This window comes from Pseudoliparis swirei, chromosome 13 (genome assembly GCF_029220125.1).
Source record: "Pseudoliparis swirei isolate HS2019 ecotype Mariana Trench chromosome 13, NWPU_hadal_v1, whole genome shotgun sequence".
In the NCBI taxonomy this organism is placed as follows: domain Eukaryota; kingdom Metazoa; phylum Chordata; class Actinopteri; order Perciformes; family Liparidae; genus Pseudoliparis; species Pseudoliparis swirei.
The window spans coordinates 2,277,887-2,557,680 of record NC_079400.1 but is presented as its reverse complement, the minus strand read 5'-3'; the positions used below and the strand labels follow the sequence as shown (position 1 = coordinate 2,557,680).

The window sequence follows — 279,794 nt, the reverse complement described above, 5'->3', positions numbered from 1 at the left end:
GAGTACATGCACTCAAATAAGTAAAATTTTGAAGCGCTTGCTTCTTGAGTATTTACATTTCATTCCATTAACATATATTTTATTTGTATTCTTTATCCTGATGTATCCCCCCCCCCCCAGGACTCCCCCACACAGGTAACTCTTCACCTTTATTAAGTCTTACTGGGAAACAACAGGCTGAATCAAATTAATGTTGTGTCAATGGTTATATTCAGATATATCATAACTCCCCCTGTTCATGATGATAATGGAAATGTTTCACCTATAATGTGAAGCTTACAGGATGTCGGGGGACACTGTATGTAAAACGCCCAGTGGTCTATTTATATGGACGCCGCCCTAAAGCAAAGCGTTTCACCCCGTCGCCCTTGGAGAATCGGTCTCTTCCACTCGGCGTCCATACAGTGTGTATGTACGTGCTGCAGCGACCTATATGCATGGCTCTGTGTGGGCATGCATATCTCTTAGAGGTTAAACGAGATTGTGCACTTGGAACAAGCCAATAAAAAACGATTGCTCCTGTAATAATGCATGAATGACTCATTGGAGCAGGTGGCTTCATTTTTCGAGGAAAGAAACACACTGAAGCTCAGAGCAGAGCAAAAATATAAGCGTCAACTAAAGAAATGGAAATAACAGGAATATAGCAATGAGGGGAGAAGATGTGGATTACAGTGTGGATGATGTTCAATTTCTTCATCGGTTATTTCAACCTAAATCTACACAGCTACATGGCAAGGATTTTCTGCAGTCGTTTATATATAGACATAATCAATCTGTCGCATATGGACTGAAAATTAAAAAAAACACCCCAAAAAAACATTCAATCACTGAGAAAAGCTGCGGAAGAGCTGAACGCATAACCACACCATCGCGTCATCACCAGCGCCTTCAATGTCACCGGGTCGATGGCGTGGAGTAAAGACAGACTCTGCGGCGCGTGGGACTCACAGCTGGATGGTTCTTGAGCTGCTTGGCGATGCCGGCCAACATGTCGGGCAGTCCGGCGTCACGGCGGAGTCCGTTGGAGCGAATACCGGCCGGTGAACGATGCGCGCTGCAGCGGAGGAGCTCGTGCGTCTTTCCTCTGAATGTTGAAGACAGTGAATTGCGACCCCCCCCCCCCCCCCCTCTTGCCCGTCAGCCAATCCCACAATGCACCGGCAACAGCTGTATATGCAGATCTTTAAAAAGAAAGAAGCCCATACGGTCTTTTCCTGTCCTCTTGTTAAAGATTAAATGTTTAATGGCCCTAAATAAATTATTGACATCATTTGCTTCATATTTCATGACTTTTCCTAATTTATTGGGAACAACTGGGAAACATAAAATGTACATGATATGTTTTCAATGTCCTGAACACAACTCGTATGCATCGGTGTTCTTTGGGGTCAATTTGACCCCAGGCTGTTTTTCACTGTGTAAAACAAATAAGAAATATCAACTTTTTTATTTATTTAAAGGGCTATTTAGGTAGTCAACAAACAAACATAAAGTACAGGACACTTAAACTTGGGAAACAGTATTAATTATAATCATTTTCTGGAGGTTTTCATTGCTGGGGTCAAATTAGCCCCACGGGTAAAAAATGTGTGTAAATTTGACGGTCACAGGAAAATATTCGTGCCAAAAAAATTAAATTAAATCTCATCTGCTTTTTTTTATTTATGTAAGGGACATTTAGTTCATTTTAAATCGTATTACGTCGTATGCTGAAGTATTTTGAGAACTCTTGCCACACAGATTTCCCAGTTGTTGTGAAATTGTATGTTAGTGATTTTTTTTGAGCACTTAATCGATTGTCCATAAAATCTATAAACACTTTTTTAAACTGGTGTGTAAGGTCATGCCTGCTATTTCGTTTAGATCTTATAACCTGAATTCAGTTTTCCGGGAACAACCATCAACCAAATGGTCCTGAAGGAGAGGATCAACGACATGCTCATCTAATCTATATGAGGAAAGATAACGGCCATAAAGACTTGTGAGCTCAGGACTTACACCCGATGCATGACGTCATGGTTTCCCCACTTATTAAGGAGGAATTCTGACCTTCCAAAAGGGAAAATGACACCTCTTTTAAACGCAATAAATAGATAAAACATGGCATTTAAATGGCCAACTAAGTAAGAGTTACGTTTTTGAATTCTGGAATTTCAATGTTGGAAGGCAACTAGAATTGCAACTTTTGTATTTGTGAATATTTTCTGAACCAATAAATCAATAAGTTTATGAAAGTCACAATGCATCTTTCATATCCTTCATCTGGTTTTCAGATCACAAGAGTCCAGGTGCTATAATACACCTGTCTGCACACATTGGACATTCAGACCAGTGCAGTTGGGACTACTAGTTTAATGAATCACCATGACAACACATTATCAATCATATATTTATGTGGACAGAACACAGAACCTGAGATAACAGCACATCTCCCAGCATCCACACAGATTCATAAAACATTGAAATTGAGGCTTATTTGGAAAAAGACAATGTTTCAAGCAATCAGTATTTAACCAGGATACTAAAACTATAAGTCAAACAATCATACTATAGTTAACTTTCCATCCACAAGCACACACAAACAAAACAACTCATGTCAGAGATAATAAACCCAGGACTAAGGAAGAGAGACATCTCCTCCACGTTAAAACCCTCTCCTGGAAGTGCATAAAAATCCACCCGATACAGTATCTTATGTAACACCGGCCTCAATTATACTGACAAAACTAAACTAAAAGCAACAGGGTTATTTATTTATGTTTAGCTTATGTTGCAGGTAATTGAAAAAAAGATGTAGAAAATACACATTACTACTCTTAAAAGTACAAAAGTGAATATAAAAAAATATGAATTGCGACTCGAAAGTAGCAGTTCAATTTGTGCAAACATGTCTACCAGAAATAAAACTATTTGAACAGCTTGGCAGAAGAACACGAACATCTTCAGAGAAATATTACAGATGCCATATCTACACCACTACTGGTTAGGTAGTCAACTAGGCGGTGAAACCTCAAATCTATAAACATACCAGCAAGCAGACATCGACAACATCGAGGACTAGCGGGGTTTGTTTTTAAATCCATGAACACATGCAGAAGTTATGCATCTCCTCCCCCAGTAAACAAGACACAAATAACATCTGTACAACTTTTACAGCAGGAATGAATGAGCGGAAGCATTTAGATACAAATGCTACCCAAGTCCAACAACTGGAAAATACCCTTCAGTCAAAATGTGATTTCATTGTGTTTATTTTTAATTTTTTTTAAATCAGGTATATATAAAATACCCAACTGATTTGTCGTGCTTTGTACACCAGCAACAGGTGCAAGGTCAAGTTAGGTAAAAATAATTGCAGATAAATATCTTTGAATACTTAAAAACAAGCAAATTTATCTGGGAAGTGTTTTTCTTACTTGACCCAGACGTCTAACATTTTGGACAGAGATGACGCACTGCGGTCAGAATTTAAAAACCAGTATCGTATAAGTGTGTGTCATAACTTCTTTGGGGAAAACAGAAATAGGTGAAGCATGTGAGGGGGTCAGTTATCCAACAAATCTCATGTCAGAGTAAAGAGAGGAATAAGACAGCCCTGTATCTCACACGTGTGTTTGGCCAAAAATAGAAATCTTTGGATGATGAAATGACAGAAATGCCTTAATTTAGAAATATCACAATGCCCGGACACCAAAAACAAGTAGCCCATAAAGCATATCCATTGGATTGCATACGAGTAAGATATTATTTATTTTTTCCAATATTATTTTTCAACATAAGATTATTTTAAATCTGGATAGAAAAGCGAAGGTCCTTTTCTCAAATAAAGAGACATCAACAAATCTGTCCCAGATCATTGAAATATTTTTGCCGGAGCTGGAATCAGAAAGCGAGACCCCCCCCCAGAGCTTTCTCCCATCACAGAGGCGGCGGAGGGAGGATCTGGAGGAGCTGCCCGGTTGCCAAAGGACGTTGCCTGGCAGGCGCTCGATTCCTGGCCCGAGCAACTTCCCACCGGGGAGACGGCGAGGCTGCGGAACAACAGGTCCATGGAGGGGTGCAGGAGGCTGACAGGGCAGAAGGCTGAGCCCCCATGGGGGCTGAAGTTTACCTTGTTGGGGTCTGGGCAGGAGGAGAGGAGGGCTGGCTTATGTTGGCGTGGAGTGCTATAGGATGAGAGTAGAGGGACCATAAGAAACAGACACATCTTCAGCACGGCTGACATTGTTGTTGTGACTGTCAATGTCACGACGCATATACTTAAAAATATACTCAAAAGTAGCCACACCTCATGACTAGAAGCCACTAGTCTCTAGTGGGCCAGGCTTTATTCTACCTCAGACATTACAAGTCACAGATTCAGGCAAAAAAATAAAAGCTTAACAACCATAAATTCTTAATTGCAGAGTTCATGTTGACCGATGGATTTCCAGGACTTTAAACCAAATGTCCATGACCAAACTGAAATTTCGGTATAAACATGAAAAATGTAGAAAATGGTGCGTATTGATTGCGTACGCCGGCTTATATTTTGAGCGTCTTTCTTTAAAAACATATTAATTATTTAAAACTCGGCGTAAAAGAACGTGTGATTATAACAAATTTCCAGGACTTTCCAAAACTTTTATGATTTCAGTTTTTTTCCATGACTTTTCCAGGCCTGGAAATGACCATTTTAAAATTCCATGACTTATCCAGGTTTTCCATGACCGTACGAACCCTGTAATTGAAACTGTCACAAGAAGTATTGCACCTTGAGTTCAGATAACAACATACGGTAAAACAACAGGCGCTACTAGTTACAGTAAGTGTGGTAGCTGCACCCTACTGAATCTCTTGAGGAAAGTGGTTTTAGTTTTGAACATTTAAAATAGAGGATGTCTTAAATGGTGTAATCAAATTGGTTCTAGCGCACCGATTAAATGGCTGCTCATGTCTGGTTTCAGTATATATCAAGGGTCACCACTAGAGGGCGTCCAAACGCCGCCTGATTTAACACAACATTTGTAATGAAGTGAGTCAGGTTATTGCACAGCCCTTTATTAGAACAAGTTTTTTAAAGTAGAGGTAAGGAAAACATCTTAAACAAGTTATGTACTATGTAGACGGTCTAGTTAAGGGGGGCCCCACCCATGTAACACATCGGTGTCAGTTTACAGGCCGTGGCGAGTGCTGCAGCATGTGTGGCTGCAGGGGGAGCCGTGGGAGTCTGATAAATTGCTTCAGGTGACCTGAGCCTAAAGACTTCACGTTTGAAAATGAAATAAAAACATTTAAGCTGCCAGGTGTGTGTGAAACATTTGTTGTGTTTTTTTCAAAGTTTGAAAAGGTAAGGCAATGCTCAAAAGGTGGAGGACTCTTGAAAGCTCCCTCAAACTGGCGACGGCCAAAGGTAGGGTTCAGAGGAAACAGGAGAGAGGAGTCAGTCAGATGCGTTTAGGTCAAGAACAAAACTGACCTGGTTTCCTCCCAGACTCTGATCTTCTCGCAGCCCTCCGGTGGCTCTCTCTGGAAGCAGCAACTCTTGTTGGGCCCTGGGGAGGACGACATCAGCAGAGGCAGGGAGACCTCCGCCTCATTCTGGGAGGAGGACGGAGACAGGAGGCACATCTCTGCACCGTCTGATAAACAGAAGGGGGGGGGGGGGGAATATAATCAGAGATTCTACAGGCAAAACATCTGAGGGCCATTTTTACAACAAGATTTTAGGAAATATGTGCATGTTACTTATATTACACCTACCAACACAAGGAAATCAGCTTGGTTCATTCCACACTAACTCCATTTAAGTATTAACTCACAAACATTTAGAAGTAAAAAAGGATAAAGTGACACATTTGCACTGAATTACATTTTTTTTAAAACAATTTTAACCATGACCTACAATCAATATTTAACTCGTAAACGTGTTATACAATAGTGTAAACGATAAGTATGCACATGGACAGTATTTTCAGATTTCTTTACTTGCCGAGCAACACATGTGCTCCTCTAACTTGGTCAGAAAGTGTGACTGCAATCAGTTCGTCACAGGATAATACAAATGAACTATAATGCTAAATAATTAGTGAAAAGGGGAAATTAAGTTCACTATTCTACGACTGGTCCATTCCAACAGGAGAAGTCCCCTTTGTTTAGCCTAATTAAAGCAAACAGAAAGAGCTAAACTAAACTAAATGTAACTGATAAAGCATCTAGTGACAGTGGACAGTGAAAACGCACCGTTAGCAGGAGAGTGGAGACAAAACTCGACTTTGACTATAAGACACAATCACATTTAGAAGTTAATTAAACCACCCGTGCAATCTGCTCACAGCGAGCTGACGCGTTATACTTAGCTAACCTTGGTGCAGATCCAGTGGTGCATCTTCGAGGTGGGGTGGGGAGGTGGAGATGTTTGTTGGAGAGGAGCTGGGTGAGGAGGAGGAGGAGGAGGAGGAGGAGGAGGAGGAGGAGGAGGAAAAAGGTGTGGTGGCCATGTCACTCTGAGATCCACTGCTGCAGCTCTGCGGAGGAACCGGAGCCCGGTGACCGTCTGGAACCTCAAGGATCTGATAAGACGGAAACAACACGGTGTCAACATCGTCAACCGCCATCATATTACATGCAGCCTTCCAGAAAATTATCTTTAAAAACACCAGCCGACAACTCCTGAATCTTTGTGTGCGTGTGTGATGTGTGGCGGGTAGGTCAGTTACCCTGTGCGGAGGATGCAGAGGCTGGCAGATGAACATGCCTTCCAGCTCCTGGTTGAGGCCCTCAACGCTGCAGCGCAGTCGAGGGACCAAAGTAGACAGGGGCGCCAGGGGGATGGAAATTGGCTGAGTCTGAGGACACAAAAACAAGTTCAATGGAATCGAATCCAGGCCGCTGAACAGAGCAGACGCCGTTCCCGTCTTCTCGTCAGTTTTTCTTCTTTGCTCTCATCGTGAGGAACTTTGAGCTGCATTTCTTGTACGAGAGCTGTATTATTAGTTTGATTTTAGCTTATTTCGATCAGCAAAATATACAACAATCAGAATTCAACAAAAGAAGAAAGTGGCTGACCGAAAGGGTCGAGGCTGAAGCATCGAGCTTAGAAGAGCCCTAACCTATGATTTCTCAAAAAAATCTTATTTCAAAGAACCAAAAAATATATATACACACACATACATACACACACATATACATAAAACAAAACAAGCATACCAGAAATTCTAGAACTTGTCCCCATTAACAGTTTCTTCTTATGCTTCATCAATGCCGTTATGTCTATACTTCTCCAGAGTCATGTCTTTAAATTTGTTCTTGAATATCACCAGATTTGTACTTTCTTTGATGTCATCAGTTAAAATAATCCACCGTTTCACCCCACAGACAGATACGCACATGCTTTTTAGAGTCGTATGTGCGATCGGCTGTTAAACATAAGCATTGAAAACAATAAAACAATCCGATGCGGTTCCCGAGTCAAATGGTTAAAACCACAGATTCTAAAAAGATATGACTGTGTGCTGGTGCTTATTAAATCCCTCCCCCCTTCACAAAGAAATAAATAACAAATCAGGTTTGCAACCTTCCTTGTTGGTCTGTCATGTCACCACACTTTGGTCTGAAACGGCCTCAGCTCAGTTTATTTTGACACCGTGCAGGAAGGCGGCGCAGAGCAGCTGTGCCGAGAAGCAGAACTACGCATTTCGTCGTGAAAAGCAGAAACGCCGTGATAAAGGGGGCTTCCTGTTGCTCCGGTGTTTTATTCGATTCACTTCCTGCGATGCGCTGCACCGTCTAGCGCACGCCGATGAGGTAACACTCGTCTGAAGACGAACGAGGCCGCGCCGAGGAAGAAACATCTTTGTCGACTTCGCCCGCAAACAATGTGCACACTCATGCGCGTATGGCACGAGTCGTGCGGTGTGTGTGTGGCGATGATGCCAAGGTACCTGATTGGTTCCTAGGCTACAGCTCCCTTGGGGGTATCCACGCTGGCGGTCTTTGTCATGCCCCCCTGAGACGGCAGGTTTGCTGCGCTGCTGCAGCTGTTGTTTTAGTTTTGCGATCTGCAGTGACCAGAGGTTATTGTCAGTCAATCAGTTTGCACACACAAAACACACACACACACACACTGGGGAAGTCTTTAAACATGTCACGGGCATTATAACAAGAGTCTCATCTAAAAGCATCGTAACTTTTTAATAGTGATTATCTGATAAACTGTAGTGGTTCAGCAACAAAAAAAGACATTAAGAATAAGGCTTCTTGTTTTGTTGTTGTTTAGTTTTTTTGGGGTATGTATATGTGTATATGTGTGTATGTTTGAATGTATGTATGTGTGTGTATGTGTGTATGTATATATGTTTATGTCTGACATTTTTTTACTTTTTTTATGTTTATATGTCTAAACTAATAAAAAAAATATAAGTGACAAAAAAGAATAAGGCTTCTTGCTTTGTTGTTGTTGTTGTCTTTGTTATTTTTGTTTAGTTTTTTGGGGGTATGTATATATGTATACGTGTATGTATGTGTGTGTGTATATGTATGTATATGTGTATGTATGTATGCGTGTGTGTATATGTATGTGTATGTATGCGTGTGTGTATATGTATGTATATGTGTATATATGTATGCATGTATGTATGTGTATATGTATATGTTTGAACGTATGTATGTGTGTGTGTGTATGTTTATGTCTGACATATTTGTACTTTTTTATGTTTATATGTCTAAACGAATAAAAAAATGTAAGTGACAAAAAAGAATAAGGCTTCTTGTTTTTTGTTGTTGTCTTTTTGTTATTTTTGTTTTGTTTTTTGGGGGTATGTATGTATGTATACGTGTATATATGTGTGTATGTATGTGTGTGTATATATGTATGTGTATATGTGTGTATATATGTTTGAATGTATGTATGTGTGTGTGTATATATATATATATATATGCTTATGTCTGACATTTTTGTACTTTTTTAATGTTTATATGTCTAATGTAAGTGACAAAAAGGAATAAGGCTTCTGAAAGCTGTCGAAAAAGGGAAGTTTCGCTGTCGATGACATCCTTTGGTCTCCTCTTGCCCAACGCATCAAAGTAATTGAGCTTGCTCTCTCTTCACTGCATTACTCAAAGTGTGTGTGGAGCCGCCGTGTGTGTGTGTTTGCTAAACTGGACGTCATCGACTCACCTCTCGCAGATGCTCAGCGCTGCCCCACGATGCCGAGCGCTGGTGGCTGCTGCCGCCTCTCCTGCTCTCAGATTTATCAAACCACGAGTCCGGAGTCTGGGGAGGAAGACCGGGAACATAAGAACTAACACTTTTTACACGTATTGAAAGTTTTAGCCTCAAGCTGCCCAGTTATACGGTTAATATCTAATAAAAGCTTGGTTACGTTTAAGTCACACAATTCCACACAACTTTAACCAAAGTTGCACACTTGGCAACACTTGTCACGCTCAGAGGCTGATCTGCAGCCACATCACACCACCCACACCCACGGACTCTCTCTTTGCACATGTCGATGAACGAAAGAGTAGGAGAAACTGAAAAACAAAGAGGGGTAAGCGAACAGCAGTGGCGAGTGCCTGAACGCAGAGCGGAGAGGATGGGTGCAGCCAACACGGCCTCATCAGCTGACTTCGGGGACGGTTCTCACGGCTGCGGTTCTCACTCTGTAAGCGTTGTGAGCAGCAGACGCTCCCTCCCTCCGGCCGTCTCCGAGCAACTTCCTTTTCATCTAAAAACTATTCCGTTGACACGACTCAACCCTCCCAAAGTCATGAATGACTTTAAATCGACAAAAAAAAATCTAAATTTGGAAACATCCGTGGTGAGATCATACATTCCATTCATATTCAGCATTATTACGATCACATTTTCTCCATCTGGAGCCGACCTGGGTTGACTTGTCCTTGCGAGACAGGCGGATCTGGCCCTCTGGTTCTTTGGGCCAGTGTCCCTGCAGGTACGGCCCGATGATGGCATCAAGAGACATCGTCCGCCTCATGCCGGAGCTCAGCTGTTGTGGTTTGGGCTTTCCAGCTGTCAGAAGGAGTCACCTTTTTATTCAACATGCACCAACAGATTAAATTATACCGTCATGCTTAAAAGGTTCAGTATAAGAAAGTAAAGTATGTTGTAGCTTTATGCTCTAATGTTCTACCTACATCAATATTTCACCTGCATACCAGAAACGAAAAATAACATGTTAATTAATCGCTAAGAATATTATTAAAGTTCACCATACATTTATCATAACTCAGAAGTTGTGCTACAGATTGAGGCCTGCACTGGCTTCCATGTTGACATTATGGATCCTCTTATGGATGCTGCCCTGCTACATGTGTCCCAATCACTTTGCGAAGTCAAGTTTAAAACCAGTTAAACGAGGTATAGCTGGTGTCAAAGTATATATTAAGTAGGTCACATGTGCATTTTTTCTATTATGGCCTCAGGTTATATTCTATACACGCTCATCCAGGGACACAACTTCGTGATCCGTGCAGTGTGACAGGCGTGGAGCTCATACCTGACTTTCCATCTCTCAGGTTCGGTCGAGACATGCCGGTCAGCTGATAGGGAATAGTCGCCTTGAGGGGTTGTGGACCTAAAGTAGCTCCCCGGTTCTGCCCGACTCCATTTCGACCAGACATCTTGATAGCAGAAACAAATCTGGGACTACTCGGCTCCGGGCGAAGTGCACACCAGCGGAGAGGTGCTGCCCGGCGGAGGGCTCTGTGTGCGGCGGCTGTACGACCAGCTGCAGCCCTTCCTCCACTGGGGATGATGGCTACTAGAAACCGTTACAAAAGTCAGTCTTCGGTCCTCTAGATATCATTTCTGAGTAAATACAATCACCAGTGACGCCGAGCTCGAGCGAGGAGACGTTACAGACGGCGCGTGACAAAGTCTCCGGCGGGCATCATACTTCTTTTCTTGCTTGCGTGCGAGTTAGCAGCCTAGCAAGCAAAGTTTTCTTTGTGAGGATGTTGAGATATTTCACCCCGTTGTCGAACAAGGAAGCGGCTGCAGTTTAAAAAAAAAAAAAAGTTACATTAACGTCAACTCCCTACGTCTTCTGAGAAAACCTGGAAGTGTACTTCATTTTAGTTTTTCGGGCTGGAGAGTATTTTAATGGCCCGGAAAGTCGCGAGGTGACCACACTTATTTGTTCCCCCCCCCCCCCGACGCCTTCTCGTCTTAACTCCAAACACCTCCACCACCACGCTGGTATAGGTTTAATTATATGGAGGGGCGGGGTCCGAGTCGGCATCTCACTTCTGATTGGTTAATGGAGTCCTCGACTTCAAGCCTATTGGACGGTTCGCCATCAATCTGTCAAGCCTCGGACAATGTCGCTGCTGGCCCCGCCCCCATTCATATCTCATATTAACAGATTTTTGCCGTAAAATTGGTCATAATAATAATAATAATAATAATTATTATTATTATTCTGTATAATAATAATAATTATAATAATAATAATTATTATTATTATTATACATTACATTTCTATAGCTCTTTTCAAAATACTAGTTTTGATTTGTGATTTGAACAAAGAAAGTTCGGTTAAATATATCTTTAGAAGTATGAAAATACACAGTTACAACCAGGCACGTGCACAGATAGAGCCCTAGTGGTGCTCAAGCACCAGCCCCTTTGCCCTGGATGAGTAAAGTGCCCTTTTTGCTGGAGAAACATTTTTTTTATTCATCCGTATTTAAGAATAAATGTTACTCTCTCTGTCATCAAGTCCCCCCAAATGTGTTTTATCATCCGACGGGGCATTTATTTGAGTTCTTGTGAGAATTTCGCCCTGACATGCTCCGCGACGCTCACGGGCCCCCCCTCCTCTCCCTCCCCCGCCACGCTCCTCCTCCTCCTCCTCCACTTCCTCCTCCGCGCAGTGCTCCTCGCGCCACCAAACGGGTGCACCTCCTTCTCCTCTGACCCGCAGCATCAGACACACAGATCATGACGGTGTTTGTCCCCTGACGTTGTTTTGTGATCAACCACAACATTAACGCTGCTGAAAACATGACGTCACAACTGGTCCGACGTTTCCTAAAAAAAAATGTTTTTAAACTCCGTGATTTCAAAGCCTCGTCCAGCTGTTTACTGACGTTCAGGGGCGGTTTTTCCTACAGGCGGTATAGGCGGCCGCCTAAGGCGCCATTCAGAGGGGGGCGCAAAAAAATGCGCCTTTTTGCTGGGCAGTTTTTTTTGCACCCCCATCTATATCTCCAACCAATATTTTGACGGCAATGCCAGCCAGAAAACAAACAAAAAACATTAAAGCTGCAAGCAGCGTCGAACGGGTCCTCGCTCATCTGCGCCGGCCGGAGACGCCGGCCGGAGACGCCGGCCGGAGACGCCGGCCGGAGACGCCGGCCGGAGACGCCGGCCGGAGACGCCGGCCGGAGACGCCGGAGACGCCGGCCGGAGCGGAGACGCCGGCCAGTGCGCGGAGACTGGCGGGAGAGAAGTCGCCGGCCGGAGCGGAGACGCCGGCCGGAGACTTCTCTTCTCTTCTCTTCTCTTCTCTTCTCTTCTCTTCTCTTCTCTTCTCTTCTCTTCTCTTCTCTTCTCTTCTCTTCTCTTCTCTTCTCTTCTCTCTCTTCTCCTTCCTTCTCTTCTCTTCTCTTCTTCTCTTCTCTCTCTCTTCTCTCTTCTCTTCTCTTCTCTTCTCTTCTCTTCTCTTCTCTTCTCTTCTCTTCTGCTGGAAATCACTGCTATATACTCTGTTTCGCTGCTCCGTGACGTCACGACTACGAGCGACGTCACCGCATCAAAGCGCAGACTGTTTCCATGGTGACTCAGTGACGTCACGGAGAATGTCTTGTCCGCGAGCGCGCGATTACAGTTTTTCTCGATTGCTTAAACACATTTTTTGAAAGCATGCCTCGTTTTCTCAAAACTCTAAACACAAATCCCAAAACCACTCACACAAAATGCTAAACCCTTTATATCTCCTGCAAAATGCAACTTTGCTTTCAAAACAGCGTTATGTCACCTCAGAAGGGTATTTTGTTTTCAAATGACAAACACAGCCCATTATATGAGTAGACATTCTAAGCATCGATTGAACACTGCTGTGCTCAATGGAAAACACTATGAAATGGGAAAACACCAGTATTGAAGGCCTTATCAGGAGCATTAGGCCTTTTCATTTCCAGTGTTACTGTATGCTTTCTCCTGTTGTAAAATATTGTGAATGTATAATGTTTTAACTCAAAATATAAAACAGCACACAAATATACAACTAAAATGTTTCTTTCTTTTTTCTAATTTTTTCACAGAACAAACAATAGAAAATAGACCACTACTGTCACACCGTGGTGAAGCTTGTCTTGTCTTGGGTTTTTGTCTCGTAACTTCCTGCTTTATTTTGAAGGCTAACTCTCCTCTCGTTTCAGGTCACTTGCCCTTCCTCATGTGTCACCGGTCTGATTGTCTCCCCTGATCCCTGATTGTTTCCACCTGTTCCCCATTACCCTCATGTGCTTATAGTCTGCGTCGTCCCTCTGTCCTGTGCCAAAGTGTTTCGTCTCATGGTCGTTCACCAAGGCCACGTTCATAGCCACCGAGCCTTTTTGGAAACTTATTACCAACCTCTTAGGAGAGTTTTTGTTGTGATTAGTAAACTGCTCACTGACGCCTCAGCATTACTGTCAGGCCGAGATTCCGATCAGGACTCAAATGCTGAGGCGTCAGTGAGCAGTTTACTAAAGCCTATTAAATCATCCCATATGGGCGTATGTGCACCATCTGGGTGGACTGTCAAGTGGTTTTGGGTGGTGTGTGTGCATGGGTCTGCGTTTTGTGAGATAAATGTCTAGACACTATGTAAAAGGGAGTGCCAATAGTCGGGCAAGAGAAGGGTGTAGAGATAACGGGGACATTAACTTTAGGGGCATATCTTAGACCTGTAAGGCTCCCATTGTCCCCTCACCCACACCAAACAGGCCCAAAATATGCACTTACTTACACAAGACTGCGGATCACGCTTAGATAACACACTCCTGCATCTGGCACACCATAATAGGAGTGAATTTGCTTCATCACAGAGGGGTGAAGTGTGTGTCCAGCAGCCTGCACATCTATCTAGTTCAACTTCATCAAACAATTGATGTCACTTCCACAAAACAGCCAAAGACAAAGCCAGATAACTGAAAACAACTTATCCCCACCTTCTGGCATCCATTTATTTTACAGCCAGGCAGTTAATTGGACAGTATGTCGATCAGGAATGCGTCTCCTACATAATGCATTTCCAGCGTTTAACAACGGACCTTCAGCTGCTGTTTGTTTAGCTCTGTGTATTCGTCTGTGTGCATGAATGAATGATCCTAACCTATAACCTCACATAACATATGTCAGACCCATTTGAGGAGTGACAATGTCAGGCTTCACAAAGTTAAGCTAAAAGGGGAGGGGGGGGTAAACAAAAAGGGACCTTTGCACAGGGGAAGAAAGCACGTGTTTGGTTTCTTGGACATACAGTAAATCGTTGTGATGTCAGCTATTTAATTTAGAGCCAACTACATTTTTGCTTCTCTTGGTCTTAGTGTCCGATCAGGCCAGCTGACTCAGCAGTTTCTGAGTGGACAAATGTCAACCAATATGACTTGCAACACTATTACCCTGTTGACTGTCAGTGTGCAGGCACTTCATGAACAAACAAGTCTAAAGAGTCGACAGCTCCATGAGCTACATGCTAACCTCATCATGCTAACATGCTCACAATGCTAACGTAGATTAGATGTTTTGCAGGTGTAGACTTCACGGCGTATTCCATCTTAGTTTACCGTGTCAGCATGCCAACATTTACGAAGTAACACGAAACAAAAAGTGCAGCTGAGGCTGATGGAATTGTTATTAGTCATGCATAAACCAGAAGTCCTGGAGACAATGTCAACTTCATGGTGGTGCGATATAGAGAAAAGTCCTGGGATAATGAAAGTCAGTAAGAAAGATGGAAACTGTGAATATCTGTATAAATTTGTCTGTCACTTTATCTTTTAGATAAAACTTTGAACTGCTCGCGATGGAAAAGTCAGGGAATCACCAACGCCATTAGGATGTATCCTCTGGGGACAATGGATGTCATTATTTGGACACAGGGTTAAATGAAAGTACAAATGGACAGTGTTAATAGCGCTATTGGAAAAGTCAATAGCATACATTACATGGGCATCATGTTGGTGGAAAACCTGCAGTCTCAGAAATACATCCAATAGTTGTTGAGATGTTCTGGACTAAAGTGATGGATCGACCGACTGGCATTACCATCTCTAGTGAAAACACCCAAACATGCACATCCATTGGATACCAACGTGTAATGTTTAGAAAAAAAGGCAGTTTTATTGCAGTTTTAAATAATACAATACATCCCAACTTTCAACAGCAATTCATGGGATTGCAATTTACATAATGGTAAATGATACAAGTAAGTACTCGTGAAAATAATACAAATAGAAAACAATAGAAAAAAGCACTTGCACGTCAACATTCACTATTTCTCTCCTGCTAAGACGACTCTATCAAGCCAGGTTTGTCGAAAAAGACAATGAAAACATTCATTCTGCATAGTCATGATGCAATAGATATTAAGTCTGCTTTTAATGTTTACATTGTAGTGGCTCTTCAAACCTTTGTAGCCTAACAGCTCTTTAATGTCACATCCTAAAATCTGTCTTTAACCTACTCTATGATTGAAACAAATTATCCAAATATCACAGAGCTGCTTCTGTTAATTCCAAATAATCTTCATCATAAATCCCTCCGGCCACTTTAACTCAGCACAGTACAAGCCCCTCTTTATTATCTCTCTTATAGTTGTGTAACATAATACGGCAAACCCTCGTTTCTGTTCCCCAGAAGATTATACCAACTCATCCACCCTGCACTGCCACTATTATGCAAGAGGCAGAATAAGATACACAGACAAATGGACAAGTGTATACAGGACAACCCTACAATGAGTTTTGATGAATGTGACCAGTGCAGACGTGACTGTAATTGCACAAAATCAAGCTTCATGACGTAAGAGAGGTCGACTTAAACCGGTTGTTTGCTTTCCAGGAGACAATTAAAGCCAGTGAAACTGCAGGAGGCCGTGGGGCAATAGAGTAGCTCTTTCTGCATCTTTGACAGTCGCATACAGGGAAGCTCCTTTTTTACAAATGCTTAAACAGTGTACGTTAAGACAGCGCCAGGCTCAGAGCATAAAGGTAAAGGGAATCACATAAGGGCCACAAAAGAGAGCATTTGTCCCAAAAAGTAGTCTTTTCGTATTCATGTTGAATTGTCCCAGTTAAGTGGCTGGCAGTGCATCTTTGGCGCCCCCTAGCGGGGAGAGAGGGCAGGACTGTTCTCTGTGCTGATGTTTACCAGGCACTCGCTGGACTTGAGGCTAGCCAGAGACTTGCAGCTCTGGAGGGAGGCCAAGGACCCACAGAGGCCCATCATGGAGGGGGTGTAGTCCTTTTCTGAAGGGGTGGAACAGTCATACAAAGAGCGTGTCAAATCAAGTGTGTGTTTATGTGTGTGTGTGTGTGTGTGTGTGTGTTATTATCTTATGAGAACCTATCGTGCAAAATGTCACCTGTGCACCAGGCTCCTCCATTCTTTTCCCCCTCCGTTCTCTGTGAGTCTGAATCCAGGCTGATTTCTACTGACAGCAGCTCTGTGCTGGGGAAGCTCCTCCTAAAAGTCAACAGAAGGACAAATTAAGGAGTTAATAAGACGGCAGAGAGATATTTATGTTGGTATGTTTTATTATGGAACCTGGTGTGTGCCACTGGAAACGGTATCAACTTTAAAAATGTTAGAAGTGAAACTATTATGAATTACTTCATAACTTAAAATGTGTTGGCAAAACTTTGATTGTCATATTTTAAGCATAAATGACAAACATTTAAATATATATATATTTATGTATAAATATATATATATAAATATACATTTATATATATATATATATATATATATATATATTTATATATATATATTTATATAAATATATATATATATACAAATATACAAATATATATATATCTATATATATATTTGATCTATACAGAAGCAGGAATAAGTTGTATATATCGCCATCCTTGCTTCTATAACTAAATCTTATCTTCAATCCAAAATGCTGAGAATATAAAGCTGAGTGTCTGCAAGTAAGTTCTGTATCACGAACCTGCGGAACAGCTTGATGTCGTCTTGGCTGTTGTACGGCTGCAGCGTCGGCCACTGGTTGACCAAAGGGATCGAAAGGTTTTTGGCCAGGTGGTTTGAGTCACATGGAATCAAGGTCGTCCTGACAAACATGAGGATGCAATAGATGACTAAGAAGCGATCAAAGCCATGCCCCGTAAGTACAGACGCATCCAAACCATCAACTAAACCAATGAAAAGGCGCATTAGATTCAATGTTTTCAAAGGTGGCCCACCACCCTCTGCCTCCATCACTCACAGCTGCTCCTGAAGCTCCAAGACGATGGCCTCCAGCTCCTTCTTCTCCTGGGTGCCGTGGCCCTGTAGCTCCTCCAGTCGGGCCTTTAACCTCTTTTTCTCTGTTTCTGTGTTCTTCAGCTGGGACTCACGCAGGCGCACGAGCTCCTCCAGGTAACCCTGACAACGCACATCCACACTGAGTGAAAGGAAATATCCACCCCTTGGACATTCATATTAGACATTGTCCATCTGAGATGCCCATCAGCGTATTATCGAAAATTATTTTGTGATGTTGTCGTTTGGGTTGGGCCCATTTTTCCTCAACCCTATGCAGTAAACACAAAAAAACACTCAAAATTCACATGCCATGTTTAACATATAACATATATATCACTAACTAACACCTTTTTTTACACGGTTTCTTCAAGCATCTCAATCCTGTGTGTTTTCAAACCCACAAATATGACTGCACACCTTTTGAGCATTGACAATCTTGAACCTCTGCTCCATCTTGCGACACTTTGTGCTCCAGCTCTCCTCGTCGGTGACCAGGGGGACGTAGGGGTGATCGGGGGCGCTGTCGTCGCTTGTGCTGCTTTCGACGCTCTGCCGGTCGTCATCGTCGCTCAGGTAATCATAGCTGCAACAGGCGCAGTCAGACTATTTATTTTCAGTATCAAAATGCATCGTGTTTCCAAGTATCTTCGGTATGAGGAGATCAAATCTACTGTGACGAACATACCTTTGTGTGAACTTCAAGTACGGTGTGTAGTCAATCACCGCAGAAGATTTCCCATCCAATGCCTTCCCTTTTAGACAGAAGCTAAGGAGGCGAAACCACGAAGATATAACTAAAAAATAAATATGCATACCTGTCTAAAACAATCAGTGCGATGCATAAGATTTCCCAATATGGAGGTCAAGTCAATTCACCTAAAGTCTATGGCTCCGAGACCTATGAGCATCCCTGTTAGGACCGTGGCTTCCTCTCTTAACACAATGGCTCCTTCTGCATAGAACCTCCTAAAGCGCGGAGACAATTACAAACGGGTGAGAACATGTTTCTAGGAGGGATGGGGCATCGTCAGCTGTGTGCCGGGCCTCCAACCTGGTCATTCTGCTGTCCCTCAGAGCAGTAGAGAAGTATTCAGACAGCCTCTTCTCCATCAGGGCGACTCTTATCCAGGCTCGCCCCTGAAGGAGTCGCAAAGGGGTCAAGAAATGAACATAATATGTATTTACACTACCGTTCAAAAGTTTGGGGTCATCCAGACGATTTCGTGTCTTCCATGAAAAGTCACTTTTATTTATCAAATGAATTGAAAATTGAATAGAAAATATAGTCAAGACATTGACAAGGTTAGAAATAATGATTAATATTTGAAGTATTAATTTTGTTCTTCAAACTTCACGCTCAAAGGAAGGCCAGTTGTATAGCTTATATCACCAGCATAACTGTTTTCAGCTGTGCTAACATAATTGCACAAGGGTTTTCTAATCAGACATTAGTCTTCTAAGGCGATTAGCAAACACAATGTACCATTAGAACACTGGAGTGATCGTTGATGGAAATGGGCCTCTATACACCTCTGGAGATATTTCATTAGAAACCAGACGTTTCCACCTAGAATAGTCATTTACCACATTAACAATGTATAGTGTGTATTTTTGATTAATGTTATCTTTATTGAAAAAACAGTGCTTTTCTTTGAAAAATAAAGACATTTCTAAGTGACCCCAAACTTTTGAACGGTAGTGTATATATATCTTATATACTACAGAAATTGACTGAATACACTCAAAATACGTGTGCATATCCTCTCAGTTTTCTATGATCATTATTACTGGGAGGGTTTATTCAACTTGCCTTGGCTGATGAGGTGCTGATGTTCTCCATGCTCTCAATGCTGCTGATGCAGCTGTGGGGGACTTTAGCGCAGGCCAGGCGGACGTAGTCCCAGTAACTCCTCTGACCATCAAACCAGCTGCCGGAGCCTAAAGGACATCGTCAACATCAATATTGGTATATTATGTTAAATTGAGATGTTGAACTTATCGCTGTCGACGTATTTAACGTTTGTTTCTGTGAGATAACAAAGGGCGGAGTCTTGGGCGGTATGAGAGGAAGTCTACAGTGTTTGATCAGAAGAACGTTGACATTGAAAATAGATGGTTTTATATTTGTTTTATGCGAGTTCATTATGTATAGAAATGTTAGCCTTTTAAATCCTATATGTTGTTTAAAAGCAATGAGAAAATATAAATGTAAAGAGAGAGAATTAAATTGATTACACTTAATGTCAAATGCCAAATCACTTGTTTTTTAGTTTGGAAACTTTTATTGTCTTCTAAAATTCAATTTTCTTTAACAGCATTTGATTTTCAATTTCAATATGCTTGTTTGCTATAAGCAATGTATTGTTGGAGTTTCTTTAACATGCAGTGAATCTCCTAACCGTTCCCTGTGGGCTCATTACCTTTGAAACGGTGGCTGAGGATGTGTTCAAGGATGGCTGCGAAATTGATGAACTCCTCAGAGGAATCATCGATTGGCTCGGCTGTGTATTTCTCTAACAGCGTATTCACCGAAAACCTGGAGGAAAAATAAGTTTTAAACAAAGAGTTTGATTTCCAGTAATAAAGTCATCATCGGAAAAGAAGAGTCCGATTATTAGATTACTGCTTTCTTTGTTTCACTTTAATGTAGGAGGAACCACTCCTACATTAAACTCTATTTTTTGGGAATCTACTGCATAAGTCAATGAAAGAAATCATAAATAAAGTGAAACAAAGGAAAATAATAATAAAACCTATAAAATGGATAACACAAAAAGCATCTAAATCAGAACCCACGTTATGTACACACAATGTTTTTATCCCATATGTTTGTTCGTTGATAAGGATTCCTGCCCACAGTCACACTGTATTATCCATATCCGGCTGACTCACCCATTTACTGCGAAGAAGGGTGTTAATGAAAAGCTTTCAGGAAGCAGCAGCAACTCAGTTTACTTGTTACTGGAAATCGTTATGGCTCTCGTCTGATGTAATACAATGCACTTTGCTGGAGCCTAGGATTTACACTTTGAGTATATTAATGGGAAAACAAATTCAGCCAAATATACCAGGATAAATAGTTTGAAGCATAATGACTGTAAGGAGAAACATATTTGGAATAGTTCAGTCAAAAAAACTAAATAGAAATTAATGAAATTGTTGAGGCCTCAATCTTAGGCTACACATGTTCATAAATTCAAGTTATCCTTCTCATCAAAAACATACTATTATGGTGAAACTTCAGTGGATTTTGGCTGATAAATCAGATCCTGGTTCACACAAAGTGTGTAACATGAGCTCATTTCTGCCATTTAATTAACATTTTTTATTCGAAGCACAGTTTTCCACTTTAGGATTTACATTGCCGAGTTCAAGCGTATTCAGAGTGCTCTTGTGGCCTTCAGGCCAGTAGGCCGACAAGCCACAGATGAAAACACTCTGGAGCCAGTGGTCAGTTCGTCCATTCTGTGCTCAACATGATGATGCAACACGGCAGACTCCCGATGTAGATATGAAAGGCTCAATCTAAGCTCACGAAAGAACAATGATCGTTATTGTCAGTTGATTATTCACGAATGAAAACAGTCTGGTGTGGAAGTCCAAATCGAGCTGCATGTCTCTTTTGACTCTGCCGTGTTGACGTAACGTTCAGTGCACTTGAGTTGAAGTCATGTGACTTGAGTCCACATCCACACCTCTGCTGTCGGGTATATTGACCGCGGCCCTCGACACGACTTCTGCTGTCGATGGAGAGACGCGACTTCTGATACAGATAGTGCTCGTGTTTTGATGACTTCTAAGTAAAACTCATCAAAGCATTTTACAGGACACACGCTGTCAGTTTAGCGTGTGTGTTCGTAAGACAATACAAACGGGCCGTGGAGCCGAGTGATTTCACTCCCCATTGTTCCAGGAGCAACAATGCCTCATTCAGCTGCTCTGACTGAAGACGTGTCTGTTTCCCTGTGTCACGGGCAGCAGGGACGAGACTCGACCCAGAGAAAGGTGTCGTCGGCTCAACAGAGGTGCAGTCTCGTTCACCTGCACCATATATCTGAATGCGTGTTGTTTGACAGTATAAAAGAGCATAATGTATGACGGGACATGTGACTGGAGTCCACGTGTCTCATCTGTCACAGTCACATGACTCAAAACAGCCCCATGGAACAGATTTGAGTTATTCGATGCACAGACTTTGACGTTAACATCGATGATTCTTGGCAGAACGAGCAGCGTATTCAGACAGATCATCAACCTGAAGGATTTGGACATTTACTTTGCTTTTACAATTAATTAATAACTGACACAATGTATTTAAGGTGTCTAATATTGAATGTTTATCGGTAATTTAATCTGAATTAGACCCTGCTTATATTGTCTTTATATTTTACTGTCAAGTTCAGGGCCACGTTTGTTTGGAAACATCAAATGTAACCACTACAGTGCAGAATTCACAAGTTGAGGGCTGGAAAATGAAAACAATGAGCTGAAAGCTGCTATAACAATAGAGCTGTGGGGAAGTCTCGGTGGGTTCATCACGACACGTGACCCTCTTCACTTCACACATAATTGCATTCATGTTATTACACACATCTGACTTACAGCAGCTTTAAATATAATGTGAATGACTTCCACTGTGGCTGTTTTAATCAGACTCAACTACAGACAGCATCTCTGGATCTAGAGGAAGTTGAATCTTCGTCGAGGGCTCCAGTGAGTTGGAGAATAAATGCATGTAAATCAATTATCGTGGCATGCATGTCGTATGTTAATGTCTCTGTGTGTTCAGGCTTTAGAAAAAGGGTTTTTAAAATTCCAACCTTTATCCGAAAACCCCACAAAGCCCAATCAGGACTTAATGTCCAGCCCCCTGCCCCTCCCCACCCCCACTCCCCCCACCCTGCGTCCCCAGGGTGCCAGCTAGTCCTTGCCCCAGGAAGGTTGTCATCATAGCAACCACTCCAGCGAGAGGAGGGGGGGGGGGGATGACGCTGCTAAACTCACATAGACAGCCCAGTCTGTTTGTGTGTATATAAAAACAGTGTAAGTAAAGCTCGTGACGCGGACTTTATTATGAGGATGACGTAATAAGCGTGCATGTCAAAATGTGTCTCACGTGCATTCATTATAAATACACCTTGAGAGGCAAAGGGAGAATATAACGCACGCCCACCCACGACAGATGATAACTACCGTGAATCTAGTAACTCGTCCTCTCACATCAGAGCGCGTGCACTCACACAATACAGCATCCACCGACCTGCACACGGTGATGAGGTTTTTTCGCTCCACGGCCACGTTCCGAACCGACGCCTTTCTGGAGACGTCTCCCATGGCCATCGCTTCCTGCACGCAGCCGGGCTCCATGCAGGAGGAGGCGGCAGCCCTGCAATCAAAGGACCGCTCCCTGTCCGCTCCTCATCCAGCCCGGGACCCGAGAGGATGCTGCCGGCCCGCCCCGCGCGTTCCTACGGCGGAGGACACTGAGACATCAGATACCTTAATAGTATTACTCTTATACACAAAGGACTGGCTTACATCTCTCTCTCTCTCTCTCTCTCTCTCTCTCTCTCTCTCTCTCTCTCTCCGCCTACTTTTTGACTTCATCATGACGTCACTGGGTCAGTTCTCATCGTGACTGAACATGACGAATCACCTCAGTGTTTTGAGTGACACGTGCACATTTTTTAGGGTAGTTTCATGCTGTAAAACACCGAGTTGGCATATTTATTGTGAAATTTTATTTATTTTGTGAAATAGGTTTGCAATAGTCTAGATAATTAACCAAATGCTAAATATGAACCATGGATTGTGGGATGTATTAAGTGTTTTTTTAAACTCTTAAATGTATTATTATAATATTATTAATCAAACAAATATAACTTTACTTTACATTTACAAATTATCTGTTAGGCTCAATATTTTAGTTTAATGAAATGATGCAGTCGTTTTTAAACACCCTAGTTTTATTAAAGAGTTGGAACAAGGTGATACAGACTGGCATAAGATGGTTTTCATGCTACTTCAGAGGAAATGAAAGTGAAAGTAGTAGTTTAAGTTTTTTATTCTACATGTATCATATAATAAAATATAATAGGTGCTGTATGTTGTAAATAAAAAATAAAAAATATTGCCCTGTATTGCACAATAAAGTGCACCTTCCATATGTCCATGTTTTTCATATAATGGTTTACAATGCACCTATAGTATCACGTGTCCGAGACCGTTTTTCACCTGTAAGCATTGTGATTGTATTGAAACTGTTCAACAACATATTCTGTAAATGGTTTTATCAGTATAATAAACGTGATATCATGACTCCATCACCAGCGCAGTCATCACGCTGGGTCATTTCCTCCTTCGGTAATTTCCTCTCAGCCTCCCCTTCACTTTCCTTCCTCCCTTCTTTTACTTTCTCCCGCTACCAGAGGAGGATGCCGTCTATCTAAAGCCAACTGAACTGATTAAATTGGCATCAAATGGCGACCCTTCGGTCCCCCACCTTTCCTCTCTAATGATCTGACAGCTGGTGGCCACCACACGTTGCTGGGTGGGGGTTGGGCTTTTTGTTCTGGTGCAGGAGCGATCACTCATGCATGTCTGTGTCTGGTGCTCCGTATGTTTGAATTGGTTCCCTCTAGTATCTCAATAATACATTTTATGTACTTCAAATGCCCTGGAAGACAATAATAAACAAGTCAAAATCTGTTCTATTTTTCTTTTTTTTATACTTGATATTTTATGTGGGTATTTTTACAGAAATACAACCTTTAAAAGTAAGAATGCGTAGTAATAATAATAATAAAATATAAAAATAAATAAAGTAAAAATTAACCATGCATCTGGCCAAGAAGGGCTATAAGGAAACACAAAAATATGTTCCTAAATGTGTGTGCATCATTTTAATGTCTTTCATGTGTTCTGAAAGGGTGATGTGTTCTATCCGCCACCTTCCCCTGTGTGTTTAAACATTTCAATATCTGAATGTCAAAAACAGACACAGAAACTCAGAAAACAAACAGTGCAGGACATTTTAACTTGCACCTTCACATGTATAGACTCAAAAGAGTTAGATTCAGAAATAAATAAAATCCATAATATATAAAGCAGCAGAGGCAAAGAGAAAATACTTTCTTAACTTCACTTGGATTATAAAATAAACATATTGTATATATAGTTGTTTTCCAGTGCTAACATATGGTACATTGTATATAAGCAACCTTTTCTTCTGCGGACCTCACATCATTCTCAGCTCATATATTTCAGACCGTTGTCATAGTGAACCATACGGAGCTTCCTGCTCTTCGCTGTTGGCCTCAGCGTGACAAATCACTCAGTGATGGTCTCAGATTGTGTGAACCGAGACCAGAAAGAAAGCCTCCGTGTGTTCTGCTCCAACCGCTCTCAGAGATAGTCTTAAATTGATGAATCTGATATCTCTGGCAGAGATCAAGACCATTGTTAACTCTATAATGAATGACTAATGAATGAATTTGTGAAATGTCCCCACTGTGGGACAGATAAAGGAATATCATATCATATCATATCCATTCTTAATTAAAATATAAATATATACATATATAATTCATTAATTAATTTGATAATTTAGATTTATAATATAAATCTATTATACAGGTAATATATAAATATATTATCTATAATGAATGATGAATGAATGAATTTTTGAAATTTCCCCACTGTGGGACAAATAAAGGAATATCATATCATATCCATTCTTAATTAAAATATAAATATATACATTTATAATTTATTAATTAATTTGATAATTTAGATTTATAATATAAATCTATTATAAAGGTAATATATAAATATATTATATAATGAATGACTAATGAATGAATTTTTGAAATGTCCCCACTGTGGGACAAATAAAGGAATATCATATCATATCCGTTCTTAATTCAGTCTTTTACTTATTATGAATATTGTTTATTTTTTGCTGCTATGTTATACAAGTATTTGATACCTGCTGTGTTTTCATCACATACAAATACACTTTTTTTATTTCCACTATGTGCTTCAGTACTACCAGTACGACATAATGCTTTTCTGACACAGAGCTAAGAAATAGTAAATCGATTCCATTCAGTTTAATTCGGTTTATTTGAATTCACTTTAATAAAACCCCTTCAGGCGTACTCCCAAAACATTCATACATTTTCATTTCCCTGTACATGTCTCTATATTTCCAGACACCGAAACGGTCCTCAAGTAATTACCTGTTTACCTCGTGAATGCTGGTGGCTTGTGCTGCAGGTTTGTCACTCGCGCTCGAGGTCTGCGAGCGGCTTAGCTGCCTCCTGCTGCGAGTCGAGTCCTGAGGGGAGGGTGTGAAATTCTGGACGGTGTCGTGAGGCGTTCGGGGCCAGAGGTTACTCGGAGGAAAGAGGTTGTGGTTTGGCCCGCTGTGTGCAAAAGGCTTGTGCGTCAGCCATGGAGCGTCCTGTCAGACAACATGGACAGCAGCAAAGGTGCAGAGAGAGCGTATACCTGTCTAGACCCGCTGTCTGGACACGACTGACTGTGAGAAAGGATCAAGTGTGTTAGCTGGCTAAAATAACCACTAACTACTGCTTACTGATCATATATGTGCAGTTGATGCATATGGAGGTCAACAACACACACACACACACACACACACACACACACACACGTAAGTGCACTTTGAACTGGGTTCCGCCAGTCTGGCCTTGAAAATACAACACATAAAGATGTGTAGAAAGAGACACATCACAAAGTATTGCTGTTTAAACAACAAGGTCTGTCCTTGGACTTTACTAAATTATTTGCAGCATCACATCTTCCCAGATTATCTAACTAACTGTTCACAAGATTTACACATCAGCTGAAAGCATATTCATATGTATCTTCATATCATGTACACAGACATAAATTAAATAGATCCACAAGAAATCAGTTAAGACTGAACATTATTTCTTGACCTTAACCCTCCTGTTACCTTTACATTTACTAACATATTTTACCCTCGGGGTCAATTTGACCCCAGCAATTAAAACCTCCAGAAAATTATTAGAATTAATATTGTTTCCCAAGTTTAAGTGTGAGGTACTTTATGTGTGTTTGTTGACTACCTAAATAGCCCTTTAAATATATGAAAAAGTTGATATTTCTTTTATGTTTGACACAGTGACAAACAGCCTGGGGTCAAATTGACCCCAAAGAACACCGACATTAAACATTGAATGGGGTCAAATTGACCCTAAAGGTAACAGGAGGGTTAAAAGAAGTTGACGAAACAATCTCAACACAATATAACCTTAAACTATTTCGTTTAGCGGTTTCTCCGCCTTGCAGATGAAGCTTCAGTTCAGTCAGAAAGTCGAAGTTTATGCTTCATTCATTGCACGGCTTTTCAAGACGACCGCTCTCGGGGGAAGCCAGGATAATTCTTCCTTGTCATCATCACGCCTCGAGTCCAGTCCCTCATTTCAGCTCATCTGTATGTTTCTCAAAACAATCACAACGCGGTCTCCAGCTCTTTCAGAGATGAGCGGCTGTCTCGATCTTCTGCTCCAGCTGTTTGGGCTGAAGACGCTGCGTGACCTTTGGCGTCATCATGTCCCTTGCTGCCTCTGGCATGCCTGGCAAATACTCCAGACTCTGTCATCCCTGGTTTCCTGACACCCGGCTCCTGTCTGGTGCCGGGGGTCTCAGCATCACCGGGCACGTAACCAGGCAGGCTGACGTGCGGGTGGAAAGAGCCGTGGCGTGGCAGCCTGACCCCTGACCCTCCATTGGCAGCGCCGGTGGAGTCCACAGCGGCCCCGGTGAAGGAAAGAGCTCTGGGGTTGGCGGCAGACAAGCTGACGCTGTGGGTCGTGGTTTGTGACATCATGCCGCCGTAGTAACAGCTGCCTCCGCTGCTGGTCATCCTGGCTTTCTGTTTGATGTCCAGAGCGAGGCTGCGTCTTGACCACGCCTTCTTTACCTCCGCCTGCACCTGAGGACAAGAAGAGGGAGACAAACAGAAAGTTATGTTTGTCTTTTTATGAATTCGCACTTTCAAAACTAAGGGATGGCTTCCTTACCTCTCCGTTGCAGAAACAGTAGATAAATGCCACAAAAAAGCCCTGGAAACAGGAAGTTGAGACTCTTAAAAAATAAGTTCACCACAATTTAGATATTTAAAATGCAATTATTTTGTTATTTTCCACAACACGTTTATTTCCTTTCTAATCGAGATTTTCTCTGTCAGTGTATAAAAACTTCTGATTACACATTTTTGTTGAAATATGTTACGATAAATTCTGAGAATTTAGAGGAAACCCATAAACATTTGTCGTTGATGTGCATTTCTGATGCATTTTCATTTACCTTTCTCAAAAAAGTTGGTAATGGTAGTTAAAGTTGACCCTTACATCACATTATTACTTGCAGAGTTTATGAATGTGTTTTCTGACCTGGGATGAATTGAAGAACATCTCATAATGCATTTGCACCTGCCACAGCAGCCCGGTGACCTCAGTGTAGGGAAGAGCCATGAACACCATGTAGTGCACTCCAAACAAGGGCGTGAGGACCAACGTGGACTTGAGCAGCTTCCTGCAGATGAAGGGCGTAAACATGTCAAACTCTCTCATCGAAGGATGTTATCATCATTTGAAAGTTATCAGGGAAAATGTTAAACTAAGAGGAAATTAAATATTACCGATATTGTTTTCGAGGGTCCAATTTACCAGTGTTTGTTTCCCACAGTTTAGAAGCCAGCACACGAATAATGTTGACGAAGAGGAGGAAATTCACCTGCAGGGGCAGAGGTGTTGAGTAAGCCCGAGGTCATATTCAACCCGAGTGTCAAATATACTTTCATCGGATTAACAATGTCATTTCTTACAACAATGGCTGCGAGAATGGGAACTTGATAGATCCACTTCAGGTTTCCTGCACTGATGTCCCAACACCTGGAAGAGGAGACGGGCGAGGAAAAGTGAGCATTTGCGTTACAGGTGCCATGTTGATATTAGACGAATAGATGCATCTCAGGACTCACTGTGTGTCTGCCAGCGATGCTCGAGCACTGACCCACACAGACACAAACACAGATGGAGCCCCTGAGATGAGTGGAGAGGAAATTATTTTAAATTCACCATTAGCTATATATGTGAGAACAGAGAATCTGGCCTGATACAACTTACCCCAACCGATGATGGTGAGGGCCCACAGGTAGTTCTTGTCAGAGAGGAAGGCCATGAAGATGAGGCTGTGTAGGTACAACCCCTCCACCAGGATCCAGTAATGATTGGTTGCCAGGAAATAGAGGAAGAGAGTAACAGCAACTTTACAGCCAGCCTGAGGACACACAGCAACACACAAGGAAAACATTCAAAGTAAAAAGTGCTAAAAAGAATACCAGCTCATGTTTACTTTTATTGTAAAGAGTCAGACATTTAGCTTTTACCAAGAAAGAACTACGACGTCAATATGAAGTTGGTATTGCACCCCAATGTGGGCCATCATTACTGCGCTAACAACATACTGTTTTTATGATAAAATGTTATGAAAACAATTCAAACTAGAACGGGCACTCAGTAGAGCGCATACCTTCGCATATCACCAGATTGGGCATTGAATTATGAACATGTTGGCATTAGTTGCATGCCAATTGGATAGAAATTGACCGTGCTATGGTAAAAAGAAGATTGTTACCTTTTCATGACCTTGACTTTTGATCCGATCGATCCCAAAATCTAATCAAATGGTCCCCGGATAATAACCAATCATCCCACCAAATTTAATGCGATTCGGTGTAATACTTTTTGAGTTATGCGAGTAACACGCATACAAATAAATAAATAAATACACGGCGATCAAAACATAACCTCCAGCATTTTCAATGCGAAGGTAATAAAACCTTGTGTTCATGGTAGCAAATATAAAAGCATAATGTTTACCATATGGGACTTCTGTGCAGTGAACTCAGGCTCAACCTCTCTATCTCCAGACATGGAGTGGAGCACAGCATCCTTCACAAAGATGCTGACGGCTCGGCAGATGAAGGAGGTGAAGAGGTGGATGTGGATGTAATTGCGTGTGCAGTGGAGACGCCTGAAAGATCACGGACGCAGTCTTTCAGGTGCGTGTCACTGGAGATGGCGATAACTGACAATGAAGGCGAACGCCTTCGAGGTGGAGTCACGGCTCGTGTTATTTTAGTTTCTCACTTGAAATAGCAGAGGATGGAGACTGCCACCAGAAGCGACGCCAGAGAAATGGAGTAGCCCACCGTGTACATGAGGTGGAGTCTCTCAAACACCTTCTGAAACAAAAGCAAAAGCATACAAGTGAAAAAGGACACGTGAGGCCGAACATCGGGAACCGAGCACTCCGACACAAACGCACGCGTGCGTACCTCCTCTTGGCTCCTGTGGTTGGAGCTCAGGTACGCGGTGCACTCGGTGTAGTTAGCCCAAGTGCGGTTGATACTGGGCACCTGCTCCCAGCCCCCTGCCGCGTCACACTGGCGGTAGGCTCGCCCTTAATGCGGGACACAGGCGCGACATCAGCACGACAGGCAACTGTGTCGCTGCTAGTTCACACGCTGTTTTGTTTTTTTAAACCCATGCTTTCTCCCCGGAGTCCTTTAACTTCACGTCTCATGGGGTCATCGGACCCTATGAGACGTCGTAGATCCCATCTGCCTGATGGATCGTGGAGGTCTCCATCGTGGAATATGCCAACTACCAACTATTCATACTCTGTCGTATTCATTGAATGTGTTTTAACTCTAATCTGTCCTTCTGGTCACATGACCTCTATGACACCTGTCCATCCTGGAGAGGGATCCTCCTCTGTTCTCTCCTCAAGTGTTCTTCACTTTTTCCCCCCTGAAGGGTTGTTTGGGAGTTGTTCCTGATCCCATGTGAGGTCAAAGGTCAGGGATGTCTATGTGTACAGATTGTAAAGCACTCTAAGGGGAATTTGGAATTTGTGAAAATGGGCTCTACAAATAAACTGAATTGAATGTTGGTATTCCAAGAAAGCCTTCAATAAGACGAGAGTTTAGCGCCCCCACATCAGGTTAAAGCTGTATTATTTTTGCGTGTTCGGGTCTCTTGAGCTGCGCCACCTCTGTGATTGAAGTCGTAGATGTACTCTGGACACAGCACGGACACCAGCTGCCCCGCTTGGCTCCGGGGCCAGCAGATGATCCCGTCCCACTCTGGGATGCAGTCAGCTTCTTCATACATAAAGGGAAACAGCTGTTAGATGTGTGTGTGCCCTCGATATGCTCGACACCGAAGCTCGTGTCATTGGAAAGACACATGGCTAGCTGTCTAAAGTAGAAATGCATGACACCTTTTATTTACTTTTATGTCCTCCTAATACAGTTGAAATGGGCACACGTGAATTATGGCGCCCCAGTAAGTCTGTCATTGGTTGAAGACATTTTCAGATCACTTATGAATACAACCATGTACAAATATTCTTTTGCACGTAAAAGTCGTGCATTTAATTATGTGAAAAAAATATGGAGCTAAACGTAACCACTTTGGATACCGGTGTGTGTCTGTAATAATACCAACATGTCTCATAAACTCATAGATGTTTTCAATGACAACAAAATGTAACTCGGAGCATTCCAGGTAAATGTAATATAGTTAAAAATGCAATATTTCCTAAGGAATTCAAGTGTATTGTCTGAAAATACTCCAGTAAAGTGCCTCAACATTGTACTTCAATGATTAAAACTAGGTTTAGACCCCTGAAACCCACATTAAGACTAGTAAAGCAGTTATTATCTGTTTGAAAGAAAATACAACCTGCATCACAGGTTTATTTGGTATATAATCTTGTATTCTATGTGATATCTGTGGACAGTAATGTCATTGTAGAACTGCGGCCTATTTATACCTCACCAGTCTTCAGACTGAAGCTCCATTTTGTTTAATACTTCTCCAAATAGATCAGTGAAGCAATTTATTATCAGCTTCTACGTCATCATGTGAATGAAAAATGCCCCGCTATTGTCTGCATCTGAATTCAACTCAGAGATGCTGCTCAGCAGGATATTGGATGGGCGTTCTATCTGATACAAACACAATAATTGATGTAATAAATATGCTTTCTGATTATGTTTCTGGACATGCACTCCCTGCCCTCGTGTTTCTATACTAGCAGAGGATGTGCTCGCTAAACTAAAGGACCTTCCTTCCATAACAGGGGGAGATATTTGATATCTTGAAAAGGGGAAAAACAACTCTTTTACCCAGGTGGCAAAATCAGCATATTCCCTATGTTGACTTTTTACATAAATTGTGATTTTATAGGTGGATCATGTATTAAATGCAACTAAAAGACACAATGGAACTAAATCAGTGCTAGACGTTTTTACAAATATCAATTTTATATAATATTTATTCAGTTAATTGTACACTTTTAGAGGTTCGCTCACATTTTCCTAGCAGAGACAATAATTTAAAACATGATCAGGACACTGAGGCGTCGACTTCCACACACTGTGACCCTGTGACCTTTTGATGACAGGATAAGCACTGTCTACTTTTAATGAATAACATGATCAGGAGCTGCACACAAACCTTTAACCAAGGACATAAGTGCCTGGATGCTCCTCTCACACTTGGCGTGAGCACCAATCAGAACATAGATCTGCTCATCTCGTGTGATGACATCATCAGAGTCAATCTGCAGAGGTCAGATACGAGAGAGATGGCAAATGTTAAAACGAGAACATGAGAGATGCAGTGTAGTGTTGTGGATTATGCAATTTCTCATTGTGCATATGGCTTGAAACATACAGTAAATTTACAAAACTTGAATTTGAAATGCATCTAGAACACTGACACCTGCATCGTGGATTGGGTTGTTCAGCATTGGGCTAACCCTACCCTGCAACCTCAGCTCATCTGAGCATCTATACCATTCTTGCATTTATTCATCTTGTAAAGACCCAAAAGACAATACAATTTTCCTTTTAAAAGCCTCTCTGAAGACTTTTCCTAGCGTGGGGCGATCTGTCAACCTCAAACCCTCCCAAGGATCTGATGCGCTGCCTCCAGGTGTTATGAAATAGTTGCGCGAGGGTGCGGTATGTCATGATCCCTCGGCAACCCTCTTTTTATTCCCAGCGGCGGGGCTTCCGCTCGCCACATGGGGACCTTGTCCTCGACACGCTGGAGAGAGCTGGTCGACACAGGCAGCTTTGTGTTTAATAATAACACCTTTCACAGCACAGCAGCAAGTCAGAAGAGGACGGTTAGAGAGGCGATGAGGCAGAAAGATACAAAGAGGGAGAAACGAACAAGTGGGTGAAGAGGTAGTGCACAAAAGTTACATTGGTAGAAACAATCCCATAATATATCCCTGACAACTTTTACCCTTGCCATGCACTAAAACGTCTGTTTACTAAATATGGGTGTTTTAATCATAATATTAAGTTATTTTTGTAGTATATTGGTCCTAGTACTTGAAGATTTGACTACTTTTTCCACCACTGCTTCTCTCAGCCGTCATGGCAAGATAAAGACAACTTTCCCCTCTTATTAAACAGACTGAAGCCCAAGTGGAACCGTTTAGGTCGACGGATATGTGATAACTAACATCTTGGCAAAAGCCAATAAAATAAACCACTAATTAGAACAGGGTTTGCAGTATTGTAGCACTCAGAATGCTGAACAGTCATCATTCCATCCAGGGATTTGTTTTGGGAAGTCAATTCAGACACATTGAGCATCCCTACCCACGTGTTGTTGCTTCGTGGACGGCGGACACACTGTGGCTGTGTTCGCCATCCCATCTAAACACATGTTGATTATCCATGAACACAATTAGATATTAAAGAATAACGTCAAACAAAGTCTCTGCCTCAACAAAACATCCTCATAATTCAATAGATGCAAGTCAATAAGTCGTTGACGAAGACATCTCCTCGCCTTTGTGTCATAATTTGCTCTCTGAGTCCTTTGCTTCAAAGTGATTTTAGCGATGACTGAACAGGAGGCCGTCGGTCAGGATCGACCCGAGGAAGACAAAGAGATCGGGCTCAGTCGCGACGGTGGTCAGTGTGAGCGGCAGGAGGGTCACGCTCCAGTGGGTGAGAGGTTAAAGGGGTCAGAGCCGATGGTGCTTTGTGAGGTCGAGAAAGCAGACACATGGGATTCATGACGGGGGAGATTGAAGGCTATTTCTCGCGCGTGGGTGGTTGTGTGTCTGTGAGATTTTGTTTGCAAGTTTGCAAAATATCCTGCCAGCTGTTCTGTTCTTAATGAATGGTCGTTAACTTATTATTAATATCACCAAACTTAAAGAAAAGAACAACTCATCTATCTATGGCCAGTCTTGTTGGTCATTTCCCCGAAGCACGAGATTAATCTACGTCCAAAATTCAATCGATCAAAGAACAGATACGTTACATTTTCTACATTTGGGCTGAAAGTGCAGCAGCATGGGAGCATTATTTATTATAATGCTATAGTGTAAGATATGATGCTACTGTGTAAAAAGCTTAAATTTAGACCATAAAAAATATCCATTTCCCCATGATTATAAGAAGATAGATTTTTCTGTCATTGCATCAAATTAGATCCATGAGACATGTTTGCACACATAAAAAAACATTAAAACAAAGTGTTGCTAATCTTCGTGTTTGGCTTGAGGAAAGAGAAAATGAAATGTGTTTGCCCCCAGAACGTTGTAAACTTGTGTAGATACTCCACTAAAATCGATGATGATTCTATCAGAGAAGTAATCATGAACTCAATCAATCAAAACACAAAGGATAAGTAGAGGACACTTACCTGTGCAGTCACCAGTATGACACTGTGGAAAAGAGCCAATGCACCAGTTCCCTGAGCAGACAACATCACGTCTTTTCAAACTGGACGTCTAATCACCATCAGATCATCTCATCCTCCTCGGCTTGAATTGAAGGAACTTGTATCCCAACGTTAATGACTGTTCTTCTGTGGTATGCCATTGATGCTCATGGTGTTTTGCTACCTGCAGGTTGTAGTTAGTTTTGTTTCATCTGTTAATTTCAGGATCTTCTTGAGCTTTGGGGTCTTTTGACATCCAGAAATGATCTTTTAAAAATGTCTCCTCTCTCCAGATGCTCAGCGGACCTCACTAATCAGGTTTGAGACCACAGTCAGTCTGTATTGTGAGACGAGAGGGGGGAGCACCGTGGACCGAACCTCCTCCTTGTTCAGTTCGGTGGTCTATCAGAGACGGTTGGCCTTGATTGGCTGTGGCTCCATCTCACTTAACTCTTTGTGCTCCTCTGCTGCAGGCATCCGTCTCTGCAGCCGTCTCTGCATCTGTTGCTGTCTTTTTGCTCTTATCTCCTTCCAGAAAGAGTCATCTTAGCTCAGTTACCATGTAATGTTCACACATATTCTTCAGACATTCAGTACAAACAGTATATTCCTGTTTTTTAAAATCCTGGATAACAGACTGGCTCATATAGGACTATTATTATTATGTTCAATCGTCATAAATCAAAACGGTATGTTAGAATAAACTTCGCTCCCATGACAAGAGAGCAAACGTTTTTCTCCAGTTCCCTCGCTGATATATTATTATATTATAGTGTGTGTGTAGTGTGTGTGTGTGTGTGTGTGTGTGTTGTGAATCAACCTGAACATGGGCTAATCTCCAACTCCTGTCTACAATCCTGGTCATCAAACCATCCTGTGAAATACTCCGGCTTCATTCAATTTGTGTCCAGATTACACACACACACACACACACACACACACACACACACACACACACACGCGTGGAAAGACAACCAGCATGTCCTTTCAAGCACCTGCATCTATCAACTTAATTTATGTTCCAAATGATTATTTGGATCCCTTCTTTTAGAAAAAGGTCAGAATGAAATACATATAAACAAAGAACTAAACTAGTTTATTTCCATCCCTTAACCCTTGTGTTGCCTTAGGGTCATTTTGACCCGAATCAATATTACACCCTCCCCCCGCTTTAGGATTAATTTGACCCCATTCAATGTTTAATGTCGGTGTTCTTTCGGTAGTCAACAAACAAACATAAAGTGCCTCACACTTAAACTTGGAAAACAATATTAATTCTAATAATTTTCTGGAGGTTTTAATTGCTGGCGTCAAATTGAACCCAAAGGTTAAAATATGTTAGTAAATATAAAGGTAACAGGAGGGTGAAACATTGAATCGGGTCAAAATGACCCAAAGGCGGGGGGAGGGTGTAATATTGATTCGGGTCAAAATGACCCTAAGGCAACACAATGGTTAATATAAGGGATTTATACGAATACATACTACAGGAAATTAATATAACGTGCTTCAGACAACTGAATTAAAATGTATATGTTACAGATAAACCAGAGAAATCGCAGAAAACAATGTGCCGAACCAACAGCTGATCTGTAGTTTTAAAGATAAGTGGTATAATAAATTAACATACTGACGATGTTTTTATACTGTTTTCTGCCAATAAAAGAACCTTTAGGAGTCTTTGTTCATGCTTTTTACTTTTACAGCTCAAATTAATCACAAATCACGAATCCAGTTTGTTTGAGCTCTTCAGACTATATATCTAAATAAAATATATATCAACTAAATTAAAAGAAAAAAAGAAAAGAAACATTATATGTTTTTATATACACATCGCGCAGCATATATATAACCAAATAACTTGTGATTGTATATGGGTTGTGGTAGGAAACCGTATAACTTGGAGAAACTCAGCTAGCAAAGGGAGATCGATTATAGTATATTACATTTTATTTCCATGTAAACTAGCAGACTGAGGTGTGTTGCTTTATATTACTTTTATTTTGAAGGCCCCATTTCCGCCGTCGCAACCCGGAAGTACCGGTTTCAAAACAAGGACAGCAGCAGCTTCCGACTTGTCAAAACTGTCGGTTTGAGACCTCCAGGTTGTTTCATCTCTTTATCAATATGAACATGACATGTTTCTAAAGCTAAAGGCCTCCCTGCAGACCGTTTATCTGTTGAATACAACCCGTTGCTCCACACGTAACATTGTGCTCGTGTCCCGGTTGTGTGTGAAGGACATGGCGGGGGTCGCGCTGCTGCTGAGGGCCCTCCGGACCCTGCGCCCCGGGACACTGGATGCGACCGCGAGCAGGCTCCCGGGCCCGGGGGACTGCGTCCTGACGCCGGCCTCATGCGCGCTGTCCCCGGCGTGGAGGACCACCGCCGCCCGGACGCTGCAGCTGTGCTCCGCCTCGTGTGCCGGGCACAACAAGTGGTCGAAGGTGAAACACATCAAGGGACCGAAAGACGCGGAGAGGGGCCGGATGGTCCTGAAGTTTGGGATGATGATAAAGATAGCTGTGAAAGGTGAGACGGCGTGGAAGACGAGAGGCTCGTCTCTCTGGCAGTTGGTGTGTTTTCTAACTGAAGCGCATTCATGGTGGTTTCCTCTGCAGAAGGGGGCGCCAACCCAGACATGAACCTGAACTTGGCGCAGATCGTGGAGCAGTGCAGGAACAACAACCTGCCCAAAGCGACCATAGAGGCTGCCATCAAGAATGCGGTAGGTTACCTTTGTTGTTGTTGTTGTTTGTATTATCTATTGTTATGTACATGTTTTTTTTCTTCTGTTTTTTGTTTCCTTATTTATAGTCTTTACATTGCTCAATTAATGCATGTGTGTGTGTGTGTGTTTGTGTGTGTCACATACATATACACACATATATACACACACATATATACACATATACATACCCCAAACAAACAAAACAAAAAACAACAAAAAGACAAGAAGCCTTATTCTTAATGTCCTTTTTTTGTTGCTGAACCACTACAGTTAATCAGATAATCACTATTAAAAAGTTAGGATGCTTTTAGATGAGACTCTTGTTATAAAGCCTGTGACATGTTTAAAGACTTCCCGTGTGTGTGTGTGCGTGTGTGTGTGTGTCTGTATGTGCGCGTGTGTGTGTGTGTGTGTGTGTGTGTGTGTGTGTGTGTGTGTGTGTGTGTGTGTGTGTGTGTGTGTGTGTGTGTGAGAGTGGATGTGAAGGTCAGAGAAGGTGGGATAGTGAGAATAAGCATATGCTTCTACAATATTATCTGTCTCTACAAGCGTTTCACAGCCAGTTGTTGATGGTTTGGGTTTCTTTCATAATTTTCTTTTCTGTTTGTGTATCAGATTGCCTTGTTGTATATTTGTTTTGGGAAAGGGAGGGGGGGGGCTGGAATGTGTATCCTCCCCATGTGGCAGTCTGATATGTTATCCTTTCACTCCTTATATGTGAGGTCTATTGTACTTTAGGTCTTGTTTTGTAATTTCTACAAATAAATCATATATATAAAAAAGATTGCGGTAGGTTTGCAACACACTGGCACATACAAGTACCAACAGAAGTGTGTTGAACCACTATGAGACATCCCCCATGGGATACCCGTCTGAAAACGTCATTACTTTACCAGTATTACATGTAATAGTAAACGTATAGTGCTGGTATAAAACACTGGCAGAATCTCATCCATGTATTTTGTCTTGGTTCTCCAGGAAAAAGCTAAACCAACTTCCCAGCATATGTTTGAAGCCCGGGGGCCCGGTGGGTGTCTGCTGCTCATCGAGGTCCTGACTGACAACAACACACGGAGCCACCAGGAAATCAAACGCCTGCTCACCAAGAACCGGTCAGGACCGGCATCCCGGGATCGGACTCCAATCAAACGCAGATATTTAAAGGCCTCTCTCACCACACGGCCGGTGGATAATCTGCAGCGTTAACCTGGTCTGCTCAACACACACAGACGTTGTAATGGGGATTTTATATCTTATTCATTGTATTCTCTTTGACACTAATAATAATAATAACTAGAACGGGCACTCGGTAGAGCGCATACCTTCGCATATCACAAGGTTGGGCATTGAATTAAGAACATTTTGGCATTAGTTGCATGCCAATTGGATAGAAATTGACCGCGCTATGGTAAAAAGAAGATGTTGACCTTTTCATGACCTTGACCTTGGACCCGATCGATCCCAAAATCTAATCAAATGGTCCCCGGATAATAACCAATCATCCCACCAAATTTCATGCGATTCGGTTTAATACTTTTTGAGTAGCAGCTGCTGAGAAGGCCCGGTCACCCCAGGTCCGGCGCAAAGAAACTTGTGGAGACAGATTCTGCCAGAGGACAGGATGAAGCCTGATTGAGAGGAGTTATAATTCACAGGATCTTTCCTTTGAGTATCCTCATAAAAGGGACCCGATCACTTGATTGATCACCGGGCGATCGGATCATTTAGTTACTCGTCAAATGACCTGAAGACAGAAGTCTCCTTCTGGCTCCTCCTTCTTCTTGTATCCTTAAATACATGATGTCATTGACTCTTCAGTTCACCCTCACAGACTCCGTGTCACGGGGACTCTTCTCGCAAGAATAAATGATTTCATAGACGAGTTCTGCTTCTTCCATATTCGTCATTTCAGTTGAAAAAGACTCCATCTTGGGTGGGGACGACATTTGCCGTCACAACGTCCAGGACAGGGGAAGAATGCAGTAATGACACAATGCATGGTAACCGTGGCGCTATGGCAACGGAGGCTGGTTCGCTCATGTTCCCGGCCACTAGATGTCCCCGTGCGAACATATTGGTCTCGGCTAAGAAGCTGGCGGCACGGCTGCAAAGAATTTATGTAAATCAGCAGAAATGAGAGCTAAAATACAGACGTTCGACAAAAAAAGAAACATTCTGTATTGTGGTTTTATGTATTCAAAAATGTTTTAATGTACAATTCCTGCATGTTGTCTCGCGCGCAGTGCGATGCTGTCGGACGGCGCCCGCCACAACTTCAAGCGGAGGGGCGTGGTCTTTGTGCCGGGTCAGGACGTCTCGACGGAGCGCGCCCTGGAGCTGGCCATCGAGGCGGGCGCCGAAGATGTCCAAGAGACCGAGGATGAGGAGGAGCGGCCGCTCCTGCAGGTCAGACACGTCGAGGCATGAGGAGAGCGGTTCAGACGAAGAGGGAATGTGGACTGTATGCCAAAGAGGATTTAGTTCCTGTTTTACATCATCTTGTTATTGCATGTTGAGTTTTGAACAGCCATGTAGTCATTACCTTGGATTTTTGGAAGTATTACAGACGTTTTTAACTGTTTTCTCACATGTTATAGACGAAGCGATTCATGAACCGCTTTAATTCAGAATAAAAACAATAAGTGGCAGCCTTACCACTGTTTAATAGTTGTGTCCATTTCTCCCCTCAGTTTATCTGTGACATGGCGGAGGTGAGGCAGGTGCGGGCCTCGTTGGAAGAGCAGGGAATGCAGATTGCATCCGCCGGGCTGGAGTTTGTTCCCCGCACCCTCTCGACTTTGGACGAGGACCAGCTGGTTGCTGCTTCCACGCTAATCGAAGCCCTCAATGACTGTCCAGAAGTAGTTCGAGTCTGGGACAACATCCAGGCGCACTGAATATCTCGCATGTGGCATATTAGATTTCACAAAGAAAGGATACATGTCCTACTTGTCTACACATACTGCTTTTCAGAGAAAATACAAGTGGCCTTTTCAATGCTTTCTTTGTGGGACTTGAAGGTAATCGACAGCAGGCCTCGAGCGGACTGAAGATGCACTCCTGTCACGGCCCTTCAGGATTTTTATTTCAAGAGTGAAGCGTTTTGTTACTTCATCATTCATCGGAACCTCGAGAAATGTAAATGTTCTATCAAAGTGTAATTTAACTTTAAATATTTGAGGGAGGAAGAAGTATTTATATATTAACAAGGATCAATTAAAAAAGCATTCTCTCGAGACATAAAAACCATGAATAATAATTTGTTCCATTAAAAATATTAAAATTACATCTACTCTTCGGCATAATCCAGAATCTATGAATGATTTTTTTTCTCAAAAAATGACCTCTAGAAAAGGTGTCTCCTACTTCACTGAAACGTCCATTCTCGTGTGCTTTAAAGGAATTACATTTTCACATCGTCCACACACATCTAAATATTGGATTTAAAGTGAACACTATTTCATTTTTCCTCTTCATTGAATTAATGTAAAAACTGTCTCTGATACAAACAACGGCTGTCTATTCTTGCACAGTGAAGCCCAAATATCCAAGGAAAGTAAGACAAACACAAGCGACGTATGTATGAGTGTGTGTGTAAATACCGATGACTGAAGGTATTTATATATAAATAGATATTATATATAACTAGATATTACATATATATAGATATACATATTATATAAATATATGCATAAATATTATATATATATTAATATGATATATATATATATATTCCCATCTAATTCTCAGTAGAAAAGCCAATATGAATTTCCTTTATGTCAAACTGTTCCTCTAAGAAAATCTAGACAATTTCTGTGATCTTTTTTCTTAAACAAAAGCGCTTTATATAATACACATGCTCCACATGGTGTTGTTCTCTGATGCAAATACTAGATGGAGTAGCGACCCTTCTTCAAAATTACCACACATATTTCTGTCATTTCTTTCCCGCGCTTTCTATTTCACAGGTTCTGCTTCACTCGATCGGTTCCGGGCCCGATTTGTGAAAATGGTTCATAAACAAGTGTTTTTCTGACTTTATGTTTCGCAAATAATCACACATCATGACCCTGTACGGAAACATCTACAGTACGAAATAGCTCCTGTTCAGCCACTGCTTCCCATAATATCACAACATAACTTAATATCACAACAGGACTCACAGCATTCGTTTTACAATGACAGTTTTCAGTTTGTTTGAAAATAAATATGCATGTTTCTCTATAGTGTAGAGATTGTGTATGATGTACTTCAGGCAGTCTCGGTATTAAACAGTAACTGGAAGAAAACATATTTTAAATCGTTAACTAAATCTGTACTATGGATTTTTATCAATTTGTTGATGAGTCACCTCACTGTGAAATAAGTGTCTGGATATAAAACTAACATTTTTAAAACTGCGAGGGACTGTTTATGTAACAGAAAGAAAAAAATGGGCATGTGAATAAAATAATTAACTTTAAAACAATATTTTTGATATTGTTGAAATTCTCATTAAATTCTGGCAGCAATCAATGAATCAAAAGATTCGAGGAAAAAAAAGTGTGGATTTAGCAGAACTGTTGAATCGGGCCGCGACGTCGTGATTGGACGAGCTACCCGCCCGTAAACTCCCATAAGCTGCGAGCTAAACAGCTGTGAGTCAGTAACAATATCCATGTCCGTTGTTTACATGCATTACATACATGGTTGTAATTTGGGGGAGCGACCTGAAGTGACGGGCTTCAGTGTGCAGTGACTTCTCGCTAGACTCAACCACTTGAAGTTCTGCCAGAGGTGGCGACTCTGGACTGGGTCGTTCAGTTGGATCTAGAACAATCTTGCTAGTTTCTCAAGACTACCGGCCTGAGTTTTAATACCTGTAAATTGTTGCACATAAGTATTGTATCACAACAGATCACAAATGATATTCAGTTGAATAGAACATATATTTAGGTTAAAAAACAATTGAATATATGAACACTTAAAACCACATTCAATCCACTTTTAAATGTGGCTAAACTACATTGTTGCTGCATCATAAAAATGAATGGTGGAGGATGTCGTCGAGGGTAAACCTACACACACAATGCACCATAATAGCATATAAAAACATGAAACTGACTAGACGGTTTAGTCTGGGAGACCACAAACTGAAAGCTGGAGGGCTGTTGAACTTTAGTTCACATCTGTACACAACAGTTTCTTGAGACTCGTTTACCATTTTTGTTTTGGCGCTCCTTTGAGTTTTCCGATTCAGGACGTCTTGAATTTGTAACAAAAAGTCGACCGTTGACTCTCGTTCTCACTCGGTTGAAAAACTCTTTAGACACATAATCTGTCTCAACGTGAACCCAAAACGAGCTTGAACTGAAAACTGCTCCGTCCTTCTTAAAACCGCTTGATAATTCAATTGACAATGTTTTTGAGTTGCCTCGTTTTTTCCCCGACTGAAGCTCAGACTCTGAGGATTTCCAGGCAGTTGTTGTAGCAGATAGCGATCCAGTCGGGCTGGGTGGTGGCCCACTGGACGTTATTGATCTCTCCCTCAGCTGTGTAGGCCAGGATCGGGTCCTCGATGGCCCGGGGCATCTGCTGGATGTCCCAGATTAGAGCCTGGTGGTCCTCCGCTGGAAAGACAGAAGGGGAGGTGGTTTGTTGCTCACTATTTAGACTGTCCTCATCTGCGTGCCGGACGGATCTGGAGACGTTATCTCCTCGCGATAATGTGTTCGCTGAGCAGATTGAATTTTGATAATCAATATCCCACCACAGAAATATTTTTCAATAACACTTTTGTGACCAATTGTTTGTTTTACCCTCCGTTCTTTGGTCAATGCTTTCAATTTTAAGGGTTTCTCGGTAATTGACCCCAGCTTTTATGTGCAACTATAAAATACACTTTTTATAATTTAAGTTTTAACAACAACAAAAGTACTACCTTCTGGAAATTTATTCTATAATTTTCGAGGTTTTACTGGGTCAAATTGAATAAAATTTTATAAATTAAGGCAGTTAGGTATCTTACAACATGACCTGAGACTTATTGAAGTTACTGTATTTTAGTAATTGCTGAAATTTCCTTCGGCGAAAAGGAGACAGTAGGTTCAAAACGAAATCTTTTAACTTTTATTGACAGACTCGATTCGGTATTGAAAATATGTACTGAATATGCGAAGTAGTCCCGGAGGGCACAGACCCTCGACGGTTGAATTTTTCAACATAATTGAGTCTACTGCACTTTGCGTATTCTTGTCACGTTTAATTTACAGGCAACCGTGTTGAGGACGACGGTGAAGTCAATCAGTACTTCAGCATCGAGGATGTGGTGCCAGTCATCTGTTTAAATAGTAAAAACATATGAATTAAGATACATGTGCAAACAAAGACAGACATCGGGGAGCTGATCGCAGATCACTGGAATGAAAATAAATGCATGGGTGTGAAATATTCAAAACAAAGGGCAGACACGTACTGGAAACAACGGTACTCCCAGATATTGACTTTAACATTAATGAGGGTGTGCTTTCACTCCAAGTCAGAAACAGTTACGTGTATACGGTACACAAGAGCAGTGCTTCCATACTATAGGTTGTTTATTACGCAGAGTACTGATTATATGCATCGCACAGAACTGGTCCACTCATACCTAGTCGGCTGATAACGTGAGACATGAGCAACAGCAGCCATATCTTAAGAGATAATTCAATGCCTGCGTACGACGTACATAAGAAAACGGGACTCAGGCCTTCGGGCTGTACAGCCTTAAGCCAGTGTCCAGAATAGAGGTTATCTAAAAGGAAAGTTAACATAGTGTCTAGTTAGGGATTAATATGAAAAGTGAAAAAATCATCTGATGATCATTAATCTACACGAAAAGTTCTGATATTTAACCTTTGTGAACAATTCACGAAGTCTTAATTGGTATAACGGCTTCTCAACGTATTTATCAGTTACTGGCTTAACTAGACGGTTGTGCCTCGCGGAAGGAGGTCACTGTCCCCTTCTTGTGTTCACGTGTTCTCATCTGATCTTTTACTGTGTCAGATTGCAGAGGCGACGATTCATGAAGGCCGGGGATTGCAACGATCTAGACACCACTGAAAGAAGGAATTATTGGAGACATTAACTGGCAGAATATTATTTGGGACGGAAAAAAAGGCTCGATATATCTTCACGCCTAGTTTCAAAACACTTATTTTAACATTCTAAATCAAGCCTTTAAAGAAGTCTATACAACAAAAAAAAGAAGCTTTTACATTATTCCCATTCAACATGCAGAGTGATCGCTTAAAAAAAAACGATATATGTGTTACGAGACTGAGAAGTGCGATGAATGAATGTTTCACGACTTAAATCTGATATACGTCCAACCCAGGGCGCGCAACCTCATGCTGTCTGCTGGTGCCAGTTATGTCCTTGCTTGTTCAGGACCGACAGGTTGCTGGGTCTTCGTAATATTGGTAACCCTCCTGTTCTGGTGAGGAGGTCAACTTCGACCAGCCATGTCAGAATTACATGTCTGCACCACGTCGTTCTTCAGGAGTCACATTTGAATCCACCAGGCGTTTAGTTCACTGGTAAACATTAAGATGATGGTACCCAACTTTTTAGTACTTATTTATAAGGATGCTATTGTAGGTAGTACAAACATCAGTTATAGTACCTATCGACTAACTCTGGGTAAACACAGATTAATGTCATTAATACTCTTTCTGATGGTCTTTTAGAGTTTGACTGTGAGGCAAATTACTCCAGGGTATATATGTTGTAAAAGTTAGGTAACCAGGTTAAGGCACTTATTGTATCCTTTTAAATATGACTCTGCAATGACTATTATGTATGAATTACGTGTATTTATGTCAAGGGAATGAGTTCTGACATATTTCCTGTCGGCAAAATGAGGAGCACACTGACGTCTCCACCGTGACAGGTAGTGTCAAACGTAATACTTTCAGAGACACATTTTCAACTATGGTCATCAACTTTCAATATACTGGCTATTGCAGTAATTTTATGTATTTCTGAGCGATTTACAAAAGCTAACAGTTGTCGATATGTTACCCAGATGAGGCTGCAGCCGAGTTTTACCTCAACAGCTTGGAGATCATGTATTCAATCAACAGCACGAGTTGACAGAAGTCGATTCTTGCTGAGTGACTTTACAGGCCTTCATCGTGTTTCCGTTTACATGTTCAGCGAGACACAGTATTCTCAGTGTTCATTCGTAAGGACAGGTCACGGATGCATGCTGCTGCAATACTTGGGTCATTGTCGTAACTGTTTATCAACATTGCAGTTTCAGACAGGATCTGGATCTGTGAATAAAAGCAGATTGCATCGATTAGTAATAGTTTGATAAATATCATAGACAAAGATATAACATTATGAATAGTTATAATGGCAACCCCACCAAGTTCACCTGACATGCAAGTCATATCTTCTAGCGAGTGACATTTTAGCACGCAATACATGGAAATTTTCACACTAATGAGCACTGTTTCAGTAGTTTGACTAGAATAATTGTAATCTCCTGCTGTGGCAATAAGTACTCTGCAAGCAGATCAACATACATAGGTGGCATGAAGCACGGGTTAGTCGAGGTTTGAAACAAACCGGTTCTCCTCTCAGACAGATTGGACCTTTAAACCACTTAAAGTATGAGTGAGTTAGATGCATTACTGATCTACAGCCACGTACAGAAAACAGCGTTTCACTGAGGTGATAATCCATTAAGAAAGATTTCAGGACAAATTCAAGTACATGCATTATCGCTGTCTATCTTCCATCACCTTTAAAACTATTAGTTCCATTGCATTGTTAATATGAAGACGTATCTGTCAAGATTGACTGATTGAATCAATGAAGAAATACTCTGCACAAAATTCAGAAGTTTCATACCATACATCAAACGTCACATTAAGCATGCATTGAAAGGAGACATGTCAAACAACGTGTCGACAGACGAGGCAACGCACGGTTAATCTATTAAGGAGTCACTGATTATAATGGGGCTTTACACATATTAAAACATTTCATCGTTAAAGCATCACGTGTCGAAACTCCTAGATTGCCTTCAAAATGTAACCAAACACAGGCCCTTTTGAGCCAGTAGTGCGTACAAGTACCGTCTAAGTATTTAATTCTAAATAAGGTTTATAACCAACGATTAAATCGAACTCATATTGAGAAATTACTTAGTCTTTAGGTGATTTTGCACTAATGAGACAACAGTACATTGAATATTATAATCATTGTTTCTGCAATAGATTCTAGTAAAGTCCTTTAAGCAGCTAGAAAGGATCTTTCTCGGTTACAAAGAGTACTTTAAGCAAATCTAATTTTGTTTAACAATCTAGATGCGCTCTTACAATTGCAGACAACTGGCGCATTGTCTCCACTTGTGCAGTATCGAGGTTCTGGTCCTGACCTCGGCGTGTGACAGCTAAGACTCGGCCCACTACTTGTGGCTCGACGTCGGTTATTGCAGTGAGGTTGCCAACGTGTTCTCCTCTTGTTGTTCTACTGTGTGTTCAGTCAAATCTGCAAATAACATATTGAGATACACGCCTGCTACAGATGTGTTACAGGAGTGCAGGCAGGCGATTCCATTGCACGCTCCTGTCGAGTTGTTGCAGTCTGCCACGCGTCGATTCTGCTATCTAAGATCACCACCTGAGAACGGGAAGGAATTATTGGTAAATTAATTAGGCATTCGAAATTTTTGTGGTCACGGAACAAAATGGCTCGATCATATCTTCACGCCAGTTTCAAAACGACTGATTTGTAACATTCAAGATCAAGCCCTGTTAAAGTAAGTCTATGACAACAAAAGATTTATGAAGCTTGTTGAATTATTCCCATTGACAACATGCTTAGAGTGATCGTCTACAAAAACATAAGATTTTACGTAGACTTAGAATCGATGACAGTAAGATGTTTCCTCGCACTTAAGACATCATAAGCTGTCTTCACTAAAGGGATTCGGAGAAACTCCATGCTGTTCATCGCATGTGACCATAATGGTCCTGTATGTTCCAGCAGAGGACAGCTGAGTGCTGGGGTTTCTAGAATGATGGTGCTTCTTCGTGACGGAGTCAAACATTCACCGGTCTCTGCTCGCACCAGAGAAACATATCCCTGCCACACATCCGCTCTGAGCTGAAGTGAGATGTCGTACAACTCGCAATCACTTTTCAGGCATAGATTGATATCAGGGAATAGCATTCGTTCGATGGGAGGTTTTATCCAACATTATGATTTACTGCTCACATTCATTTTCCATATGCATTGAGGGTGATCCATCAGTGTTTCAAGGATAATCGACTCATATCCTGGATATACAAGAACAATTAACGGACTTCAGATTGGAATTTTCTAAATAGCTCTTAAATTTGGTACTTGTCATTTACTTTTAGAAATGTTACTTTTGTTATTCTCATGTTTCCCCAAAGTTCCGGATGATGATGCAGCTGTGTTCAGACAGTCTGACTTCCATTATCCTGGGAATCAGACATATCTACGGACCCAATTTGAGATATTTCAAATTAAAGTCCAAAATCTTTAAAACGGTCATTTCTTTCATGTTTGAAAGTGCGTTTACATACTTTCATAATTGACCTGCCCATTGCACTGATGCAGCTGTGTTCAGGACAATCCAGACTTCCATTATCCTGGGAATCAGACATATCTACGGACCCAATTTGGAGATATTTCAAATTAAAGTCCAAATCTTTAGAGAAATCGGTCATTTCTTTCATGTTTGAAGTGCTTTTATATAGTTTTCCCCATAATGCCCGGCATTTGACATGATAGACAACTAGATGTTATGATTCTAATCCAGACGTATTACCCTGTGGAGTATTTCAAAAATTTGGTCCAAATCTTTCCAAAGAAATCGTATGTTGACAAAGTCTTTCTTTTATGTTTGAGCGGCATTCTATGATCGTTTCCGGAAATCGCCCACCTGGGAAAGACATTTAGGCAATTGTATATCTGTCACTTCAAGTTCTGTTCATACAAACAGTATTTGTTTCATTTAAACATCTGGATTGCATGCTAGTAATTATTACTAGGTCCTATATGCCCGGCAGACGATCACTATTCAACATCTAATATCAACATTACCTAGAATTCAGACAATCTACACCCAAAATAATCAAAGTTAATCAAACTAGAGAATCTGACATCCCCAATTGTTTGATGCTTGTCAAATTCAAAGAAAAGAACAAAACACTTATGTAGTTATAAGTGACAATCCTGACACCATATCCGACAGGACGTAATCTGCATAGGAGTATATTTTACAAGGAAATGCTCTGGAAATTTTCTCGACCTACAGTGATGCATAGTTTCAGGTGAAGGTCTTACCTAAAACCAGATTTACTCAGGAGTCTCCATTGGCAGCAGGTCAAGGGTCAGCTTTGCTGTCAGGATCAATGACCTTGGTGGTGGGGTACGGGTGGTCGAAAGTGTTTCGACACACAAACTCTGAGTTCTCCTCGTCAGTCCAAGATCTGTGACCTGTGATAACGATCAACAGTGTGCTCGGTGAGTGTTAGCTGTCTGTACATGTCGTGGGTGTGAGAGAGGTGATTCGGGTGTCCTAGATGGGTCTCCGTTAGGTAGTGTATATTGGCCCACTTATTTCACTGTCATTGTCTGTGTGTCTGTGTGTCTGTCTGTGTGTAAACAATATTAGTGCATGATATCAGTTGGAAGTTGAAGTATGATAAATCACTGTTTTCAAAGAAAATTGACTAAAGAAAATTGTAATAACTAATTGACAATGAAATACTCTGACACGTCAAAGTCAAAGTATAATACATTAAAACTGAAACATTAAGACATTTTGAAATATCTCCAAATTGGGTCCGTAGATATGTCTGATTCCAGGATAATGGAAGTCAAGATTGTCCTGAATACAGCTGCATCAGTCAATGCCGGGCATTATGGAAAAACATAGAGAAAGCACTTCAAACATGAAAGAAATGACCGATTTCTTTAAACATGAAAGAAATGACCGATTTCTCTAAAGATTTTGGACTTTAATTGAAATATCTCCAAATTGGGTCCGTAGATATATGTCTGATTCCCAGGATAATGGAAGTCTGGATTGTCCTGAACACAGCTGCATCAGTCAATGCCGGGCATTATGGGGAAAATGTATATAAAGCACTTCAAACATGAAAGAAATGACCGATTTCTCTAAAGATCTTGGACTTTAATTTGAAATATCTCCAAATTGGGTCCGTAGATATGTCTGATTCCCAGGATAATGGAAGTCAAGATTGTCCTGAACACAGCTGCATCAGTCAATGCCGGGCATTATGGGGAGAACATAGAGAAAGCTTCAAACATGAAAGAAATGACCGATTTCTTTAAACATGAAAGAAATGACCGATTTCTCTAAAGATTTTGGACTTTTAATTTGAAATATCTCCAAATTGGGTCCGTAGATATGTCTGATTCCCAGGATAATGGAAGTCTGGATTGTCCTGAACACAGCTGCATCAGTCAATGCCGGGCATTATGGGGAAAATGTATATAAAGCACTTCAAACATGAAAGAAATGACCGATTTCTCTAAAGATCTTGGACTTTTAATTTGAAATATCTCCAAATTGGGTCCGTAGATATGTCTGATTCCCAGGATAATGGAAGTCAAGATTGTCCTGAACACAGCTGCATCAGTCAATGCCGGGCATTATGGGGAAAAACATAGAAAGCACTTCAAACATGAAAGAAATGACCGATTTCTTTAAACATGAAAGAAATGACCGATTTCTCTAAAGATTTTGGACTTTTAATTTGAAATATCTCCAAATTGGGTCCGTAGATATGTCTGATTCCCAGGATAATGGAAGTCTGGATTGTCCTGAACACAGCTGCATCAGTCAATGCCGGGCATTATGGGGAAAAATGTATATAAAGCACTTCAAACATGAAAGAAATGACCGATTTCTCTAAAGATGTTGGACTTTTAATTTGAAATATCTCCAAATTGGGTCCGTAGATTTGTCTGATTCCCAGGATAATGGAAGTCAAGATTGTCCTGAACACAGCTGCATCAGTCAATGCCGGGCATTATGGGGACAAACATAGAGAAAGCACTTCAAATATGAAAGAAATGACCGATTTCTTTAAACATGAAAGAAATGACCGATTTCTAAAGATTTTGGACTTTTAATTTGAAATATCTCCAAATTGGGTCCGTAGATATGTCTGATTCCCAGGATAATGGAAGTCTGGATTGTCCTGAACGCAGCTGCATCAGTCAATGCCGGGCATTATGGGGGAAAATGTATATAAAGCACTTCAAACATGAAAGAAATGACCGATTTCTCGTAAACATTTAGGAATTTTACTTTGAAATATCTCCCAATTGGGAACGTAGATATGTCTGATTCCCAGGATAATGGAAGTCAGGACTGTCTTGAACACAGCTGCATCATTCATTTCCTGGAACTGTTGGGGAAATCTATATACAGGATTTTTTTAATATACAAAAGTCTGAGTTTTATTTTTATAAACTCTTCCTTGGTACAGTAAACACGTTTTAATATTAGCATAATTTAAGCTAAATCTCATAAACGATCTATAAAGATTCAAAATCAGTTAATTGTTTACTTGTATATGCTAGTGTATGATTTGTCGACATCTTATTTTGAAAAACGGATGTTGTGTCACGTAGTTCTTTCCGCTAACTTTGCAAAACCGGATGTTGTGTCACGTGAATCCGTCCGCTAACTTTATCAAAACCCTCGCGCGCTCCCGATCGAATGCGTTTACCGTCAACATCAGTCTATAGGCGCACAGAAATGTAAGTGTCGGCTGAGTTGACCACGGAGATCCGAGTGTCGGCTGAGTTGACCGCAGTCCCCACACTGTAGTGTAAATGCATGAACATGAGCACACCAGCAAAGCTTCCAATGCCAGCAGTAGACATGAGGGCAGGCACGTGCACAGGTAGAGCCCTAGTGGTGCTCAAGCACCAGCCCTTTTGCCCTGGATGAGAAAAGTGCCCTTTTTGCTGGAGCCCACTTTTTTTCTTCATTAATAAGTATTTAAGAATAAAAAATAGTCTCTGTCATCAAGTCCTCCCAAATGTGTTTGGATATCTGTCGGGGCATTTATTGGAGTTCTTGTGAGAATTTCGCCCCGACATGCTCCGCGGCGCTCACGAGACCCCCCCCGCCGCGCCCCTCCCTCCTCCTCCTCCACTTCCTCCTCCGCGCAGTGCTCCTCGCGCCACCAAACGGCTGCACCTCCTTCTCCTCTGACCCGCAGCATCAGACACACAGGTCATGAGTCATGACGGTGTTTGTCCCCTGACGTTGTTTGGTGATAAATTAACCACAACTGAAAATATTACGTCACAACTGGTCCGACGTTTCCTAAAAAAAATAAACAAACACAAATTCCCGAAATCTGTGATTTCAAAGCCTAGTCCAGCTGTTTACTGACGTCATGTTTGAGAGAGAGAGATAGAAATAGAGATAGATAGAGAGAGAGAGAGAGATCTGTTTTATAAATGCCATTTAGACAATTTCGATAGTATGTTGAATTTATTAATTCATTTTATAAATGTCACAATAATTCACAGCTAGAACAGAACAGCTAAACTATGCTAACAATAGTTCTCGGTGTCATGCTATCCATGTGCCACATTGTTTTATGTGGTATGTTTCTCTTTGTTTTGTCTGCTCCAGTTTTACAAAGATCAATCTTGTATGAGTAATTGCAGAGGGTGAAAAGAGTAAACGCAAGAAAAAACAACACTTGTCATAGCTTCTTACTAACCAAGAGTGAGGTCATGCTGGGAAATATCAGATTGAGGCCTTATAACGTTTTTACAGAAGTTTGATATTTCCCGGCATGACCGAACGGTCGAGGTTAGTACGTTGTTTATTATATGGCATTTTTGGCTCTTATTATTTTGAAAAATGAAAATAAATTGTAATTGTGAAAAGAAAACATGTCATTTTGTTCAACTCTCATGTCTTCTCACGACACAATGTATTTCAAGTGTTGCTAGCAAACAACTCCTTAACTTGGAAAAATCATTTTTGCGATGGGTGCCCTTTTTTTTGGTTTGAGCACCTGCCCCCCAAAATGTCTGTGCACGTGCCTGCATGAGAGCACCACTTGGTCCAACCAGCTGCTCCTTGTCCTTGGACCTTAGCAAACATTTCCACTCTTGGTTGTGCTGGATCATTTCACATGTGTTTTCAGATTAACCTCAGCAATACGTGCAGAATGATAAATCAACAATGACAGCACATTTGTTTGAACAAAACTACGCTCTGACACCTAATTTGCCTCTTATGTAGGCCTACAACGTGTTTAAGTTGCCACACGCTTTGTTTTCCCCCCACCTGCTAAAAGCTAAAAAAGCAGGATTTTATAAATGAGTTTCCACAACATATTGCTTGCAAATTTGGATGATATTTGCATCACTCTTGCTGAACAGACGTTGAAGGAAAGCCATTTCTCTCCCTGCTATTTTCCATAAATATCTAATTTGCAAAACTGCCACTGACATCAGACAGGCACACAAACAGCTCCCACAGATGTTTGACATCAACACGACGCAGCAGCAACTCAGTAAAATCTTTTCTACAACACCTCATTAAACGGTACAGTATGTGTAGAATGCAAGGTTCTACCATGCAGCATGTAGTGTGTGTGTGTGTGTGTTAATTTATTCTTTATTTTATAATGTAGTAAATCTGTGTCTCTTAGGTCTTTAAACTACCACTCTGCTCAATAATGTTGCCTCGGATAGATCTTCATTCCCAGCTTTTGTCCAACAACTCCCCCTCATCCAATGTGTCTGGCTGTGAAGGACAAGAAGAGATCACATATGTTTGGATTTCGTTTATCGCGCTGTGCTTTGTTCTTGGTTTTCCTGCATCTATTGCCATCCTCTGGGAGATGTTTAAGGCATACAGGAGAGGAAGGCCCTTTACACCAAATGATGTGTTCGTACTGAACCTCTCCGCCATGGATACTATCTTCTTGGTCTTCATTCCACTCGGAATATTAGATATGATAATCTGGAAAAACGTGTCATTTGAAGCCTTTTGGAAGAGTGTTTATTCCTTAAACACATGTGGGAGACCTCTCCTGATGGCTTGCATCTGTCTGGACTGTTACCTGGCTGTGGTTCATCCAATCACCTACCACAAGAGGAAGAGTCTGACTCCCAGGGTTGTGATGGCTGGCATCGTTTGGATTTTGACCGTGGCCTCTGGGATCGCAGACTTTCTTTTTTACAAGCTGTACTACACCGTGTTTTCAATTGTGCCATTTATAATAACTATTGTAATAATTGGGGTCTGTGATTCTCTCATCCTCCATTCACTGATAAAGTCTGAACGTGGTAAAAAAAACATCCACCCGCAGAAGCAAAGAGCCATTCAGACCCTGATCAACAGCCTGGTGATGACAGTCTTGTGTTACCTTCCTCCAATGTTTCTCTTAGGAATCTGGAGGCTCCTGATGAGCAATATCACTAGCTTCACATGTGCTCTTGGTATTTCTATGACAGTTACTTCCAGTTTTAGTTCTGTTGTCATGCCAATACTCCACCTTAGAAATCTTAGAAAATGTGATTGCTTCACACTTGGATGCTGCAGGAAGTCTTAATTCATGGCTCCTCTGATCTCGGCTGTTTGTCCCTCTTACCTAATCAAGTGATTTAGAAACTAATACACATTTTAACTTCCAGAAGTTGAGTTTCAGTCAGCTCTGAATTGTTAGAAAGTTAAAATAAACCCCAACTCAATTCTTAAAAAAGTCATATTCCTAACCGAATCCTGTTATTATTTGCATATTTAGATCATGGAAAGTGTCGCGCCACAGTCCCTTCATGATGTGTTTTTATGTGATTCTTACCTTGATTTCACTTCTGATGAACATAGGTCAATGGATATTTGATGACATAAAGTCATTTCGGCATTTTAATATTTAGTCAGTTCAATGGTAAATGTATGGTAGACCTACAATTGTAGTTTTTGCTCTCTGGTATAGCACCTCTTATATATTTGACATGATTAGCAGTAGCATTTTGTGTAGTGTTTTCCTCTCTTTGTTTCCATTCTATTGAATAGACAGCCAGGACTATTTACACAGACATCTCTGGTCTGCAGTGAACACATCCCTTTGACTTTGGGGATCCCCGGCCTTGGACTCCAGCGCCACGAACAAGTTGACATTTTTCCCACCAGTAAAATGTAATAACAACAACTGGATGGATTGCAAATAAATGTGGTGCAGATATCCACCGTGACTAGAGGGGGAAAGCTACAGCACTGACTTTGATAATCCTCTTATTCAACATCAACTGAAGGACATTACATTTATTGTAACTATGGGATGGATGGCGACGACATTCTGTCCACACATTCATGGACCCCGCAGTGGAAATAGTAATAACTTTGATGATATGAACTTTGGCTTGCTGTCAGGTCAGAAGGAATCTACTGTGAATGCAGCGTAAATACACAACACATCAGTTTACGTCTTTGTCTCTCCACATTGGCCTTTGTGAATCTTGTTGTTGTTGTGTATTTTATTCAGTCAATCAAATCAAAGACAATACAATATTATTCTATATAATATACAAAACAGAAAGACTGAAAAGGTCTAGGTAGAAGCAAAAAATGCTTAGATATTCCTATCCTAAATTAATATCAAATAAATCAGAAAATGTATATAAAATAAAGAAAAAATTATAAAGAAAATGTAAAAAAACAAATATATATATATATACATACACATACATACATATATATATATATACAGTATATGCATACATATATACACATACATACAGACATACTTCCACATACATCTTCCATATAAATACGTTTCAATCACATTTATAACTCTCAAGAATTGTTTTATAAATAATTCCCTTGAAAACCAAAAAGGAGTTCACCATTCTCACATCCATTTCAACATTATTCCATAATTGGACTCCTACAACAGAAATACATCTTCTTTTAATCCCTTTTTTAGCCTTTTGTACCGTAAACTTATAAACATCTCAAATCATATTCACACTCATGTATTGAGGATCTCATGTGTCAGAGCATGAATGAAAATAAATAGAAAACACAAAACTAAATACTAAAAACTAAATACTAATACTAAATACTAAATATACAGGGGGAAAACTAAGTAAAGTGCCGAGTTTGCATAAACACGACGCAGTTCCCACAGATGTTTGACACTGTCGCCAAGGCAACGACACACAGCAGCACAGCAGTACAAACATCCCTTAAAATCCTCTGGAAAACACTACAGCATGTGTCTGTTTATTAATAACTAAAGAATCAAACAATGTGCAGTACATTTCCGACAGCAGTTTCTTCAAATGCAAATGTGTGTGTGTGTGTGTGTGTGTGTTCTTTAGCCTTTTGTTGTATAGCATGAAAGATTCTTGTTTGCAAAATGTTGTGCGTGTGTGTTTGTATTTGGCATGCTCTAAAATTCTATATCTGTGTCTCTCAGGTCTTTAATCTACGACTCTGCTCAATAATGTTGCCTAAAATACATCTTCATTCCAACAACTCTCCCCCATCCAGATTTATCTGGAAGGAATACAATTTCGATGAGTGTGAAGACCTTGCGGGGACATATGCATGGGCGTTTTTTACATTGCTGTCCTTTGTTCTTGGTTTTCCTGCATCTATTGCCATCCTCTGGGAGATGTTTAAGGCATACAGGAGAGGAAGGCCCTTTACACCAAATGATGTGTTCGTACTGAACCTCTCCGCCATGGATACTATCTTCTTGGTCTTCATTCCACCTGGAATATTAAATCATTTAATCTGGAAAAGTTGGCCATTTGAAGCCTTTTGGAACAGTGTTTATTCCTTAAACGTATGTGGGAGACCTCTCCTGATGGCTTGCATCTGTCTGGACTGTTACCTGGCTGTGGTTCATCCAATCACCTACCACAAGAGGAAGAGTCTGACTCCCAGGGTTGTGATGGCTGGCATCGTTTGGATTTTGACCGTGGCCTCTGGGATCGCATACTTTCTTTTTTACGAGCTGTACTACACCGTGTTTTCAATTGTGCCATTTATAATAACTATTGTAATAATTGGGGTCTGTGATTCTCTCATCCTCCATTCACTGATAAAGTCTGAACGTGGTAAAGAAAACATCCACCCGCAGAAGCAAAGAGCCATTCAGACCCTGATCAACAGCCTGGTGATGACAGTCTTGTGTTACCTTCCTCCAATGTTTCTCTTAGGAATCGGGAGGCTCCTGATGAGCAATATCACTAGCTTCACATGTGCTCTTGGTATTTCTATGACAGTTACTTCCAGTATTGGATCTGTTGTTTTGCCAATACTCCACCTTAGAAATCACGGAACGTTTGATAATATCAGGATTGGATGGTGCAGGAAGTCTTAATTCATGGCTCCTCCGGTCATTTCTGTTTCTCCCTCGAGTTTCAGTCAGCTCTGAAATAACTCATATACCTGACTAAATGTTCTTTTTTGCATATTCAAATCAAGAATAATATATATTTCTGTAATGGATTCTTCCCTTGATTTAATGTATTTGATGTTGTGCTTTTCTTGTATGTTGTTGTTCATTATTACCTGTGTTACATGTTTGCAAAAACTATTATTTTTCCTATATCAGAAAAGAAACCAAATTCTAAAAAAGTAAGTCTCTTTTATAGTAACATTTGTATTCTTAAAGCCCTGCATGTATCATTTGGAACCTGTATATTGAAATTAATGTTGATGTTGTGATTACAAATCAATAGTTGAATGTTTTATAAAGTCATACTTACAATAAACACATGATGAATGCTACGTTTGCTTACAGAAAGTGTGGTTCTTATTCATAATAAACAACATATTTTTATTTCTCTTACGTTATGTACCAAACAAATTGTTTGTATTGAATCACTTGAAAGAAAAAGGAGGAGGTGGTTCAATCGGTTCCCTTATGATGGTAAAAAAAAACAGCAAAAACCAAAGGATCTAGTAAACATCAGTGAAATAATTCAAAGTAGGAGAAGGCGCTCTCATCCTTTCTTCTTTACATAAACACCATTGTTGTAGTTCCAGTTACCACCACTGGGTGGCAGGAACCTGCAGAGCATCGTGCCTGAGTGTTCACATCTCTGCAGCTCAGGATGTGTACCAGTTAGTCTCACACACACACAAACATACTCTCTCTCTCTCACTCACACACACATTCTCTCTCTCTCTCTCATACGCACACACACTTTGTGGCTTATTATTATTAATATTATCTCCCCCCAGGCCTACACAGACAAAACTGAATGCATCAAATCAGTATTTGTCTTTGCGGTGAAAACATATGGTTATTGACAATTAATGACGATAGAACAACAACAATAAAATCTGAGAGGATTCCAGTTCACACAAAGTGTTGGAAAGTGAGAGGAAAGCGATGTTCACCCTGTAAAGATTTAGACAACATTGAGCATTTTAAGTGTTTTATATTCGTTTAATGACACACAACAACATATGCAAACAATTCCATATAAAATGACAATTTCTTCATAAAATAGTTTCTTTTGGATTTACTCCCACCACGTTAGAGCAACTTGTCACAATGTATTCAATCAAACTAGCTACCATAGTGATTGTTTTTATTTATATATACTATACATTTACATTGTGGGACTGACAGAACAAAGAATAAAAAATTTATATAAAAAAAAAATCCCAATAAAATGGTTATTAACCATGTCCTGTCACAATCACACACACTGTGGAAGGTAAACAAATATTCACATGAAAAGTACAAAAGATCATTTTTCTTCAAAATGTACATTACAGATATTTAATTTTATAAAACCTTCAGAACACTCTAGTTCGTTAACTTGGGCTTATTCCTCATTTCAGACTTTTTTTTAAACACACTTTTCGTTCAGTTTACACTTCTGCTCAATCTCATCATTTAAATTAGGGACAACCGACAATTTACTTTAGTGACATTTAGTGGATTTCAATCAGAAAGCTGATCCCGCTTCATTATTTTGACAAGAGCACTTCAACAGGGAGAACGGAAGGAAGATTTCAGGTGTTCCTGTACACAACCGGCGCTGATCCTCGGGCTCTTCGGTTCTTTATCGAAGAAAACTCGAGAAAGGACACGCGCGGTTTAAGAGAGGACGGCGGGCCCATCGTGAGAGTCCCGGGTCATTCGTTCACATCTAAAATGAATATTCCATACAAAACTACAGTGTAAACCAGTACATGATGTGTGATTGTATATCAGGATATATCCAGGGACGATCACATTCTTAGAGGAGGGGGGAACATCTGGGAGCTTTATTTAGCATCGTTATGACCCGGTGGAAACCTTGCATCTCCAGCAGGTGATGAGTGAAGGTACTCAGGAGCACCAGATGGAGCACTCAAATACCCAAATTACTTTAAACCCGACAATAAAAAAACAACAACGTAATTTCTGAAAGTCAATGGTGCAATAAAGTAATATAAAAAAGGTCAGGGGGTGCAGCTTTAAATGTCAAAATAACAGCTACAAGCCTCTTTGTGTCTTGAGAATTTGTTTTACATCCATCAATTGTTTTAAACCCCTTCAAAATACAAAAGAACTGATGTCCAGTGTGTAATGATATGAGGTGTTCACATGAAAAGCAATGCGTGTGAAGGGCTTCATTACAAATAAACTATACTGTATATCCATTATATATGAAGAACTAATTTGAAGAAAAAACAGTCATGTGAATCTTATCACTCGATAACAATTCCATTCAAAGCAACGTTAGTATGTGGTAGTCGAGGGTATTAAGATAAAAAGGTGTCATGTTTTTATAACATGTTATTTTTGTGTAATCGTTACATAAGATCAGGTTGAACTTTTAGAGATCCTCTTTCTGGAACAAAACTCTTCAAAACCCGTATGAGTAGAACTGACACGGACCAACGTCCTGCAGAAGGAAACTCTGGTTCTCTCTTCTTTTTTAAAGCCGAGACAAGTCGTTGGGACGTGTGAGTCGGGCGAGCGCCGTCGTTCCTACGTGGACATGAGGGTCAGACAAAGGCTCCATTGACTCGGTTTGGACCTCCCCCAGCCCAACACCAGTGAGCATGAAAAAAAGAAGACAAATCCGTTGATTATTAACTGGGATGCCAGTGTTTCTCGCGGAGTGGAATTTGAGCCATGCATTGATTATCCAAACCGATGTTTTGGCCTCCTCAGTTTCACATTCGGCTCCAGTGGGGGGGGGGGGGGGGGTGTTGCTCACAGACAGCAGAACTGTTTTTTTGTTGTTCTATAAAAAGGGAGCAAACATGTACAGATACATGCAGATTCTTCACTTCTTGTGGAATATACTCACCAATAGCTTGTAATGCTTTTCTTGCACAGTGAAAGGCCAACCACAAGCAACAAGCTCACTGTGATAACACAAGCCTGGGGGGACATATGCAGTCTCCTGCCATGTAGTGCATTGTGCAGAACTCAAAATGCACATCATCTTCTCTAATTATCTCACACATCTGAAATCCCTGAAAAGTTGGTTCTCACTCAGCTACACATACAAAGAAACGTCCACGTTGCAGCTCGGATGCTAAGTCTGCGAGCACCTCTCATCTGCTGGAGCATAAAGTAGCTGCAGCCGAGACACGAGCACCCGCACCATCAGAGCGGCACAATGCCTCTGTCTTCTCCACACAGGACGCCTTTCTTTCAGGGAGCATGTCCACTGGCCAGATGGGCTGCCGGTCCTTCTCTGGCCGGAACAAAATGGCTTTGAGTGTGTTGAAGACCCCCAATCAGGTCAGAGACAAAGTGACCAGAATACTAAACAATCACGGCCCTCTGAGCGCTCTGCTCTGTTCGGCCGAGGGAACCGAGGGAACCGAGGGAGCAGAGGGACGTCCACAAACGCTTCATGTGTGGTTCAAACCACCAGACATTAAACAAGTCAAACGGACATAAAAAAAATAAAAAAAATCAGGATTCATTCAAATCGAGTCGACTGTTTGATTCTGTGATGATCAAACCCTTCTCGTACCGTGCTGGTTGAGACAAATGTGAACTCCTCTGCTCACCCAGTACAGATGGATACAGAGTCTCTGAGTCGCACTACGAGCACAAATGATGCCACGGACCCCAGATTAATGCTCCTCGGCGTCACAACTGGGTGATTTATCCACGTTTGCCGAACAACGTCCATCAGTTTGGATTCGGGCGCTTCGCTCGATACCGATACCGTTCCACGTGCAAGCACAAAGCCCGATATCAATCAGACACCAGGTGTTCCCCCCCACAAATATTCATCTTCCCTTTTCCTCACTCCTCGTTTCCCTCCGTCGAGCACATGCTGTGACTCCTCTCGAGTTCGTCACATTACTCCCTCTCCTCAAGTGTATCCGGTCCAGGTGTCGGCTAGTCCCAGGTACTCTGGGTTCTCTGCGGTGGAGGTCACAAACCCGTTCGCGTGCCGGGGCGCTCTTCCGTCTCTCTCCGGTGCCTCGGCGCCGTCCGCTGCCGCCGCCTCGGCCACGGCGTTGGCTTTGGCCACGAGGTCCAGGTAGTACGGGTTGTCGAAGGCCGGAGAGGCGGCAGCCCCGGCGCTCGCGGGGACCAAGTATCTGGGGTTCTCCACACTGTGACCGGAGCACAGGCCGTTGGGGAGGCGCCGGTCGGCTCTGGAGCCCTTGCGAGGCAGCGTGCTGGGCCGCTCGGGGACCCCCGGCCTGGGATCCTTAACTTCCTGGTTGACGTACTCTAAAACAGACGGAGGGAGAAAGAAAAGTCAGAACAAAACATGCCGAGATTGACTCATCGAACACTTCCTTTCATATCATTAGTTTCTCTCTGGCTCACCTGGCGAGGCGTGATTTTGGTTATACCCATGACTCCGTCTGGGCAACGAGTGATGAAGGTGATTCGGATGAGGAAAGCCATCGGGCCCGTCTGTCTCCAGGTCACCCTGGATCCTGTTGGAGTAGGTGGGGTCTTTGCTGTAGCGTCCGGGGCTGGCCGGGGGCAGCGAGGGGTCGTCCAGGAAGACCGAGTCGGATTGGCTGCCGGCCGACGGGCTGCGAACCAGAGTCGGGTACTGAGGAACCCATATGCCGTTGGAGGTGCTGGCTCCTAAAGGTAAGGTAGGGTACTGGCTGCGGTTGAGGGTGGTCAGGGAGGAGTACATGCTCCGAGGCCCACCGGTGATAGAGGACTCGACCTCCTGATCTCTGCTCGGCTGGAAAGAGAGGAGAAATGAATGAGAAATAGACAAGAAGTTGACATCAACCACTTTGAGGCTCGCAGGACTTTATGGCTAAACGGGTCAAATACTGCACACTGACCCTGTATGACTGGTGTCTGGACGGCCCGTTGGCTGGAGCCCCGTCGACCTGACTCCTGGAGAAGTGGTTTGGCTGAGGCACAAGATACTCCTCAGCATCCAGCAGTTCCCGTATATTGTTCCCTTCCTCCTCCAGAAGCATCCGGAAGAACTGGCTGTCCACCGGGCTGGACATGCTCATCTGCTCGTCGTTCTGCGAGAGAAAGAACGCGGAGGGAAAACACGTTAAGAATGTACAAGTCTTATTGATCCATTTGGGCAGTGTCCATGTCCAGCATCACGGACGCTTTAGACAAATAACATGCTACCACGTAAATGACATGACCATTACGAGATCATGGAGTCACACATGTATGTCTGTATGTATGTATATATATATAAATATATTTATATATAAATATATATATTGTTTTTTCTTTGTTATTTTTTCTTTATTTTATATAAATTTTCTGATTTATTTGATATTAATTTAGGATAGGAATATATAAGCATTTTTTGCTTCTACCTAGACCTTTTCAGTCTTTCCGTTTAGTATATTATATAGAATAATATTGTATTGTATTTGATTGACTGAATAAAATAAAATACACAAAAAGCAAAGCGTCTGCCACATGACGCACACCTTCACACACCTGGATGACGACGTAGCGAGGTGGATCTCTGGCCATAACACTAAAATCGCTGACAAGATCTTTGAACCGCGGTCTGCTGTCTGGGTCAATCATCCAACCTGCCATCCAAACATAAAAATCAGATGTCAATCATCTCAATATATCAACTCTGTTCTGGACATATAATAATAACAAGGAAAAGATGTTGTAATGAACCAATTCATCTGCTTATTCACCCATAATCATTCACAGTTACATTATCCTGTTGATTTGCTCAATAAGATGAAACCTTGAGACACAGACAAAATGTACAATAAGCGATTCACATTTGACCATGATCATGTAGACGTCGATGGTGCAGATGAGGGGCTGGGGGAGCCGTTCCCCCTCCTCCAAGACGTCTGGGATTTCTCTCGCCGGGATCATGTCGTAGGGTTTAGCCCCGAACGTCATCAGCTCCCAGACCGTCACACCTGGGAAGGAAAAGAAAATCACTTATTAATCACATTAAGTACACACTAAAAAGTTGTCTGGCATGAAACTAAGCAATGTGTAGAGTCAGCAAAACAAAAATTGAAGCATATGATGGTTTAACTGATCAGATTGCATTTATTTTTCCTATAAGGAAACCCCTTCATTGGCAATACAACTATTAATAATAATAATAACAACTTTATTTATACAGCACCTTTAACCCTTGTGTTGCCTTCGGGTCATTTTGACCCGATTCAATATTTAACCCTTGTGTCACCTTCGGGTCAATCTGACCCGATTCAATGTTTAATGTCGGTGTTCTTTCGGGAGTCAACGAACAAACATAAAGTACCTCACACTTAAACTTGGAAAACAATATTAATTCTAATAATTTTCTGGAGATTTTAATAGCTGGAGTCATATTGACCTCAAGGGTAAAATATGTTAGTAAATATAAAGGTAACAGGAGGGTTAAACATTGAATCGGGTCATATTGACCCGAAGGCGACAGGAGGGTGTAATATTTAATCGGGTCAAATTGACCCAAAGGCAACGCAAGGGTTAAAAACAATGTTTACAAAGTGCTCCACAGAGAGTCAAGGCAAAACAAATGGAATAGTAAGAAACAAATATAACATTTAAAAATATATATTAAAATTTAAATAAAAAATAAAAAACAGACAAACTAAATTAGGGGAACCAACGTTTTGCATAAAAGGACGAGATCACTTAAAAGCTGTTCTATAAAAATGGGTTTTAAGAAGTGATTTAAAAGAAGTTACTGATTCTGCGAGCCTCATCCTCTGGTAGGTCGTTCCAAACTATTGATTGCATTATTTTTCTAACTTCACGACTACTTTTCCAAAACATTGTGATTAACACGAACTACTATGTTCCAAAGTGTCCGCTCCTTAAAGTTTGTCACGAAAATGACTGCCGCAACATTTTTTGTACAAAATAAACAATTTCTTAAAATCTTCCTCGCTAGAAAAGGAAGCGTCATGCTCCATCTCAACACATTTGAACTGTATTTTTAAAGCCTGATCAAAGGGCAACACCATTCTGCCTTTAATGTAAATGTCCAGCAGCGAGTGACACCGACCGTAGCTCCACACGTCGCTCTGATGAGTGAACTTCCTGTGCAGAATAGACTCCAGAGCCATCCATTTAATCGGAACCTTGAAACAGAAACCAAGCAGCAGTTCAAGTATGGAAATCATTGCCAACGTCCCAAGAGCCGACGCTCCTCCGGGCGCAGACGTCTCACCTTCCCTCCGTCGGCGTGATATTCAGTCTCGTCTATATCGAGCAGACGGGCCAGACCGAAGTCGGTGATCTTTACGTGGTTCGGGTTCTTCACCAGCACATTGCGGGCGGCTAAATCCCTGTGGACCAGCCGGACTTCCTCCAGGTAACTCATCCCCTACACCAACACACACACACACACACACACACACGGATCCATCACCCACAAACCAAATGTGTCCACAAATACACATATACTGGTACCACATCACATTTGAAAAGAAACATAAGACGAGACATCAACAGCAACATTCAGACACTGCGGTTTTGCCAAGAAAAATTAAAGATATTTACTAGTTCAAGTATGTGCGCAGTAATGAAAATGCATTCCGCAAAGATGATAACCCTGTTTTCCGTTTAAATACCTTGGCGATCTGGACACACCAGTTGAGGAGGAACTGGGAGCCGATGCGGTCCTTGTTCTCCCGGACGTAGTCCAGGAGGCAGCCGTACGGCATCAGCTGAGTGACCAGCTGCACCGTGGAGGTCAGACAGATCCCCAGCAGACGGCACACATAGGGGCTGGCCACTCCCGCCATCACGTAGGCCTCCTGTGGGAAGACAGAGGAAAGATGCTCAGGGGTTGAGACCTTCAGTTGTGTAGCCGTGTCTCATCGGCTTTCACTCACATCAAGGATCTCTTTATTGGCCTTTGGCGAGGTGTTCTCTCGTAACACCTTGATGGCCACTGGTATTTTAACATTTTCCCCATCAGGAGCCCACACTCCCTGAAACAAAACAATGAAAACCCGTCAAAAACTCACCAAAAGATGTGGAGCAGAGTATATAGGTAGTGTTAAAGAACTGTCCGACATACCTTGTAAACGGTACCGAAGGCCCCTGCACCCAGCACCCTGAGCTTCTTTAACTCGGTCTCCTTCAGGATGCGCATCTGAGCCTGATTGGGTGACGCGCCACTGGGAGTTAGAGGCTCCACGAGCTGTAAACATGGAGGAAGCAGATGGAAGATTCCTTCATTAGCTAAGGACAACATGTTGCACGGTTTTTTTTCTTCAAATTGAAAACAATCAAGTCGGATTTATGTTTAGCTTTCAACTTTCACCTCATGTTCTTGCAGGATCCTCCTCATCGTCTCTTTCCTCTTGAGCGTCTTCTGTCTCCTCAGATAGAAGACCAGCAGAGCGAGCAGGATGAAGAAGAGCACCACTCCACCCACTGCGGCCGCGATCGTCGTCCCCGGTCTAACGAGAGGGAAACAGTTCCTCAAGAGAAGCCCGGAGAAAATCCACCGCATCGTTCCGAGTGTCTGAACGGTTGAGGCCGCTCACCCTGTCCTGGTGTCCACGGGGCAGCCCCTCTCATCCATCACAGTGCAGCTGAAACACACAAGCGCCCGGGTGTGAAGTCATTCTCTTTGTGCGAGCGGTCCGTGCTCGTGTGTTCAGGGTTCTTACACATTTTGACCAATGGATTTCCATGATTTTAAACCAAATTTCCATGACCAAACTAAAATCTCAGTATAAACATGAAAACTGTAGAAAATGTTGCGTATTGAGAGCTATCGCTGGCTTATATTTTGAGCGTCTTTCTTTAAAAAATATATTAACTAGAACGGGCACTCGGTAGAGCGCATACCTTCGCATATCACAAGATTGGGCATTGAATTATTAACATTTTGGCATTAGTTGCATGCCAATTGGATATAGATTGACCGCGCTATGGTAAAAATAAGATTGACCTTTTCATGACCTTGACCTTTGACCCGATCGATCCCAAAATCTAATCAAATGGTCCCCGGATAATAACCAATCATCCCACCAAATTTCATGCGATTTGGTTTAATACCTTTTGACTTATGCGAATAACACGCACGCACGCATACAAGTACACGGCGATCAAAACATAACCGTCCGCATTTTAAATGCGAAGGTAATTATTTCAAACTCAGCGTAAATGAACATGTGATTTTAACAAAATTCCATGACTTTTCCAGGTTTTCCATGACCGTACGAACCCTGTGTGTTTCCGTTTGTGTCTGTGATGCACATCCACTTACGACAGCGAGCAGTTGATGTTGCAGGGCAGACAGTGTCCCGTGGCGTTGCTGTACTTCCACACAGTTTGCTGATCCTCCTTCACGCCGCTGGGACAATGATCCACGCAAAGATCCCCGTCCTGATTGATTCGACACTCCGAACAATGTTCTGCCCCCTGAAGACACACAGAGAGGTATTTCAGGACATTTATACACACAACGTTTGGCACACTTACACACAGGCATCATGGGGTGAATTTATTCAGATTATTTGGGGTCACAGTCGGTAGACACAGACAGGAAATGGGGTAAAGAGCTAGAAAAGCTCCCAGGATTAGTGTTTATACGAGTCATTGTTGTTTCTTCTCGTCGACCGGAAAATATTGAAGAAAATGATGATGAAGAGGAAAATTCGAGAGGCTCAGCACTTGATAAGAATACACTTTGTATTCTACAAGATACAGGTGAAAAACAGACGCCTAGAACGACTGGAGACTTCCAGGAGCCGAATTGAGAAAATCTAAAGATATGGCATTTTGCTACAGATTATATACAAGGAAGAAAAGAGGCGATTATGTTAAAACCTACAGGCCGGCCACCTCAGGTGGGAGGGCTTCGAGCGGGCTTCTAGCCCCCACCCACATGATCATCTTCTACACAAAAGGCCCCTCAGAGCTTCCTCCGATTTACAGATTGTAATACCTGACATCTTGTGTGGTGGAAATTACACGACATCATCATTTCTGACTTCACTTTTCCTTTGTGTGGCATTTTCAGATTGTATTTTGGTACGTGAGGACCGGAAGCCGCGCGAACATCTTACCGGGCCGTGACAGGAAGCGGAGCCATTGAGAGGTCGACACTCGGCGTGACAGGCGACGCACAAAGATCCATCTGTGTATTCACGGATAGACCTGCAACACAAGCACAGCGGGGACTCAACATCACAGTCATTGGTTGGAGGCTTTTATCTCAAGCGCCTGACACCGATATAAGGACAAACATTTTTAGAAAGGGGGCCCCAGCTGCAAATAACAGTGTTAGCCTCTCCAGATGACCTGCAGTGCACAGGATAACTTGGTCTCACACAGGGCTTGACAACTATGTTTATTATTGTTTAACAACCATGAGTTATTGTATTATTATGACCAAATCAAGGCATTCTTTTGTTGACCAAATGTTTGACATTTTGGGAAATAAGCATCTTACTCTTGTTGAGTTGAGAAGATTGATACCAGTCGCTCATCTGCGCAATATATATGAAGCTACAATCGGCATTAGCTTAGATATAGTCCGGCAGAACCACAAAGTCAAACTCACACTTTGTGTTTTATTCGTATTAAACATATAAAGGGTAAGTTGGTGAGATTTAGAGGTGCTTGAAGCTGGATTGTGTTACCTTTGGGAAGTAAAACAAACCACTTTCTCTTTATGTCAGTCTTTATGCTAAACTGTGCTAACAGGCGGCCGGTTACAGATTACTATTTTACATAGAGGCAGGATAGTGGTGTTAATCTTCTCAGCTAACCATCAGCAGGAAAGTGAAAACATACTTCAGTAATTCAACATTTTCTACAGTGTAAGAAGTATAAATATTATCATATTTATATAAACAAATAATTTAGCAAGTACATTTAAGTAGAAGTTAAAACGTATGCAATGTTAAGTCACTGTTTGTGTTGCATGACTCCCTCACTATGATGTTTTAGGACTGTGTGAAGCACACAACATCAAACTGCAGGGCAAAATTAATCTCTCCAGACATATGTATGGCTCCCTGTGTTATCACATGCATTGATCTATAGTTGCTTCAGGGCACAATTTAAGTTAAAAGCTTTCCGATTGATTTATTGTCACGACTTTGACATTTGTGACATTCAATTAACCCCACTTAAATCCACATATTTACATTTTTATTTGAGGTGAATAGATGTGTTTTTTTGTGTGCAGGACAACTTGTTTGGGGACTATGATACACAGTATTCTGTATTATATGGAACACTATCACATGCTTTTATTGATTTAGTGCCACCACCTCCAAAGAAACATAAACTTTATACCCCTGATTGATGTCACACTGCTCCACGCACTCAATGCCACGTTGGAAAGCCTTGCAGGTCACACACTGGCTGGGCCCCGGTCCCCAGCAGCCCCCCTCGCACAGCAGGTGACAAACACGCCCTTCTTCCTCTGAAAACACATGCAGAGAAAAAAGATGCACACTGTACTTTCTATTGGACTCTCCTCCTCACAATCACTGCTAAGATTAAATCCGTTTCAATGAGAGAAATCAAAAAGGAAAACCCCTCAAGGAGTCCTCTGCAGACAAGTGCCAACTTTTTCATCAACTGCAAATAAACTACACAACAACATCCATGCATTAAAAAGTATTTTCCACCACGGGATTTCTGTGGATCAATAAATGGAATTGACAATTGCACGACCCACAGTATCTTTAATGGAGGCGTTTACCCACCACAGAGTTGGGCGTCCTGGTTCAGGCTGACGATGCGGTGAGGTCCCTGGGTGGGATGGAGCAGACCGTCCCAGGGCAGCGCGTAGGTGTAGCACAGCTGGGAATTGTTGTGCAACAAAACCAAACCTCCACTGACGCTGCGCAGTGAACGCAACCCGAGAGACCGGATGTGTAGATTCTGGATGGCCAGTGAAAACACACCCCTGAGCAGAAAGAGAGGGGTGGGTGACCAGAGATTAGCTGGGGTCAACTTACTAAAGTCTGTGCATTAATAAGGATTTATTTTTCAGTTTGTTAAAACATCAACCCAATAAACTCAAAAATAATGCTGTATCCCAATATTATTTGATTTATTTTGATATTGTGAAGAGATCGAACCCTGACAGGTCTAAGAATGATTATTTTTTGTTTTCAAATGCGTTTAAAACTTCACACGTTGACCTGATGTGAGCATGCTACGACACTACACAGTCTGCCATCGGCTGGTATCCCGGTCGGAGCAGCTGTGCTGGCTAATAATTAGCTTTTATAACCCTGAAAGTGAACAAACGGCCTCAACTGAACCCAAGAGAAACACAAACAAAGACACACAAATAAAGACACTGTCAGGAATGTGACATGTGGTGAGGCTCCACACAGAAATAAACATATACATTGATGAAAAACATCTTCATTCTATTTTTATCAAAGTGGGAAAGTTTTCCAAGATGTGGAACAAATCCAGCTTTGCGTGCAAATATAGAACGTCTAGTTGGTATTCTTACTTATGTCTGACTATTTAAGTTGATACCTAAGTGTTTCCTCATTTCTATCTGTATTTCTCTCTCTATTTTTAACTTAATGTCAGAGTAATTGAGTGATTAGTTATATTGATTTTGTTTTATACATTCATAGTTCTTATATGAGAAAAATATAAATAATGGGTCCAATATTGTTTCCAGATTGTTCTTTTTGTTGTTGTTGACAATATAATCCATATTGTATATATATATAAATAAATAACAATTAAATTCTCATGGTGAAAACCATACAGTAGTGTGAGGGAGTGTTAATTTTAGGACAATATAATGCATATGCAGAGAGTTTAGAAGTCTTACTTGTAGAGCATTCTGCCTCTGATCACCTGCAGGTTCTCAAACACGCTCAGGTTAGTCCACTCCTCTGGCCAGGCATCAATGTACAAATAACCTGGAAAATAGAGGGTACATAGTTTAATATGGATAATATGAATACATATTTGCAATAGTTGTAATTAGGTATGTAAAAGATGTGTACATCGGTTAATAATACATTTTCCATGATTGTTTATTTATATTTATTCTATTTTGGCTGATAAGCCCGTAGAAGGATTGTACTTTACTCGTATCGACTCTAACCTTTCATTTTATAAAAAATAAAAAACATAAAAAATCAGTTTGTTATAAATAAAATGCAATTTAAAACAAAATAATAACTGTCTTGGTAAAACCCTTTCTTCCTGTCCAGTACCTGTCAACTCTTCCAGTTTCTTGAAGCTGCTCAGCTGCTCGATGGTCAGACCCGACGTGTTCGTCACAGGGTCCCTGGACAATGACAGCATTGTGTTAAATGACCATTTTCACACAGCAAGAGGCAATCAATAAGTTGATGGTTTCACCTTGTATAATCTCTATTGACTGATAATATCCAGTGGTGCAGCTTAGCTCTATTTGTCTTAATATTGAATATTTTCACTGAACGCTTCTCAAACGCAATATTTGGGATCTGAGCTTCGGTTGGTGTCACGGAGGCCGATCCACTAATCTTTAATTTAACATCCACAGTAGAGTGAGTGGTGAGGCCGCTGACGAGTTTGATCCACACTGTATACATCAATAATGTATATATATTATTCTTTTAACTCTTGAGTGTAGATATGTCTCTATTCCGAATCCATTTGATTATATTGAATCAAATAATCATGATGAGGAGAAAAATTGCAAAAGCAGTTATTTCTCTCTTTGTAAACATAAAGATTTGAGTACAGTAATCTAAAGGGTTGGGCCTGGGGGGCTACGCTCTTAGACATAGACAAAGAACCTTCCACAAATATTGCAGTAAACTCACATATTTGAAGGGTGAACGTGAGGGATGTGGCTCAGTGACAGTATGAAAATATTGGGCATAAAGCTGCTATTTGTGGTGACTAAAGTGTACATGATTGTAAAGTTTAAATTGAGTTTATGACTGAGTCATTTCTAAAGAACCTTTGTGAGCTAAAACAGTATTAATGTCCTACATTTGGCCTGTGTGTCTCTTACCCTTCAAAACTCTGAGGAAGGAAGGCCAGGCTACCAAAAATCTTCTGACACTTGTTGAACTGCTCCACATTGGTGGATGTGACCAAGGTGACCCCGTGGTTGTCCATGACGCCCAGGTTGTCCATACCCAGACCATAGCACACTGCAGCACAGAGCAGGACTACGCATTCAAACCAATTCATCTTAAATCCAGAGATTAAGAGGTTCAACTTCACAGGAAAAGAACGGTCAACACATCTCCACATAAACCAGCATATATATACATATACCCGTCGGCAGTTGGGCTCATCAATGGAGCCCGGGTCCCCCACTGACTGACTGTCACCCCCAGGACTACCTCCTCTTCTTCCTCCTTCTTCCCCATCTTTCCTCTTCCTTCTCCTCCTCCTCCTACTCCTCCTCCCTCCTCCTTCTTCTTCCCTCCTGGAGGCCTCCTCCACACACATGCCATTTTAACATGCACTTTAACTTAAACACACGTCACATGTAACATACACTTTAACTTAAACACACATCACTTGAAACACACACCTAAACACTTTAACATTATTTGTTGTCCGAGCACTTTATCTTTATCTTATCTTATACTTAAGTTCACTGTTGCTGTCGCGTTGATTGTTGTTTGTCATGTCTAAATGTTGCACCTTCCGCCAAAAAAAAATCCTCGTTTGTGTAAACATTCCTGGCAATAAAACTGTTTCTGATTCTGATATCATCAGCGTACAACTAAATATTGTGTGGTGTATTGCATTCAACTAGGATGCAAGGTGATAGCGAAAAGAAATGGAAAGAAAGGGCAGCCCTTCCTAGCGCCTCAAGCCATGTTGGTGAATGGAGGGTATGCCTTGTAAAAACAGCTGCACCCATGAAGTGTGTAATATTTAATCATATTAACCAATTGTTCAAATAAATGACGAGCCATTGAAGGTGGTCAAAGGCTTTCTATGCTCCATTGCTTGATCATTTAAAAAAGGAGCCTACGGGTATGATACTAGTGTCAAAATTATCAAAGTACACTGTAAATATAGAATATTAATAAAGGGTTTCATTCATTATCTATTTATTCTTTGTGCTCTCCATTTTTCCCGACAGCGAGGTGACACACCATGCTATTTATCTCGTATTAAAATATAAACAATTGCTTACATTTGTCCCTGTGTTATTGAAAATGTTGTTGAAAATAAATATGTTTTGAAGTAATTCCAGTTTTGTGACACTAATATTAAGAGAGCTTTCTTTTATCAGCCATGTCTGTTCCTTGTGTATAAACATATGCATCTTTATATTTTATAGTTATTATTCAATATTATTATAAGTTTTTAAACTCGCACATGTTTAACAGAGGTCCCAACTAAGGCCAACAAGTTAAATTTAATTCATGAAACACAATTTAAGATTATGTCGCAGCTGGAGTCTGTCTCACGAAGCAGGATTATTTAGGAATTCAGTTAGCTCTACAAAGTAAAACCCTGAGCTGAACGTAAAAGAAATGATCCACATTTATCTAAATGTCCATGAGACAAAGCCAAGTTTGTAAAAACAACAAGGTACTGCAGCAACAGGTCGGACCACTTTGCACCAGTCAGCATGTAATACATCAGAACATCAGCTGTCATGCACTTAGAGAAAACATCACTTAAAACACGCCAACACATTGTGTATGATCGCTCCGTAACATTTGAGTCACAGAGTGTGACGTTGTTTTTAACATGCGTTTAAAACACACTTCATTCGGTAAAACCTATGCATTGACCTATGGTGACCCCTTTGCCTTCTCCTGCTCTGCCTTAGAGATTCTGCTCCCTGTTGACGTGGTCGCATTGCAGTTGCTGCACATCTAGCGGCTTCACATTCATGCTGCACACCTCCCGCTCCACCACATCCAAAAGACGCTCTTGTTGTATTTGTAGAGCCAGTTTGAGATGACTCGTCTTTGTGACATGGAACGTGAAAGTTGTCCTGGTGAACCGAATGAAGTGGCCATCGAGTGCATGTAAACAATGCATTGGGACTAAAAGCAAATGAATCCACAAAGACACAATGACTCCTACTTTTGGGACAGTCTCCTTCACACTTTTCGCATTTCTGCATCTCGTCTCCATCGGGGTGGGCGATGAGAACTTCCTGGTTGGCTCTGGGACAAACCAAAGTACACGCCACTTCCATGGCCAGATAGTTATCTGCAGACAGGGACACAAAGTGTTCAAAGGGCGTCTTTGCAGCAAAGAGAAAAACGGTACGATCAAATGGGAAGCTGGTAGCCTCCAGCGTTAAAGTAGCAGGGATTTGATTGTCGTACTGCCATGTTGTAATCCCTCTGTACGTGTGGAAATCTTGGCAAGGAAACTGAATACATAATCTACTTCTCCTCCCACTCCATTCAGCATCTACTACCGTCATGGCGCCCTACAGCAAGCCGCTCAATCAGCAGGAGCTGCACGGCGGCCACAAAGCTGAGCACTTTGTTGAAGCTTTCATGAATGAACAAGGTTGTTTTTTTTTAACAGAAATGGGTTCTCACAGGGACACGACTCGACGCAGGTGGCTCCAAAGTTGAACTTCTTGTTTGGGTTGGGTTTGGTCTGAAAGGTGACGGTGTCGTAGATCGTGGGGGGAGGACAGTTCTCCTTACACACGCCGCTGTCGTTGAAGTGGCGACAAGCCTGAAGAGGAGAGGAATGAGAAAACTCGATACTCCAGCAACGCGCTGTCTGACAACACAATGAGGTTACGGAGAACACAACCGACACGCGTTGAATAAGAGAGGGAGTTTGTCTTTTACCAGGCAGTCTGAGTCTTTGGGTCCGGTGCATCCAGCAGCACACTGCATGTGACAGCAGTCATTGGAGAGGGTACCTTTGCACCGCTGACAGCCGATCGCACACGGAAGACGGGTCACTATGAACAAAGATGGAAAAGTGAATATTTTTAGCTGTGCTTCTCCTGCTCTGGACGCTTTCCCCTGAAAACCAAATAGTGTCAACGTCAGTGCGTGTGATGTTAACTCACAGGTCTGGCAGTCCTGTGCAGTTTCTCCCCAGCACCTTTTCTCACATGCAGAGGAACAAGTTGGACCTGTGCAAGAAGAACAACAAATGAGCACTTATCCAACAGTAAACAATGGCTCTCCTTACTTTTTAAAACAAAATGTAACAAATAAATACATATAAATATATAGATATATTACTGAATTGTTTGTTATTAAAATGACAAACAATTCAGTAATAAATCTTCAAAATTACCAGAAATTGCAGCAGCACATTCATCAGACCTAAACAATAATTAAAATTCCAGTACATAATGTATATAGTATATAAAATTAAATAGATCTTCCCCATTGTCAGCGATACCTGATCCAGCTATTTGAGTATCGGTTCAATATTGGAATAGGTGCATCTTTAGTATTTAACCATAAATCAACGTATTGGGCAATTAAAGGATTCCCAATGTCGTGAAAATGTATAAATGTATCCATGGAGACCAGGACCAGAAAGTTAGTGTTGTTTAAGACATGCTTAAACACATTGTCCACCAGCTGCTCACATTCAGAGGCCCGCGGCTGCAGGCGGTGCCGCCTGGCGTGGTCGTTGTGCTCGTCCAAAGTGTCTCTCCAATCGATGCTCTGGGGGTCCGGGAAGCACAGCTGGGGGTTCCCCCAAATATACACCACGCCCAACAGGATCTCTGCAGGGGAGACGATACACGAGAGGTTATGGAGTCACAGTAGATAACAGACGCCGGATGAAAGGAGGGAACAAAACACCTCCGACAGTTTTAAAGCTGAAGATATTAATAAAATGAATGAGTCAGAGCAAATCTGTCTTTCAGTCTGAACCCCAGTCGAGTTCACACTGGGTTTGGCATCAACCATCAGCTCGACCACTCCATCATCCTACCTGTGAGGCTGCGGAGCCGGAGCGTCCGGAGCCCCTGTTCGCCCAGAGTGTTATCCAGCACAGCCAGGGCGTAGCTGGAGTCGTACAGCTGGCTGCCTCTTATGATGCGAAGGTTGTCCAAAGGCAACAGACTCACCGACACGTGAGCTACGAGGACATAGCCCTGCACCTCCACGATGCCCTGAAGAAGAGGCGACGGCAAAACACACAGGATGAGTCGGTTGTGGCGATAAAAACAAGTGGACTGACGACACAAATGAATATGAAAATGTGCATACTTGTAGGAAGGAGAGGTCGGGGTTTCCATGAAGGTGTGTGATCTCCAGGTTGCCGTGGACGACCTGGCAGTCGGTGTAGAGCAGCTTCAGGGTCTCGTAGTGATTGTCCAGGCTGGAGGGCAGGGTCAGCTTCATGTCGGTACCCAGGCACACTGCAGCACAGAGAGCAGAGGACCACGACTTCATCCACCATGTTCAAGTGGAATTTAGGTTTACAGGTGCATGAGCTTTTCAGCATGATTGAGTAACATCTGAAGAATCCATTTAAAAGTACAAAATATAGAACAAAAATCCATCAGGGCCTCAGCCCCCTGTCGACGTTTCAGTCGTTCAGATAGTATGACATCATAATATATGCATTAAGATAAAGCCTCAATGAACTGCAATGAAAAGTCAAATGTATTATACTCATAACTGAAAAATATGAAGTTTATACAAAATATTGATTTTATGTGAAAGCCATGTTATGTTATTTCAACTATAAGTTCCCAATATTCCTGTTAAAATGCTTATTTTGTTCGGTGCACCGATTCATTATCTGAATTAATTATTCAGCAAAATGACCAAATAGCTCAATTTCAAAAAAGCTGTTCTTCTCATTATTAATTGAATATCTTTGGGTTTTGGACTGTTGGTCAGATAAATTATTTATAGGAGAAACAATAGTTTAATTAATTCAAGTAAAAACTTTGTGAAAAAAATTTCTGGGACAAATTAGGAAAAAATACAGAGCAGACCCTGTTGATTACATATTGTAAATGTAACCTCATTTCTTTTTTAAACTATTTGAAACTGTTCCACCTTAAAAAGGAGCACATTGCTAGTTGCAGACGATGTGCTGGTCTATATGCTCAGGATGGAAGGACTCAGACGGCACATATCTGTTTCCGAATGGCCTTGAATGGTTTCTCTGAAACACAAACCGTCTGCGCTGCACAGGATCGTTTCCACTGGCAGCACATTTCCCCGCAGTGGGTCACACACGCATTACACTCAGGGTCACACAGCGCCACAATTCGTCCGCACATAGCTCCCATGCTTCAGCAGCCAGTCACACAGTGGACAGTCCCTCCTCGGCCGAGGTTATAAATGACTTCCTCTGGCCCCCTTCCAACAGCCCTTCAATAGCAAACCCACTTTTCCTGGTTGTAGCCCCCCTCCCCCCTTTTCTGTCTCCGTCCCTCCTTTTGGAACGCACAGCTCGACGGACTTGCATTTATAATCACAGGGATACGAGGCGCTGGCCGGCGAGTCCCATAATACTCCTGGGTTCAACAAAGTTCAGAAGGTATCGGCCAAAGAGGTGCTCGTGTCCCTTATGTGCGTCTGCCGTGTGTGTGGAGTTCCCTGGTGATAGATGCCACATGTCACGACGCTATTAGAGTGGACCCAGAAGCACGACTCAGACAGGAGTCACAAAGAATACTGTCTTTGGTTGGAAACAGGCTGGGTCAAAACCGGGAGATCAGTCGAAGCAGCAAACAAGTCCAAAAAGGGGCGGGGCAGAGAGACTAATGAGGGGATGGGCTGCAGGTGAGAAGGGCGTGAGGACCAGGTGAAGGGAATGAGGGACTAACGAGGTGATCAGAGGCAGGTGAGAAGGGCGTGAGGACCAGGTGAAGGGAATGAGGGACTAACGAGGTGATCAGAGGCAGGTGAGAAGGGCGTGAGGACCAGGTGAAGGGAATGAGGGACTAACGAGGTGATCAGAGGCAGGTGAGGGGAGTTGGACTGACGAGATGGTGTGAGGATGAAAACAACTATTACAAAAAGGAAGGCGTGGAGCTAAACTGTTACACCACATCACAGACACTGCAAACACGTATTGGGTCATAAAGTGAAACACAATAAGTTCCACGTTCAAATCTGACACCTACTGCAACACATTGCTCTATAATTAATAGTGAGAGACAAAAATACACACCCAGTCTATGTGTCAAATATCAAATAACTAATCACTGGCTCCCTCAGCGATGTCATCATGGAAAATTGTTTTACATGTCAGGCCAAGAGGGGAGTCGCGCAATTAAATCATTTTTAACAAGACAGAATATCTCAACAGAAACAGGATCAGACTCCCTGAAACTCTGGGATTCGCACAAACTACCAAACACAAACCCGGCCGACAGCTCCGGCTCCGGGGAGGGAGTCAATGTGCCGTAACGGAGAGCACAACGGAGCACATTTTCTATTTCTAAAAAGTGTGTGTAAAGCCAGTTCTCAGCTTCCTCTCCTTCTATTCCCTCATTGTTTGCTCTCCAAAAAGTCTCTCGGCAACGGCTGCGTGTGTGCATGCGTGGCCTTGTGAGGCGCTGCCCGCCCCTCCATCCCTGGAGCCTAAAATACTCCCTCTGTTATCGCTAACTTTGCTCTAACTGCCCACGGTCACTGCCTTCCTCTTTCGAATGCAATCGCTACATCTTCTTTATCGATTGCGTTGCGATTCAAGTCATCTCAAAATGTCCCCTCTCCCCCATTCATTTCTTCCAGTCAGTTTAGTGCCTGAGCCGTTGCACAACTCTCTTTAGACTTTTGGAAAGTGTCCTTTCACAGGAATGCGTGTCTTTGCATATCCAGAAGACGACACACCGGTGAGGCGGGTGAGGGGGGGGGGGGGGGTATAGAAAAGCCAGGTGGCAGTTCAGTGAGAATGCAAGACCCTCCAGGTCACGAGACGATCTCCGCGTCCAGAAGGTTATCCGGACAACTAATGACGCCGACATCCGAGCGCACAATTAAAAGTGTTAGTGCGGAATGGTAACGTGGCAACTCGGCTCCGGAAGCTTCCACTGGTCAATTCAGTGTTTCTATGGATCTCCATGAAGAGAAACATTCGGTTTCTTAACCCTTGTGTTGCATTAGGGTCATTTTGACCCGAATCAATATTACACCCTCTCCCCGCCTTAGGATTAATTTGACCCCATTCAATGTTTAATGTCGGTGTTCTTTCGGTAGTCAACAAACAAACATAAAGTGCCTCACACTTAAACTTGGAAAACAATATTAATTCTAATAATTTTCTGGAGGTTTTAATTGCTGGCGTCAAATTGAACCCAAAGGGTAAAATATGTTAGTAAATATAAAGGTAACAGGAGGGTGAAACATTGAATCGGGTCAAAATGACCCTAAGGCAACACAAGGGTTAAATCAGGGCCCACTCTTTAGCACGGACCATGCAGCAGTTTTTAAAGCATCACCGGAACTTGAAACAAATAAATGTGTACGCCATGTCGGGAGGCAAACACAGCCGTTAAGAAAATCCACAGTAAATAATATTATTTGGATGTTTTTGGTGCAAACAGAGTGGAACGCTGTCGATGCCTTTTCAGGAAGATTGACTATTTACAGGCTTTCCCCCGTGTTTTATGTGGAGGTTTGAAAGTGGCTCTTCTTGTCACACTGTGTCTTGTGAGAATGAATACAGACGCGATCAGTTTTTTTCATCTTAATCTGGCTTTCTAAAAAGAGAGAAAGTGGCGAGTTCAAACTGCGTCCCGCACCAGTTTGCTTCTCGGGGCCGTCTGCAAACTGAAAGCCAGCTTGAAGCCACACCTGCATGTGGCAGCGTGCCAGTTAGCACAGGGAGTGTGCGTGTGCTTCAACCGTGTGTGTACGCCAAGTGGCAGAAACACGGTGGCAACGAGGCGACTGCGGGAGTTGGACTGAACCGCGGTGGGAAAGCCTGCACACACACACACACACACAGTCAACAGGCACCAGGATCCTCGACTCGAGTCTGGATCAGATCAACACAAACATAACAAGCTGATCACAGGTCTTCAGTTTATAATCCCTCAGATTTTAGTCCCGATTCCAACACAATGCCAATCCCAGCGAGTCCTGCACTAACGTCACATTTCTCCCAACCTCATGGAAAACCTTCGTTCTTCCTCTTCAATCTGCGGACGAGGAAGAAAAAAACAAACAGGTATTGCTCAACAGACGAGCCGAGCAGGATCGTACCGTACCGGAGCGACACACACTCGCTCACCCCGTCACAAACGCCGCTGCATCAGAATATCTTCAGCATACTTTTGTTTACACATTCATTAACCACACTTCAAAAGCAGATGCATTTAAATGTACAATTCATTTGAAAGAAAGTACTAAACAAATTAATCTTCTGATCATTCTGTTGATGTGCGCATGTGTGATAATAAATAGTTGAAATTGTTCATTTCAACTTGCAATCTTAACTATATCTTAACTAATTGACTATGATTTCTTTGTTTATTCAGAGAACCAGATTGTGTGTCACGATTCAAGTTCTACCTCTAATCTGTTAAGAATATATCAATGTTTTATAATGACATTGATAGATGAACCACAACTGCTGGTATGTTGTCGCAACCAAAGCTGGAAAACCACAACAGGCAATACACACAACTACATAATTACACTTTTAATATACTGCATTGCAAAATATGTTATTGCAATGAACTCTACAGTGATGCTCGGTGCAAAGGGATATGTTTTTTAAAATGCTTTAGATTTAATTCTATGCACGATTTTAATGAGCATTTTCCTGAGCTCTTACTCTACAACAGACAGGTGCAAAGGATACATAATAATCATCAGGCACCATTTATTATGGGTTTTTAACAAAAGACCCCATCAACGGATCCTATGACCAATTACCTTCTGGCGACACTTACATTGGTTTTATTCACGGGTTATCGATCGGTTATCGTAACCGATCTATAACCCATTAAAGGACTTATGAACCATAAATAAAGCTGTTCGTAGTAACTGATATCAATAATAAAGAAAGCCTTCTTGAAAAGTGGGACCAACAGATTGAAGAACCACGAAAGCACTGCATCCCTATTTTTATCAAGATGTATTTCTACTTGCAGCAGTTAAGAGAACTGATCGATGACGATGCTGACCTGAAGTTATGTTTACTTTTTAAACTCACGTTATCTGACAGTCAGATCACTCACACAAAGAAAGCTTTGACTGGTGGGACACGGCCGGCCGAGCTAAGTGGCCGCCGAGGGTGATCCAGGAGGTTTAATCACGTCACAGGGAGTTCCAGTCAATAGGTGCACCGGAGTGTGACCAGGACATGATTTCTGTGGACACTGAGGCCACCCAACACAAAGCACACAACACGGAAAAAAACAAATCCTGACCTTTGGAATCATACACTTGTTGGCCACAGGATGTGTACGTGTGTGTCTGTGTGTGTGTCTCTGTGTGTCTGTGTGTACTGTACAAAAACAATACTCCACTTGTGCACTGTGCATTGCTAAATACAGCTGCTCTGGACCAATAACAGCACTCGCGCTGAACGGATGCTTCAGAGATCGACGCTGTGGAGTAAAGTGCACCAACCTGTTCCCACCAACAATGCAGTTGTGTTTGGAAATCACTTCACCTGTGAATATTGGCATTGTTTCTGTGTGTAGCAGTGGGGGTAGCAGCTCATAAAAAGACAAAGAAGCATCACTCCAATATGTCACAATCATATTTGTATTTTTAGAAGTGAAAAGGACTTCATCCCAAACATGGTGGTAGTTCACGTCATCATAGACTGGCCTATTTCCTCACATGGACATGTTAATAAACACTGACAAGTGCATGTCAATAAAGCACATATTGGAAGGAATTCTCATTTACTGATGTGAACGTGTTTCCCTTTAGCCCATTAAATGCTTTTAAAATCATGTGATTCAGCTTATTGACATCTGACTACTTAAAACAGATCTATATAAATATAAAGGCCTATGCAGCCACGACTACACACGACACATAACCATTATTCTCATGGTTAAGATTGCTGGTTTGGCCTATACAACATAAATAAATGAGAAAACAATACTATGCAAGGCAAAGTAAGGTATTTAAAATGCTTTCTTCTCTTTTGAGGGCTGATATTTTCTTTATTAGTTCAGTCCAAACCTCAAAGCAGCACAACATACATTCAAAAAGCTAAAATCATTTGGCTTCTCTTTTTTGTTGTTGTTTACTTTGACTTTCAACACTGAATATATGACTTTCAAAGTGTATGTAGATCGAGTACTCAATACACTGTGCTAATAGTTTCAACCCTGCAAGATAATGAAAGAGAAACTGATTTATTGTGAAGTGAAAATATGCAACATACTTCCAGATAGATTTTTTTTTTAGAAATGCTCTTTGGCTGAGAATTATCATAGTTCTACTTATATATGATGCAAATAAAACAGGGAAAACAACGTCGAACCATCTTGCAAATATGCACTTGTTTGCACTTTCAGTTAGCTCTTGTTTTACTGGCATGCAGTCAAGCCCGCGTGTGACAAGTGGCCCTCTATCAGACAATGTCCTCTTTAGAGACACAAGTGAATAATTGACATCGTCATGATCCTTAGCACACAAAGCCCCATCTGTTGTTGTTGTTGGTTTGTTTTTGTTTACGCGCAGAGCGAGAGCCAGCCTGGCGTCCTCCTGCACGCGCACCGCCGACTCTCGGTGTCCCCAAGTTGCAAAGCAGGTTATCAGATGCATTACCTGTGTCACTACAACGACAACAATTACGTATACTATTACTATGGTGGTGTTTGTGTGCGCAACAACATGTTTGTGTGCGCGCAACAAAATGCGCACAAAAAAGGGAGTTTGAGTTCAAAACAGTCAATCTGAGTTGAAGCTACTCAGCGACAGGTGTGATTTCTCTCTCCCCCCCCACCCCTAATGAGCAGCGCGAGCGCCTCAAATAAATCCCACGAGCGAGCGAGAGAAGAACGAGGGCTCGCGGAGGAATGCGGTCCCTTCGCGAGACATATCACCCCCTTTGCGCCGAGCGTCACTCGCCGACTCGAATACGAGCCGCGTGCTGTCTATCTTTGCAAACAGAGAGAGCCATTACGAGGCGAGCCGTGAAAGTTACCCACCTTCTCTCGCCGACGCGCCCGCCACCCCGAGCAGCACGGCCCCGAGGAACACCAAAGTTCTCGCCGCCTCCATCTGCTGCGAGCCCCGGCGCCTCTAGTCCATATTACGCTTCAGAAGTTCTTCCCAATGAGGACTCGGCGAACTCGAACTTTCTCTCGTCTCCAGGTTTTTTTTTTCTTCTTCTTCTTTTCTCTCGCCTTTTTTTCTTTTCTTTCCTGGCACCTTTGGAGTTGTTGTTCGTTTCTCAATCTCAGTGACTTCCTCCCTGGAATTTTCGTGCCTGTTGGTAGTAAAGCGTGACAGCGCGCAGGAACAGATGCGCGCTCCCGTGAAGGCCTGAGCGGGGAGTGGCAGGTCGACTCAGCCCGCCCTCACTTCAAACTGTTATCTGCAGGGCAGCTCCAATTTTACCTGATTCTAACGTGTGCATATATATATATATATATATATATAAATGAAGAAATACAGAAATGTTGAAATATATTTATTTAATGATGTCCTGTTGAGTTATAACTTACATTTATTCATTCCTGTATTTATTTATACATTTATCTAAACATTTATTTATTTGTACATTTATTTATTTTTTGCGATCAAATGTTTTTATTTAGCATAATCACACAGGATGGCGGAACACCAACACATGGTGCCCTTTCAAATTACAAACAATATGCTGAGACCAAAGGAGTCTCTCAGAACCATAAAGCAGAGAGGAAAGAGGGGGGGGACATAAATATACACACAACACAAGAGACAGACAGACAGACAAATAACATTGATAGGGACCAGACACATGTTCAAATAGAAGTAAGGGGCGATAGCACACATCTACAGCATATTTTTCAAAGGATCATTTGTACATTTATTTACTCATTCCTGTATTTATTTATTTATTTATCCATTTATTTGTACATTTATGTAAGCATTTATTTATTCCTGTATTTATTTATTCATACATTTATTTATGCATTTATTTATTTATTCCTGTATTTATTTAAGCATTTATTTATTTATTCTTGTATTTATTCATGCATTTATTTATTCATACTTGTCATTTTAAGTCCTCCATACATATTGGCCTATGGCGGTTCCTCCTTCATTAAAAAATACACTGTCGGTAGTTTTGGACTTTAAAGCTCCAATTCATTCAAAAATATGTTTAGCTTATTGTCACTTTACTTTATGTGACACCAGAGATATGTGTTCAAGTTCATCTACCGAAGAGGAGAAGTTTCTCTGCTCACACCAGATGATTTAGTGACATCATAGCGAGTTTTGGGACCAGGCATGGTTCAATTTATAAAAGTGTAACTAGGAAACTTGAAGCCACTTGAAATATGCAAACGATATTTGTCTTTGTGTTGATTTTTATCTTATTATGCGGGGGTCATGGAATATGTTGCTTGTTTTTATCTGGTTGTGATGTGCTTTCGGACAAGTTGTTTTGTTTATGTTTCCTTTTGATTTACTACCGGAGACAACTATGAAAAGACAATATGTTATGTATCATATCACGTCTGCAGCATTTGAGTTTAATTTCCTATGGGGGTATTGCATCATATCATAAAGACTTCTTCAACAGGAAATGTGACTGAATAAAAACTGTTCTTTATAGCAGATTATTAGTATGTCTCAGAACAAACATGTCTTTTTTGCACCGATTAAACTATCACCACAAGTTATGAAGTTATTAAATCTGACAATAGCTGCAGAAGTATTCAGCTCTTTCATTTGGGGGGTGAGAGATTGTGTCAGAGCGAGCAGGCCAAACACTTTTTTAAATATGTGTGTGTGTGTGTGTGTGTGTGTGCCGTTGACTTTATTAAAAGGAGAATGATTTAGCTTTAAACCAGCTTGGAGCACCTTCACATTTCTCATGCCCTTCACTTCACAGTCACAAATCAGGAGTTAAAGGAGGAATAATAAAGTATTTTCATCCAAATCTATCCAGTCTCCCCACCCACAGCAGCAAGGGTCAGAGTCCGAGCTGCTGCACGGAGCTATGGGGAAACAACAAGAACTCACTGAGCCCGTCAGAACACAGGACCAGACTTTTCACATTGGTTCGTGGTCCTCCTTCCCACAGAATAAGTCTGAGCTGTAAACCTCAGCAACATTAATACAGCAAGTTTTAAGTTCTCAAGTCTTGGATAAACGTGGCTGTACAAACACGCAAGTTGTCACATTAGCCGTGAAGTTATGCTTTTTGAATGTATCTGTATTTTCTTCCCTCAATGTTTTCAGTTTTCATAAAATAAATACACCATTTTATTTTCTGTCTCTCGTGAAAAAATAATATTTGCAGGCGTCTGGGAGTCAACAAGTCGGTGAGAGAGTCCAAGGGAAACTTTACCCAGACAGCAGCTAATACAGGTCCCGCCAAAGAAATAAAGGCTTGTTGTGGACAATGAATATATGAGTTGTACTTGCTTACTTAGATCAACAGGCGGAGAACATGGACAGGCCTGGGGGAATATGTCTTGTTGATATTGGAGATAAAACAACAACTGACAAAGAGTCTGTGGGTATGATACTGGCACGTGTGGTTCAAGGTCGGCAGGACTTTCAAACTGCAGTGGAAGAGGATAGATCACAGACTATACATGTCACTTTCAATTTGAAGTGACTTTTTGTGTCCTGGATGTTCTCTTTTCACCTTGTTTATAACATTGAGCAAACATTTATTGTATGTATAAATAACCAAGAAGAATTACGAGCAATACATGAAGAAAATACATTATATAGGCTGAAAATAGCAATACAATGCATCATTATGTACAGTATTAAACCAGTGGATTCAAATGTTTTGACTTGTGAAGCTTGACCAGATAACTTGATCTAGTTTTGGCCACTTGTCATGGTTCAGATTTCTTTGAGCTGTAATCAGCTTCACCAACGATACATTTACTCTCTAATCTTCCAAATAGTTTAATTTCAAACAATAATTTGACTCACAAAAAGGCAAATCTATCCAACGCTTCACAAAAAGAAGAAAAAGTTGAGATACATGTCCAACAAATGAACAGATTTCTGGAGCATAACTTAATTTTTTCTTCTTACTGAACCGGAGCGAACAGGATGTTGAAAGATGGTTTTGGTCTCAACTGAACTAATATGCCACTAAAGAGCTAAGAGGGTCCTGAAAGTGAGTGTCCTGCCTCACTGCAAACCACGCTCAGTCTTTGGGATGTTCAGATCATTTCCTCTCGTCTACCAGCATGTATCGATGGTGGGGAAGCTCTAAAACAAGATAATTGAGTGAATCAGGTACACAGGATAAAACACCACGCCTCTAGTAAGGAAACAAACTCGTTTAATTCCTTATCAACAAAGAACTATTTTATTTGTTCCACTTTTTTGGGAGACAAATATTAGATGTGAGGTGGAGGAAAGTGCAGTAGAAGAGGTGATGGTTCACAGAGCGGCAGGCAGGGGGCGGCAGATGAGCCGGGGAAGAGGAGGGATGTGGTTATTGGTAAAGGAAGAAAGAAACAATGAAGATTTACAGAGCAAAAGTGTTTGTTTTTATGATAATTCACAGGATATATTGAATTTATAACAGAAACCAATGAGATAAATTTCTTAACAGTAGAAAGATCACTTTTAGTTTTGAATAGGCTGAGATTTTGGGATAAATCTAATTTGGATTTTGTTCTGGCTTCTTAAAGGGCCACGACGCCATTCCATGAACGTCAGTGGCTAATAAACAGTCTGGGGAAATAATGAGAATATACACTATTCAATGTTTATTATCCCATAAGGCAAGGATCTCTGCCATGAGTTCAGGAAACAGTTGATTTCAGTCAACCTCCACATGTCGGTCCCCCTCCGTCACAGGCTGTCAGCAAAGCTAAATGTGTCCATCTCATCACAGCAAACCTCCAACATGGTCTAGCTATATCTATCCACACACACACACACACACACACACAACAATCTAGCGCTCTCACACGAACACACACCGAGTCATTTGGTTTACGATGGCAAAACCAACACAAAGTGGTGTCAAGGCAACGTGTACACACACACTGTGCGGGTCATTGTTCTCACAGAAGTACAAAGGCATGGGCAGAACTTCAAAAACACGGCATGTAAATGTCCACACAGGCGTCAAGTGCACACATGGGAGAGAACCTCAGAGGGATGAGGACATACATGCTATGAATTCAAGAGTTTTCTGGTGATAACTCTGAGGAACAGAAATATTTGATAAAAAGGAAGAGACATGCTCATTGGCAAGCAGGTTTGATACGGTATGGAGGGATGGGGAGTGTTTCACATGACGGGGAACTGAACAGCAGCTGGTTGTGTGCGTGTCATTCTGAGGATCATTACAGCAGGAAATGCAACGAAATCCAGATAATAGGCGTGAAGCAAACACCTAAACACTCATTCACCCAGAATTTATTAGAAACTCAGTTTCCTGTTGCACCTTACGTTCTTCCTCTCCTCGCACTAAAAAGGCACTCCAGGTGAATTATATATTTCCATTTCATGATAATCCACCATACCCCACCCAAATAAATGAAAAAAATCTAGCAATTAAAATGTAATAAGTCAACAAAATAAAGCACAGAAAATGGTGAAAGAAAACAGAATAAAACCAATAAGGCAGTTGATAGAAATTAAAATAGAAATGTGGAATTATACAGAAGAGTATAAAAGACAAAAGCACGAGTGGAAACAATGCAGGTACAAAAATAAATGTGTGATGGTGAGAAAAGAACAAAAAACACAGTCAGCTAGAATGGCCTCCAAACATAAACCCCTCCCCTCTCTCTCTCTCTCTCTAGAACAATCCACTGGCAGCCCACTTCACAAGGGGCAACTCTCGGTGTCCGCCAGTCCACTTTTAGCACATATGTTCTCCTGACATGCCCTACCAAACGCAGGAGGTCATGATGGCCTGGCAAGGGATTTGGTGCCATCTATTGTCAGCCACAGCAAAATGCCATCCGTACAGAGTGTGTGTGTGTGTGTGTGTGTGTGTGTGACATCCAAGACGCTGGTGGGAGTAAAATCATTGGTTCAGGGGATCAATTTCAGAAACAGGAAATGCAACCCAATCATCCCAGTTGTGGTCGAACACAACACCTTTTCCTTCATCCTGTTTTGATGGTAAAAGAATCGTAGAGCACGTGTCTGTACAAGGCAAAGTTAAGTCGAGCAAACATCCGCCGAGATCCAGAGAAACAGAGAAAGTAAACCCCCCAAATAAATACTAAAAAATATTCAAACAAGAGACTTGTAAACAAATTCTACTTTGATGAAAGTCAAGTGGTGTTCCGCGTGTCGTCTGGGAGGCCGGGCTACTTCCGCGTTCGGGCGTCCGGCTGCTCCGATTGGAGACGTGCGACGGTGTCGGCGTGGTGAGGACAGTCTACTCGACTTTGACGCCCATCTTCTCCGTGTTTAGTAGGTAGAGGCTGTCGTCGATCAGGAAACTGGCGGGAGAATTAATAAGTAAGGAACATTTTTCCAGATATTTATCTCCACTAATAATCCTTTGAAATATCTCTTTTTATACACACCAACGAAATATTTTTTTTAAAATTCAAGACAAGAATATAATCTTTCTTTCTTTATCCGATGCCGCCTGGAAGACAAGACAAAGCACCTGAGGGGACGAACCTGTAGAAAAGGAAGTGCACCGGTATCGTGCTGAGGTGCCAGACAGCGTGAGCGTCGAGGACCCAGAGCATCGGGGGGAAGTCCAGCAGCTCAAGAAGGGCCAGACCATGAAGCAGCAGCACCACCAGGGCGCACTTCCACCAGTACGGCAGGGTCCGCCGGTTCTGCCAGCACCAACACAGCCACCACAGGAGGTTCACCATGCCTTTAAAGACACATTGGAAACAAATGAATACAATGTGGATTATAAAACAATGAACCCTCCTGTTGCCTTTGGGGTCAAGTTGACCCCATTCAATGTTTAACGTCTCAAAAAATTATTGACATCATTTATTTTGATTCATATTTCATGACTTTTCCTAATTTATTGGGGACAACTGGTAAAACATAAAATTCACATGATATGTTTTCAATGTCCTGTACAATTTGACCCCAGGCTGTGTAAAACATATAAGAAATATCAACTTTATTATATATTTAAAAGGCTATTTAGGTAGTCAACTAACAAACATAAAGTACCTCACACTTAAACTTGGGAAACAATATTAATTCTAATAATTTTCTCTAGGTTTTAATTGCTGGGGTCAAATTGACCCCAGGGGTAAAAGACGTTAGTACATTTGAAGGTCACAGGAGGGTTAAAAAGGCACAAAGCAGCTAAAGAAAAAACGACACAACTATCAAAATGAAGTTATTACAACCAGCCAGATTAGATATGACTCTTGAGCGTGAGCCGTACCGATGGTGGCGTTAGCAGCCATGTTGTAGCCGTAGTCGAAGCGGACAAAGGTCAAGAAGGACACGTGCGCGGTAAAGGCCAAGATGAGCAGGACTCCCACCATGCTCGACACCGCCGGGCGCCTCAGACCCAACGTTCTGACAAACGGAAAACATCCATGAACAGAAAGTGTTACATTTCACATGAACCACAACCTGAAGGAGTTTTTGTCTCCCACTTCTTATCATGAATTTATGATCTTTAAACAGAAACTTCCATCATGGTCGATGATAAGTAGAGTTGAATGTGATTTTATTTCTCTTGCGACCATGTCTGATCTTATGTGATGGGACAAGTGAGAATATTTGTAGGAACACCTGTTTTAAAGCTTACCTGACACAGCATAGGTAGATGGAGTAAAGAAGGACCGCAGTTGCACAGAAATAGTCCATTTTCTGGAAGAGAAAATCACAAAGACTAAAAATAAATTAAGATCAAGAGGACAATACTTTAAGTTACTGAAAACAGTAAACCCACATCTGTCAGTTATGGCATTTGGACTGTTACTGAGCTAATTAGCAAATAAAACACAACAAAAAAGTCAATTTCAGCACCTGGTCTTTCAGATCAAAAGATATCTACACAATAGTTAGAATAAAGTTAGTACCATTTTTAAATTAACACTGAATTAACTGATTGCCTGCAATGTGAAAAAGAGTCCAAATGGCTCTCAGTAGCCCTCACCAGGAAGTAAGTGGCCCAAACTGCAGGTCACAGGTATCAGGCCATATACATTTGACAATCCAATGATTATTTTTGTTACATTGCTTTTTTTCTGCCATCAAGTGGACACGAACCAGCTGGCGCAGTTTTCCAAATATCTCTAGGCAGTCAACAAACATTACCTCTGTGAGATAGGTGTCCCGAGTGTGAAAAACTGTGGACCAGAACCAGGCATTGAGAGAAACCTAAAGAATAGCACAGGCACTCGTTAAATACGCACGGTACATTTTGTCACGATCGTATGAACACAGTAGTGGTATTCGTGTATTTGTTTGCGGCAATTTCTTTGGTTCTCTCCATCTCACCAGAGAGAAGGCGTTGATGGTGTGGTACATGGGGCTGTGGCGCGGCACCGCGCTCCGGTAGCGCAGCAGCACGATAAGGCAAGCCAGGCCGTTCAGCAGAGAGGCCAGGGCAGAGGCCGGATCCTCGAAACACAGGAAGCGCACAAATGGCCACTATGAGAAATAAAAACACATTTCACATTTGACTCAAATCCGTTAAAAACAACAACAACAAAAACAACACAAGAGCATTTGTTCTCATATAATCTACTGATTTAAGTGAACAGCATAGGAGATTATTTTGGAGGACTGAGCCCAGCGTCCTGTCAATTACAAAACTAGAACGGGCACTCGGTAGAGCGCATGCCTTCGCATATCACAAGATTGGGCATTGAATTATGATTGGCATACATTAGTTGCAATTGGATAAAAATTGACCGCGCTATGGTAAAAAGAAGATTTTGACCTTTTCATGACCTTGACCTTTGACCCGATCGATCCCAAAATCGAATCAAATGGTCCCCGGATAATAACCAATCATCCCACCAAATTTCATGCGATTCGGTTTAATACTTTTTGAGTTATGCGAGGAACACACATACAAATAAATAAATAAATGAATACACGGCGATCATTTTTCAATGCGAAAGGTAATAAGGTTTGTCGGTTCCTCCGTAAGAAGCACCGACCTTGCCGTGGAACTGTGGGATTCTGTAGCCCTCGGCCTGGTAAAGGCCCACGGTGGTCCACATGCATTCGTAGCGACAATCATCACGGCATGTCCAACCTGCACCAGGAGGGTCAAAGGGGCAAGTTCAATTCCATAGGTTCACATATTCAAGGATAACATGCATGTGGCATTAAAATACTGAAAATAACTGAAACAATTAGTCAAATGACAATAGATGGCAACTACTCTTTTTTTTAAAGTCTTTAAAATATATATTTTTTGCTTTTCTTCTTCAATGTGAGAAATTGCTGTTTTTCTCGATTTTATATCAATAAGTTGATATATTTTATCAACAAATATCTTGTTTTGTTCAACAAGTAACAGGACTTGTTGAACAAAACAAGATATTTGGTATTTAGGGCTCTGGGAAACTGTGAAGGGCTTTTCATTACTTTCTGACATTTTAAAGATGATTAGAACATACACAAATAAAGGTTTGTGGCAGCCCTTGAAATGTGCAGTCACTATTTGCTGAGGCACTACATGTAGTTTCTATTTTCTGGTTGGATTACAGTATCAATTGCTTCTTCTTTTCCTAATGTTGTGTTTTTAAATGTCACACAGACACACATATGCAATTGCTAACGATTTCCTGAGGGTGGAGTTTATAAATCACAATAGGCCTTTTGTGACAACTCGCTCAGCCAGAAAAACTGGCTTTCAACTCTCAATCAGTATCACATGTGTCATGAAACTTCATATGAGAAAATATAATTCGTTAAAATTCACATTGCAGCCATGACAGACGAAACTAGAAGGACGAGTGGACGTTAAGTGTTCACAAACACAGTCAATGACACACGTGTAGAAATACACAGACTGCGAGCAAGCAGAGTTAGCTTAATGCACCGATGACAACAACTCACCTGTGAGCGCCATGTATTGCGGCTGTGCAAACTGGAAGCCCCGCAGCCGAGCTCCGGTGCAGTTGGTCTGGACACATCGCGTCACACAGTCTCGGTACACCGGCTCCTTGTCGCCTTGAGAAGACTGCACGGTGGTCAGCGACGTCAGGAGGAGCAGGACGACGGCGGAGAGTCTGACAGATGTGCAGCGGGGGAACGCTGCGGCCATGGCGGCGGCGGGTGTTACGGTTTAACAGGCGACCGCGTTAACTGGCGACTTTTCACGTATAGCTGTTTTCGCGAATGCCGCTTGGTTTAATTTTGTAAATGAAGTGTCAACCACTCCCACGTACTTAATAATATCTACGATAAAAATCAAACAACGTGGTGTTCACGAGGGCAGCTAGCGTTACGTGTTCTTTTCCTTGTTTCCAACGGCTGTCTGTAACTACGGCAACAACGGACGCGTTGGTTCAAAGTCCCCAGTTAACACGGTCGCTTCTTTAACCGTAACACGGGTCTTGACCCGTCAGGAGACAGCGGGACGGCAGCGGCATCGATGGCTTCCGCAGCCGGCGGTCCACATAATCATCAATCCACATTACCAGAGAGACATTCCTAGTTAGCTGTGACCAACCTGACCAACCTGGACTGAAATGTGTTACAGTTACAGTTTGGTGTTTCCACCATTCCCCTGTTCTCCTATCTGGGTCAAGCTTCACGCCTCACACATCGTTTCCGGCGCGCTACTTTCAAAATAAAACATTTTTTGGTAGACGCTTCTCTATGGAGACACAAAACATCAAGTTATAGATATAGTATCAGTAATTTTCTTTCTAATCTTTACACTTAGCTTTAAGAAATATCTCTGGTTTTGTGAGTATACTTATTTGTCAAATTTAGGAACAGTATTATAAAGCGACATATATGTATCTTTTGTTTTGAAGGCGAAACGTTTTGTTTATTATTTGTACTTACTTTTTTGATTTCAGTATCATTCACGCCCACACTTAAACCAATAGACACAGTATAACACAAAAGATAGTAGATTTTATTTGTACTTCTTTATTTGTTACAGTCAGACACCATCCCAACAGGAGGAAACAGCAGTAAGCGGGAGGAGTTAGAGTCATAAACAAAGACTTTTTTCTTTTATTAATTTCTTTCCTGCTGCCCACTCACAATCTTTCCCCATCTCTTTCCCTATTCACAAGATTGTGAAGTTTTAAAAAAAATCATGTTTTTCTATTTTTTACTGCAACTTTTCCCTTTCATCCTGTGTTGAAGAGAAGGAGCGACGTCATTAAGAGCCGGGTAGGCAAACTATTATAGTTCAGTACTCACTCTCTTGCTGTGCACTCCTCTCTAGTTTCAAACAAAGGAACAAATCCATCAAACACTCTGTCAGATTGAGACTGACAGACCTCTCAGGTCAGGCTGCGTTACTTGTTTCAAGTAAGCGACTGTGCATGCAAAAGACACTTATGACTGACAGCTAATACACTGGACTGCATTGTGCATACACACTGCTTGTAGGTATGATGCATGCACTGCTGGCCTCAACACAGAAGGACAGAATGAATGATGGGGGGAAAGAAGGAGAAACAACAGGCAAGGACCGAGATAGAGAGTGTTTCGGTGCCACAAGACTATTTTTTTATTGAAAATAATCCCATGTCCCCCTGTTGGTGCTCACACACACAAACAACGCACACAGCCGTCAGTCCTCTCACTGAGTATCTCAATAAAGGAGACAAGTCTTTTCGTAGTGAGCTGGCAAGCGGACACAGCGGGCCGGGAGGGCGGAAGTGTGCAAGGAGGCCACGTGGTCGGAGAGAAGGGGAGTGAGTCGATGGTGGTGGTGGTGGGGGGGGGGGGGGGTTTACTCCTCCTTCTCTTCTCCGTGTGTGATGACGTAGCAGATGTTCTTGTAGTCCACATTTCCGGCCACATCAGGGGGGAAAGCAGCCCACAGGTTGGTCATCTGGAGATATCAAAGACGTGTTTTACAAACCCGGAGCAACGAAAGACAGAGTGGCAATACGGGCGAGACAAAGAGGAGCTTAGCTCACCTCCTCAGGGGTGAACCTGTCGCACTGGGTGGTCAGGAGCTCCTCGAGGCTGGAGAGGGGGAATGGAGAGATATATATCAGACGGTCCATCTCGATTCAAGATCACCACAAAGAGCAACGGCTGTTGTGATGAACGACAAGTTCAAAGTAAACTTACAATTCCTTCTTGATCGAGCCGGTGGCATCGGGGTCCAGGACCTTGAAAGCGCTCACGATGACGTCCTCGGGGTCAGCGCCTGAAAGTAAAAGCAGCCAATTAATTAATTAATTACATATTATTCCTGAATTAAAGGTACAAAATGAGAACAAAAGTGACGCGAGCCGAGCCGTGTGAAGTCGTGTGAACACACCCTTCAGCTTCTCGCCGAACATGGTCAGGAAGACGGTGAAGTTGATGGGGCCGCTGGCCTCCTTCACCATGGCCTCCAGCTCCTCATTCTTCACGTTCAGTTGACCCATGGTGGCCAGCACGTCCCTGAGATCGTCCTTGCTGATGATGCCATCTCTGTTTTGGTCGATGATTGTGAAAGCCTGGCGGGGACAGTGAGGTAAGAGGCGGAGAGGATCGTCAGTCGATCCCACACGACTTCATTTGGCTTCACCGAACATGTCACCGCTTCCTCAGGTGACGTTCAGAAGCCATCAAGCGAAACACGACATTAAATTAAAACAGTGGAAATGGAGATGCTCACATTTCTCACAAGTCCCGGTCATAAGAGTTGCTCGTTCTCCACCTCTCGTCACACATAGCTGGGCGTAGCACCCGGTGAAACCAAAGATGGCATTGCAAACCTTTTGGGACTTGGCAGCTGGTCCACCACTTGTCTTTCTAAGGTGTTAAAATGGTCTCGGAATGTGAGACAAGCCCATTGCGACATTTAGGGAGAAGGTATTGATGACAGCTGTCACACCGCCCACCCCTTTCCTCTTCTGCCTTGTGACTACATCTGATGACCCTGCTCACAATGTGTTTACGGCTAAGCTACTGTCACAATGGTATTCTCTTTCATGTATACCTTTATACTCCGGGAAAGCGTCTGAGAGACCCACGTGATCTATTAACAACGCTTTTCTAGTTTCTAATATGCTACATCCCTAATTATTTGGAAAAAAACATTCTTTAGGTACCAACAAAACATTTTGTTCCTTTTTTCAACTTTAGGATGTAATTTTTTTTTCTTGTTCTTTCTACCTTGAGCCTATCTTTCCTGATTTGATTAATATTACTGATTAACGTCACTGTTGGGCGGCATTCCAGCGGGGTTACAGAACGAGTGTTTTGAGTCAAAGAGGATTACTGAGCTACTCCGATGCTGCCGTCAGAATAACTCTGATTTACTGTCCTGACAGGTTGAAAGGACATTCTTGCTTTCATGCAGCCACGTGATAAGGTCTCTATAGCCGCAGAGGTCAAACGATACATGCGGTCATAGCACTTTACAACATGTCTCTTCTCTCACGTGGCCTCGAAAGACCTCAATTTATACCGCTCGGGAACTTTAAATTGAAAGGAAGTGAGATGTGATGAAGAAAATGTTACCTCCTTGTACTCCTGGATCTGGCTCTGCTCAAACATGGAGAACACATTGGAGGATCCACCCTCACTCTGCTGCTGCCTCCTCTTGGCCTTCTTGGGTGCCTGGGAAATGAAAGGTAATACACACTTTAAATGTAAAAAACATCACTCAAACAGACTTTACTATCTGATGCAGTGATACTTGCTAACTTGAAGCCAAAATGTAATTAAATATCTTGTTTCTGAATCTTGTTTCATCCATATTGGGGTTAAAATTAATGAAAGGATGCTCAAATAAGTCTGATTAAATCACTCTATTTGTTGGCGTTTGCCAAATTGCCAAACGAATCATATATTTTCATCACAAAGTTTTTTTCCCGTAAAATAAAATCTCGTCATCGTGAATCTATCACCCGATTCAGAGTCAAGTACAATGTAATGGTTTTGGGGACTACTATAATAAGCCAGTGATCCCAAAACATTTAGTATTTTAGTAATTCATCACGGTTAAGGTTTGAGATGTTTAGCTAAGCCAGCAGATAAAGTTCTGACTGGGTCCAAATCCACCGTTTGGCTCAGATAAGACTACTTTATGGTCTGTTGGTAATCCAGATTGGCAAATGTATCAGTGATGCTTTCATCTCCTCAAAGATCCTAGATCCCTAGAGACATGGCAAAACTCACCATCTCTCAAGTTTTTAGGATTGTTGGTGGTCAAGAAGAGAAGCAAGCCTACGCCAAGCCGATGTGACTGTCATGTAAGCGCTGGACCTCAGGGGCCTTATATACTAGCCCCCGGGGGGCTAACTTTAGCCACACCATCAGGTTTGGCAGGAAAACAGGGCTGATGGAAAGTAAGAGAAAAGGGGGAGGAGTGTAGAGGTGGCGGGACATATCGACTTACCGATGCTCCGGAATAGGCCCCAGGAGTTTCGGAATGAGGTGAATTCAATGCCAACACACAGTCCCGACTTTGGTGTCATCTGCGGACTAATATGGCCAAACTGACAGGACGTCCTGAGGGACGACGGATCTGCCCCCGTACCCCTCTTCTTCATCTTCCTCTTCTTGTTCAGAGTCTTTGTTGTGGCTATTTTTGTTTCGTGTATGTCCACCGGGAGAGAACCAACCCCAGCGTATGATGACAAGCTGTTGCTGCTGCTTTACTTCCTTAACACACACACACACACACAAATAGGATTAACATCAATTAACAGCCCCGAGCTGCTCAAGGTGCCAACATGTCCTCGCAGTTGACATATTCTAAAGTCATCGCCGGTCCACATGATAGGTTTGGTCTGAGGGTTGTGCGCGCGACCAGATCAGTAGTCGCCAGCCGGGGTTATAAACATGAAACCTGAATTCAGTTGGCAGATGGACTCAGTTCTGGCTCCAGCGATGACACGCGACGACTTCAAACGGTGACCTTGCATCAACGACACATGTCAACAGGCTTTTAATACAGCAGCAGGAAATACTTTGCTTTATAAAAAGATTGAAAAAAAATAATCTAAAGGCGGCCTGCTGGTTTATATTTCACGTTGCTCTGTGGCTTTGTGTCTGGTCGAGGTGCTAAAGGCCACACACCTTTAGAAAAGAAACAATAGGCTCAGGAATAAGGTTTCGGAGCACGTGGATGAGAAATTCTGAAATATTGAATCTCTCTGTCGAAGGGCCCGTTCATGTCACAATAAGTCACGTGTGTGATGGGGAAACAACCAATGATGGTTGGACTAAATACGCAGCTCTGGGTGCACTCATTCGGGTGCTTCTGGAGGTTCCCAGTATAGTCGCTTTAGAACAGGAGGACAGTGGCCTACCCACTTAACTCCATATATGAGCTCCACAGGCTGCCATAAATCACACCATTTTACAACTACGGTATGTATGTATGCATCGGGCTCCAGCACCAGCGTGAACCGCTACTTTGGGACCAAGTTGCCTCTTTTTTATATTCTTGATTTAATTTGATCCTACATCCGGCCATTGGTTATTAAAACTACCGTAGTTATTTACAGAGAAGGCAGTAAAAAGTTAAATCCTAAGTGGAGAAGGTCACAGCTGATGCTTTAAGTATGGGCTTGAAGGTGAGAGAGAGAGAAAGAGCCCAAGCTCTGTCAAAGTCCATAAACAAGACAGCTGTAGAGACTGAAATAGAGCTGCCCCCCCCCCCCCCCCCATTCTTTTTCTCAGCCATTTTGACCCTTCTTGGCCCGCTTTGGCCCCATACAAGTGCCAGTTCTTTTCTTTTTTTTACCCACAGTCACTGGCCTGCTTTGAGGCGAAACTGGTTCGGAGCTTAATTTCACTGGCACCCAGACGAATCGGGTAAACAATCGATCAATACCACTTTACTGAGGCACAGGTCTCGGTATCAAACGTCACTTTGGAAAGAAAAACAAGCAAACAACAAAGCTGGCATCAAACATCTCGTAATCTTGTTTATTCATTATTCAATGGTCTAAAATCATAATTTGGCAAACTTATTGTACAGCTGATTGTGTTCAACATGTTTATATAAAAACAAGGCTGTTGTAAAGAGGCATGGCAATATGTCCTTCAAGGTTTCGGGAAAAATCTCCTTTAGGTATTCACCCTCGTCAGCCAGTCTCAAACTAGAACGGACATCTCCGGGTTGTCTCTGCCAACTGCGGAAGTTGCAGTCTGTCCAAAATGTTCTTGCATCCTTTCACACATTTGTGCGATATGGTCATAGTTGGCATGTGAATCCTTGAGATATGCCCAACAATGTGTTTTGGAGGTCACAGTGACCTTTCAATGCTAATAAATTCATCCGTTGTCGACTTTAGTGCAGATTTGAGGAAACTCCCTCTGGTGCTCCTGATATCCCAGTTCAGAAGAATCGTACAGACATGCAGACGTATAACCCTAAAACACGACGATATCACTTCATACCATGGCCGCAGAGCATTCTCAATTATAATTGGCTGACAGGTGTGGATTTATTTGGGTGATCAGACATGAATGTTGCAGGTCTTTGTTTGCAGTGTCTTTGAAAATATGGCGTGCGGACGGTTTTTAAAAAGTTTACTTTGAGAAATCACTTTACTGTTAAAGATCAAGCAACAGAGCTCAATAGAGCATGAAATCATTTATGGCATAAGTAAAAAAAAGAACATCATGCTCTTGAACACAAATATACACAAAAGAATCTCAACAATAATTGTTGTAGTTCTAATTAATATATACATAATACTGCAGCTTTGTAATGCAACCACAGGTATTGAAATTAAAGTTCAGAGATTGTTTAATTTCACACTTTTTACCCAAAATCGATTAAGTTTTCCTCCTGAACGACGTCAGCACCTTGTCGTCCCCTCTTGGACCAATCAACAATCAGTTCCTTCACCTCTTTTCCAAAATCGTCATGCAACTTAGTGAAATCCTCCTTGGTGCCCAAACAGACCCCGGCCCACTCCCCCAGAGGCGGAGCAGGGGTGTTAACGGGCACCACGTTGGCGCTCCTCTTGGGCCAGAGCTTGGGCGATCTCTTACTGGCCGCCTTGGATGAAACGGGCGTGGGTAGGAGCATCAGGTTGGAGCTCGGGCCGGGTCCCGCTCCGACCCCGGTCGCTCCGTACGAAGGCAGCATTGCGGACTGGGGGCTCTGGCGGGCCGCAGAGTCCCCCGCCTCGGCCGTGCTGAACGTCGGCCTGCTGAACGGGTTGGTCGGTTCACTGGAGAACTCCCCCAAGGCCTCTGAGGAGAAGAGCAAATAAGACACGCGGAGAAATACGACAACAGCTGAAGTTACATTCACAGCGACGCTAACGCAGCTGAGAAGCACTGGCTTCTTCTTTTTGTTTCTTCTTGTATTTTTGTGGGAAATAGCACAGCTGCAAAATCAGAAGATTAAAAAGTGGTGGACCACATTCATTATGACCTGGGTCCCTCTTACCATCGCACACGTGGCACCAGAATGTTTCTCTCTAAACCTGAAGTTACGGTTGAGCTGAAGCCGAAGACGGTTTCAGTAACACTCGTCTCTAAAGAAGCCGCTACCCGTCTCATTCCTGCCCCCAAAAACATCTCCATAACACATTGAAGAAAAAAAAGTTGTGTTAATTACCTTAATTACACATTAATGTAATCTACAGTCCATGTATGTACTGTAGATTACATTAATGTGTAACTAAGGTAATTAACACAACTTTTTTTTCTTCAATGTGTTATGGAGATCTTTTTGGGGGCAGGAATGAGACGGGTAGCGGCTTCTTTAGAGACGAGTGTTACTGAAACCGTCCATGTATGTACTGTAGATTACACGTATGTACGGTAGATGCATACAAACAAACTATTACTTAAAATGCATCATGTTCAGTCATTGTTACCTTCGCATTAAAAATGGTTATGTTTTGATCGCCGTGTATTTATTTATTTATTTATTTGTATGCGTGTTATTCGCATAATACAAAAAGTATTAAACCGAATCGCATGAAATTCGGTGGGATGATTGGTTATTATCCGGGGACCATTTGATTAGACTTTGGGATCAATCGGGTCAAAGGTCAAGGTCATGAAAAGGTCAAAATCTTCTTTTTACCATAGCACGGTCAATTTTTATCCAATTGGCATGCAACTAATGCCAAAATGTTCATAATTCAATGCCCAATCTAGTGATATGCGAAGGTATGCGCTCTCCCAAGTGCCCGTTCTAGTTGTCAATGCCTTTCAATCAAATACAACAAAACGACAAACACCCTAAAAAACTATGAAAGAGTTGAAATAAACCCTTTGAATAAACTTTTTGAACACTTTAATTGCTTTAAACTTGACTCAAAGTGTTCGCCGTCTTCGCCAGACGGCTGCGGTGGGATTATGACGTGTGCCCGCTGCGTGCCGAGATGTGCCCGGCGTGACGCGGAGGCTGTGAACAGCGCTGCCTCACACAGCTGCGGGGAACAAAGGCGTCGGTCTGTCCCCCGCGGACACGAGGAGCCCCTCTGCCTGCGGGTCTCACCTCTGTACTTCTTCTCCAGGTCCATCACCAGCAGGGCCAGGTAGCCGTGGTTGGCCGACAGCAGGGCTTTGATCCAGCTCTCCTGACCGGCCTGGTCCTCGGCGGAAAACTTGTAGGTTCGCAGTCCCGGCTCGCTCCACACCAGCGAGAAGGCGAACTGCTCCTCGGACTCGCACAGCTGGACGATGCAGCCCTCCAGGACGATCACGCCCGCCGCCTCCCGGTCAGACGGCCGGTCCTTGTAGAAGAGGAGGTTCCCCTTCAGCACGCACCAGCGCTTCTGATAGGAAGTCTTTCTTTCGCCCTGTGTTTGACAATTGTGCCATCTGTGGTTTACTCACTCATGTACACATCACTCATGTTACCCAATGTCTCACACCACAGTTGGTGGCGAAGTTAGCAACTTACCTGGAGGTCAAATGGTTTATGAACACACTAAAAAAAGTAGAATTTGTGTTGTTTTTGTTTGTTTTATGTGCTTAAATTCATATGGCATGTCCCTACCTTCTTGAAGAGGTACCCTTCTTTGTCCACTTGAGAAGTGCAAGATTCAAAATAGGTCACAATCTTTTCATGAATCTTCATTTCTACATCACAAGTTGCTTTGACCCGAACCTGCAACACATGACACAACACACATGGATCCGTGGCTACTTACTCATGTATTACTGATTATGTCTGATTATGGGGAACTAACATGAACGCGCTTTTTTAATAATGCACACGGTTAAGCTCGCGCCCGTGGGCCAAACACGTTCTCAATGCTTCTAAACATCCCAACCAGTAAACGACGACGAGGAAACGGCGCTTGATATCGTGAATGTTGGGAAACGTGCCAAACTGAGCGCCATTAATAAGTCGCCTACTGTTTTTAAGGCGGTGACGTCTCTCGTTATGCGCGTTCCCGTCTGCGCCTGTTCCTACGTGACTCGCACATTTCGGGTTCTCGAAGTGCACAATGTTTAACTTTAACGTGAGACAAAGTGAGAGGCCGGGCTGCCTCTCCTCCACGCGGTGCTTCATTACTCACCTGTCAGAAGAAGTGTGTGACGGTGCTGCAGTTTCCTCCTCGGAGTGTGAGTGTGTGTGTGTGTGTCAATCACTTCCTGGTTGCCAAGGTGAGGGCAGCTCCACGTCAACCGTGTCGCCCATTGGCCTGTGGTTCTGATGATTTACTGTCATTACACCGATGACTTCACCCAGAGATGCCCTTAGTGTGGTTTGCATTAGAAAATAACTTTAATAAGCATTTATAAATATACAGAGGAGTAGGGCTACATGTGAAAAAAGTGGATTGGATTCAATCTATTGTCATTGTGTACAGGTACACAGGAAGGAGATTTATCCTCTGCATTTAACCCCTCCTTAGTGATGAAGGAGCAGTGGGCTGCAGTGAAGCGCCCGGGGAGCAACTGGGGGTTCAGTGCCTTGCTCATGGACACTTCCACTTGCAACTAACGGGGAGAGCGGGGATCGAACCGACGACCTTGGGGTTGCAGGACGACCCCCTGACCCCACTGAGCCACAGCCTATAAAAACGAGAACATGAGATCATTTCTCACAAGTTCCAGCTGTATAATATGACATGAGGTAATAATTACACAGCCACAGGGGGATGGAAGGCAGTGTGTGTGTGTGTGTGTTCTTACTTCTTTTTTACAAATGAATTAAGCTATGACAATATACCTGTGAATACATAAACACGCCTTTGAGTGACGTTAGTGAGACTTCTAAAGAATAGACGCTCATAGACTCAAATTGGCCATTTGTGGTGGTAATAAATTAATTTATTGTTTAGCTGTGCAAACGCTATTTTAATGGCGGTTTACATTAATACCCCCAAGAATTGAAATTAATCTATCCAGCACACAGCAAGCTTCAATAAATCTGGAAAATCAGACAATTTCAATAATAATCTCCTATCCTGATTTTCAAAAGTTTCAATAATTGTCTTCACCATTTACTTATTTGACAGAACTAATTTGTCTACGTGGCCAGACAGTGCGTTGTAATATAACACAGTGTCAACGCACAATGCGTCAACCTTCTCTCCTGATCAAAGGCTCACTGTATATACATATTTAGCCCAAAAACAAGAGTTGTTACAGCAAAGTAGAGATGCATTAATACACAGGGTTCTTACACATGTTGACCGATGGATTTCCAGGACTTTAAACCAAATGTCCACGACCAAACTGAAATCTCGGTATAAACATGAACAATTTAAAAATGTTGCGTATTGAGAGCGTACGCCGGCTCATATTTTGAGCGTCTTTCTTTAAAAAACATATCAATTATTTCAAACTCGGCGTAAATGAACATGTGATTATAACAAATTTCCATGATTTTTCCCAAACTTTTATGATTTAAGTTTTTTCCATGACTTTTCCAGGCTTGGAAAAGACTTTTATAATTCCATGACTTTTCCAGGTTTCCCATGACCGTACGAACCCCGAATACAGCTTTTAAAATGTTAACGTCTAAAGTTGTATCTACTGCGTTGCCTGTCACATTCCTGATAATGCTGTGCGTCGTAAAAATAAATTCAAATAAAAATCTCCAAAATAAAACGTGCTATTTGCCGATGCCGACCGTAAACGCCCTGCACACCCCTGCACTAGACCTGGACTGAAGGTGAGCTCCACTGGAGTAAAAACTCTTTGTACCAACAAGAAAGATCGAGATGGAACTTGTGGTACAATAACGCAAACAGGAGAAGGAGAGAGCACAAAGTCCCGACTTCTAATCAGCCACAATATTTATGAATCCATCACGGATGTGGAGGACCTTTGAGTGAATATTACTACAACATTTCTACGAGATTTGCAATTCCTCAATTGACCAAATCCTGTTTTCCCACAATATTAGTCGGATAATGATAAATACCAGTGCGTCGCTATCTGTAAAGCTTTATAGCCTCTTTGGTTCCGGGGCCCGTTTTCATCACAATCAGACGGCCAAAAAGACGAGCGTGACGAGCACATAACACTGAAAATCCAAAAGACATTCAAAAGACTCGTTTCAATATGTTCTGTAGTTTAGATCTGCAACGATGACTGAAGCGCAGGGCAAAGTCCAAAAAGATGCGACACAGATTCTAAACACAGTGTGCTGATATATTTAAGTCGAGCAGAACCATCACGGCTGTTGCTGCCGCCACGCTTGCTGCAACTGTAAGATCTCTCCGATGTGGATCTTCTTATGTCTTTTCAGATTCTCCCCCCGACTGAAGCTCTTCCCGCACTGGTTGCAGTAGTAGGGTTTCTCCCCGGTGTGCACCCTCTTGTGTTTCTTCAGGTCTCCCGCCTGACTGAACCGCCTCCCGCACTGAACGCAGCCGTACGGCTTCTCCCCCGTGTGACAGCGCTGGTGGATCCTCAAGTTGCCGAGCCTGCCGAACGTCTTTCCGCACACGACGCACAAGTGCGACTCGTCTCCCGTGAAGTGCTCCATCCGGATTTTCCTCCCTTCGAACGCTCCCCTGTTGGTTTTGGCGAAGCCGTGCCTCCTCGGCGCGCCGTGTCTCGAGTGGACGAAGACGCGCTCGGGAGGCTCGGCGCCGGCTTGCGACCCGTCCGTCTCAGCGGAGTTCTGACGGGAGGAGTTGCAGCTCAAATCGACACATCCGCCGTACTGCCGCTGAAGAGCCGGCGGTTCCGATGTGGTGCAGTCTGTTAGTTCCAACTCTCTTTTGATAATCGCCAGGTCTACCCCGAGCGAGGTGCCATATCGAGAGGTGCACGCACTATTGGGAGAGACGGCGCTGTTTTCTGCGTCGTCGCTGTACGTGTGGACCGTCATCGCGTCCTCGATAATCGGCGTCACCGCCTCTCGTCGGGCGATGCGATCTTCTGCCGTCGGCTCGGCGTCGCACTCGGCTTGCGGTTCGGTGTCAGTGAAGCTCTCCTGCGGTTCCAGTTCACGCTTCACGTCATGGTCGGCTTGGTGGCCGCTTATCTGCAGAGCGAGGCCCAGGTCCTGCCTCAAAGCGAGCAGCAAATCCTGCTCCTGACTCAGCGTGTCTTCTGTCTCTTCAGGGAACGGACTCCACGTCGGAAGAACAGCTGTGAAATCAAGACCATAAGCAGTCATTGTTATATTTGACAAAGTAACTCCGGAATAACCCACTTCAACGAGTCAAGGAGTTACCCACCTATACTTGATCTGGTCATCTTGTCCTGGAGGTCCTGCAGCCTCCTCTTCAGACTCTCGTTCTCTCTTTGCGTTCGGGCGGTTTTCTCCTGGTACTCTGACACCGTCTCCTTCACCACCCCGAGCACCTCGTGCACCGCTTCGGTCAGCAGCTTAGCCACTCGGGCATTCAAACGTTCAAGTTTAGACATCCTGAAATAAAAGGGCACTCGGGGTGAGAAATGACCGTGGACCGCTTGTGCACAATCCTCTTCAACGCAAACAATAAGTATACAACTCTTATTGCACAGGCATCAACAGAAGCACTGCTGTGTGACAGCACTTCCTATTGTTCTCACGAATTAAAAAAACAACATTTGTCAAGACAAGAACTGTTAAATTAGTTAGGCCCTTGCAGTTTCCATCATTCTCATGTTACTCTTGGTATAATATGTTTTACACAGATATTTTGATATTGTGGTGGTGCAGTCATCTTAACTCACACCAGGCTGATCCTGTGCCAGTCTAAGTGATTTTCAAGGGAGATTTCCATTAATCAAGTAGCATGATTGCTAAGCGTCCCTCTCTGACCGGTGTTACGGTTTAACAGGCGACCCTGTTAACTGGCGACTTCCTGTCGAGCTGTCCTCGCGAATGCCGCTTAATTTAATTGTATAATGAAGAGTCAACCCCTCTCAAAAACATAATATATACAATAATATATACGAGGGGCAGCTACGTGTTGTCTTCATTCGTTCAACCGCGGTCTGTAACGACGACACCAACGGACGCGTTCGGTTGAAAGTCACCAGTTAACACGGTCACTTCTTAAACCGTAACACCGGTATTTCCACATAAAAGGTGCCGTTCTGTTCAAGCTAAGCGGTGTGTGTGTGTGTGTGTGTGTGTGTGCTATTAATAGCAGAGCAAACATATAACACACGTGTTGAATGACCGCCCCTGTCAGCTGTCTCGCTAACTAACGTAAAGCATGTTTAGATCCGCTGTACCTGCAAGCTAGCGAGTCGTGAAGTCGGCAGCGCGGTTATTCTGTAACGTAGATCGCTAACTCGGTGCGTCGTTCCTTGAAGCGTCAAACAAACGCGTCATGTGCAAGACGTGTCAGTAAGTTACAGCCAACGCGGCTGCTAAAAATAATGTCACAAAAAAAACACAAACGATAAAGCAAAACACAAATCGGAACGTAAAACATAACAGCGCGCAACCTCCGGAAGAAGAATATCATCTACTTCCGCTGTGTGAATCAGGGGATTTTCAAAATAAAGTTGCGAGTGACATCTGACCCCGAGCAGTTATCTTTCCCTCCAACTTCGGTATTCCGTTTGCAGTAAATAGTGTGAATCTTTGGGATTTGATGCTTAATTTATCCAAGTCACAACAACGAAAGATAAACACTTTAACTAGAATGGCTAACCTCCAGGATTATCAGAATCCCAAACAAAATCAGTTTTTTTATCATTTAAATTAATAAAGAAATACTTTTTTTTTTTTTTTAAATAGAGGAAGTAAAAAGGATTAAGCATACCACATAGGTTTCAAATTAAATGGATTTGTATTTCCCTTTTTACGCTTCAACTTCGACCCACATTCCACAGACTGTTAAAATAACATTTGTCTGATCAAGATAACGGTGAGCTGCAGTTTCTGTTGTGTTTTTCAGGCTCAAACTGAAATGCAAATTGGATAAAAATCTAGCCACAGGACATTAACATATGTTTTTTAAATTTGTTTTACCAATAAAAGAAACAGAAACAATATTAATAAACAGACAATATCTAAAGATCAATCTTACTTGTCAAATTTGTTGTATCACAGTCTTCTGGCAGCTTGCTGATGACAAAATGTAAAGAATCGATGTAATAGTGACTTACCTTAACCATGGTTGAGTAGGCTGCTCTTTGAACCCATCAAGCTTAACGAAGATATATCTTTGTTGTGAAGGAAAGGGAAGTGTGGACATTTTGGGATTGGGTAATCCCCTCTATAAATTGATGCCATAAAGTGCTGCAATATTACTCACTTTATCTGAGAGGGCGAGCGTGCACATAACTGTTCCACTATGCTGCATCTCAGTGACATTTCAAAAGTTCAATAATAAACATTTCCTTCTGAACACAGAAAAAACATTTTTGTCATTTAAAGCATTTCAGTCTACATCAGATAGGGCATACATGGAGACATGTTGATTAAAAAAGATTACACGAGCCACAATGAGGCCCAATAAAATGGTAAGAATACAATTTGACAGGTTGTAACTCTGCCTCTGCTGAAAGCCTCAAAAGCCTTGTTAAAGTCAGAGATCAATAATTTATAATGTATAGACTTTCCACACATAAATGGATTCTAAGGCAGTTTTACTGTTGAAATACACAACTGCCTGACAACAGACTTCAATTCATTCATCACTGACAACTAATTTGTCCTGAGACAGATCAACTTTAAAATCAAAGTTCACTATTGTTTACATGCACCGCCTCACAGGGAAGTCACCCAGCAGGCTTCACTTTGCTCACCGCTCTGCTGCTTTGACGTTTTCAATGACACACAATGTTCAATTTGTTGTTTGGGGGAGATTCAATTTTTGTATCGGATCATTTGAAATAAATATTGTTGGCGATACGAACAAATTACCAAGGAAAAGTAACAAATATGTTTATTTGATTTGGAGATTAGACAACCAGGCTCCAAGGCAGACAACAGAAATAGTAGACTGTGCTTGACACTTGAAACTTTCTAAACAGGATTGCAACACCCTCAGTGAACCATCATGGATCACTTGACATTGCACTTTGTGAATAGAGCAATGTGAACCTATTATTTGTCTTAAAAACAGGATAATATACTACCGTTCAAAAGTTTGGGGTCACCCAGACAATTTCGTGTCTTCCATGAAAAATCACACTTTTATTTATCAAATGAATATAAAATATAGTCAAGACATTGACAAGGTTAGAAATAATGATTCATATTTGAAGTATTAATTTTGTTCTTCAAACTTCAAGCTCAAAGGAAGGCCAGTTGTATAGCTTATATCACCAGCATAACTGTTTTCAGCTGTGCCAACATAATTGCACAAGGGTTTTCTAATCAGACATTAGTCTTCTAAGGCGATGATCAAACACAATGTACCATTAGAACACTGGAGTGATAGTTGATGGAAATGGGCCTCTATACACCTCTGGAGATATTTCATTAGAAACCAGACGTTTCACCTAGAATAGTCATTTACCACATTAACAATGTATAGTGTGTATTTTTGATTAATGTTATCTTTATTGAAAAAACAGTGCTTTTCTTTGAAAAATAAAGACATTTCTAAGTGACCCCAAACTTTTGAACGGTAGTGTATAACACTATAATATGAACTGACATCAGGACAGCAGAAAGTCTCTACATCTTCCACCGGAAACTAAAAACGCATCTTTTCCGACTATATCTGGATTAAAACACAGATGAGCACTTCAGTGGCTCTTAAATGGCTCTTACTTATAGTATTACTCATGTTATTACTTATGGTACTTTTGTAGTTCGACTTGCTTGAAGAAATGTTACTTTCTGTATTCTTGTTGTTCTGAGTTTGTACTCTAGGTGAATGCACTTATTGTAAGTCGCTTTGGATAAAAGCGTCTGCTAAATGACATGTTATGTAAAAAGAGAGAGAGAGCCTAGAGCAATGTGCACCTATTATTCATGTGTCTTAAAAACAGCCCATTATATAACACTATAATATGAAGAGAGAGCCTGGGAGCCGCAGCCTCACAGGTGAGTCTGCTGGTGTTTCTTCATGTTACTCGAGTGACTGAAGCTTTTCCCGCAGTGGCTGCAGCCGAACGGCTTCTCCCCGGTGTGGTAGCGCAGGTGCACCGTCAGGTAGCCCGACTGGCTGAAGCGCTTGCCGCACACCGAGCAGCAGTACGGCTTCTCCCCGGTGTGCACCCGGCTGTGCTTCTTGTAGTCGCCCGCGTGTCTGAAGGTGCGACCGCAGAGCGAGCAGCAGTAGTGTTTTCTCACGTTTCTCGGGAACGCGCGTGAGCCGGGGGACGCGCCTTCTTTCGCGTGATTAGCGCCGTTCGGTTGTTCCGCTCCGACGCAGTGTGCGTTGTTGTTGTTGTTGTGCTTTTGGGTCAGCGGCTCCTCGGACAGCCGGAAGACGAGGCCGGACTCGCTGTAGAGTCCAGAACGAGCCGCGGGAGCTGCTCGGTTCAGTGCGCGCGAGGACGCGGCGCCAATGTCGTCATAGAAGTAATGAGCGGTGCGCGTGACCGCGTCGTCCTCCGACTGAGGCTCTGCTTTCATGTGGTGCTCGTGTCCAGACAGTGAACCCGAGCTGAAGGGGCCGACATGGTCAGATATCGGCAGCCCCGTCTCAGTCTCTACTTTAAGAGCTGTTAACTGACCTAAATGGGGTGCTGTCGTAGGGGGGAGACCGGAAGTGGCCGCTGACGTCACGGTTGCGTCACAGTCCACGTCTTCAAATGAATACGAGGGACATATGTCTGCAGCCTCCTCTTCTTCGTGTGTCTGCTCCACCTGGTGCTGCGCTGCGTCATCCTGCTGGGACGATGCCGGGTACGTTTGTGCAAGAACTCCTGCAAGAACACAAAGATGGAACAGCACCAAAAAAAAGAGAAATTGACTTTTTTTCTTTCTTCTTTTTCCAATCAATCGGTTTCAATGTTTCCGGACACAAGTCTGACTTACTATTGTTTCCCAGCTGTAACTTCAGCTGCAGCTCCTGCACCCTCCTCTTCAGACTCTGGTTCTCTCTCTGTGTTCTCGTGGTTTTCTCCTGGTACTCGGACACAGTCTCTTTCACCACCTCCAGAACCTCCTGCAGAGCCTTAGACAGCAGCTTCTCCACTCGGGCATTCAGACGTTCAATTTTGGACATCTTTATTGGCTGAGAAGAGAATATCAATGTCGACCCGGGTGTGTATTTCATAGATATTTGCACAAAACTTTCTATCAATACAGATGAACACCAAATATGAAATGCTCATTTATTAAGATCCGATAGCCTTAAGATATAACTGCAACGATACAGATTAATCCACAATATTAGCGAAAAAGCAAACCAAAACATTTTTTTTAAACATCTCACTATTTAATGGGCTACACTAGTAGTACTATTTCTTAACAGCATACCTTGAACCCAATGCAATTCCGTTAAATGATGTCGCAGCCTTAAAGAGTCCCAGATTTTCCAGTAGTGATCCAGATGATAACGCTCATTGTTTACAACCTTCCCACTCGTGCGAATTTCGCAGTTAGGTTGCAGGATCCTACCTCAGGACATGGCAGACCGGAAGTCCACTTGGCATACAGCTTTTTAAGGAGATAAACGGAGTCGGATTATAAAATGCTTTGGCTTATAAATATCTCTAAAGATGCGAGTATCCTGTGCACGAAACATTACCTCCCACACCATCCTCTTCCTCTGGTGTTAAAGGCGCCTGGCATCGAGCGTGATACGCGCTGCTGCCACCTAGTGGTGAGTACGCAAACATCCGGAATACATCCACATGCATTCATGCACTGGACTCAGGATATTGATTTCTGATTTATATCCCAAAAATCAGTCTTGTCTATGATTGTAAAATTGTTGATCTGATATGCGCAAACATATTTTTTAAAGTTCCTTCTAACTAAAACATAATGCACGCATTTAGAACGTTTCCCTTTTTGTTTTATCCTTGTTTTATTGTCTTCTGTACCTCATGAGTGTAATGACTCAGAGTACACATAGCAAATGATAACTTATTTAACACGACACAATGACTTGTCATTTCAGCAACAGATTGCATTTACACAAACATAAAAAGTGCTTTACGGTCTGATGACATGTTCAACACTTCTCAAAATACATTTTTCAAATACGCATAAAAAGAAGCTGTTGTAAGACTGTTACAATATGGCAGAAACAGTTAATACGAACTAGGTACATTCATACATTAGTTCCTCTTGACTGGACATTTTAAAGTGAAAGCAGGTTTCCCTTAAACGTTTCCCTCAAACGGGCAGCCTCGTCTCACGGCTGTCCCTCGACGGTCGTGTCCTCAAACAGACCGAGCAGGTTCTTTGGTTCAAAGTTGGGTCGGGGTAAGGCCTCCTCGGTTCGGAACCAGTTGCGACCGCCTCGCTGCGAGGACTTGGTGGACGATGAACGCGTGGAGTCTTCATTCATGCGATCCACATGAAGCTCTGCATGTATGGGGCTCGCACTGGGCGTCAGTGTGTGGCAGGAACCATTTGAGTGGATGCTGGAAGGGGTTTGCGCTAAATTACAGGAGGACCAATCACCCAGATTAGAGTAACTTCTTGTGTGGGCTGGACTTCGCCGATTGTGTTTTGGGGATCCTGGTAGAGGAGTGGATGTGCTGTCCACCGACAGTCTAGATTTAACCCTGTGGAATGGAGGAAATGTAAAAATTTTTTTTTTTTTTAAAGCAGGGAATTTGACAGATAAAACCGGTTTAGCTCAAAGCAGTGTCCAAATAATTCTCTATATTTCACCGTTGCTGGATAGTCATGCAATTCCAAGATTTAACGTAAAACCAAGTAATGAATCAGCTACATTTTGAACCCGATTCTCTACCTGTGTGAGAAGGTGGGGGAATGCTCTGGGTCTGTGGGGTCCAACATAAACAGAGCATCATCCTCTGGGCTCCCTGAGTCAGCATGCATGGCACTGAGGGGCAGCGTTAAATCCCTGTCCCAGCTCCCCTGAGGAGGAGTGCACGGCGATGGCTTGTTCCAGTGAGGGAGAATGTGAAGGGCGGACAGGAGTCTTCGCCCGAAGCACACGACCACCTGTGAATAAATGAGCAGAGACGTGGACCAAATGAAACATTCAAGGTTGATTAAAAACTACATTTTATATGTTTCAGAATTACATTCCATGTTGTTTATTACCTTCACATTGAAAATGCGGAAGGTTATGTTTTGATCGCCGTGTATTTATTTGTATGCGTGTTACTCGCATAACTAAAAAAGTATTAAACCGAATCGCATGGAATTTGGTGGGATGATTGGTTATTATCCGGGGACCATTTGATTAGATTTTGGGATTGATCGGGTCAAAGGTCAAGGTCATGAAAAGGTCAACATCATCTTTTTACCATAGCGCGGTCAATTTGTATCCAATTGGCATGCAACTAATGCCAAAATGTTCATAATTCAATGCCCAATCTTGTGATATTATTTGAAGATCCAATAGACGCCTACCTGACAGAAGGACACCAGTGTCAACGTGGTCTCGGTGACCAAAAGATAGATGCGCCTCTTCCACCGGTGTTTCCTTATAGCGGGGAGAGCGAGAAGCTCAGAGACCTTTGGCCTCTCAGATGGTTCTGGCGCCAGCATCATCCGCAATACTGTCTGAAGCTCAGTTGAAAGGCCTGCGAATACAGAGGGAAATAGTAGAAGTCATTTCAAAGATAGATGGAAGATAATGGAACACTTCATGAGGACTTCGAAGAAAGTGGATCTCACCGCTGGTAAACTCTGAGGGGAGGCAGCCTTGTCGGAGCTGTTGCCAGCCCTCTCCGCCGTTTGGAACCTCCATATTACAGGCGAGCTCCAGAATAGACACACCCAAACTAAATGAAAGAATATTTTTGGGCACTAATTTAAAAACAGATCAATCAGGGACATGTCTTTTAAGAGATCATTTCATTTTCTTATTCATGTTAGTTGTACCTGAAAACATCTGCAGCAGGTCCATACTGCCCACGGAGCAGCTCGGGGGCCATGTACCGGGGATCTCCCTCCTGGACGTCGTCTTTCACTTTCCCCTCTCCAGACTCTGCACTCTTCTGTTTGAGCTCAAACAGCTGCCCGAAGTCCCCCAGCTTAAGGCGGCCGGAGTCAGTCATAAGAACATTTGCAGGCTTCAGGTCCAGATGCACAAAACCACGAGAGTGCAAGTGTTGCAATGCTGAGAGGAGGTCGCACAGGTAGGCCCAGGCTGCCGGCTCATCTGGAAACCAAAGCCAAGTCAGTATGTCTGGAGCAGGAATACAACGCACAGGGTTCGTACACACTTTGACCAGTGGATTTCCAGGACTTTTCCAGGACTTTAAACCAAATTTCCATGACCAAACTGAAATTTCAGTGCATACATGACATTTTTTTGAAAATGTAGAATTCAAACAAGGACAACTAGAATGGGCACTCGGTAGAGCGCATACCTTCGCATATCACAAGATTGGGCATTGAATTATGAACATGTTGGCATTAGTTGCATGCCAATTGGATAGAAATTGACCGCGCTATGGTAAAAAGAAGATTTTGACCTTTCCATGACCTTGACCTTTGACCCGATTGATCCCAAAATCTAATCAAATGGTCCCCGGATAATAACCAATCATCCCACCAAATTTCATGCGATTCGGTTTAAAACTTTTTTTGTTATGCGAATAACACGCATACAAATAAATAAATAAACTAGAATGGGCACTCGGTAGAGCGCATACCTTCGCATATCACAAGATTGGGCATTGAATTATGAACATTTTGGCATTAGTTGCATGCCAATTGGACAAAAATGTATCGTGCTATGGTAAAAAAAGAGTTTGACCTTTCCATGACCTTGACCTTTGACCCGATTGATCCCAAAATCTAATCAAATGGTCCCCGGATAATAACCAATCATCCCACCAAATTTCATGCGATTCAAGAACATTTTGACCTGTTCATGACCTTTGACCTTGACCCGATCGATCCCAAAATCTAATCAACTGGTCCCCGGATAATAAACAATCATCCCACCAAATTTCATGCGATTCGGTTCAATACTTTTTGAGTTCTGCGAAAGATTTTGACCTGTTCATGACCTTTGACCTTTGACTCGATCAATCCCAAAATCGAATCAACTGGTCCCCGGATAAGAAACAATCATCCCACCAAATTTCATGCGATTCGGTTAAATACTTTTTGAGTTCTGCGAATAACACGCATACAAATAAATAAATAAATAAATACATAAATAAATAAATAAATAAATACACGGCGATCAAAACATAACCTTCCGGCATTTTCAATGCGAAGGTAATAAATACACGGCGATCAAAACATAACCTTCTGCATTTTCAATGCGAAGGTAATTACAAAGCATACAATATACCTTAAATGAAACGAATGAATGAGAGACAATAGTTTGATTAAAAGAATAAACATTACTATACATGTTTATTCTTAGAAACACTTATATAAATGTTTATTCTTTTAATCAAACTATTATCTTTTATGTGCAAAACTACCTGTTTGGACTTGGCGTATGCCGGCTTATTTTTTTAGCGTCTTCCTTTCAAAAACATATGAATTATTTTAAACGCGACGAAAATGAACATGTGAATATAACAAATTTCCATGACTTTTCCAAACCTTTTGTGATTTAAGTTTTTTCCATGACTTTTCCAGGCCTGTAAATGACCATTTTAAAAGTCTATGACTTTTCCAGGTTTTCCACGACCGTACGAACCCTGAACGCATTATATTACGCAAAGTATGAGAGCTAATTCAAATTCTCGATTGTATTGTGTCTTTCGGGCATACCTGGGCCAGGAGGCTTGTTCTCAGCATGGAGCAGCAAGCTGGTGCTGCACAGCTCCGTCTGGATGTACAGCCGGCCACACTCCTCCCAGGCTGCCACGAAATTCAGGATGTGAGGGTGAGGACAGAGGCGCTCGTGGTTCCTGGCTTCCCTCACGCTCCGGTTCCTGTCACTGTTGCCCCTGAAGCGATGAGCGGAGCGCTTGACTGCATACTGACGGCCATCTTTGTTGCTCTCCACCTAGAAAAATAAGGAAAATGATGAAGTCTCGTCTTCTTCCCAGGGATCTCCCAATTACATGTCTGGTGAGAAAAATAGGCTTAATAGATATCTAAATGTATATTGAGAGCTTCGCCATAACAAACCCCAGCAAAGATGTTCAGATTTGATGTGAATTCCACTGTAGCACAAATATTTGCACTAGTTTAGCAACATCAGATAGTTTATGTTTATATCTCCGCATTATTTAAATGTTAATTTGATCTGTCTTTATTTTGTCTAATTTATTACCAATAACACCAGTTCAGGCCTTAAGCCGCCCTCTTGTATAGCGCTTTATTTACTATAATCTGTATATCCTGTATTTATTATAATACTTTCTGTTGCTCTTCTGGTTGGATGCCAAACTGCATTTCGTCGCTCTGTACTTGTACATGTGTAATGACAATAAAGTTTAATCTAATCTAATCTAACATTGCTTCAACCTAATCCAATGTCCAGGAATGTTTTTACGCATCTTAAACATTATTATAGTACACAATGATAGAGCTTAACATGCTGAATTTCCTTAATGTAAAGAAACAACAACATATAATCAGGGTTCTTACACATTTTGACCGATGGATTTCCAGGACTTTTCCATGACTTTAAACCAAATTCCCACGACCAAACTGAAATCTCAGTATAAACATGAACAATTTAGAAATCGCCGGCTTATATTTTGAGCGTCTTTCTTTAACCCTCCTGTTACCTTTACATTTACTAACATATTTTACCCTCGGGGTCAATTTGACCCCAGCAATTAAAACCTCCAGAAAATTATTAGAATTAATATTGTTTCCCAAGTTTAAGTGTGAGGTACTTTATGTTTGTTTGTTGACTACCTAAATAGCCCTTTAAATATATAAAAAAGTTGATATTTCTTATATGTTTGACAGTGAAAAACAGCCTGGGGTCAAATTGACCCTCAAATTGACCCGAAAGGTAACAGGAGGGTTAAAAAACATATTAATTATTTCAAACTCGGCGTAAATGAACACGTGATTATTACAAATTTCCATGACTTTTCCAAAACTTTTATGATTTAAGTTTTTTCCATGACTTTTCCAGGCCTGGAAATGACCATTTTAAAATTCCATGACTTTTCCAGGTTTTCCATGACCGTACGAACCCTGTATAATTAAATATATGCAATACACTATTTTCATAAACATATATACACACACTTTGCTCACCTTGTAGACCTCTCCGTAGGATCCTCTTCCGAGCAGTCCCAAGTTAGTGTAGCACTGACTGAAATAGGACTGCTGTTTGCTGGGATCATACACAGAATTCGGAGGGGGAGACTTACTGAGGGAACACGACAGGGGAGTCCAGCGGGATGGATGCTGGGGAAACATCCGGCTCAGAGGGGGACATCCCTTGGAGGGTGGCAGCGGGGGTAGAGAATGCGAGAGCCGGGCCGGGGAAGAGTAGAACGAGTTGGACGAAGAAGACGAGGAAAAAGGGAAACGGCGCTTTTTAAGGGAGAAGGACTGTTCCGCATTGGAGAAGTGGGTCGGAAGAGGGAGAGGTACTCTGGACCCTGTAGTTTCCACGATGGCTGACATCGTGTCAGCACTTCAGCTCCTTTCCTCAAAGATCGTGAAGCTGGAACATAAACAAAACAAAAAAAGTTAAGCACACACCATCTCGACTGTTACTGATCTTGCCCATTGAACAGACATTTCCCACTGATGCACACAGCTTTGCTCGTCTACAATTCTGAAGTAATCCTTCATACATATCACACAGAACTAAAACAAATACTTACTTAAATGTTGCCCTAATTACTGATAACACTTAGGCACCAACAATGACTGTTTCTTACATAAGAACCAGGAACCAGAGGGTCGGATCGAGATATCCGACATCCTGATTGACAGGTTTCTCGGGCAATTGTCTGATATAAGTATCGATACATTCTGATTGATCCTTTTACGGGCGGCTCACTTGTAGAGCAGGTATAGCCAGTATAGACAGCTATTGGGGTAAAGAGGTAGCACCTAACGCACCGTCGCTCGGTTAACCGAGCTACGGTGCGTTCAGGTGCTATGACGTCAGTTTTCCAATGTATGTTTATTTCATTTAGCGTTAACGTAACTGTGCCGACTATGACACACATTAGTATTATTAATTATTCACTGACACGTCACCTCGACGAAACTAATCTCGACTAACGTTAACGGACCCGGTCAACAACGTCATAAAACAACCTCGCCAGCGAGCTAACCTACAGTTACACAACTAACGTAGTTACCTGACAGCTCCTCGTGAGGTACGTAACAGTTTAATAAAGTAACGTCACTAAACAGACCATAATCCAGTGGTTTTCGGGAGAGTGGGGCTCGGCTCGTCGGGGTCCACCTCAAACTGCTCGCACACCCTTCAAGCTCGTCAATAACTAACGTTACCTCGCGCCAAATTCTGAAAACGATGCGCAGCGCTGCGCACTTTACTTCCGTGAATACCGAAAGCTGATCTGAGTTACGCAGTTTCCGCAAGCGGTGCAGTCTGGGCTTCTGCTGGCGCGACTGGCTAGCTGAGCACTAGAAATGGTAACTTTATTATTATTATCGATCCTTTTCGATTGATGTCGAGATACAAACACTGAGTACATGCTTGTCGCTCCCTTCGGGTGTATTCGCGCTCGTGGTACCGACCGGTACCGACGGTTGTGGGCATGTTTGTTTCCGTTTGTGTTTGCTAGCAAGCTAACTGTGCTAAGTTCCCTACGTTAGCTTAGCCTTCCCGTCCATCGCTAGCGACGGATGAGCTAGCTATCACGAGAGGTAACTTATCTGAGCTTGGCTAACCTTGGAAGTGATGTAACGTTATCCGACTAACCCAGTTAGGCCAGGCTGTCGTCGTCACACCTGGAGGACAGTGTATATTAATTTAAATGTCATTTAACCGGCTTTAAAACATCTCGAGGCTCGTTCGTATCGGCTAATGTCGCGTTAGCTCCTTGCACACTGCTCGCTGATTGTTGCTCACGTTGTCTCACGAATCAACGACTTGGCAGCAGTGTCACTACTTCTGTATCCGAGCCAAAAACCATGCCTGGTATATTAACATATCAACCAACTAACGGCTTTACTTCCCTTAAAAGGCTTCGCCAACAACACTAGCTTAGTCTAACGTTGTGACAGTTTAGTCGTGTGCAATAAGCATTTGTCATATGGACACTTATCACGGCTAACATGGTCTACTGAGAAGTTTAATCAACTAAAAAGGTGATTAGAGGAGACACATAATCATCCAAAAGCTATGTTATGCTATTCTAATCTGAGAGGAAATATCGAGCACCAATTTCAAACTTGCAAACTATCTTCAAGTTAAAATACACACACCGTGTTTTTAATCCTATATTTCTATATCTGCTTTCCCCCAGGACGTGTTCTTAATGATCAGGCGTCACAAGACCACGATCTTTACAGATGCCAAGGAGTCTACCACTGTCTATGAGCTGAAGCGTATTGTTGAAGGTATTCTTAAGAGACCACCTGAAGACCAGAGGCTGTACAAAGTGAGTTCACGGCTCAGCAATTATGTCCAGTCGCATATCTGACAGCATCCCAGTTCTGTCTAGGTGGCACTAATTGCATGTAACTTGTCTTACATCAATATGTCTTGCACACTGTCTCAAAATTCATTGACTCAAATTCATACATATTCGGCGAGTAGTGGATCCTGTGACATTTTCAACATTTGACCCGCAGGATGACCAGTCGCTAGAGGACAGCAAAACTCTTGGAGACTGTGGCTTCACCAACCAGACTGCCAGACCTCAAGCTCCGGGTACAGTTGGTCTGGCCTTCCGCGTAAATGGTGCGTTCAGAATCTTAAGGATCTGAGATTATTAGTTTTGTATGCGTCAGTTTCAGGCACAGGCGCTGTGTTTTCGGGTTGTCCGTGTGTCCGGTCAATTCTCGTGAATACAATATCTCGGGAACGCCTCGAGGCAATTTGTGTAAATTTGGCACAAACGTCCACCTGGACTTATTTATAAACTGATTAGATGTTTTAACGGACAGGTCAAGGTCCCTCTGACCTCACGGCCATCCCGTTATCGTGATGACATCTTGAGCCTTTCTTCAAATTTGGCTTTTTCCCTCTTTTTCTCCCACTCAAGATTGACCCGATTAGATTTTGGTGGTTAAAGGTCAAATTATGAAGTGATTACATTTTGGACATGCATGGATGTGAACTGCAACATGTCTTGTTGGCTGAGGACGACAGCGCCAGGCAGTAATTTGAGGTGCTCATATTAGGGGGATTTTAGAGGATTATTGAGTATTTACTGTCTTTCTGCTTCTCTACGAAACTCAGCTTTTCAGGGTGGGGAATTACTAAATAAGTCTTGTTTTGGACTTCTTTTTTCAGTTTAGTTGAATGTCAGTAATTCATTGTGTGATTGTTGAGAATAGTTTGCACTTTGTGCAAGTTCATCTGCATTAATCCCATTTAGTCTCCCAAGATCTGTATACATGGATGCATGTTTCCAAATAGGTGTGTTTACAATGTAAGACTACATTAGGGATAAAATAAATAAACACAGCCTATTTAAAATGTTATTTGAAGCTGAGAAGTATCTCTAGAGATTCGATTTTAATTTAACTCAAACATGTCTATGAATGCAATTTTAAATATGATTCACACAGATTATAGCCCATGGGAATTTTGTCTCTGTCCAGACTTTATAAAATCAATCCGATTCTATTGTTGATATGCCAAAAATCCTCACAAGGTTATCACTGGTTCCAGAGAGGAAATACTCCAGCTTGCGTGTGACCAATCGCATTGATTAAAAAACATTAACCACAGTAGTTCTTGCCCTTCAGTTTCGGAGTATCCACCAAGACAGACGCGTCACAGTCAATGGTTATTTACAACATCATATTTATAACGCATTTAACTCTGCTGTCTTGATTGGAGCTCATGTTTTCTTTTGACCTCTGCCCCTCAGATGAGATGTTCGAACAGCTCCACATCGAGGCCTTCTCCAGCCCCCCAGATCTCCCCGATGTGATGAAGCCTCAGGACTCCGGTAGCACTGGCAACGAGCACGCCGTGCAGTGATAACAGGGAGAGGAAACGAGCAATGGATGGAAGGATGGAAGTGGGTGTGTGTGGATTAACTGCAGTGGAGAAGTAGCACTGGAGGATAATGTAATATCATTTCAGTTGATGGAAGGGGACATTATAGGTAACCGAGCCTATCAATGTTACCGCCATGCTATCATCCCAGCATCTCCCCCAATTTGCTTCACAAAACATTTTTTTAAACAAACTCTTTATAGTTTCCACATCACATGCGGTTCTGCTCCTTGACTTTGCTCTTAAGCACCAACTGGCTAAAACTTCTTGAGTGAAAATGTTGGTTTGGAGGGTATGATTGTGCGTGTGCATGAGTTATTATAATTATTGTCATTAATATTTTGGAAACGGTGGAAGCGTAGTTGTGCGTCACAGTGCTCTAGAAGTAACATGCATAAGTAAGGAGTCGGGTGTCTGAATCGGCGAACTGCATGAAGAAAATTCAAAACAAAGGCTTTATTTTCACTGAAACGGATAAACCTTAAACCGAAAAGTTTCCTTGGTGTGATTCTCCCAGTTTTGTTGTACATTTCTGATTTGATTTCATACCAGGAAAGAAAGTCTTTATAATAATTCTCTGTAGTTTTGTGTCATCATTTTGTTTTTTCAGTATGTTTTACTTGTCAGTTCTTCGTCGTATGTTTCATGCACTGAGACCAAAGGCGGGTACCTCTTGGACAACAGAGGGATTTTTATTTTGGTCAAAGGACATTCTGTCTGTGGCACGCAGGAAACACGGGGGGAGGGTATTCTGGCGTTAAAACCTACGTTTTGGATAAATGCGTACATCACCACATGTCCCCAACATCAATGTGGCACCTTCCCCGGATCACACAAACATTTCCTGTAACTGTGAGCTTGCATAATTAAAAGTTTTTCCTGTTTTGTTTTTTACACTGCTGGCTGATTTTTATTTTAATTTTAAATGCAGGCTTACATTAACATTTTAAAGATAAATAGAAGTGGTGGTTTGAAGAAGTTAGTGCAGGGCTGTAGCTACCGGGCTTAATCACAGCAGACATTTGGTAGTCGGGGAATAGTAGGATACACACTACAACTAATACCATTAACTGGCTTTGCTCTATTTAAGTATCCCAACAAGGGGGGGGGGGACGATGAGTCCCGCATGCACGGCACCAGGACCCTAAATCTGGAGGTACGAAAGGAAGCTCAATTATAGCTGAATTTATTACACATGTGCTTTTCTTACTGTGATGTCATAACGTCTTCAGTGCAAAAGGACACACTTTGGGCTTTTTTCAAAGACAAATGGTATGTTGTTGTTGTTCTGCCACCTCTAAAGTCAAGGAGTTTATCAGTGAATAGTCAAAACAAACCAATGATGTCCCCCACCCTCTCCGGCGCTGCAGGGTCCCCAAAAGTCTCCGGTCCACTGTGGCGGTTGTGTTTTGGTATTCACATTAATTGCAAATTACTCTGTGGAGATGCACCGCCACCGTGTTGTCTTTGAATATATGTGTTGTGTCAGAATGTTGTTTATCTTCTTATATTGTGCTCACAACAAACTCACTGGCAGACAGCAAACCTGGGGGGGGGGGGGGGTCTCTGCAAAATGTAATGAAGCTGCTGCCATCTGGTGCTGTGCAGCGTGTTCTCCACTTAATTGGTACTTTAAAAAAAGGCAATAAGAGCCATAAACAGTTGAGAGGATACACTTTTATTTCATGTATTTCTTAAAACATGCTCACATTAAACTCACAGTGATATATAGTGTAATGTTACTGTTCATACCAGCCGTAAAGGAACCCCCTCGTGGGTGATGGGCTGTTATGCGTAAAAAGGCACAATTGGATGTAATTTCTTCCTCCAAAAGGTCAGATAATTGCTTAGCTTCACACTAATCTGTATAACGGTGCTGGCGGTGGGCCGGTATAAAACATGAACATAGTAGAAATGACGCGTGGAGCCTGCGCGTCTCCAAACTCCTTCTCGGAGCGAGGCGGCGCCGCCCCTCGAGTGTCGATCCTCCCGCGAGGCGCAGAGACATCGCGCCGCACTTTGGGATTCACGTACAGCTTCAGGCCTACGACGTCGCAGCGGGACGTCCAGGTCGCAGGTTTGTGCAGCTCGCGACGCCAACGAGACTCCCGAATGTTCCTCTCCCAAATATGGACGAGGAATGTCCGGGATGACGTCGTCGCGTGTGCGGGGAACGCGGGGTTGGTAACCACATTTATTTTATTACGCCTTCTTCCAGCCTGAGGTCCTGCTCGGCATTACACAGGAAGAGAGCCGTGTAGGAAGAAAAAAAGAAACGGGACGCCCTCCTCTTCCTCCTCCTCCTCCTCATCTTCTTCCTCCTCCTCCTCCTCCTCTCTTGGCGGATAACGGTGTCTTAAGAAGTTATTCAGGAGCGCGCAGACAATAGCAGGCGCACCGCTCTCTCCTGCGGGCTTTGATACGCGTCCATCACTACTTCTGAATGCGGTCCGCGTCCCTATTGTGTCACACAAAGAGGGAAACAGTCGGCTGAAAGCACATCATGGACGACCTGGGTAAGTGTTCCTGCTGTTCTCCTGCTGCATGTCCAGATATCTTTCAGGGGATCTTTGGGGAAGGGCTGGTGTGCCCCGAACCTCACAGAGGAAATAAACTCTGTTCATTGTGGCATTCCCAGTGGAGTAGAATTTCCTGTAGTGGGTTGTGATGAAAATGGGATTTTATTGTCTCTCATAATATGTGAAGACAGAGAAAAAGCTATAAAACATCCTTAAATATAAATATCATACAACTTCTATGTCAGAACAGTGAGTACATTTTTCTATTTTCCTTAGGGTGTTATCCTTCTCCCTATGATTCTCCCTCCAGCGTGCTTCCCGTCCTCTGAGGTTTAAAAAGTGTTTTTTTGGGGCAGAATTGTGTTTACCTTTTTAAGCAAACGCACACACACACACTCACACAGGTACCACGAGAACTGGTGCTACATGACTCGGTCCGCCCGGCCGCCATTGAGGGCTTTGTGCATTTCCTGCAAATTCAATCAATTCTTTGTAAATTAGATTAAAAGGGATCCGCGGCGGGCTTTCCCATACATTCATATTAACGAGTCAAGGAGGCAGAGAAGCCACACAACACTCAACAGAGGTATTCATTCCAATCGGAGAACATCAAACGGGGTTGGGACCGGTGTCTGGGAGCATCGAAGAAGATGTCAGAGGAGGATTTCTTCTCTTTTCTCCAAACAACATGACGAGAAGCTCACTCTTTGTGTGTCGGAAAAGGCCCAGAAATAGCCCAGAGCCACGCTGCTACTTAAAAAAACTAAAAAAACACACCACAAAGTTCAATGAAAATAAAAAAAAGGCTCTTTTTTTTCAAAAACCCAGTATCCACTACAGAATTAGGGGATTTGTGCTTTACAAGCAATTCCCGAAAGGAATGGCTAGATGTAGCCAAACACATCTGGGCACATCTGGATCGGATTGCACACGGAGAGAGAAAGAGAGCGAGAGAGAGAAAGAGAGACCCGGAGTTCCCGGGCGACTGGCTCAGCGTCAGTCAGGCGGTGGCCATGTTCGGGACGCTCTGTTTACGCCGTTGTCTAATAATGTTGTGCGTTTAGGTTTTGGATCCGCCGAGGCTTTCCTGTGAGAGAGACCGCTCGTTCGAGGCGCCGTCGGCCAAGACAAACAAGTCGACGGGCAGCTCTAAATATGGTCACAATTCCCATTGAGAGAAGTTCAGCTCCTTATATGAGCAGATCAGTCTGTAAAAGTGTGTGCGTGAGACACACACACACACACAGCAGCCAGGGCCAGAAGTAAATGCACACGTTTCTCACCACATGGTCGTACCAGATGTGTGACTCATCTGTGGCAGAGGTGACCGCAGGGATGAACTAATGCGGGTTGAATTGGCGTTTGTTCGCCGCCTCACGGAACTGATCACCAAACACGTTTCATCGGTCGGATCGAGCGTCCGTCGAGCGTTCGTGATGTCAGTCGACGGAGGCTGGCAGAACCCGAGGTTTCAGAGATTCCTCCTTTGAAAAAAAGATTTGTTTGCGGCTGCTATATTCGATGGCGAGAGAGACAGACGAGTCATTTCGCCGGCCTTGACCCTCGACCCCCGGTGAGGCGCGTGTCCGTACGGTGAACCACCGGGGCGCTCCCAAAGATTCATTCCGGACGTTGGAAACATGATCTACAACGAGTATTTAACACGCCGTAACCAAAACAAACCAAAGCAAAGGGAACGGGTGCGTATGGAGAGACGAGGTCTTCAGCACACGGTTGTAGTTAAAGCTTTTTAACGAGGGACAGCACCTTATTAAAAAAGCTCGAGCTGTAACCACTTACGGTTTTATGCCAGATTCTTACTGAAAAGTATCTCGCAGTAAATCAGTGATTCCCAACCAGAGGTACTTGTGCCCCGAGGGTACTTCTGCAATTGTTAAGATGTTTATTTACTGGATATTATTAACTGATAGAATGCCGGCTGCAGTGAGCAGCGTGTGAATCCTTGTACCAGCGGGCAGAGAGGTCCAAAGAGATTTAAAAGATGATTAAATGATGGAAGCATTCAACTTATTTTACTCCAACTGGTGGTAGAACTGAAGAAATTAAACCAAACTTAAACATCAACAACTCATGGTCTTGGATCCACTGTTTCACTTCTTTCCAAAATGCCATTATTTTCTTTGACTCCCAAACACAATAATAGGCTCCTCCTCCATGTTTTACACATTAACACATTTTAACATGTTTTCCTCTCACCCGTCATACTATTTATCGTATTAGATTGTTTTGGTGCGAGTTGCCGAGTGATGGTGATCTATTGGCCGTAGAGGAGTCTGCCTTCTCTCCGATATAATGGGATTGTATGGCATTTTTCTTGTGGTGGTCAAAGTGCCAACAAAAATAAAACATTTGAAAAACTCAACATCCATGACCTCAAGATAATACACAGACCTTACTGGGCAGTTTTATGTATAGAACTGTGTTTCCTGTCCATGTGTATGGCGGTTGGTCTGTGGAAGCACTTTAGATTCAGGGAAAAAAGTAGTATTTTTTATTTGAGGGTGAATTGTCCCACTTTTTTTACAAACCGTGGCCTTCAGTTGCACGTACATGGACTACAGGCAGCCGCTAATCCTCGAGGAAGTTTAGTTTCTGTGCAGCTCGAGTGAGATGGGGTGGAGTGGAGTTAGATATCAGTTGCTAAACACTCTTCCTCCTCTGCTTCCTTTCAATCCTGGCATGTCTTGGATAAGTTTGTGTGCGCTCTAATAACTTCGCCGCGTCGATGGATTATCTCTGGGTTACGCAAACGTCTCGAACCGCCTGGCCCTCGGACTGATTGGTGCCTGAAGACGCTCGTTGTCCTCCGGGTCGTGTCTGATGTGTGGCCTGATATGCTGCTGCTGTCTGATTGGTCACACAGGCTGTCTGTCTGTCCTTAGGAGTGCCTGAGCCGCCTAACTACCCTCTCAGTCCGCGTATTGTTGTGTTTGGTACGTAACTGCCTGAGCTGGTGTTTGCATGTTTCATTGTGTCCGCCCGGACGCCATTTACTTCCCTTCATATCACCTGTCTAACACCTGCATGTTTCACTGTGTCCTCCATTTACTTCCCTTCATATCGCCTGTCTAACACCTGCATGTTTCATCGTGTCCTCCATTTACTTCCCTTCATATCACCTGTCTAACACCTGCATGTTTCACCGTGTCCTCCATTTACTTCCCTTCATATCACCTGTCTAACATCTGCATGTTTCACTGTGTCCTCCATTTACTTCCCTTCAGATCACCTGTCTAACACCTGCATGTTTCATCGTGTCCTCCATTTACTTCCCTTCATATCACCTGTCTAACACCTGCATGTTTCACCGTGTCCTCCATTTACTTCCCTTCATATCACCTGTCTAACATCTGCATGTTTCACCGTGTCCTCCATTTACTTCCCTTCATATCACCTGTCTAACACCTGCATGTTTCATCGTGTCCTCCATTTACTTCCCTTCATATCACCTGTCTAACACCTGCATGTTTCACCGTGTCCTCCATTTACTTCCCTTCATATCACCTGTCTAACACCTGCATGTTTCACCGTGTCCTCCATTTACTTCCCTTCATATCACCTGTCTAACACCTGCATGTTTCACCGTGTCCTCCATTTACTTCCCTTCATATCACCTGTCTAACACCTGCATGTTTCATCGTGTCCTCCATTTACTTCCCTTCATATCGCCTGTCTAACACCTGTATGTTTCATCATGTCCGCCATTTACTTCCCTTCATATCGCCTGTCTAACATCTGCATGTTTCATCGTGTCCTCCATTTACTTCCCTTCATATCACCTGTCTAACACCTGCATGTTTCATCATGTCCTCCATTTACTTCCCTTCATATCGCCTGTCTAACACCTGCATGTTTCACCGTGTCCTCCATTTACTTCCCTTCATATCACCTGTCTAACATCTGCATGTTTCATCGTGTCCTCCATTTACTTCCCTTCATATCGCCTGTCTAACACCTGCATGTTTCATCGTGTCCTCCATTTACTTCCCTTCATATCACCTGTCTAACATCTGCATGTTTCATCGTGTCCTCCATTTACTTCCCTTCATATCGCCTGTCTAACACCTGCATGTTTCATCGTGTCCGCCATTTACTTCCCTTCATATCGCCTGTCTAACATCTGCATGTTTCATCGTGTCCTCCATTTACTTCCCTTCATATCACCTGTCTAACACCTGCATGTTTCATCATGTCCTCCATTTACTTCCCTTCATATCGCCTGTCTAACACCTGCATGTTTCACCGTGTCCTCCATTTACTTCCCTTCATATCACCTGTCTAACACCTGCATGTTTCATCGTGTCCTCCATTTACTTCCCTTCATATCACCTGTCTAACACCTGCATGTTTCATCGTGTCCTCCATTTACTTCCCTTCATATCACCTGTCTAACACCTGCATGTTTCATCGTGTCCTCCATTTACTTCCCTTCATATCACCTGTCTAACACCTGCATGTTTCACCGTGTCCTCCATTTACTTCCCTTCATATCACCTGTCTAACACCTGCATGTTTCACCGTGTCCTCCATTTACTTCCCTTCATTTCATCCGTCTAACATCTGCATGTTTAAAAGAAAAAAGACAAATAATGATATTTCTTAATTCACATCTTTCTATTTCCCATTCATGCTGTGTAAACAAACTGATAACACTCTCATGGGCATTCATTAAGATAAAGAGATGCATTATGGGGGAGTTGAGTGTCTTTAATTGTCATCACGAACCAATCTGAAGCTAACTTGTAAATCTAACCCGACTTTCATCGCGATGTTCACGCTGTTGCATCAGTTTCTTTTCCCTCCCGCCCTCACAGATGCCCTCCTCGCCGATCTGGAGACCACCGGCTCTCCTCTGGCTCGGTGTCCCGTCCTGCTCACCTCTGAACCTCCGCAGAGCGATGAACCTGATACCAAAGAGTCCACCCAGACGCGGCCGCCTCCGCCCGCCTACACCCCGCAGCAGGTAGACCACGAGCCGCCAGGGGGAGGTCCAGTGACGTTTTTCCACCGCGGACTCTGATTTGTCCCTTCTGCTTTGTCTCCCAGACGGTTTCTGCAGCAATGAAGTCTTCCCAAAACTCCAACCCAGACAAATTATACAGGTAACTCTCTGTTTTACACGGTGTAATCACACACAAATTATCAGTGACACAAAGGCACCATGCACTCCGATGATCAGGCTGTTTCTGTGAATAGAAGTTCTTCAGATTTGACATCGGAAGTGACTCACTCTCGTTGTGTTTGCATGTCAAATAATAATAATAATAATAATCATTTAGTGTGTTTGGACTTTAAAGCACCGCTAGGGACGGATGAGATATTCCGCGTATTCTATGAGTCATTTCCGAATGGACAAAGTTGAAGAGTCACCTATGAGTCATGAAGTGACCATGAGGAAGCCGACCGCAGGAGTCACCGGATGCTTTATGATCCGTGTTAATTTGGGACACCACCTATTTTGCCTTTCTTACAGCACAGTGTGTAAACCGCGGTCTCCAAGGACAACGGATCCTCCTCCGGCCTTCTCCTCCTCCTCGCTGCTGGGAGGAGGTCTGAGTGAACTGGACCATCTGTTACAGGAGCTGAATGCCACCCAGTTTAACATCACAGGTACCAACCTGTGTGTGTGTTTTATGTCCCTGGGCTCTGATTAGAACTCTGAGTTGAATGTTTTCCTTTATACGATCTTGTTTTTGTCCTCAGATGAGATCCTGGCCCAGTTCCCTTCTTCTAAGAAAGATGAAAGGGACAAGATCAAGGATAAGGTCACAAGCTCCTCCTCCAGGTACCAAACCCATTCAATTTAGTCAAATCTAAAGAAATCGCCAGAGTTCACCGCAATTCTAATGAAGGCAAACTACTTCATGCAGAGAAACTCAGGTGCAATATAAATACCGGATACAGAGCAAGCATTTACATAATTTGCAAAATTGTGAATTTTGTTTGCAACATATACAGAGAGATAGCGTTTTGACTAAACTTATTCACGATCATGATTTTCAGCGCGATATGAGGAAGTGAACGTCTTGATTAGCTCCAAAAGGAGATCTGTTTCATGCAGGTTAAAGATAGATGGCTTGTTGTAATAGTTGTACTCTAACAGCCATCAATATGTTGTCAGCAATGTTCACAAAGTCCCACTCTGATAACTCGTGTTGTATACAAGTAAAATCTGACGAAAACGTGTAATTGTGGGTTGATTCAAACAAGACCTGTGTTGTTTATTCTAGCTCTGCGAAGCCTTCGGCGACATCGGCTACACTGGAGCTGGACAAGCTGATGGCTTCTCTGTCCGACTTCAGGGTCCAGAGCACAGTAAGAGCACAACAATGACCAAAATACATTTTATTTTGGGTGTAAATCAAATTGTGCTCGAAAAGAGACCCCAAGAACATGCTGGTTTTATTTCTCCTCCCATCATTCCCACTGCTTTAACAGCTCATGCTGATTCATGGGGGGGGGGGGGTTCACAACGCCGTTCACTTGACTTCACGATGACTTCACTGTTACGTAAATCAGTCACCGCATAGAGCCCCGGGACGTTAAATTAGTCTCGGTGAAGCTATTTTCCAGCCTCAAAAAAATCTTCACATAGCTGAAAGTCATAAGGTTATAGATGTGCGTTTGGTACGGAACATAATCCGGTCATTCCCCTTCTCAGGGAGTCTGTCTGCTAGCATGTGAGCTGACGTGTGTTTGTTCCCAGTGTGCCGTCCAGCTGTGAGTTATAAACAAGCGTGAGCGTGAGGTCACGGGAACACTGAGTGTTAAAAAGGAGCTTTTCTCCATTGGAGAATCTTCACAGTTTGGATTTGCGGTATTTTACAAAATGTCGACCGCTTTAAAACGAATATAAAATTATTATGACATTTTCCAACCACGACATGATGGATTGTTGTGATATTTTATACTTTTGTTCTTCAGCAAAACAAGCAACACATGTTCTACTGCACTTTGTGTGAAGTGCTCACGAGTAAATAATAATAATAATAATTAAATTTATATAGCACCTTTAAAAACAATGTTTACAAAAGTGCTCTACAGAGAGTCAAGGCAAAACAAATGGAATAGTGAGAAACAAATATAACATTAAAAAATATATATTAAAATAAAAACAAAAAAATTCTTTAAAAAACAGACAAACTAAATTAGGGGAACCAAAGTTCTGCAAAAAAGGACGAGATCACTTAAAAGCTGTTCTATAAAAATGGGTTTTAAGAAGTGATTTAAACGAAGTAAATGTAAATTTCTACCTGCTAAACATCATTATGTGAGCATACCGACTACGTAGCAAGAACTCTTGTTAAAAAATATCGAGCGACAAAAATGTGTGTATGTGACTACGGCTATTTCTCTCACAAAATAATTTGTCTGTTCCCACCCTCACTTCCTCCGCATTTCCCTCTTTCTCTTTTCCCGAACACGCTCCATGTGTGGTGGCCGTGTCTCGCTCAGCCTCATATCTGGACGTTTAAAAGCCTCTTACGGCAATTCACTTCAAACCAAATGTAGACTAACGATAAACTCCGGGAGAATTCTAATTCCAAAGACACGTGTGCCATCCGTCACTTGTCTCTCTTCTTCTTCTTCAGCCGGCTGTGCCGGTCACTCCAGTGGTAACGGCGCCGCAGCAGCCCACCCCCCCACCGCAGGCCTCTTCCGGCGGCTCATTGGACAGCATGCTGGGGCTGCTTCAGTCGGACCTGAGCCGACAAGGAGTTCAGACTTCCTCCAAAGGAAACTGTTCGGCTTGTCAAAAGCCGGTTGTAGGACAGGTGAGTAATCAGAATAAGACTCACACACACACACACACACACACACAACTGCATTAACCCTCCGGTGACCTTCAGATGTATAACATCTTTTACCCTTTTTGACCCCAGCAGTTAAAACCTCCAGAAAATGATTAGAATTAATATTGTTTCCCAAGTTTAAGTGTCACTTTATGTTTGTTTTCTGACTACCTAAACAGCCCTTTAAATAAATAAAAAAGTTGATATTTCTTATATGTTTTACACAGTGAAAAACAGCCTGGGGTCAAATTGACCCCAAAGAACACCGATGCGTACAAGTTGTGTTCAGGACATTGAAAACATATCATCATGTACATTTTATGTTTTCCCAGTTGTCCCCAATAAATTAGGAAAAGTCATGAAATATGAAGCAAAAAAAATTATATCAATAATTTTTTTAGAGACGTCAAACATTGAATGGAGTCAAATTGACCCCAAAGGGAATAATAGGGTTACGCTTGCAACAACTCGGTTGTATTAACATTAAATTGGGCTTTTATCACGAGGTTGGACATGAGCGTTACTGTAATCGTCGAAGGATGGCGATCATTAATGGAGCTTTCACTGTGTCCTCTCGCAGGTGGTCACGGCTCTTGGGAAGGTGTGGCACCCGGAGCACTTTGTGTGCACCGAGTGCGAGACAGAGTTAGGCAGTCGCAACTTCTTTGAGAAGGACGGCCGGCCGTACTGCGAGTCGGACTACTTCACCCTCTTCTCCCCTCACTGCGCGCAATGCAACAAGCCCATTTTGAACGTGAGGGACGCTTCGCTCGACGCGATCGGCTCGATTGCCCCGGCCCACCTGACGCCGTTTGACCTTTCATTCTTCTTGTCGTTCAGAAAATGGTCACCGCTCTGGATAAGAACTGGCACCCGGAGTGCTTCTGCTGTGTGAAGTGCAGCCGGGCGTTCGGGGAGGAAGGTAATGGGCGGCACACACTGCATCCTGTCTGGGTTCAACACACAACTCTTCACAATAAACTCCAGAGGGGTTGCACTTACAAACAGCCCTAAAAACCACCGCATGACCTTCATTTAAAGGTTATAATCTGTCGTAGAGTTTGTTCTAGCTATAAATCAGTTTGCATGGATTGGCTGTGTGACCGCTGTGGGCTCTGTAACGTTGCTTTAAACTGCTAACCCCCGTAAAAAACTTTAATTTGTATGGTTTTCAAAGGAGAATTAATGTTCTGTTCTAAAGCCAGTATTACCCTGCCAAGGATTCAGGAGAAATACTCAATCCTTGGCATGAAAAAGGCCAAATGTTAAGCAAACAACAAACAAAGAATACCGTCAGCCTTTAAAAACTCACATGAGTGGAACCTTAAACCACTTAAAACAAATGAATGTTCCACAGAGTCGAGTCACATGGAAAAGTTTCACACGGCGTTTTTTCTTTTCTTCCAGTGAATCAGACATTTATCAAAGAGACTTTTTGAACTGAGTCAAACTGACGGTTCATCTTCCGCAGGTTTCCACGACCGCGAGGGGCAGCAGTACTGCCAGCAGTGCTTCTTGACTCTGTTTGCCTCCCGCTGTCAAGGCTGCAGCCAGCCCATCCTGGAAAACTACATCTCAGCCCTCAACTCTCTCTGGCACCCGCAGTGCTTCGTGTGTCGAGTGAGTGTTTCTCTCTGTGGGGCTGGAGGGCCGGCTCACTCACAAACGTGATGTTTGCATTCAATCTGTATCCCTCAAGTTTTGTGTCGAATGTATTTATTTCCTCTTTAAACATCTGCAGCTGGTTTTTTTGGTGCTTTTTGAAACTAGTGTTGTTTAACCCTCCTGTTACCTTTACATTTACTAACATATTTTACCCTCGGGGTCAATTTGACCCCAGCAATTAAAACCTCCAGAAAATTATTAGAATTAATATTGTTTCCCAAGTTTAAGTGTGAGGTACTTTATGTGTGTTTGTTGACTACCTAAATAGCCCTTTAAATATATGAAAAGGTTGATATTTCTTATATGTTTGACACAGTGAAAAACAGCCTGGGGTCAAATTGACCCCAAAGAACACCGACGTTAAACATTGAATGGGGTCAAATTGACCCGAAAGGTAACAGGAGGGTTAAATCAATGTTTACTTGAGAGATGTCTTTATTGCTGCTGTCGGCCCGTTGCTTGATCCGCGGATCCTCATACGTTTTGCATGAGACGGGGACCCATTCATAAAAAAAAATCTTCACTGCAACGCTACTAGAGGTAAAACAACAACACAGAGTACCTTTACATTAATCCTTGGGTCATCACCAATGCACACGGTCTGGGCCATAGACACTGAGGATAATTTGGCTGGTTTATAAGGATTATTACATTATATGACTCCACACATATTGCTTATGTTGAGGTAATTTTTGTAATTATCTTTTTACTGGGTTTATTTAATAAGGGACAGTGCACATTAATAAAAACATTTCAGTAAATGTGCCAGAGTTAACCAAGACGCTATTTTTCATCTGTAGTCCATCTGTGTAATTTAAGGCTGATCTAATTGTTTTACTCAGTTTGACTGTATTTAGGAAAAGAAAATACACAAATGTAATTAGAAATACAATGTAAGGAATCTTGTCAATTAATATTGATTAATTACATTGCTGGGCACTGGACCTTATGGGGGCAGCTGTGGGACGATTGGAGGTTCAATCCCCGACTCCTTCCGTCCGAATGTTGAACCGTCCGCCAAGATATGAAACCCCAAATCGCTGCCAAAGACTGTGTGAGTGTGCGTGAACGATTATATTAAATTCTAATGGGTAAGTTGGCACCCGGTATGTCCATTAGTACGTCTGTGTGTGTGAATGGGTGTAAAGCGCTTTAAGTGGACGACGGAAGATTAGAAAGACGTTTTATGAAGCCCATTTGCCAATGTAGAAATATTAAATTCACAAAGATCTTTGAGCAGTTATTTAAATGAAGAAATACAATGTGAAAGATGTCCGTCTTTCCAAAATATTAGGGACAGGAATGGGGCGTTTCTGAGCGCAACGTCCCTCGAGGAAGGCACTTAACTGACGACCGATACAGTCACGCTGCTCAGTGACCGGCCCATCAGAGTTGGGATGGCATGATGTGTGTATCTGTGTGAGGAGGGCTCTCTGTAAAAGTACCATGCAAAAAAAAAAAGTTTTTAAAAACTAAAAATAAGTTTGGATGATGTCATGAGAAAGTTGTCAATTCCCAAGGCAAGTCTCTAATAACAGTGGCGTGAGTCAGCGCTCTCTGCTGTGCCTAAATCTGACTGTCTCTCTCTCTCTCTCCCTCTTCCTCTCCCTCTTCCTCAGGAGTGCTACAGCCCCTTCGTCAACGGCAGCTTCTTCGAAAACGACGGTCAGCCGCTGTGCGAGGCCCACTACCACCAGTCCCGCGGCAGCATGTGTCAGGCCTGCCAGCAGCCGATCTTGGGCCGCTGCGTCACCGCCATGGGGGCCAAGTTCCACCCCCATCACCTCGTGTGTCACTTCTGCCTGAAGCCCCTGAGCAAAGGCTGCTTCAAGGAGCAGGAGAACAAGCCCTACTGCCACCCCTGCTTCATCAAACTCTTCGGTTGAGGACGCAAACAGGACTTTGCCTCCCGCTCCTCCTCTGTATCGCCAAGTGAAAAACCTGTCTGACTCTGAGTTCTCGATTTGTTTGTTTTTTATTGTGGGAACGAGGGTGGAGCTGGTCTCTTTCTTGGTTTGAAGAATTACGGAGTTGATAGGGCGCGGAGGAGGAACAACAGAGAATCATCCAACCCAATTAATTTCAGTTTATTTCACATAAATGTGGAATGCATTTTGACTTGCAGTGTGAAATACAACTCTAGCATTGGTTCGACTAATACAAAAGGATGCCAAATGATTTTGTCATGTATGAATACTGTATTGATTCAAATTGAATATTGAAAATTGAAATCTTTTGCCAAAGGTAGAAAAGAAACAGTACATTTAGAGCAAATGTACTGTTTCAGTGAAGGACTTGTGCAAAAAAAATCCCCTTTAATATATTTGCTTTTTATTGCAAAAAGTGCCACTGCAATTGCATTTCTATATCGTCTGCTGACTGCTATATGCTGTATGTTTTGTGTAAGCTATCATATGTTTAACGGCATATATTTTGCATTATACCGTCACTGTTGCTCTATGCAATTTGCCAAAAAACAATTCCAAAGAATGAAATAAAGGAGAAAACAATTGTTATGCTGTTTCCTCGATGAATGAATAAAAGAATCAACTGTGAAATGTGAGAGAATTATACCAAGCTAAAAAAAAAAAAATTCAGTACATAAATATTGTCTGTTAAGAACATAGAACAAAGACATTAGTCAGTCGACATATGCCAAGTGAAGAAATGCAAAAGAAGTTTAAAAAAGAAGAGGACATGGATGTACATACATGAAAATGCAGAGAGGTAAACTCGGGGCGTTGTTAATTTCTGACATTGGATTCATGACATAAAGCTAGCTCTACATTTTTTTATAACATTCTTTTCATACGAAGTCCAAAGCAGTTCAAATACCATCATGTTTTACAATTGGGGATGAAAGAAATCCTCAAATAAAAGCTGACATGACGTTTTACGATTGATATATGCAGAAGAAACTTTTTTCAATGGTCAGTTAGTAGGAAGAAATTCATTTGACGGATAGACATTTGTTAACCTTTAAGATGTGTCTCATTTGTCTCGGGGGAAACAGATAATTAAATTTTTTTCCTGTTACGTTTTCTCCATTTGACATGATAGAACTAACCATCCATTAAATTGATCATCTTCATCCACTTGTGCATTATAATAATATATATGTGACCGGATTGTATTGTATACGTGTCGTAGAGATTAATATGGAGCCTACAAATGTGGACGCTGCACAAAATAAATATATAAAGTTTGACCGCTAGGTGTCAGTGTTCGCTCACTGCTCAGAGCGCGAGCGTCACTATTTTAAAATCAACCCCATCCTAGACGTGTCCAGGTTTTAGAAGAGGAAAGGAAAAGTAGATCAAGTATAAACTCTTGAACATTAAAAAAATTAATTAAATGAAAGATTCAAATAATCAGTCGAGTCCAGCTGATGCGCAGCGGGCTGCACGTGCGCACGCCGCCTCTGCGGCGCACAGGTGAGTTCACTTAACGGTTAATGAGCAGCACGAGATAAAGCAGGTCACCTTGTAGCAGGAAGAAAGTCTCCGAGACCCGCCGGCGTCAAGTGTGAAAGAAATAAACAACAAAACAATCTAAAATACACAATGAATGACACAGAACAGCAAAAAGTAAGTTGTTATTATTTGGCTGCTTATGAATGTGTGAATATTGTTGTATTGCGAGAGCTGCATGACGTAACTCTGCGTGCTAACGAGCTAATCGGGTATTCATTGCATGCCATGTGTACTTATGAAGAGCCGGGTTACATACGTCTATTTACTAACCTATTCTAGTAATATTACACCAATGGGTGTGAAAACCATATTTGTGTAGAAATAAGTGGGATGCAGTGATGTTTTTCTACCCAGGAGTTATTGTTCCTGTATTGTTTGAATGTTTCTGTTTGGTGCCTCTTTGTCTTCACAGTCCTGCTATATTTCGTCCTCGCAGGAGGCTGAAAACGTGTCTCCGCCTCAGTGGCCTGAGAATGGAGAGGCCTGGAGTGATGGAGAGGACGACATGGACTGCGGGCTTCTGCAGGCCATGGCTGAGGACGACGAGGAGAAAAACGTCTACAACGAGGAGACCTTTGGAATGGGTAATAATAATACAGTTATTTTATAAGGTGCCTTTCAAGGTCGCCGTACAACACATTAAAAACAGTAAAGACAACCGGCTGGGTGTGTATAGACGTGCAACTCCCCAGACCGTTTCCATTATTTCCCAACTGGGTCGTATATATATATATATTGCTTTATTTATGCCAAAGAATATACATTTTACAGTATTAAAGATGAAAGCTTCCCTCAAACTGTTTTCTACACGCATCTGTTGTAGATTTCGACGCACAAGGGACCACAGAGGACCCCAACAGCAGTCGGCTTGAGTTTAAAGAACCTCCTCCTCCTCTACCTCCGTCACCAACACCGCCACCTCCAACAGATCCCAAACCATCACCCCGCCTCAGCTCCCACTCTCCTCCCAGACGGAGTCCACAGTATCTGCCCCGGTTTCCCCCAGGGCAGCGTGGCAGATTCAGGGGGCAGAGAGGAGGGCTGGGCAGGTGCCAGATGTTTGAAGACCCGGCTGTGATGAGGACAGTGGAGGGGCGACCGAGCCTCAAGGTGATGAAGAGTAATTGGGAGAACAATAATATCCATATCATGTGCAATATAACTTTTAACACGAGGCAATATAACATTTCGATATCATGGGCAATATTACTTTTTAATATATAATGTACAATGTAGTGTATTTTCTTGTGCTCAATATCACTTAATTTCTATCAGGCACTGGTATTATTATTATGCCTGAAATGCGTAATAGTTTTACTCTTGTTTTTTAAAATCTTTACTTTTTTTCTAGTTTGTTTTGGTCTGCTGTCAGTATAACTTATACACTTCTTACTCTTTTGTTCATCCAAGTTAATCAGTTTACTGTGTGGTTTATTTTGCTGTTTGCACCTCATGGCAGCTAGTCTTCATTCTTATCTGTTTCTGCTTCAAAGACTCTTGACGGGGCCATAGTGGAAATTGGGAATGCCGTGTTCCAGAAGACTTTAGAAGATGAAGTAAGCAACAACCATTTGTGACTTTGCTCACACGGCTCATGTTTCCTTCGCTATTTGATGTTTTTTTTGTTTTTTCCCCTTCAGTACATGTCGCCCTCCTTCAGAAAGACTCGAAGAGTCTCAGAATCAATACTTCAGGTTAAGATCCCAAGTAACGCATGTTATAATCTGTATGACAATGCATTACTTAAACATGCAGTTGTGTTATTTCATTCTGTTTTATAGGACAGTGCTGTCGTCTGTGTGATTGATGGTCACAGAGGAGGAGGTCAACGCCTGAACGCCAACTTCCTGGATTTGCCATATCCTGTCTCTTCCTTCAGGGGCAGGAGGGGGGAGCCCAGAGGATCCTTCATCAGAAGTCAGTTTGGCCAAAGAGGCCCCAACCAGGTGAAGGATTCACTTCATAGGATAAGTGTTTCTTTAACCCTCCTGTCGCCTTCGGGTCAATTTGACCCGATTCAATGTTTAATGTCGGTGTTCTTTCGGGAGTCAACAAACAAACATAAAGTACCTCACACTTAAACTTGGAAAACAATATTAATTCTAATAATTTTCTGGAGATTTTAATAGCAGGGGTCATATTGACCTCAAGGGTAAAATATGTTAGTAAATATAAAGGTAACAGGAGGGTTAAACATTGAATCGGGTCATATTGACCCGAAGGCGACAGGAGGGTGAAACATTGAATCGGGTCAAATTGACCCGAAGGCAACACAAGGGTTAAAGGAGTAGTGCAACCTTTTAAACAATTTTTTTTTATTGCATAGTGTTTGATATCAATATTGATATAAAGCTGCAAAACTCAGTAATATAAATCGTTTAAGGCTTCAGTTCATTCACATTGTAGTTTTATTGGGTTAAAACATTAAAGTTTGTTTGGAGATCAAACTAATCTAGTATAAAATGTAAATCACTGAGCTTTAGATTCTGTTGGAACAGAGCCAGGCTAACGGTATCCCTCTAGTTCAAATCTTGATGCTAAGTTGATTGGTTGAAGCACCATCTACACATGTGCTCTACATAAATGAAAGTCCTCTGAATATCTACAAGAAAGTACATTTATTTCCTAAAATGTAAAACTCTTCCCTTTTTGCTTATGCAGTCTTTCACTAAATATTTGCTTTTTCTATCAGATCCATGCGTCCATGCTTCATCCGTCCATGTTGCCAGCATCACCCATCTTTTCACGTCAACCGCTAACCCCACGGCAACATTACAATCAGGTTGATGCCATAATTAATTAAACCTGCTCTGGTCCATTAAATCCAATTTTAAATGTATTCAGAGTCGAGTAAATCTACTTGTGTGACATTATTTCTTGCGCAGACAGGGGGCTTCATGTTTCCTACAAGTCAGCCTTGCCCCTCCAGTCCTCAGCCTCTGACTTCGAAGATGATGCACCTTCGCTTTGGTGCCGACTCACCAAGACCGTCTCCCGTCTACAGCCCCTCGTCTAATCCGATGCAGCATTTCAGGTGAGTAGGGGTCTACAAGGAGGTCTTGTTCATCCCTCATGAGTAAATAAAACTTCATTGAATAAATTAATAGATTTCATACAATATTTGTATTCACGAAGTAAAGTTAAAGGGATTGATAGCTGATCTTTTATGAAGATAAAAGATGCAGCTGTAGATCCCAAAATCTGATCTTTCATGTAAATGAACTGAGTCTTAAACATGACCTGCTTTGATATGAAAGGCTGCAGACTCACAATCTGCTTCTGAAAGGGAAAGTTAACTGCAAATGGATAGAAATGAATTAAAACAAGAAAACCGTTGACAAATTTGAATAAAGACTAAATTGTGACGAGACAATAAAGCTAGTATCACATTCTTGATGAACTGTGCAGTAGTGTATCATTATTAAACTTTAAATGGAAAGGACAAATCAGGGTTTATTTTAATCTCCAATCTTCTTTAGTGAGAACTCATTATTGTATCTGTGTAAAACGTTTTGCATGCATTCAAATTATCCGTTCATTTAGCATCATGACAAATGTGCGTTTTTACTCTTGAATATATACATGTGACGTTGTCTGACCCACAGGAACCCCGGCCTCGTCACCCAGCTGCATCCTCAACATAAACGACTTCTTGGTCAAAAGCAGCACATATTCCAAAGGTTGGTCCTACATCGCTTAAAAGAGTTGTGTTTAAGATTCATACAGAAGCAAACGACTACCTATGTAAAGATTTGGTGGAGTGTCTATCTGAATAGAAAATGAAGTCACACTTCCCGTATGTGTGTTTTAATCTGAGCTAACTCTTGCTTTGTTGGCAAAGCCGTGCAGGTTGGTGCATGTGAGCTTGTTGGTTTATATTCAGATTTTACTTTTTGTCTGTGTTATGAAAAGGGAACTTGCTGATTATTTATAGAACAAAATGACCCGTTTGTAGAAAATCTGAGGACTGGGATCCTTACTGTAATCTCATGACGGCTAAAGAGAAGGAATGGATCATCCGGCTGCAGATGATTCAGCTGCAAAGTGAGAACCCGTACCATGAGGACTACTACTACCAGGTGAGAGGTCTTTGCTTCGGTGTCTTCGTTGTGCATTGTCTCTTTTTAAGCCAAGCAAACTATGTGTCGAGATGGATTCCTCTCTTTCTGTTGCAAACCGAGTCTACCTACGGGCACAAATGAGTAACTTAACCCTTGCTATATGACAAAGACCAAGCTTTTCACGGCTAATGAACTGAAACTTTGTCACAGGAGTTCTATCGACGAAAAGAAGCGAAGATGGCGGAGGAAGAGCTGGGCATCAGGAGCAAGAGGGAGACGACCAAGCTTACCACGCCTTACATCACGAAAACCGACGTCTATGCACCAGGTGTCTTCTCGTCGTATTTTCATGCTATTGGAATAGATTATTTGCCATTTAATTTGCTGAAACTGGTTCCCCCCTTTGCGTTGCTCTTCCAGTGGTGCACATTGAAGGCTCTCTGGGTCAAGTTGCTGTGTCCACATGCTACTCCCCTCGCCGAGCCATCAGTGCGGTTCATTCGGTCCATACTCGGGGTCCACTTGAGGTAGCGCTGTTTTTTCAGACCATTTTGGGCATCTTGGAGATGTTTTGAACTGCCTTCCCTGATATTGCGACCTTTTTCCACATTACAGGAACAACAAGACATCAGACAACAGCGGTTGGAGGTCTTGAGCAAAATAGAAAAGGTACCTGCTGATGACTCGACGAGATGCATTTTATCTACCTTCGTGAACACACGGTCACACCTTCGTCCCTGCAGTTGTTCATGGTTCTGTTGGAGGTCGAGGAGATGGCGAGGGTGAAAAATACCGTTTTGACTGAAGCGGAAGAAACCAAATTGATTGCGAAATCCCAGGGGAAAGTGGAGTACATCTACTCCGAACTGCAACATCACAATCCCCTGTGAGTTATGCACACATTATCAAGAAGTCAAGCATGTGTTTAAAATATGTCAAGTGAGATTTCAAATAGTTGTCTGGCTTTGGACTATCTGAGGTAAACATTTGATGGCTGTTGACTTTCCTCTAATGTTTTGATGTAGAGATTCAGGCGTGGAGTTTCTTCCTTTCCTGCTGGTCTCAAAAGGCAAAAAGCTCCTCGCCCGTCTGTTCCCGTTTCTGAAACATGAAACTGCACTGAAAGTCTTGAGCATTGTGACCTCTAACCTTCCTACGCTGATGAGCAGAGATCCAGAAGAGGTGGGAGTCTGCTCTCCGTGGTTCAATGTGCCTTTTTTTTAGAATTTGTATAGATTTGCTACACGGCATTCAAAAGGTTATGAATTAATTTTCATGCTAAAACACTGTTAAAAAGGAAATTAAAGCCAAGAGTCTAGTTCTCTTGGACCACTTGCATTACAATATGCTGAAAGGTTTATATAAATGATTACAAATATTCGACCTCATCCAGTTTCCATGCATGTTTTGAGTAATGTACGATTATTTCTTCAGACCCTTCCAGTGCTCTACCCGCCTCTTCGAAATGTGATTGGAGGCCTGACGTTCAGTCAACTCATCGTTGTTCTCAACAATCTGACATCTGAGTCTCTAACGACATCGGAGCCCCTCATTCTGGCATGTCAGAACAAGGTCTGTGCTCTCGGGTGTCCATTGTTTTTTTAATTTCTGTCTTTCCCGTGGAACTCTTGTGATTTGTCGATCTGTCCCGCTCAGTTTGGACTGTCCCTGCTGTACGCTCTCCTGTCCCATGGAGAGAAGCTGCTGTCCTCGGGCGTCCCGTTGGAGCCCAGCATCGGCGACTTTGAGACCTGGTAGTGATCTTAAGGCGAATGGGAGATCATGTTAATCATCCTTGTAAAGATCTTGACTCTGGTTCCTGTTGTCTTTTAGGACGGACACAATATTCCAGGTGGCGGGACAGCTGTCCCAGTGTTCCCTGGTGGAGCCGCTCCTCCTGCCCTCCAACCTGCTCACTCTCTTCTGCCGTTACCTGGACAAGCGCACTGTGAATCAGCTGAAAAACAACATTGAGTAAGTACTCTTTACTTGGATGGATGCTAGAGGACATTTTTATACAAATAAAATATGCATTTGTTGGGCGTAGACTCAAATATCATCTTTTATTTAGGTCTGCAACTGGATTTGTGGCTCTCCCGTCTTAAGCTGGATGTAAGATAATGAGACGTTGACCTCATGACCAGGTTGTGATGAACACTAGTTAAAGGAGCAGCGGCCCTGACTCTAACTACTCGGTGTTCATTAAGAACAGAAGAATGTAATTTACTAAATGATGTCATTATTTTATTTCTCCCTCCCCTCACATTTTTGCTCACTCAAACTGTTTCCCTTTTTTGTATTTCCTAATCTGGTTCTTGAGTCTCCTGTCAGTGCAAGGTATTCTGAAAAGACAAACTTATTGTTTTAAATTTCCAAAATGAGTGTTGACCGCATTTAATGAGAATACTGAGTTGGTTACATTAACTAGTAAATTGTGCTGCGTTGTGTCTTGTGTTTGTCTCAAAGTTACATTTAGGACGAACTTGAGGTATCAAGTGAGATAAATGTGTTGGATCAGATGTTGGTGACCAGGTTGAGGATTGTATAGTAATTTATGATTGTACAGCTGAACCTATGTTCATTATTATAGGAATAATAACCATTAGGGAAGTTGGCATGGTCCATCAATGCAAGCCATGCAATTTTGTTTTCTGTTGTAAAAAGACATGCCTTGTGTATACATGTGTGGCAAAACTAAATATGATGTATTTGTCTTTATGTTCATTTGGAAACTAATGATTTATATTGCACCCTTGTAGAGCACTTGCAACACAAATAAAGAAGAAAATCTTTAAAAACAGTTCTCAAATCTGCAGTAAATGCATCTTCACACGTCGGCCTTGATCTGCTCCTGACTGAGCAGCTGGTCTTTCTTCAAGGAAATGAGCCACAACTTTTACTCGCCCTAATTCCTTCACCTCATTTCAAAAGATTTGGTTACAAACAACTTTTAACTGGTGTTTCAGAAGTCAGATACAGGAAGTGGCACATGGCTACCTCCTGAAATGCGCACAAGGATTTAATAAGATCATCTTATTACTGATACAGCGACGGTATGTGTGGGACCCCAAATATTAAAGATGAATCCAAACTTACACGAGTCATTATTCTGAGAATTGACTCTGGCAGGTAACATTCAAACAAAGTATCTGTGATCCAGAGCTCTGTTTGTTTGCTGAAGGGACTTCAGTTAGAACTAAACCAATAAGTACAAGTTCTGGGCTGAAACGCCACTGTGTGAAATTCCTAAAGGGAGAAACTGGCAGCAGGACAAGATGTGACCAAAAAGAGTCCTAAAGGGAAGTCGTCACTTGGGACTTTGCAACTACACAAAGACAGTTTAGCCCAAACTAAAGTGAATCATTAGGAGGCAACTATGGTGAGGAGAAAAGGAATGGAAGAAGTTGTATGAAGTAGGCAGACCAAATTGCCTAATGAGTTTGAATGTGACATCTTATTAATATGGTGTATTTGAGATCTTTAAATTATCTCTCAAACCTGCTTTGTCCATTGTTGTCGGGACTAAACTTATAGTTTACAGAGAAAGCAAGTTTTGATCATGTTGTATTGACTCAAAAGCGGAACCCGTCTATTCAATGCATTTAGACAACCAACCCCTGGGCTGTCTACTGAGCTAATCTGGGTTTTTTTTTTTAAAGTGCACAAATGCAACACTGTTAGTTTCTCTTGCCGTCTGGGCCTACAGTGGTTGGTCAATTTGCGTTACAGTTTTTCTCTGACCAATAAATGGATTGAACACTTGACTCCTCTCCTGCGCGCACAGCGGTCCTCGTTTGTTTGTAGAAGCGTTAACGCGAGGCGGTCTCGTGACGGTGTCTTTCTGATGCCAACCAGCACTGAACACTCAGCTGGTGGACTCTGCCAACGGAGTCAGAGCCTTTTGGCCAGCCTGCCGCCAGCTGCAAACATCTGGACAGGAATACACATTGCAGACATGGCTGAGTCAGAGAATCCTCGTTGAACAGTGGCTCCACTGGGCTCAGGGCTTCAGTTGGGTTTCTTTTTCTGGCACACGGAGCAACACCTTAACCCAAAGCCCACTGAAGGAGTGAAGCAGCATCATGAATGTAACATTTCATATCAAGCTATACAACAATTGAGACATTTCACTCGACTACCCTTGTGGTGGTGCTAAAGGAAATCATGAGATTTGCACGTCAAATCAAACATCTGCAATTATTACTCAACTCTTTTTCTACTCATCCCGCCGGCTGCTTGCTCGCTGTAAGACGATCCGCTCGACTGCTTATCCGCGAATGCCGGGGGAGTGAAACCATGACAACGTACACATCTCCAAGCTGAATGATCGGCGGAGTTGAAAGATGGATTTGTTACCAGGCGGTGAAAAGTTAGACCGACGGTTCGTCAGCGGAGATGGAGAATAACTTTGTCGAGCAGCCAAGTACGTGAGAGGTCTGGGTGGGCCGGGAGGTGAGGCGTTAACCTCTCCGTGACCCCATGAGAGGGTTTGGACTTTAAGTGAGGAATCTGTGTGAAAGATGAGATATTTCTCTTCTTTAGATATGCGAGGGTCCCTTCCCAACTGTGTGACCAGGGAGAGGAAGTCAAAGCTCACTTGGTTTCCATCTTTAAACTGGCTCCTGTGTCTTAAAATGGTCATTTATGTCAGTCAATTCACAAATAAACTACTGTTTAGCTTTCTGAAGTTTGTTTTCTAAAGTTTGCAGAATTTTAATAAAATGTAAAAGAGCATGCAAAACATACGTACGTTTCCACGGTCGGACTGTCGCTCTGTTCACAGGTTCTTATGCATTATTGTTATCACTGTCATCTACTTGCTGTATTTGAATTAACTGCAGATCATTTGCACATTTTTAATCAGTTTCCAGAGGAACACATTTATATATGCTTTACAGTATTGCATGACATTAGAAAATATTGACCAACCCTTTAAATACACAGGAATAAATTGTCGAATGAAATCAAACTGACGAACTCTGGAGCGTGCATCCCACCACAGGATGGACTAGACCGGTCATTCGCGATCTCTTTTTACTCTTTTCTTTCAATATTCAAGGCTCTAATCCCAACTGTGACCACGGAAACTTTCTGGACTGAAAGAAGCGGGAGTGGAAGTCGAAGCTCACTCAAGTTTCCGTCATCTTCAAACTGGCTCCTCTGCATCTTGAAATGATGTCACTTCTGTCATAAAGCCAACTCGCAAATAAACTAATGTTGAGCTTTCTGCACAGTCGGGTGAGCTCTTTGCTTCTCGTTGTCTCCCTTAAGTGTGAATTTACTTTAAGTGCCCAATTATCTAGTTGGTGTGTGTGTGTGTGTGTACACACAGCGGCTGTCTCTCCCAACAAGTGGAAGGGGAGCTGGAGAACAGGAGCATCTGTACGCAGGAGGAGGGGCCCTCAGACCAGAGTGTATATCAGAGCCTCTCGATCAGGGTGCGTTGCCCACTCCGGTTCATCTGCTCTTCATCCTCCTGCTGGGTCGAAGATATTTTAGACTTTTTATTTTTGTTCCTCCAGGTCCACGATGCTGGGACACCTCCTACTTCAGAGAGCAGGGATCCTTCTGCTGGTGCAGGCCGCGCACACGCTGGGTGAGTGGCGTGAAGTGATTACCTATATGTCTTTTAAAAGATAAACATGGGAACTGCCTTTGATGAGTGAGGCCATGAATCGGTATCATCCATTCAATACCGTCCACCTGGTGCGAAGGCGTTGGCTTTGTAAGAAGTTATGCGATACATGAGGAGAGTTAGTCTGTTAATTGGATAACTCAGTAATATTTAAACCCTCCAGTCACCGTTACTGGAACACTTCCAAAAGAAATACGGCTGAATAGTTTAAGGTGGAGTAACCTATGTTCTGTAGAGTCCTTGTGGCCTGTCGTAGAGAGAAGGTGATGATGATGATATCTGTCACTGAGGAACTGCTCCCTACCACTGTAGCCATAGTTCAAGTCGAACAGGGAGCCCCTTGTAAGACTACATTACAGGGTTCGTACGGTCATGGAAAACCTGGAAAAGTCTTGGAATTTAAAAATGGTTATTTGCAGTCCCGGGAAAGTCCTTGAAGAAAATTCAATCCCAAAAGTTTTGGAAAAGTCATGGAAATCTGTTATATTCATATGTTCATTTACACAGTTTGATAAAAAGAATAAACATTTATACATGTATATTTATTCTTTTTGAATAGAACGAGATTTCACATCATGTTTGGTCATGGAAATTTGGTTTAAAGTCATGGAAAGGTCATGGAAAAGTCCTGGACATCCACTGGTCAACATGTGTAAGAACCCTGACATTACCGGTCCGAAGGGATTTCCTCTCTTGCTGCTTGTGATGGAAAGCAATAAGAGGTAAAATAAACCAAATAGACGGAATATTTATCCCTGACATGAATTTAATATTTCCCTCTTACAAGTAGAATTGCAGTTGCTTTCATGACGGTTTGTTTCTTCACCAGTTTGTGCATACACACGAGCAACAGGGCACTTGTGAAAATAAATATTTAATAAGATAAAGGAACAAACACTACATTTAAAAATCTAGAAGAAAGGCGAGGGGTCGTGTTTGGATGCATCTCAGGCGACAGTTGCACGATTTAGTCTAAATATTTCTGTTCATACATTAACACACACACACGCACACGCACATACACATGTTGCATTTATTTTTGAGTTGTTGTATTTACTCTCCAGCAGCAGGATAGATAGATAAATAATAGATAGAAGATAATTGTTCAATCTGTTCAAGTTGATTCTGTTTTTGTAGAGCTGATTGTTGTTCCATATATGGGTCCCATGAGAAGATTCAACCATATTGAGATGTTGACTAGCTCCAATTTAATTATTCCTGGGTGGTAAATAACTCGGGCCAGAATGCTAACATACTATTTGAACGACATGAACAGAAATCATGAAAGTGAAACGACGTCGCTCCTCTCTGAAAGTATGTTTATTTATTTTGTAGCATCCTTTAAAGACTCCAAATGTGTGTTAAAAACCTGCACTAGCCTGCTGTATGCTGAGTCCTAATGAGATTACAAGAAAAATACACGAGGCTAATGTCTTTTTACATCTGAACCGATTCCGTTGAACTTAAATCTCAGCAACGCTTTCAGAATAACTCGCTCGTGTCCTCGGCCGTCTGCCAGCTCCTCCTGTGACGATGCAGAGCGCCGCACATTCTTTCTCTCCGCCAGCGGTCTCCGTTTGTGAAATCAAAGGCCGCTCGGCTTCAGTGGCAGCAGCGGTCGACATTTGACGTCCCTCTGTGAGGAGGGAAAGAATAGTTTTACTGCTTGTACACAGTCACTCCATTGACTTCTGGAGAGTCTCGCTACTTCCCAAAAATGTTCGTCAGACTACTGACTCGCCAAGAGACTGGATTCAGCTTAAAAAACGATTTTAAGGAATGTACGAAGATCATTGGGGGGGGGGGGGCTTAACCTTTTGTTTCACTTCCTCTCGTGCAAACACCCTGATGCAGACTGATGATGATGTAATAATATGCACTACAGACGCCACTGCACACATAAATTACATTTTTTAAATGGCAGAAGCCAGTTGAATGACCGCGTGTCCCTTCAAGGAATAGTAAAAGCATAAGAAAAAAAATCATTTAAAATAAAGGGATGAAAATAAATGAAACAAAACAAACATTGTATTCATTTATATGATGACAATAACATGCATATAGAATAGAATATACACTTTTATTAATAGAATGTGTACAGAAAAACATAATACATGACATTTCTTATAATTCTTCTTTTTGGTATTCCTCTAAATATTTTCCACATTTATTCTCCTGTGGCGATCGAATTGATAAACCCAGGAGAAATGTTGCATAGTTTAACATTCAGTGTGCTGTGTTCAAGGTTATGGTGCCTCATCTGGAGTCGTCAATGGACGCGGGCCACAACCCAATGGTGAATCATCAGTAACTTTACACTTTATGACCCATAAAACATGGAAATGAAGCTTTTGACAGCATTTCTGTCGTGATTATTCTAGGAAATAAACCTCAGAACGGTGGCGCTCTCGGACGAATGCTGATGCCATCAAAAGGTACATTTAAAGAAAATTACTCCTGCAATGACTTCCTTTTTGTTTTTGAGAATTTATTTTCATTAACTGTTTTTTCTCAAGGTGTGGGTCGGGCGTTGGGTGCCCAAAATGGACATGGCGGATACCCCACAAAAGGCCAAAGTAAGTGATTACAGATGTTAGCGTTACATAAATCTGCATGAAGGATTGATCTGATTTTAGAAAGACTTTCAAGTTACACTCAGTTGATGTTGTAAGTGCAAATAGAGCTAAATCTGATGAAAGCAAGTTGCTTATTCTGACTTCACCTCACAACCTCATGTAATCTATTAAAGGTTACGGGGCAGCTGCTGGTGGGACCAATGGAGGAGGGCTGAAAGGTAAAGTTCAGCCGTGTTCACTCTATTCTAGCTGATCGCTCTGTAAAAACTTAGTTTGTTTACGTTTATCCGTCTGTTTTTTTTTAAGGCTATGGAGCACCCACTGGTGTAACCAATGGACAAGGTGGAAAACCACAGGGTTCGTAATCCAACGTGGACCTCAGCTTTAAAAAAAAAAAAAAAAAAGCAAGATTTGGCAGCATATGCAGGATTCTAAGTTTCAGATAATATCAGTAAACCTAAGCTCAACCAATAGGCACGGTGTTTAAAGTATTTGTTTTTCTGATGACATCACTCCCTCAAATGTGGTCCATGCATCTCTCTATTTGCATCTAGTTTACAAATAATTCTTACTTCACTTACTCTACTCTGGCTTTGGCAGGATATGGAGTTCAGGGCGGCCCGACGAATGGACAACAAATGAAGGGAAACGGTTTGAAACACCTACACACACACACTCACACACACACGCTCTGAGCAACAACACTTCAATATCATTTTCTTTATGTGGCAGGCTACGGGACGCAAGCTGGCGGATACGGAACTCAAGGGACTCAAGGCACTAAAGGAAATGGTATTTTAGATGTCCATAGCAGATTTCACTTTCAGTCCGAAATACATATGTGAAGCTTATTGTGATTTACATGCTATAGAAGCTGTTTGAGATTTTTTTATGTTCTATATATATATACATTCATATTTATTGATGAACATTTTTATATTGTAACTATTTGTAGGTTACGGCGCTGCAGCTGCTCCACAAAATGAACAATCAACAAAAGGCAACGGTACGATAACTCTTACAGCTTTGTTATAAAATGTCTTTATATTGATTGGCTATTAACGATACAATCTAGTAATGTATAGTGAAAGCCTGCGCACACCCTAATATATCTATTTATATATTCATCTATAGATTTTTATTTATTATTTATTTGTATATATTTATTTATATATATATTTATATTTATTGATGATGAAATTGTTGTGTTATCTATTTGTAGGTTACGGCGCTGCAGCTGGTCCACAAAATGGACAAGCAACAAAAGGCAACGGTACGATAACTCTTACTCATTGTTATCAATTGTCTTTATATTAATTGGTTATTAATGATATAATCTGGTCGTGTATAGTGAAAGTATGCACGCACACACACCCATATATGAATTTACATATATATTCTGTGGCTATATATATATCTGTTTTGTATTTATATATATATATTAATATTTATTAACATTCATATTTATTAATGACAGAGAGAGAACAATTTTGGATTCCATCTATTTGTAGGTTACGGCGCTGCAGCTGCTCCACACAATGGATATGGAACAAAAAACAACGGTATTTATATATATATATATATACCTATTTATATAGATATACATATTATTTTTACATTCATATTTATTTATGAGAACCTTTTTGTTATGTATCTATTTGTAGGTTATGGCGCTGCAGCTGCTCCACAAAATGGACAAGCAACAAAAGGCAACGGTATGATAACTCTTACTCAGTTATGAAATTTCTTTAAATTAATTGGCTGTTAATGATACAATCTGGTCATGTATAGTGAAAGTATGCTCACACAGACACCCATATACATATATATTCTGTGGCTATATACATATTTCTGCATATATAAATCTGTTATGTATTTATATGTATTTATATATATATATATTTTAAATATTAACATTTATTAACATTCATATTTATTAATGACAGAGAGAAAACAATTTTGTATTCCATCTATTTGTAGGTTATGGCGCTGCAGCTGGTCCACAAAATGGATATGGAACAAAAGGCAATATACTGATTGGCTATTAATGATATAATCTGGTAGTGTATGGTGAAAGCATGCGCACACACACTTATATATTTATGATTATATTTATATATATATATGTATTTATTTATATATATTTGGATGTATTTATAATATCTCTATATGTATTTGTATATATATATTTAATTATATATATTTATTTATATACTTATTGATGAGAGAGAACATTTTTGTGTTTTATCTATTTGTAGGTTATGGCGCTGCAGCTGGTCCACAAAATGGATATGGAATAAAAAGCAACGGTATTTATATATATGTGTATATATATAAATATACCTATTTGTGTCTTTAAATTGATTGGCTATTAATGATATAATCTGGTAGTGTATAGTGAAAGTATGCACGCACACACACCCATATATATTTCTTTCTTTATGTATATATTTATTTGTATTTATAATATATAGATATATCTATATATAGATATATAATTATTTATATGTAAATATACATTTTTATTTATTAACATTCATATTTATTGATGAGAGAGAACCTTTTTGTGTTATTTATTTGTAGGTTACGGCGCTGCAGCTGGTCCACAAAATGGATATGGAACAAAAGGCAGGCAATGGCATACATACTCTTACATTTGATAAATGTCTTTATATATATATTATTATTTATATATAATCTGGTAGTGTATAGTGAAAGTATATATAATTATTTATATGTAAATATTAATTTTTATTTATTAGCATTCATATTTATTGATGAGAAATAACCTTTTTGTGTTGTATCTATTTGTAGGTTACGGCGCTGCAGCTGGTCCACAAAATGGACAAGCAACAAAAGGCAACGGTATGATACCCCCTAAGCATTTACATTTTTTTAATTTATATTGATTGGCTATTAATGATATAATCTGGTAGTGTATGGTGAAGGTGTGCGCACACGCACTCATAGATTTATAATTATATATCTGTATATATATGTATATATATGTTTGGATGTATTTATAATATCTCTATGTATTTGTATGTATATATATTTAATTATATATCATTATTTATATTTATTGATGAGAGAGAATTTGTTGGTGTTTTATCTATTTGAAGGTTATGGCGCTGCAGCTGGTCCACAAAATGGATATGGAACAAAAGGCAACGGTATTTATATATATATATAAATAAATAAATATATGTGTATATATATATATATACCTATTTAGATATATATACATATTATTTTTACATTCATATTTATTCATGAGAACCTTTTTGTGTTGTATCTATTTGTAGGTTATGGCGCTGCAGCTGGTCCACAAAATGGATATGGAACAAAAGGCAACGGTAAGGTAGCTCTTACAGCATTGTTATAAAATGTCTGTATATTGATTTGCTATTCATGATAGAATCTGATGTGTATTGTGAAAACATTTGCACACACGCATATCTTTATATATGTATTTATATATATATATATAGCATTTTTGATGTCAGAGAGAGAACCTTTTGTTGTTGTATCTATTTGTAGGTTACGGCGCTGCAGCTTCTGCACTAAATGGACAAGCAACAAAAGGCAACGGTATGATAACTCTTACAAATTTGTTGTCAAATGTCTATTTATTGAATATTAATGATACAATCTGGTATGGTGAAAGCATGCACACACTCATTATATATATATATATATACACTTATTTTATATATATTTATGTATATATTTATTTGTTGATGAGAGAGAGAGAAAATTTTTGTGTTTATTTGTAGGTTATGGCGCTGCAGCTGCTCCACAAAATGGACAAGCAACCAAAGGCAATGGTACGATAACTCTTACTCATTGTTATAACATTCCTTTATATTGATTGGCTATTAATTACATAATCTAGTAGTGTATATTGAAAGCCTGCACACACCCTTATATATTTATTTATATATATATTCATTTTTATTTTATTTTATTTTTAAATTGTATTTTTGTGTGTATGTACAGTGCATCCGGAAAGTGTTCACAGCGCTTCATTTTTTCCACATTTTGTTATGTTACAGCCTTATTCCAAAATGGATGAAATTAATAATTTTCCTCAACATTCTACACACAACAACCCATAATGACAAAGTGAAAACTGTTTTTTGCAAATTTTTGCACATTTATTAAAAATAAAGAACGAAAACATAACATGTACATAAGTATTCACAGCCTTTGCTCAATACTTTGTTGAAGCACCTTTGGCAGCAATTACAGCCTCAAGTCTTCTTGGGTATGATTCCACAAGCGTGGCACACCTATTTCTGGGCAGTTTCTCCCATTCTTCTTTGCAGAACCTCTCAAGTTCCATCAGGTTGGATGGGGAGCGTCGGTGCACAGCCATTTTCAGATCTCCAGAGATGTTCAATGGGGTTCAAGTCAGGGCTCTGGCTGGGCCACTCAAGGACATTCACAGAGTTGTCCCGAAGCCACTCCTTTGTTACTGGGCTGTGTGCTTCGGGTCGTTGTCCTGTTGGAAGATGAACCGTCGCCCCAGTCTGAGGTCCAGAGTGCTTTGGAGCATGTTTTCATCCAGGATGTCTCTGCACGTTGCTGCATTCATCTTTCCCTCAATCCTGACTCGTCTCCCAGTTCCTCCCGCTGAAAAACATCCCCACAGCATGATGCTGCCACCACCATGCTTCACTGTAGGGATGGTATTGGCCAGGTGATGAGCAGTGCCTGGTTTCCTCCAGACATGACGCTTGGCATTCAGGCCAAAGAGTTCAATCTTTGTTTCATCAGACCAGAGAATTTTGTTTCTCATGGTCTGAGAGTCCTTCAGGTGCTTTTTTGCAAACTCTAGGCGGGCTGTCATGTGCTTTTACTGAGGAGTGGCTTCCGTCTGGCCACTCTACCAAACAGGCCTGATTTGTGGAGTGCTGCAGAGATGGTTGTCCTTCTGGAAGGTTCTCCTCTCTTCATAGAACAATGCTGGAGCTCTGTCAGAGTGACCATCGGGTTCCTGGCCACCTCCCTGACTAAGGCCCTTCTCCCCCGATCGCTCAGTCTGGCTGGGCGGCCAACTCTAGGAAGAGTCCTGGTGGTTCCAAACTTCTTCCATTTCTGGATGATGGAGGCCACTGTGCTCATTGGGACTTTCAATGCTGCAGAAATCTTTCTGTACCCTTCGCCAGATCTGTGCCTCGATACTATTCTGTCTCGGAGGTCTATAGATAATTCCTTGAACTTCATGGCTTGGTTTATGCTCTGATATGCAGTCAACTGTGATACCTTCTATAGACAGGTGTGTCTTTCTCAATCATGTCCAATCAACTGAATTTAGCACAGGTGGACTCTAATCAAACATCTCAAGGATGATCAGTGGAAACAGGATGCACCTGAGCTAAATTGAGTGTCATGGCGAAGGCTGTGAATACTTATGTACATGTTATGTTTTCGTTCTTTATTTTTAACAGATTTGCAAAAATGTGCAAAAAACAGTTTTCACTTTGTCATTATGGGTTGTTGTGTGTAGAATGTTGAAGAAAAGAATGAATTTAATCCATTTTGGAATAAGGCTGTAACATAACAAAATGTGGAAAAAGTGAAGCGCTGTGAATACTTTCCGGATGCACTGTATGTATGTGTGTATGTGTGTGTATATATATATTTATTCATACAAATATTTATTGATGACAACCTTTTTGTGTTATATCTATTTGTAGGTTACAGTGCTGCAGCTGCTCCACAAAATGAACAAGCAACAAAAGGCAACGGTATGATAACTCTTACTCATTGTTATAAAATGTCTTTATATTAATTGGCTATTAATGATACAATCTGGTAATGTATAGTGAAAGCATGCAAACGAAAAGCAACAAAAAGAAAGACAAATTTAATATATAAAATGCGTAAGACATCACTTTAAAAAGCCTGTTTGTACGTCATACACAATTCTGTTACCTAATTGAAATGTCTGTTGGTTATTTTTAAATCGTAGTGTCAGCGACATGTTGCAGTGAGTTCTTCTATCCCAGTGCTGCATGTATATGACTTAAATGTCTCTCTCTACCAGGCTATGGTGCTGGTGTACCTCATGGAAATGTCTGCAAAAACTTAAGATAATATAATGAATAAATCTGCATCCAGTATAACAGAATATAATAATTATTCTTTCAGGTCAAGGAGCCTCAGCCGGCCCATACAACGGCAATGGGGCCAGACCCAATGGTAAGACTGGTACATGATACTCTTTGAGTTTTCGCGACAGAAATCATGTTCGTCTTTTCCTTAACTTCAAATATTTCTCTGTATTTAACAGGACAGGGGGGAGGTGGAAGTACACCTATAAAAGGATACGGACGACCACATTACGGCACAGGTAACTCTGCTTCTGCCACCTAGTTTTCCAAGTAATCGTAACATTCACTTTGATCCATGTGTGCGTCTGTGATTTATGGTCCAGGTGTGGGGATGGGAGTACCTCAGCTTGCCAGGAACCAAGGTGAGTGAAAGCCACCTCTCACCCCTCAGCTCTGACATCAGCACCTAATACACCTGTAACGATGGGTTTATCTGTTCTTCTAGCATATGGCGGGAATGGTTATGGAGCTCAACCCATGGGAGGTGAGTCATACACAAGTCTTTTTTAACATCACTTGCTTTTAATGAAACATAAATACATTTTTTAATATGTGTTTCATGCATTTACAGGTTACAATGGCGGTTATGGCAGCGCTGGTTTGGGTCCGGGACCTCGGTATGGGAATGGAGGAACGAAGGGACCAAAGCCTGGTAGAAATACTTAAACTGTCGAGATGAAATGATATCTCTACATTTTTGGATAAGATGTTCCTCCTCTGAACCCTTTTGATAATTGTTGACATTTCAGGATATGGTGCTGCAGCTGGTTTGCCCAATGGGCAAGGTGCAAAACCCAATGGTAAACCTAGAAATAACACTGTCACTTATTGTTCTAATTACTATTATTATATTATGATTATCTATTTATGTTTGCCTCATTTTTATTTTGATAGCATCTCAAGCTGAATATAAAGGGATTTGCTTATATGAATGTGTTGCAGGATATGGAGCCAACAGAGGAGGTGCTGTGAGACCTCAACCAGGTAACACTAGTCTTCTACATGGGGGGGGGGGGGGGCAGAGACAGTTGGATATAATGAGAATGTGTGTAATGAGGATGCTTTGTAAAGATTTGTTTAATCATAGGTGGTGAACATGGACCGGTTCACAAAGGATATGGAGCTCGGCCCAACGGTAAGTGATTTTAGTGTGAACTGCTACATTGAACTGTATTTCCTTTTTACATATGCTTTTACATAATTATTCATAATTACTATTTTAAAAATGTTTGTTAAATGGATATTTATTTAACTTTTCAAAAGTATAGTGTTCCCCTAGCTGTAATTGGGTCCTCTGCACCTCCTCATGGACACATTGAGTCACAGCAGGTCTACGCTGCTCCCTGCTGGGCAGCACTGACACATAATACACCATAACACGCCAAATAATGGTTCTTTTAATCTGTTTTTCATTTAATTGACATGGCAAATAATTGCATAAAAAGGAAATGCTTGCAAGGTCATGTATTGTATTTAACCTTCTTTTGTTGTTGTTGATTTAGGCATTGAAGATCTTCCACTACTACCAGCCTCGCTTACCTCTTGTTTATATTTGTTCAAGGTCATGGAGTTAGAAATGGTGCTGCACTTGGTGGATATGGACGCAAACCCAACGGTAAGCCATCTAATTAATAAGCTCTGAATACTGTCTGTCATGCTCAGTTTATCGCTGCTTTAATATTCATACATATAAACCACCGTGTGCAGGATACGGAAACTCAAAACCACAGACGAGCAAAGGAGTTGGAGCAGTGCCGCCCAACGAAGGTGTTAAAAAAATAATTTATATAACGCATGGAACTTTTGTGATATCCAAACAGAAGAATCCTCAGCTGTGTCATTACACTAATAAAGATGTTATTCAAACAAACGATGCAGATACACTTTGGGCATCCTTTTGTCTCCGTTTTCCACCGGCATATAGAATCAAATAATGTGTTTACCATGTCTCCAGTGTTAAATGGATTAGATTTTATTCATAAAGATGTTTTGTTTCACAGGCTATGGTGGTCCAGCTGGTGTGCCTAAGGGACAGTTGCCTAAAGCAGCTAATGCTGGTAAAGAATCCTTTACATACATGTGTTCTGTCAGCTTTATCTCTCTTTTGCTGTATAGTTGACCTTATGTTTTAAGCTTTTTTACCTTCACATTGAAAATGCGGAAGATTATGTTTTGATCGCCGTGTATTTATTTATTTGTATGCGTGTTCCTCGCATAACTCAAAAAGTATTAACCGAATCGCATTAAATTTGGTGGGATGATTGGTTATTATCTTAGACCATTTGATTAGATTTTGGGATCGATCGGGTCAAAGGTCAAGGTCATGGTCATGCAACAGTCAAAATCTTCTTTTTACCATAGCACGGTCAATTTCTATCCAATTGTCATGCAACTAATGCCAAAATGTTCATAATTCAATGCCCAATCTTGTGATATGCGACGGTATGCGCTCTACCGAGTGGCCGTTCTAGTTCTTTCTCCAATGTTTCCATCTTTTCCGGGTTAATGTATTTATTTATTTTCCCGCATATCTGTTTGCTTCTCAGGCTATGGCGTGATGCCGAATACGGAGGGTACAAAGAGTGCAGGTGAGTCGAATGAAAAGGGCCTGAAAGTTGGAGTTGTCCCTCCTGAGGATGTTGTTGCTCCGCCTCAAGCAGAACCTCAAGGTCCGGCACCGGTTTCCCTCGAGCCGACGAGTGGCATCGTTGTTATGGTGACGCGAGATAAATACTTAAAGCTGCCGTCGCCTGTGCCAAAAGGAAAAAGCTACAAACAGACACCAGTAATCATTGAGACCACACCAGAACCAGCGATTCTTCAAGGCAAAGGCCCAACACCTGCATCTGAACCAACACCTGAACCAGCAGCCACGGGCCCGAAGGGCAAGGGTCCGAAGGCTGCCCCATCCGGACCGGCACCAGTGGTTCCCCAGACTAATCCAGCAGCAGAGCTGGAAGCCGCCCCCCCTCAAGGTGAGTACCCCAAACCGGAATGTGCCAAACATTATATATATAAATATATGTATATAAATAAATAAATAATAATTGCTTGGCTTTGCATTATGAAAGATTGTGCCCCGAAAGAAGCACAGTACACTGCTCTGGAGCCACCTACTGTATTTATTTTATATTAAATAAAGAATCTTTATTTTTTAATAAAGAAAAATTTAATAAAGAGAAATATATAGGACATTTAAAAAAAAAGTCTGCAACTATATATTCATTTGAGTTTGTTTTCACAGTAATTTAACTTCCCAAAAAGCACGTCAATATAGTATATTATAACAAAACTGCCACACATTAATGTAATGTTGTAACTGTTTTGTGTTTTATTGTTTTTTACCCTCCATGTTTTGTGTATAGTTTTCACTGCCTTATGGCTTTAAATTAAAAGAGCAAAACACATCTACCTTACTTAAGATGCGTATATGCAATTAATTATGTGCTGTGCATTTGGATACCTTGCTTGACTGTTTATAGCAGCGTGGGCTGGTTATGCTGTGTGAAATTATGTTTTGTAGTTCGATTGTCTGCACATGATATTCAAACTTGTTGAATGTGATCTTGCACAGATGAGCATATTCTGTGTTTTTGTTCAAGTATAGGGACATTGTTTATCATGATTTAAAAATATTTACCATGATAATCTGTAGATGACATGTTGATTAAAAACAAGGTTATGTGACTGGAAGTGTCCGAGCAAAAAGGTACAGATGCTCTTTGTGTAGCGGGTCCTAGTGAAGGAGATGCTGCCCCTAAAGGCACGAAACACCTGAGAACCAAAGCTGTTCTGGAACGGTTGCAGATACAAACACAGGGAGCGTGTTTGTTGTTGAAACCCTCACGTTTAAATCATCGTGTCACTTTTAAGGAGATGTTTTGGGGAACAAGCTAATTTGCTTTCTTGCCGAGAATTATAGAAAAAGAATTATAGAGAAAGATTTTACCGCTCTTAACATCTGTGCTTTATATATATATATTTCTTTATTCCAGACTCATGGGTCCATAAAACAACAAACACAAATACAACAACGATATATAAAATACAATACGAGGACACCGGTCCAGCCATTGCAGCCAAAAAGTCACTTGGGATTAAAGAACATTACATGCATTAGAGGAGATGGTGAACTTGGCTTAGAACAAAGACTGGAAACAGAAAGCCCGCCTGTAAACCCACTATTTCTTACACTTAAAGTTTAAAGTACTGGTAAAGATGGAGCAAACAATACATGATGTGTTAGTGAGCTTTACTCATGCTGGGAGGTGGCTTTAGTTGCATATGGAGTCAGGCTCGCTGTTCACCCTGTTTCCAGTCTTTATGTTCAGCTCATGGCCCCCTGGCTATAGCTTCATATTTACTTTAGAGTGGAATTAATCTTCTTCTCTAACTCTCTGCAACAAAGTGAATAAGCGTCTTTCCCAAAATGTGAAACTATTGCTTTGACATGTGGAGCCGTTTAAAAATGAACTACTTCCTGAGTAAGTGTGTGGAATGCGTTCTCTTGTTGTGATGTATGTTGGCTTAATCCTGATTACGTTTAATATGGTGCATGAGGTCACTTTTAAATTGAACCCACAGATTTATTTTTGGGATTACATTGTCGTTCGCCGATGTAACATTATTTAGATAAATTGTCCATGATCCCCTCCAGCGAAGTCCTGATCAGACCTTCCTGGTTTTCAGAGAACGGAGGAGGAGCTTCGATCCCCAAGGGACACGGAGCGAAACCAACAAAATCTGGTAAGCATTCCTCTTTTCTTTGAATCGACACACTGAGTGCTGCGCCACAGACGTCCGTGGCCCCGCTGTAATGCAGTATGACACTCTACTCATCAGGAACACGTTAACACATTGATCCTCAGAAAAGTGTCTGTGAATTAATGTTGTCATTTTGTTATCGTGCGTATAGATATACCATGCTCTATAAACAAATACCCTGTAGAGAAATCTAAAGAATACTTGGAGGATATCAAGGATAAAAGTACTAATGCGCAATTTAATGGAACAAGAAATTGGAGAAATTAGCGGATTATTATAGTCAATGAAAATAATGAAGACCAAAACTATTACATGGATATTCTCAAATACTCTATGGTAAACTATGAATGGAGTTTTTATAGTTGAATATTTTAATCTTGATAATATTTTGATCTTGAAAATTAATTTGGGTGTTAAAATATTAATGAGTGCCTCATTTGTGCTTAATTGTTCATACGCATTAGTTTGTGCACAGAGGTTTTTACCCGCTGTTTGAATAAGGGCCATTAACATTTCAACTAATATAATAGTGATTATCTTATTAGCATTTGGGGTGTTGGTGATGTGACTAATGCTGTTCACTGAATCAGTTAATTTATGTTAATCTTCGATGGTAAAAAAAAATCAGGAGTCCAAATATTTTAGTAACGGTGCCGATATGCAAGCTGTTTTACTTTCTCCAATTACAGTAAACGACTGAAACAAAGTTTGTTTATTTGAGGTTGTAGGTACCAATATATGTTTACTTTGAAATCTTGAATATTGCTGGTAAGACATGTTTTTGCTGGTGTTCTAGACTGCGTACCATCAGGAGTACCAAATGGACAATGGATGAAAATACCACGATCTGGTAAACTGGGAGGTTTATGATCATTATAAATAAGTGTATTTTTACTCCTCCATTGAAATAATGCAGGGAAACAGATGAGTGCAACTAATTGTGCACGTTGTTTTTGTCCTGTCAAGGTCATAATGCAGGTGCTGGAGCCACTGGCACCAACACAAAAGGTACAGGAGTGGTTTTTACGTAGACAAAATAATGCATATTGTTTATATTCTTAATTATTGCTGATTCTTTAATTCATTTTTAGGATACGGAGCAGGAGCCGGTGTTCCAAACGGATATGGTGCTCAACCCAACCGTAAATACATTTTAGTCTTCATTGTCAATATTCATGTGTACGAAATTGAGCATTCTGCAGATGATAATTAAAATTGAGTTCTATTGTGTGATTGTTTAGGCCATGCTGCCGGAGAGGGGGGGTATTCAAACGGAGGCGGAGCTAAAGCAAACAAACCAGGTACGGAGTCTAGGAGGTCATACTCTATCAACTTGTATATCACTTGTTTTTTCTTCCATGGTATAAAGGTGAAGTAAATTCCGTATATTTCTGAATTATTTTGTCTTCATCCAAAGGTCACGGAGCAGGAGGCTACCCGCTACCTGGCCGCGGCGATGGAAACGGTAACATTGACTGTCAATACAAACAAAGCGTGGCTCTGGGTGTTTTACTGGGTTCCTCTTAACCTCCTGCTACCTTTACATTTACTAACATATGTTACCCTCGGGGTCAATTTGACCCCAGCAATTAAAACCTCCAGAAAATTATTAGAATTAATATTGTTTCCCAAGTTTAAGTGTGAGGTACTTTATGTTTGTTTGTTGACTACCTAAATAGCCCTTTAAATATATAAAAAAGTTGATATTTCTTATTTGTTTGACACAGTGACAAACAGCCTGGGGTCAAATTGACCCCAAAGAACACCGACATTAAACATTGAATGGGGTCAAATTGAACCTAAAGGTAACAGGATGTGATTTTCAAAGTACTTTTGTTTTGTTTTACGTGTGCAGCAGGCCTTGGATATCCTTATGCAGGGAAACCGAAGCAACCTAGTGAGCGTTTATTTAATGCAATATAACCTCGTACACAGGGCACAGGAATAATTATAATTTGAGGTGAGGAATGTGTTTTGATAATTGTTCTGTATGCTCTCAGGTTTCGGACAAGGGGCGTACCTCGGGGCCGGATATAGAAACTCATATGGAGGTACAATTTGAACGGATACGCTTTAATAGTTGTCTTTTTAATTCAACGTTAAGCTGAAAGTGAAGCCAACATGGCGTCATGAATCCTAAGGCAGGTAGCTCAGCACATGAGTCTTAAATCCAGAGCACTAAATTAGTTTCTGATGTCTTTTTTTGCAGGGAATGGAAATGGCTATGGAGCTGGTGTCCAACCGGACTACGCAAGTACGTGCGATTACATTTTGTTCATTTGATTTTGTGGGAAATGCAGTCAGAGTAAGCTGTTCTGTTTTCCAGGTCTTGGCCACGGTGCTAACAAAAACTCAGGTATGACATGTGTGGCAAGTTAAAGATGATATACAGGACTGTCTCAGAAAATTAGAATATTGTGATGAAGTTCTTTATTTTCTGTAATGCAATTCAAAAAACAAAAATGTCATGCATTCTGGATTCATTACAAATCAACTGAAATATTGCAAGCCTTTTATTCTTTTAATATTGCTGATTATGGCTTACAGCTTAAGAAAAGTCAAATATCCTATCTCTAAATATTAGAATATCATGAAAAAGTATACTAGTAGGGTATTAAACAAATCACTTGAATTGTCTAATTAACTCGAAACACCTGCAAGGGTTTCCTGAGCCTTGACAAACACTCAGCTGTTATAAATCTTTTTTTTTACTTGGTCTGAGGAAATATTAAAATTTTATGAGATAGGATTTTAGAGTTTTCTTAAGCTGTAAACCATAATCAGCAATATTAAAAGAATAAAAGGCTTGCAATATTTCAGTTGATTTGTAATGAATCCAGAATGCATGACATTTTTGTTTTTTTAATTGCATTACAGAAAATAAAGAACTTTATCACAATATTCTAATTTTCTGAGACAGTCCTGTAAAGGGGTCCAAGGCATGGATTGTGAAGCGGTGAAAATAATCTGTTATTGTCCCATTTCCTGCTGATTCTGCAGGTGGCGCCAGACGGATGCCGTACAACGGAGCCCCGCTGGATGGTAAAATACGCCGTCATAGGAGTTTATTTAGTTTTTTATATTGTCTGTCACCGTTTTATGTTGTATTGTCTGAAACTTTGTGTGACGTGCAACTGCTGCCGTCTTGGCCAGGACTCTCTTGTAAAGGAGATTTTTAATCTCAATGAGGCATTTCCTGGTTAAATAAATGTAAAATAAAATAAATAAAATATACAGAATGTGATTCAACAGTGTAATCCACGATGAAAACTGATTGTGTTTGATTTGATTTTCTATCTAATTTGTTGTCCCGCTCAGTGTTTCAGGACCAGTTTGTAGATATATTCAAATGTTTGTATGCACTTCAGGAATGAGCCCGTTTGAGCCTCAGTCCGCTGGCCTCGGTCCGCATGGAAAATTAGGCAGCATGTTTGGTATGTAGAACTTTATTTCTTTCAAATCTTTAACACAAGACAACTCAATGACTAAAGCCCACGCCTCTACTGCATGAAAAGATAAACATTTTTTTAAATAAATGCAACATGCCAGAACCAAAACCTTCTCCAATGTTGCAGGAATGGGAGCGGAGAAATCAAACAACAAGTACGGTGAGTGCTTATTGGTCGTATTCTTTGACTCAATATAATGTAGCCTCGAGTGTGTGGCTTATTGATGGCTTCACAACTCAATATTCATGTTTCAACCAACAATATCATTCTCTGCTCAATCACTGCTTACTTTGATTTAGGCATTGGTGGCTTGCAATTCGGTGGACAACCCCCCAACACAGAGGGGAAGTATGGTATGTCTTTCATATAAATACAGGCTTTCTTTCCAGTCTGTTGCATGAAGGCCTTGATGGAAACTTAGTGATCTGTGTGTGTTGTATACACCAAAGTCACTAGAGCCCATTAAGAATCAATCCATGCATGCATGGTGAGTCTAATGAGTCCATGTGTGTCCCGACTGTCTCACTTCTATCCAGGTTATGGTGGGAGCCCCTATGGGCCGGCTGGAGATGGCAAATCACCGAGAAAATACGGTGAGTCATTTGTGAGGCAGCATGTCGGATCACTAAATGACCTCACTTCTCAGTGGGTTCGTCTCCGGTGGGAGGCGACCCAGTTGATCCTGTCCCTGACTTACAACGGTCTTTTGTCTCGCTGGAGATATTCATGATATTAATTCAAAATACTTTGCAGGTGGTGTTGATGTCGGCATGGGAGGGGATCCTGCTCCCGCTCAGTATGGTGAGTGTGATGGGACATGTTTTTTTTTTTATTGGCTAGTTTTATCTTTATTCCAGAAACATACACACATCTAATTAAATCTACACTTGACTTATGAGGATCCATGAGAGTTTTTAAAAATATATTTTTTTTAAACTGTTTTTCCTCCATTTCTGATCAGGGTACGGCGGGTTCCCCAACGCTGGGCAGCTTCTTCGTCTCGCCAGTAATGGAAATGCAGCCGGAAAATATGGTGAATAATCAACTTTATCGCTTGTTGTTGCTTTGCTTGCTACTCACAGCGCACCCCTTTTGTTCTTTATTATTTCTCCATCTGGTCTGCAGGTTATGGAAGAATGCCGTATGAAACTCAACAAGGCCTAAGGCCTGAAGCCATATCCACTGGCAGCTATGGTAAAGCCTTGTTGACATGCTGAGGAATACTCTTTTTAGCGTATTTGTAAATTGCCTTGCAACCAACAAGCAAATACTCCAGGAAATGACAGCCCTCAACCCAGAAATAGTTTGGCCCATAACCTCCTGTCACCTCACTTTATGTTTCAAGTCTTCTCACTGCCTGCTGGCATTAGTTTCATATTCAGCGCACAGGTATGAGAGCGGTATCAATCGATCGCATCAACAAATGTAGTCAGAGCCACGGATCCATAGGTTGGGTTATAAAGGGATATACAGGACTGTCTCAGAAAAAATGACGAATAAATAAATCATATTTAACAAACTTGTAAAATATTAAAAAGAATTTTTCTGCATTATGCTTTGGATCCATATTCTGCTTTATTAATTATGGCTATATATTATCTCTGATATATTATTATATCAAAAAATAACTAAATAAATAGAAAAAATAAATCACTGAATCTAATTAAATCTACTAAAACACCTGCAAGGGTCCTTGAATTGAAAAACTCAGCTGTTATAAATCTTTTTTTTTTATTTCTGGAGGAAATATAAAAAAATGAGATAGGATTTTTTTTTTCTTTTTTTTGTGTTAAGCAATAATCAGCAATATTTTAAAATAAAAGCAGGCCTTCATTATTTTGTTAATGACTAAGAGAAAATGAATGATTTGTTTTTTGTTTTTGCATTACAGAAAATAAAGAACTTTATCACAATATTCTAATTTTCTGAGACAGTCCTGTACTCCAGCTATTCAATTTATTTATCCATGCGTTTTCTTCCAGGTATGGCTGGGTCACCATATCAGCACGAACCTCTCGGACGGCACGGAAAGTTAACAGGCAAATACGGTGAGATGAGCAAACATGACGGCGGCGGCCTTCTAATTGTCCCTCGTTTGTTTATTTATTGGTTTTAACTCGACACCTCCGTGTTGTTGCCCGCTGCTAAGGTGGTGGTGAAGTTCCCTATGCACCACAAGCTTTTGGTTTTAGGACTGAAGCAAACCCCTTTGAGCAATATGGTACAGTACATCCAGTTATTAGCCTTTTTCATGACAAAAATATACAACATTAAATTGAAAAACATTGCACATGCTGTTTATATATATATATATATATATGTACATTTTCTCTGTCGACCATATCTGCACTGCATTTTTATTCATGGTACACTGCTTCTTTGCACTCTCTGGTCAGATGTAAAACTGCATTTCGTTGCTTTTACTCTGTGCAATGACAATAAAGTTGCATCTGAATAATGAGTCGATGTCAATATCTCAACAGCCAACCAGGGGCCGTATCCGTCGCAGCCCCTTGGATCTGCTCCTGAAAGCAGATCCGGTGGACAATATGGTATTTTGTCATTATTGCCACTAATTTCCAACCAGTTGGGTTAGAAATGTAACCGTGACCATTTCCCCTGAGACAGACGCGGCCGGTTCGCCGTATGACCCCCTGCCAGTCGAGCCAGATTCAGCCGTCATCTCTTACAGTGCGTCGGGTGAAGATGTTTCCTTTTACAAGAGTGTCGGCCCAAATATGCTTCCGGCCCCGGTCTCTTATCTTCTGTTTACTCCCAACCTCGTAGTGAACGGAGACGCTCAGACGCCAGCGGCCGCAGTCGAAGGCGACGGGACGTCCATCGATGCGTACGGTGAGTCGATGTGTGTCCCGACACGCGGGTCTCCTGTGGCTCGACTGCATTGTAACGTTTAACCGTTTGTCACTTTCAGGAAATGTGGGCTATATAAATGGACAAGTGCAGCCAGAAGGTAAAACGGGCAAATGTATGAAAGGAGTAGTGTGTCGGGTGCAGTGGAATCTAGTTCTCACTTTCCAAGCGTGTGGCTGAACTCCGGTGGCCTTCAGGTCCCGCATGAAGGCTTCTCTCCAGAGCCGTTTGGGGCTGCAGGAGAAACACGGGCAGAGGACCTGCTCCTGATGGAGAGATGAACCATTCCAACACAAATACAACAGATCTTAGTTTCAGATGGTTATATACAAATGAAAACGGTTATCAATAAGATACTCCACTTCAGCAAATGGATCCCCCTACATCCTGCACACTATCCATTTAATTGCAGACATGGTGCATAGACAATAAAGACACACTTTAAATCTTAGTTTATCATATTTAAATGTGTATCCTGTCTCTCCCGCCATAGTTGTTGCGTTCCCTGCAGCTCCCACTGCCAGCCCCACCCTGGCGTACCCCTCCGTCGCCGAAGCTCTGCCTGTGGAGGCCATCACGCCCGACGCGGTGCCTGAAGCGGGCGTCGAGGACCGGCCTGAAGCGGGCGTCGAGGACCGGTCTGAACCCGCTCTCGACTTTGGACCCCCTGCAGAATCGCAGGGCGTGGCTCAGGCGCCCGAGCAACCGGATGAGCCGCTTCACCAGCAGCAGCAGCAGCAGCCGCCACGCCAGATACACATCCAGCAGCATCTCAAGCTGCATTTTCAACCACAAGGCAAGTTAATGCTGTGTTTGTTGTTGTTGTTGTAACCAACCAGGCGAGCGGTTTTTCCCTTTTTCAGTCTTAAAGCTAATAAAGCTTCATACTTAACGGACAGATGTGAAAGTGGTATCGATCTTCTCATTAACCTTTCAGCAAGAACAGGAATAAGTATTTCCCAAAATATCAAGTGCTAAACATTACAATCTGGACGGGTTTATTTAAAGTAAAACTTTAGAACAATGGCCGAAGAGCAAAACCTCCTTATTTGAAAAATTCACTTTTTTGTGGATTTTTGTTTTGTTGGGATACCCAATATTTAATATAAAATACCAAAAAGAGAAACACAAAATACAGATAGGAGGGGTTTCCCCCACTTTTGCGATGATAGAAGGTTACTACCATCGATAAGTATTATTCCAAGATATCAAAGTCATTTGAAAACGTTCACATATCAGTTAAATTTGTTCTTTTCCTTCAGGAGAGAAAAAGAATGGCAAATATGACCTGAATGGCTTCTTTGGGAACAGTGGCTATCAAGAGAAGAGCCCAATCCAACGAGAAGCAGACGGCCGTCCAGCCATCGCTGCTCTGCTTCTCCATGCAGGTTAACCTGCAGACCACCACGAGCAGCATACGCTCTGTTATATTATCTTTGAATGTTTCCTATCTGTATAATATTATTTTATTCTATTTGTTGAGTTATGGTATTTTTGTGTTTGTTAGAAATAAAACAGCATTTAAACATTTAGAGTTTTCTGATATCTGTATGCACCGCTGGATGATCTTGTTGTCCTGCTCACTCAGAGGATTGGATGTTGGGGACGTGGAGTTTGCCTGTTTATTGTCACCGTTTTGATTGAATGTCAGTTTTGCCTGATAAAAATGAACACTCATAATTCAGTTTTTTTTGTATTACACTTGTGGGAAACATCTGTTTATCACTGTACAGAATGTGATTGAATAAAAACCATCAGTGAATACCAAAAGTGGAACATTTCTGTTATTTAAAAATGCTCGCTCATCAGCAAAAAACTATTAATATGTTTAAATGTACATGCTAAGGAATTATCAGTGAAGAAAACAACCACCTCTTAAAGTGTTGTAATCCCCAGATCACCCTGAATGCAACACAGTTGTTTATGCACATGGTTAATAGGAACATGTGTGCAGTCTATAATAAGGGAAATGTAGAATATACCGATGTTGAGGTGCTGGTCAGTTGTGAGTCGTGACGAGGAGCAGCTGTAGTACACTAGCTTTTTGTGAGGATTACCCCGGCTTAGGGATCAGAGCCCTTTGCTGATTGGCCCTCCTGAAAGCATGCCACTTGGCCAGCTCAACAGGTCTCTTCTTGGAGTTACACCTGTCCAATGATGGACTTCACGGAGCACATTTTCCGGCTACCTGTGGGCACGACTGTGCCTCCAGAGTCCTGAGCGTGGACTCGCTTAGGATCTAAAGGGTGAGGGGCCTCCACTGTCCACTACATGTGAGGGCACCGGCTGCAGGGAGTTGAGATGGTGCTTTACAAAGGGCCGCGGCTGTTGGATTTAGCGAAGACCGCTCGACACCTTCAGTTCAACAAATACGTCCTGACGGGTTACCGGCCGGTGGCCACGGCTCCGGAATGCCTCGGGAGTCTCTTCTACATGCACAATGAGCTGGGCAACATTTACACCCATGGTAAGACCGGAAAATAACTGTCAATCTGGAATAAATAGACACATTTTAATTATTGTATTTGATCTACATCTAAATTATCCAATTGAAATATAACTAGAGTGAAATAGCACATTTTTCTGATGGTTTAACTCGTACGAGGGATGAAAAACAGGTGACGGATGTCCACGGCTCTCACTGACGGCCAGTTACAAGCGTACTTGACCGGCTGTGTAATGGGGATATTGGGCATTAGCTGTAATCTGCCCTGGGAATCCTCATCCTGGAAATATCGCACAGTTAACAAGGTCTTTAGGTGCGTGTTTGGCTGACATTCCAGCTGTAAGTACACATGTATCAACAGGCAAAGCATCCTGCAGACGCACACGTTGGCTTCAGTTGCAAGCAGTTACAAAATCAGAGGATGTTACCTTTTTTTTTAAAAAATCTCTACTTTTGATGTAAGATTTCAAAGACAAATTAAACCTTAAATTGTGCAAAGAGGTGCTCCCACTTTTCTTCTTCTACTGAAACCAGGTTAACCTTGAACTTCTCAATGCATCTTCCTCACACTCTTATTTCCTTGGCTATCCCATAAGTTCATTAAGACTAACACTCTTACTAAGGGGACGTGAAGGACACTTGAGTCTCATGTTTTCTCATGCATGTTGCCAACATGTCTTTCACATTATTCCTGGTAAAGAATCAAACTGAGTATTTAATTCATCACATTGCTCTGCATGATGTACTATTTATTAATATATCTGCTCAATAGATGTCCACATACACCTTTACACCTTGTGGACACACTGAAGAAATGACAATACTTACGGGTGATGATTTATAATTAGAGGAATTTCTAAAAACTCACATCGGTTTCCAACATTTGTTATGTTTCTTTAACTCATTTAATTTGATGTATTTCTTTCTCCCTTCATCTCCTGGTCGCCTCAGGTGTCCCTTTTTTCCTTTTCTTGGTGCTGCTGCCTTTCAGCATCCCCTGGATGGAGGTGGACAGCGTCTGGCTGTGTGTGGTCCACTACCTGGCCTGCCTCTGCCCCACCGTGGGCTCGGTGGTGTACCATGTGTTCATGAACCACGTGGGAGGAGAGCATGTGTACGACACCCTGCTGTCCCTCGACATGTTCGGGGTCTGCCTCGTTAACACCCTGGGTAGGTCCTCCATGCTGATTGGCTCTGCTGTGCTGATGTTTTGCGAGGAGGGCAACGAATATAGAAGACAAATTAGAATATTGTGATAAAGTTCTGTATTTTCTGTAATGCAATTAAAAAACAAAATGTCATGCATTCTGGATTCATTACAAATCAACTGAAATATTGCAAGCCTTTTATTCTTTTAATATTGATGATTATGGCTTACAGCTTAAGAAAACTCTAAAATCCTATCTCATAAAATTTTAATATTTCCTCAGACCAAGTAAAAAAATAGATTTATAACAGCTGAGTGTTTGTCAAGGCTCAGGAAACCCTTGCAGGTGTTTCGAGTTAATTAGACAATTCAAGTGATTTGTTTAATACCCTACTAGTATACTTTTTCATGATATTCTAATATTTAGAGATAGGATATTTGAGTTTTCTTAAGCTGTAAGCCATAATCAGCAATATTAAAAGAATAAAAGGCTTGCAATATTTCAGTTGATTTGTAATGAATCCAGAATGCATGACATTTTTGTTTTTTTAATTGCATTGCAGAAAATAAAGAACTTCATCACAATATTCTAATTTTCTGAGACAGTCCTGTATAGAAGACAAATTACATCTGACAGTCGTCTTCAGTTCATCAGTTGTCTGATAAAGAATGAGAGATGCAGTTGAAAATATATATATATATAAAGAACTATATTTTATAATAATTTAAATATATAATATATAAAATGTATATATAAAGAACTATATATTATAACGATCTAAATATATAATATATACAATGTATATATAAAGAACGATATATTATAATGATTTAAATATATAAAATGTATATATAAAGAACTATATATTATAATAATTTAAATATATAATATATAAAATGTATATATAAAGAACTATATATTATGATTTTAATATATACAATGTATATATAAAGACAACCCAGGGTTCAACCCAGGGTTCAGATCAGGAACCGGGAGCAGAGTTGTAGTTTAACACCCTTCTCTGCTCTTCCATTCGAGCAGTTACCCACCCTTGACTTTAGAGTAGAGACTGTGTCTGTCCCACGGCCACTTCAATTAAATAAATCAAAAGTAAGCAGAAGAGGAGTCGTACACAATAACCTTATACAAGTTAACACAATTATTTCAGCAGTGCAACAAAATAGGTCTATTAAATGTGGTCTCCTAAATATTCGATCTCTGTCATCTAAAGCTGTGTTACTGAATGATTTAATATCAGATAATCACATTGATTTATGTTGCCTAACTGAAACCTGGCTGAGCCATGAAGAATATGTCTGCCTGAATGAATCGACTCCTCCAAGTCATATTAATACTCACATTCCTCGAGGCACCGGTCGAGGAGGTGGAGTAACCATCTTTGAATCGAGCCTATTAATTAATCCTCAACCAAAATTACACTACACCTCATTTGAAAGCCTTGTTCTTAGTCTTTCACATCCAACCTGGAAAACATTACAGCCAATTCGATTTGTGATTCTGTACCGCCACCAGGTCCATATTCAGAGTTTATATCTGAATTCTCAGAATTTATATCAAGTTTGGTTCTTAAAACCGATAAAGTTATTATTGTTGGAGATTTTAATATCCATGTGGATGTTGATAATGATTGCCTTAGTGCTGCATTCATCTCCTTGTTGGACTCGATTGGCTTCTGTCAGAGAGTACAGAAACCCACTCACAGCTTTGGCCACACGCTTGATCTTGTTCTTACTTATGCGTTGACATTGAGCATTTGAACGCCTTCCCACAGAATCCTCTTCTGTCAGACCACAACCTCATAACTTTTGAATTTATACTACGGAGTGTACTCCGTTAGTCAAAAGTTTCTACACTAGATGTCTAACTGATAGTGCTGTAGCTAAATTTAAAGCGATTCCTTCTGTATTTGATTCGATACCACGTCTCAATATAACAGAGGACTCCTGGTCTAACTTTAGTCCGTCCCAGATTGATCATCTTGTTGACAGTGCCATAGGCTCTCTGAGAATGACACTGGACTCAATAGCCCCTCTGAAGAAGAAGACAGTGAGGAAGAGGAGGTTTGCTCCTGGTATAACCCTCAGACCAAACTGAAGCAAGCGTCACTAAAGCTTGAGCATATGGAGTTCAACTAATCTCGAAGAATCCCGCTTAGTTTGGCGAGATAGTCTTAAAACATATAAGAAGGCCCTCCGTAATGCCAGAGCAGCCTATTACTCATCAATAATAGAAAAATAAAACAACCCCAGGTTTCTCTTCAGCACTGTAGCCAGGCTGACAGAGAGTCACAGCTCTGTGGGCCGAGCATTCCTATAAACCTTAGTGGTAATGACTTTATGAACTTCTTTAATGAAAAGATTTTAACTATTAGGGACAAGATTAAATCTCTTGCCCATAACCAGTGCCAATCTGTTCTCAAGTGGAATAGCCTTGAACTGTATGCCCTGGTGTATTTGGAGGATTTTCTCCTATCAACGTGACCAATTATTTTCAACGGTTTCTACTTGAACTCTACCTGTCTCTTGGACCCCATCCCGAGGCTGCTTAAAGGCGTTTTGCCTTTAATTTCTATTAGATATTATCAATGTGTCTCTGCTAACAGGCCACGTACCACACTCCTTCAAGGTGGCTGTTATTAAACCTCTCCTGAAGAAGCCCTCTGGATCCAGAGGTATTGGCTAACTACAGACCGATCTCTAACCTCCCTTCCTCTCCAAGATCCTTGAGAAAGTGGTAAATCAGTTGTCACTTTTCTACATCATAATAGTTTATTTGAGAAATTTCAATCAGGATTTAGAAAACACCACAGCACCGAGGCGGCACTGGTGAAAATTACAAATGACCTCTTAATGGCAGCAGATAAAGGACTCCTCTCTGTCCTGGTCTTGTTAGACCTTAGTGCTGCATTCGACACCATTGACCATGACATCCTGTTACAGAGACTGGAGCAGTCGATTGGCATTTCAGGCCGGCACTAATTTGGTTTAAATCCTATTTATCAGATCGATCTCAGTTTGTATTTGTGGATAACCACCAACGTTAATCACGGAGTTCCACAAGGTTCTGTGCTTGGACCAATTTATTTACCTTATACATGCTATTGTCAGGAAACACTCCATAAACTTTCATTGTTATGCAGATGACACTCAACTATATTTATCGATAAAACCAATAATTCTTGTCTACAACCAGTGCCAATCTGTTCTCAAGTGGAATGGCCTTGGAAACCGCTGTATGCCCTGGTGTATATTTGAGGATTTTTCCTATCAACCGCGACCAATTATTTCAACGGTTTCTACCGAACACGCCTACCCGTCTCTGACCCCATCCCGACGAGGCTGCTTAAAGACGTTTTGCCTTTAATTGGCGGCCTCTATTAGATATTATCAATGTGTCTCTGCTAACAGGCCACGCATCACACTCTTCAAGGTGGCTGTTATTAAACCTCCTGAAGAAGCCCACTCTGGATCCAGAGGTAATGGCTAACTACAGACCGACCTCTAACCTCCCTTCCTCTCCAAGATCCTTGAGAAAGTGGTCGCAAATCAGTTGTGCGACTTTTCACATCATAATAGTTTATTTGAGAAATTTCAATCAAGATTTGAAACACCACAGCACCGAGACGCACTGGTGAAAATTACAAATGACCTCTTAATGGCAGCAGATAAAGGACCTCTCTGTCCTGGTCTTGTTAGACCTTAGTGCTGCATTCGACACCATTGACCATGACATCCTGTTACAGAGACTGGAGCAGTCGATTGGCATTTCAGGTACGAAACTAATTTGGTTTAAATCCTATTTATCAGATCGATCTCAGTTTGTATTTGTAAACGATGACGCCTCGATAACCACCAACGTTAGTCACGGAGTTCCACAAGGTTCTGTGCTTGGACCAATTTTATTTACCTGAAACATGCTTCCTTTTGGCAATATTATCAGGAAACACTCCATAAACTTTCATTTTTATGCAGATGATACTCAACTATATCTATCGATAAAACCAGAGGAGAGCAACCAACTCTGTAAAATTCAAGCATGTCTTAAAGACATAAAACATGGATGACCTGCAGCTTCGTGATGTTAAACTCAGACAAAACCGAAGTAATTTTAATCGGCGCTGAGCACCTCAGAGATCAATTATCTGGTGATGTGGATTCTGTAGACGGCATTGCCCTGGCATCCAACACCACTGTAAAGAATCTTACGTTATCTTGATCGACTTGTCCTTTAACTCCACGAAGCAAATCTCAAGGACTGCATTCTTTCATCTACGTAATATTTCAAAAATCAGGCACATTTTGTCTCAAAAAGATGCAGAAAAACTGGTTCACGCTGCTCGCTTCAGACTGGATTACTGCAACTCCTTATTAGCAGGCTGCTCTAATAAACTTTAGGTCCCTCCAGTTGATCCAGAATGCTGTGTTCTCACTAAACTAAGAAAAGAGATCACATCACTCCTGCACTAGCTGCTCTGCACTGGCTCCCAGTAAAATCAAGAATCACTTTAAAATTCTTCTCTTAACCTACAAAGCCTGATTGGTGATGCTCCTCGACATGTTCGGGGTCTGCCTCGTTAACACCCTGGGTAGGTCCTCCATGCTGATTGGCTCTGCTGTGCTGATGTTTTGCGAGGAGGACAACGAATATAGAAGACAAATTACATCTGACAGTCGTCTTCAGTTCATCAGTGGTCTGATAAAGAATGAGAGATGCAGTTGAAAATATATATATATATATATAATATGTATATATAAAGAACTATATTTTATAATAATTTAAATATATAATATATAAAATGTATATATAAAGAACTATATATTATAATGATTTAAATATATAATATATGCAATGTATATATAAAGAACTATATATTATAATGATTTAAATATATAATATATAAAATGTATATATAAAGAACTATATATTATAATAATTTAAATATATAATATGTATATATAAAGAACTATATATTATAATGATTTAAATATATAATATATACAATGTATATATAAAGAACTATATATTATAATTTAAATATATAAAATGTATATATAAAGAACTATATATTATAATTTATAATATATTAAATGTATTTATAAAGAACTATTTATTATAAGAATTTAAATATATAATATATAACATTTATATATAAAGAACTATATATTATAATAATTTAAATATAAAATGTATATATAAAGAACTATTTATTATAATAATTTAAATATATAATATATAACATTTATATATAAAGAACTATATATTATAATAATTTAAATGTATAATATATATTGATCTAGTGTCCCAGGGAGTTGTCATGTTGCCACTGTTGACAAGCAACCAGCAATTAAGTCTTCACAAAATCACTGCCTTCAGCCAATAAATAATATTTTGTTGTTATTTCCAGTCTTTATGCAGCTATGTTATGCTCGCTACAGCCTTATATTAGCACACAGTGGCAACATTTACATCTTGGTTTGAATATTTTTATGTTAAGACTCAAATCTGATTCAAGTCCAAGACTACAGTGGCTAATAACCTTGACAACAACCAAGACAACGATGTCTGACTTTTATCTTATTGCAGTTTATTCACTTCAGGGTTCTTTCACATTTTGACCGATGGATTTCCATGACTTTTCCATAACTTTAAACCAAATTTCCATGACCAAACTGAAATCTCGGTATAAACATGAAAGATTTAGAAAATCTAGCGTATTGAGAGCGTACGCCGATTTATATTTTGAGCGTCTTTCTTTAAAAAACATTAATTAGTGAAACTCAAATGAACATGTGATTATAACACATTTCCAAGACTTTTCCAAAACTTTTATGATCTAAATTTTTTCCATGACTTTTCCAGGCCTGAAAATTACCATTTTAAAATTCCATGTCTTTCCCAGGTTTTCCATGACCGTTCGAACCCTGTCACTTGTACACCTCCCCTCTTGCCACCAGGTGCACTTCCCATCATACACATCACTCTCCTGTGCTACCCAGCCACGCGACAGACCGCCTTGCTGGCCTACATCCTCTTGTCGGCCTACGGCATCTACTCGGCCACCACGGCCCGAACCAACATCCTGCGCCTGCAAGCGTTCCTCTGGCAGGCCGGCTTCCGCTTCAGCCTCTTCCTGTTCCGGGTGTTCGGCAGCGGCGCCGGCAGCCCCAACTCCCTGCGCCTCTTCGTCACCATGGACTCTCTGGCTGTGCTGGGCGGGCTGGTCAACATCATCCAGATCCCCGAGCGCTTCGTCCCCGGCCTGTTTGACAACTGGGGCAACAGCCACCAGATAATGCACGTCATGGTGATCTGCTCAATCGTCTACCTGCACTGGGGCACCCTGGAGGACCTGGCCTGGATGAAGACCTACCAGTGCCCTGCCGAGTGAGGCAGAGCGCACGCGTGTAAATGCACCCACGGCTACGCGGGTCGAAACGAGGCCGGGGGCGTGAAGTACGCCGAGAGGTCAAAGGCACTTTAGGCGTAGCTGCTGAGATTCTTCATATGGGAAGTTCGCAAATTTGACATTTTGCCCGAGCAGAATAAGAGGAACCGACAGTGTTGAAACTGTGGACCTCAAAGAACAATATACCACATAAAAAATCCTGAGCATACTTGATTTTTAGTTTGTTGAAATGCAGTAGTTTTGGGTCGCATCACCCATAACCAAAATAGCTTTTAAATTGAAATTGACAAATGTATTTAATAAATTATATATTTTTACATCCTGAATCATGCATTTCATTTATGAATCTGAGACAAAGTACAACTACGCATGTGGATTCTGCTGTTTAATTGCAAGAGAGATATTCTATGTACACGTATGATATCGCTGTTTGTCAACAGGCGAACTGCTTTCACTTGGACTTTGGAGCACATGTTGGCTCAGTGGCATTCTTATCTGCGTTGAAACACACCGTCACCGTCAAACCAAAAGCATCAACGCGTCATTACATTATTAAAATGTACTCTTTCAGAAAACAGGTGTAGCTCAGGCGTTTTTAGAGTCGTGGCTGTCGCAGAGGAGGCATGCATACACGGTACGACACACAAGCTTTATTGTTTTACGACACAGAGTCACCGCTCGTGTTATCTGCAGGACGACCTTCCTCTTTGCTCCACTTCCACGGATCAGTCTTCGTCTGAGCTGCTGTCGCCCTCGGTCTCCGATAGGTCGGCGATGGGGAACCGCAGGATGGCCGCCACTCCGCTCAGCTGAGTCAGTTCTGAATCAAAACAGGGGCGCTGTGTTATTGTAACTGAGCAACTGGAGGTCATCAATAAAGAGATAATCAGGGCGTGAGTCAGTGTATCTCATGGAGAACGGACGCTGCAGTATTTCACCACAAGTATCTACAGATAGTAATAATTCTAGGAGCAGCTGTCCGATTCGTTTGACTCATGAAAAAGGACGTACGTGCAGGACGTCATTGCAATACTCATTATTCCGCTGAAAAACATCTGGTGGCAGCAACAGGCCAACAAAGTGAGTGAAGAAGAAACACGTTAGCCAACGAGGGCCGAAACCATGACTTTTAAATTACATTTTAACGTTTATTAGGCGTCAGGGATACCCAAAACGCCTTTTGGGGAGGAATGCTAAATGTAAAGATTATTTTGTTTTGTTTACATGAGACGAGAGTAACTTCAAATCAAGTCGACTGCTCCGGTATTTGTTTGACAAAATCAGTCCAATGAATACTTCAGATATGTTTATTAAGAAGAAGTTTCATGTTTTATAACTTACGTTCCCCAGACACGTGAAGGCTTGAGAATAGTCTGCATGACAAAAGAGAGAAGATGAATGAGCTGGATGCTCGTCAAAGGACACTTAGTGGATGTTAACACCATCAATCTTTTAAAAGAGGATTTTTTTTACCGGACGCTGCCGCCATTGTCTCTCACGCTGTCCACCAACCGGACGTAACGACTCCTCATGGCGATTTCCTGATGTCTGGACGTACGGATGGAGACACAAAACATGCATTGTGTTTTCATCATTGAAATGTTGAAAGCCAGAAAAGTTGCAGAAATAGGTGAAGAATGATGCGAATTCATGGAGAAAACTGTTGAAAGAGTTGGCTACTAGCTAAAACACATTTCAATTCAGTTTATTTGTATAGCCCAATTTCACAAATTAGTGTCAGAGTGCTTTACAATCTGTACACATAGACATCCCTGACCTTTGACCTCACATCGGATCAGGAACAACTCCCAAATAACCCTTCAGGGGGAAACAAGGTCAGAACCCTTGAGGAGAGAACAGAGGAGGATCCCTCTCCAGGAAGGACAGGTGTCATAGATGTCATGTGACTATATGAACAATAGTTGTCATGTGACCAGAAGGACAGATTTAGAGTTAAAATACATTTCAGCAGCAACTAACCCGACAAGCCCGTCTACCAACAAACATCCACCGCGTGTTTGCATAGAAACCCTAAAGAGCGTCTCGGCGTGTACCTGAACAGCTTATCGCTGATCAACAAGGTGTCGATGGCGAGGGCTTCGTCCGCTTTCTCCACATGAGCCAGCCTGTGAGCAGAAGCACAACGGGGGCGGGTCACCGGTGTAAATGTTGAGGACTGGGCGGGTCGCTTCCCGTCGGCGCGTCTCGCCCGTCGGCGCTCACCCGTAGAAGGCTCGGTCCGGCTCGTGCTGGAGCATCTTGTAAAAATCATCCAGGATCTTCACCTCCCCGGCTGCCTGGAAGTTAAAACGCAAATACCAGAGAGTCACTTTTGTCAACTCGTGAGCTTTTTGTTGACGAGACGGTAAAACGAGCAGGACGGAGAATCACCTTGGTGTCAGAGAGCATGATGGTCACGGCGGGGTCAGAGAGGATTTCTGCAAAACAACAAGCTGCAAGTGTTCACCTTGGGATGAGATGTCAGCGTTTAATTCCCCGGTGCGGCCCACCGGCTCGTACCTTTGAGCGAGTACTTGTGGCCCGATGACGAGTGGACCAGCATGAATTTGGGTCGATTCTCCAGCAGGACTTTGTTGTCCTGACGCACCGCCTCCCGAAAGAGGTAGGTGATGAACTGGTCCTTCACAAAGCCCGGACTGGCGACCAGGACGCACTTCACAACTAGCCGAGGGCAAAGGAAGAGAAATGTTCATCAAAACGGTCCGAGTGGTGAACTCGACAGAAACGAGAGAACGCCATGTGGCGACCACAATGAGAAGGAGAAGTGTGTGACAACGGGAACACACTTTATGTGTATGTGTGTGTGTGTGTGTGTGTGTAGGTGTCTACGCGGCAGCAGCACTACCATCAAAATTGATGTGGCGAAGAATTGCCTGCATCACAGCCTCATAGAACCTCTCCAGCGCCTGCAGAGAGAGAGAGACACAGAGAGAGAGAGAGACACAGAGAGACACACACACACACACACACAGAGACACACGCACACAGAGACACACACACACAGAGAGAGACAGAGACACACAGAGACACACACACAGAGACACACACACATACATAGAGACACACACACAGAGAGAGACAGAGACACACACACACAGAGAGACACACACAGACACACACACAGAGAGAGACACACACACATACACAGAGACACACAGAGACACACACACACAGAGACACACACACACACACACACACACACAGAGACACACACACACACACAGAGACACACAGACACACACAGAGACACACACAGAGAGACACAGAGACACACACACACACATACACACACAGAGAGACACAGAGACACACACACAGACACACACACAGAGACACACACACAGACACAGAGACACACAGACACACACTCACACACACAGAGACACACACAGAGACACACACAGAGACACACAGACACACTCACACACACACGCTCCACATGAGTCGCCACTCCGGCCGCTTCTGGCGTGAGGTCTGGGTACGGATGGAGACACAATTGTACATCATTGGAAATTGCAGTCGATTTATTACCAAGAATTAAAAAAACACTTCCTTCTTTAATGTAAGTTGTTGTGATGACGCAACGACTCAATGGACCTCGTCCCAATGCATGAATTCCATTCGTCAGTTATTCCTCCCGTTTCTGTTCATGACAACTCTCTCTGATGGGAATGCAAGTAAAAGAAACGCAGCTGATACGCCACCCTGTCAGTCAGGCAATGCAGTCCTTATTAGTTTTGATCTGCCTCACGATTATTGGTATCTAGAGCACGTCATATCATTGGAGGACATTAGCTGACATAAAGAGGTCAAGCAGAAGCAAGAACATCTAATCTGGAATTCTTCAAGCAAAGAGATTCACATAACTAATTGGCCTCCTTGTGTTGTTTTGAGCATCTCGGCTCGGGTCACAATCACTTGTTGCTTCTTGACCGAAGGAGGCGAAGGTTGGCGTTTTGTCATAAGGAAAACATGGAAATCAATTTAGCAGAATGCTCAAGTTGTCCAAGATCACAGTGGTTAATAATAACAGTATTAACACCAAGAACTAATGTCCAGTCCATCTAGAGAAAATACTTCTGATGTCATCAAAACAAGCAAACTTTTCCAAATGTGCAATACTTTCTCTGGAACTCGAGAATCTTTTCTTTCAGTGGTTTGGCTCATTCGGTCAGAGGAGAACATGTTTTCACAGCGGGGCGCTCATCAAACAACTGAAGGTCTTAATCCTCGAAGAGAACTATTGCCAGTCGGTTAGCATTAGATACAAGAAATAACTCTCGCATGCAGTTGTATGTGGATATTAAATTGGATGCTGAGATTCTGACAGCTGGGTGTGCAGTTGCTCAAGACCAGGGGGCCCCAAACTTTTTCCCTTCTCTGATGGGGGTCAGTTTGTAACAGCACCAGTGTGACGATCGCAGGGTGCCTAAATGTAAACATGTGTTGTTTTCCAGAAAGCCACATAACCAAATATTAATAACCCTTTCCGGGATCCTCACACGTTCTATTTGACAGCGGCTAGTCGAGGATTTGCGTGGCCAGACTGAGAAAAAAAAAAATCAGAATGCGTCTCTGGTATTGTTCAGGGGGCCGTATCCGGCCCGCGGGCCTTAGTTTGGGGACCCCTGCTCAAGACCATGAAACACAGTCCGGTAAACAGGATAGTTGCGAGTCCGGGTGATTCCTGTTTACAGGTGCTGGTTGGCGTGCGAGTGGGAAGCGTGGGATTTCCTGCTGCGAATAAATCTGCCCGACGACAGTCGGATGTAAACAGCGGCACCTGCTTACCGATTCTATCGAGCACAACGCTGTCCCAGCTCTTCTTCGCCAGCGTGAACTTCCTGTTGGCCTCGAGCTCGATCGTGTGGTAAGCCCCCATCTGATGAATGAAGAGGAGAACACAATCACAACAACTACTTGTGTATCGAACGGGAGTCGACATTGAGACGAATGACACGGCGTACGGCCAACACACTGCAGCTGAAGAAACAGAGTCTTCTGAGTATGGCAAATATAATTAGTATGTTAACTATCTTCAGAGCGTTGAGCGTCAATATATAGTATCGACTGTTTATGCCTTGCCGCCGTAATTGCATAACTCCAGTCAACCTGCTCCACTCCAAGACATCCATACATGTGTCTCATACCTTGACATACTGGTTCTCCTCTAGGTTTGTGCCCTTTACTCTCAACTGGCAGGCCTGAGTGTCAAAGTCGATAGTCTCCACACTTAAGGTCAGAGTAGTGCGAACTCTGGAGCTGCCCACACTTCCAGTAGGCGACTCTGTCTGCACCTTTCTGTGGGAACAGGGGAAAGGGATCTTAGTCCTCTGAGGGTATTTGAGACCAAAACAATGAGTGACACACAGAGAGGGAGACAAAAATAGGAACGCTGATAACCAACACAGTCATGTGCAAACACAGACTAACTTAAATAAACAAAGCTCTGATTAATCTAAACTGAACACTGACTTCCAGTTAGAGCTTCACTTGGGATTAGGAAAGATTACATCCCCATATTTACACGCATGTTGTGCAAAGGGATAAAGTTGAGATTCAGCTAATTCAAGAGGGCTCAAGTGTTATTTTTTTTAACAATATGGCTATCGGCTACTTTGTGAAAGATTGACAAGCAGACGTGCAGTATTTATATTGCTGAGAAGATACAGGACAGAGCTGGACATAGGTTTGTCTGGCAAAAGCAGAAGGCATGTGTCAATAAAAAGGTTTGTGTTGCAACTCTCCATTTGAGAACTGTCAAGTTACTACAAAGTCCACCTGCATCGATCGTTTTGATCACATCTGAGAAGTGGCCAGAATTAAGGTAAAAGTAAGCTAAACCTGGAGTAGCTTTGATTTCATACGATATAAATGTATACAGTAACAGTAGGATCATCTTTATCCTCATCAGCTAATGGAGTAAAGAAGCACTGACATGACAAATGAAACAAAAAGATATTGCATTGGCAATTCTGCTGTGCTGCAAGATAAGCCAACTTCCTTCTCCTTGAGACTGGGAAGCTGTCACATATGTGGTGCACACTGCATGATCTGGCTTCAACCTTCACTGTCTGCCACACAGGTTCGTGGTTACCTGAACGTGGAGGCTCTCAGGCTGTCCCCGACCTGCAGCAGGTTGTAGGTGTGCCACATATCCTCCGCCTCCTCCGGCATCAGAGTCACCTGGCTGGAGACGTGCAAGCGATCAATAAGCCAGCTCCTGATTACCACAACGTTAAACTTGCTACCGTAACTATGGAGTGCATATGAATTATAACAATATAGGGTTAGTTGTGTATACGCACAGTCGTATAATCAATGTTTAGCTGTATAGTTAGATGTAGCTTACTGTGTGTTGTGTTACATATTAACTAAACTCGCAGCGTCTCCCCCCTTTGGAACAGGAGAACATGAACCACATGTTGACACTTAGCACGATGGAGTAGACACGTTACAATCAGCTGTAAAATACCATGCTAGTTAGCTAGCTAACATTAGCCAGCCACTCACCCGGCACTATCTTTCTCAATGTCTTTGTGGAGCAACTTCATGGTCGGACGGTTGTGTGATATACACAAGAGCACTAGCTTAAAGTAGATGGCGTCACGTGTATCCGACGTAGAGTCATTTTTGTCTTACAGTCAATCCGAAAACTAGGAAAGCCATCTCGCAACTTCCCAACGATTCACTCGGTGCGCGTTGCCAGTCGCTCGGACATTGCGTCATGCAAACATACGTCGTCAATTCTTCCTATCTTGGTCACTTCCGCGGGTGTCGTTTTACTGCGCAACAAATACGGACCGATACACACGCTAATACTCGAGTAAATATGAACAAACGCGGTCTATTTCGCACCGCTGACGAAATATTCCGATTACGGTCAACAAAAACGTGTCATATACCCGAAAACAATTGTTCTTTTCGCATTGTGGTTTGAGATAAACAAATGCTGACAGACGTTGAAAATAGCCAATCCGGGAGAGTTATAGCTCCCCGTGCACCCGCCTCTTTCCAAAATTGACCAATGGGAGCACGGGAATGGTCCAACCTTTTTCCGTTCCCCCTCGCTTTGAGCTAACACTCGTCTAGCCTTTTTTTGTCGATGGCATGGTGCTAGCAGCTACGGCAGAAATATAGGTGTCACGGGAAATTACGAATACTGACAATTAATTCGGACATCTGATGGAAAACAGTTAACTCGGGCGGATTCCTGAAATACATGACAGCCAAAACATATTTTACAGTCCAGCACCAAGCCTCACATTTTGAGGTTGATAATTCTGCCCCAAGGTTAGCGAGCTAGCGGGGTAGCCGATTAACGCGAAACTAGTTGCGCGATCGGTAACTCTGTTAACGGAGACTTAGTCGTGTGTTCGTAAGAGTGATTATAAACCAACCAGACTAGAGGAATAGCATGGCCGAAGCTGATAAGTTGAACATCGACTCCATTATACAACGTCTGCTGGAAGGTAAGGCTGTGCCGCTCGATGTTTATTCTCCGAGGTAGTCATTTTAGCTAATGGGGGCTCGACAACCACAGCCACCTGCGTTACCGGAGTGCATCTCTTTTTGCAAACGAACCCCGGGCTGCTGACCGACAGCTACCTGCGGTCGGTCGCAGCCTTCCCGCTGTACGTGAACCGTGCGTTGTTCCCGCAAACACCGAGTAACGAGCACCCGCCGATACGTCCGGTGCACGGCCTGGGACGTGTGATCACACCGGGCGGTGAGGGTCGGTTAGTGGAGGTGGAATTGAGGTTTTCGAGTAAATTATGTATTTGGAGCAATGAAAAAAGCATTCGATTAATTCTCTTTGTAGCACAGCGATCAACATATAATCTAAATACAATGCGAACCGCCACTTGTCACGTATTCTAAATGCATCACTGTATATCATCAGGTAGTATGTTTAAGTTGAAGTTACATCGTGATCCTGAAGTATTTTCTTTTGCTTTATTGACATGCAAACTAGTTTAATTCCTCGAGCGAGCTCAGGAAGATCTCCATATATATGTAATGGCTCTGTTTGTGGTATCAGGAAGTCATGAGTTCATTGATTATGGGCTAGCTCCAGGATGTGTTCTCTAAAAGCTGCTACTTGTTTAATATTCATAATTTTTACTATTTTAAAACTTGAGTATCTGAAATAACAATTGTTGACAGTGTGTAAAAATGTGGAATCTACTGCATCACCACCCTTAACCCTCCTGTTACCTTCAAATTTATTAACATCGTTTACCCTTTTTGACCCCAGCAATCAAAACCTCCAGAAAATGATTAGAATTAATATTGTTTCCCAAGTTTAAGTGTGAGGTACTTTATGTTTGTTTGTTGACGAACTAAATATCCCTTTAAATAAATAATAAAGTTGATATTTCTTATATGTTTTACACAGTGAAAAACAGCCTGGGGTCAAATTGACCCCAAAGGTAATAGGAGGGTTAAATCCAACATTTTATATAAGAGTCATTGCTTGTATGATGGAGGAGAGTCCATGACTGAATACTAATGAGCGTGCACACACACAATAAGTCTTATTTCCCTGATCACATGCTAAATCTATTTTACGGTGTGCCTTTCCCCCCGATTTGGTAATAAATCCCAAATGTTGCCGTTCTTTCAAAATTGCGGTATAACTTCACACCGTGAATATCCCAAACTGTAATGTGTTTACAGTCTTTTGTTTTCAAGTGTGCAACTTCTCACTCTCGTTGCATTTCTCTTCACAGTGAAAGGCTCCAGACCTGGTAAAAATGTTCAGCTGACAGAAAATGAAATCCGCGGTCTCTGCCTCAAATCCCGGGAGATCTTCCTCAGCCAGCCAATTCTGCTCGAACTTGAGGCGCCCCTCAAGATCTGCGGTGAGGCTCAGTCGTGTTCTTTCCAGTTCACACACAAGGTCGAAAAGCATTTACAAACACTCTTAGATTGTAGTTTATATGCAGGACTACCATGAGAACGCTCACATTCAGGCTGCAAGGCTGTGACCGTGCCACAGCATGACAGAGCGATAGGGATGAGCAGGTCACGCTGTTTAGCACCTCAAGTCTCCCTGGATCTGCCCTCCTGCGTCAGACTGCTGATGCCACTTCATGAAGAATGTTAGTTTAAAGAAACAGTCTCCAGATTTCAGGAACTGGCCAAGTTTGCAGTGTGGTGAGAATCACCAGCATCCTCTCCCTAAATGCACGCCTGCTCAGTCAGTTGTCTCATCACAAGGAAAAAAAGTTAAACAACACAACAGTGTTAATTTAAAGTAATGCACGGCCAATCATGTGATGAAGTGGTGTTCATTTTCAGAGTGTTATTCCATTTGTTGTGCATATTTCAGGGTTCGTACGGTCATGGAATTTTAAAATGGTAATTTCCAGGCCTGGAAAAGTCATGGAAAAAACTTAAATCACAAAAGTTTTGGAAAAGTCATGGAAATTTGTTATATTCACATGTTCATTCACGGCGAGTTTAAAATAATTCATATGTTTTTGAAAGGAAGACGCTCAAAATATAAGCCGGCACACGCTCTCTTACTATCGGCGCCACCGCAGCCGGTGATATTAAATGTTTATTCTTTTAATCAAACTATTGTCTCTCATTCATTTGTCTCATTTAAGGTGTATTGTATGCTTTGTAATTCTCATTATTTGAATACTACATCTTCAAAAATGTTCACGTATACACCGAGATTTCAGTTTGGTCATGGACATTTGGTTTAAAGTCCTGGAAATCCATTAGTCAACATGTGTAAGAACCCTGATATATATATATTTATATATATACGCACGCAGCATGATAATCCACCTTTGACCAACCGTTGCTGTTTCCATTCTAATCCTCCTTGTCCCGCCAGGTGATGTTCACGGGCAGTACTATGACCTGCTGAGGCTGTTTGAATACGGAGGCTTCCCACCAGAGAGCAACTATCTCTTCCTGGGGGATTATGTCGACCGAGGGAAGCAGTCCCTCGAGACCATCTGCCTGCTGTTGGCATACAAGATCAAATACCCAGAAAACTTCTTCCTGCTGAGAGGAAACCATGAGTGCGCCTCCATTAACAGAATATATGGCTTCTACGATGAGTGTAAGTCATTTTGGACGTGGAGAGATACAAATGTACATCAACGTTACCGCTTTCATCTGCGAATTACAGACGTTTGCTAAATATGTACACCCGAGCTCGAAGGCTTTTGTGTCGTCGTGGTAACGCGGCCATTGGTGTCCACTGAGAGGTTTTGAATGGGGAAAAAAACCTGGACAGAAACAGGAAAAACTAGAACGGGCACTCGGTAGAGCGCATACCTTCGCATATCACAAGATTGGGCATTGAATTATGAACATTTTGGCATTAGTTGCATGCCAATTGGATAGAAATTGATGGTAAAAAGAAGATTTTGACCTTTTCATGACATTGACCTTTGACCCGATCGATCCCAAAATCTAATCAAATGGTCCCCGGATAATAACAAATCATCCCACCAAATTTCATGCGATTCGGTTCAATACTTTTTGAGTTATGCGAGTAACACGCATACAAATAAATAAATAAATACACGGCGATCAAAACATAACCTTCCGCATTTTCAATGCGAAGGTAACAAATTATTGTTAAGATTTGACAAAACGGCGAAACTGACTTATTTGTCGTAAATAAAGCCACAACGCAAGTACCGCCCTGGTCCACCGGGCTGAAAAGGCAGTAAATAATCACATGTCTCTCTCTGCTATTCAGCGTCATGTTTATGGAAAGTGCTGTGATGCAATATGTTCTGTTCATTTTATTGGTCTCAAAATTAGATTGGGATTAAGTGATTCTGGTTTACTCCCATAGGTAAAAGGCGATACAACATAAAGCTGTGGAAGACCTTCACTGACTGCTTCAACTGTTTGCCCGTCGCAGCCATTGTTGATGAGAAGATTTTCTGTTGCCATGGAGGTATCCTCTTCAAACAGTTAATTTGGCTTCTTTCCAAAGCACGCACACACACACACACACACACACACACAAAGTCGCCTCTGCACTGTGGTTACTGTCAACATAGTGGTCAAAGGCCTTTAGACGTTGTGGTATCTTAATATGTTGTAAAAGTATATTTATATATCCGTGTCCGTGGCTGAAGAGCTTTTTTTTCCCTAATCGCACTTACAGTGATTCTAAAAAGTAGAACAACGTTTTGATGGACGGGCACATTTATGTACAGATTGTGCTTATGACTGGGCTAAGTTTGTACCAATATACCAGCGGCAATGTTGTCTGGCCGGGGGGAGAGAGGGGGGGAGAGAGGGGCAGTGGTAAACACCATCTCCCCCATCAAACATTACATAACACAAAACACAACAAAGGGATATTGTGTGTTTAAGTGCACACTGCACTTGGCCTCGATGCCTGTGTTTTTATCATTTACATGAAAAGTATACATTTACAACTCAAAGTTTAAGCTTTTAAATAAACATTTTTTCAAATCATAATTTAGTGGTAAGCTGTAAAATAGGGAGTGTTTGCTGCTTTTGTTAAAAAGTTCCTCAAAAATGTATGTTAAGGCCCGATTTACTTCATTGATCATTAGCAACGTGAACAAACACCTCAGCAAAAGTAAATGTATATCCTTTAATCATACTTTAATCTGAATTTGTATCTAATAAAAATGTGTTTTGTTTGAGACTTTAATATATATATTTTTTAATCTGATGTATTTGTACCTTTTACAATAGGCAGTAAAACCAAACCGTCAGAAGATAAATAAACACACTGTGTGTTTAATTTATTCTGCTTTCTAACGTTTGATATCTCCACAGGCCTGTCCCCAGACCTCCAGTCCATGGAGCAGGTCCGGAGGGTCATGCGCCCCACGGACGTGCCCGACCAGGGCCTCCTCTGCGACCTGCTGTGGGCGGACCCGGATAAGGACGTGCTCGGCTGGGGCGAGAACGACCGCGGCGTGTCCTTCACCTTCGGCGCCGACGTGGTCACCAAATTCCTCCACAAACACGACATGGACCTTATTTGTCGGGCCCATCAGGTCAGTGCGCGACCGCGTCGAGGTCCACGCAGGGAAGCCAATAGAGACGAATAGAAGCGGTGAAGACATACGAACGCACGCCGGGTGTGGAACTATCCGGTTACGGGACGGCGTCTCAATCTGTGTCCCTGCAGTATTTGTTTGTGTTGTGAATATTTCCGACTCCCCTTGTAGTTGACGCGAGGCTCGCACTTTTATCAAACGAGCGTGTCCAGCCGTTAGGGAATATTTGAGGAAAAGTAAAGTGGAACTGCTCAAGGGCTTTGACTGCCCGTTGGATTTCAGCCCAGTTTTTACTGCTAACCAGGTATGCAACTCGACTGATAGTGTATTTACGATGTGTTTTTTGAGGTTCCTTGTGTTAACGCATTGTAAATTAATTACAGTGTAGTTCTGTTTTTGTGAATAATTTATTTTATAAAGGTGAGAAGCACATGTTTTGAATTACACTCCTTTAAAAACAACAACACCGTGTTAGCGTGTCGTTAAACTGTGTTCAGGTCGTCGAGGACGGGTATGAGTTCTTTGCAAAGAGGCAGCTGGTGACGCTGTTCTCAGCCCCGAACTACTGCGGGGAGTTTGACAACGCCGGAGCCATGATGAGCGTCGACGAGACCCTCATGTGCTCATTCCAGGTGAGGAAGAGACAAAATACAGGGTTCCTACGGTCATGGAAAACCTGGAAAAGTCATGGAATTTTAAAATGGTCATTTCCTGGCCTGGAACAGTCATGGAAAAAACTTAAATCACAAAAGTTTTGGAAAAGTCATGGAAATGTGTTATAATCACATGTTCATTTACGCCGAGTTTGAAATAATGAATATGTTTTAGAAAGAAAGACTAAAAATATAAGCCGGCGTTCGCTCTCTTACTGGCGGCGCAATTATTTTTTTCCCGCGTTACAAGTGAACGCACCGTAACTAGAAAGTTCGCTGGCCATTTGTTTAATTTAATGTATTATATATGTATATACACTACCGTTCAAAAGTTTGGGGTCATCCAGACAATTTCGTGTCTTCCATGAAAACTCACTTTTATTTATCAAATGAATTGAAAATTGAATAGATAATATAGTCAAGACATTGACGAGGTTAGAAATAATGATTAATATTTGAAGTATTAATTTTGTTCTTCAAACTTCAAGCTCAAAGGAAGGCCAGTTGTATAGCTTATATCACCAGCATAACTGTTTTCAGCTGTGCTAACATAATTGCACAAGGGTTTTCTAATCAGACATTAGTCTTCTAAGGCGATTAGCAAACACAATGTACCATTAGAACACTGGAGTGATAGTTGATGGAAATGGGCCTCTAGACACCTCTGGAGATATTTCATTAGAAACCAGACGTTTCCACCTAGAATAGTCATTTACCACATTAACAATGTATAGAGTGTATTTTTGATTAATGTTATCTTTATTGAAAAAACAGTGCTTTTCTTTGAAAAATAAAGACATTTCTAAGTGACCCCAAACTTTTGAACGGTAGTGTATATGCTTTGGAATTCACATAGTTTAAATACTGAATGTTTTTTCATGTATAAACCGAGATTTTAGTTTAGTCAAGGAAATTTGATTTAAAGTCCTGGAAATCCATTGGTCATGTGTAAGAACCCTTCACATGGCAAATTCAGATTATAATAAACACGCATCCTAAGTATTAGAATCTAAACCTTTTTTGTGCGTTAATTCTCCTCCGTTTTGTCGTCTTTGCCCATCCGCAGATTCTCAAACCTGCAGACAAGAAGCTGTTCTACGGCAGCGGAGTAGGGATGGGCTCCGGCCGCCCAGTCACTCCCCCAAGGAAAGCTAAGAAATGACAGCAGCAGTTTGCTCCTGTCCTCTCTACCTCTCTTCTCCTTTCTTTCACCAAACAGCCAGAAATGAAACCTATACCCAGGGCTTTTTTCCTTTTTTTATCTGTACTTCTTAAAACATTTAATGTTTCGAATTGTCTGAGTGAGTGCGTGCGTGCGCAGATGACGACGACGTGTGTCTCGTCTGCCGGTGAGCATTAAAATCATGTGTGCACGTGTACAATTGGTGTGAGAGTATTAGAGATTTATACTTTACCCTCTCTCTTACCGCTCCTCCCGTGGAAAGGTTAAAACCACAGTGGCTGTCTGTACAGTAATTTTAACTGAGAAAGCAGGGTTTGGGAGACTGGGAGATTGCTGACGTGATGAATATAGCAGTGGACCCCTGCCAGCAGGTGGCGTGTGTGTACTTGTGGAGAGGGGGGAAGTATTTTGTTTTCCCTGTCCTCTGTCCTGTAAAATCCATCACAGGTGTGTGCGTGCGTGTGTGTGTGCATGCGCTATCTTATCTTGCCTATCGGAGCGCGGCGTCTCGGTTTCCATGAAACGGAACAAGTACGTCGCCCTGTCCAAGACGAGCAAGGACGTGCTTACCCAAACACACACACATACGCACACACACTCACACACGCATATGACTCTTCAGATTCATATGAGCCAGAGCTGTAAAAAAAACATACAGTTTAGGTTTGTACAGATTTGATTACTTGAAAGAGATTTTTTGTGAATTCGTTTTGTAGTCTTTCATCAAGTTGACCAATAAAGCGAGAATCTGAGCTACAACGCCTACGAGAGATTCTTTATTTATTTTTAAGTTCGGAGGGGACGGATTTCTCGGCGTGCCGACAAGAACTGCAGTGGTGATGTCGGTTTGTCCATCATCCATCGGCGACATCGGCCCACAGATCTGAAGCCCACACAGCTGACCCTCTGCTTTATTATATAGTTAAATCCTTATGAGTAAATGATTGAATATATATGTCGTTGCCCCTCAGTCCAGTGAGGGGCGCTGTACACTCGCTGTTTAAAGAAGGATGGGCTCAGCTCGTTCTAATATTAATATAACGGTGGGTTTGAAATCGTATCGGATTATTTTCACAAATTATTCCATCAGTTTCTTGATTAATCATTTGCTCTGTAACATGTCAGAACATTGTGTAACATGTCTGTGATGATCTCCTGAATACCAAAGCGATGCCATACAATTGCTGGATTTGTCCATCAAAATACCCCAAATCTGATTAATATTGTTCAGATAACAAACGCTATAGAAAGAAAAGCAAATCCTCACCTTTTGAGAAGTTGTGACTATTTGGATCTCCATGTTAATATCTCTCGAACTTTATATATATTTTTCTATTTAATCAATTTTAATATACCATGTACATGAATAAGATTTTTTCCAAATACTCAAACTACAGATTATTTTTTTTAAATTTATTATTTATTATTTTGGAAATTTTCCCACTGTGGGACGAATAAAGGAATATCATATATATCATATTAATGTACTTGATGCTGCACGTTGTCTCGGCATGTTCTGCTGTTGTCCACAAGGTGGTGCTGTTGAGCTAATCTATGAGCCACAAACACAGAACAGCTATGGTGGCTGCTGTAGTTACGACATTTTGTACAGAATCATACTTACAATAATGTGTTGGTATCAATTGATAAAATAACTGAATCATCTTCTGCCACAGTGGCTGTGCAGAACAGCACGTCTCTCTTTTATGCTCCTCATTCTATATTTATTTAAAAAAGGATCCCATTTCTTTCTTCGGTATTTCTCTGGCTCTTTTGGCATTTGTTCGTCTTCCTGTCATCAACACTCGTCTTCAAGACGCTCCGTCTGTCATTTAGCCTTCCTTTTACAGGACCAATGGGGTGAGAGGTGAAGGGTACAGCTGAAGGTGGCTCAGATTTAAAAGAGCAGACCCTTTTTTTTTGAATGGATAGTTTTTCTGTCCATTCCCTGTCCTGTGATTTGATATAAATAGTAATAATCTAAAGAAAATGTCCAGTTCAGTGAAGACCTACTGTGTGTTTTCCAGAAAAAAAACATCTGGAAACTGAAGAACCCATTTCCGAGTAATTTGATAACGAATGATGGCAGAAACGATTCGTACCTTCTCCGAACCTCTACGTAAAATAACGTGGCAGAGACTAAAACATGTCTGTGAGCTGTTCTTGAACTTCGAACAGAAACCACATTCTTCCTGCGAGTCCGTTGACCTTCGGCCTTTCTCCTCCTTCAGGAGTACAATCCCCATTTAAAGGGGCCCGTTAGACTCCAGTCACCCTCGGTCGTTACAACGTGTCACCGGCTGTGTGGCACTTCTATAAATTATGTTTCCAAAAATGTTTTGTCGGTCAGTGAGTCTAAAGGACGCGGACGTGTCCTTGTTCCTGCCGTGCGTCGGCTCACCGGAGGCAATGCTTTTAGAAAAGGGGGGAAATCAAACTTCGGGTCGTACATTATGGGCCGTGATCCGGTTTTGCGGCCGCAGCCTGACAAACAGTCGCAGCAAACAGCCTCTAAATAGTGTCTTGGTTTAAATGTTGCTTAAAATAGACGAGACATTGAAGATGTAGTCATTTCCAAGAGTTAATCTTTCAGGTGACACCAGATACTGTATGTGCTGTATACAGCTATGCTGACCTGAATGTTATTTATGACTGCTATTATGAAATAGTGTTGTTTTGGGAACATGGTTGTTATTCACACAAATGTAGGGATTGACTTGTGAAATATAATCTCCTTCCTAGATGGAACTGGGCTAGGACATTTATTGTGGTCCAAAGTGCGTGTGAGAGGAGGGCTCGATGGTTTCCTCTGAGGCGAAGAAAGAGCACTCGAGTCGAAATAAAAGTTTATGAATTCATCTAATTGACTGAAAACTAGTTCAGAAAAACAAATACGAGGAATAATTTAATATAGATTTTTGTCTGCGGTAAATTTATTTTTTTTGTAAAGATTTTTTTTAACAAAAAAAATGTTTTCCAAAATATTTGTAGTGAAATAGCATTTACATTTTGTTATGCTGAAAATATTATTTTACAAAAAGAAAATATACAAATGTATAACCTTGTAGAACTCACCACACAAGGATGATGGTTTATTTTTTATTTTTTTTAACATAAGATGAAAACAAGGAGAAGAAGAAAAAAACATTACACAAACTTTTCCCCATCCCACCCCTCCCCTTGTATGGCTCTGTTTCCTTTCATTTATACATCTACACAGTCTCTACACAGTTTACCTACACCCATCTGTACACATTTATATCTACACAAACCAATACAACACTCACAACAAAATAAAACCAAAATAAAAAATAAATAACCTGCAGCGGACTTAATGTGACGCCGGTCTCACACCACCACGATCAGCCAAGTCCAGAGATGGCAGAATATCTATGAAGGGGCCCCAGATTTTTCCAAAGGCTGCCTGCTTCTCTCTCACATTATATAATATCTTTTCAGGTGTGCAGTAGGACACAAGCTCATTCATCCAGTGTCTTATTGATGGTGATCAGAATACATTTTTTCACTGCAGTGCTCGCAAGTAAGATAAAGTATTTATTATGGTAGTTTGCATTGATAGAGCTTGTGTCCCCCAGAATCCATATATTTGGGTCCTGTTCAATTTGAATTCCTATTATCCTTGAGGTTAATTCAGTGGCGCGTTTCCAAAGTTCTTCTATCAATGGGCAACTCCAGAGGATGTGTAGAAGATCACCGTTTGTCACTTTACATCTCTGACATCTGGGGGAAATGTTGCTGTCCATTTGATGTAACCTGTAAGGGGTGTAGTATGTCCTATGGAATATATTAAATTGAATTTGTCTGTGTTTTGTGGAGATTAATACCGTCTGTGCCTGTTCCAATAGGTGATACCAGTCTGCCTCCTCGTAGACACATCCTAGGTCTGTTTCCCATTTCCCTTTAGTAGATGTTTTATCATAAACAGGTGACTTTCCGTTGATATTATTCCTTTTGTTGATCTGCATAATTTGTTACATAGGTGGATTTCCAGGGGAGTTTCTTTTGGGATATCTGGGAATATTTCTTTAGATTTCTCCTTAACCCATTCTCTAATTTGTAAGAATTTGAAGAAACTATATTTGGGAAGGTTAAATTTATCATTTAGTTGTTGGAGGCTAGCAAATGTATCATTAATGTATAAGTCAGCAGCTGTTTTAATTCCTCTATCCCTCCATCCCCGCAACACTGACTCAGCTATGTGGTGTGAGAGGTTGGGATTACCCTTCGAAGAAAAGAAATATTTATATCCAGGAGTGAGTGAGATTCCTGGCAAGCAGCAAATGTTTTCAGTATTATTGAATTGTTTGCCACAATTTTTTTTAACCTATGAATGGTATGTCCTTTAAAGGCATAGACTTCATCTCATGTTGTTCTATTGAGACCCATCTAACTTCACTGTTCTCTGCATGCAGCCAGATCCAGATTGGTCGGTACTGAGGCAAGATAATAATTTCTAAAATGTGGTAGGTTAAGCCCTCCCCTTGAATATGGAGCCTGGGTTTTTTCATTTGCCATATAAAAGGGGTTATAATTTTGTTAAGCTCTTTGAAGAAACTCTTTGGAACATTTACAGAGAGACATTGAAATAGGTAAATAAACTGCGGTACATTTCTGGTAAAAAAAATCTCCCAATTAGATAGTTGGGTGAATGTAGTTCATGACATGTGCATGGCCACAACTTATAAAGACAGTAATAAATATGTGTGTTAAGGTGAAGGACAAAACAAATTCTCCCAAAATGAAGAACAAATATTCTGCATTAAAACTACTTCAACAAGTACACGTCACTCAAAAAAGTACATGTGAGTGAGTACAAGTAACTTCTTCAGTTCATGCTTCTGTGGACTGACCTCTGAACGCCGTGTGGATTATTTTAAGTATTTTACAAAAAACACTTCTGAAATGCACATCGACCGCCTCCAGACAGCTGGAAGTCAAATCTGAATTTCTCCAGTAAAGATAACAAGATGCCGCGCTGCAGATTTTGAGTTCTCCCAATAAAATCTCTCCGCCGGTACATTCACATCGTTCTAAAAAAATGCCGAGTCGACCGAGTGAATCGAGGCCCGTCGACGGAACCACGACTTCTGATCGACGGGCCTCGCTTCGCCACCGACTCCCCCGAGGCGTATGTAGTACGGGCCGAAGTGTGTGGAATGGTGTGAACAACCGGGGAGTCCTCGACGCGGCGCACGACGCGGACGCCGAGGACATCGCGGCGTCAAACGTGCCCCAAACGTCCCCCCCCCCCCCGCTCCCCTATAGTTGAAAGTTACACTTACGAGCCTGAGCTAAAGGTCCGGCATTCTGGAAGGAAAAAGCCTCAACGCTGTCGCGGTGCCGTACCCAGCGGCACAGTGTCACCTGCGCTATTTATATCCCGTGAGGAATTCTGGATTCAGAGACTCAGCTGCCACTTCTATTATTACTATTAGCTAATGCTGTAACGTGTACGCAGCTAACACCGACACCGTCGCCTTATTGCCCGGGACTAATTATGTCCTCACTGTCAATACCGCACGTGTCATCGGATTTGTCGACGTCGTCGGTGGGAGAACCGTCAGCTCACCGATTGTATTTCGAGTGTGCGCTAAAGCTAACGCGAGTCACAAAGCTGCGTTTGAACGGATGCTAGGCTAACGGCGCGTGACCCCTCACCGCTCCGTTGCTCGGAGACCGTCGAGTCGGGGGAGCGTTATTTAAATTGACGTGTCGCCGAAGATATGATAAGAAAATTAACAATTACACTTCCTGGCTGGCTGACGAATGAGATCAGGTCGTTCGTCGCGAGTCGGGAGGAGTGACGAGCGGGGTCCGCGAAACACGATAGCCTCCTTTACGTCGGAAAGGGACACATGTCGCTCTTTGCAAGCCGGCAGAGACGGACTTAGTCGCGTCAGTTAGCCGTGCGTCCCGCGTGCGTAGAGTTCACGTGCGGAGGAAGAGGAGGGCTCGGGCACGCGGCGCGGCGTGGCGTGGCGGCGCCGCGGCGGGAGTTGGAAGCGAGGGGTGTCCCAACTTGCAGGGGTTCACGCTGTCGTAGTCCCATGCAACCACACACACAGGCCGAAGATGGAGGGGGTGGGGGTAGGGGGGGGGGGAAACCTTATCCTTCTCCTTCTGGGATATTGAGTTAAATGTCACTGCTCTGCGCTGAGGGAGACACTGACAGGCCGACCCTATCGCAGCCCCCACATCTCAGAGGTCAGAGCGGCTGCACAACAGCTGAGGCCTGGAGATCGGCCGCGTGAAACGGAGATGGGAACACCGGCGGAATAGAACTGTGATCAAATGTTTCAGCAACATGTACGGGAACACACAAAAAGTTCACGCGACATAAATGCGATGCTTAAATCTGTGAGATTCACCCCGGGAAGTTGAATATATTCAGCTGACATGAGCAGATATTTAAGTAACTATCGTGTGGATTGTAGGTTTACACGACATCATCATCACAGTAATCGTTCTCATTTTGTAATTCCAGTGAAATAAAAGGACATTATAATATATACAGGACTGTCTCAGAAAATTAGAATATTGTGATGAAGTTCTTTATTTTCTGTAATGCAATTTAAAAAACAAAAATGTCATGCATTCTGGATTCATTACAAATCAACTGAAATATTGCAAGCCTTTTATTCTGATTTATTGCTGATTATGGCTTACAGCTTAAGAAAACTCAAATATCCTATCTCTAAATATTAGAATATCATGAAAAAGTATACTAGTAGGGTATTAAACAAATCACTTGAATTGTCTAATTAACTCGAAACACCTGCAAGGGTTTCCTGAGCCTTGACAAACACTCAGCTGTTATAAATCTTTTTTTTACTTGGTCTGAGGAAATCTTAAAATTTTATGAGATAGGATTTTAGAGTTTTCTTAAGCTGTAAGCCATAATCAGCAATATTAAAAGAATAAAAGGCTTGCAATATTTCAGTTGATTTGTAATGAATCCAGAATGCATGACATTTTTGTTTTTTTAATTGCATTACAGAAAATAAAGAACTTTATCACAATATTCTAATTTTCTGAGACAGTCCTGTATATGTGTGTGCTGATATGCAGCTTTGTAAAGCAGCTTTTACAAAAGAGATGTGAAGTGTATTGCTTTGCTGCGTGTCGTTCTGCCGTCACTTGTTCCAGTAAACGTGTTCTGCTCTTCTGCATCATACATTTCTGTATATTTTGGGGAAGGTGTTGCCTTCACCCAAAGGCCAGAGGGTCAGCTGGGAACCAAGAGCCGATGGGAAACTTGAAGGCCGCCACAAACACAACTTTCTATTTTAGAAATTCTTGGTGAAGGAGCAGCAGAAGCTCATGTTTGTGTCACCAATAGGTTAATAATAATACGTGTATTTACTGTAAATATGTCCTCAGGGTTATGTAGTATATCAGCAATAGGTTACCCCACAACTACAACACATATCTGGAGTTTATATCCATAAAATGTGTGAACTAATTTCTTATACACTACCGTTCAAAAGTTTGGGGTCACTTAGAAATGTCTTTATTTTTCAAAGAAAAGCACTCTTTTTTCAATAAAGATAACATGAATCAAAAATACCCTCTATACATTGTTAATGTGGTAAATGACTATTCTAGGTGGAAACGTCTGGTTTCTAATGAAATATCTCCAGAGGTGTATAGAGGCCCATTTCCATCAACTATCACTCCAGTGTTCTAATGGTACATTGTGTTTGCTAATCGCCTTAGAAGACTAATATCTGATTAGAAAACCCTTATGCAATTATGTTAGCACAGCTGAAAACAGTTATGCTGGTGATATAAGCTATACAACTGGCCTTCCTTTGAGCTTGAAGTTTGAAGAACAAAATTAATACTTCAAATATTAATCATTATTTCTAACCTTGTCAATGTCTTGACTATATTTTCTATTCAATTTTCAATTCATTTGAAAAATAAAAGTGAGTTTTCATGGAAGACACAAAATTGTCTGGATGACCCCAAACTTTTGAACGGTAGTGTATGTCTAAATAAATCACTGTATTACATATACATTTCTAAACGTTAAACTTAGTAAAATCTTTCATTACTGGAAGCAATCACTGAGTCAGGGAGTCTGTCCTCTTTTATTTTTAATTTTCCTCTTTCTGTTAATACACCAACAATAACCATACACACATGATTTTATTAAACACATCAGTAAAAAGGGAATTCTTTTACAAACATGTTTTCCATATATAGGTATGATAGAAAACTCCTTTAAATGGTTGTATAATTAGATAGATATATTTATTACGCCCTTCATTCTTTATCAGTTTTGTCTGAAAACTCACATTTTGGTCCTTGATGTTAATTGTTATGGACACAAGAAAAATCATCACTTGGACAAAGGTTTCATTTGTTTTGAATTAGAAATAAATAAATAAAAAGCTGGATCATCGAAGAGTGAAATTAACAGCATTAGAATAACGTGTACATCTGGTGGTGAACTCTGCTGGGATATAAATGATTGTGACAAACTTTTAAAATGTTGAGCAAAAAACAACAACATTACCATCATCATCATCATCATCATCATCATTCACAGTTCAAACAACACTTCACCGACATGATTTATCGTTGTTTGTCATTGCGTGCTGCTCTCCGGGTTACCCTTGGACCCTTGCCACACTTTTTGACACTTTAAATTTGAAAGCGAACCGTCCTCACCGTGGCTTTCAAATAATAATAACAATAATAATAATAATAATTCAGATGTCTAACGCGCTTTTCTAAGTACCCAAAGACGCTTAAAATGAAATATGACGCGGCCGAATCACATACACAGGGAAGCATCGAGGATGCGGACGGCTGACAGACAGCTGCTGAAAGTTTTCTGGAACGGTTTGACCGAAAATAAACTTTGGAGAATGCAAAACGGTTACGCAATACCTGCCGATGCGTGTGTTGAGAGTGCATTGTCTCTGGCTGCCGCTGAGGCGTCACACAACAACGCAACACAAGCATATCGCTGCTGTTCTTAAACCTGTCAGTTTATTGATTATTTTATTGATTAGCAACAGTGAGGTGAGTTCCTGTTTACTGCTGTTCAAGCAGACGGTAAACCATCAGTCTGCTCAGCAGGATGTTTCATACTGAATGTTCGGTACATGAAGTGTTCCTGATTTATTGTTGAAATATAGGCGGATAAAACAGAACAAACTAGAATGGGCACTCGGTAGAGCACATACCTTCGCATATCACAAGATTGGGCATTGAATTATGAACATGTTGGCATTAGTTGCATGCCAATTGAATAGAAATTGACCACGCTATGGTAAAAAGAAGATTTTTACCTTTTCATGACCTTGACCTTTGACCCGATCGATCCCAAAATCTAATCAAATGGTCCCCGGATAATAACCAATCATCCCACCAAATTTCATGCGATTCGGTTTTAAACTTTTTTTGTTATGCGAGGAACACGCATGCTAATAAATAAATAAATAAATACATAAATACACGGCGATCAAAACATAACCTTCCGCATTTTCAATGCGAAGATAATAACAAGGGATCAATAACGACCAAACTGATTTTCGGATAAAAAAACGAAACATAAAATAACATATACACTCTGTCATCTTCATTGTGTTGTTCCTGTGTTTTAATTAGTGTGTAATGATTCCTTCTGGTCACATGACATCTATGACACCTGTCCATCCTGGAGAGGGATCCTCCTCTGTTCTCTCCTCAAGGGTTCTGACCTTTTACCCTGAAGGGTTGTTTGGGAGTTGTTCCTGATCCCATGTGAGGTCAAAGGTCAAAGGTCAGGGATGTCTATGTGTACAGATTGTAAAGCACTCTGAGACACATTCATAATTTGTGAAAATGGGCTCTACAAATAAACTGAATTGAATTGAATGTGCCTCTCTCTGTTGAGTCGTGTGTATTGTTCTTCAGTGCTGTGAGTCCACCACAAGAGGCCAATGTGCATCACTGAATCGTCCTCTGTGGGCAGATCACCTGTTGTTCCTCTCCATAAGCCGCTCCATAGCTCCCCGCGGCCTTCCTTTCCTCATAAAAAAAAGAGAAATAAAACGTGATCCCTCTGTATCTGCAACCAGGGCTTTTCCTGTGCGCTGCACTAGAGGGAAAGGTTGGCTGTCCCCCAGAGATCATTCACACACACACACTGTTCCTTTCTCGTTCCCACGTCTTACTAAACTAGGTGTATTAGTTTCTGTTATGACTCGAGTTAAATGTGCAGTGTTGATGACATCAGAGGAACTTCTGGTGCACACACTGTTCTTGTTTATGGTTTTAAACTTCTCGTGTCAACGTGCCGACACGTCAAACTCATCGTCTCCAGGTAGAAATGCTGGATAATTCTCGTACTAGATTCCCCGTCGACCGTCTCACTCCTTCAATCTCTCACTAGTTCACTCCCCTCTCTCTCTCTCTCTCTCTCTCTATGGCTCAGCCACCTTCCTCAGCAGAAACCAGTTGAGCCATCACTCAATCTGCCCTCCGCCCCCCCCCCCTCCCCTGTCTCACTCGCTCACCTTCTCCCTTCGTCTTATTCCACTGACCGTGCATGTTCCAAAAACAGATCTCATTTTCATCCACGGTGTGAAGCCCCCCCACCGCCCCTCTCCTGCACTGCCTCCTTTCCCAATCTAAGCCTTGTTCCTGTCCAAGTCCACCATCTCACCTCCCCATTGCTCCACCTCGAGCCCCACCCGCACAACCCCCACCACCCCCACCCACCCCCACCACCCCCCAACATACCCTCACATGCTGGAATTCGGGGGGCGTGCGCCGGCGGGGTGTCCGCCAATCCCGAGCCCCTTGGTGGTATAAAACCCTGAACATGTATCTAGTGATTCGCTCTTTCTGTCAGTCCAGTACTCCTGAATTGGAGAGTGCCAAACTTCTAGGTGAGGGTGGTGGACCAAGGGGAAAAACTGCAGAGAATAACTAAGAAGTAAAAGGCACGGTTAGACGGGCAATCCCTTGTCTATCCTGAAAGGATGGAGAACGCACACGCAAAGTCCACGGCCGAATGCCTGGCATTCTTCGGGACGAACGAGAACACCGGTCTCTCTCCTGAGCAGTGCAAGAAGAACCTGGAGAAGTATGGCTTCAATGGTGAGGAACTGGGCATCAGGGATGGGGGGAGGGGGGGACTCAATTATCACTGTTTGGCAACTCGGCCACATAGAGAAACGTCTCTCTTCAAAGTTAAAGAATCTGAGTCTTTGCATTCACAATACTGGAAGTGTTTCCCCGGGTCCTCGGCGGTCGTTGAGTCGAGCCGGGTCGAGATTCTGCATGTGATGCTTTTTTAGAGGGGAGTTGCAACAGCTGGTAGAAATGCAGAGACATTGAGAAGCAGAGACTTTGAGGGCTTTGAAGAGCTATTTAAAGAGAGCCAAAGAAGATGGCTGGAGAGCGAGAGAGACAGGTGATGGCTCAAGAAGTTTCCTGGGTGATATATGGGGCGGGAGCGTTAACAGGAGGGATGGATAATTTTAGGCCTGGTAGAAAAGGGAGGTCCTTAGATGGCTCATGTCTAAATTGTCTGTAATATGATTGCTAATCAATAACCAGTGTAATGTCAAATCAGACAGCAAAGACTTTGTAATATAGTTTTATATTCAAAATCATTCCTGTTCTCACTGTGATGTTTCTGCTGCTTTGTAACATTTCAGTGAGCTGACATTAAACGTCATGATTTATTTTGTTATAAAGTGTTTTTCATTAGGCCTAGGTCAGAATTAAAAACTCGATTTAATATCAAATACAGTAGAAAGGCTTTTTTAAATGTCAGTGCTTGAAGATATTAAGTGCAACGCACACAGGGATATTTGAAAAGAAGTTAGATTAGTTAGTTAGTTTTAAGTGAGCAAAATTCTTGAGGTAATATTTCTCATCTGATACCAATAAGTTTCTTGATGTTTCTTTTTTAAATATGAATACTTTTAACAAACCGTCCCTTCCTCTCTCTCTCTTTGTCTCCACCAACTTTCTCCTCCTCTTGGTGTCCAACTCCAGAGCTGCCCGCTGAGGAGGGTAAGTGTTCATCCAGACACATTTACCAAATATGTAAATCAGAACGACAACTTCAGACGCCTGATTCAACCCAGATGGGAAAACCATCATGAATAGGAGTCGTAATAATAATACAACGTCTGAAGCAATTCGATTGTGTGATTCTCCACACGCTAATGACGTTGTTCTCAATATATTAAACATTTTTAACATCATCTTTCGCAAACAACATTTTGAAAACTGACTTTCCCCCCAGAGGCCTTGATAATAATAGTGAAGTGAACCTTCCTTCTTCTTCTAAATCCATGCGTTATACCGTTAACACCTGCACCGAAATACATTTAGCATTCGTGATCACATTCATATTATGTGATAATCATCCATTGGTTTATAATGTTCTTTTCTCTGTTTGCCTCCTCCAGGTAAGACCGTCTGGGAGCTGATTGCTGAGCAGTTCGAGGACCTGCTCGTCAGGATCCTGTTGCTGGCTGCCTGCATCTCTTTTGTAAGTCAACAAGTGTTGTTGTTTATTTTAGTATCATCAGTCACGCTCACCTCTGGTTATTCCTCTCACGTTCATTTTAAACTCAAGTAACAACAGTAGGATTTCAATTCAATTCAGTTGATCACATATTGGCCTCCGCAGCAACAAACACGCGGTCAGACGCTTCACTTGACCTTTATCTACGAAAGAACAAGTGCATTTAACATTTATTATTATTAACAAGACGAGAAAGATGAGATTTCTCAGATGAGAAATATAACCTCAAGGTTTTTTTAACTAATATAGCTTATTTTCAAAAATCCCTGTGTGCTTTACACTTAAGCACTAACATTTTAAAAAGCCTTTCTACTGTATTTGATATTAAATCGTGTTTCTAATTCTGACCTAGGCCTAATAAAAAACACTTTATAACAAAATAAATCAATCAACAAGAATAAGCTATAGAATAAATAAATGGTACATTCCATGCACAATGATCTCTCGGCCCTCTTCCCCTCTTGACAACCATCAAGAAGCGATCACACAAACTCCTCCAGAATCATTTCTTTCTGGTCACTTCTTACCCCCCCCCCCCCCCCCCATGTCTTTTTGAGGAAGACAACTTGAGAGGACGGAGAGACAGAATGCGAGGGCTCGTAGGAGGTGAATTAATCCCTATACCCAGCTTTCACCCCTTCGGGCAGCTGTCACGATGGCCTTAGAAGGCGAATATTGAGGAGCCAGTGAGAGATGGGGGTCAGGGAAGTGTAGGGGGGCTGAGGGGTGTTGGGTTTATTTTAAGAAAGCCCCGAGCTGAGGAGAGAAACTAAATCCTTCGGGAAAGGTCAGGCGTGAAGTAAGGAAGGAACGAAGGGCCTCCACGGAGAGAGGCTTGAAGTCAGGAGGAGCTACGAGATCAAGTTCAAAAACAATTACGTCATCGTAGTATGGCATATAAATATATACTACACTGGGAAATTAAATGAGCTGATTATAAATTCTCAAAGTAGATGAAGGCAAGGTCATGAAAATGCCTTTTTGGCTTTTAACATTATCAAATGTTTTATGATTTTTTAAATTCACATTGTTGAATGTTGTGTAGGATATGTGAAACATGCTCAATGCGTAAAACAACCATACATGCTCGTGGAAAGTCTCCACAACCACTGAACATGGATCCTTTTAATATTCTTTTTTTAAATTTTATTTATATTTTATTAGTGTTCAGAATCTCACATACACATATTTAAATTTTTAAATTCTATGTATAGAGAGAAGTTAAAAAACAAAGACAAAAAACACATATACAAATAAAGAAACAAAAACAATACCATAGTAACAAAACTATAAATAAAGGGAAAAATCATTTCCCATAGAGTAAAGAAATACAGTCAGGCCATCTACCTCTTAATATTCTGACTTACAATAATAACGCTGTGAGGAATCTTTGCATTTTGGCACAATCCCAACATTTAAACAATGTTCTATGTCCATTCAAAGTTCATGGAAGAGGTGGGGACATATCTGCATGCTGTTTCCCCCGTCATGGCTGTGCTACACCGATACTGATTGTCTCTTTCCCCCCTCTGACCTCAGGTGCTGGCCTGGTTTGAGGAAGGCGAGGGGACCGTCACCGCCTTTGTGGAGCCCTTCGTCATCCTCCTTATCCTCATCGCTAACGCCATTGTCGGCGTGTGGCAGGTCAGTGACGAAGGCCGGCGCGTTGAGCAATAAGACATACCCTTTGCAGTCGTGACGGAAAGAACACGGGCTCCAGTTACTGCCAGCTTCCCCACCCAGACGTGGGCTGCTCCACCGGAGCGCTTGGTGTGTCCTCTAAAGCAGCCGTTACGACATAGAGGCAACCTGAGATAAACAACACGATTCGCTCTTTGAATAAAGAGGATTGATATTGTGCAAGTGGGCCGTTACATTATTGTCATCAGAGGCAACGGGGACGTCGTTGTCAGCTCGTCCCAAAATCAGCTGCTTTGTTCAACTGACTTTGGCCACCTGCTATGAGAGGCTTTGATCTCAGAGTCCAGAGTTTCTTGTCCCAAACGGCGTTAAATTGTTTTTACGAGCGTAGAGCTACGCACCACGTTCCACACAATAGGTGTTTATCTGGAGAAGAGCACCTTCCACGGTAACTTAAGATGGAATGGCGCAGGTCATGGGTTTGACCTACTCGCGTGTCACCAGTCGCTTGTTTGTCGGCGGGTAGTCGACATTGAGGACTTGTGCCGACATGCGTCTCGATTACGTTCGAGGAGAAACAGGCGCGTCGACATGCCGACATCAGTCCATAGCTAATTGTTAAAGTGCGGCTCAACATGTCTACGTTTGACTTGTTTGGACTTGTTTTCATGGCTTGTCTTGTTGTCCGTGTGCCACAGGAGCGTAACGCTGAAGATGCCATCGAGGCTCTCAAGGAGTACGAGCCTGAGATGGGCAAGGTTTACCGTTCTGACAGAAAGAGTGTGCAGATGATCAAGTCCAGATTAATCGCCCCCGGAGACATCGTGGAGGTGTCCGGTAAGATCATTTTAGGGATAGGACCCTGTTAGTCGCTGTCAGACACCCAGTGAGACACTCACATTCACATTTACAAGGAAGACAGACAGAAATTCAGCTTATATGTAGCCGGAAAAGGCCGATCCCAAAGCCTCGTGTATTTTTAAGGCAATGTGAGTCGCACTGCTGTGAAAATATGCTGACTGAAGGAAAGCAAAATCACGAGTATAAATACCCTCAGGAGCACCTGCCGCACCACGTCTCCCCTCGCTGCCACTGCACACGTCCGTTCGTTTGTCAATGTACACCTGTTGCCCCTCTCTAGCTGGCTGCCCCCCCCCCCCCCCCTCCCTACCATGTGTGGTTCATTCTTATTGGGCCATGCATGCATATGTCAGTTTAGATTCTCCCTCATTATGAAGTTCAAGAAATGAGTATAGACATATAACTTTTAGCATTTGTCTCTAATAATAGAATAACCTCTACCATAATGTTGCATATTTGCAGAAGTATTTCTCAGTAAAGGATTAGGGTTGGGCGATCGTTTCTATTTTCACATCCTAAGGTTACTCAAGATCAATGATCCCAACGCCAGAGTTACACCACAGCCCTGCAGTCTGCCACAGCTCCCAAATAATCAAACCGCTTCTAAACAGTTAAAATCACATCGATAAACTTTTGTAAAAGAGCGTGAACGTTTTATTTAAAACATTTAAACATATTTAAGAGCCTACTTAGCAATGCCTCCTCTATTCAAACAACGGCTCCCTTTTAAAAGTCCGTGTGTCGGTACCTCACAGCCCCATGCTCCGTTTAGCATTATTCATTTATCGAATATCAAAATCCAGTTTGTATCCATCACAACTTTTTGTGAATAGGCATATGGAGATGTGGGCTGTCAGAGAGACGTTAAACTGGAGGATTTAAAAGGTAAAACCTTTCTAACAACCACTGATCGTCCCTTCAAGCTCTTCAATATGCAATCCGATCACTATTCCACACAAACCAACTCAGGACTTCTAACTTGCGTAACTTCTAACTATTACAATCACTGGAATGTTAATGTTCACATTTAATAAAACAGATATACACACATTTATGTTATGCTTGATGTAAATACGGCATATATTGACACATTCTTTCACAATTTAGTAGAATTCATAAGAATTCATCTTAATAGTGAGGATTTCATGATAACAATGACTTCCCTGGCATCCCCAACAGTTGGTGACAAAGTCCCCGCCGACATCAGGCTCGTTTGCATCAAGTCCACCACCCTGCGTGTTGACCAGTCTATCCTTACTGGTACGTTTTCAAGAAACCTTAAATCTGCCACGACGTGTTTATCGACCTTTAAACCACATCGGACGTTTTTGAATCCATGTTCTCTCCCTTAGGTGAGTCCGTCAGTGTGATCAAACACACTGATGCCATTCCCGACATGAGGGCTGTCAACCAGGACAAGAAGAACATGCTGTTCTCTGTAAGTGCCTTCAACATCGACGTGTCGTATTCTCTGTGTCTCAAGCTTGTTCTTGTTGCTCCTTTTTGTCCATTTCCCCCGCATGGCCTGTTTAGTTGTTTACCTGTCTCTGCTTGTCTCCTCCGTAGGGCACTAATATCTCTTCCGGCAAGGCCATCGGCATCGCCGTGTACACCGGAGTCTCCACTGAGATCGGTAAGATCCGTGACCAGATGGCTGCCACCGAGCAGGAGAAGACTCCCCTGCAGGCCAAGATGGACGAGTTCGGCGAGCAGCTGTCCAAGGTCATCTCCCTGATCTGTGTCGCTGTGTGGGCCATCAACATCGGCCACTTCAACGACCCCGTCCACGGAGGCTCATGGATCCGCGGTGCCGTCTACTACTTCAAGATTGCCGTCGCTCTGGCTGTGGCTGCCATCCCTGAGGGTAAGGGAAGCATGAGAAAAGCGAGGGTTCAGAGTCAGTGTGTGTGTTCGTCTCACTCACGGTGTCCGCCGATGTCTCTCAGGTCTGCCCGCCGTCATCACCACCTGCCTGGCCCTCGGTACCCGCCGTATGGCCAAGAAGAACGCCATCGTCAGGAGCCTGCCCTCCGTGGAGACCCTTGGCTGCACCTCCGTCATCTGCTCTGACAAGACCGGCACCCTCACCACCAACCAGATGTGTGTGACCAAGGTGGGTGGAAAAAAAATGTCACACTCAGAAAGGAAATCGCATTGTTGAGAGTTTGTCCGTTAAACAGTGAAAACCTTTTTTGTTTCCTTCGCCACAGATGTTCATCATCAAGTCCACCGATGGCGACAATGCTTGCCTCGATGCCTTTGATATCTCTGGCTCCAAGTACACCCCCGAGGGCGAGGTGTAAGTAGATTTTCATTATTCAATTCCACTATCAGGCATACCGTAAAGCGCCCATGTACCGTCCCTCGTTTATTTCTAATGATCTCCTCGTCTCTCAGTTCCCAGGGAGGTTCCAAGATCAACTGCAGCGGATACGACAGCCTCGTTGAGCTGGCTACCATTTGCGCCCTGTGCAACGACTCCTCTCTGGACTACAACGAGGTAAAGTCATGAAGTCATGAAGTCATGAAGTCATAAAGTCACGCGGTGTATTCGCTTCACTGAAACCTCACGACCTTCCGAAGTGTAACCAATGATCTCCATCTCCTTCCTTTTCTCCAGTCCAAGAAGATCTATGAGAAGGTCGGTGAGGCGACTGAGACCGCCCTGTCCTGCCTGGTTGAGAAGATGAACGTGTTCAACAGCAACGTGAAGAACCTGTCCAGGATTGAGAGAGCCAACGCCTGTTGCTCAGTAAATATCCTCTTTCTATTCCATTTGCTACATTTTGAGGACAATTCACATTTCTATTCATACAGCTAATTGCAAACCACTGAAAATGATTAGGTATGTGGATCAGTTTGAAGTGATCCAAAGAATTGAAGTTTTTAACTCAGGCCAACATGAGATAGCTGCCTATCTAATCCAAACATTCATCCGACAGGTGGTCAAGCAGCTCATGAAGAAGGAAGTCACTCTGGAGTTCTCCCGTGACAGAAAGTCCATGTCTGTGTACTGCACACCCTGCAAGGGCGACGGCGGTCCCAAGATGTTCGTGAAGGCGAGTTTCTTCAATTTTCCGTCTCACATCCTTTGTTCAGCGTTCAACATCAAACTAAATGATCTTTTTTATTCCTCCACAGGGAGCCCCTGAGGGTGTGATTGACAGGTGCGCATACGTGCGCGTCGGCACCACCCGCGTGCCGCTGACCAACAGCATCAAGGAAAAGATCCTGTCCGTGATCAAGGAGTGGGGCACCGGCCGCGACACCCTGCGTTGCTTGGCCCTGGCCACTCGTGACACCCCGCTGAGGATGGACGAGATGAAGTTCGAGGACGCCACTAAGTTCGCCGATTACGAGGTAAACGCCTCGAGATGTCACGGACGTAAATGTGACTACAAGTAAAACGCCATTTTTCAATTTTATTTAAACCTTCCTCCTCAGGTTGACCTGACCTTCGTTGGCGTTGTGGGTATGCTGGATCCCCCTCGCAAGGAGGTCTCTGGCGCCATTGTGCAGTGCAGAAAGGCTGGAATCCGTGTCATCATGATCACTGGTTAGTGTTACGCGTGGAATATATACATATATTTATATTTTATTTTAATAAAGCCACTTTATTACACCTCAGAAACTGTCATTTCATAGACTCTCCATCAAACGTCTCCTCTTCTATATTTCAGGTGACAACAAGGGAACCGCTATCGCCATCTGCCGTCGTATTGGCATCTTCAAGGAGGATGAGGATGTTGAGAACAAGGCCTACACCGGACGCGAGTTTGACGACCTGCCCCTGGACGAACAGGCCGATGCTGTGCGCAGGGCCGGCTGCTTTGCCCGTGTCGAGCCATCCCACAAATCCAAGATTATCGAGTTCCTGCAGGCTAACAATGACATCACCGCCATGGTGAGAACTCAGCAGCGTGAAATACAACCCAACTTCACACAGCTGCGGTCCATGTGGTTTTTCAGCTGTTCTGTGTGTGGTTCTGTGTCCAGTTGTTCTCTGTACATGTGTGAAGTTGAAGAGTATTTGAACACATGCATCCACTGCTCCCCGCTCCAGACTGGTGATGGTGTGAACGATGCCCCTGCCCTGAAGAAGGCCGAGATCGGTATCGCCATGGGCTCTGGCACTGCTGTTGCCAAGTCTGCCTCTGAGATGGTCCTCGCTGACGACAACTTCTCTTCCATTGTGGCTGCTGTTGAGGAGGGCAGAGCTATCTACAACAACATGAAGCAGTTCATCCGCTACCTTATCTCCTCCAACGTCGGTGAGGTCGTCTGGTGAGTGGCTCTCGTAACATGCACTCTCATCCACAGCTAAACGCCACATTTCAGACACATTTCAGCCATCTTACAGCCATCTTTTAGCCATCTTCTAGCGATCTTTTAGCCATCTTCTAGCCATCTTCTAGCCATCTTTTAGCCATCTTTCAGCCATCTTTCAGCCATCTTTCAGCCATCTTCTAGCCATCTTTTAGCCATCTTTCAGCCATCTTCTAGCCATCTTTTAGCCATATTTCAGTCATCTTTCAGCCATATTTCAGCCATCTTTCAGCCATCTTCTAGCCATCTTCTAGCCATCTTCTAGCCATCTTTCAGCCATCTTCTAGCCATCTTCTAGCCATCTTTTAGCCATCTTTCAGCCATCTTCTAGCCATCTTCGAGCCATCTTCTAGCCATCTTTCAGCCATCTTTCAGCCATATTTCAGCCATCTTCTAGCCATCTTCTAGCCATCTTCTAGCCATCTTCTAGCCATCTTCGAGCCATCTTCTAGCCATCTTTCAGCCATCTTCTAGCCATCTTTCAGCCATCTTCTAGCCATCTTCTAGCCATCTTTCAGCCATCTTCTAGCCATCTTCTAGCCATCTTCTAGCCATCTTTCAGCCATCTTCTAGCCATCTTCTAGCCATCTTTTAGCCATCTTTCAGCCATCTTCTAGCCATCTTCTAGCCATCTTCGAGCCATCTTCTAGCCATCTTTCAGCCATCTTTCAGCCATCTTTCAGCCATATTTCAGCCATCTTTCAGCCATCTTCTAGCCATCTTCGAGCCATCTTCTAGCCATCTTTCAGCCATCTTCTAGCCATATTTCAGCCATCTTCTAGCCATCTTCTAGCCATCTTCTAGCCATCTTCGAGCCATCTTCTAGCCATCTTTCAGCCATCTTTCAGCCATCTTTCAGCCATCTTCTAGCCATCTTTTAGCCATATTTCAGCCATCTTTCAGCCATATTTCAGCCATCTTCCAGCCATCTTCTAGCCATCTTCTAGCCATCTTTCAGCCATCTTCTAGCCATCTTCGAGCCATCTTCTAGCCATCTTTCAGCCATCTTTCAGCCATATTTCAGCCATCTTCTAGCCATCTTCGAGCCATCTTCTAGCCATCTTTCAGCCATCTTTCAGCCATCTTTCAGCCATCTTCTAGCCATCTTTTAGCCATCTTTTAGCCATATTTCAGCCATCTTTTAGCCATCTTTTAGCCATATTTCAGCCATCTTTCAGCCATCTTCGAGCCATCTTTCAGCCATCTTTCAGCCCCATTTCAGACATTTGTTAGCCATCTTTCAGCCATCTTTTAGCCATCTTTCAGCCATCTTCTAGCCATCTTTCAGACATCTTTCTCTCTGCCTGTTGCAAACTTCGGCCCGTTCAATTGCCTCTTTGCTCTCTCTCAGTATCTTCCTGACCGCTGCTCTGGGTCTGCCCGAGGCTCTCATCCCCGTCCAGCTGCTGTGGGTCAACCTGGTTACTGACGGTCTGCCCGCCACCGCTCTGGGCTTCAACCCCCCCGATCTGGACATCATGAGCAAGCCCCCACGTTCCGCCAAGGAGCCCCTGATCTCTGGCTGGCTGTTCTTCAGATATATGGTTATTGGTGGTAAGTAGGACTTTACACATTATGTTTGTATATTATCTAAACGGAGGACAAACTCTTGCCAACACTGTCTTGCGTCTCTAACAGGATACGTCGGCGCTGCCACTGTTGGAGGTGCTGTCTACTGGTTCCTCTATGATGTAACCGGCCCCGGCATCACCTACTACCAGCTTGTGAGTCCCTTTCATTGACAAACACACACACACACGCACACACATGGGTACACTTAATAACCTCACTTCTCCTCCGTACAGTCCCACTTCATGCAGTGCCACGATGAGAACGAGGACTTCGCCGGCATTGAATGCAAGGTCTTTGAGGCTTCTTGCCCCATGACCATGGCCCTGTCTGTGCTGGTCACCATTGAGATGTGCAACGCCCTCAACAGGTAAGACTTCCCAATGCACTGATGATACATTTGCTGATGACTCCAGTGGTCTCTTCAGGTAACATGTATTGTCCTAATACCTTTTTCTTTTTCTTTTTTCAAGCTTGTCTGAGAACCAGTCTCTGATTCGCATGCCCCCATGGAGCAACTTCTGGCTGCTCTCTGCCATGACCCTCTCCATGTCCCTCCACTTCATGATCATCTATGTTGACCCTCTGCCCGTAAGTCCGCCACAAGCGCTCTCTAGAGATCGATTGAATTACATTCCGGTGTCATGACGTGGAGGAAATATCGAAGTTGCTCTCCACTGTAGTGTCCCAGCAGTTCTGATTCCCCTCCTTTGCCCCCCAGATGGTCTTCAAGTTGACCCATTTGAACGTCGACCAGTGGCTGATAGTCCTGAAACTTTCCTTCCCCGTCATCCTCATTGATGAGGTGCTGAAGTTCGCAGCCCGCAACTACGTTGAATGTAAGTAGCCTCACATTTCTTCCGAGGTATTCCTGCAGCTCAAACTGCTGCCGGTTGTCTCTGTGTCTCTGTGTCCGTACTTCATCTGCACGTTCGTGTCCTTGTTGTTTTGTCGTGTATGTTCCTGTCAGTCCTCAGCGATATCTACTTTGTATATTATCGCACTCCTGTCGACGTGGAACTCCAGCTTCTCTTAATTAGTTGATGACATAATTGAAAATATGAATCGAGCAACTGTCACAAATCGACAAAGTGACACGATGACTAATGGATGGGGAAATCCCTGAGTAATGCTTTCTATATCTGACGTCCTCCTTTAGTTAGAAGGTGAGGTAATCGCCTCCGAGTGTCGGCCTTGCAGCTCGTGTGTTGGGTTGTTTCTGTCTGTGAGATTTTTTAATGCTCTTTATGCATAATGACTTCAGCGTCACCATCTTAGTCAGCTCGCTGCTTTAGATTAGATGTTAAAGATTAAAGATTCTGAAGTGACAGGTTATGTTACAGATGGCGTCATGTTTCTTCGCAAGATTAGTTCAAAGTTGGGCAACTTTCTCGAACTTTCACTTGTTTTGTTTGCAAAGATAATTTGTGTATTTTGATAGAAGTGTTTGCATTGTTGAAATCAAACCATGTCTCTATCTGATTATCCATTTTCTGTTTACCAGGCCCAGGAGGCAAATAAGAAATTGAGATGTAGAAGAAGAGCATCTTAAGGGTTGGAGAGAAAGAGGCGGAGAAGAGAGAGAGGAAGATCAAAACCAACGAGAGGAGCCATAGTGAGCCAACCAACAGAAGAGAAAGAAGAAAACAGGAAAACTTATTTTGAAAAATTAAAACCCAATAAAACCTGTCAGAAACATCTGCTTAAGCATAGCCTCTATATAAGAAAGACGATTTGGCTCAAATGAAGGGAAGTATCCCTCTAGATAAAGTATTCAAATATTTAAGATTTTATTCTCAGAAATAAAGTATGTATTTAAAGTGATTTTTTTTGTTAAAACTTGGATATTCTCAGCTGTTGTGTTTTTTGTGTCCTCTGTCCATTTTCATATGATTGACTTTCCAGCTCATTTCTTTTATTCTAGTCTTTGTTGCTCGTGTCTCGTGCGGCCCGGCCTCCCTTCTTAGGCCGGGCTTTGTACAGTGTGGTGTAGGGTTGCAAAATGACTTGATATGGGCAGAACAACTTCATGCCTCCAATTGCCAGCACTCTATAGGCTCCATGCAGTCAGCAGACTCTGTTGGAGGTCACATGACGTAAAATGGGCATGTCTACTTAGTCACAACACTTGTGGTCTTATATATTGTTTACGTGATAAGCTGCAATAAAATGATGATTACAAACTCATGTACTTATATTGTGGAGCACATTTTTATTGATTCTTTAAGCATACATTAGATGATTTTCTACACATCAGGAGGAGCAGTGATTACAATGTTTACCATAAACAGGCTCCTTTTTTGTTTTGGTATTTAGCTTGTGTCAAATTTTCTGACAGTATTTCTGTCCTCTGACTGCTGCACTGAGTCAGCTCCTCTGAATTATAGCGCTATCAGTTTGGGAAAAAAAACTAAATCCTTTAGATATTGTCCCTAAATGGTATGTTGACATCCTTCATTTGTTTTTCATAATCTTGATCGAACATCTTTAGTTGCTCGGGTGTGAAATGGTTTCTCCAATCACCCACTTCACCTGTAAAGAGATAAAAGGCAGAACAGGTTAGATATATAAATCAATCACTAGATATGCTGGAGTTAGAAAATAACTGAGAAGCGCTTTCTCAATTTATTTCCCCCAAAAGCAGCAATTTCTAAACAATAGGGCAACAAAGATTATTATCCTTATCGATTCGTCTGTCAATTATTATCTATAAATCGTCCAAAACTTAAATAAAGTAAAATTACTACACGACGGGATGAAGAAAAATGATAATATATCAAATGTATTTATTTAGAGCCTTAATATGTTAAGGCTTTAAATAGACCGATCAATTAGTCGACTGGTAATGTTAGCTATAATGAGCATACAGTTCTCATATTCTAAAATAAATTAATAATCAGCAGCAAAGGCAATACATCCAGGAACCTCTAGGCGGCGCCACTCGCCAGTGCAGTGTGAAGCGCAGAGTGAAGACAAGAAGTGACACAGTGGCAGTAAAGCATCCTGTCTATGTGGAGCCTTTACTGGGGATTTGTTTGGAATTGGTACATTTAAAGTTATTTAAAGCTCATTTTCTTATTATTTTCAATAAATATTCTGCTTCTGGACAAGCGTAGCAGCAGACTGATGCACCTTTTCTCATGAAGGGAGAGATGGACTGATCAAAAACCGGTGTTGGGATACAGGAGTAGTTGGCCATCGGGTTCTCCTTCATGTTCTTAAAGGAAGTGAGCTCCACAATCCGGCTGATGACCTCATCAGAGACGGATAAGTCCAGGTACCTCATGATGCGCTCCACCTCACGCCGAGGGTTCTGGGGGATAAGAGAGTGAGAGTATGTTGTAAAACATGCTTTTGGTACTGAGTCCATTAGTTCCCTGTACCTCTTTCATGTCCTCATAGAAGAGGAACAGGATGTTCTTCTTCTCCCTCTCCATCCAGTAACCTTTCACATGGTCGTACCAGGAGCCCCAGGACACTGCAGGAACACGATGATCCCATGTTACTCCCAGTTCAGGAAGAGGTTTATGTCAACAAATGGTTTAATAATGTTAATACATTTACTTATCTGTGTAGATTATTTTGAGTCCATTGACTTTTGGGTTGCAAAGTTGTGAGTCAGCTATTTAATCACGGATGAATAATTATCAACTTATTCTCTGCGACATGGCTGCAGGGACCAAAGTCCATTTATTATCAACATTATATCCCAATATATTTACAACTGCTGCCTTTATCTTTGCAATAACCCTTTTGAAAAACATTTACAATTGCAGACGTGTTAATAACTTTTGCAGTTATCTGATTCTGTAATTACTCTCTGTAGGTTCATGACTATGAATGGCACCTGAGGTCATACCGTCCATTGGTAATGTACAAATATTGAATCAAGACACTTAAGTAAGTTATCAAAAAGTGTTGTTTTTTTACAAATGTGGAATGTAAGTGAGTTGCTAATTAATATAATTAGTTCCAGTAAGTAGTTTTTCCCAGAAGGTAAGTGGTCTCATAGTTTATTGGAGTAATCTTTCTGATAAATTAAACAGCTGAAAAAGTTAAACCTATATCTGGTTTCACACCAAATGAAGAATGTTTAATAATCTGTAATTATGTATTTATTGCAACTGATCTGTAAAGCATTTGCACACTTAGTCATTAGTGCAATTATGATTTTGGATTTGGTAGATATTGACAGTTTGACATATTCAAAACATGACAATTTACCAAAAGCAAAATGGATTTACTCTAAAAATACATCAGTTTAAATAATGTTTAATCTGAAGGAACATTTTCTTGTGACTATAAGCGTCCCTCTGCCGCCTCGCAGGGTGCTGCTGATCCTGTTGCGGCCATTGAGGCATAATAGCTTTCCTCTGGAGGGGATCACCAGCGAGGCTATGAGACGTATTCTCAGGTGTCACACTTGGTTATGCCTAAATGTGTTAAAATACAGAAGCACTCCTGACTGCAGTGGGTACATGTACCAGTGCTTATTATATTTGTTTAGCTGGAAGCTTTGTGCAAACAGAAATAACCGGTTCCTGCAAAGGTAAAATGACAATCAGAAATGTGACGTAATCTACTTACGCTCTCCATGCATGAACTTGGGGAGGTAGCCCTCCCAGGGACCTGGCTCAGGCTGGGTCAGATTCATACAATCAAAGTAGAAGTAGCTCACCATGTTGTCTTTGGCATTGCGTGCCACGTAGATAACCTTTAAACACAATAAAGCATCTTATAGACATTGTCTTGTTAAACTCTCATCACATTTGTGTTACCTGCCTCATGAAACATTCACAAACAATTCCCGGTCGGACTTTGCTCTCTGACAGTTTGAGTCTTACCTTGCACTTGTTTTCCCAAAATCCCGTCGGCACCAACTGAAAAGGAAGATGTGTCTTGATGATCCTTGGAGGATCCAAGATTTTCAGATTATCAAGACCTGAGAAATTAGTTCAGGGAAAAGGAAATGTACGCATGAACGTTCAAACTCACTTTTCTTACACTCTCCGATGTGATGTGACAGAGATAAATATACCAAATATACAACTGACTTAAAGCTATTGCACATATTTACCTTCCATCCAACTTTCTCTTTGCCTATTTCATCTCATTGCTTTACTTTGTGATTTTACATTACATGTTTTGTAATTTTTAATTGGAGAGATGTTTGTAAGTTTACGGTACAAAAGGCTAAAAAAGGGATTAAAAGAAAATGTATTTCTGTTGTAGGACTCCAATTATGGAATAATGTTGAAATGGATGCAAGAATGGTTTAACTCCTTTTTGGTTTTCAAGGGAATTATTTATAAAACAATTCTTGAGAGTTATAAATGTGATTGAAATGTATGTATATGGAAGATGTATGTATGTGTGTCTATGTATGTGTATACATATATAAATATATATATATATGTATGTGTACATGTATATGTGTATATAAAGATATTTATATTGTTTTTATTTTTTATTTTCTTTGTTATTTTTCTTTATTTTATATTAATTTTCTGATTTATTTGATATTTATTTAGAATAGGAATATATAAGCAATTTATGCTTTAAAAAAAAGAAGTATTTATTGTTTCTACCTATACCCTTTCAGTCTTTCTGTTTTGTATATTAAATAGAATAATATTGTAATGTATTTGATTGTCTGAATAAAATACACAACCTGTAATGACCCGGAGTTTGTGTCTTGTTTTGTGTCTTATTTTGAAGTCCTTGTGTCACCTGTCTCCCTATGATTGTCTGCCCTGGCCCTGATTGTTTCCTCCTGTGTGATTGCAGACCCCACCCTCATTGATTCCACCAGGAGTCGGATCTGAGTTCTGAATGTCAGACCTAGTTGGAGGATGCATTTGGAAATAATGTCTTAATTTCAGCAAAAGTGGACACAAACTTTATTCCCACACGTACAAACATAGCAACCTAAATACACACCTGAGGGGATGGGTGGCGGGGAGACGATCTCGAGGAAGGGACTGCGGATGGGTGTTGGAGCTCGCCGGCAGGCCTCAGCGTCTCCGTTGTGAAGAAGCAGGTCGACGATCTCCTGGGTCCATGTGGTCCCTTATGGCCAGAAAATACAAATCAATACTGGGAATACTGGGTTGAATGAATAGGATACTTTATTAAAAACTAAACAAAAAAACATTGTCTCAAGCCTTGTATGTATGTATGTGACAAGAATGTGTATTATAGACACATCTGGCGACTAGTTTGCTTGAAGTCATTTAGTTTTTGTACTTTTTCATTGTTGAAAAAGTATTGTCAGCTTCCTGACACGAGAGGCTCATCAAATTATGCATTCTGTTATAAATAGCTTATTTCAGCGTGTTGAAGAAGTACTTGGATCATTTAATTATAGTAGCAATACCACACCCTAAAAGTACTCCATAGTGTGGTAAAACCATTAAAAATAAAAGTTGTACACATAACAATGTATCATATTTTATGATAGTTTCCTCTCATATATGGATTCTAAAAGTATAAAGTTGCAATAAAATGTAAATACTCCAATAATACTCAAATTAGTCACATTTGATCACTAGTGCCAACTATGTCAATAACAATGCAACCGATGACCCATTTAGCCCTGAACTACCTGCTTTGGGGTAGGTGGCGATGAGGAGGTCTGAGGGGTCGGGCCGGAAAGCCCAGATGGAGTCCCAGCTGTTGGCGATGTAGTTCATGAGAGGAACTCCTCTGACCGGGATGAGAGGGAAGCGAGAGATGGAGGCGGTCGCCTTCTCGATGGCTTCGCTGTAGGACAGCTCCTTCAATTCTTCCTCCGACATGACGGACGCTGTCAAAAGTTGTGTTCGTCGAGGAGACCGAGAACCCGCTGCCGAGCTTTTTAAAACGCGTACGATGGTTTATTTCTCTCCCAGCTGACCTTTGGTCCGTTGTCTAACATTCCCTGTTGAATTGCTTTCACACACCAATAAATTCCGACGGTCTGCAAGTCGCTTCCTGCTCGGTCGTTATGGAATGCATTGGTTTTGGTCCTCTTGATGTCTTTTTGGTTTCCAGCCTCAATCCTCTCCAACATCTCAAAAAAGTGATCCTCCTGAAAGTTCAGTAAAGTTAGAAAGATATTCACAGATTCGGACTTTCCGGCTCAATAGCTCTCTGACGAAACGGAGTTAAAACACAAAAAACACCTCTCTGTGACCGTAGTGATGTCGACAACAAGCTACAACCTTCATTTTTCCAAAAAAAGCCGGTCTCCGAGATCGATAAATAACGTTGGTCTCAATGTGAGATCAGCTGTGAGACCTCAGCCCAGGGACCGTCTGCAAAAACAATCCAGGAAAAACATATTCCAAAAATATTCAATAGCTCCACTGAAAGATTGTGAAGGCTGACAGAACTTATACCATACGTCAAATGGCCACCCTGTAATGTACTACAGCTGTTTTTTTTTAAAACTCATCTTAAATAATTATTATGAATTATATTTAATATTTTATGGAAGAAATCTTCAATAGCGTCACTGTTATCAAGTCTAGAGTGAAATCATTCAATATATACATCAATGGGATCCACATCAGTGGACTACACCTCTTACTTTGAAGAAATGTGTTTTTGAATAATTATTATGAATATTTTGTCATAATTTATGGAAACAATCTTCAATAGCATCACTGTTATCAAGTGTAGAGTGAAATCATTCAATATCTACGTCAATGGGCTCCACATTAGTGGACTACACCTGTTATTTTTGAAGAAATATGATTATGAATAATTATGAATTATTTTAAATATTTTATGGAGACAATATTCAATATACCCAATGTAGTAAAGTGTTGGCTGACATTTCCTACGTCAATCCTTTGTTGTACTAGATCAGCTATATTGATGACGTGCTTTTGCATAATTTTAAATAAAATGATGTTTAAACCAATCCTGTGTTGGTCAGAATCAGAATCAGAATCCAAATTGAAAAATGAATGTTTTCACAACAAAAAACAAAATTTTTTTTTTTTTTTTTTGAAGGTGCACAAACAACACATGACAACACAACAAACAGGGAGGGAGAGGAGGAGGAGGGGAGGAGGAGGAGGAGGAGGGAAGAAGGAGGAAGGAGGAAGGAGGAGAGAAGAGTGGTGGTAGGGGGGGGGGGTGACAGTCATCAGTCGATGGATCTTGATGACGCCGTCGCCGTCGAAAAAAGCTATTGGTGTGGCGGAGGTCGTGGCCATGATGGATGGGCCCAGCCCCCCGAGGGAGGGAGGACTCAGGAGGGAGTGGGGGGGGTGGGGGGTCAATCTTTCTCTGCCCGCTCGCTTCAGTGAGAAGGAAACAGGAGGGAGGGAAGGCAGATTGCAGCCGATAAACCTCTCGGGCCGAGCGGGATGATGCTCTGCAGCGCGCTTGTCTTTGGCTGTGCTGCAGGGTGCCAGACGGTGATGGAGGACTACAATACTTTCTTCTGAAGATCTCTTTTAATCATCAGTTTCATTTTTAGGACAAAGTGTAGTGGCACCATATTCTCATCAGTCACCAGGATATCTATTGATTATGAAAAACCAATGTGTATTTAAGATTGTTTGTTCAATTTGGATTATTTTGAACCGAAATGTGTTTAGCATCGATACAATGTAAAACGGTGTCCTATTTGCTTTCCAGAAACCAGCATATTGGTTAAGGAGCACTTTCATGATTTATTATACATACTCAAACAAACAATAGATCTTATATTAACTAATTGCTTCTTCTGAGAAAACATGTAACCCAGTGGTCATTACTTAAAGTCTGGTAATATCAGTGATTTGGTCAAATTAGTGCAATTGTAAACCTATTCTTTGGACTTCATATGTCTTGAATAAAAAAATAGTACCACACACATTATAATAAGAGCCATCATAGTCGTCAAGTAGTTCCCACATGTAATCTTTATGAATGATCAGATACCAAAATACACATGACTGGTTCGGCTTGAACAACATTTAACTTGATAAACTTTCGGTCCTAAAGTTCATCCGACAAAGTCAGACATATACATTCCTAAGTGTTCAGTTACACAACACACAAGTAAATATAAAGTACTTAAGAATGTACTTAAGTATAAAGTAAATAAAAAAGTAAGAAATAAACTTATTTAGTAATATTAATTGTAAATTTAAGTATTGAAAGTAAAAAAAAAGTAAATTTTGTTAAATAAAAATAAAAGGAATGATGTTTTTTATGAATGAAGTTTATTTGTTAATAAACTGTAGCTATGAAATGAAGGAGTATGAGCTTGATGAATTCAAATATAAAAAAAATATGAGAAAGTAATAAAAAAAATGAATAACACACAAAAAAAAAGTAGAAAAAAACATTTCAAAAGAATCAAATTAAAATGAAAATGTCTTGTTCATTTAAAGAAAAAAATCTGCTTTCAAAAAGACAGTCAGTCAGGCTTCTTTGGTAGCAGACGAGTCTCTGTCGATGCTGAAGAGCCTCTCACCCTGTGTCTAGCTCAGGTGGCCCCTTGGCAGGCTGAGTGTGTGTGGCACACAGGCCCTTCACAGGCTGAGGCAGGTAGAGTGTGTGTCCACAGGCCCTGCCCTGATGATGGTGCAGGTAGCACAGGCCCTGATGGTCACAGGCCCTGATGGTGCAGGTAGAGTCCTGATGGTGCACAGCCTGATGTCAGTAGCTTCACAGGCCCCCTGCAGGTGAGGAGTGTGAGCTTCACAGGCAGCTTGGCAGGTAGAGTGTGTCTAGCTCACAGGGCCTGATGCAGGTAGTGTGTTCACAGCTTCACAGCCCTTCACAGGCCCTGATGCAGGTAGAGGTGTCTGCCCTGGTGCAGACTGAGGTGTGGGTACAGGTAGGCTGAGGCCACAGGCCAGCAGTGGTGTGGTGGTAGTGGTGTCTAGCCCCTGATGGTGCAGTGGTGTGTCAGGCTAGTGTGTGGCTTCCTGATGCAGGTAGAGAGCAGTTCAAGTCACAGCCCTGATGCCTGATGAGTGGGTGAGTGTTCACAGGCCCTGATGCAGGTAGAGGTAGAGTGTTCACAGCTTCAGGCCCTGATGCCTGATGCAGGTGTCAGGCCCCTCTGCTGGTAGAGTGGGGTGCAGAGTGTGTCTGCAGGCAGGCCCTGGTGGTGCAGGTGCCCAGGTGCTGCAGGCCTGGTGGTGGCACAGACAGCAGCACACAGCACAACAGCACACAGCACAGCTGGGAAGTCACAAGTCGTCGTGCTGCCATCCACATCTCCTTGTTTGCTTGAAGATGCTGAAGAAAGATGAATCATCAGATGAACTTCATCCTGGCTCTCACAGGCTGCTTCATGAGGTTGCTCCATGTGCTCCTTTCCTCCTGGTTGACAGTCAGTATTACAGACAAAATAAAGAATTAATTACTTACTAACATGAATTAATACCAAACCCTTATTTTTGTGTAAAAAAGGTTAGTTTTAATTTGAGGTTTTTTGTTTTTATACATTTAGCTTCATGCGCTGTAGTTTCATTTTGAGTTGATTTGAGTAATTGTCTCTGTAGTTAAACACAACACAACCCAATAAAATAATCATCCATTATACTCCTCTTATACAAATAATAATAATAAATATAAATAATGAATAATGATAATAATGCTATAATATTTATTAGATATGTATTACCAAACCAACAACACAAAACAACCAACATCTTCAACGACGAACTTCGCTAGATTCTCTTCTACCTCTCTACCTAACTCACTCATTTTAATTGTGGCGATAGCTTAGCGCGATAGCTAGCTAACAACGTACAACATAAAATCAGACACCTGACACCTGCCCCTCTCCCTCCCGCCATAAATATAATAACAGGACAACTGAGGACAACATCATAGATATCTTAACAGGTTTATGATAATAACATTGCATGGCATCTTATTTTACTTTTTTAACTCTAATGTTTGTAGGGTTGGTGTTGGTGAGAAGGTTCATAGTAGCCGTAACAAGAGTGCCCTTACATAAGAGGCACTTCTTTCACCCTTTCAAAAGAAAAAAGAACAAAGAAAAAAAAGAGTTCAATATGGGCCACGTTTGGTTTCTGTTGGTCGGTTGTGTTCTTGTTTGTAGCTTCCATTGATGATGTCCACATGAAATGAAATCGATCTGTATCAGCTGCCATATCATAGGCATCACTGGGAAGAAAACACACAAACCCCAACCAAAACCTGGCTCTTGTGCTGGTGCTGCGTGCAGGCGTGTTCGTGTTCATGTTCCCAACAGTCCCTGATGGTGCATGTTCAGTGCATGTTCAACAGTCACGATGTTTCTCATGATGATTTTTTTTTCCGTAATGAGTAGTTTACTGTTTCAGGGGGAAATGTATCGGAGTAAAAAAAAGTAAGTTTTTTACAAAAAAAGTAGTGAAAGTAAAAGTAAAGTAAAATATAATATAAGTAGTAAAAGTACAGATACCCAAAAAAAACTACTTAATAAAAGTAAAGTCTACTTACTTCGTTACTATACACCACTGCACAACACACAATACCAAGGGGTATCTTTGTTTGGTATTTGTGCTGCTGTCATCCCAAGGCACAGCGTGTGAAACCATCTTGAGCAAGTTCCACACTGAATCTACATGGGGATAAATAAATTAAACATATTTAAAAAATGGAAACTTTAGGAAACATGTTATGCATACAAGTTAACCATATTTGATTACTAATGTTATTTTTTTAAACTCACTCCAGGTTATCTACAGATTATCCACAACTCAGATTGTCTAAAAACAAGTCTCACCCAAACAGCATCAACTTCAGTTTTGGGCAGGTCCTCAATTCCACAGAAGGAACAGAGCTCATCCTTTGAAACTAGAAATAAATACATGTATATTAGTGTCAATTATGTATTTAGTCAAAAAAATATTGATTACATATTTTGAACAAAACCTGATTGTTTCAGAATGTCTTCAGCCATGTTTCTTCTTAGCTTTTCAATCGATTGTTTAGATGAGTTGATGCGGAAATGCTGTGGAATCTTTGGTAGTTCCATCACCGTCATCTTGGCCATCTGTCAAATGGCAAAACAACACACCTTGTATGAATTTACATAGTAAAACAGCATATTGTTTAATCTATCAGAAAGACAAAAGGTTGCATTAAATAACCTGCATGACAAAGATCCCACAACTGCTGCCATCTTTCTGGCAGGTGTGGGTTATCTGGCCCGGCTGCCACTTGATGTGAACCCAGTCCTCCTTTCCAAGTCTGTTCCGGCGCATTTTGAAATACTGTCAGCAGGATGAAAGGAAAATAATTTTGGTTTACATTTGCACTTATTCTATAGCCTTACTAAAGATGTGAATAACATTATATATTTCCCATAATCTAATTAATATTACCCACGTCTTTGGCCAGCCTTTCTGGAGTCGTCAACTTCATTTGTGTAAGGGTTACAGGTACTGGAACCCAAAAGCACGACAAACACCGGAATGCAGGAGGAGGCAGTTTACTGTGTGTTTCAGGCAGGGTCAAAACCAGGTAGTCAGTCCAACAGGGCAACAAATCCAAAAAGGGGCAGGCAAAATCTTGAGTCGGGTAAACAGGCAAACAGGGTCGTAACAGGCAGGTCAGGAATAAACTCTAATAACGCTGGAAGGTTTGGCGGTGACACACAAGAAAATGTGGCAGAGGACAAGTGGAAGTGAGGGAGCTAAATAGTGAGGGACTAATGAGGGGAGGGGCTGCAGGTGAGAAGGGCGTGAGGACCAGGTGAAGGGAATGAGGAGGGCTACAGAGGACCAGGTGAAGGGAATGAGGGACAATCAGGTGAGGATGACAGGATCTGGAATGACAGGAGAGTTAATGAAACATGTAAGCAGGATGAATTTAACTAGGAAGGTGGGGAATTCGTGACAATTTGACCCTTGCAGAGGATCAACCACAAATATGCGGTTTAAAAGGGCATGGAGATACTGTTTTAAAAAGTAATATAGTGTTAAAGCATGCCATATTTTAAACGTACCAACAACAGCAACAATAATAACATAATACATTTTATTTATGTAAAACCTAAATGAATGAGCAACATTGGAAGTATATTTATTGTACACAAGATAATCACAACTGTGAGTAAATAAAGAAACAAACCACGTTAAATAGGCATATTTTAACATTTTACTTGAAAGTACTGAATATTAGTCTGAAAATAAGATCCACAATATGGGGTCATACTCAATCAAAGAAAACTCAAATTGTTAGAGTAGCAGTGGGGACTACCAACGGGATCCTATTGGATGATTCAAGTGCTTTGATTGGACAATAATCAAAGATATATCTTTCATTAAGATAGGGATGACGACCATGAAGACATTTAAAAAGAAAAGAACAGTCTTAAAATCAATCCACATGCTACAGATGTGCATGTACACAATGCAGCTACATTAGATACAAATATACAATCTCATTGTCTCTTCATTTATTAATGACAATTCATGAAAAATTACATTAACTTGTAATAAAACTTGTATTTAACATTAAATTAGATTTAGTTATATTGACTTGATTGTAGGTTGTTATAAATATTTAAAGCAATTTTAAGATTGATAACCTGAAAATACACTCACAACAATGAGCCATACATGAATGCTGTAAAGGCACATTGTACCACACGACCAGCTGCATACTCACCACAAACTTCCAGTGCACATTTCTTATGTTGACAAATCCAATGGCTCCATCATAGTCATCAAATGTGACCTGACAACATGCGTAAAAATGGAAAAATAATTGTATTTGGCTGCAAAACTCAAATAGAATGTACCCAGTATGCATTATGTATTTTTCCTCCAACGGAACAACCAAAAAACTAAAGCTGCTTTTTCAAATGGATTGTTTCAAAACAACTTGATGTTAAGATTTATAATAATAATATAATTACTCACCTTTTTTAACCCTTGGCTGGCCATTTGCTCTCTCATGCCGTACAAGATTAAACCCATGGTATAATGATTCATGAGGTATAGTCGGCCAGGTGTAGCACACTTATGTGGAGCCCATTGATGTAGGAAATTAATGGTTTCATCCTACACTTGATATCAGTGACGCTATTGAAGATTGTTTCCATAAATTATGACAAAATATTCATAAAAATTATTCCAAATCTTTTTTCTTCAAAATAAAAGGTGTAGTCCACTGATGTGGAGCCCATTGATGTAGATGTTGAATGATTTCACTCTAGACTTGATAATAGTGAAGCTATTGAAGATTGTTTCCATAAATTATGACAAAATATTCATAATAATTATTCAAAAACACATTTCTTCAAAGTAAGAGATGTAGTCCACTGATGTGGAGCCCATTGATGTAGATATTGAATGATTTCACTCTACACTTGATAATAGTGAAGCTATTGAACATTGTTTCCATCAATTATGACAACATATTAATAAAAATTATTCCAAATCTTTTTTCTTCAAAGTAAAAGGTGTAGTCCACTGATGAGGAGCTCATTGATGTAGATATTGAATGATTTCACTCTACACTTGATAATAGTGAAGCTATTGAAGATTGTTTCCATAAATTATGACAAAATATTCATAATAATTACTCCAAATCTTTTTAAGGTCTGTGGAGAGCCCATTGAGTAGATATTTGAATGATTTCACTCTAGAAGATTGTTTCCATAAATTATGACAAAATATTCATAATAATTACTCCAAATCTTTTTTCTTCAAAATAAAAGGTGTAGTCCACTGATGTGGAGCCCATTGATGTAGATATTGAATGATTTCACTCTACACTTGATAATAGTGAAGCTATTGAAAATTGTTTCCATAAATTATGACAACATATTAATAAAAATTATTCATAATCTTTTTTCTTCAAAATTAGAGGTGTAGTCCACTCATGTGGAGCCCATTGACGTAGATATTGAATGAATATATCCTACACTTGATAACAGTGAAGCTATTGAAGATTTCTTCCATAAAATATTAAATATAATTCATAATAATTATTTAAGATGAGTTTTTTTCAAAAAAAACAGCTGTAGTACATTACAGGGTGGCCATTTGACGTATGGTATAAGTTCTGTCAGCCTTCACAATCTTTCAGTGGAGCTATTGAATATTTTTGGAATATGTTTTTCCTGGATTGCTTTTTGCAGACGGTCCCTGGGCTTAGGTCTCACAGCTGATCGCACATTGAGACCAACGTTATTTATCGATCTCGAAGACCGGCTTTTTTTGGTAAATTGAAGGTTGTAGCTTGTTGTCGACATCACTCCGGTCACAGAGAGGTGTTTTTTGTGTTTTAACTCCGTGTCGTTTGAGAGCTATTGAGCCGGGAAGTCCGAATCTGTGAATATCTTTCTAACTTTACTGAACTCATTCCCAGTTACCTATGAACTCCACATTTCCTCACAATGTTTTTGACCGCTGGTTCTGTAATCTGAGGAAGGGACAGGGGAGGATCTTACAAGAGCGCTGCACACCACAGAGAGGCGAACTGGAACCACACAAAGAGTCCAAAGGATTGTTTGAACAGTTAATCTGATGAGCCTTACATTTGTGTCTACATTTTTTAAAACCTTTTCTTTTTAGAAACACGTTGACAATCTTCAGGCTTGACTAAGGTTGACGTTTCTTATTTCAATATAAGCTTGCAACTTGTACAGAAACATCGAGCTAGAGTTGAGAATACACGTTCCAGGAGTCCAGCACTCAATATCCTGCTGAAGGTAGAAACCATATTAGCACTGAACATCTCGGCTGAGCTGTTTTTTCTCAAAGTTCCTAAGAATCTTGAGTCCTGTCTTTTTAAGTGCAGAATAAAATAGAAATAATGTCAGATCTTATGGATATTTCCTTTAGATCAGATGGAAATTTAGATAAGAGGCTTCGCCGTGAAACCATGTGAATGCAGGTTTCTGCACATAGGAATATGAGGATACGTTGCGAGAGGCAGGTTGCTTGTGATTGGCTGAAAGGTGAGAGGGCGGTGACGTCATTGTGATGAAAAGTGACATGAGAAAGAAAATGTAATGGGCAAAATGCTCTCATGAAATTCATTCTAAATACTTTTTGGCTTGATGTGATTACTATCTTTTTGACTCAATTACATGTTGACCACTTCGAGTTTCCATTACCAAAAACAAAAAAGGAAGCAGATACAGATTATACAATAATGTTAGTAAGCAATAAACATGGTATCTGTGAATCTTTTACAATGTCACGATGACCTTTTTTTTTTTTTTACAAGCAATAATCACAAGCCTGGGAGATAGCAGCACACAAAATTATGTTTGAAGAAAAATCCTTGAATAATAAAAGTAAGTTGAGAGGATGAGTTGTTTGGTGTTTTTAATGTACGATTATTTCCTTTGCACTTGGGTTCATTTTTATATTCAGTTATTTCATTTCTAAATCATTTTACTGAGAATGTTCATCTTCAGAGAGTCGCTTTTGAAAAAATTGCATTGAATATACATTTGAGTTTTCACCAAATTTTTCTAAAATGAGATGAAAGCAGATTCAAGAAAGCAGTCTCTTTCTCTTGTACATCACAGGACAACATGAGTGTGTCCATGACTTGTTAAGATGCAGGTTTAATCCCTGGATGCTTCTTCTGATTCAAATCTGTGTCTTTCCACACGTTCACATCTGGGAGCTCACTTGTTGTCCCTCTTGGCTGAAATGCAGCTCAACCCGAGGATTTCAGGAAAGAAAACATCAGTCGAATCAGAGCCATTTAAAGGTCAACACAGAAAGTGATGGTGAATGTTCTTGTTTGTTTTCCACAATCACGAGAGAAGCTGCGGGAACAAGTCACAGTCTCCAACACACTGCTCATTGTGTGAAGCTCACACAGCCAGGTCTGTTTACAGCAAGACACATTGTAAATCTCAGAATGCAATCTTAATGCTCAGCGCTAATTATCTGCTCGGATCTAATGAGAATTTTCTTTTCTTTTTTATGTTGGAGGTGAAAAAAATCCTGTTTTTTTATCTGTAAAGTCAAACCAGTTAATCATGTGTTCAGAACCTGGTCAATAGAGACACTGGAGGCTCTTGTTATGGCATGCAACCACCAGAGGGCAGCTGGAAAGGGCTCCCTATTCAGCCAACTGCAAACTGTATAAAATATATATTTGACAAAGCTGAACAATAAACAGCTTTAATATTCAGGTGAAACTGTTAAATCATCACCGGTTTTCTATCCACTGTCTCCAGTTGGGCTTGAGACTTCAAATATTTGGCAGTCAACCTTTATTTTAAACTATGAGTTGGGAACTTGCAGGGGAATGTGTAGCAAAAGCAATAATTCATGTTAGTTTTAGCCTTCATCTGTTTGATTTGAGCCTATAGGATATTTACAATTGTTTCCCTTTCTCGTTGCATTTCTCATTTATTCTTCATGTTCAACGATATCTTGTACAATCTTTTTTTCTTTCTTTAATTTCAAGATACATCTTAATCATTACAAATGTAACAAATAGCCTTTAGTTTTAAGTTTGTGACAACGAATATGTTCAGGATCTATATTTAAATTGCACGTTTAGATGTGATCAGTTAATAAAGGTGCAAAGTAATATTTTGCAAAGGGCTCACCTCGTAAATGAGCAGGAACAACGCCAAAGAATACAAATGAAATCAAGGAAAACTTTCTCTTATTGGTATTCACTGCAGTCTGCAGCCTTGAAGGGTATTAACCTCATGCCCACTGAAGCTTTCTAAGTATTTGAATATATATTATCTATATAATATCTCATCGGTTTGATTGGAGGCCATGAGGAATGTGATTGAATCTACTCCTTGTCTGAACACGTAGCCCTCCCAGGGTTCTGCTTCACGCTGGGCCAGACAATCAAAGTAGAAGTAGCTCACCAGGTTGTCTTTATGACATCATGTTTAACATTTGACATGATCAGGCAGGAGTAATGAAGGCAGGATGTACACAGACGACACAGACAGCAGGCAATCTGTTGAGACAGTTGCTGTTGGCATTGCGCTGTGATTGATACCCTTAATGCTCGGGGTCACCACTTTCCACATATATTTAGGTAAAGGGACGGAGATACAGAAACACACTTCTATTCACATGACCGATACATTGTGGTTGTACACTGACCACACAGGGGCACTGCTTTTCCTCCACCAATTTCCCTGATTTGTGCAAGGTTAAATTAAACTGTGACACAACACCGTATACTTCTGTATGATCCAGAGACAGGAGGCATCAGAAAAAGATTCACAGCGAAATAACTGTATGACCTAATTAGTTGATAACTGCTTTGGCACATTTCTTTCGGAGCAATTTCTTAATTTGCATATTAAACTCAACTAAATTATGATTTAAATGAGGTGTTTTGGAGCTGAGGAAAATCTGCTCATTGCTAGCTCCCCCATTTGTATGCCACTGTTTTGTATGTCCTATATCAAACCTTGTTGATGGATGCATTTTGAAAAGCACAACATATCTAAGGAGTTTTAGTAAAAGCTAGAGCACATACATTGCATTTTTTTTCAGTAATTCAGTTTAAATTTATTCAATTCACAATTCTTATTACAAATTTTTACAATCTGTACACATCCCCTAACACAAAACCTCCCTGCATACTCCAAAAAAAGACCCAAACCCCCCAAAACCAAAAAAAGGAAGAGGGGAAAAGAGAGCAACCAGAGGAGGATCAAGGAAAGAGGCAAGAAGGATGGAGTGATGGACAAGGACACAGAATAGAGAATACACAGAAAATAATGATGAATAGAGTTAGAATAATTCATAGTAGTTCATAGTAGGCATAAGTAGTTCATAGTCGATCCATCAGGGGAGGGGGGATGGGGGGGAGAGGGGATGGGAGTCTGGCGGACAGGAGGGCGGCGGCAGAGGAGCAGGGATCAGCCCAGCAGTCATGATCAGCAGGCCAGAACCAGGATCTCATAGGACAGGGTCCGATGACCCCAGCGTATTGTCAAGGAAAAACGAGCTGAGGAGAAAGAGGAGAGTCAAGAGTTATTGAGAAAAAATTGAGAGATGAGGAGGAGAAAAAAGAGAAGAGAGAAAAGAGCAAAAATAAGTGTCCCTCATAAGTCCTCATCCAGCTATAAGACAGTAGAAGATATCAATAAACCTGCCAGGGCCCTAACTATATACCAGGTCAAGAGGAAGGTCTAAATCTACTCACTCTGTTAAGTCTACTGTGTCTAACAGGTGACTGTGTCTGCTGGTTCTGATTCCCGGGCCTGGTTCCATAAAGAGGGAGCTCTATAACCAAAGGCTTTGGCCCCATTAAGACTTTAAGTAGTTCCGCAAAGAGTCTAGGTAGTGAAGTAGCGTAGCAGACTAGTGATACAATAGCTCTAAGCATGATGGAGAAGGCTTTAAATCACTTAAGAAGAGAAAGAGAATAATTTTAAGAAAGATTTGATGAAGAAGTTTTGATTTTACTGAGCCAGTGCCCAGTGCAGAGTGCATTTCTGATGTGATCTCTTTGTTTAGTCTGAGCTTGGATCAACTGACTTCTGGATCATGGGATAGAGATAAGATTTATATTTATATAGCCTGCTAATAGATCGTCAGCAATAATAACTATAAGTAACGAGAACATTTTTAATCTTGTTTTTGGACAGATTTGTTTTGATTTTTTTTATAGAATAGAGATGAGATGATGAGATTTTGAGATTTGTTTTACGTGGGAGTTAAAGGACATCAAGAATCAAAGATAACGCCAAGAGTTTACATGTGTGGTGTTGGATGCAGGGTGCCAGGGCTACACTATCCAGAGAACATAAATCATCTCTGATCTCTGGCCAATTGATCAAAAAAATTTTCTCTTTGTCTTTTTTTAACATCAAGTTGCAGGTCATCCATGTTTTATGTTTTTAAGACATGCTTGAATTTTGAACAGTTTTGCTCTCCTGGTTTCTTCGTTAGTTGGGTAGTATCGTATTCATAGCATATAAAGTTGAAAGTATGTTTGTTGTTTCGGAATTTTGGTGATAATAATGTATAAAGTAATATAAATAAAAAAAACAAAAGCACAGAAACCTGTGGAAACTTAACGTTGGTGATTAACGTTGCATCGTAGTTTAACGGTCAAACAAACAACGACATCGAAAAGATAAATAAAATTTATTTAAACCAAATTAGTGCAGTGCCTGAAACTGCTCCAGTCTCTGTAACTCTGTAACAGATGTCATGGGTCAAATGAATGCATGCAGCACTAAGGTCAAGACCAGGAGAGAGAGAGGGAGTCCTTTATCTGCTAAGAGGTCAATTTGTTTTTTTCACCAGTGCCGTCTCGGTGCTGTGGTGTTTTCTAAATCCTGATTGAAATTTCTCAAATAAACTATTATGATGTAGAAAGTCGCACAACTGATTTGTTGATATATTTGTTGAAGTTGATATTATGGGGACAAATCCCTGAGGGTAAATAGGATATGGGAGTGAAGTGGAAACAATTCAACTCAACCATTATTGCAGATAGTCAAATTAAAAGTCTATGTATTTCGGAATATTATACACATTAAGTCAAAAGCTAGTAAATGCTATGGCTTGTATAAAAGCGTAGCTCCGGACACCATTGCTGAGTTACTAAACAACACATATACAATTAAAGCTATGATACACATTGTTTCTTAATTTAGTTGACATCCAGGCAAAAGTTTTTCCAAAGTGGATTTTTGATATCTGTGTTTATCACTCGATTAATCAGAAAATACTGTAAAAAGGAAGGGAAATAAATGAACGATTATATATCACCATTACACGTTCCTAGTTGATTACTTACAATATGACATTTCTTTTATTGGTGTATTATTACTTATGGATATTATCAATTAAGTTATCTTGAATTGTATATTTAAATATGCTAATGCTGCATATTTTACGAAGACATTTGGAGATTTGGATTAAATCTACAGACACAAATTGTTGTAAAATAAAAACCTAAATCTGTATTTTGAATGTGACATGTTATAGTAAAAATCTCTAAATTGACCAGTGCATGAAAAACATGTGTCGTAAAACATCTTGACGGGTTTACGGTAATCTTATCTTCGGACCGGAAGTCGCTATGACAACTTCCTTAGCAACCAAAAGAAGCTTGCCCTTAATTTTTATATCTCGAGTTTAGTGTTCACTAATATTTACTGTTATAGCGAAATACATCAATGGGGAAACTTGTTCTGAGTTGCTGATTTTATTTATTTTATTTTATTCCACCGCCGTTATATTTTTTTTGTAAGAATTCACGTGTGTGAAGTTGCAACGAGCGACGTTAGCTTGCTATCTCACCAGCTCGCTACTCGCATTGCATCTATCATGTCTCTTTGAGGAAATGAATTCCCGCCGGTGGTTTTGTTGCTTTCAGATATGTCTCGTCTTGTGTGGACGTTCGGCTCCGGCAGCCACAGATGCAGGGGTCACGTCGAGCGTCACTCCCAGCTCTGTGGATGGGGAGCCTTTCAGCTCAGCTACCCCAGCTCCGGGCGGCACAGCGGGCCTGGACGGCAGTGAGGCGGTCGCCCCGGACTCCACCTCGGACTCCACTCTGAACTCCACCCCGGACTCCACTCTGAACTCTACTCTGAACTCTACTCTGAACTCCACTCTGGACTCAATAGCAACCACGACTGGGTCCGAGGCTCCCACCGTCTTCCCCGAGGAGCCCCCTGCATCCACCGCCCAACCTGTGGCGACGTTAGAGGGTAAATAAGGTGTACTGTTGTGTCATTCAATTCAATTAAATTCAGTTTATTTGTGGAGCCCATTTTCACAAATTTTAAATTCCCCTCAGAGTGTTTTACAATCTGTACACAGAGACATCCCTGACCTTTGACCTTTGACCTCACATGGGATCAGGAACAGCTCCCAAACAACCCTTCAGGGTAAAAGGTCAGAACCCTTGAGGAGAGAACAGAGGAGGATCCCTCTCCAGGATGGACAGGTGTAATAGATGTCATGTGACCAGAAGGAATCATTACACACTAATTAAAACACAGGAACAACACAATGAAGATGAGTGGATGAAGAGTTGGTAGTCGGCCTGTCGTGTTTCCTCTCGGCATCAGTCTTTTGTTTTGAAGCTTTGTCCAAACAGGTTCGACTTGATCCATCAAACTATCTCCGGCTGTTTCTGCGAGCCAGACCAGATCAATGCGTGCAGCTCAACGCCTGCCCAGCCTGTAGTTCAGGGTCCTCTTAGGAATGCAAGCCACTGTGCTTTAAAGAACATATGTATATAAACTATCTTGTATTTGTCAGTTTAAAAATGATTTGCAATTTCTCTGTTGGGTAATGACAGTTGCCTGTTATATGAGCTGCTGATACTGAGAAACTATTGATTAACACTACACTACCATTCAAAAGTTTGGGGTCACTTAGAAATGTCTTTATTTTTCAAAGAAAAGCACTGTTTTTTCAATAAAGACAACATTAATCAGAAATACACTCTATACATTGTTAATGTGGTAAATGACTATTCTAGGTGGAAACATCTGGTTTCTAATGAAATATCTCCAGAGGTGTATAGAGGCCCATTTCCATCAACGATCACTCCAGTGTTCTAATGGTACATTGTGTTTACTAATCGCCTTAGAAGACTAATATCTGATTAGAAAACCCTTGTGCAATTATGTTAGCACAGCTGAAAACAGTTATGCTGGTGATATAAGCTATAAACTGGCCTTCCTTTGAGCTTGAAGTTTGAAGAACAAAATTAATACTTCAAATATTAATCATTATTTCTAACCTTGTCAATGTCTTGACTATATTTTCTATTCAATTTTCAATTCATTTATAAATAAAAGTGAGTTTTCATGGAAGACACGAAATTGTCTGGATGACCCAAAACTTTTGAACGGTGGTGTATGTCAGATCCTCTTCATTAAAGCTTCTTTATTAAAGTGTACAGTTTCAATATCCTGGCTATTTCCAGTTAGATCTAAGTCTTTTACTTTATTGGTTTTTCCAATATTTGCATTAATTACAACAATCTTTTTTAAAAATGTGCCAACAAGGAACAAAAACATGTATTTTTATAAAGACTTTTTTACAACTATAGTGTATGTACAGTAAACATAGCTTACGATTCTAAATGATCTGACTGACTGTTTTCTATCTTACTCTTGTTAAACCAATGACACTTTTACATTTACACCAACCTGAAGCTGTAAGTTGTCCTGACTGACGAACTCGAGTCCTGTCTCTTGTTTTCCAGGTTGTGTCTGTGACTTAACGGACGACTTCTGTGACATCGGCTGCTGTTGCGACACGGTCGATTGTGGCATTGCAAACTTGAGTACTGTCTTCACCGGATGTCCACAGAAAGCCATGTACGTCTTCGACACATGCTCTAAAGTATATTGTACATAAAACAGTTTAGTTTTTACAATATTTTTTTGTTTTTATTTCACAGATCAGGAGTTTGCATTGAGAAGTGGCTCATGTTCACGGCTAATGTGGATTCGTCTCTTGTCACTGTGACTGACACCATGTATTGTGTCAGGCCTGAGGGTAAGTAGAAGTAATACGAATATTACATTACATAACATTACATTATATTACATTACATTATTACATGACATGTCATTTAGAAGACATGTGAGACTTACAATAAGTGAATCAACCAAGAGTACAAACTCAGAACAACAAGAATACAGAAAGTAACATTTCCTCAAGAAAGTCGAATCACAAAAGTACCATAAGTAATAGCATGAGTAATAACATGAGTAATACTATAAGTAATACTATAAGTAATAACATGAGTAATACTATAAGTAATACTATAAGTAATAACATGAGTAATACTATAAGTAATAACATGAGTAATACTATAAGTAATACTATAAGTAATAACATGAGTAATACTATAAGTAATAACATGAGTAATAACATGAGTAATACCATAAGTAATAACATGAGTAATACCATAAGTAATAACATGAGTAATACTATAAGTAAGAGCCATTTAAGAGCCACTGAAGTGCTAATCTGTGTTTTAATCCAGATATAGTCGAAAAAGATGCGTTTTTAGTTTCCGGCGGAAGAATATATTGATTTCTAATGAATTCAGAATAATTAGTGCTGTAACCAGGGAAATCACTATGATATGATATGATATATATATATATGATATGATATGATATTCCTTTATTTGTCCCACAGTGGGGACATTTCAAAAATCACAGCATCAATGAAAATAAATATAAAACACAAAACACAATACTACAAAAATAAATACTAATACTAAATACTAAATATAAAAAATTTAAAAAAAGTAAAGTGCTGAGTTTGCCAGGATCTCCATTGATCTGCTGCACTGAGTTGTGCAGCCTGACAGCAGCTGAAGGACTTGTGGTTCCTCTCCTCAGACACCGGGGAGGAACCAGCCGGTGGCTGAAGTAGCTGATTATTTAACAACTAATTATTTAAGAGCTAACAATGAGCAGCATGAAAGTATTTTGAACTAATGCAGTTATACATCTGCATCCCCTCACAGATGGTGCACCCCAGTCCCTCCAAGCTCCACCGCAGTATCCGGCTTTAGGGGACTCGTACCGCTTCTCACCACCTGCACCGACGAGCATCCGCCACAGCAGAGCCTTCTACAGGGTAAACTGCAATATTCTTTTCAAAGTATTAAAAGTGATGTGCTTTTAAAATGACAATATCTTTATGAAAGGAAATGCGTTTAAAAAAAAGACTCATTCTTGTAGGTTGATGATGTCATCCAGACATATTTCTCCAACTCGACCGTGTGGGGTCTCCTTCGCCAGCCGTCTCCAGGCACTGCTGCAGCCTTCTGCATGAACAGCAACCCTGCAAGTGAGTTCACACCAAATAAAAAGAATGCGAAGCAGTTGCGTATCGCGGTGTAGCGGAGATTCCCCAAATATTTTCAAATCCAGACCTCTCGATGCCATCTTGTTTTGTGTCAGGGACTTCCTTTTGAAGAATGAGCAATATCTTTCTCACATCTCTCTCTCAGAGCACCAGTGACATAAAATACATAATACCTTAATTTGCTATAAGACCCTCTTATCTCCCTAAAGGATCTCCAATCTGCAGGTTTTTTCTTTTGTATATTTGTGCTGTGTTCTTATCAAATATTGCTACTATGCGTAGTATATTGCACTTCTATATCACCACCATTTAAACTCTGTAACTCACCTTCTGTTTTCCTCCACAGAGTTCTTGAGGTCTGCGTCTCTGTCCTGTTCCCGCATGTTGACTCCTGAGTCGTGCACCACGGATCCAAATTTAAACGCCCGTTCCTACTTCTCTGATATGAGCCTGATCAAGGTCATCGAGTCTGCATGCTTTTATGTAAAGCAAATATCTAAATACTGACGAGAATCTCACAGCAGATAGGCTAACATCGATATTCGTATTACAGATTCCAAATGTTGAGACGGCACAAGTGTCAGACCTTCTGGTAAGTTACTGATTGTACGCGCAGCTTGAAGCCGTGCATGGTGTTAGCAGGAGCACTTTCATGTTGCACTTCACAGCCTCTGCCCAAGTTCATCACGAGTCAGCATTCGATTTCAGCTGCCAACGATAGCGGTCAGGGTTTCTCCTGCATGCCGTAAAGCACAAGTCTGAGAATGAAACAGCATCCCTTATACTGCATGTACAAAAAGAGTCTGGAGCATGAATAATGAACTAGTTAGGTGTTGTTTACTGACATAAAACAAGTTATCAGCCTTTGTATGATATGATATGATATTCCTTTATTTGTCCCGCAGTGGGGACATTTCAAAAATCACAGCACTGATCCTGAGCATCAAAAAAAGAGCATCAATGAAAATAAATATAAAACACAATACTAAAAACTAAATAATAATAGTAATGCTAAATATACAGGGGGGAAATAAAGTAAAGTGCTGAGTTTGCCAGGATCTCCAGCGATCAGTGTGTGCATTAAAATACTTATATTATCGTGATATAATAAAGATTGAATGCCATTTAAAGACCGTTTTTTCTTCCAGTAAGTAAGGTGCCGTGCTAACTCCTGTTTCAGATCCCAGTGACTCCACTGGCTGACTGGCCTGCTCCAAGTGAACTCAACGACTCGTGTCTCAATGTGGTGACGAATGTGAGGAGATGACACATTTTAAAGATTATTTTTCTGCCCTCACAATTGTTTCCTGAATCACAAACTGTTCCCGATTCTCCCGCAGGTGGAGTTTATCGTGGGATACACCGGCAGAGGGGAAGTCACATCTGCTACAGTGAATGTGGTTTTAGCCGACGTGGATCCAAATCAGTTGCTGTTGCAGATGCACTCTGTGAAGTTCCAGGTAGCCTCTTAAAGCCACAGAGTTCATCACTGAATGAACACCTGTATGGATTCACTCATTAAGATAAATACTATGTGTCGTGGCCATTTGTCCTTCGAAATCAAACAAAACTATACATTTAAATTGCCACTGATGCGCCGTGGGTTTCGGAGTTTGACGCAGGCAAAAGAAAGTAATGTCCATTTGGGTATGTTGATTTAGATCATTTATTTTCCAAACAAACTAAACGCTGACACTCTTCGCTGATGCTGTGTTAAAAAACCATCGGCCACCCAGGTGCATGCTGGTCCTGTGCCCACCCACCTCTACATATAACCACAGGTGCCCAGTGTTACCCAATCAGTGAATCCTAAAACTAAATATATTAAACTAAACCACAACTATCATAAGAAACAACTAACTTATCAAAATATAACCTAAATAAGCAATAAATAATCAATATTACATTACAATAAAACCTAAATACAAATGTCAAATTAAATAGCTCCAACGCGATGTCTCTCCCCCAGCTGGCAACCCCGAGAACAACTTCAGGGGGTCCAATCCCGGCTGTCGGATTGAAAGTGGGATCCCCTGTCGTCGGTCGCTTTGATGGAGACTTGAAGCCTGTATCCTTCCACACATCATGAACCTCTCTTAAAGGTGTTACCTTCGTGCGGAAGGTTATGTTTTGATCGCCGTATATTTATTTATTTGTATAACTCAAAAAGTATTAAACCGAATCGCATGAAATTTGGTGGGATGATTGTTTATTATCCGGGGACCAGTTGATTAGATTTTGGGATCAATCGGGTCAAAGGTCAAGGTCATGAAAAGGTCAAAATCTTCTTTTTACCATAGCGCGGTCAATTTGTATCCAATTGGCATGCAACTAATGCCAACATGTTCATAATTCAATGCCCAATCTTGTGATATGCGAAGTGCCCGTTCTAGTTGTTTGAGTTATCCAGCTTGCGTTGCGTCATTCTAGCACCATGGTTCTTTGACTGAGTTAGCTGAGCACACTGGGGGTGTCACCGAGCGCGCTGTGTTCCTCTGACCCCCGCAGACGAGCAGCCATCCTCTTCGCACACAACACCATCACCGGCTGCACCTTCAGGTGAGGACACCATCCTGCTTCGCCCTCTATCATATCCTTATCACTGACATTCCTCACAGGAAGAGTATTATTTACGAATGATGATGATGCAATGGTGAGTTGTATTCACCCTTTCACACGTCATGTCTCTTTCTGTGTGTCGTTTAGTTCTCCATCCAATGACTGCTCAGAGCTGCGGTCCCAGATATACGGAATCCTGCAGGGTCTCGCTGCCCCTGATGTGATTGCCATGAACTCTGGTTCCCAACCGGCGTGGACGAGAGTCATAACGCAGGAATGTCCCGTCAGCCTGCAGGTACAGCCGAGTCAAGAACTTTGAGTCTTATGCTTTTAGAATAATCTGAAACTTGAATTTACTTATTTCTTTTCCCCCTCACAGGAAACATGTGAATCGGGTTGCGTCCTCCCCAACTCGCTCTCTATCCGAGTCCTGTGGGCCCGCCAGGGTCTCCTCGACCTTCCTCAGAACTACATCCTGGGGGCCAAATTCATATTCCAGTGTCAAAATGTCAAGGTAGGCACAGAATATACTTTCTCACTGAGGCCAGCATCAGAAATTCTTCTTTGAAAATGTCCAAATCCTCCTCTCTCTTTTCAGTGTCCTACATCGTCCCCTATCTCTCTAACCACTGAGGTGACGTTTGCCGACACTACGGTTTACCCAGAACCCCCCAGGGGCTCGCCTCAGCCGGACTGGAAGTTTCCGTTTGGTTTCTTCACTCGAGGCGCCGCCGAGCTGGACGGGCACGTGGTCGTCAGCGGCGCCCAGAAGGTCACGTGGAGTTTAACGCTGTTCACAGTCATGTTACTAACGGGATTAGAATTCTTCACACAGCTGACGATGTTGCAGCTACGGCGCTTTCGAAGTTTTGAAGGATGAAGATGTTGATATGTTTACTATGTCATTCGATTTTTGTAATGCTTTTTACAATAGAAAGAGGTATATTTTCACAAGTAAAACGAATACCGTAATTTATTCTTCTTTACATTTTTAGAAATACATCGATTTTTTTCCAAGACATTGTATGAGTCATCATATCACTGGAGGTAAAGATGCACTTCTTCCCGCCGGCTCCGCTGTCCTCTCTTTCTTTGGGTCTGGTTTGTTTCTGTGTGTCCTCCTCTCTGTTTGTCCTGCGCGGCGTACGTAGCTGAAGAGCTGGACGACGGCAGCCGGAGTCATTCCTTGCAAACGAGTTGCAGCACCCAGCTAGAGGAAAAGCGTGGCATTAGTTTCATATTCATCTTGTTGTTGTGTATTTTATTCAGTCAATCAAATACAATATTATTCTATATAATATACAAAAGAGAAAGACTGAAAAGTTCTAGGTAGAAGCAAAACATGCTTATAAATTCCTATCCTAAATTAAAATCAAATAAATCTGAAAATTAATATCAAATAAAGAAGAAAAAATAAGAAGAAAATAAATAAAACTAGAACGGGCACTCGGTAGAGCGCAGACCTTCGCATATCACAAGATTGGGCATTGAATTATGAACATTTTGGCATTAGTTGCATGCCAATTGGATAAAAATTGACCGCACTATGGTAAAAAGAAGATTTTGACCTTTTCATGACCTTGACCTTGACCCCGATCGATCCCAATATCTAATCAAATGGTCCCCGGATAATAACCAATCATCCCACCAAATTTCATGTGATTCGGTTTAACACATTTTTATTATGCGAATAACACGCATAAAAATAAATACACGGCGATCAAAACATAACCTTCCTCAAGCGTCTTTGAGAATCATGAAAAGCGCTATAGAAATGTTATGTATTATTATTGTTATTTTCAATGCGAAGGTAATAATAGATATATATACACACAAATACATACATACATCTTCGATATAAATGTATTTATATATTAATCTCATTTAACCAAGAGTCTAAAATAACAAAATGTTATTCGTAAGCAACAAATACTCTACTCACGGTGGCGGGTCGAACTCTGTCCAAAATCTCTCTGACTTCATTGGACAGAGACACCGGCAGAGATAAATAGTCGATGTCCGGCGGGAGAAACATGTTCTCCTCCTTCTGAATTCTCTCGATTTCTTTCTTCTGTAGGTTGCAGTGAGGCCTGTACACAGCTAGACAACAGGAGACATGTTTTATTGAGGGAATCGACCATGTCGTGGTCGCTTTAAAGAACCCCTCGTCTTCATGACTCAGTTATCCCTCTGCACTGCCTCAAAAGGCTCAAATCAGTTTTTTTACCTTCTATCTTGAGTCTCTGTGAGAATTCCATGTGACGTGAGAGGCGCTCTGGGAAGGCGGATGCCAACATTTCGAAGGACGCCTCGTTGTACTGCAGCACTTCCATACCACTGGAAAAGAAGCCACAAAATAACAATCGGGCCCAAAAAGGTCGACCGTTTCTTTGACTGAATCTTGAGACGAGCTGGACACGATCCCACACGTTCGTCACTCACGTCAGCAAAGTGTTCTTGACCTCACTAATATGTACGTCGGGCAGTTTTTTCCTCCAGTTTTGGGTGGACAGAGTGAGAGCCTGAAGGGCCGCCAGCGCATCCTGCAAACTGTCCCTGACTCTCACGGCCTCCTGGTAGCGCTCGGTGGACACGCAGCCCACCTCCTCAAACCCTGGCAGAGCAAAACGCTCTTCAGAGAACAACTCAAAAGCAGAAAGTAGAACACATCGTGGGACCCCCCCCCCCCTCTTGCAGTCCCAGACGCTACGCCTACCTTTCGGAGTTAGACGGAGGTCAGCGTTGTCCGGCCGGAGCGAGGTTCGAAACTCGGCCCGGCTGGTGAACATGCGGTAGGGCTCCGTCACGCCGCGACTCACCAGATCATCAATGAGAACCCCGATATAGCTCTCTGTCCGAGACAACGCTGCCGGAGGCCTGGAGAGAGCGCGGCGGGCGGCGTTCACCCCCGCCCACAGGCCCTGACGGACACAGACATCCGATGTGAGGTCAAAGGTCAGGGATGTCTATGTACAGATTGTAAAGCACTCTGAGACACATTTCTTATTTGTGAAAATGGGCTCTACAAATAAACTGAATTGAATGTCCAAAATTTGCTTGAAGAAGAAGAATCTACCTCCAAGTGATACCTACAGCAAATACAAGTAATACTAGAAAGACAAGCTTATCATTCTGCATTCTGTTACACCTGGAAAATACCGTTTAGATCACCTGCTATTCAGCTGCAATGTGAAACTCCACTACTTCAAAATTGTGTAATAACATAATAATAATACTACTTGTCCAGTTACAGAGACGATGTGGAATTGAATAACTGACATTTGAAATCATCAGAGCACATTTTTCTTGGGTCCAGAATGTGTCGAGCGGAGTAGAAGCAGAAGACTCGCTGCATCCTGGATGACCAGCAATGTTTGTTTGAACCTTGAATTGTTGAATATGGGGGGGGAATTAAAATGCAGCTCTACCTGCGCAGCAGCCTCCTCGTACCCTGTCGTTCCATTAATCTGACCGGCCAGAAATAGACCCTGGGTGCTTTTGACCTGCAGGGCAGGGCTCAGCTGAGTGGGACACACAAAGTCATACTGAACGCCATAACCTGGAACATACAGGAACCAGAACATACAAACGCATCAGTGTAACTCACTTTTATATGTTCTGTAAATCGATTATTCTCACTAAGCAGATCCCACCTGGCGTGTGGATCTCAGCTCTGTGCAGGGCAGGGATTTCTCTGATGAGGCGGAGCTGCACGTCAGGGGGCATGGTCATCGACAGACCCTGAGGGTACAGGAGGTCAGAGGTCACGCCCTCAGGCTCCAGCCACACCTGGTGCCGTCGGCCTGGGAAGCGAAGCACTCGCGACTCAATGGAGGGGCAGTATCTGTGAAATACAAAGACTGGAGTTATTACCTTTGAGTCTGAGAACACGGTATGTACAATGCTGTGTGTGTGTGTGTGTGTGTGTACCTGGGACCCTTGGCGTCTTCCTGGATGTGACAGTTGAGATGCAGACTCTCCTTCACAACTCTCTCTACCCCAGGAGTAGTATGGGTCAGGTAGCAAGGCAGCTGATCCTCAGGCTGAAGAAGATATTCAACAGTTCCAGAATATAAGTAGAAATGGGGGGGAAAAAAAACAAAAGGAAATAATTTAGAAGGCGTTTTGTTGATGAAACTAAATGTTTTTATAGAGTGCTCTTTGCAACGTGAACTCTACCTTGCAGCGCGTGTGTGTATTGAGGAAGCTGAATGGAGTCGGATGGCTGTCAGGGGGATGAATCTGAGCCAAGGAAAGGTCGACCGAGTCCTTCAGGATCCTGGGAGGGGTACCGGTCCTCAGGCGGCCCGTCCTGAGCCCCAGCCTCTCCCTCAGTGTGTGGGAGAGCCCAGCACTCGATGGAGCGTCTCCAATCCGCCCCCCTGGGGACTTGCTTTGGCCCATGAAGAGGGAGCCAGACAGGAAGGTACCGGTAGTCAGAACCACTGAGCTGGCGGAGATTGGGTGGCTTCCATTTGCTGAGAAGTTGTCAAAAAAAGTGCAAAATCATGAACTGAAAAACAGATGTTTTTTAGTAAATTGAATAAATAAATAAAAAGAAGGTTTAACCGAGTCGAGATGAATTTTAATGGTTGCCACATTTGTAAGAGATCAAATGTCAAACAACGAACTCCAGCTTCTCCAGAGAAAAATCGGCCTGATATTTAGAATTTAGTTAGAACATGTACAATCATTTAATGGAGAAAGATGCATATTTAAGAAAGCTGAACAAAACAAGGTGTAACATATTATGAAAATGCATCAGAATTTGATGATGAAAAAGGATTTTACGATAATTTATCAATTTAAAGGAGTAAGTGGTTGCCATTTTGTATTACTCACTGTTAATTCATTAAAAATAAACTTGACCACAGTAATAGTACATTCAGGATACACTATATGCCATCAGCTGTTTAAATTAAATTAAGTTTTTTTTAAAGAACGTATAGAGTAGTGTAATCTAGACCGCTTGGTTTTCTATTAAACTGATAAGATAAACTAGCCAGTATTTGCAAGAACTGATGGACGTCTTCATTTAATCTCCACTCTAATCCCAAAATAAGATGAAATAGTTAAAGTGGACATGTGTTCCCATACCCAAACGTATCCCAGTGACTCTGTGGTGTCCAGGCTCCTCTGGGTTTGGTTCTGATACCAACAGCTCCTCCACGGAGCCCTCCAACACCGTCAGCCTGGGAGTGGACAGCAGCTCAGACTGAATGAGAAACAGCAGGCAGCAACATCGTGAACAACAGTTACAAATTCATTCACAAACCCAAAAAAAAGAGCTGTAATACTAAACACGGAAAATTAAACCATATCCTTGAGAGTTATAAATGTAATTAAAAACGGATTAATATGGAAGATGTATGTGGTAGTATATATAAATATATTTTGTTTTTTATCTTGTTTATTGTTGTTTTTTTGTTTATTTTATTTCAATTTTCTGATTTATTTTGATTTCAATTTAGGATAGGAATTTATAAGCATTTTTTTGCTTCTACCTATACCTATTCAGTCTTTCTCTTTTGTATTTTTTATAGGATAATATTGTATTGTATTTGATTTGCTTGACTGAATAAAAAATACAAACAAACAAACAAATACAAACAAGATACCTGAATAAATTCGCGGTAGCGCTGCCGGTCCAGCTGGGCCCTCGGGCCCCACACAGCGGGGCCTTTTCTGCGATTCAAGATGGAGAAATGGATGCCAGCCCAGTCTCCGGCTCGCCCACACAGCCCATCCAGAGCGTCGACCTCTTTCACCAGCTGGCCCTTCCCGACTCCTCCCAGAGACGGGTTACAGGACAGGGCGCCTGAGAGAAGGAGGACATGTGCGGTCAAATCTACAACGCACAAAGAGAAGAACAGAAATGTTCACGAGCGAACCGTCTCGCTGAATCACCGATGGTTTCTATTTTCTGGGAGACCAAGAGTGTCTCAGCGCCCACTCTGGCTGCTGCAGCCGCCGCCTCAGTTCCGGCGTGACCCCCGCCCACAACAATGACATCGTACTGCTGTCGGACGAGGTGGCCGGCACGTCTGGAAACCAGCGATAGGAAGGTCTGCAGAGCGGGAGGCTTCTTCCTCAACATGTGGGATGCATACCTGGATGTGAGGGTTAGATGGTCAGAAATCTGGATATTAGGACTTTTTAATCGGAGCAAAACAGAGTGAGGGCAACGCCACTTTAATCTTTGGTTAAATAGAAGTTACTTGATTGTTAAGTAGAAAAGTACTCCGTCAGAAGTAAGTCAGTCATGCTTCAATAGTGGAGTAGTGATTAAAGGAGGGTAGTGGTATTCATGGTAAGATGTGCCAGTGCCAGTGCATGCTCAAATAGTTATTTGTGAAATGTTACACGTGTGTTGCATCAGGTCTGACATTTAACAATCATTTCAATATTTAAACTGATCTGAATTTGTTTTATTTTATGACAATGTGTCACTATTTAAATATATTGTAATGCATTTTAGCCATAGTTCTCCAGGAAGGACGATATTAACACCTTTCAAGCCCTTATGGGTGACTATTTTACATTAAAAAGCAGTTTTACTTAAAATAAATGATAGCATTGTTACTGTCCACTCAACAGCACTGGCCAAACTGTATACTCCTCATTTATGTTAAGTCTTTAACTATCAGATATATAAACATCACAGCATGTAAATACCTTTTAGAGTTAAATTTCCATGGATCTTTATATCGGATTGACATATCGTTTCTAGGCATACATACGCCTAAGAGTTCTGTGTGTGTGCGTAGGTACAGGTTCATTAAAACTACCAAATCACTTCAGAGTATAAAATAATGGCGTACTTACAAACTTCTTTGACAGAGGACGAAGGCAGTCTTACGTTTAATGACCAGAATGATGTCAGAAGAAACAAAGCTTCAAGGATAATGAAGATCCTTGAGAGAATTCCTGCTATGTAAGACAAACGCTCCGAATGGAGGCGGCCATGTTGTTCATAACACACAGTCGTAATAACTGGTGTAAAGGCGCACTGACAAAGTTGTTTTACGATAGTGCAAGTCGGTTTACTTCAACTGTGGCTTCCCTTTGAAGTCATTGATGAATTGGTGAATGCAATTTAAAAACACAAATAAAAACATAAAGAAAGCAACAGCAGCGAAACGGCGGAAGGTGAAGGTGGAATTCATAAAAATCAAGATAATACTTTGTCTGCAGAACAATATTTATATTGTGTTAGCGGACTGCCACGTGTGCAGTACGAGCCACTCATTACTGTGTAGAACAGAGATGAATAAACATCGATCAAGTATCGATGGAGTGCGCGCGTCGTTCCACGTACGCGCGCGCTCTAAGGCGCACGCGCGCGCGTCAACGCCGCCTCCCCCTTTCACGCCGGTTTCACGCCGGTTTCCAGTCAGCCGCGCGCGGATTGAGTCAAGCGAACCTACCGAGAGGTGGTGTTGACCGACCGCAGCAGGTTTTCAGTAAGAAACCTGAACAATCGAACTTCCTTAAGCAACTGACAGTAACGTAACCTTCATCTTTTTAACGGAAGGGTCAGCGGTGCGTAGTCAAGGCGACAGAGAGGAAAGTAAACCCCGGAGGGAAAGCGCCCGACGTGAGTTTGAGGATCGCAGCTAATGCTAAAGTCAGCCGGCCATTGCTGAGAAACCACCCGGAGACTCGTGTCAGTTCACGAGCCGCTCGCTTTGACATAACCGCCGTGGTTACACAGGAGATAGTTGGGGGGGGGGATTGTTAAGTTATACGTTATATTTAATTTAAATAGAGAGGTGTTTTGCCTTTACATTTTAGGCCACGAGCGAGTCTCTTAGCAGGAGTAGCGTTAGCTCGGCAGCCGGTCTTGTTGCGGTGACGCCGGTCTTCGGGACAGGTGATATCTCTGAAGATAGTTGGCTTTTAAAGCGACTTCACATCGTGAGGTATTTAGCTTAATCTTACAACTGGTAGTGTCGACGCCTTTTGCTTCGAGATGCTGAAACAACAGCAGCAACCCGGCTCAGGCGGGAGGAAGGCGTCCAACGGAACCTCGGGCCCCGCCGGTATGTCTCCTCCGGTGAGCGGCGGCAACAGGACACCGGCCGGGAGGTAAGCGGGCTGGGGGTTTTCCGTCAGGACAGTCCGGGGATTGTCCTGGTACTTGAGAGGCCTACCGGTGAAGGCTCAGTGGGCGTGTCTCGGATGTGGAGCTTCTCTCTGGGCCAATCGGATTAGTTCTTGTTAGATCGAGAGGGTCTGTGGACCAATGAGAATGCCCACATTGTATCGAAGATTAAAAAGTGAGGTTGGTCCAGTTTAGTGAAAGCAGCAAATCATCATACATGCAAAGTGTATCTGAACTCTCAGTGCCAGAGAAGAAACGTTGATGATTGAATCGAAATAATAACTTAAATGTTACTTTGCAGCTAAGAAAACATATTTTGTACAAACCGAATAATTTACATCGATTTTATTTTATATTTAGCACCATGTCAAACGTGGTTTAAATCAGAGATGTGTGTTTACTGAACTCTTTCCAGCTTTGTCTTAGTCTTATCCCATTGTTGACTAGTGAAATATAATAAATATTGCTATTTTATTGATATGTTTACCAATATGGAATATCTAAATTAATACTAAAGATTTTCTTTAAAAAAAGCCTCTGTTCTGCTGAAAGCATTTTTGCTTTAAACCACAAATATGGAAGGTGCATGTGGAAGCCTGGAAATAATGCAATACAGTTGGAACGTATCTGTAAAGTAGACATTCATAGTGGGTTACAAAGTATACATTGTAGATTTTATGTGCAGTAGGAATGCTGATTTGGGAACTTGTCAGGCCTCTAAGTAAGCTTGTCAACTTCTCCGAACCTAATATGTTGTATATATGTGACACTGCATTGACAGGCTTTAAAAAGCAGACGCATATATTTTAACTGTGCTGTTTTCCACAGGAATCGAACTTCTGCAAAGCCGTCATTCCAGTCATCTCCTGTGAGTATCCTGACACTACATATTGTACAATATTGAAGAAATGTCTTATATTTAAGTCCCAATCATCACCATCTTGATATATTTGAGATGTTTTTGCATACATACGTGAGGATTTTAATTTTTTGTTGAGACAGCAGCACATTTGGGATGTTTTTGTTCTCCTGTGTTTACAAACATTTCTGATGGAAAACATTTTATATAAAAACTGTTGCGTACATAAAACTACAATCCAATTGAATCTGATATCTTGGTTCAACACCTCAGTTTGGGATAGTGGGTGATAAGCCTAAGTGGTTCACCTGGAGAAAAGAAGAAGGTGTTGGTATTCCCCTGCCCGTGGAATTGGCTACCTAATCGGATGTAGTGGTTAACACAATAAACTATGTTTTATTTTATTTTTTAAAGATATGTCACGAATAGTTTTTATGTTCTATCTTTTGGAAACTTTGCTTGATGGATATTTGATGCCCTTTCCCGTTCACAGGTGTTCGAGGGGGTGTACAACAATGCCAGAATGCTGCACTTCCTCACAGCTGTTGTCGTAAGTCATTTATCTGCTTGGTATCTATGTTGTTTTCCCACTATGGATTTTCTAGGAACGCCTTGCATGATTAAAATGCCTTTTCCATTTGACTCTGCATATATTACTTGTGTTTGTGAGAGGAAATGTATCCTGTGTGAAATCTACCCCGGAAAATATTCAGGGTGCAAAATGTGTAAAATTAATCCACAAACACGGTTCCGTTGTGGAAGTATTTATCTAAGTAAAAATGTGTTTGTGGCTAATCTATTCGGTGTACTTCTCAGGGCTCCACCTGTGACATAAGAGTGAAGAATGGCAGCGTATTCGAAGGTGTATTCAAGACTCTCAGTTCTCGGGTAAGAAGCCAACGCCATGTACTTTCCTTTGACGATTTAATGAAGCGCTGCAAGTAATTCTGTCACCGAGGTACATTTTTCAAGGAAAGATAAGTTATTTTCTGAGTAGGGATGAGAATTGATAAGATTTTAATGATTCCGATGCCTTATCGATTCCTGCTTATCGATTCGATTCTTTTATCGATTCTTATTGGGCAAGGGGTGAAAAAAAGAGCACAAACGGGTTTATTTACATTAATTTTCTTATATAATTTTCTATAATGCTGCACACACCATATACAGTATGTATACATACACATTTACATTTTTTTAAATAACAAAAAACATTTATACATATTCCTCTTGAACTTAAAATAAAACTTGCATAACTTAAATAAAATGTATTCTGTTTAATTTAAACGTGTTCCTAGAAATTACAGTGCTCCTTCCTTTTTTTAAAAGGGTATATGAACTGAGCTGCCAAAAATGAAACTAGCAGTGGCAAATACCAAGTGTGCAACCATCAATTGTATGGATCATCAACAATTCTTGTGCAGAAAAATAAGCATGTCTGCTTTCTCCGGGAGGATCCGCGATCTCTCAGGACTTCTTGTGTCTCCAGCCGTGGAGAACACTCTCTCAGATGGAGGATGAACACAAAGATATGAGGAGGTGGACAAGACGTGCTGTAGCCTGAGACCCAGACAGACGACCAGCCTCTGACCGGTCTGACTCTGAACCTCATCAGCTAAATTGGATGGCAATGGAGATTATTTATATAGTGAAAGCTGGTTTACACAATGAAACAAATGGCACGGACAAAATCGCTGAATTTGCTGAGCTGCCATAAAGCCACATTAAGAGGGGAGGCGAACACGACCTCAATGTAGGGGGCTGACAATGGAAGATTATAGAGCTAAACTAGCGTAGCTATATGCTAAGTTTAATAATGGATTAAAAATCGATATGCTCAGTTTAATAATGGGTTAACACGATAACGCGAACGTTTGCTGATAACACACGCCCTCCGATCATTAACACCGTTACGATCAAACATTTCTCAAAACTGGACTTTCAATCCAAACGTGAAGTGATTAATAATGGGACCAATGCGGAGCTCAAATGTCTGCTTCAAACGAAGGACAGAAGATAACTTGATCGACTCCACACAATAAAGGCAAATGGCTTCACACAGTGAGTGTTGTGATCACTTCTGAGGAGTTTACCTTGGACAGAAAGAGATGAAGCCGACGTTAGCTGAGCTGCTGCATCGAACACACGACATTCCTGTCATTTAATTCCGTGCTGTGTGTTCAAATGCTTCTTCATATTTGTTGTATTTCCTCCCTTCGACGAAATAGACTTTTTACACACGTTACAAGTGGCGTAGTTGTCATTTTGTCGTGTGAAATAGAGCCAAACTTTAGAACGCCTCTGCCTCGTTGCCATGTTTGCTGCAGTCTGAAGAAGAAACTAAAAAAGTTTGCGCATGCGCAACGCCACAGAGGACCGTTAGAGAACCTTAAAGAATTTGGCTGACGATCCCAAACAATCGGTTCACTGGGAACCGGTTCTAAAACAGAACCGGTTCTCGATGCCCATCCCTATTTCTGAGGTTGTTGGAATTCATCCTGTGCAAACTCACATAATCCTCATCTCAATGGTCCACAGTGCGAGTTGGCTGTGGACGCTGTACACAAACGCAGTGAGGAGGAGTGCTCGACATCACTGCTGCCACGGCGGGAGGACATCACTGACACGATGATCTTCAGCCCCTCAGACCTTGTGACGATGATCTGCAAAGACGTTGACCTCAACTATGCTACCAGAGGTACGCACGCATGCAGGTGGCCAGGGTGCTGGGGGGAAGTATCAAATACAAGACTTGCAATACATTTGAAGCCTTAACTTATAGTTTTTCCTGAAAAAGAGAAAAGGGCTTTATAGTGTCCTTGATTTTAAAGTAAATGGTATTCAACGAGTATTTTGAATTGCCTCTTGATATCGAGGGGCAGAAGGGGAGAACAAAATAATTCATATTCTGCAATGTGGTTTTAAGTTGACAATTTTGAATGATGCTGGCTGTCAACCAATCCGGCCAAATGAAACACTTGGAGAATGTTTCATCTGTTTCTTTGTCTTTGGTTCTAGACACCTTCACAGACACGGCCATTAGCGCCACTCGCGTCAACGGAGAACACAAGGAGAAGGTTTTGCAGAGATGGGAGGGAGGAGACAGCAACGGAGAGAGTTACGATCTGGAAAAGGATGCAGTGAGTCCCTCTGTCTCTTTAACGCACACATAACCACCAACTCATAGATTCCAAGCCATTTAATATTGAGAATCTGCCAATTCAGGGTCCCAATCCGATTCTTCTATTTCCGTGACAATACAGCTGCACACTGCACGAGTCATTAAAATCAATCCGATGTGTATTCATGACATTGAATAGCTCCAATTGCATAAAAAACATACTTGCAGCCAAGCTGTTCCTCAATGGGTTTATATTTATTCATTTCTTTTTACAAAATCACAAATTCTCTCTAGTCTTTATGGCCTTGTCGCTGTCTCAAGTAAATATTTCTCTTCTTTTAAAAGTGTCCTCCAGTGTCTGTTGCTTTGGCGTAACCTTTGCCCGAGTTACCTGAATGAACTGTATTGCGTTGGTGTGTCTTTTTAATGGCTGTACATTTCTTTGCACGGATTGCATTAATAAATGACCCTTATTGGCTTTGTGCTCCGGGGCTCATACATGACAGCAAAATTCAAGAGACTCCTGAGCTGAAATGGAAAAAGTGCACATAAATTGGGTAAATAACATGAATTAAACAGTCTTATACTGCATTTTGCTGTCGTTTATGGTGTGTGTGTGTGTGTGTGTGTGTGTGTGTGTGGTGTTTAACCGCATGCTGGACCAAGCCCTTGCTCTGACACACTCGGCAGGTAGTTGTAGAATTGATGGCTGTTGTGTGCATGAAAGCATTGTGAGTAAAATCACTTGCCTGATGGTGGATTTAAAATGAAGCTCAATACAGAAGATACCGATCGGTTAAAAAATGCCTGGATCAAAACCCTTACGAATTTTGGGGATTGGATCAGGACATCCCAACTGATCGTCTCATGATATAAATTCCTGTCGGACCCAGAAATGGTATAATGATATACTATATTAACTACTAGGCTCTTATTTAGTTGATTATGCCTCAATCAAAGAAACAAGTTGACTGTTTTATCTTAACTTTTTCTTCACTGCTTTACCGATTTAGCATTATTTGAATGTACTGACTATTTTTACTACCCCATTAATCTCTTATTTTGTTTTTAAATTTGTTTTGTCAGGCCAATGGCTGGGATGCCAATGAGATGTTCCGTTTCAATGAAGTGAAATATGGAGTCACGTCAACGTATGATTCCAGCCTTTCGATGTATACGTAAGTTTCCATAGAGGGTTCATTGCCTTCGGGAATCATTTATGTCTTATTATTGTTTCTAAGATAAGAATTTACAATAATTATCTGAATTTTTTTGCTTCCTTTCAAACGAAGAAAATCGTTTTTGTAGATTTTTGGCAATGAGAAAACCCGAAGATGGTCTTTTTGATTTTGTGCTAATTAAATTTATTCAACAAGCAATCATGCGGGTGAAGAGTGTAATGTTAGCTGTGTTCACATCAAACATATTCATCAAGTTTAGTTTTTTTGGTAAATTTCTCTTGGTATCTTTTCTAATTACAAAAAAAAGAGATTCTGTCGACTGTATTTTGGTCCTTAGACGGACCGTATCCTCCACTTATGTCATCGTGGACATGATGAGGTAGAGACACACTAGGAAAGCGGCTGCATGTTTCCATGACGATGCAAGCAACATCATAGCTGCCAACTCTCGTAATGGTGGCGTGGGAAATAATGCCTGTTTTACGCATCGTGGTTATTACCATTGCACCCTAAATCTTTACCAGCTCGCAAAATAGAAAATCAAAACGAGTATGATCGTCACGGTGTTTTTTTTCATCCCACTTTCTCCTGCTGACCAGCGTGCCGCTGGAGAAGGGCACCTCTGACACGTTTCGTCAGAGGGAGGCGCGTGCCGCTCGCCTGGCCAGCGAGATCGAGTCCAGCCCCCAGTATCGCCATCGCGTCGGCCTGGAGAACGACGAGGGCAAAAGCGAGGAGGACAAATACAGCGCCGTGGTGCGGGATGGCAACGACCGCGAGAGGGGCCGGGAAAGCCCTCGTGACCGAGAGCGCGAAAGGGGCCGAGACAGCCCCGGAGCCGGCACCAGGTGAGAGGGCCCGACTCTTTGTGGTGCTGCTGTCACACATTACAAGACGCCCGATTCAAATGTTGAATTACTCGTAATGAACCAGTTTTCATCGTGTTTCGATGCACCGGTCGGGTCTGAATGTGAAGTATTTCCGGTGTTCCCTGCGTCGCCACCGCGTGTGACGGAGTATCCGTGTCTTACAGGGACGGCAAGTACATTCCACTCCCTCAGCGGCAGAGAGAGATGAACCGGGAGCGAGTCGAGAGGGGACCCGGCGGTCCTCCACCCCACAACCGTCTGAGCGGAAGCTATCGCTCCAACCCTCCATCCTCTGGCCCCAGAGCCCCACTGGCCTCTGGGGCCGGTCCCCAGGCTGGCGTCTCCCCCTCGGAGAGAAACAGCCCTCTCTCAGGCCGAGGTGGCGCCTACGCTGCCCACCACCCCCCTCAAGGAGGACCGGCACCCGCTCCATCTCCAGCCAGCCCCCCCGCCCCACACGGACACGCAGTCCCTCATTCCCACTCGCTGGCTGACGCCGGCCGGCCTGTGAATGGAGGTAAGTGTCGAGGCATCTTGGAAAGTGTTTTAACAGCATTTTTACACCTTTCTGAGGCGGGATGAATTGCAAAAAACTTTACGGAGGTTTATTTCTGCCTTCCAGTCTCTACCAGGACATCTCCCAAAGCCCAAAGACCTGCGCAGTCTGGCAGAACAGTCCGTTCTTCTCACGCTCAGTCTCCGGGTACATTCATTCAGCTGCTGCTCCACAGCCCTCTTCTATGCTGTTGATTGATTTAGCATAAAGCGTGACTTTTATTCTCGTCTTGTCCTTGCAGCAACTCGTTCTCCTAAATCAGGTCCTTCCCAGGACACGCCTTACTTAGACACGTCGTCCGTCTCCATGCCTCCCCTCAAGACGTCTGGCCCCGCCCCTCTCTTCCCAGTCGATGGTACGGTCTGACTCCTCGCCTCCGCTTTCATAGCTCGGCTAGAGTTTGAACTCGAAGTCCACGCCGTTTTTCCACGACGACGTGATCGTCATCTGCCTCAATGAGACCGTGAACTCAAGGAGGTTGAATCTAATGACGCATTTTAACTGCGACTAATTAGTTTACGATTTGTCTCGTCTTCACAGTGAACGAGATCCTCGGCGCAAAGGAACGCGCAGCCGAGATCCTCGGCAGCGCGGAGGACGGCAAGAATAGTAAAGGTGTGTTTGTAAGACTAAATGATTAGTCTTGATACATTTGGCATCTAATCTACCTTGACGCATACATCCGAGGATATCCCATCCACTTGTGCATCGTTGCGTTCCTTGTATGTTTGTGGAAACGCGTCTCTTGTCTGCCGTTCCGAGAGGTTGACCTTTTGATTCACCCGTGTTTCCTCTCCTCCACTAGCTCCTTCTGTTCAGCAAAGGTCGCAGATTGAGGAGCTGCGTAAATTTGGCAAGGAATTCAGGGTAAGAGTTCAGCTTCCATGAAGCGTGACATTTTAAATTCAATCTGACTAATCGAGAGGCTGAGACACGGCGGATGTTGGAGCATTTTTGTCCCCCTGGTAGGAGTTTACGTTCATAGCGGTTTCTCCATGTCGTGACATTTTGATTCTGTTAGAATCTGTTTTATTGGACCCAAACTCAGCTTCTCAAAGACATTTGCTTTGTGGCTGTTGGCCGCTCACTGGATTTAGGAGCTAAAAGTTGCATTAAAATGATTTCATTCGCCAGACAAAAAGCTAGAAGTTGTCTATTTTGTCCCAGCTCCAGCCGAGTGGAGGCAGCTCCCCCGCGACGGCAAATCCACCCGCCGTCGGAGACGGCCCCCAATCCAGCGCGGCCCAACCCTCGCCGTCCGACACGCTCCCCGCTTCAGAGCCCAAAGCCCAGGCTTCGGCTTCCAGTCCCTCCCAGCACCAACCTCAGGCTTCACCGGCCGCCGCCGAGGACGCCGCGACGGCACCCGGTGCTGCGAGCTCCGGCGCGCCACCCGTTTCAGACAGGCATTCGCCAGCCAGGACCCCAGGAAGCGAGGAGTCGACGGAGCGGACCGAGGGAGTGCCTGAGTGAGTTCTCATTGTAAATGGTTTGATTTTTGCTTACTTGTGTCATTGTGAGTCGTTTGTAAACTCCTCTTTGCACACATCTTACAGGCAAGTAAAGAAATCAACATTAAACCCCAACGCTAAAGAGTTCAACCCTATTAAACCTCTCATGGTAAGCTAATTTACTCCTGCTTAACCCTTAAAGTACAAGCTAGAGTGATGGAGTAAGAGCACTTTAGTAATCAGAGAATGTGTTAAAGTGGTATTAAAAGTATAAAGATTATTTAGTATAAATACGTATCTATTTTGTGAGACTTGAACACTTATTGGCACTTTGCTATTATCTTACTTCTGGTAATATATTGATTCCTCTCGTGAATAATATTTTTTTAAATAAAAAAAGCTAAAGCTGATGTTAGTAAAAGGATAACATCACACTGTTGACGGGTCAGAATAGTGGAGAGAAAAAAAGTTGGTCTAGAACCATGCCGTCAATTATAATAGAAATGAATCAGACTTTTAAATAATCAGAATTAGCCTGGAAGATTGCAATCGGTGCATTTCTAATAAAATGTGTGATAAAATCCTTTTGATGAGCAAAGTGCAGTTTTTATTTCTGGTTCTTTGTCGTGCAGACGAAGCCCAGCCCGGCGCCCACCCCTCCTCGGCCAACGCCTCCGAGCCCGGTGGTCCTTCAGCACCCGGGGGGACAGGGGCCCCTGTACAACGCCCCCTACCTCTCCTACGTGTCACAGATCCACTCTGTGCAGGTGAGCTAATCGCCTTTTACCTTTGTAATACTTCTGTTGTTTTAAGACATGGAAACAGACGAACAGCAGCTGGTCTGACCAGCAACGGTGTCATTAACATTCCTGATGAGAAAGCATTCAGTCCTTTAAAGGCTACAAAAACATTTGGTTACATCGATTTATTTGATTACGCTGATTACTTTATTAATAATTAAGCCTTTATGCCCATCATGGATTACCAGACCAATAGAAAAGTCCGAAACTGCTTTATGCGCCCGGTACTTGGGTTAAAAAATATGATTTGCAGATTATGGTATTTAGTCTTAATTTTATTTCTGGGTTCGGTTCTGGATAAAACGTAGAACATTGTGGGTGTTGTTTAATAACTAGACTCATAGACTGTTAAAATAATATAATTGCATATTTTAATCTTCTGGTTTTGTGTTGGCTGTCTTATATTGTATTTACATATGCATTTGTTATTTTTATTTGATGCCCAGTCGTCAAATATAAAATGTAAGCACGCTAAAGTCCCCCCTCCGGTCTCGCTGCTGGCTCAGCACTTTCCTATTTTTGCACCTTTCCTTCAAATGAGGTTTTAGGTTTGTTCCTTCTCTTTTTACGAGTTAAGAGTCTTTTGGAGGCAGTTTTTTTCTTATCTGACGCAAGATCTGAGTGTATAAATAAAATGTATACATTTGTGTCTTTCAGCCCCCACCAATGTACCAGTACACCTTGTCTGCAGTCACCCAGGGAAAATACCCCAGGACCAAAGGTAAAAGCAGTGTGTTTCTCTCCAACGCCAGATGGCTGTAAGCTATGATACAACAGTCCAGTGACATTTGCTGAACAATAACCGGTTAAAAACAGCCCCTTGCTCTAAGTGGGTTGAAGCGGTCGTGTTTCTGTGATATTGAGGCTGCTCCGCGTCCTCCAGGCTCGGTCGTGGCCCAGCGCTCTGACCACGGCTCTTCAGCACCGCCGATGCTGCAAGCCGCACCGTCGGCATCTGGGGCCCCGCTGGTGGCGTCCCCCTACCCTCAGTCCTACCTCCAGTACAACCCACAGCAGTACAGCCAGCAGCAGGTCATCCAGGCCATGACGCCCTACCCAGGACAGGTAGATTTTTAGATTCGGGGTTTAAATGTTCAGCAGAGTGTTTGCAGGAGCTTTGAAATGAAGACGAGTGATTCTGTTCTTCAGCATTCACCTCAAGCTCTCTTCTCCCCCTCTTCAGCCGATGTACTCCATGCTGCAAGGTGGAGCGAGGATGATAGGTCAAGGTGGGGGTCCCCACCCACAAGCCTTGGGTCCCCCAGGAGGCCCCCAGTTCTCTGCACAGGGAGACGGATCTCAGGGACCGCAGCAGGGCATCTACGGTGAGTCGAGTGGTTCTTCATCCTTCCGTAAAGAGTCATGCAATTTATTGATCGTAAAACAATATAAAGCGTTTGATATCTCTTTGTTTGTGTAGCCCAACAGTCCTTCTCCCACCACTCGGGTGCAGTTCATCATCCCCAGCCCTCCAGTACCCCAACAGGCAACCAGCCCCCTCCCCAGCACGCTGCACCGAGCCCCGGACAGGTGACGCACGGGACTCCCTCATAGGCCACGCCCTGCAGAGGATCATTCATTAATCTCCTTTGACTTTGTGATCTTTGCTTTCAGAATGACCAGTCAGGCCCGCAGCCCCAGTCGTTGTACCACTCGGGCCCCCTGTCAGCACCCACCCCCCCCAACATGCCGCCGGGCCACACCTCTCCGCAAGGCGCTTACCCCATTCAGGGCTACAGCATCCACAGCCACCAGGGAATCCCACAAACGTATCCCCTCGGACAGTTAGCACAGGTATGGGGGCGCCACTTTTTTTTTCTTCTGCTGTATGCTCACTGTTCCTGTTCATGCGTCACTGCAAATGAAATGCTGTTTGCATTTAAAACGGTGTCTTTATCTCCTCTCCCAGGCCCACGTACAGGGAGCCATGTCGGGGCCCCACCACTCGGGGAACCACGGTCAGCCCCAGTTAGTGATGCTGCAGCCGCCGCCGCAGCAGGGCCCCGGCTCGGTGCCCCAGCATCCCCAGCATGGACCGCAGCAAGGAGCACACCAACACTTTTACATAGGACATCCACAAGGTACGAGACGCAGAAAGCCATCCCACGATCCTCTTTGCGGCTCGAAGCGGAGCATTTATAGTGTTTGCCGTCTTCTGTTTCCCTCACAGCAATGCAGGTACAAACGCACCCTGCTCCCTTCCATCAGCCTGGAAACTAAACCCCATCTACCCTCCTCCCCACCTCCCAAACTGTTCTTAGGAATGAGCCCCAACATCCCCGCCGCCTGCTGGATGTTGGCCCAGACTGAACGCGACTCGTGAAAAACAAACTGAAAGGATCGCACGGAGGAGAAAGAGGACAAAGTCTCACAGCACCTTATTCTTCTGCTGCAACATTCATCCGTAAAAAAAAAAAAAAATAACAGTCGGCGTCGCTGAAGAGGACCTTTTTTATAATGATGATGGCATGTCCGACCGCCGCCGCCATCCAGTTCTTCTCTCCAACTTCTTCCCATTTCAGAGACATGAGGCACCTTGCTGGGCGGACGAGTTGGAGAGGAAAACATGCGGGTAAAAAAAAAAACCGGCAGCAGACGCCATCTTCCAGCAGTGTTTTTAGCCTTTTGGGGTTTTGTAAGTACCATGATACAAATGGGAAACAGACTCCTGTGGGATTCTCACGAATACAGCATGAAAGGACAGATTTGAAGAGATGGGATTTTTAACAAATCATTTTTCCTTTTTTTTTTTAAAAACTCGATCCAGTAGTTAAAACCACCCGTTTGCTTCTTCTCTCCTCTAGGAAAATATAATTAATTTTAAAAAATAGACAAGACAAAAAAAAATATTAAAACAACAATAGCCAAAAAATAAAGTTTTCAACTCGACTTCAAAGCTTTGTTTTAATTTATTGTATCAGTTTGTTTTGGAACATTGCAGTTGGATGACAGCCACCATGAGACACCGGCATTTATATTCCATTAGACAATAACAAGGTACATTCAATTTGAAGCTCGTTAAACATTTGTGATTGTCAGGCTGACAATAAGTAATTGCCTCCTGGGGGGGGGGGGTTCTCTTCAGTCTCATTAGCTGGAATTTGTTCCACTCGTGGTTAAATTCTGCATGTTAATTTAAAATGGTCACTAGGGGGAAACCGGCGTTATACACCAGCCTTGTGAGGCAGAGTCCTCGTTACTCTGCTTCCCCTTCAGGCAAGTCGGACGCCACGCTGTTTGGCTCCGTGACGACCCTCTCCATCGATGTACTGGAGACCCTCTGTGTGCAAGAGGCCGGGACGCCTCCCCTCAGTGGGACAGGGCGTAGAGTTGCTCGGCGCTGCGCTCCAGTCGGTCCCGGTACTCAAGGTTGGAGTAGTTTCCTTCAGGAACCCCTCTGGTGCCGTAGAGGAGGCCCCAGCAGCAGCAAGCAATCACTGCGGTGCTGTCGCTGTCTCCTAGGCAGGAAGGAAAGGAGACGGGGAACTTCACATACTGAGTGTTTATCTACAATATCACTGCTTAAATAATACTATATGTGAACTGATTTCTAAAATCAGCTCCTCAGCTGCCAACCATTCCACTGAGGACCAAGCACCGGACACGGGGTGGTAGGGCCTCCATAGCTGCCCTCTCCCCAAACTCACCCGGGACCTTTCCTTATTCAAATCAAAACCCAAATCTCTTTAGAACTGCTTTTATTGTGTGCTCAGTTATTATATATAGCTACAATTATTTTGAGTCATCGGTGGACTAGAAAAGAGCAATACAAGTCCGTTTACCACAACATGCATTTGCCAGCAGGGCTTCTCCCCAGCAATGTGTTCCAGCTCTTATTTTAAGTAAGCTAAAGACAATCATACTTTAAATAAATAGAATACTGGTACTTTTTCCTACGTGCTAGCCAGGGGTCACCAACAGGCGGATCCGGACTTAAAACCAATGGATAATTGTTGATTATTCTATTTTTACGCGCGCAGCTTTTCTAGCCTTTACGGCACTCGTCCAGCGGGCCCGGAAACGAACCAACCAATAACATGCGATGTAAAGCATGTCATGTGATCATACTCGGCCAATCAAATATGTGTATTCCAAAAGCTTCTGTTGGTCACTAAAACAACGTCTTGTATGTAAAAAATTAAGTTACGCGAACGCTTTACCATCATCCCAGGGAATGTGTATAGATTGCAAAGCCCAGAGCCACATATTTTATATTGGGCTATATTTTCAAAAACTGAATTAAATTATAATTAAACGTCAAACATTATTTTTGTAGCCCCCCCTTTGAAAGACTTTACTAAATGCGTCATAATTCAAGATACAATCAAAAGATAATTGACGTGATAAAACATGCCTCAAATAGCTTGGGTTAAAAAAAAAAATCCTGTGATTAACATCTTATAGAAGGCTTTGTTGACTGCAAAAATAACTGATTTTTGAAATCCAGAAACAACTTAAGCAAGGTTATACTAAAGGTTACATCGCTCGCCTCATGTCCAATTTATTTCACCTGCAGCCGTGTGCACACCTGATCTAATGAGTAAGGAGTGCACTCTCACCAGGAAGCTCACCAAAGTTTCATCATATGAACTTCTATCAGTCGTGAAATTCTAAAAGACAAAAATATAAATATTCAACATATTGAAGCCTATTAAAGAGTTGTTTGTGTTTCTAACGTCACAATTTTTACTTTAATTAATTTCCTTTTTCACACAATTAATCGTCTCGTGCTTCGGTTCCGCTATCTGAATCAACGAGTTATCAAACTACAACTACTTTGTTTAGTTGGGCTAACTTTACAACCAATGCAGAGTAAATGTTAGTGAGAGTTTATCGCTGATGTAACCAATTAAAACTTATGGTCTTAAAATGTACGGAAAGCGCCATAAAAGGGTATTTTAAAGAGGTTTTAAATTGAACTTCAGGATTCCTGCAAACACCTTGTTCATGAGCAGAATTGTCATCAGCCTTCGCTGTAAAGACTTTAAACTTAAGACCTTCAAACTTCATTTGTGCCGCAATCTGACTGCCAGATTAGGACCAATTCAGAGTTTAGACCAGATGGCACAGCTAAGAAAAAGTGCCCAAACTGTAGATATAAAAACATCCGTCCTCATAATTCAAAAGGATGCACAAGTACGTCCTCCAACTATCGAGCGAAACCAGAAGGCGGTCCGAGTCTCTGACCTCCGTGGAAGCCCGCTCTGCTCATCAGCTCCGGCCAGTCGGAACCGGCCCCCAGCAGAGCGTCCAGCGCAATCATTGGAGCGTCGTGGCCGCTGCGTCCCGCCCAGCCCGCCAGGCTGAAGCTCTTGTAGGCGTCGTCTCGCTCGGCCGGGCCGTAGGAGGAGGGCCAGATCACGGGGCCCACGCCACAGGAGATGCCCCTCAAATCCAGGTACCTGTGGACAGAGTTAAGACACGGGATGTCTGCGGATCTTGGAAGGAGTTCTTACTTCACTTTCACTTCTGCAGGATCACATTACACACACTTTTATTCTTGAACTAAACCAAACCAGTGTTGGTTCAGATCTGAAGACGGCACGTCAGCGGCTCATACCACTGCCACTTGTCGCAGAAGAAGTCCCAGTCCCTCTCGGCCTCCTCCACGGCGAAGCCTCGGCCCTGGACGAAGCACTTTGCTATCGGGCACGCCTCGTTCAACAGGCCCAGACCCCAGGTCGTGATCGGCCGGCGCTGGACGGCGTACGCCGTGAAGAGGGCCGATGCTACGGCTCCCAGGAAACCGGTGGGGTGAGGATGGGTCATCCTGCCCGTCTCCACGGCAACCGCCACCAACGACAACAGCTGGTCAGGCTTTGGATACCTGACGGGGACAAAGTATTTAGGTCCCGATCAGCATTCATCATGTTGTTATTAAGATATATTTAGCTGAAGGCTTCACCATGAACCTAATGAGGTCCATCAGAGAGATGAATGTTTTCTGTGGATACAAACTCTTTTTACTTCTCAAATTAGTGTTTTTCATGCTTTTAATTACATTTTCATGCTTTTAATTGACCTTTTTTTACTGGTTCTGGTTAATGTTTTTCACTCTGCAGCTCTGTTTTGGTTATTTTCTGCTTTGCATTCCACTGTTGCATTTAATATACATTACTTTGGATAAGAGCTGCAGCTGTAAATGTGAAATACTTAATGTCACGTCTTCTTCGTGTCCTTGTTGCACTTTGCATTTTTTATAATTCATAATGAATTTAACTTTAACTCAGCATCCTAACCTTTTCCTGAATATTCCTTTCTCCCATTTACATGTAAAGACTTAAAAGCCAATGAGAACCATCGCATTACGGATTAATTCCGCTCTGCAATCAAGCGTGATGACTTTAGAGCTTAAACGATCAGAGGAATCATCGCTTAAGTTGACCTACATTATATTAATCAAAACTATTTTGTTGAGTGATTAACTCTAATTTAAATCACATTTTGAGTAATCATTTCAAAATCTCTGATTCTCCAAATTAAAAGGTTAGAATATTTTTTGGTGCTTGGAAACTGGGACGGACATTTTTCCATACACCATTAATAAAAAAATAAAAATCATCAACTCCCTTATTATTTCCTCAAATAAGACCCGAGATACTTTTGTAGATCCCAAAAACCAGAGCGAGGAAATATTTTCACACTTACTCGCTGTTTTTCAGAGACGGTGAGTCCGGAGTTATTTTGGACTCTGACCTTAACTTTGAAAGGCGTGTCAGTAACACAAGAAGAGCAACTCTTCCCCCTTTAAACCAGAACAACAATTGGGAGGATTCATATATGAAGCCATTTATTTTAAGAAACTTGTTCATGTTACCAAATACCAAGCAGGGCTACTTTAATGCTCCCGAACCCCAAAACCCAAACTGTATATTACTTTGTGTCCGAGAAGTAAATCTGGGTTCTTGGCTTTTTTTTTGGGTGGAAGTGCATACATTGAGTATAAATAAATGTGCTTCATGAGTAAAATGTCCTTGTATATTACTGCAAACATCAAGTATGTCAAACATACCTAGATTTGCTCGAACATCTGACATTTTAAGTTTAAATCAAAGTGTAACGTATTTCCTGTTCTCTACATTTCCCTTACTCCGTCATTAATTTGATATTACAAATCGGACCAAAAAACCTAAACATTAACACTGGAATGCATCCGGATGAGACTGTTATGGTATTTTTATTCTTTAAAATGTTGTATTGATTGATATAATAATTGAATTACACAAATAAAAAGAACTTTAACAAAACACAATAAATGATAAATACATATGCAGGGGAAAAAGCCTAAAATGCTTTCAAGAGTCTAATCCAGTTTTGGTTAAACAATAAAATAAACTTAAGTGATTACAATTATAAATACAAATTATTTTTTCAAAACATGAAATCATTCTCCTGATAGAAAGTCTAATGGATAAGAACAGTAATATAATCTATGAAGAAATAGAATATAAATATAGATACCCACAGGCTCATCAAGAAGTGACCGATCTGAGCGGTTCAACGTTGTTACTAAAGGCGTGCTGCAATTTATAGTCTGACATTCATAAATGAGAATATTGATAGCATATTAATAATCCAGTGCCTCCCAAATCATTTAATGCAGAGATGTCACAGACTCTCAACCTCCCTACCCTCTTATTATATTTAGAATGCAACTCACTTGACAAAGAACAGACAAAACACCAGTAAACAAAGTAAATCATGAATTTCCCCGATAACGTTATTATTATTATTTAATTTCAGGATATTGCAATAATATTTTATCGTTAATTCTTTTGGCCACAAGAATCAAAGTTGTCCAAATGAGCTTTTCTTATCCAAGAAGGTGTCAGAACGGGGACTGGAGAGATCAGTGCCGGGTGTCTTACCTGAGCCCGATGCACATGGACCTCATGGCCGCTCCGCAGCCCGTCCCCTCTGGATTATAGGGCACTCTGTAGCCGCCTTCCTCTCCAGGCTTCAGCTGGGAGACTCCTTTAAAAAACAAGGGCACATGAGAGCAAGTCAGATCTCTGATGAGCTCTGCTGCAACTCAAAAGAAATGCGATTTTTAAAAATGAACTTTGTGTCACCCGAAATGCTGGAGGGCCCCGGTTTCCTCCCAGCCATGTCCTTCATCCCCTCCACATATCGAGTAGCCACTTCGTGCAGGAGCTCCTCCCCCGACTTCCCTACGGGGAGACGACGCAGAGTCCACTTGTTCAAACTGCAAACGTTGTCCTTATTAACGCCTTAAAGACGCTCGTTAAGCAGGAGGCCTCACGCCTCGTCACAGCAAAGGTCACGTTGGATTTCTACCGTTTTCATTCCACTCGTGCGAGCCGTAAAAGAGCAGCAAATCAAGGAAAGACTGGAAAATACATTCGACCTTTGGTTACGAGGAGGGTGTAGTGCATGTGTGTGTGTGTGTGTGTGTGCATGTGTGTGTGTGTGTGTGTGGGCTCCTCAGAACAACACTGATGATCAGATCAAGACAACAAAGTGCTTGTTTGAAACAGAATGCGTCCAGGAGGGACGGACACTGGACACGGCAGACGGCCTCGGTGTGTTTTCCAGCTCACCGGTGGCCAGTCCTTCAGCCGTCGCCAGATGCAGAACGGTGTCGTCGCTCACCGGCCAGTCGGGGAGCCGGACCTCGATGTTCTTCAGCCCGCCGAGCTCGCTCAGCTCCTGCAAGGCCAAAGGGTCTGAGGGTAAAGGCATCTTCAGCGGCGGCTTGGTGTTATGATCCGAGTCCTGCACTGACCTGATGAATCGCTGGTCCAGACTCATTGTACTCCCACAGCTGGTTCCGGTATCCCAGAGCATCACCAACACCGCTCAGCAACATGGCCGCTCTGTAGTGCTCCACTGTAGCCAGCCTGACAAGAGAGACCATTACCACTCTGTTAATACGTGTGTGTGTGTGTGTGTGTGTGGCACTCTGGTGGGGAAAAAGAGACCCTTACCACTCTGTTAATACGTGTGTGTGTGTGTGTGTGTGTGTGTGTGTGTGTGTGTGGCACTCTGATGGGGAAGAAGAGACCATTACCACTCTGTTAACACGTGTGTGTGTGTGTGTGTGTGTGTGTCACTGATGGGGAAAAAGAGACCCTTACCACTCTGTTAACACATGTGTGTGTGTGTGTGTGTGTGTGTGGCACTCTGGTGGGAAAAAAGAGACCCGTACCACTCTGTTAACACGTGTGTGTGTGTGTGTGTGTGGCACTCTGATGGGGAAGAAGAGACCCTTACCACTCTGTTAACACGTGTGTGTGTGTGTGTGTGTGGCACTCTGGTGGGGAAAAAGAGACCCTTACCACTCGGTTAACACGTGTGTGTGTGTGTGTGTGGCACTCTGAAATGCCCCCTGAGCCATAAGAAAACTAAGCTATGAAGGTTTTATGAGTTCATTTCTTCTGTCTGAGTAATTTAAACTTAATCAGTTTTGCACATATAAATGTTCCTATGAATCATAAGGACATTTAAAAAAACGCTGTGCAAAAGGGAAAGCTTTGAAATAATGATAATAACAATAGAAATACACACACGCACACACACATGCATATGTGTCACATGCACACACACACACACATGCACACACACTCCCCCTGTTCCGACCCGTCACATGTCAGCCTGTTCCCACCAGTCCTCTGTCGTGTTCGCTTAGTAATGCGCGTGAGACAAACTGTGTACTGAAGTTGACATGTTTATTCCCCAGCTCACTCCGTATCTGACCCTCGCCCCACACATTCACTCCCTCATCCTATTGGTCCACAGCCTACCAACAAAGGACTTCCTATTGGTTAAACATACATGTCAATCAACTGTTATGCGTAACATTGAACAATACCACATCCTCTTGCTCATCTCGTGTCTCCCTCACTGGGTCAGCCCGCCATGCTGTGGTCGGTGGAAGTCTCACCGGTCCATTGCTGCGCGTCTTTCCCGGAAACCAAGCGTCACCCGGCGGCCTGGCACAGGACGTAACACCGGGGCTGCGCACTGACGCTGCGGCTGCTCCTCCTCCCGGCGTGTTGTTGTCCGTTAGCTCGGAGAGGCCTGCAGCAAACACGAGCCCTCATTCACCGAGGTGGTCTGATGCCCAGAGCCGGGCGCGTTGGACTCGCTGCGAAACGTGGAGGGCTAAAAAAAGACGCAGCTGCGAGGCGATGGTGGAAGGCTGCTCTCCAGCTGGCGCGGTGGAGACGACGCACAACTCATGGCACATCTCCTCTGCGACATCCGGACTCCCTGCGCCCTCCTCGAGAGACAGCTGCACCACACAGCTCAATTTTGAATTATGTGTGTTCTGTTCGTGCAATATTAAAACCTAAATTAACTGACTTGGCTAACTCTGGCACATTTACTGAAATGTTGTTATTTATGTGCACTGTCCCTTATAAACCCAGTAAAAAAAAGAATAAAAAGATAAACGATGTATATATGCTTTTTTTGAGCAATTAAATATCTCTCTTGTTCTGCCTGTTTTGTGATATACATGCCTAAAAGGTGCCTCATATTTCTATACTGAAATAATATCAGCATTATAATTATTATAACTATGATGATTTTTTTTAGTTGCCTATTTTTTGGTTTCTTGTCTGTTTCCAATTCTTAATTTTGGCATATTTACAAAAATAATATAATGCCAAGCAGGTATAATCTCTACCATTCTCTCCCCATGTTAGCTCACATTTGCTTTATTTACTTCGTTCATCCTTTCACTGTTATGTATAATCTTCCCAAATGCTATTTAACGGTGGAGGCTGCCATTATAATCCCGTACACGTGTTGTTCAGTGATCCTCTCCTCATGCTCGACTCGCTGTCTGTAAAAGAAAACAGAGAATAAAGTCCTGGCTCTTGAAATAGGAAACAAAGAAAGTGGATCAGACTGAGCTGTGGCTTTACCAAATTATTGTTTTTGTTTTGTTTTCTTACATTCAAAGCCTCTATTGAGGTTTTCAAATGAAAATGTTGTTTTTGAAAGAAAAAAAGGCCCCAAAAAAATTGGATTGAAGTCAAATATGTTGTTGATAAAAAAACATTCCGTGAATTATGGAAATGATTACATCTATCTTTTTAACTGGGATCATTTAGAGAGAGAGAGAGAAAGAGAGAAAAGAGAAAGAGAGAAAGGAGAGAGAGAGAAAGAGAGAGAGAGAGAAAAGAGAAAGAGAGAGAAAGGAGAGAGAGAAAGAAAGAGGTGTGCTGTTGCATGCAGTATTTCTGCGGCGTGTCTTGGGGTGTTGGGCAGATTTTCCGTTCAACCGACCGCACGACGTGTTGAAGTGCTTCAAAAAAAGACGATGGTGCTGAGAAAGACCAAAATACTTCATGGAGACTCAGCAAAGTTATAAACAATAATAATAATCATCATTTGGTTGTTAACATGAATGAAGCTTCAACATTATTCCAGACGCTAAAAGAGACGGCAGTCATGGGGACGGTGAACCTGGAGGGGAAGATGTGTCTGGATGTTGACTCTTCCTCACAGACTCCATCTTTATAGGATTAATTAATTTCAGTTTCATGCAATAAATGATAACATGATTATTTACCTTGCAGGCCTACACTTCAACTTTCATAATCCTCCAAGAAGAGATCAACGTCATGGTATTTCCTGGATGGACGAACTGTGATCGTGAACCTGTTGCACGACCCTGAGGACGAAGATGCCGACGACAACGATGAAGATCAAGGACAGCGATGAAAACCATGACGACGATGACAACGATGATAATATTCTCAACATTGACAACCATGACAGCCTCCAGAACAACGACAATGAAGATTACACTTACCAAAGGCCTCTGAGCGGTGAGTTCACCACGTCTCTGGAGACGGTGTCACAGTTCAGCTCCACACCTTCTTTTTACCTTCGCATTGAAAATGCCGGAAGGTTATGTTTTGATCGCCGTGTATTTATTTATTTATTTATTTGTATGTGTGTTATTCGCAAAACTCAAAAAGTATTGAACCGAATCGCATGAAATTTGGTGGGATGATTGTTTATTATCCGGGGACCAGTTGATTCGATTTTGGGATCGATCGGGTCAAAGGTCAAGGTCAAAGGTCATGAACAGGTCAAATCTTCTTGAATCACATGGAATTTGGTGGGATGATTGGTTATTATCCGGGGACCATTTGATTAGATTTTGGGATCAATCGGGTCAAAGGTCAAGGTCAAGATCATGGAAAGGTCAAAATATTTTTTTTACCATAGCACGATACATTTTTGTCCAATTGGCATGCAACTAATGCCAAAATGTTGATAATTCAATGCCCAATCTTGTGATATGCGAAGGTATGCGCTCTACCGAGTGCCCGTTCTAGTACTAGTTGTTTTCATCCCGTCTGCCTTGCTAACCATCATGTCTTTCCAGATCCGGCTTCCCACCTCGTTAGTCCAACTCCCTTCACCTGTTCTCTCACCTTCCTCTGGCCTCGTCAACTCCTCATTCCCTTCACCTGTTCTCTCACCTTCCTCTGGCCACGCCCACCTCATCAACCCCTCATTCCCTTCACTTGTTCTCTCACCTTCCTCTGGCCACGCCCACCTCGTCAACCCCTCATTCCCTTCACCTGTTCTCTCACCTTCCTCTGGCCACGCCCACCTCGTCAACCCCTCATTCCCTTCACCTGTTCTCTCACCTTCCTCTGGCCACGCCCACCTCGTCAACCCCTCATTCCCTTCACCTGTTCTCTCACCTTCCTCTGGCCACGCCCACCTCGTCAACCCCTCATTCCCTTCACCTGTTCTCTCGCCTTCCTCTGGCCACGCCCACCTCGTCAATCCCTCATTCCCTTCACCTGTTCTCTCACCTTCCTGGCCACGCCCACCTCGTCAACCCCTCATTCCCTTCACCTGTTCTCTCGCCTTCCTCTGGCCACTCTCACCTCGTCAATCCCTCGTTCCCCTCACCTGGTCCTCATGCCCGTCTCACCTGTTGCCCATTCCCTCGTTAGTCAATTCAATTCAGTTCAGTTTATTTGTAGAGCCCATTTTCACAAATTACAAATTCCCCTCAGAGTGCTTTACAATCCAAAAGGAATGTGTGGAGCTGAACTGTGACAGACAGAATATGTCAGTCATGCAAATACTGACGAAATACAAGCATTTTATCTGATAAACGTCGAACGAGTAATATATAACACATGTTTAAAGTTGGATGTTTTGGCAAATATGCTTATTTTCTTTCTTGCCAAGAGTTAACCGATAAGATGGATACTCTGATACGCTAAAGATGAAGCTACAACTAATACCTGGGGAACAGCGACTCAATCCCTCCTCCCAGCAGCACTAAAGTGCATTGATTAACATTTATATCTTTTTAAATCTGCACTAAAGCTCAGTTTATCGTCCGCAGCCTGTTTACCAAACAGCGTCTCAATGTGTCCCAATACAAACCGGCTGAACTTCTGCTTCTCTAGTTTTGTATCATCTCAACTTAACTTTATTGTTCATACAAACATGAAGTCCAAAGTGTTTTACAGAGCAATAATAAAACAACAAAGACAAAGAAATTGAACAAAAATAGACGAGAGACGATAGATTTAGCAAAACTGAAAATTACAACAATAAATGTTCAAATAAACTTTGTCAAAAAGGTTTAGAAAAAAGAAAAAGGAAGCAATACTTTTAATTTAAAACCTAAGGGTATAACAGTACTCCAATTCAAAAGACAGGTTATTGAGATAAGTCTGGAATTACTTTTTTTTTTTTAAATGCCATTCTTGTATCAAGAGGCAGTTTTCCACAGTGTAGGCATGAAAACAAATCTCATCTGTTCTTTTATGAGACGCATAAGAACTTTAAAAAAACAAAAGCACTGGAGCACCTCAGGGATCTGTCTGGAACATGAAATGAAGGAAGAGCGACGTCATGTCGAGCTTTATCAGCAACTAAAGTCACCTATACATCTACTCTAAAAGATACAGGTACCGTACCCAGTAAAAAGATACCTCGTTTATTAATAAGTGTAAGGAGTGGAATTTAATACACTGTCCCGAAGGATTCAACAAAGATTGTCCAAACATCTCAACGGGTCAGCGAGGTTATCGATTATCAATAATGCCAAAGTCCAACAGCTTCATGTGTGTTGATTAGTTTATTTGGAAAGCCAGGTGAAAATGATAATCCCTCACTGATGTCTACGCCCCAAAAGATATCTATATAATTAATGTGAATGGTTGTCCTCCTCTCTACCTCCGCCTGATGGATGGTGGAGGTCTGGATGGTTGAATATGCCGACTACCAACTCTTCATCCACTCTGTCATCTTCATTGTGTTGTTGCTGTGTTTTAATTTGTGTGTAATGATGTGTGATGATAGATAGATAGATAGATATATACTTTATTAATCCCCGAGGGGAAATTTGTCGTAGCAGTAGCAGCACCAATAAACCAAACACACATGAATAAAAAATAAAATATAAAAACAGGGATGAAAGATATAGAAGCATACAAAGCAAAATATAAAATAAAATATATATGTATATATACAACATATATGCATACACAATACACAATACTAATGACAATTAAACTAAATATAAAAACACCAAATATAGACAGTGTGCAAAATGCAAAGTGTGTGTATGTGTGTAGTGCAAATGAAATGTGTGTGTATGTGTGTAGTGTAAATAAAATAAATGAAATGTGTGAAGTGCAGATCAACATAGTGTGGATATGAAGTTATTATTGTAGTTATTGCACTATGATCTGGCAAGAGGTGATCTGTTGTAGAGCCTCATAGCCGTCGGCAGGTTCTCCTGTCTCTGTCCTTGTGGCAGCGGAGCGTGAGGAGACGTCTGGAGAAAGTCCTCCTCTGTCCCTGTATGATGGGGGGGGGGGGAGGGAGGAGTGGGTCAATGCGAGGCTGAAGATGTGGCTCCATGCTGAGGCTGTCAGCGAGGATCCGTCCTGCTATCACGTCCTCGAGCGACACCCGGCCGTTTTTGTCTCCGGCCAGGAGCTCTGATCAATAAAGAGATCAATGAAGCATTATATATCGCATTAAAATCCAGTTTTGAATCCTGGATCGAGCTCCTGATGCAGACCTGGGATCCGCTCATCAATCTGAAGGTCTCTGAAGCTCTTCCCCCCACAGGGTGGCATGGTTTCACCAACAGTGGCTTTGAGTCAGGTGATTGGTGCTGGCAGCTGGTGGATCCCCTTGGCCAGACAGCGATTCCCTCATGGCTGATGCACACGCTGAGTGTTCGCCAACAGACGATTATCATCAAAGAGGAAGTGCAGATTGCGGAGGTACCGGGAGGAATGCGGCCCGGAGGCTATCTGTCACATGAGTCGCCGGGGGCCGTAAAGGCCGATGCCGAGCCCGGAGAGAGGCTCCGGGGTGCGGTGTGAACAAATGGTCCGTGTGCAGATACGCCTCGGTGAACCGCGGCGGCCTCAGACTGCGTCACAGGATCCCCGTCGTCGTGTCTGAGGGGCGTCGCTGCAGCGAGCATGTGAAGTGTGAACGAGGGCGAGCGCTGCGGAGAAGACGAGGAGACACATCGGTCGTGGCCGTTGACTGAAGATCTCAGTCCAGGTTCCAAACAGCCACATTTTGAAGTATCATTTTTTAAGTAATAGTGTACATCATTTGAAGGGAAATAATTCAATTAAATTCAGTTTATTTGTAGAGCCCATTTTCACAAAATACAAATGTGTCTCAGAGGGCTTTACAATCTGTACACATAGACATCCCTGACCTTTGACCTTTGACCTCACATGGGATCAGGAACAACTCCCAAACAACCCTTCAGGGTAAAAGGTCAGAACCCTTGAGGAGAGAACAGAGGAGGATCCCTCTCCAGGATGGACAGGTGTCATAGATGTCATGTGACCAGAAGGAATCATGACACACTCATTAAAAGACAGCAACAACACAATGAATATGACAGAGTGGATGAAGAGTTGGTAGTCGGCATATTCCACCATCCAGACCTCGATGATCCAGACCAGATGACATGGGACAGTTGGCAAAATAATGATGATTCATAGCAAATATATTTTGTGCATTTGGAGTTTCAGTTTTTTAATGTTTACGTATAACACAAGCACATAATACAAATGTATATTAAATAATGAACTTACAAAAAAGCTGTCTCGATATACGATAAAATAGAAAACGTGTTCTAATATAGACCCACATATTGACCTCACACTACACACACAACATGTCTCTGGGTTTTAAAAGGACAGATTAGAGTTAAAACACATTCAGTGAATATATGTATATGTATGAATAGTTGGTAGTCGGCATATTCCACGATCCAGACCTCGATGATCCATCAGGCAGATAGGATCTATGCCGTCTCATCGGGTCCGATGACCCTCTGAGACGTGAAGTCAAAAGGACTCCGGGGAGAAAGCAGAGTTAGTAACGTGCAATAGAGAGATGATAATTCATCCATAAGGAGAAAGAAAAGAGGAGAGAGGTGCTCCGAGCTTGTTTTCTTTCCCCCCCCGAGAGTTGGATGAGAAGATTGATTCCATTCTCAAAGCAGCCCAGTGCAGAGCTGCAGCCAGTCAGCTGGTGTTTCACAGAATATGAAATGACCCCGTAAGTGTGGTGTTTATATAACATGAATTGGATTCATCTTCGCCGCACTTGACAGCCGCAGTGCTCTCACGGATGGTTGCGGAAGGAATTTCTGTAAAAGCTGTTGACCTAAAACCTGCATAAATTATGAATGTATTTTGTTCCTTCCTCCTGAAAGTACTTTGGAACAACGAAGAAGGAACATCACGCCGTTGCACTGCAGCCGAACCAAGCGGCATCCACGCTAGTCCCCACTCGCCATGCTAATTATCAAGCCAGAGACATTTTCTCATGTGATTATAATGTTTTTTAAATTGCTCCCTTTGGCACAGTTGAGCTCCAGTGAGTAGCGCTCCTTCTGCACCGGGGGGGGGCCTCACAATCCTGCTCCCAGGTTGCCTCTCAGGGACGATGGAGTCCATCACATGTCGGATGACGCGAAGGAGGATGGACGAGGCCCTTCTTACATTTGGAAAACACTCTCCGTTTCCTAAAACATGAATTTATCAACGTGAAGGTGTTAAATTAGAAATGTTGTGAAGTTTCATCTTTTTTTTATCAACATCCAGCTTTAATCCCAAAGACTGCACAATGTAGGATTCATGAGTTTACTTTCAGTATTTTATTATTCAGAGTTAAATTCATCAATCATTTATTTCACTTTTCTGACTATATTGATAACCAACTTGTCTTTTTTTTACGCAGAAAATTCAGCTTCCAATGTAGAAATATGTCACATATGATGCTCACTAAACTGAAGTATGAATATTTTTTGGAGTGTTGGATAAAACATGACATTTTAAAACATCCCCATGGAATTTGGGAAATTATATTGGGCATTGGTTTTATTTTTCTAGTTTTCATGTCACAAAATATCAATTAATTAATGGAGAATAAGCACCTGAATCAATAATTAAATCAATTAATTAACAACAATTTAATTAATTAAATATTTTTTTTCATTGTGTTTTGTTGTTGTGTGCACTGTGGTTTTGATATCGATGCTGTCTGGTCTTTATATGTTTCAGGGATAAAAAATGCTATTTTCAAAACTTGTTAGTTGCAGCTCTTTTTAAAATATTTAATCTGTACAGCCATCCATCCTCCCAGCCTCACTTCTATCAGAACATACAGGGGGAATAAATGCAAGAGATATTTGGTCACCCGTCGCCCCCCAGAAGCTAAAAAAGAAGGGGGGAAAAAAATGTGCAACCTCCTCACCCGGCACCCCCGATCACACCCTCACCCAACCCCGACCGCCATGATACCCGAGTGCTATTACAAGTCCCACGGTTGCCTAGCAACTGGCTGGCAGATAACAATTGGGGCTGCACATGGTGGAGGTTTAACACAGTTTATAGGGGTGTCGACGTGCGTGTGTACGTGCGTGTGTACAGGCAGAGGGAACTTGAGTGTGTGTGTGTGTGTGTGTGTGTGTGTGTGTGTGTGTGTGTGTGTGTGTGGAATCTGTAATGGCTGACGTGAGTGTTATGTGAGATACTCAATTTCGTTGCTGCTGGGGTTGCAGATTGATTTCACGGATGGTCCACATTTTGGAAAATACACATTTTGTTTTCTTTCCAAAAGAGTTTTTAATAAAAAAATAAAAAGTCTGAACTCATCGCGGCTGTGACGTTTAATCAGAAACTGATTATTGCCAAGTGTGTTACACACACACGAAGAATTTGGCTCGGTGAGTTGGTGCGTAACAGTTAAAACAATAGTATGACGTCATTTAAAAATGTGAATTTGAAAATGTAAAATGAAACAGAGTGAAGGTTAAGCTAAACTAACCGACTACCGTAGCTTTATGTGCAGCAGTCAGACGTCAGAGTATCAATGTTCTTCATTTTCATCTCTGGCAGGAAGCAAATAATAAGCTTATTTCCCAAAATATCAAACTAATCCCACACACCTACATCTGGAACATACCCAGCATAACCGTCCTTCCTTTCCTTCCTTCCTGAGACAAATCTTTGTGAGAGCTCTTCATGCCGACTGGCTCAGACGTTTGTCCCGTGAGCTTTGCGATGGAAGCACAAGTGCTCTCCTGGATAATGAAAGGTTACTCTCGTCGTTAACGTTCTGACTGTAATTATCCGACAGACCCCATTCAGATGTTGTTGAACATCCATTACTCTTCAGACTGGAACTGCCTGACTCGATAAAGTTTTGCTTTTATGTTATTCTCGTCCCATTTGTCTTTTTTTTCTCCCCGCCAATAAATTAGGCGCGTAGACAAACGTTTAACAACAACCTCGTTCTAATCTATAATTATAATTCTAGATTAGAACGAGGTGTAAATCGGGAGGATGCTGATTGTGTAATTATTTAAGGACTTGGGAGAATCAAGGTTTTCAATGTTGTTTGCAAAGAATATATTGTGTAGCTGTTTAAGATATTCATCTTATTGTCTTTGTGTCTTTCGCGGTGCACCAGAGACGTTCCTCTCCCCAACAAAGGCGCCGCTCTTTTTTTTTCTTCCAATAAATCTGGAATCTCTGAGGATTCTTTGAAGCGTGATGAGAGTGAAAGAGGTGTCCCTGATATGTAAAATCAATATTTCGAAAAAGAGCCGGAATGAGTTCAGTCGATGCTGAGATACATTTGCTATATGATTTGATTGTTTGACTGTTTTCTGGTGAAGGCCTCTCTTCATATAGCCAGTTTTTCAGAGATTTCAGCTGATAAAAAAACAATTAAATTCTCTGAAATGATCACGACAGCTCTTCTCTTCTTCGAGTAATACCATAAGTAATACCATGAGTAATAACATGAGTAATACCATGAGTAAATAAGTAATAACATGAGTAAATAAGTAAGAGCCATTTCAGTGCCGCTGAAGTGATGTCAGTGGGGAGCTCGTTCCACCAATCAGGAGCCAGGACAGCAGACAGTCTGGATGTAGTGATGAGCTCGAAGTGATGGAGTCACGAGTCGATTGGCTGTCGCTGAGCGGAGCGACGGTGCCGGGTGTGAGGCGTGACCACATCCAGGATGTAGACGGGGCCCGATCCGTTCGTAGCGCTGTATAGTAGTATAGCTTTGAAACCTGCTTCTGTAAAAGTTCTTTAAGATGCAACACATTAGCATGCATGCGGTGGGCTGTGACATCGTGATGAAGGGTTCATGAAACCTCGTGTCTGGCCAAGGACTCGAGTTCAAATTCACATCTTCACTTCTCAGTTTCCCGTGAGACACTTTGAAGTGCCATCCGCCTCAGCTGGAGAGGCTTTCTGCAGGAAGGACACCTTTTTGTGCAAAATATTCAATAAAATAGTCATTATTCTTATCCAGGCAAACACTAGTACTGGACAAAGACCATATGAAGACTAAAAAACAACATCACACTAAAATAATCTCCTTTTCAAATGCCCTTTCATGGCTTTTTGCATATCAATGTACTTTTAATAGAATCTAGTTTGGAATGTGGTTGGCTGCACATCGCCGGAGACTGTATGAATATTTGAGAAGAAGACAAACAGAAAGCGAGTCGAGGCCATGGCCCCATTTTAAGGGAACATTTTGACACTTTACACGTTAGCCTAGATTTAGACATTGCTGACAAAACGGCTTGTCGGCTTGAGTTTTGTGAGTAAATGTATGCAAAGCCGTGTGATATTTAAACGATGCAGGGCTCTAGATGTATGCATAGTAGGTGTGACCTGCAAGTACGATATACGAGGACTGTAAATGTGAATTCTTTAGTGTTTTTAACCACCAGTCTTGACTCAATTATATTCAAACAGAGCGTGTTACTGACAGCTTCACCACTGCATGCAGCTTGAAGACATCTGTGACATGTTAACGCTTACGTCATTTAAAGCTTCCAACATGAAGACTAACATTTTTTTTTAAAAGTCTAATATTTAAATGTTATATCTTTCCAATTTTGTCACTTATAAAAATGTAATTAAACATCTTCAGAGAACGTTTGTGTTTGCGCCTCATCGCTCCAGTGAAGTCAAAACACAACAAACAATTTAACGACGTATCTCTAAAAGACCAACGAAGAAACTATGAAGTATTTTGTGGAAGTTAAGATAATATTACTGCACACACTAAGTCTGGGCAATAATCTTCAAAAGCTGCCACATCTCAGTTATTTTCTTTTTTAATTCAATAAGAAACTAAGCCATGCTCATCGCTGCTTCTCCCATCGGTGTCACAGCACGCCTATGATATCGATTGTGATAATCAATAATCGATGCAGGCTTGAGAAAAATACATTGGGTACAGCTGGTTCGTTCACCAGCAGTCTCAGTCTCGCAGCCATTACTCCATTAGCTGATTGGGGGCGGGCCCTATGAATGAACCGACCATTCAGAGGCAGCCCAGTTGTGTCAGCCTATCACAGCGTCGTTGGTAACACTTTAAAATGTGTCCTCTGCTGCTGTCAGTTGTCGTTTCAGCTCTCGTCATTGCGACCCTCCTCCACCCCAGGCTCCTCCCCCTCCTCCACCCCCGGCTCCTCCCCCTCCTCCACCACAGGCTCCTCCCCCTCCTCCACCACAGGCTCCTCCCTCTACTCCAGCCCAGCAGCCTCCTCCTCCACCCCAGGCCTCCTTTTTTCAACCTGGCTCCTCAGCCCCTCCTCCCCTCAGTTCCTCCCCTCCACCCACAGGCCTGATCCCTCCTCCAGCCCAGGCTCCTCCCCCTCCTCCACCCCAGGCTCCTCCCCCTCCTCCACCCCAGGCTCCTCCGATCAGCATCACGGCAACGCTTCTTCTCCACCACCACCAGGGTCTGGACTCCATGGGGGGGTTCTGCCTGCGCAGATATCGATGTCTCTACCCCCTCCATCCTACTTCAGGATGGAGTCCAATCCCCAAAAAGACTTTGCACTATTGCAATATGCTATTGTAATGGCGGCAGTAGTGGCGAAAAGAAAATTTGGAGATGAAAAAAAAGAAGAAAAAAAAAAAAAAAAAAAAATAAGAAAAAAAAATAATACAAAAAGTAAATAATTAAATATATCATTTTTAAATGTTAAATGTGTGAGACCTTCAAAACTGTCATTTAGACATTAAGAAAAATATAAAAAAACCATATAAAAAAAAAAAACGGAGATATTTTTCCTTTTTCGAAGCCTCCCCTTGTGTATACAACGCTTCAACGTTTTTGGCAACGTTTCACGTTTCAGTGGCGGATGCGCACATTGATGAACAGATAAAAATTTGGCATCTTGGTGATGATTTGATGATTCGCACAGATCAGAGATCAGAGACCTCTCAGAGCAGTTTGTAGTCCAGCCCTGTCGTGCGTTCGCGGACCCATTTTTTTCTAAGTTGCGAAGCGGGTTGACCCTTTTTTTTGTTGAATTTTTGTCCTTGGTTTGCATGCAATGCATATGAATTACTTGAATTAAATTAAAATTTTTTTAAAAAATAATAATTTATTAATACTACCAAACTGAAACCAAACTGACTCCAGATCAGCACGTATTTACATTACATTTATTATATAATATATATAATAATATTTTAGAGGCCATTAGGACCTAGGTGAAATAACTTGAAAAAAACTTTTAATGCCTAACTGCCTTTAATGCTGTGTTAGTTATTATATTACATTTACTATATATATGTAAAATTGGCAATGCTGAGCAAAAAGCAGTGTATGGTTTGGCATATATTTTGGCTTTTTTTTTTTTTGTTTTTTTTTTTTGAGAGAAAGGCTTTCTTTCTTTACAAGGGGCCAATGTACAATGTGATAATGTTCTTCTGAATCATCATCCAATGTTTTGTTTGTTGTTTGTTTGTGACGTTGTGTTGAGCTGTGTTCTTGAAATAAAAGTTAATACATTATTCTACCTACTTTTCTTCTCTTCTTGTGTTATTTATTTTAAACCGCCGCCCAACCATGCCCCCAAAAAATTTCACCAGCCGCCACTGATTGTAATACATGATTGTTAAACTCTAAATACCCGTCTCTCCTGATTGAAATGATTGTGAGTCACTTTGGATAAAAGCGTCAGCTGAATGACACGTAATGTAAAGATGTTAGGGTGCAGGAATGAATCCGCTCCGTCCCCGTACGGCTCCGGGTCCGTGATGACATCACCACGCAGACGGAGCCGTTCCTTCTGCTCACACACTCTGTACGCAGTCACATGCAATTATAGCAAATATTTTGGGTGCATTTGGAGTTTCAGTTTTTATGTTTATGTATAACACAAGCACATAATACAAATGAATTAAATCATTTTCAATTCAATTCAGTTCAGTTTATTTGTAGAGCCCATTTTCACAAATTACAAATTCCCCTCAGAGTGCTTTACAATATGTACACATAGACATCCCTGACCTTTGACCTTTGACCTCACATGGGATCAGGAACAACTCCCAAACAACCCTTCAGGGTAAAAGGTCAGAACCCTTGAGGAGAGAACAGAGGAGGATCCCTCTCCAGGATGGACAGGTGTCATAGATGTCATGTGACCAGAAGGAATCATTACACACTAATTAAAACACAGCAACAACACAATGAAGATGACAGAGTGGATGAAGAGTTGGTAGTCGGCATATTCCACCATCCAGACCTCCACCATCCATCAGATGGAGGTAGAGAGGAGGAGTGGGCGGAGCCTCAGCAGGGTCATGGCGTAGTTGGTAGGATCAACATCACTCCGTCGTGAACAAATGTAAAGACGCAGACACTCGAGCACGCCGGGTTCAGAAGCTGCCGCACACTCGTCTGCACGCGTCACACCGGCCTGCGCCCATGTGACCGTGTCCTCTGCACCCCGCCGCTGTTCCGCATGGCAACCAAGGCCGCTCGCCGAACGCCTCCTCCGTCAAACATCTTCCCAGCGTCTGTCTGGCCGCCGTCACGCGACGTGTTCCCCCCGAGTAGAAACTGAAAAGAAAACAGCCTTGAGATGTGTTTTTGTGTTTCTTTGCATTCAACTACTTTCCACCTGCGTCAGTGGACTAACAATATCTGCTGCAGTCAGAGACTCTGATCTCTCGATGCTCCTCGGGGGGATGAGTTGGAAAATATAAAAGTAAAGTGGTACAGGATCCAGGACCATTTGCAGAGAGTGAAGATACATCCCATGCAGTAAATATCACAACGCTTGCTCCGTTCAAAGAAGCACACGCTCGAGGCGCACACTTTGTTCCAGTTATTCTCTCACACTCTCCTGACTGGTCTGAGGAAGAAGGATAATACAAGCATGTGCATCCTCAGGGTCTGTATTGATTATCCAGTCGTTAGACCAAAGGAACAAACCCTGCAGTCGGCGTCTTCGGTGGTCAGCACTTCATTGTGAATTCTTCAGCTTTCCATCCTCCAGCTTCTTACATATTGATTGTCTGAAGTGGTAGAGCTGTTGTGTCGTGCCTCCTTGAATTGAATTAATCAGGACAGAATCCTGCTGACATTCTCCTGCCTTATGTTTTTTATTGTTGGGGGGTAATAGCAGCAATCCACTTTTGTGAGGCGTATAAAAATACTAATTGTCACGACGCTATTAGAGCGGACCCAGAAGCACGACTCAGACAGGAGTAACAAAGAATACTGTCTTTGGTTGGAAACAGGCTGGGTCAAAACCGGGAGATCAGTCGAAGCAGCAAACAAGTCCAAAAAGGGGCGGGGCAGAGAATCAGAGGTTAGGGAAGGCAGGTCAGGACTATACTCTAATAACGCTGAGAACTTGGCACAAAAACACAAGACAATCTGTCAGAGGACAAGTGGAAGTGAGGGAGCTAAATAGTGAGGGACTAACGAGGGGAGGGGCTGCAGGTGAGAAGGGCGTGAGGACCAGGTGAAGGGAATGAGGGACTAACGAGGTGATCAGAGGCAGGTGAGAAGGGCGTGAGGACCAGGTGAAGGGAATGAGGGACTAACGAGGTGATCAGAGGCAGGTGAGGAGGGTGTGAGGACCAGGTGAAGGGAATGAGGGACTGGTGATCAGAGGCAGGTGAGGGAGTGTGGAGGAGACCAGGGGAATGAGGAGGGAAACGAGGTGATCAGAGGCAGGTGAGGGGAGTTGGTGTGACAGGATGAAAACAACTATTACAAAAAGGAAGGCGTGGAGCTAAACTGTTACACTAATCCTGTACGTCATTGCCTCCCTTTTTCAGACACTCTTCTACATTTGAACAATATTTTTTTGGCCGGTTGCAGTTTTGCCTCCTACCTGTCATCACAGCAGCTCCGGTATTTCTTCACACAAAGCCGCCATCAGGCGCTATTCATTTCCAATATAAAGCTGCCGTGCCAGCGTTCACATTTGACACGTTCATGAGCCGGTGACTCATACAATTCATCAGGGGAGCTCGCCTCCGTGAATGGCGAGTGTTGACTGTTGTGAGGAGCTCGAGTCTTTTTTTCTTCTTCCATCGGTGAACGATGACCTCGCAGTCACTCGGCTGAGAGTCGGAGAAAAGAGGACCTTGGAGTTCTCCGGTTGTTTCTTTTATTCTGCTCGCAAATGTTTTCCATTACTTCATTATTGGCTGACATTTTACTCCTTTAAAACCCAGAGGAGACATGTTGTGTGTGTAGTGCGAGGTCAACATGTGGGTCTGTATTAGAACACGTTTTCTATTCTATAGTATATTGAGACAGCTTTTTTGTAAGTTTATTATTTAATATACATTTGTATTATGTGCTTGTGTTATACGTAAACATAAAAAACTGAAACTCCAAATGCACAAAATATATTTGCTTTGAATCATCATTATTTTGCCAACTGTCCCATGTCATCTGGTCTGGATCATCGAGGTCTGGATGGTGGAATATGCCGACTACCAACTCTTCATCCACTCTGTCATATTCATTGTGTTGTTGCTGTGTTTTAATGTGTGTGTAATGATTCCTTCTGGTCACATGACATCTATGACACCTGTCCATCCTGGAGAGGGATCCTCCTCTGTTCTCTCCTCAAGGGTTCTGACCTTTTACCCTGAAGGGTTGTTTGGGAGTTGTTCCTGATCCCATGTGAGGTCAAAGGTCAGGGATGTCTATGTGTACAGATGGTAAAGCACTCTTATGGGATTTTCTAATTTGTGAAAATGGGCGAAACAAATAAACTGAATTGAATTGAAAATGATTTAATACATTTGTATTATGTGCTTGTGTTATACATAAACATAAAAAAACTGAAACTCCAAATGCACAAAACGTATTTGCTATGAATCATCATTATTTTGCCAACTGACGTCTTATTGCTAAAAGCTGCTCTGGCTGCGGTGACCAGGAGCAGCAGGTTGAGGAGGAACAGCTCCTCTCCAAACCGTCTGACAGATTGGCATCGGTGTTAATTTTGTGTCATCTTTGCTGGCTATTAATAAACGTGACAAAACCTTAAAAAAACATTTACATTCTGCACGAACAAGGAAAAGGCAGCGATCCACAACCATAACAAAGCTTGTGTTGTGTGTTTTTAGCCTGATGAATTCCTCTTTCACTAAATACACTTAAATGTGTGATTTTAATACATCTGAACCACAGATCACACGGTTTCTTTGAGAGTCTGAGGATTACGATACGGACACATTCTGCTCCTCTGAGTTTGTTAGCTTTACACTGTCAGATTAGTTAAACTACTCCCTTGCTTATGTGGCAAGAAGACTTTGTTTTACTCTTTCAGGTGAAATGACTAACGGTTTCTCATCAGCATCTTTGTTGTCTAGTTCTGGGTAAATCTTCATGCTGTTTTTCCTCCACAGAGTACACATTGTATTGTTTTATAATCTGTTTTATATGGTAAAATGACAACATAGTTTGATTCTTGTTTTAATTTATGTTCATTTTCTGACACAATAATGTGCTCTTGGCTTTCTGTGACAGCTAATCTCTCCAAAACAAGGTCGTCAACACATGGACTCACGTGTGCTGTTGTTTGACACAATTTGCATCGCGACACCAAAAAGTATTGTTGGATTATTGCATCCATTTCTCCTCTGTGCGATTTGTGAAAACGCTTGTTTTTGTTTCCGCTGTTGTCTTTAGCGTGTTTATATGTTTGTGTTTATGAAGATTAACCCCCTGGCCAAAGGCATGCAGTTGAAAATGTGCCTAAATTAATGCCGGCACAATTACAGAAATATTAGATAGATAGATAGATAGATATGTACTTTATTAATCCCCAAGGGGAAATTTGTCGTAACAGTAGCAGCACCAATAAACTAAACACACAAGAATAAAAAATAAAATATAAAAAACAGGGATGAAAGATAAAGATGTAGACAAGAAGTATACAAAGTAAAATATAAAATAAAATATATATGTATCTATACAACATATATGCATACACAATACACAATACAATACTAATGACAAATTAAATTAAATATAAAAATATTAAATATAGACAGTGTGCAAAATGCAAAGTGTGTGTATGTGTGTAGTGTAAGTAAATGAAATGTGTGAAGTGCAGATCAACATAGTGTGGATATGAAGTTATTATTATTAAATATTGATTCATGTCGAGGATTATTGCCATAATCCGTTATATGCCGGTTTTGCTGATGTATGAAAAATAAACAACATTGCATTTGTTGTTTTAACAGAATGCGTAACTTGCCTCCCGTGTGGTAATCGGTTGGAGAAACCGTTCCCGCCGCGTTTGTCCGCCGTGCGTAACGAAGACCGACCGGTTCACTGATGTCATTTGTTCTCGTCACAGCCGTCGTGGACTCTGTTGTGGTCAGCTGTTTTCACTCAGGCACGAGCACCCGGCAGCGACATAATTGGTGTGAAGGGAGCACGTAACCACGATGCATTTGTAGTGAGGAGATTGTCGGTCTTCATAAACAGGAGGCAGGAGGGGAGAGATATGACTAGGAGGGAGGGAGGGAGGGAAGGAGGGAGGCAAGTGGAAAAAAGTCCAAAAACGTGATATGAGGTCTTTTTTATATAATGTATTTTTGCAGAGTAAAACAGAGTTGGCAGAGGGGTCGCTCTACATTGCAGTCTGTGTGTGTGTGTGTGTGTGAAAATGTACGTAGCATTCATTGTTTGCATGGAGAAGTGGGAGTCATGCCTCGAGGCGCAAGTGTATATT

General features: G+C 42.0%; 26 protein-coding genes and 2 long non-coding RNA genes across 39 annotated transcripts in view; 12 read left to right on the top strand and 16 right to left on the bottom strand.

The window, feature by feature from the left end:
* Positions 1–1,068, bottom strand: part of ndufa4b (NDUFA4 mitochondrial complex associated b) — a 2,699-nt gene extending 1,631 nt beyond the window's left edge. The window contains exon 1 of the mRNA XM_056430276.1: positions 952–1,068. Coding sequence (XP_056286251.1) covers positions 952–993 — 42 coding nt within the window. The 5' untranslated portion in view covers positions 994–1,068. The remainder of the gene's footprint in view (positions 1–951) is intronic.
* A 1,310-nt stretch (positions 1,069–2,378) lies between these two features.
* LOC130204018 (protein FAM117A-like) lies at positions 2,379–12,397 on the bottom strand. The gene is made up of 8 exons (XM_056430491.1): positions 10,503–12,397; positions 9,870–10,015; positions 9,161–9,256; positions 7,926–8,042; positions 6,702–6,830; positions 6,347–6,554; positions 5,462–5,624; positions 2,379–4,169 (listed from the first exon to the last, which is right to left on the bottom strand). Exons 1-8 carry the CDS (start codon positions 10,624–10,626, stop codon positions 3,857–3,859), a joined length of 1,296 nt encoding a protein of 431 aa, XP_056286466.1. The 5' UTR covers positions 10,627–12,397; the 3' UTR covers positions 2,379–3,856.
* Positions 12,398–15,312: 2,915 nt separating this feature from the next.
* rundc3ab (RUN domain containing 3Ab) lies at positions 15,313–22,946 on the bottom strand. Its single transcript, XM_056429984.1, has 11 exons — positions 22,749–22,946; positions 19,909–20,024; positions 19,299–19,426; positions 18,540–18,625; positions 18,365–18,454; positions 18,174–18,254; positions 17,906–18,071; positions 17,451–17,608; positions 17,175–17,294; positions 16,581–16,681; positions 15,313–16,464 (listed from the first exon to the last, which is right to left on the bottom strand). The coding sequence occupies exons 1-11, from the start codon at positions 22,853–22,855 to the stop codon at positions 16,322–16,324; spliced, it is 1,296 nt and encodes a 431-aa protein (XP_056285959.1). The 5' UTR covers positions 22,856–22,946; the 3' UTR covers positions 15,313–16,321.
* Positions 22,947–26,987: 4,041 nt separating this feature from the next.
* On the bottom strand, positions 26,988–34,350 carry pth3r (parathyroid hormone 3 receptor). Its single transcript, XM_056430238.1, has 13 exons — positions 34,285–34,350; positions 32,068–32,173; positions 30,597–30,707; positions 29,880–30,004; positions 29,692–29,786; positions 29,422–29,575; positions 28,666–28,819; positions 28,521–28,581; positions 28,365–28,431; positions 28,179–28,273; positions 27,931–28,072; positions 27,559–27,600; positions 26,988–27,470 (listed from the first exon to the last, which is right to left on the bottom strand). The coding sequence occupies exons 1-13, from the start codon at positions 34,348–34,350 to the stop codon at positions 26,988–26,990; spliced, it is 1,701 nt and encodes a 566-aa protein (XP_056286213.1).
* Positions 34,351–36,332: 1,982 nt separating this feature from the next.
* Positions 36,333–41,503, top strand: LOC130203820 (translational activator of cytochrome c oxidase 1-like). Of its 2 annotated transcripts, XM_056430240.1 has the most exons (6): positions 36,333–36,407; positions 36,543–36,834; positions 36,924–37,030; positions 38,012–38,145; positions 39,277–39,439; positions 39,724–41,503. In XM_056430240.1, exons 2-6 carry the CDS (start codon positions 36,546–36,548, stop codon positions 39,928–39,930), a joined length of 900 nt encoding a protein of 299 aa, XP_056286215.1. In that variant the 5' UTR covers positions 36,333–36,407; positions 36,543–36,545; the 3' UTR covers positions 39,931–41,503. The 2 variants fall into 2 exon arrangements, with proteins under 2 accessions (XP_056286215.1, XP_056286214.1); XM_056430239.1 differs by lacking the exon at positions 36,333–36,407 and having other exon boundaries at positions 36,421–36,834.
* Positions 41,504–57,495: 15,992 nt separating this feature from the next.
* Positions 57,496–81,981, bottom strand: erbb2 (erb-b2 receptor tyrosine kinase 2). The gene is made up of 27 exons (XM_056429400.1): positions 81,548–81,981; positions 74,670–74,821; positions 74,392–74,572; positions 74,039–74,179; positions 73,505–73,570; positions 73,278–73,393; positions 73,017–73,158; positions 72,547–72,675; positions 70,496–70,637; positions 69,705–69,778; positions 69,314–69,404; positions 68,217–68,419; positions 67,801–67,930; positions 66,564–66,654; positions 65,762–65,916; positions 65,034–65,081; positions 64,808–64,946; positions 64,562–64,684; positions 64,374–64,472; positions 64,110–64,295; positions 63,707–63,862; positions 63,542–63,617; positions 62,292–62,438; positions 61,987–62,084; positions 61,356–61,547; positions 60,874–61,249; positions 57,496–60,774 (listed from the first exon to the last, which is right to left on the bottom strand). Exons 1-27 carry the CDS (start codon positions 81,618–81,620, stop codon positions 60,407–60,409), a joined length of 3,894 nt encoding a protein of 1,297 aa, XP_056285375.1. The 5' UTR covers positions 81,621–81,981; the 3' UTR covers positions 57,496–60,406.
* Positions 81,982–85,281: 3,300 nt separating this feature from the next.
* pgap3 (post-GPI attachment to proteins phospholipase 3) lies at positions 85,282–91,236 on the bottom strand. The gene is made up of 8 exons (XM_056429545.1): positions 90,561–91,236; positions 89,654–89,751; positions 88,986–89,138; positions 88,803–88,865; positions 88,291–88,352; positions 87,919–88,055; positions 87,180–87,384; positions 85,282–86,992 (listed from the first exon to the last, which is right to left on the bottom strand). Exons 1-8 carry the CDS (start codon positions 90,766–90,768, stop codon positions 86,929–86,931), a joined length of 990 nt encoding a protein of 329 aa, XP_056285520.1. The 5' UTR covers positions 90,769–91,236; the 3' UTR covers positions 85,282–86,928.
* Positions 91,237–91,569: 333 nt separating this feature from the next.
* On the bottom strand, positions 91,570–94,917 carry mylpfb (myosin light chain, phosphorylatable, fast skeletal muscle b). The gene is made up of 6 exons (XM_056430604.1): positions 94,812–94,917; positions 94,152–94,250; positions 92,962–93,142; positions 92,769–92,847; positions 92,612–92,660; positions 91,570–92,523 (listed from the first exon to the last, which is right to left on the bottom strand). The coding sequence occupies exons 1-6, from the start codon at positions 94,812–94,814 to the stop codon at positions 92,422–92,424; spliced, it is 513 nt and encodes a 170-aa protein (XP_056286579.1). The 5' UTR covers positions 94,815–94,917; the 3' UTR covers positions 91,570–92,421.
* A 1,626-nt stretch (positions 94,918–96,543) lies between these two features.
* LOC130204085 (sesquipedalian-1-like) lies at positions 96,544–100,201 on the bottom strand. The gene is made up of 4 exons (XM_056430601.1): positions 100,139–100,201; positions 99,613–99,723; positions 99,109–99,412; positions 96,544–97,847 (listed from the first exon to the last, which is right to left on the bottom strand). Exons 2-4 carry the CDS (start codon positions 99,691–99,693, stop codon positions 97,411–97,413), a joined length of 822 nt encoding a protein of 273 aa, XP_056286576.1. The 5' UTR covers positions 99,694–99,723; positions 100,139–100,201; the 3' UTR covers positions 96,544–97,410.
* A 122-nt stretch (positions 100,202–100,323) lies between these two features.
* On the bottom strand, positions 100,324–104,652 carry LOC130204077 (zinc finger and SCAN domain-containing protein 31-like). 2 transcript variants are annotated; one of them, XM_056430589.1, is made up of 3 exons: positions 104,250–104,652; positions 103,262–103,452; positions 100,324–103,172 (listed from the first exon to the last, which is right to left on the bottom strand). In XM_056430589.1, exons 2-3 carry the CDS (start codon positions 103,449–103,451, stop codon positions 102,247–102,249), a joined length of 1,116 nt encoding a protein of 371 aa, XP_056286564.1. In that variant the 5' UTR covers position 103,452; positions 104,250–104,652; the 3' UTR covers positions 100,324–102,246. The 2 variants fall into 2 exon arrangements, with proteins under 2 accessions (XP_056286564.1, XP_056286563.1); XM_056430588.1 differs by lacking the exon at positions 104,250–104,652 and adding an exon at positions 103,743–104,145.
* A 1,244-nt stretch (positions 104,653–105,896) lies between these two features.
* LOC130204079 (zinc finger protein 16-like) lies at positions 105,897–108,657 on the bottom strand. 2 transcript variants are annotated; one of them, XM_056430594.1, is made up of 3 exons: positions 108,406–108,657; positions 107,962–108,160; positions 105,897–107,849 (listed from the first exon to the last, which is right to left on the bottom strand). In XM_056430594.1, the coding sequence occupies exons 2-3, from the start codon at positions 108,149–108,151 to the stop codon at positions 107,017–107,019; spliced, it is 1,023 nt and encodes a 340-aa protein (XP_056286569.1). In that variant the 5' UTR covers positions 108,152–108,160; positions 108,406–108,657; the 3' UTR covers positions 105,897–107,016. The 2 variants fall into 2 exon arrangements, with proteins under 2 accessions (XP_056286569.1, XP_056286570.1); XM_056430595.1 differs by having other exon boundaries at positions 108,547–108,657.
* A 276-nt stretch (positions 108,658–108,933) lies between these two features.
* Positions 108,934–115,460, bottom strand: pkmyt1 (protein kinase, membrane associated tyrosine/threonine 1). Of its 2 annotated transcripts, none has more exons than XM_056430579.1 (8): positions 115,389–115,460; positions 114,268–114,682; positions 112,816–113,053; positions 110,959–111,238; positions 110,752–110,858; positions 110,485–110,657; positions 109,856–110,070; positions 108,934–109,664 (listed from the first exon to the last, which is right to left on the bottom strand). In XM_056430579.1, the coding sequence occupies exons 2-8, from the start codon at positions 114,640–114,642 to the stop codon at positions 109,289–109,291; spliced, it is 1,764 nt and encodes a 587-aa protein (XP_056286554.1). In that variant the 5' UTR covers positions 114,643–114,682; positions 115,389–115,460; the 3' UTR covers positions 108,934–109,288. The 2 variants fall into 2 exon arrangements, with proteins under 2 accessions (XP_056286554.1, XP_056286553.1); XM_056430578.1 differs by having other exon boundaries at positions 115,332–115,433.
* Positions 115,461–115,540: 80 nt separating this feature from the next.
* LOC130204091 (elongin-B-like) lies at positions 115,541–119,065 on the top strand. The gene is made up of 4 exons (XM_056430608.1): positions 115,541–115,629; positions 116,466–116,600; positions 116,794–116,902; positions 118,041–119,065. Exons 1-4 carry the CDS (start codon positions 115,627–115,629, stop codon positions 118,151–118,153), a joined length of 360 nt encoding a protein of 119 aa, XP_056286583.1. The 5' UTR covers positions 115,541–115,626; the 3' UTR covers positions 118,154–119,065.
* Positions 119,066–119,950: 885 nt separating this feature from the next.
* LOC130204073 (transforming growth factor beta-1-induced transcript 1 protein-like) lies at positions 119,951–132,685 on the top strand. 3 transcript variants are annotated; one of them, XM_056430581.1, is made up of 12 exons: positions 119,951–120,687; positions 123,594–123,644; positions 125,526–125,674; positions 125,758–125,813; positions 126,185–126,321; positions 126,415–126,496; positions 126,942–127,026; positions 128,304–128,486; positions 129,085–129,258; positions 129,345–129,426; positions 129,976–130,124; positions 131,789–132,685. In XM_056430581.1, exons 1-12 carry the CDS (start codon positions 120,675–120,677, stop codon positions 132,053–132,055), a joined length of 1,428 nt encoding a protein of 475 aa, XP_056286556.1. In that variant the 5' UTR covers positions 119,951–120,674; the 3' UTR covers positions 132,056–132,685. The 3 variants fall into 3 exon arrangements, with proteins under 3 accessions (XP_056286556.1, XP_056286557.1, XP_056286555.1); XM_056430580.1 differs by lacking the exon at positions 119,951–120,687 and adding an exon at positions 121,667–122,013 and having other exon boundaries at positions 125,501–125,674; XM_056430582.1 differs by lacking the exon at positions 123,594–123,644 and having other exon boundaries at positions 119,954–120,687.
* Positions 132,686–133,707: 1,022 nt separating this feature from the next.
* Positions 133,708–139,808, top strand: patl2 (PAT1 homolog 2). The gene is made up of 19 exons (XM_056430577.1): positions 133,708–133,756; positions 134,079–134,226; positions 134,466–134,752; positions 135,136–135,198; positions 135,283–135,336; positions 135,424–135,588; positions 136,335–136,424; positions 136,528–136,676; positions 137,248–137,322; positions 137,598–137,721; positions 137,914–138,031; positions 138,124–138,230; positions 138,319–138,372; positions 138,447–138,589; positions 138,729–138,885; positions 139,138–139,275; positions 139,360–139,457; positions 139,537–139,677; positions 139,775–139,808. Exons 1-19 carry the CDS (start codon positions 133,733–133,735, stop codon positions 139,806–139,808), a joined length of 2,169 nt encoding a protein of 722 aa, XP_056286552.1. The 5' UTR covers positions 133,708–133,732.
* A 9,646-nt stretch (positions 139,809–149,454) lies between these two features.
* Positions 149,455–152,265, top strand: LOC130204093 (uncharacterized). The gene is made up of 5 exons (XR_008833553.1): positions 149,455–149,505; positions 149,691–149,741; positions 151,617–151,667; positions 152,071–152,121; positions 152,213–152,265. It is a non-coding gene; the product is annotated as an uncharacterized LOC130204093 (long non-coding RNA).
* Positions 152,266–152,338: 73 nt separating this feature from the next.
* Positions 152,339–152,686, top strand: LOC130204094 (uncharacterized). Its single transcript, XR_008833554.1, has 3 exons — positions 152,339–152,395; positions 152,479–152,517; positions 152,605–152,686. It is a non-coding gene; the product is annotated as an uncharacterized LOC130204094 (long non-coding RNA).
* Positions 152,687–152,820: 134 nt separating this feature from the next.
* cmn (calymmin) lies at positions 152,821–164,876 on the top strand. The gene is made up of 32 exons (XM_056430571.1): positions 152,821–152,833; positions 152,976–153,017; positions 153,121–153,168; positions 153,595–153,648; positions 154,034–154,090; positions 154,580–155,008; positions 156,723–156,779; positions 157,594–157,647; positions 157,764–157,805; positions 157,889–157,939; positions 158,039–158,098; positions 158,215–158,262; positions 158,653–158,694; positions 158,798–158,848; positions 159,007–159,051; positions 159,124–159,153; positions 159,798–159,839; positions 160,166–160,231; positions 160,373–160,405; positions 160,546–160,599; positions 160,783–160,839; positions 161,000–161,047; positions 161,208–161,279; positions 161,372–161,440; positions 162,229–162,294; positions 162,396–162,467; positions 162,730–162,798; positions 162,875–162,937; positions 163,034–163,099; positions 163,179–163,217; positions 163,611–163,913; positions 164,380–164,876. Exons 6-32 carry the CDS (start codon positions 154,591–154,593, stop codon positions 164,508–164,510), a joined length of 2,148 nt encoding a protein of 715 aa, XP_056286546.1. The 5' UTR covers positions 152,821–152,833; positions 152,976–153,017; positions 153,121–153,168; positions 153,595–153,648; positions 154,034–154,090; positions 154,580–154,590; the 3' UTR covers positions 164,511–164,876.
* Positions 164,877–165,257: 381 nt separating this feature from the next.
* paqr4b (progestin and adipoQ receptor family member IVb) lies at positions 165,258–173,455 on the top strand. Its single transcript, XM_056430602.1, has 3 exons — positions 165,258–165,584; positions 166,515–166,733; positions 172,687–173,455. The coding sequence occupies exons 1-3, from the start codon at positions 165,419–165,421 to the stop codon at positions 173,118–173,120; spliced, it is 819 nt and encodes a 272-aa protein (XP_056286577.1). The 5' UTR covers positions 165,258–165,418; the 3' UTR covers positions 173,121–173,455.
* Positions 173,456–173,768: 313 nt separating this feature from the next.
* On the bottom strand, positions 173,769–180,044 carry pelo (pelota mRNA surveillance and ribosome rescue factor). The gene is made up of 13 exons (XM_056430384.1): positions 179,673–180,044; positions 179,257–179,349; positions 178,310–178,460; positions 177,951–178,041; positions 177,022–177,083; positions 176,005–176,266; positions 175,659–175,820; positions 175,530–175,576; positions 175,362–175,435; positions 175,193–175,264; positions 174,612–174,686; positions 174,480–174,511; positions 173,769–173,958 (listed from the first exon to the last, which is right to left on the bottom strand). The coding sequence occupies exons 1-13, from the start codon at positions 179,711–179,713 to the stop codon at positions 173,864–173,866; spliced, it is 1,257 nt and encodes a 418-aa protein (XP_056286359.1). The 5' UTR covers positions 179,714–180,044; the 3' UTR covers positions 173,769–173,863.
* A 139-nt stretch (positions 180,045–180,183) lies between these two features.
* On the top strand, positions 180,184–187,774 carry LOC130204081 (serine/threonine-protein phosphatase alpha-2 isoform-like). The gene is made up of 7 exons (XM_056430596.1): positions 180,184–180,631; positions 181,892–182,023; positions 183,010–183,240; positions 183,988–184,092; positions 184,953–185,176; positions 185,677–185,811; positions 186,899–187,774. Exons 1-7 carry the CDS (start codon positions 180,577–180,579, stop codon positions 186,992–186,994), a joined length of 978 nt encoding a protein of 325 aa, XP_056286571.1. The 5' UTR covers positions 180,184–180,576; the 3' UTR covers positions 186,995–187,774.
* Positions 187,775–197,881: 10,107 nt separating this feature from the next.
* atp2a1l (ATPase sarcoplasmic/endoplasmic reticulum Ca2+ transporting 1, like) lies at positions 197,882–210,161 on the top strand. Its single transcript, XM_056430570.1, has 23 exons — positions 197,882–198,133; positions 199,040–199,057; positions 199,459–199,541; positions 201,117–201,221; positions 201,917–202,055; positions 203,259–203,339; positions 203,432–203,517; positions 203,646–203,943; positions 204,026–204,192; positions 204,290–204,378; positions 204,477–204,579; positions 204,700–204,831; positions 205,022–205,138; positions 205,221–205,439; positions 205,524–205,635; positions 205,760–205,983; positions 206,143–206,363; positions 207,757–207,959; positions 208,044–208,129; positions 208,211–208,344; positions 208,448–208,565; positions 208,696–208,813; positions 209,479–210,161. Exons 1-23 carry the CDS (start codon positions 198,016–198,018, stop codon positions 209,493–209,495), a joined length of 2,988 nt encoding a protein of 995 aa, XP_056286545.1. The 5' UTR covers positions 197,882–198,015; the 3' UTR covers positions 209,496–210,161.
* A 40-nt stretch (positions 210,162–210,201) lies between these two features.
* sult1st6 (sulfotransferase family 1, cytosolic sulfotransferase 6) lies at positions 210,202–223,792 on the bottom strand. The gene is made up of 9 exons (XM_056430597.1): positions 223,607–223,792; positions 223,303–223,352; positions 214,579–215,043; positions 213,915–214,043; positions 212,819–212,916; positions 212,562–212,688; positions 211,358–211,452; positions 211,107–211,287; positions 210,202–210,506 (listed from the first exon to the last, which is right to left on the bottom strand). The coding sequence occupies exons 3-9, from the start codon at positions 214,769–214,771 to the stop codon at positions 210,394–210,396; spliced, it is 936 nt and encodes a 311-aa protein (XP_056286572.1). The 5' UTR covers positions 214,772–215,043; positions 223,303–223,352; positions 223,607–223,792; the 3' UTR covers positions 210,202–210,393.
* Positions 216,852–220,191, bottom strand: LOC130204090 (lysine-specific demethylase 5B-B-like). The gene is made up of 5 exons (XM_056430606.1): positions 220,070–220,191; positions 219,852–219,972; positions 219,703–219,773; positions 219,449–219,537; positions 216,852–217,010 (listed from the first exon to the last, which is right to left on the bottom strand). The coding sequence occupies exons 1-5, from the start codon at positions 220,181–220,183 to the stop codon at positions 216,992–216,994; spliced, it is 414 nt and encodes a 137-aa protein (XP_056286581.1). The 5' UTR covers positions 220,184–220,191; the 3' UTR covers positions 216,852–216,991.
* Positions 223,793–229,018: 5,226 nt separating the features above from the next.
* LOC130204069 (tectonic-3-like) lies at positions 229,019–236,375 on the top strand. Its single transcript, XM_056430574.1, has 14 exons — positions 229,019–229,608; positions 231,120–231,234; positions 231,318–231,415; positions 232,401–232,513; positions 232,618–232,726; positions 233,091–233,203; positions 233,298–233,336; positions 233,925–233,999; positions 234,085–234,204; positions 234,714–234,812; positions 235,200–235,303; positions 235,451–235,598; positions 235,683–235,817; positions 235,902–236,375. Exons 1-14 carry the CDS (start codon positions 229,239–229,241, stop codon positions 236,181–236,183), a joined length of 1,920 nt encoding a protein of 639 aa, XP_056286549.1. The 5' UTR covers positions 229,019–229,238; the 3' UTR covers positions 236,184–236,375.
* mto1 (mitochondrial tRNA translation optimization 1) lies at positions 236,259–241,413 on the bottom strand. The gene is made up of 12 exons (XM_056430572.1): positions 241,211–241,413; positions 240,922–241,121; positions 240,401–240,518; positions 239,483–239,781; positions 239,234–239,346; positions 238,957–239,147; positions 238,732–238,862; positions 238,020–238,224; positions 237,746–237,917; positions 237,531–237,640; positions 237,246–237,403; positions 236,259–236,513 (listed from the first exon to the last, which is right to left on the bottom strand). The coding sequence occupies exons 1-12, from the start codon at positions 241,398–241,400 to the stop codon at positions 236,337–236,339; spliced, it is 2,064 nt and encodes a 687-aa protein (XP_056286547.1). The 5' UTR covers positions 241,401–241,413; the 3' UTR covers positions 236,259–236,336.
* A 1,254-nt stretch (positions 241,414–242,667) lies between these two features.
* On the top strand, positions 242,668–255,133 carry LOC130204064 (ataxin-2-like protein). 3 transcript variants are annotated; one of them, XM_056430568.1, is made up of 23 exons: positions 242,668–243,391; positions 244,236–244,275; positions 244,760–244,816; positions 245,083–245,154; positions 246,805–246,964; positions 247,285–247,406; positions 248,474–248,565; positions 249,168–249,416; positions 249,602–249,954; positions 250,060–250,140; positions 250,235–250,348; positions 250,534–250,608; positions 250,799–250,860; positions 251,161–251,462; positions 251,550–251,613; positions 252,077–252,211; positions 252,902–252,965; positions 253,128–253,309; positions 253,428–253,569; positions 253,665–253,774; positions 253,859–254,038; positions 254,154–254,325; positions 254,415–255,133. In XM_056430568.1, the coding sequence occupies exons 1-23, from the start codon at positions 243,276–243,278 to the stop codon at positions 254,462–254,464; spliced, it is 2,994 nt and encodes a 997-aa protein (XP_056286543.1). In that variant the 5' UTR covers positions 242,668–243,275; the 3' UTR covers positions 254,465–255,133. The 3 variants fall into 3 exon arrangements, with proteins under 3 accessions (XP_056286543.1, XP_056286542.1, XP_056286544.1); XM_056430567.1 differs by having other exon boundaries at positions 242,670–243,391; positions 254,506–255,133; XM_056430569.1 differs by lacking the exons at positions 242,668–243,391; positions 244,236–244,275; positions 244,760–244,816; ... (1 more) ...; positions 246,805–246,964; positions 247,285–247,406 and adding an exon at positions 247,413–247,944 and having other exon boundaries at positions 254,506–255,133.
* Position 255,134: 1 nt separating this feature from the next.
* Positions 255,135–263,079, bottom strand: adprh (ADP-ribosylarginine hydrolase). Of its 4 annotated transcripts, none has more exons than XM_056430591.1 (8): positions 262,077–263,079; positions 260,991–261,105; positions 260,806–260,914; positions 260,317–260,415; positions 260,113–260,218; positions 257,805–258,071; positions 257,432–257,646; positions 255,135–255,702 (listed from the first exon to the last, which is right to left on the bottom strand). In XM_056430591.1, exons 1-8 carry the CDS (start codon positions 262,091–262,093, stop codon positions 255,554–255,556), a joined length of 1,077 nt encoding a protein of 358 aa, XP_056286566.1. In that variant the 5' UTR covers positions 262,094–263,079; the 3' UTR covers positions 255,135–255,553. The 4 variants fall into 4 exon arrangements, with proteins under 4 accessions (XP_056286566.1, XP_056286568.1, XP_056286567.1 ...); XM_056430593.1 differs by having other exon boundaries at positions 262,110–263,077; XM_056430592.1 differs by having other exon boundaries at positions 262,149–263,077.
* Between the last annotated feature and the right edge of the window lie 16,715 nt (positions 263,080–279,794).

Excerpts from the sequence above, each read along its gene's own strand:
- LOC130204018 (XM_056430491.1), bottom strand. The coding sequence starts at position 10,626 with ATGTCTGGTCGAAATGGAGTCGGGCAGAACCGGGGAGCTACTTTAGGT. Across the intron at positions 10,016-10,502 it reads CCTGAGAGATGGAAAGTCAG|CTGGAAAGCCCAAACCACAA; the intron begins GTATGAGCTCCA and ends TCCTTCTGACAG. Across the intron at positions 4,170-5,461 it reads AGAGTCTGGGAGGAAACCAG|CACTCCACGCCAACATAAGC; the intron begins GTCAGTTTTGTT and ends CTCATCCTATAG.
- rundc3ab (XM_056429984.1), bottom strand. The coding sequence starts at position 22,855 with ATGGAGCCCGGCTGCGTGCAGGAAGCGATGGCCATGGGAGACGTCTCC. Across the intron at positions 18,255-18,364 it reads CTCGGAGCCATAGACTTTAG|CTTCTGTCTAAAAGGGAAGG; the intron begins GTGAATTGACTT and ends TCGCCTCCTTAG. Across the intron at positions 16,682-17,174 it reads GACATCAAGCTGTTCCGCAG|GAGGAGCTTCCCCAGCACAG; the intron begins GTTCGTGATACA and ends GTTGACTTTTAG.
- pth3r (XM_056430238.1), bottom strand. The coding sequence starts at position 34,350 with ATGTTGTCTGCTCAGGGAACTGGTGCATTGGCTCTTTTCCACAGTGTC. Across the intron at positions 27,601-27,930 it reads TGTTCTTCAATTCATCCCAG|GGCTTTTTTGTGGCATTTAT; the intron begins GTCAGAAAACAC and ends TCCTGTTTCCAG. Across the intron at positions 27,471-27,558 it reads ACTGTTTCTGCAACGGAGAG|GTGCAGGCGGAGGTAAAGAA; the intron begins GTAAGGAAGCCA and ends TCTTGTCCTCAG.
- LOC130203820 (XM_056430239.1), top strand. The coding sequence starts at position 36,441 with ATGTTTCTAAAGCTAAAGGCCTCCCTGCAGACCGTTTATCTGTTGAAT. Across the intron at positions 36,835-36,923 it reads GATAAAGATAGCTGTGAAAG|AAGGGGGCGCCAACCCAGAC; the intron begins GTGAGACGGCGT and ends TTTCCTCTGCAG. Across the intron at positions 39,440-39,723 it reads AGGAGCGGCCGCTCCTGCAG|TTTATCTGTGACATGGCGGA; the intron begins GTCAGACACGTC and ends TTCTCCCCTCAG.
- erbb2 (XM_056429400.1), bottom strand. The coding sequence starts at position 81,620 with ATGGAGGCGGCGAGAACTTTGGTGTTCCTCGGGGCCGTGCTGCTCGGG. Across the intron at positions 74,573-74,669 it reads CCGACCTCTCCTTCCTACAA|GGCATCGTGGAGGTGCAGGG; the intron begins GTATGCACATTT and ends CCTCTTCTTCAG. Across the intron at positions 70,638-72,546 it reads TGAAGGAGACTGTCCCAAAA|TGTGCTATGGTCTGGGTATG; the intron begins GTAGGAGTCATT and ends TCTGTGCTGCAG.
- pgap3 (XM_056429545.1), bottom strand. The coding sequence starts at position 90,768 with ATGGCCGCAGCGTTCCCCCGCTGCACATCTGTCAGACTCTCCGCCGTC. Across the intron at positions 89,752-90,560 it reads GCAATACATGGCGCTCACAG|GTTGGACATGCCGTGATGAT; the intron begins GTGAGTTGTTGT and ends CTCCTGGTGCAG. Across the intron at positions 88,056-88,290 it reads ATCTACCTATGCTGTGTCAG|AACGTTGGGTCTGAGGCGCC; the intron begins GTAAGCTTTAAA and ends TCCGTTTGTCAG.
- mylpfb (XM_056430604.1), bottom strand. Across the intron at positions 93,143-94,151 it reads AGATCCAGGAGTACAAGGAG|GCTTTCACAATCATCGACCA; the intron begins GTAACATTTTCT and ends TGTCCCCGCCAG. Across the intron at positions 92,661-92,768 it reads GGCTCGATCAAGAAGGAATT|CCTCGAGGAGCTCCTGACCA; the intron begins GTAAGTTTACTT and ends CCCCCTCTCCAG.
- LOC130204085 (XM_056430601.1), bottom strand. The coding sequence starts at position 99,693 with ATGAAGATTCATGAAAAGATTGTGACCTATTTTGAATCTTGCACTTCT. Across the intron at positions 99,413-99,612 it reads AAGGGTACCTCTTCAAGAAG|GGCGAAAGAAAGACTTCCTA; the intron begins GTAGGGACATGC and ends TGTCAAACACAG. Across the intron at positions 97,848-99,108 it reads CCTGGAGAAGAAGTACAGAG|AGGCCTTGGGGGAGTTCTCC; the intron begins GTGAGACCCGCA and ends TCTTCTCCTCAG.
- LOC130204077 (XM_056430588.1), bottom strand. The coding sequence starts at position 103,792 with ATGGAAATCTCCCTTGAAAATCACTTAGACTGGCACAGGATCAGCCTG. Across the intron at positions 103,453-103,742 it reads TGGCACAGGATCAGCCTGGT|GATGTCTAAACTTGAACGTT; the intron begins GTGAGTTAAGAT and ends CTTTTATTTCAG. Across the intron at positions 103,173-103,261 it reads GATGACCAGATCAAGTATAG|CTGTTCTTCCGACGTGGAGT; the intron begins GTGGGTAACTCC and ends TTGATTTCACAG.
- LOC130204079 (XM_056430594.1), bottom strand. The coding sequence starts at position 108,151 with ATGTCCAAAATTGAACGTCTGAATGCCCGAGTGGAGAAGCTGCTGTCT. Across the intron at positions 107,850-107,961 it reads GTTACAGCTGGGAAACAATA|GAGTTCTTGCACAAACGTAC; the intron begins GTAAGTCAGACT and ends GTGTTCTTGCAG.
- pkmyt1 (XM_056430579.1), bottom strand. The coding sequence starts at position 114,642 with ATGTCAGCCATCGTGGAAACTACAGGGTCCAGAGTACCTCTCCCTCTT. Across the intron at positions 113,054-114,267 it reads CCTACGGAGAGGTCTACAAG|GTGGAGAGCAACAAAGATGG; the intron begins GTGAGCAAAGTG and ends TTATTTTTCTAG. Across the intron at positions 109,665-109,855 it reads TCCCCCACCTTCTCACACAG|GGTTAAATCTAGACTGTCGG; the intron begins GTAGAGAATCGG and ends TCCATTCCACAG.
- LOC130204091 (XM_056430608.1), top strand. Across the intron at positions 116,601-116,793 it reads AAGACCAGAGGCTGTACAAA|GATGACCAGTCGCTAGAGGA; the intron begins GTGAGTTCACGG and ends TTTGACCCGCAG. Across the intron at positions 116,903-118,040 it reads TCTGGCCTTCCGCGTAAATG|ATGAGATGTTCGAACAGCTC; the intron begins GTGCGTTCAGAA and ends TCTGCCCCTCAG.
- LOC130204073 (XM_056430580.1), top strand. The coding sequence starts at position 121,957 with ATGCACACGTTTCTCACCACATGGTCGTACCAGATGTGTGACTCATCT. Across the intron at positions 122,014-123,593 it reads GTGACTCATCTGTGGCAGAG|GAGTGCCTGAGCCGCCTAAC; the intron begins GTGACCGCAGGG and ends GTCTGTCCTTAG. Across the intron at positions 126,322-126,414 it reads CACCCAGTTTAACATCACAG|ATGAGATCCTGGCCCAGTTC; the intron begins GTACCAACCTGT and ends TTTTGTCCTCAG.
- patl2 (XM_056430577.1), top strand. The coding sequence starts at position 133,733 with ATGAATGACACAGAACAGCAAAAA. Across the intron at positions 138,373-138,446 it reads TCTTGAGCAAAATAGAAAAG|TTGTTCATGGTTCTGTTGGA; the intron begins GTACCTGCTGAT and ends TCGTCCCTGCAG. Across the intron at positions 139,276-139,359 it reads TTCTGGCATGTCAGAACAAG|TTTGGACTGTCCCTGCTGTA; the intron begins GTCTGTGCTCTC and ends TGTCCCGCTCAG.
- cmn (XM_056430571.1), top strand. The coding sequence starts at position 154,591 with ATGCCGAATACGGAGGGTACAAAGAGTGCAGGTGAGTCGAATGAAAAG. Across the intron at positions 156,780-157,593 it reads AGCGAAACCAACAAAATCTG|ACTGCGTACCATCAGGAGTA; the intron begins GTAAGCATTCCT and ends CTGGTGTTCTAG. Across the intron at positions 162,799-162,874 it reads CAGATCCGGTGGACAATATG|ACGCGGCCGGTTCGCCGTAT; the intron begins GTATTTTGTCAT and ends CCCCTGAGACAG.
- paqr4b (XM_056430602.1), top strand. The coding sequence starts at position 165,419 with ATGGTGCTTTACAAAGGGCCGCGGCTGTTGGATTTAGCGAAGACCGCT. Across the intron at positions 165,585-166,514 it reads GGGCAACATTTACACCCATG|GTGTCCCTTTTTTCCTTTTC; the intron begins GTAAGACCGGAA and ends TGGTCGCCTCAG. Across the intron at positions 166,734-172,686 it reads CTGCCTCGTTAACACCCTGG|GTGCACTTCCCATCATACAC; the intron begins GTAGGTCCTCCA and ends TCTTGCCACCAG.
- pelo (XM_056430384.1), bottom strand. The coding sequence starts at position 179,713 with ATGAAGTTGCTCCACAAAGACATTGAGAAAGATAGTGCCGG. Across the intron at positions 177,084-177,950 it reads CGTTGTGCTCGATAGAATCG|CAACAAGTGATTGTGACCCG; the intron begins GTAAGCAGGTGC and ends TCGGTCAAGAAG. Across the intron at positions 173,959-174,479 it reads CCTTCACGTGTCTGGGGAAC|AACTGACTCAGCTGAGCGGA; the intron begins GTAAGTTATAAA and ends GTTTTGATTCAG.
- LOC130204081 (XM_056430596.1), top strand. The coding sequence starts at position 180,577 with ATGGCCGAAGCTGATAAGTTGAACATCGACTCCATTATACAACGTCTG. Across the intron at positions 184,093-184,952 it reads GATTTTCTGTTGCCATGGAG|GCCTGTCCCCAGACCTCCAG; the intron begins GTATCCTCTTCA and ends ATATCTCCACAG. Across the intron at positions 185,812-186,898 it reads CCCTCATGTGCTCATTCCAG|ATTCTCAAACCTGCAGACAA; the intron begins GTGAGGAAGAGA and ends GCCCATCCGCAG.
- atp2a1l (XM_056430570.1), top strand. The coding sequence starts at position 198,016 with ATGGAGAACGCACACGCAAAGTCCACGGCCGAATGCCTGGCATTCTTC. Across the intron at positions 202,056-203,258 it reads AGACATCGTGGAGGTGTCCG|TTGGTGACAAAGTCCCCGCC; the intron begins GTAAGATCATTT and ends CATCCCCAACAG. Across the intron at positions 208,566-208,695 it reads TCTATGTTGACCCTCTGCCC|ATGGTCTTCAAGTTGACCCA; the intron begins GTAAGTCCGCCA and ends TTTGCCCCCCAG.
- sult1st6 (XM_056430597.1), bottom strand. The coding sequence starts at position 214,771 with ATGTCGGAGGAAGAATTGAAGGAGCTGTCCTACAGCGAAGCCATCGAG. Across the intron at positions 212,917-213,914 it reads CCCGCCACCCATCCCCTCAG|GTCTTGATAATCTGAAAATC; the intron begins GTGTGTATTTAG and ends CTAATTTCTCAG. Across the intron at positions 211,453-212,561 it reads CAAGTTCATGCATGGAGAGC|TGTCCTGGGGCTCCTGGTAC; the intron begins GTAAGTAGATTA and ends GTGTTCCTGCAG.
- LOC130204090 (XM_056430606.1), bottom strand. The coding sequence starts at position 220,183 with ATGCGCCGGAACAGACTTGGAAAGGAGGACTGGGTTCACATCAAGTGG. Across the intron at positions 219,973-220,069 it reads GTGGGATCTTTGTCATGCAG|ATGGCCAAGATGACGGTGAT; the intron begins GTTATTTAATGC and ends GCCATTTGACAG. Across the intron at positions 219,538-219,702 it reads CTGAAGTTGATGCTGTTTGG|ATTCAGTGTGGAACTTGCTC; the intron begins GTGAGACTTGTT and ends ATCCCCATGTAG.
- LOC130204069 (XM_056430574.1), top strand. The coding sequence starts at position 229,239 with ATGAATTCCCGCCGGTGGTTTTGTTGCTTTCAGATATGTCTCGTCTTG. Across the intron at positions 234,205-234,713 it reads TGCACTCTGTGAAGTTCCAG|CTGGCAACCCCGAGAACAAC; the intron begins GTAGCCTCTTAA and ends TCTCTCCCCCAG. Across the intron at positions 235,818-235,901 it reads TCCAGTGTCAAAATGTCAAG|TGTCCTACATCGTCCCCTAT; the intron begins GTAGGCACAGAA and ends CTCTCTTTTCAG.
- mto1 (XM_056430572.1), bottom strand. The coding sequence starts at position 241,400 with ATGTTGAGGAAGAAGCCTCCCGCTCTGCAGACCTTCCTATCGCTGGTT. Across the intron at positions 240,519-240,921 it reads GCTACCGCGAATTTATTCAG|TCTGAGCTGCTGTCCACTCC; the intron begins GTATCTTGTTTG and ends TTTCTCATTCAG. Across the intron at positions 237,641-237,745 it reads GTCAAGAACACTTTGCTGAC|TGGTATGGAAGTGCTGCAGT; the intron begins GTGAGTGACGAA and ends CTTCTTTTCCAG.
- LOC130204064 (XM_056430567.1), top strand. The coding sequence starts at position 243,276 with ATGCTGAAACAACAGCAGCAACCCGGCTCAGGCGGGAGGAAGGCGTCC. Across the intron at positions 248,566-249,167 it reads TCCAGCCTTTCGATGTATAC|CGTGCCGCTGGAGAAGGGCA; the intron begins GTAAGTTTCCAT and ends CCTGCTGACCAG. Across the intron at positions 249,955-250,059 it reads CGGCCGGCCTGTGAATGGAG|TCTCTACCAGGACATCTCCC; the intron begins GTAAGTGTCGAG and ends TCTGCCTTCCAG.
- adprh (XM_056430590.1), bottom strand. The coding sequence starts at position 261,052 with ATGCTCTGGGATACCGGAACCAGCTGTGGGAGTACAATGAGTCTGGAC. Across the intron at positions 257,647-257,804 it reads TTCTGCGACAAGTGGCAGTG|GTACCTGGATTTGAGGGGCA; the intron begins GTATGAGCCGCT and ends CTCTGTCCACAG. Across the intron at positions 255,703-257,431 it reads CAGAGCGGGCTTCCACGGAG|GAGACAGCGACAGCACCGCA; the intron begins GTCAGAGACTCG and ends CTTCCTGCCTAG.